The sequence below is a fragment of the Globicephala melas genome, chromosome 4 (assembly GCF_963455315.2).
Source record: "Globicephala melas chromosome 4, mGloMel1.2, whole genome shotgun sequence".
NCBI classification, from domain to species: domain Eukaryota; kingdom Metazoa; phylum Chordata; class Mammalia; order Artiodactyla; family Delphinidae; genus Globicephala; species Globicephala melas.
The window spans coordinates 23,870,413-24,158,770 of NC_083317.1; positions in this window are offsets into that span (position 1 = coordinate 23,870,413).

Here is a 288,358-nt window from a genome sequence, read left to right on the forward strand (position 1 = left end):
TTAGACTAAAATGGGCAGGCAGAGAAGGTTAAAAATCAGAGATACTTAGCAGGTACAATTCACAGGACATCGTGATCAGAGTGAAATAGACAAATGAAGGTATGATGTTAGGGATGACGATGTACTATAATATTTCTGGCATGTAGAAGCTATATGGAAAGGCATGCTATTCAATGGGACAGAGAGCAGACTGATTTATATGAAGAAGTTCATTAATTTCCAGTTGGGCATGTTGAATTTGCTTGAGACAACTTTAAAAATCTCAAGAAAATAGGTGGCTCAACAGCTGGTTAGATATAAGGTTTTGATGGGCAGAGAGGTAACTCAGAAATACATTTGTGATTCATTTGTGTAATTGGAAAATATAGTCCTGTATGTGTACATAAGATTCTCTAGGGAAAGTTTATAATTTTTGGAGAGTAGATAGCTTGTAATGAGCCTTGAGGATTTCCAAATTTTAATACCAGATTAGACAGCAAAAAGGTCAGAAAAGGAAAACCAAGAGAAAACTGGGTCATAGAAACTAAGGCAGAGAGTGTTACCAAAAGGACAGAGTATTTTACAAGTCTAAAATCTACTGAGAAGTTAAGTATCATAGAAACTAAAAATCTCTATAATAGTATTGACATGAGGTGAAACTACAGTAGCTTCAGATAAGTGATATAGGAGTTAGTAGGGAGTAAGGAAAGGAGATGATTATTAAATAAAATATTTTGATAATGTGGATATTTATTTTTATAGCAGATATTTTGGTTCTGCTTTATTTATGTATTTATTTGGCTGCATCATGTCTTAGTTGTGGCACACGAGATCTTTCATTGCGGCACACAGGCTTCTCTTTAGCTGTGGCATGTGGGCTCTACAGCATGAGGGCTCAGTAGTTGCAGTGCACAGGCTTAGTTGCCCTGTGGCATGTGGGATCTTAGTTCCCTGACCAGAGAGTTAACCCACGTCACCTGCATTGGAAGATGGATTCTTAACAACTGGGCCACCAGGGAAGTCCCAAATGTGGATATTTAGAAGAAGAAAAATATATATTGTATTTGGATGGGTCTATATAATTTTAATTGAGATTTCTGTATCTTTACAAATAAGTGGGAAGATGCAGTTGCCAAAGAGATGTTGAATGCACTTGAGATGTGTGGAAATGGGGTCCAGACATATATATTAGCTAGCAAAAAGGACAGTTTTTATATTTAAAGAAGAAAGATAACCAAGAAGTAGTATTCTGTATTTTTCACTGATAAATTGGTATGAGATTCTAGAAAAAATAATTACATATCTATATACACATCTATATCATATATATATATATACCATCTGTATATTTTTCTATCTATATGTCAATCTTTATAGATAGATAGGTAGATAGATAAATAAGATAGATAGATAAGTAGGTAGTTAGGTAATTTTTTTTTTAATTCACAGGGACTGTGATAAAGCAAACACTTATTACAATAGATTCAGAGTAAGTGGTGCCCTTGTTTAGTTATGATATATAGGAGGAGAATACTTAAAGAGACTGGGATGAGGCATTTTATTGTATATGGAGAGGTAATTTCAAAAGTCACAGTAAAATAGTATGGGATGTTGAGAGAGAAAAATACTAAGTCAAGAAGAAGATATTATATAAAAATTGGGGGCTTGTGGTATCAAAGAACACTGGCTTAACTCTGTGACATAATGCATTATCAATAAAGTCTCAAGAGCCATTTTAAAATGTGTGGATTCTCATTTTATTTACCTGTATAATGACACTTGGGAAATAACTGATCCAAAAGCTTCACATTCCATGCATGATACTAAAGAAAGCCCTGACCTGATGTAAACAATCTTTTGGCAAAGAAGAGTTACATAATAAACCTGATTCTTGAAAAATTATCAGAGTCATAAGCAGTGAAAACAGAAGAAACTTACTTATTTAATTGGACTTACTCCAAGTTAATTTTTAGGAATCAGAACTCAAACCTTAGCCAACATACAACTCTCTTGTGGTGGTTATGGCACCATTAATTCTCTGGGTAAAGACCTGCCCTGGGAAGACTGTTACCCATTCAAAAAAATAATTAGGAGAGAAAACAAACAGCAGAATACCTATAACATATGCAAAATACGGCAATATTGGCAAGAACTTGAATCATCGTAGGAACACATTTCTGAACATGATTTATTACAGAGTTCACAGGATACTTTTAGAAAACAACTTCTCTGTAGACTCCAAATTACAAGAAAACCTCAACTTTATGACATAATATGAAAGATAACATAGGGAGTTAAGAAGAAAAATAGACCAAGAGAAAGGAATTTGGAGGAAATTTGGGATGAATGTTGTAATAAAAAAATTGCAATATTAGTTCAACTCATTATGATCCCAGTAGATAGGCCTATTCTCTCTTTATTATAAATCTATTGAAAACACCAAAAATGAGAAATTTTCCAGTAATTTTACAAAGTTTTATTCACACTAACGAACATTTAATAAATTATATACTTGTCATTATTTCTTAGAATTTACATGTTTTGTGCGGTTAAACATAGTAGAGTTTTTTCCAGTCTATTGTGAGTATAAAAATTAAACAATATTTAGCAATATCAAATAAAAATATTTTGTAAAGAGTCATAAATCAGGTTTTAAGTACCAATATTTATATATTAATTATTATTCTAAACTGTCTTTGGACTTCAAAACATAAAGATTAATAGGAATTTTTTTTTAATATTTTTTCTTTAAAATTCCACTCTAAAAAAATTTACATTAAAATGAAGAGTCTAGGGATATTTTGATTTGAATGGAAATTTTTTCCTCAAAATATTTGTAATATGTTGTATAGAATATATGACTACATATTCTAATGTGCTCCATGAGTAATTCATGAGTTCAGACCTGCAAGATAATTTTCCTCTTTGAATTTCAAATATTAAAATTTAATATGTCAAAATATGCTATGAAATTTATTTTAGTTATTAACGTCTTTAAAAAACAGTTTATTCTCTTTTATATTCCCTGATGTTTAAATTGTATTCTAATTTTAAAGTTTCTATCAATGCATTTAACTATTATCCTTGTAAGTAAAATTAAACATGATCAAATCTATAAAATGACTAAAGGTAGACAATATTTATTTTGTCCCAGTTAAATACTAAAATAAATTAGATTACTTGATTTCATCATTTTGTTCATTGCATTCCACCTGAAACCTACAACAAAACAAAACTGTACCATGTTCTTATTTAATCAGTACTTTAATCAGTTCCAGATATTTGTTTTATATCTAGAAACTGTTTCATTAATAAAAGGAAATGAGAACAAATTAATATGCTGAATATTTCCTCAAGATGTGAATTCATCAAGTTGTGGGCTAATTGGACATAAGAATCAATTTTAATTTCTACAGCCTAACAACTGTTTAACTTTTATCCTGTGTATGTGTTGGGTATCTTGTTTTCTGATTCAACTTTGCATTTTATATTAACTAAAGTGTATGTTAATTTAAAGTATATTATAAATGATGAAAAGGCCAGGGTATAATATCATATAAATTTACATTAAATTTACTGTTCTTACTTTAAATGTCTTGCACATATTAAAACCTTATTTATCTTGTTCATGATTTATTTGTAGTTTTAAAAATGTATTTTATTCTAAGATATTTTGAATATTTTTCTCTAATGTTATATAGCCTTAACTATAAAATGGTTGTAAGGTCATATAAATATTTCTATAAGAAATCCATTCCCCCTAATATGTTTAAATGCATTCTCTTTATTACTGCTGTTAGTCATTGACATGATTAAAGGAAGAGATCTGGGAATAAATGTGAGAAAATGCAGGTATATTATAATAAATGTTAGCATGAGTTATTCATAAATTATTATAAAATAAATACTAACTTCTTCTTACTGACAGAAAAGAATCAGAATAGTGTTTTATATGGATCTTATTGCTATGTCAGGAACATGTCAAATACAGGTTATATTTATTAGCTAAATAAAGATAAAATGAGTATTTACAAATGTATGAAACTAGTATAATTAACAGTTTTGAATTCCTCTACTTCTAAAGGTTGGATCAGTGTTCTGTTGAACATTTAAAATACATGCATTGATTTGCAATAAATTATTTAGTTTTTTAGTTGCTAAATACATTTTCAAAAATGTTTTCTAATATTAATACACTTACTAGTTATAATAAAATAAAATTTTAGGTTAATACTTCCTAAGGAATATAAAAAGCCTGGCATTTATATTTTTAAAAATTGATATATATATTCATTTTATCATATGATTATAGTTAAAATATCAGATATAGATCTAAATAAATTAAATTTTAAAAACTATTGTTCAGTTAAGGAGAAGATGGCTAGAGCATAAAATTTGTATGGATTGTTTTTAGTATGATTTATTTAGAGTTAGACAAAACAGTGTAATCTTTTCTCAAAGTCATGATGATTAACTTTTAAAATTAACTGTTCTCAAAAATATGCTTTAAAATAGTAATAGAATTCATTACTAAAGGTTTTGTGTTTGCCATTACCAAGTGTGATAGGTAATTGCCTTTTACTGAGTCAGCCAACTCAATAAAGACTCCATATTCATTTTTATTGAGACAGTGCATATGCACACACACACACACATACACATGCACATTTAGACTGAACAACTGAATATTCAATAAAATATAAATGAAATATATGAACTGAATATTCAATAAAAAATAAACGTCTACAGGTCTTTGGCACAGTAATTTAGATGTAGTACAGTTTATAAAATAAGAATATCTATAAAACTTCCAAAAAAATTCACTTATCTACTTAAAATTACATTTGTGTGTGAGTGTATAAACTCTCAAAATTTACTTAGCGTTTATAGCAAAAACATTCTTGATTTAAACATCAGACTGGGAAATTAAATTTTCTATATTATTCAATCTTCAAGTTGTTCATTAATGCAACAAATGTCTATCAATGTGCCCATGTATTTCTTTGTTAATGTCCATGTTAAAACAATGATTAAAGCAAATGAGTAGGGACTTCCCTGGTGGCACAGTGGTTAAGAATCCACCTGCCAATGCATGGAACATGGATTCGAGCCCTGGTCCAGGAAGATCCCACATGTCGTGGAGCAACTAAGCCCGTGCACCACAGCTACTGAGTCTGCACTCTAGAGCCTGAGAGCCACAACTACTGAGCCCACGTGCCACAACTACTGAACCCCACATAACTAGAGCCCCTGCTCCTCAACAAGGGAAGCCACCACAATGAGAAGGCTGCATACCACAACGAAGAGTAACCTCAGCTTGATGCAACTAGAGAAAGTCTGTGCACAGCAACAATGATTCAACGGAGCCAAAAAAAAAAAAAAAAAAAACAAGTAAATGAGTAAAGATGCCAAAAAAGACATTATCTCACAGTAAGAGAATGAAACCTTTAGCTCTTTCTCACTATTGTGATTCTGAGTTATGGATCATGCTGAAAGAACAAACTTTAAAATTTATACGAGGACTCTACTTAGGTAATTTGTATGTATGTGACTGGTAGTTAGCAATGAATGCCTGAATCGTTCTGATGCTGTGTACTAAGATCACCCCTGGGATGAAAGGAGACACATCGGTATGTCAGAGTCTACTTTGCTGTTGTGACTACACCAAACTTAAAAGTGGGTAGAATACCATGCATACAGAAATATGTGTAATCAGAATCCAAGAAGGTGAATATTGACATAATACAATGGGCTAATATCACTTATGATTCACACCTAGAAATATGTATATTGGAAGCCTTGTGTCATATTCATGAACTGTATTTAGGAGTTCAATATGTTGAACTTAAAATAAGCAGAGGACAGACACTTTTGGATGTGTTTACAATTTTCTTGAATTGCACCCAAACCAAAGTTATTGGTGGCAACAGCATTTGATATAAGCTGAATAGATGCCATTTTAACCACTTCAGAGTGCAAAATGGCACTTTGGACCCACGGAACAGTTGGTTTTCCTGAAGCCTCACTTCAGATAATAAAAAAATAATAATAACCTACTCTGGGACATTGAAGTGAGCGTTTATTCTTCTAGAATACTGACCACACTTAGAAATTGGCATAGAAGATGATAAAGTATGTGTAAATGGAGTATGTAAATATATTACAAAAGTGATAGAGCACCCTACTTGCCAATAATTCTACAGGAGGTCATGGGGACTCAGGAAGAACTCATCGGTATGCTGCTTGCCATGGAAATTGATTTATTTAAATGGTCAATGACTAATTGTGCTGGAAGCTTACATCTAAGGAAATCTTATGGCCAGGCTAAACTATAAGTGTGATCTTACTGTAACTGACTCAAAGTGTCACACATTAAAATTAACATGTACAGAATAGCTCAATTAGTCAGGATGAGAGAAATTAGGTATCATTATTGTGCTATGCTCCTGGGAGAGAAATGGCCTATGATCCAACATGATACTAGGAAGCCTGTATTGGTAAAAATTTGTTCTTTGATTGGCCTTTCACTAGGTTGAATTCAGTGTTTTGTTGTTGTTGTTTGTTTGTTTTGTTTGTTGTTGTTTGTTGTATGTGTCTTGGCCCATAGCATCCTACCTAGCAATGGAAAATATATGGTACATAAGGAAATGATATTTTTGTTGGGGAGGTTGAGGAAATGATCTGGTAATCTTTGGATTTAAATATGTCTATATTTGTGTACATCAAATAATTGTATAGACATGGTTTCAGTTAGAATTACAAAAAGAAACATCCAGGAATTGCTTGCCAAAAAGTATTGTCAATGGTTAGACATGTATTTTATGAAATAGATGAATAATTGGAGAGTAATCATTTCCCCAGCTTCAGGGATATATAAGGATTTGACTCTTTACTCTTTGTATAGCTAAATCAAGAAGTTTATAATTATCTAAGATAAATAATATGTCTGCTGAGTTGGCTAAATACTGAGTACAGTTATTCAAGCATACTGTACCTGCTTATAAAAAATTATATTGTGTGTGTGTGCTGGGCTTCCCTGGTGGCGCAGTGGTTGAGAGTCCACCTGCCGATGCAGGGGACACGGGTTCATGTCCCGGTCCGGGAAGATTCCACATGCCGTGGAGCGGCTGGGCCCGTGAGCCATGGCCTCTGAGCCTGTGCGTCCGCAGCCTCGGCTCCGCAGTGGGAGAGGCTACAACGGTGAGAGCCCCGTGTACCACAAAAAAAAAAAAAAATTATATAGTGTAAACTGTGACTAAGATAATTATATCAATTGATATAATCAATATATATAATCTATAATCAACAATATGCATCAGAAAATGGGAATTAGTTACATAGTCTTGAGAATGCTATGTGACTAGAAAGGTATAAAAGCTGACCAGATCCTAAACTGAAGACTTAATTTGAGTTGAATTGGCCCATACCCACCCTCATCGTTGTGATCATGTATGCCCCCCTGTGGAATGATTAGGAAAACTAGAAGCCATGTCTGATATTAACATACCTAAGCTAGGCTGCTATTGGGCACCCTGTGTCACCTTTCATGAATTCTTTCTTAAAAGCAGGTAAATTTGGTCCAGAGTAAACTTTACTGGGCATAAGAATTATATTGTCAATTTAGGAACCCCTTTGTTAGTAAATGTACCCTTTGTCTTATAACCATTTATGAATGAAGAAAATAAATTTTAGAAATAATAAGTATATTATCCAAGTTTGCACATTCCTTAAATGTCAGAAATTTGGTTTTATACCTAAGAATTTTGGTTTCAATATAAGTGTTACCAACTTGAGGATCCGAGAAGTTACATGGAGTTTGACATCTAATTACTATAAGGAAAAACAACAAAGCTAAACAAAAATATGTTATAAATAGAGATGTCTGATAGAGGAATGTTTTTTCCTCTCACAAATTCACATGTGTTTCCAGTGAAAATTGGTTGACTATATTTCAGAGGTATTGTGTAATGCATTCCTTCACTAAACAGAAGATGGGACAAGGTACTATTTAAGGCTTTTAAAAAAGAAATAAAAGATTCATATGAGTTGAGAGCAACAGTTCTCTTACCCATAGAGAAAAACTATGCAGTACCTGACATCCTAATATAGTTAGGATTAGATTAAGAATTAAAATATATTTATGCATGTTGGTATAATAATAGCATGTTTCTTTTCATCTCAGTTGTGTAGGGACTTACTGTTGAAGAAAATCCTGAAATTACCTAAGGGGTAATGGTAACACATCTCTCTGTCAAATGCCAATTAAGTCCTATTGAGCTTACCATCACTTCTCTATTAAAAAAGCAGAGAGGCAACTAGATATAAAATGAATAAAAGAGAATTGATATTTATTTATTATCATATATGTGCCAGGAATTGTAAGCTATTGTTAAAATTTGGTGAAGTCTACCCCATCTCCAATTACCTCACCTATAATGAAAGAAGATGAACCTTGGAGAATGATTATGGGCTATCATAATCAGAAGGTGACTACAGTTTAAGCTGCTATTCCAAATGTGGCATATACTCTGAAACAAATCAACAAAACCTGGTGCTAGATATGTGGCTGTTGATTTAGCAAATGCTTTTAACTCTATAGCAATTTGGAAGAATGACCGGAAGCAGGTGATGCTTATCTGGCAGACAACAGTATTCCTTCAATTCCACATCTCAGCGTTACGTCAGTCCTGCACTCTGCCCTAGACTAGCCTGCTGAAACTTTGATCTTCTTGACATCCTGCAGAACATCACACTGTTTTGCTACTCTGTTGACACTGTACCTGATGACAGAAGAAAAAATAAGTAACTTAGATGCTTTGGTAACAAACATGTTAGATGTTGAAAGAGAAATACAAAAGGACCCATGCTCTTAGTAAAGTTTCTAGCAGCCCTGTGGTCAACAGCATGTCAGGATATCACCTCTAAGGTAAAGGGAAAATTGCTACACTTTGCATTGCCTGTCATTAATATGGAAACACCACACTCAGTGGGCCTCTTTGGATTTTGGAGGCAACATTCCACATTAGAGTGAGCTATTCTGGCACATTTCCTGGTGTCCAGGAAGGCTGTCATCTTGAGTAGGGCCTAAAGCAAGGGAAGCTCTGCAATGCGTCCAGAAGTTACAGGCAGCTACCCTACCCTTGTAATGTATAAAACAGGTGAACAAAACCACAAAGGATTTGTGGCAAATAGGAGTGCTCTAATGAGCTCTAGAGAGTTTTATTAGTGAATCATCTTAGAAAACCCTAGGGCTTGGGAGTAATCTCTTGTCTTCTTCTATACATAACTATTATTCTTTGGAGAAACAGCACTTAGGATGATACTGGGATCAGGTAAAAATGAAAATAGGATTATTGGATATAGGTAAATACTCTAAGCAACCTGAGTTGTTCATTATGAATTGAGTATTGCTCACAAAATTGTTAATGGACAGATAGTCACAGAGCTGAGGCTGCAAAGAATATTTTTCTTGGAAGTTAGAAGGAGAGTGTTGGGTTGTTTGTAGTGCTGTAGTATGCTGAATAAGAGGCCTGGTTAAATAAGGTATTAGGTGTGAAAGTGCTTATTGCATGATATGTGCATAATTAAATGACTATCAAAAAGAATTTAATCAAGTTCACTTTCATGTAGGATTGTAATTCTAGCCTGTAACTACTTTCTGATTTAAATATATATTTGTCAAATATAAACTGAGATTATCCCTTATCACTGGATTTTTCACTATGTGCTCATAATGGGTAGCTCATAATGTTACAGTGTAAAATACAGTAAAGTTAAGATAAGCACTCATAAAACACTGCTCATCATTATATTTGATTATAATATATTATTTTTACTTTGCATTTAGTTTTCATTGCAAAACACAATTACAGTGGTATTGCATAGCAAGAATAAAATATGTTTTGGTATTTTTACTTTGCAATTTTGAAATAATAAAAAATAATCCATTGCTGTATGGTTTAAGAGAACAAGAAATCTGTGGCTTCATGCTTTAAGTGAAGTGTATCCTTTTCTTTTTTCCTAAAAGATAAGATTCTATTCAGCTGTATAGGCACAGATTATACATATGTGGGATAAAATTAATTGTAGAAGTAACATAATTTACTTTCTTCATTATATCAATGAGGAATATAAAACAAAAGCTTTAAAGACCTCACACAGTTCACACAAATTGTACAGAACTGAGTTAAATTCATGTTTCTGAGCCTACTGAAAATGAATATTCCACAACCCATTATATTGTACATCCATGAAAAAGTAATTTTAATTTTTTCTGTTAATTTTTCTGTTAATTCTAAAAACTTCAAATAATTTATATCAAAAGTCATTTAAAAATTGAGCAGTTTTCGGCGCAAGCCGTGGCTATCAGCGCAGAAACCAGAGACGGGCATGAAATGCTAAGGCTGCTGCTGCAGCCACCAAGAAGCCTGTGTGCAAGCACAGGTCACTATGCACACCTCCCCTCCTGGGAGCCTGTGCAGCCTGCCACTGCCAGGGTCCCATGACCCAGGGACAACTTCCCTGGGAGAACACACAGCATGACTCAGGCTGTTGCAACATCACGCCGGCCTCTGCCACTGCAGGCTCACCGCGCATTCTGTACCCCTTCCTCCCCCTGCCCTGAGTGAGATACAGCCCTCTAATCAGCTGCTACTTTAACCCCATCCTCTCTGGGTGGGGAACAGACACCCTCAGGCGACCTAAAAGCAGAGGTGGGGCCAAACACAAAGATGAACACCAGGAGCTGTGCTAACAAAGAACAGAAAGAGAAATCTCTCCTAGCAGCCTCAGGAGCAGCGGATTAAAGCTCCACAATCAACTTGATGTACCCTGCATCTGTGGAATACCTGAATAGACAACGAATCATCCCAAAATTGAGGCAGTGGACATTCGGAGCAAATGTAGACTTGGGGTTTGCTTTCGGCATCTAATTTGTTTCTGGTTGTATGTTTACCTTAGGTTACAATTTAGAGCTTATTTTCATTGGTAGATTTGTTGTTTGATTTGGTTGCTCTCCTCCTTTTTAATTTTTTTATATATATTTTTCCTTTTTCTCCTTTTGGGAGTGTGTATGTGTATGCTTCTTTGTGTGATTTTCTCTGTATAGCTTTGCTTTCACATTTGTCCTAGGGTTCTGTCTGTCCATTTTTTGTTTTGTTTTGTTTTTAGTATAGTTTTAGTGCTTGTTATCATTGCTGGATTTCTTTCTTGGTTTGGTTGCTCTCTTCTTTCTTTCTTTCCTTTTTTTTTTTATTACTTTTAAAGTTTTTTTTTCTTTTTAATAATATATTTTTTATTTTAATAATGTTGTTATATTTCATTTTATTTTATTTTTCTTTCTCTCTCTCTCTCTCTCTCTCTCTCTCTCTCTCTCTCTCTCTCTCTCTCTCTCTCTCTCTCTCTCTCTCTCTCTCTTTCTCTCCCTTTCTTTCTTTCTTTTCTTTTCTCCCTTTTCTTCTGAGCCATGTGGCTGACAGGGTCTTGGTGCTCCAGCTGAGGGTCAGGCCTGAGCCTCTGAGGTGGGAGACCTGAGTTCAAAACATTGATCCACCAGGGACCTCCTGGCTCCACATAACATCAAACAGTGAAAGCTCTCTCAGAGATCTCCATCTCAATGCAATGACCCAGCTACACTCAATGACCAGCAAGCTCCAGTGCTGGACACCCAATGCCAAACAACTAGCAAGACAGGAACACAACCTCATCCATTAGCAGACAGGCTGCCTAAAATCACAATAAGTTCACAGACACCCCAAAACACACCACTGGATGCAGTCCTGCTCACCAGAATAACAAGATAAAGCCTCATCTACCAGAACACAGGCACGAGTCCCCTCCACCAGGAAGGGCAGACACAAAAAATAATGGGAATTACGAACTGCAGGCTGTGAAAAGAAGACCCCAAACACAGTAAGTTAAGCAAAATGAGAAGACAGAGAACACACAGCAGAGGAAGGAGCAAGGTAAAAACCCACCAGAACAAATGAAATGGAAATAGGCAGTCTACCTGAAAAAGAATTCAGAGTAATGATAGTAAAGATGACCCAAAATCTTGGAAATACAATGGAAAACTACAAGAAATGTTTCACAAGGACCTAGAAGAACTAAAGAGCAAACAAACAGTGATGAACAACACAATAAATGAAATTAAAAATTCTCTAGAAGGAATCTATAGCAGAATAACTGAGGCAGAAGAATGGATAAGTGACCTGGAAGATAAAATAGTGGAAATAACGACCACAGAGCAGAACAAAGAAAAAAGAATGAAAAGAATTGAGGACAGTCTCAGAGACTTCTGGGACAACATCAAACTCACCAACATTCGAATTATAGGGGTCCCAGAAGAAGAAGAGAAAAATAAAGGGACTAAGAAAATATTTGAACAGATTATAGTTGGAAACTTCCCTAATATGGGAAAGGAAATAGTCAGTCAACTCCAGGAAGCAGAGAGTCCCATACAGGATAAATGTAAAGAGAAACATACCAAGACACATATTAATCAAACTATCAAAAGTTAAATAGAAAGATAAAATATTAAAAGCAGCAAGGAAAAAACAACAAATAGCATACAAGGGAATCTCCATAAGGTTAACAGCTGATCTTTCAGCAGAAATTCTGCAAGCCAGAAGGGAATGGCAGGACATAATTAAAGTGATGAAAAAGAAAAACCTACAGCCAAGATTACTCTACCCAGGAAGGATCTCATTCAGATTCGACAGAGAAATTAAATCCTTTAAAGACAAGCAACAGCTAAGAGAATTCAGCACCACCAAACCTGGTGCTAAAGGAACTTTACAACAAATGCTAAAGGAACTTCTCTAGGCAGGAAACACACGAGAAGGAAAAGACTTACAATAACAGACCCAAAACAATTAAGAAAATGGTAATAGGAACACACATATTGGTAACTACCTTAAATGTAAATGGATTAAATGCTCCAACCAAAAGAAACAGACTGGTTGAATGGATACAAAAACAAGACCTGTATATATACTGACTACAAGAGACCCACTTAGACCTAGGGAAACATAAAGATGGAAAGTGAGTGGATGGAAAAAGATATTCCATGCAAATGGAAATCAAAATAAAGCTGGAGTAGCAATGCTCATATCAGACAAAATAGACTTTAAAATAAACACTATTACAACAGACAAAGAAGGACACTAAATAATGATCACAGGATCAATCCAAGAAGAAGATATAACAATTGTAAATATTTATGCACCCAACGTAGGAGCACCTCAGTACATAAGGCAAATTCTAACACACATAGAAAGGGAAATCGACAGTAATACAATCATAGTACAGGACTTCAACACCCCACTTTCACCAATGGAAAGGTCATCCAAAATGAAAATAAATAAGGAAATATAAGCTTTAAATTATAAATTAAACAAGATAGAATTAAATGATATTTACAGGACTCTGTATGCAAAAACAACAGAATACACCTTCTTCTCAAGTGCTCATGGAATATTCTCCAGGATAGATCATATCTTGGGTCACATATCAAGCCTTGGTAAATTTAAGAAAATTAAAATTGTATCAAGTATCTTTTCTGGCCACAATGCTATGAACCTAGTTAACAATTACAGGAAAAAAAATCTGTGAAAAATACAAACACGTGGAGGCTAAACAATACACTACTAAATAACCAAAAGATCACTGAAGAAATCAAAGAGGAAATAAAATTAAACCTAGAAACAAATGACAATGATAACACGACCATGCAAAACTTATGGAATTCAGCGAATGCAGTTTTAAGAGGGAAGTTTATAGCAATACAATCTTACATTAAGAAACAAGAAACTTCTCAAATAAAACAACCTAACCTTACACCTAAAGCAATTAGAGAAAGAAGAAGAAGAAGAACAACAACAAAAAAACCCCCCAAAGTTAGTGGAAGGAAAGAAATCATAAAGATCAAATAAGAAATGAATGAAAAAGAAATGAAGGAAATTATAGCAAAGATAATAAAACTAAAAGCTGGTTCTTTGAGAAGATAAACAAAATTGATAAACCATTAGCCGGAATTATCAAGAAAAAAAGGGAGAAGATTCAAATCAGCAGGATTAGAAATGAGAAAGAAGTAACAACTGACACTGCAGAAATACAAAGGATCAGGAAAGATTACTACAAGCAACTATATGCCAATAAAATGGACACCCTGGAAGAAATGGACAAATTCTTAGAAAAGCACAACCTTCCGAGACTGAACCAGGAAGAAATAGAAAATATAAACAGTCCAACCAGAAACACTGAAATTGAAACTGCGATTAAAAATCTTCCAACAAACAAAAGCCCAGGAACAGATGGCTTCACAGGTGAATTCTATCAAACATTTAGAGAAGAGCTAACAGCTATCCTTCTCAAACTCCTGAAAAGTATAGCAGAGGGAGGAACACTCCCAAATTCATTCTACAAAGCCACCATCACCCTAATACCAAAACCAGACAAAAGATAACTACAGACCAATATCACTGATAAATATAGATGCAAAAATTCTCAACATAATACTAGCAAACAGAATCCAACAGCACATTAAAAGGATCATACACCATGATCACGTGGGGTTTAAACCCAAAATGAAAGGATTCTTCAATATACGCAAGTCAATCAGTGTGATAAACCATATTAACAAATTGAAGGAGAAAAACCATATGATCATATCAATAGATGCAGAAAAAGCTTTTGACAAAATTCAACACCCATTTATGATAAAAACCCTCCAGAAGGTAGGCATAGAGGGAACTTATCTCAACATATTAAAGGTCATATATGACAAACCCACAGCGAACATCATTCTCAATGGTGAAAAACTGAAACCATTTCCACTAAAATCAGGAACAAGACAAGGTTGCCCATCCTCAACACTATTCAACACAGTTTTGGAAGTTTTAGCCACAGCAATCAGAGAAGAAAAAGAAATAAGAGGAATCCAATTCAGAAAAGAAGTAAAACTGTCACTGTTTGCAGACGACATATTATACATAGAGATGCTGGCAGAAAACTGCTAGAGCTAATCAATGAATTTGGAAGAGTCACAGGATATAAAATTAACACAAAGAAATCTCTTGCATTCCTATACACTAATGATGAAAAATCTGAAATACCTAGGAATAAACCTACCTATGGAAACAAAAGATCTGTATGCAGAAAACTATAAGATACTAATGAAAGAAATTAAAGATGATAAAAACAGATGGAGAGATATACCATTCTTGGATTGGAAGAATCAACATTGTGAAAAGGGCTCTACTACCCAAAGCAATCTACAGATTCAATGCAATCCCTATCAAACCACCAATGGCATTTTTCATGGAACGAGAATGAATAATTTCACAATTTACATGGAAACAAAAAAGACCTCGAATAGCCAAAGCAATCTTGAGAAAGAAAAACGGAGCTGGAGGAATCAGGCTCTCTCAATTCAGAGTATACTACAAAGCTACAGTAATCAGGACAGTATGGTGCTGGCACAAAAACAGAAATATTGATCAATGGAATAGGATAGAAAGCCCAGATATAAACCCACACACATATGGTCACCTTATCTTTGATAAAGGGGGCAAGAATATACAATGGAGAAAAGACAGCTTCTTGAATAGGTGGTGCCAGAAAAACTGGACAGCTACATTAAAAGAATGAAATTAGAACACTCCCTAACACTACACACAAAGATAAACTCAAAATGGATTAAAGACCTAAATGTAAGGCCAGACACTATAAAACTCTTAGAGGAAAACATAGGCAGAACACTCTATGACATAAATCACAGCAAGATCCTTTTTGACCCACCTCCTAGAGAAATGGAAATAAAAACAAAAATAAACAAATGGGACCTAATGAAACTTAAAAGCTTTTGCACAACAAAGGAAACTATAAACAAGACGAAAAGACAACCCTCAGAATGAGAGAAAATATTTGCAAATGAAGCAACTGACAAAGGATTAATCTCCAAAATATACAGGCAGCTCATGCAGCTCAATATCAAAAAAACAAACAACCCAATTCAAAAATGGGCAGAAGACCTAAATAGACATTTCTCCAAACAATATATACAGATTGCCAACACACAAATGAAAGGATGTTCAACATCTGTAATCATTAGAGCAATGCAAATCAAAACTACAATGAGGTGTCACCTCACACTGGTCAGAATGGCCAGCATCAAAAAATCTACAAACAATAAATGCTGGAGAGGGTGTGGAGGAAAGTGAACCCTCTTGCACTGCTGGTGGGAATGTAAATTGATACAGCCACTATGGAGAACAGTATGGAGGTTCCTTACCAAACTAAAAATAGAACTACCATATGACCTGGCAATCCCACTACTGGGCATATACCCTGAGAAAACCATAATTTAAAAAGAGTTATGTACCACAATGTTCACAGCAGCTCTATTTACAATAGCCAGGACATGGAAGCAACCTAAGTGTCCATCGACAAATGAATGGATAAAGAAGATGTGGCACATATATACAATGGAATATTACTCAGCCATAAAAAGAAACAAAATTGAGTTATTTGTACTGAGGTGGATGGACCTAGAGTCTGTCATACAGAGTGAAGTAAGTCAGAAAGAGAAAAACAAATACTGTATGCTAACATATATATATGGAATCTAAAAAAAAAAAAAAAAGGTTCTCATGAACCTAGGGGCAGGACAGGAATAAAGACATAGACGTAGAAAATGGACTTGAGGACATGGGGAAGGGGAAGGGGAAGCTGGGATGAAGTGAGAGAGTGGCATGTACATATATACAGTACCAAATGTAAAATAGATAGCTAGTGGGAAGCATCTGCATAACACAGGGAAATCAGCTCGGTGCTTTGCATCCACCTAGAGGAGTGGGATAGGGAGAGTGGGAGGGAGACTCAAGAGGGAGGAGATATGGGGATATATGTATATGTATAGCTGATTCACTTTGTTATACTGCAGAAACTAACACACCATTGTAAAGCAATTATACTCCAATAAAGATGTTAAAAAAATAATAAAAAATTTAAAAAAAATATTGAGCAGTTTTGAAAGTGATAAGTTTTATTTTTTCTTCTACCTGGCTAATCAGTGTTTTCAGCTAAACACATTACGAAATGATTTTTGTTTTCATACAAAGTATACAATTTTAACAACTAAATAGTTCTTTATAGCGTATCTATTATTTGCCTTTTATTCTCAAGGCTGAGTGGAACCATGGTTTTTATATGCATATGAAATCTAGTTATTGTAAATGCATGGAAAAGTACAAACAAAATAAATAACAATACGAATAATTTTAGTAATCGATTATGGTTTGGAAAAATAGAGAAGCTCAAAAAATATGCCTGCCCTTGGAGGAGGTAAAAAGTTTAGAGAGATTGAAGCGTGAAAGATATCTTGGAAGTGTTTCTAACATTACTTTGCATATGAACATATGGTTTCCCACAAATTTCATTTAAATTTTCCATTAGAATTAATTTTTTCCAAGAGGATAATTATTTTAGATATGAAAACAGAGGTAATTCACTCAATATATAAATAAATTCAAGGTAAATATATTGCTATCAATAATTTATTTAATAATAGTAGCATACTTTGTGCCATCTGCTTTATTCCAGTGTTCCCTTCCTATGTCACAAAACATGATGGAGAATTTCTAATAATATTTATGTTTTTGTTTACTCATTTGAATAACAGCATGATTGCATGTGTATGTTAGGACAGATACCAACGTTAAATAGTAATGTTATTGGACACGTCTCGTATTCTTTTTGGTTAATTTCCTTATTTGTAAACTAGATGTTTTAAAGTTAAATGATTGCTAAAGTACTGTGGTGAATATAACATTGTCTCCAAATATTTTTATTTCCTTCCTCTTGTGGCCCACTCTGCGTGGGGCGGATTGCATATATCTATCATATTGACCTTGGGAGACCCTTGTGGATTGCAATAGTTTTAACACTATTAAGAGAGGTGATTATCCACCTCTCTTTTCTCTTTTCTAAGATGTCCAGAAAGAGACTGCCTTGTCATTTGCATCCTGGAATGCAGATGACATGGAGCAGATCTATAGCCAATCTATAATTGACATGATCATGAGCAAGAAATAAAACTTCATCAGAGTGACTAAAGGTTTTAAGAACATTTATAATTGTAGCAGAACTTACCATATCTTAACTGATACAGCTACCTTTAGTTAATAAATGCATAATGGTGCCTACTATTCAAAGTTTACATCTTTACCTTTAAATATGTCAATGACACTTTCTATGTTGATATGTAAACATAAGTGTAGTCATAATAAGAGATACTTTTACCTAGTTATTATAATTCTGGGAACGCTGGGAAGGTCATCAGTCTTAAAATAAATAAACAACCCTTACATATCCTTGGAAATTAGTAAGCCAATCCTCTTCTCCATTAATATATAAAATTTCTTTAAGGGAAAAATCAGGCACTCATTCTAAACAATAGATAGACATATTTATGAACTTACCATGTTCTTTTTGGAAACGTATGGTTTAACGGTGCATGGTGAGAGGGAAATGTGTAACAGCTCAATGAAAGTAGCAGCCTCCTAGCACAGGGAAAAAGATGCTGTACGTGTACACTGGTTACTAAGGACTGGTTTTGTCTACCTTATACTTTTGCTTTGATTTTTCTGAATAAAACATTTTTTTTTTGCTTCTGCATTTGAAAAATAAGATCTTGCTATAAGGAGAGAAGCAATTTGAATATTGTGTGATTCATATCTACGTTAAAGTTCTTTTACAAAAGGAAGCCATATAATTATCTATATTGTTAAGTTGAAGTTCCTATTCATTTAATATTTGAAACTATGAAGAATAACAAAAATGTTTTGAGTTTTTTATACTATTTAAAAGAACATGTTATGGATTCAATATTTTTTTCAGCATACTGAAAATATAAACTTTTATTTATTTTTTTAACAATTACCTAAAAACTTTTTCAAATTATTTCAGTTTGCATTATCTCACTTCCCTTGCCTGGAGATCAACATTAAATAAATATGGAGAAATTCTCTAGCTTTGAAAACCATGCTTCTTCATCTCATTTTGCATCTTAAGTGTGAAAGGATTTAACATATATTTTAAATTATTCATTACATTTTATTACAGAGTATATTTTCTTATGTTGTATAACCCAAATTCCCTGAGGAATGGAATTTTCCATGGAAAATAACAAAGTGCTAAGAGTGCATTTTGTTTTTAGATTCCCTCTTGACAGGGACTTTGCCCTGTGCTCCTTCTTAACAAAGTAGAACTCAAGCTCTGTTCATTTTGAGTGACATGAAAAACATTGAAAAGTTTGTAAATTTGGTAAGGGTAAAATAAAATATGGGTCTTGGCAGCTTTTCACTATTATAAAATTGACTTCAAAAGATTAATGCTTTTAGGTGTTATTTTAAGTTATGTCAATTATATTTGTGATTATGAATCTATGCTAACACATCTATTTTATTGTTTTTTATGAGAATTTACTTCATGAGTTAGAATATCTCAATTAATTTTAAATAATTATTATTTAGATGTTTCAATGGATGACAGTTTTCAATCAAATCTAGCGTTCTTATCTTAAATCTGAAGGCAGAGATAGCAACTAGATTTCACTGCACTCTTTCCATATGTCACATACACCAGTCAATGCTCTACATCATCTGTTTAAATATTACAACAACCCTGTGAGTTAGGAAATTTCATTATTCTTACTTTATACGTGAGAAAGCATAACTCAGAGAGATTAACCAGGAGCACATGACAGAACTAGATCTCAAATAGGTCTGAGAAAAAAAAAAAAAAAACCCTGGGCCATTGAATGTTACGTCTATTCTACCTCCCAGTTTACTGATGGGAACATTTTGCAAAGGTAACTAGATCACAGTTTTTATTATGTTGCTGCTGTTTAGTTTATGCTTACATATTATTTTATTTTCAATGAGGTTAAAAATCAATAAAGTGCATAAATCTTGTGTTTAGCTTGATAAATTTTACAAATGTATTTACTTACTCTAACTACCTCCCAGATTAAGATCCAGAATATTGTCATCAACCAATAAGGTCCATGATGCCCATTCCCAATCACCATCATGTTTTGACTTGTCTTCACATACATCACACATGTCAACCTCAAAATAGTCTATCTATAGTTTTTCAATTTACAATCTATTTGCTCAGTATATTCAAAAAGGTAGCATTGCCCATAGCAAGAATAACAGGAAATTTCCAGCTCGGGTATATGAGAATGAGTGGTTTACTCTGATGACCACTGGTAAAATATTAGAACAGAGTAATATTAATGCAATTGGGAGAAATTCTATCTCCAGGACATATTCAGGAAATGTTGGAGTCATCATGATGCCCTATGATGGCATCTTATGTTAATGTCAGTATTTCTTTGTTTCTTAATTCTTTTGAAAAGATTTATTAAGCATTAACACAAGTAATAGTGGATAAAATACACGGTTCAGATATTTGAAAGATATAGTGCCTGGGATTTAATGACTTTACTGTTTAATACATGAGGAAAGTCCAACAGATGCACAACTTTGATACAAACTCCTCTGAATCAGGTGGTAGAAATAATGGGAATTCAGATGGGAGGAAATTTTGTGCCTGTGTGTGTATACTGCATAGAAGTAGTTAAATATTTTAAATTCTGTGCTAGTGTACCCATTTTGCAGATTTTTAGGACCTTCCAAGATTTATATGTGAAATGAGCCATGAGATTATAATTTTATAAAAAAACACACAAAATTTTAATATAAATTTACTAATAAAATATTACCAACACAATATTTTTATTGAAGTGTAGTTGATTTATAATATTATATTACTTTTAGGTATACAACATAGCGATTTGATATTTTTATAGTTTATACTCCATTTTAAGTTATTACAAAATAATATTTTTCCTGTACATAATATTGTAATAATATTGTACAGCTATAGTTCCCTGTGCTGTACAATATATCTTTGTTGCTTATCTTTTAATACATAATAGTTTGCATCCCTTAATCCCATACCCCTATCTTGCCCCTCTCCTCTCTGGTAACCTCTAGTTTTTTTTCTATATCTGTGAGTCTGTTTTTGTTTTGCTGTATAGATTTGTTTGTTTTATTTTTTAGATTCCACATATAAGTGATAACATACAGTATTTGTTTTACTTTGCCTGACTTATTTCACTAAGCATAATACTTTCTAGGTCCATCCATGTTGCTGCATAGGGCAGAATTTCATCATTTTTTATGGCTGAGTAATATTCCATTGCATATATTTACCACATCTTCTTTCTCTATTCATCTGTTGATTGACATTTAAGTTGCTTTCATATCTTGGCTATTGTAAATAACATTGCTATGAACATTGGGGTGCATGTATGTTTTCAAATTAGTGGGGGGTTTTTTTCAGATATATCCAGGAGTGGAACTGCTAGATCATGTGGTAGTTCTATTTTAGTTTTTTGGCATTTTTCAAAAGAAGACATACAGATTGCTAACAGGAACATGAAGAGATGCTTAACATTGCTAATCATTAGAGAAATGCAAATGAAAACCACAATGAGATATCACCTCACACCCGTCAGAATGGCCATCATCAAAAAGTCTACAAATGCTGGAGAGGATGTGGAGAAAAGGGGACGTTTTTACACTGTTGGGAGAAATGTAAATAGGTGCAGCTACCATGGAAAACAGTACGGAGCTTCCCCAATAAAAATATTCTATGCTGAAAATACCATACAGTGAGCTTTTATAAAAGATAGGCTTTATATCTCAAAGGAAAATTGAGGTGGATTTTTAGTGTCATTACTTTTATTTAAAAAAGAATAAAGCTTCTGAAATAATATCTTGAACAGGGTAGGTTATTTAGTATAGAAACAAAGCAAAAAGCACACACACACACACACACACACACACACGATTAATGGTATTCCTTCCATTCTTATTTAGTATAAGTTATGAAATGTAAGCAAAAATCTTTTGCTCAAGTATTTAAGAAAATGACGTAGCATTTTACTAGTAAGAGTTAAGCTTTTATGTTTTTGGTTTGTTTGTTTGTTCTTAGCCTTGCCTGGGGACATTATTATCTAAAAAAGAAGAGATACACATTTTCTTTTTTTTAACCTTATATTAGTGTACCATATTAAAAATAAAATGAGACCTCCAAAAAATTCCCTCAAAAACATCAGAAAGCCTGGACCTAAGAAGCAAGTTTCTTTCAGCTTTAATTCAAGTGAGAAGAAGAAAGTTGACTTTAGACAAGTGGCAATACTGCTGAGAAAAAAATGAGGAGATGGGAGCACGTTAAGAGTATACGGAATGTAACTAGAAACAAGGGTTCTTTACCTATACTTTGCTATGCTCTCATTTACTCATAGTTTCTCACCAGCACTACAATGCTATCCAAATCCAACTTACTATCTATTACCTACTTAAGTGCTCCCACTTTAAATTCATGATCAAGAACCTCATATGGGCACTATCTGAACACTTTCTTAATTTTCTCATCAAGTCCCTTGGCTTTAACTCTTATCTGTGTACAATGACTTTGTAAATTACATTTTTCATTCAAACCTTCCTAAACTTCAAACTTAAATATTTATGTGCTTACTGGGCCTATCCATATAGAAATATCTAATTTAGCATGTTTAAAGTTGAACTGTTTTTTCATCCATGAAATTAAACTCAATCCCTCCAGAACTTTCTAATTTAAATTAATGGCAACCAAAAAACAATAATAATCACAAATAATAAATAGCATCTAAGTAATATCTTTTTTCTTACCCTCCTCATCCAATTCATCAGGAGATACTATTGTCTTCACTTTCAAAATATGTTCTTAATCTGATCACTTATTATCACATACACAGCTACTAGCATGGGGAAATCACCAAATCTTCTATCCTTGATTACTTAAATAAATACCCTCTATATCATTTGTCTAGTCTCTCCTTCTGCTTCACTAGAATGTAATCTTGACACAGCAGCCAGAGATGTTCTTTAACTTGTTGAATAATTTCACTGCCTACTCAAAATGTTTTGACCCCTCATATTCCCAGGGACTTTACAATGGCCTAAAGGTGCTGTACGGTTTAAGCCTCCCTCTGGGCACTTAAACCATATCTCCCATGATTTTCTTCATTTTTTCCTGCTTCAGACACTTTGGTTCTCTGTTTTGATTGATTGTTGTTAAAAAATCTAAGCCTTAGCTTGCTGGCCTTTTTCCTTCCTGATACCTCTGCCTAATTTGAGCTCCCCCATGATATCAACATGATTAATCTTTTCATCTTACATAATCCTATTCCTGAATGCCATCTATACAAGAAGTCCCATCCTAATGATTCTCTTTCATTCTGTGGAAAGCTCATTCCCCTTCCCCACCAGGGACTCACTGTCCCCCTTACTTATTTTACCACTCCCTCAGCATTTATTACTTTCTTACCTACTGAGTAATTTTCTTATTAAATATGTTACTTTGTGCCTGTGGTTGCTTATTATTTCTCTCTTCTTATTAAAATAAAAGAGATCCATATAAAAGAATTAAATCTAGTCATTTGTGACAACAAGGATGCTTAGTGAAATAAGTCAGCTGGAGAAAGACAGATACTGTATGTTTTCACTTATATGTGGAATCTAAGAAACAAAACAAATGAATAAATACAACAGGATAGAAACAGACTCATAAATACAAAGAACAAACTAGTGCTTACCAAAGGTGAGAGGTGTGAGGGGATGGATAAAATAGGTGAAGGGGATTAAGAAATACATACTACTAGTCATAACATAAAAAAGCCACAGGGATATAATGTACAGCATAGGGAATAGAGTCAATACTATCAGAACTTTGTATGGTATAAAATCTATAAAGATGTGGAATCATTACACTGTACACCTGAAACTAATATAATATTGTAAGCTAACTATACTTCAATAAAATGTTTTGAAGTTAAAAAATAAAATTAAATAAAATTAAATAAGTATATGCTTTATTGCTGATGTAGAAAAGTGTCCAACATTTGATGGATGATCAATAAATATTTGTACACTGAATGAGTGAACAAATAGATAAGTGTTTTATTCAAAAACTGCATGATTGATGAATAAAGAGATTTCTTAGCATAACATCAGGGACATACTTGCCTTTCACATTTTATAGTTCCTCAATATGTCTTCGATCTGTCTACTTTCTCATCTCTGTTAACTCAATCTTGGTCCAAAGCATCATCGTTTTTTCATCGGGAGTACTTGCAATCGTCTTCTATTGGTTTCCATTCTTTCACTTTTGCAGGTAAAATAAACATTTGAAAGCTTACTTCAGATTTTGTCATTCTTTGGCTTAAAGTCTTTAAATAATATCCCATTCCAAATTGAAAAATATTTGTACTCCTAAATATCATGGCGAACATAATTTGGCCCCTGACTAACTCATCCATCTCCTCTCAGTGACAGTCTTCCCTATTCCACTTAACGTTATGATTCAGGTGCACCAGCATCCTTGTTGTTTCATATACCAGGCATTTTTCTTTCATAAGTCCATTGTACTTCCTGTTCTTGCTTTGTGTAGTACAAGCTCCCAAGTTTTCTCTCTGATCGACTTTATATTTTTCACTGCTGAATTTATGTTGTTGGCTCCATCTCTGGTAAACTTGGCAGCACTGATCCAATATCCCGGCCAATAATCAAGTTTAGCACATACAAAGATTCTTGATGCGTGATGTAGATACGTGAAAAATTTTAAATTAGTAGCAGGAATGTGACATGGGTGGGCCTCATAGAAATTTTAACAAACTCTAGTCTTCATCTCTCCTCCCCTCATAATTACCAGTTATGGATTTCTCACAAGTAAGTTTTTATTCAATTCTAGTCCTGTTATCCTGGGTATGTTGATTAAATAATTTATTAATTTTTTCCACTTCAAAAATTATGTCTCATTTAAGCTTTTATTCTAATATAAATATTCATATCCTGATGACAATTTTTCAAATACTTTGACATGATTCTATACAAATGCTCACAATGCCCTATTTAATTTTTAGCACCAAACTTCCAAAGAAGTAATTCTTGTTTTTGAGGAGTGTCTTCAGTGCCTAGTATTTTCACACATATCTTGAGTTTTTACTTTATCTTACTAATTTGAGTTTTAAATGATAAATATCTGAAAAAGTACAGAAAAGTACCAAAACTAATGGGACACCCATGTAGCCACTTTTCAATGTTTTGTCATTTATTCATTGGGTCAATTTTTTAAAAAACAAAACACATATTCTGCAGTTAAATCTCAGCCAACTTTTCTTTCAATCTCACATTCTACAGGATTGACTTGAAAATTTGTGTCTATTTTACCATTAAAATTTTACTTTCGTGAAATATGCATGTGAAGTGGAGAAAATTATGAGAATAAATTAAGATATATATATTTTTTCTTTTATATGACCTATTAGCTTTGTACTGAAATTCCCAAGATAAATCTGTACATTTTTATTCTTTGCATGCAATTTATTTTGAAAGATCTTTTTCCATTATGTAAAGAGGTCAGTATTGCCAAAAAAAGTAAGAACTTAAAATAAAGGTATGCATTGAACAAGTATGAATTCAGTCAACAAATACTGAGTAAGCAACAAACAGTGCTAAGAACATGATTTAGAGTACATTGGCATATATTGAAATGTGTGTGTGCAAATATATATACATTCATCATACTTTTATTAATATAATTTTTATCACTGAAATATATTAATTGCTACATTTTACCATCTCATGAACAAAATATGATCATGCAGTAATAATGAATTTTTATATTTAGCTCAGTTGGCAAAAACATACACTTTGTTGACAGTTAAACAATACTGTGACATGTTTATAGCTCAACAATGAGAATCAATTTGAGGCTGATAGAAATGCAAACTTGTCTGCAAGGACGCATCACTCATATGGCGTGTTGATTTTTTCCGACTCAGTATAGTTTATTTTACATCCCAGAAAAACCAAGAGTTCATCTATCACCTGCTTAATTGTCTGTGGCAAACATTCAGGCCTAAGGAGTGTTGAAAGTATACCATCAGCAGAGGAAGAACAAACAAGCTGTTCCCATGCAATGCTTTTTTACACATCCTTACTTCTTCATGACTATAAAGATGAAATAAAATTGAAAAGGAAAGGAGTAAAGATACATGCAATATATGATGATGATGATGGTGGTGACGGTAGAGATAACAAATAAACATTGTAGGGAAGTACTCAGGTTCTTGGTTTATGATGCATGGATTAGAATCTTCATCCCTTTCATTTATCAATTATGTGATTTTGACAGGTAATTTAACTTCTCTGTGCCTCAGTTTACTTATCTAATTGCAAATATTAATCAGATTAACCTTAGGGCTTTATTATTTTTTTTAACTTACTATTTTATATTGTAGTAGAGCCGATTAACAATATTGTGATAGTTTCCGGTGCACAGCAAAGTGACTCAGCCATACATATACATGTTATCCATTCTCCCCCAACCTCCCCTCCCATCCAGGTTGCCACATAACATTGAGCGGAGTTCCCTGTGCTATATAGTAGGTCCTTGTTGGTTGTCCATTTTAAATATAGCAATGTGTACAGGTCAATCCCAAACTCCCTAACTATCCCTTCCTCCCACACTTCCCCTGGTAACCATAAATTTGTTCTCTAAGTCTGTAAATCTGTTTCTGTTTTGCAAATAAGTTCATTTGTATCATTTCTTTTTACAATATATTCCACATATAAGTGGTACCATATGATATTTCTCTTTCTCTGTCTGACTTACTTCACTCAGTACAATCTCTAGGTCCATCCATGTTGCTGCAAATGGCATTATTTCTTTTTAATGGCTAAGTAATATTCCACTGTATATGTGTACCACATCTTCTTTATCCATTCCTCTGTCAGTGGACATTTAGGTTGCATCCATGTCTTGGCTATTGTAAATAGTGCTGCAGTAAATATTGGGCTGCATGTATCCTTTCAGACCATGTTTTTCTCTGGACATATTCCTAGGAGTGGTATTACAGGGTCATATGGTAGTTCTATTTTTAGTTCATTAAGTAACCTCCATACTATTCTCTATAATGGCTGTACCAATTTATGTTTCCACCAACAGTGTAGGAGGGTTCCTTTTTCTCCACACTCTCTCCAGCATTTATTGTTTGTGGACTTTTTGATGATAGCCATTTTGACTGGTGTGAGGTGATATCTCATTGCAGTTTTGATTTGAATTTCTCTAATAATTAGCGATGTTGAACATCTTTTCATGTGCCTCTTGGTCATCTATATGTCTTCTTTGGAGAAATGTCAATTTAGGTCTTCTGACTATATTTTGGTTGGGTTGTTTGTTTTGATGATATTAAGCCACATGAGTTGTTTGTAAATTCTGGAGACTAATCCCTTGTCAGTCACATCATTTGCAAATATTTTCTCCCAATCTGGGGCTTGTCTTTTCTTTTGTTTATGGTTTCCTTTGCTGTGCAGAAGCTTTTGATTTCATTGCATTCATTGTTTCCTTTTTTTCTTCCAGTTTTATTGAGATATAATTGACATACAGCACTGTATAAGTTTAAGGTGTACAGCATAATGCTTTGACTTATATACATCATGAAATGATTACCACAGTAAGTTTAGTGAACATCCATCATCTCATATAAATACAAAATTAAAGAAATATAAAAAAATATATTTTTCTTGTGATGAATACTCAGGATTTACTCTCAACAACTTTCATGTATAATATACAGCACTGTTAAATATATTCAACATGTACTTTACATCCCTAGTACTTATCTTACAACTAGAAGTTTGTATCTTTTGACTGCCTTCACCCAGTTCCCCCTCCATCCACCCCATCCCCCACCTCTGGTAACCACAAATCTGATATCTTTTTCTACAAGTTTGTTTCTTTGTCCATGATTTTAATTAGGTCCCATTTGTTTATTTTTGTTTTTATTTCCATTACTCTGGGAGAAAGATAAAAAAAGATACTGCTGTGATTTATGTCAGAGGGTGTTCTGCCTATGTTTTCCTCTAGGAGTTTTATAGTGTTCAGTCTCACATTTAGGTCTTTAATCCACTTGGAGCTTCTTTTTCTGCATGGTGTTAAAGAATGATCTAATTTCATTTTTTTACAACTAGCTGTCCAGTTTTCCCAGCACAATTTGTTGAACAGACTGTCTTTCCACCATTATACAGTCTTTCCTCCTTTGTTGTAGATTAATTGACCACGAGTGCATGGGTTTATTTCTGGGCTTTCTATCCTGTTTCATTGATTTATGTTTCTATTTTTGTGCCATGACCAAACGTTTTGATGATTATAGCTTTGCAGTATAGTCTGAAGTCAGGAAGCATGATTCTTCCAGCTTCATTTTTCTTTCTAAAGATTGCTTTGGCTAGGATCTTTTGTGTCTCCATACAAATTTTAAGACTTAAGACATAGAACACATTGAGTAAATTGCCTGGATACACTTTTTCTGTTGCTCTGTCAAAATTTGAATCTCTCTTCTATTAATACAGAGGTAAAGAATAATGAGTGTGTTTATGAATATCAGCCACATGAAATGGTCTAGTTTTAAAAAATAAAAGCCTGAGGTTAAACACTCTATGCCCATGGAGGGTTAAACTTCTCCATGGGCATAGATGGTGGCTACATACTCTTTTAATTTTTACTTCTATTTTTGGCTTGCTAAATTGAGGAAATTTTTTGTTGGTTTGGTTTGTTTTTTTCCCACTTGAACATATAATTGCTATTCTAGACTTTTCCCTGTTATTAAGATAAATTAGTTTGATTTAACCTCTGAGAACAAAAAAACAAAACATTTTCTCAAACATTACATTTTTTTAAACATCTTTATTGGAGTATAATTGCTTTACAATGTTGTGTTAGTTGCTGCTGTATAACAAAGTGAATCAGCTATATGTATACATATATCCCCATATCCCCTCCCTCTTGAGCCACCCTCCCCCCCCATCCCACCCCTCTAGGTCGTCACAAAGCATTCAGCTGATCTCCCTGTGCTATGCAGCAGATTCGCACTAGCCATCCATTTTACATTTGGTAGTGTATATATATCAATGTTACTCGCTCACTTCATTCCAGCTTCCCCTTTCCTCCCCAAGCCGTGTCCTCAAGTTCATTCTCTACGTCTGCATCTTTATTTCTGCACTGCCACTAGGTTCATCAATACCATTTTTTTTAAGATTCCATATATATGTGTTAGCATTCGGTATTTGTTTTCCTCTTTCTGTTACTTACTTCACTCTGTATGACAGACTCTAGGTCCATCTACTTCACTACAAATAACTCAATTTCTTTTCTTTTTAGGGCTGAGTAATATTCCATTGTATATATGTGTCACATCTTCTTTATCCATTCATCTGTCAAAAGACACTTAGGTTGCTTCCATGTCCTGGCTATTGTAAAGAGAGCTGCAGTGAACATTGTGGTACATGACTCTTTTTGAATTATGGTTTTCTCAGGGTATATGCCCAGTAGTGGGATTGCTGGGTCATATGGTAATTCTAATTTTTTAAGGAAACTCCATACTGGTCTCCATAGTGGTTATATCAATTTACATTCCCACTAACAGTGTAAGAGGGTTCCTTATTCTCCAAATCCTCTCTAGCATTTATTGTTTCTAGATTTTCTGATGATGGCCATTCTGACCGGTGCGCGGTGATACCTCACTGTAGTTTTCATTTGCATTTCTCTAATAATTAGTGATGTTGAGCATCCCTGAGCATCCCAGATTGTTTGTTGGCAATCTGTGTATCTTCTTTGGAGAAATGTCTATTTAGGTCTTCTGCCTATTTTTGGATTGGGTTGTTTGTTTTCTTGATATAGAGCTGCATGAGCTGCTTGTATATTTTGGAGATTAATCCTTTGTCAGTTGCTTTGATTGCAAATATTTTCTCCCATCCTGAGGGTTGTCTTTTCATCTTGTTTATAGTTTCCTTTGCTGTGCAAAAGCTTTTAAGTTTCATTAGGTCTCACTTGTTTATTTTTGTTTTTATTTCCATTTCTCTAGGAGGTGGGTCAAAAAAGATCTTGCTGCGATTTATGTCAAAGAGTGTTCTTCCTATGTTTTTGTCTAAAAGTATTATAGTATCTGGCCTTACATTTAGGTCTTTAATCCATTTTGAATTTATTTTTTGTGTATGGTGTTAGGGAGTGTTCTAATTTCATTCTTTTACATGTAGCCATCCAGTTTCCTCAGCACCAGTTATTGAAGAGGCTGTCTTTTCTCCATTGTATATTCTTGCTTCCGTTGTCAAAGATAAGGTGACCATATGTGTGTGGGTTTACCTCTGGGCTTTCTATCCTGTTCCATTGATCTATATTTCTGTTTTTGTGCCTGTACCATACTGTCTTAATTACTATAGCTTTGTAGTATAGTCTGAAGTCTGGGAGCCTGATTCCTCCAGCTCCGTTTTTCTTTCTCAAGAGTGCTTTGACTATTTGGGCTCTTTCGTGCTTCCATACAAACTGTAAAATTTTTTGTTCTAGTTCTGTGAAAAATGACATTGGTATTTTGATAGAGATTGCATTGAATCTGTAGATTGCTTTGGGTAGTATAGTCATTTTTACAGTGTTGATTATTCCAATCCAAGAACACGATATATCTATTTGTTTCTATCGCCTTTGATTTCTTTTATCAGTGTCTTATAGTTTTCTGCATACAGGTCTTTTGCCTCCTTAGGTAGGTTTATTCCTAGGTATTTTATTCTTTTTATTGCAATAGTAAATGGGAGTGCTTCTTTATTTTCTCTTTCTGATTTTTTTGTTGTTACTATATAGGAATGCAAGAGATTTCTGTGCATTAACTTTCATAAATTACATTTTAATATTTCTGGTTGTTGAAGCCATAACTTTCACTCCAAATGTGTATTTCTGACCTATTTGAGCAATAGCTGAAAAGATTTCAATATCAATAGGACTCTTTCTTTCTCAAAGACATATATCAACTCTCACCCTCAGGCTCAGAGATTGAGCAGATTAAAACCTTCATTTTGAAGTATCACAGGAAGAGGAAAATAATTTTGAGCACTTTGTTTTCCAGCCAGATTTAAGGACCTTTGGATTCCCTTTGTTTATAGTGGGGAAGGTACACTTCACTTGGAAGACATCTTCTTCCCTAAATGCTCATGTCACCATGAAAATTTTTCATTAATAATGGGATTCATCAGGATTTTCTTCATAAATTTCCAAAAAAAAAAATGTACCACTTCCTCTGTAAGTAAACTACTGAGCTAGTTTTTGATGTCTTCAGCAACATGGACCATAGTATTTAACAGTGATATGCTCCGAGCCAAATCTCTATTGATATGAAGAGTAGAATAGATATTAGATATAATCATAAGAGTGTTACCTTATATATGCTAACTGAATTCACAATATTAATTTTATTTCACTTGAAATAAATAGTAAATTGAAGAATTTGAAAAAAGTTTTAAAAATCACACTAGGGCTTCCCTGGTGGCGCAGTGGTTGAGAGTCCGCCTGCCGGTGCAGGGGACGCGGGTTCGTGCCCCGGTCCGGGAGGATCCCACATGCCGCGGAGCGGCTGGGCCCGTGGGCCATGGCCGCTGGGCCTGCGCGTCCGGAGCCTGTGCTCCGCACGGGAGAGGCCACAGCAGTGAGAGGCCCGCGTACGGCAAAAAAAAAAAAAAAAAATTAAAAAAAAAAAATCACACTAATTTTATATATATATATATATATATATATATATATATACATATATTTGTTTTTTCTATGTTATGATTCTCACTTAGGGACATAGATTATATTTCCTTTTCTCCCCACCATATTTATCATCCTCTGTAAAAAGACCAACCCCCTGCCTTGATTGGAATCCAGTTTTCAATCACATCTGTTTTATTTAGATGTGATTGAAAATTTTAAATGTAATTTTAATATTGTATAAAATATTTTGATTCTCAATTGATATCTTTAGCTCAGAAAGCAACAGAAACTAGCTCATAAAATTTATTCTGAATTAAAAATTAGCTCATCTATGGCCACTTGTTTTACTGAATCTTTTTTTTATATAAGTCAACACTGCAAAATATTTGAGGCCACATTCTTCTGTTATTTTGAAGAGTTCTTCTCTGTCTTTTACATAAGTGTTCATTTTCTTTTCTTTCTTTTTCCTTACTTTTCTCCCTTTCATGATGGAGTGTCATGTCAATTTTTTTTTTTTTTTTTGCATGCGGCAAATTCTGTCAAGGGCTTTTGATTCTCTCTCTCTAATTATAGTATAGTTCATTTACAATGTTGTGTTAGTTTCAGGTGTACACCAAAGTGATTCAGTTATATATATGTATATATTCTTTTTCAGATTCTTTCCCCTTACATGTTATTACAAAACATTGAGCATAGTTCACTGTGCTATACAGTAGAATGAAATTAGATTTGTTAAATGTTAGAGATGCCTAAGCACTAACATCACACAGAAAAATAAACTCACAATGGATTAAAGACTTAAATGTAAGATGTGATACTATAAAACTCCTAGAGGAAAACTCTTTGACATAAATTGTAGCAATATCTTTTTGGATCCATCTCCTACAGTAATGGAAATAAAAACAAAAATAAACAAATAGGACCTAATTAAACTGAAACTCTTTTGTACAGTAAAGGAAACCATAAACAAAATGAACAGTCTATAAAATGGGAGGGAATATTTGCAAATGATGTTATTGACAAGGGGTTGATCTCCAAACATACAAACAGTTCATGCAGCTCAATATCAAAAAAACAAACAACCCAATCAAAAAATGGGCAGACGATCTAAATAGAGATCTCTCCAAAGAAGACATACAGATGGCCAAAAGGCACATGAAAAGATGTTCAACACTGCTAATTATTGGAGAAATGCAAATCAAAACTCTAATGAGGTATCATCGCAAACTGGTCAGAATGGTCATCATCAAAAAGTCTACAAACAATAAATGCTGGAGAGGATGTGGAGAAAAGGGAACTCTCCTACACTGTTGGTGGGAGTGTAAAGTGATTCTCTCTTAATACCTTACCATTTTATCTGGATCCAGGTTGTCTTTCCTTTTTTAGGCAACATTTGAGAGCTACTTTCTATCCTCTTTTATGTTGCTTAATTTGAAGAAAGAATATGATTTGTTTTGTGCTCAGTGGAAATCTTGCTGGGAAACTAGGTTTATCTTTATTTTTTCAAGGAAATCCCATTAAATATTCAATACGTCAGCCCAGAATAAATTTGTATCCAACACTGATAAGCCTTGTCTAGTTCTCTCATTCAGTATAATGCTCTAAAAGATAGTAACCCTATGACAGTTTTTATTATCTCTTATGAAATGTAAGTAGGTGTGTATGGAATTTTCCATAGGTTATTTCTTATCTTTTTTTTTCTTTCTTTCTTTTTTTTTTTTTTTTTTTTTGCAGTACGTGGGCCTCTCACTGTTGTGGCCTCTCCAGTTGTGGAGCACAGGCTGCGGACGCGCAGGCCCAGCGGCCATGGCTCACGGGCCCAGCCGTTCCACGGCATGTGGGATCTTCCTGGACTGGGGCACGAAACCGTGTCCCATGCATTGGCAGGAGGACTCTGAACCACTGTGCCACCAGGGAAACCCTCCATAGGTTATTTCTTAGATTTTTATTGAAATTATCTGCTGTCAAACTCAGGATTTTTTTTCTTAGGGGAGGGGGTGAAATTATACAATTTTACCACTCATTTTACATTTTGTTGGGGCAAGGTAGTGTTTTCTACCCTGACATTGTAATTTCTATCTTGTTTCTTTCTTTCTGCCTTCCCTGAAGTTTCTGGCATGAAGTTAAATGCATTTTCCTATTTAATTGCTCTAAGCAACATTCTGACAGATCCTTATCACTCTATGTTTTAATCACATCACTTGGTACTGATGAAAACTGAGCATGTAAATAGACTTTAGTGTACCATATTTTCCTAGAAGTCCCTTATCCATATATGTGGAAATCAATAATTTATACCTAATTTTGAGATGAACCACTAAAAAGGTATTACATATATGCATCTTGAAGTAAGTTACAGATTATAAAGTATAGGATGAATAATGAATATTATAGCTTGAGAGAAAAGAAAATTTAAAAAAATTAAGATTGAGATTCTTTAAAATGAAGGATTTATCAATTACGAATAAACATCTGGATTCACGGTGATAAACTCAACACAAAGGCTAATTTTACTTTATTCAAATAGTTTAATTAAGGAAAATAAATTATATGTGTACCATTTGAAAAGGCACTTCAGAACAATTATTAATATCTGCTTATTAGCAATGGGATTTGTGTGATTTCAGATATATAATGCATCCAAAGAGCTACCTTCTAGAGTCACTGAACTCCAAGAAAGCTTAGAGGAAATGTGTCCCCAAGCACTCATTTCAAAAATGACATAATTGGTGCTTTGAGAGCTAAAGGACAAGTTAACACTCATTCATAGCTTGTTAGATATGTATTTGAAAGTATATTTATATAAGCCATCTCTTAAGTAATAAGCAGGGAAGAAATATATACAGATAAATGGACTTAAAGACAGAACATTGTAATGTGTATTTCAAAATTTAATACATAATTGAATATCAAGAACCAGGATCTAACCTTTATAAAATTTGCATGCTAACTTGTTTTTGGTGATTGCTTCCAGCTGAACTTTGCCTAGATTGTCTACCTATGCTAAAAGGGCAGAAGGAGCAGGAATGATTTTCACCCTTTAGCAGAAGAGAAGAAATATTGTGTGATCATTAAGAGAAGAGCATTTTCTCTGATATTAACTAGTCTCTAAACAGAAGTTAAAAGGGAGAGCTAAAATAGGAAAAAAATTTCTAACATTCAGAGATACAAGTCAGCACTATTATAAAAAACCTTTTCTAAATTAAGGATGTAATTCACACAACCTGATAACTGGATCATGTCAACATTCTTTCATTTTTTTTTTCCAAAAATATTTATTGGTTTCTTTCCTTTGTTAAAATAACTAATAAATTGACTAAGCTACAATTTTCTTCATATTTCTTACCACATTGAATTCTGGAGATGGAAGAGAATTTAGAGTAGAAATTATCCCAAATCTTTAAGCTTAACCTACTGACTGATATTTTTTTTAACATTATTGGAGTATAATTGCTTTACAATGTTGTGTTAGTTTTTAGTTTCTGCTTTATAACAAAGTGAATCAGTTATACACATACATATGTTCCCATATCTCTTCCCTCTCGTGTCTCCCTCCCTCCCACCCTCCCTATCTCACCCCTTTAGGTGGTCACAAACCACCTAGCTGATCTCCCTGTGCAATGCCACTACTTCCCACTAGCTATTTTACATTTGGTAGTACATATATGTCCATGCCACTCTCTCACTTTGTCATAGCTTACCCTTCCCCCTCCCCATATCCTCAAGTTCATGCTTTAGTAGGTCTGTGTCTTTATTCCTGTCTTACCCCTAGGTTCTTCATGACCTTTTTTTTTTTCTTAGATTCCATGACTGATTTTTCAAAGTTCTTATCCACAGTGAGAGTGAGGGTAGGATTTCTGAACTCTCTGTTTCCCTGACCTCTTGTTTTACTGGACTAATACTGATTGAAGGGGCCATCTATTTATACCACAGTACTTAATTAAACATTCTCCTGATCTCTTGCCTCTAACTTTACTCATTGTTATCCAAGGTAAGTGGGGTGAATAATTTGATTGGTGAAAAGTGGGTATCAGTGTCTCATCCCCACACTTTTAGACCTGGCTTTCTATAGAGAAGGTTTAATCTCATCTGATTTCTGCCCTTTTGTTGGAGGCCTTCACTTGTCTACACGTATTGACTGAATAAGTGAACAAGTCCTGGTAATCTGGAAAGAATTACTAGAGAGCCATTTAGGCTAAAGATATAAACATGGGTGCTAAATGAATTATGACTATAATAATTCTGACATTTGATCTTCATCAGCATAATTTCTATATTTATATATCAACCTATTAATAAAAAGTGAGAGTTTTGATGAAATTACCTTCAAACCTCAATGATGATTAATACATATATATCTGAAATAGATTTGTAGCTTTATATTATTTTAAAAAATCAAGCTTAAGAGAAGTATGAATCAATTATTGAATTTAATCAGTTGTCAAATTACCCTCACTTTAGCATAATTCTCCTTTTAAGATTAAAATATTTATCTGATGAGATAAATGGACTGAATATACTTAATTTTTATGCCTAAAATAAAATTAGGGAAATTCATAATATTTTAGGTTTCAATTTTTGTAGATAATGTTTTATTAAAATGTCAACCTATAGGATTTAAAATGAAATAATACCTTTCATAAAGAAGGATTTTAAATTAAACTAAATATTTTGCTGCTATTAATTTATTTTTTTCCCAAGATTTATTTCTCAATGACATCCTCATGTTATATGATGGGTTAGTTAGATGAGAATCCAAGGACGTTTGGCAAGATAAAGTAGGCAATTGTTTCAGTAAGGACAGGCTTTTCATTTTCAGCATTCTTCTATTCTCTTTTGATTCCTATTATATAGTTATAGTGTGTAGATAAATAAAGATCAGAAATAGTATGATGTTTTTGAAATAAATCAGTTTCAATTCAAATAACAGGTTTACACAGAAAGTAAATTTGTATAACTGGAATTCTTAATTATTTATCAATTTAATTTTTTCATTAGCTCTTGCCATTTTTTCTTGACTTCTGCTAAAGTACAGCATCATACAATAAAGTCATTAAATATTTTAAGAAATATATTTAATCTATTTTCATTATGAATCTTTCACATTTGTGCTTCATTAGAATTTTGCTAGAAACTATTTTATAAAGTTCCTAAATAACTTAAATATTTTAAATAAAAAGGTTGAAAACAGCTATTTCAAATATGATCTAATCCAAGATGAGTGAAGCATCAATTGAAATACAGCAGTGCCTCTTTTCTATAAATTAAATTAAATTTTTTTCTTTATACAAAGCAATGACAAATTCCTCACATCATCTGGAAAGTGATCATAGGCCTAAATGTAAAAGTTAAAACTACAAAATATCTAGAACAATATATAATGCAAAATGTGTAGAAAAAGTTTTCTCTTAACTGCACTTCATTGAAATTAAACAACTGTGCTTTTTGAAAAACACTATTAAGAGAATTAAAATAGAGACTTCCCTGATGATCCAGTGGCTAGGACTCCGTGCTCCCAGTGCAACAGGCCTGGGTTCAATCCCTGGTCAAGGAACTAGATCCCACATGCCACAACTAAAAAAACATCCCGCATGCCGCAACTAAGACCCAACACAACCAAATAAATAAATACTTAAAAAAAAGAGAGAGAGAGAATTAAAATACACTGAGAGAGCTCACCTAGGAAAAATGTTCACCTGGTGGTAATATTTCAGGTAAACTGACAAAGAGCAAATGAGAAATAGTTGAAGCTAATTATAATAACACCTCACTGTTTCAAATTGTTAGAGGCATAAATGTATGCTTATCTTCAGTTTTCCCAATAAAAGTTGAAACATTTTTATTAAGAAGATACTATGTGTAAGGTACCACATGGTAGTAATAATGCAGGAATGTAATGGGAATGTTGTAAACATTTGCAAAATAAATAAGTAAATAAATATAGCATATTTCTACCTATAAAATATTTTAATTATTGTCAAGAATGATTTTCTATTCTTTTAAAATTTTTTTTAAAGGATAAATTATTATTCAATTTATTATTCCTTATATACAACAAACTAGTTTGGTAAAACATTAAAAGCTTTCACTTTTAGACTGAGAATAATTCATAGCTCCCCATTATTCCTACTTCTAGTTAACACTGTCCTGGAGATCTTAGCAAGTACAATAATGCAAGAAATATAAAACAAAGTATAAGAATTCAGAAAGGAATAAATATTGTTCTAATTATGAGCATTTATTTTTCTTATTAATCATCAATTTAATACACATCAGTGAATACATGTCAATCCAAATCTCCCAATTCATCACACCACAATCCCCACCCCCCTGCTGGTTTCCCTCCTTGGTGTCCATATGTTTGTTCTCTACATCTGTATCTCAATTTCTGCCCTGCAAACTGGTTCATCTGTATCATTTTTCTAGGTTCCACATATATGCGTTAATATACGATATTTGTTTTTCTCTTTCTGACTTACTTCACTCTGTAGGACAGTCTCTAGACCCATCCACATCTCAACAAATGACCCAATTTCGTTCCTTTTTGTGGCTGAGTAATATTCCATTGTATATATGTACCATGTCTTCTTTATCCATTTGTCTGTTGATGGGCATTTAGGTTGCTTCCATGACCTGGCTATTGTAAATAGTGCTGCAATGAACATTGGGGTGCATGTGTCTTTTTGAATTATGGTTTTCTCTGGGTATATGCCCAATAGTGGGATTGCTGGGTCATATGGTAATATTATTTTTAGTTCTTTAAGGAACCTCCATACTATTCTCCATAGTGCCTGTATCAATTTACATTCCCCCCAACAGTACAAGAGGGTTCCCTTTTCTCCACACCCTCTCCAACATTTGTTGTTTGTAGATTTTCTGATGATGCCCATTCTAACTGGTGTGAGGTGATACCTCATTGTAGTTCTGATTTGCATTTCTCTAATAATTAGTGATGTTTAGCAGCTTTTCATGTGCTTCTTGGCCATCTGTATCTCTTCTTTAGAGAAATGTCTATTTAGGTCTTCTGCCCATTTTTGGATTGGGTAGTTTGTTTTTTCAATATTGAGCTGCATGAACTGTTTATATATTTAGAGATTAATCCTTTGTCCATTGATTCATTTGCAAATATTTTCTCCCATTCTGAGGGTTGCCTTTTCATCTTGTTTATGGTTTCCTTTGCTGTGCAAAAGCTTTTAAGTTTCATTAGGTCCCATTTGTTTATTTTTGGTTTTGTTTCCATTACTCTAGGAGGTGGATCAGCAAAGATCTTGCTGTGATTTATGTCAAAGAGTTTTCTTCCTATGTTTTCCTCTAAGAGTTTTATAGTGTCCGGTCTTACATTTAGGTCTCTAATCCTATTTTTTTGTTTGTTTGTTTGTTTGCGGTACACGGGCCTCTCACTGCTGTGGCCTCTCCTGCCGTGGAGCACAGGCTCCGGACGTGCAGGCCCAGCAGCCGTGGACCATGGGCAAAGCCGCTCCATGGCATGCAGGATTCTCCCAGACTAGGGCACAAACCCTTGTCCCCTGCATCGGCAGGCAGACTCTCTACCACTGCGCCACCAGGGAAGCCCTCTAATCCATTTTGAGTTTATTTTTGTGTATGGTGTTAGGGAGTGCTCTAATTTCATTCTTTTACATGTAGCTGTCCAGTTTTCCCAGCACCACTTAATGAAGAGACTGTCTTTTCTCCATTGTATATCCTTGCCTCCTTTGTCATAGATTAGTTGAACATATGTGTGTGGGTTTATCTCTAGGCTTTCTATCTTGTTCCAATGATCTATGTTTCTGTTTTTGTGCCAGTACCATATTGTCTTGATTACTGTAGCATTGTTGTACAGTCTGAAGTCAGGGAGTCTGATTCCTCCAGCTGTTTTTTTTTCCTCAAGACTGCTTTGGCTATTCAGCGTCTTTTGTGTTTCCATAAAAATTTTAAGATTTTTTGTACTAGTCCCATAAAATATGCCTTTGGGAATTTGACAGGGATTGCATTGAATCTGTAGATTGCTTTGGGTAGTATAGTCATTTTCACAATATTGATTCTTCCAATCCAAGAACATGGTATATCTCTCCATCTATTTGTATCATCTTTAATTTCTTTCATCAGTGTCTTATAATTTTCTGCGTACAGGACTTTTGTCTCATTAGGTAGGTTTATTCCTAGATATTTTATTCTTTTTGTTGCAATGGTAAATGGGAGTGTTTTCTTGATTTCACTTTCAGATTTTTAATCATTAGTATATAGGAATGCCAGAGATTTCTGTGCATTAATTTTGTATCCTGCTACTTTACCAAATTCATTGATTAGCTCTAGTAGTTTTCTGGTAGCATCTTTAGGATTCTCTATGTATAGTATCATGTCATCTGCAAACAGTGACAGTTTTACTTCTTCTTTTCCGATTTGGATTCTTTCAATTCTTTTTCTTCTCTGATTGCCGTGGCTAAGACTTCCAAAACTATGTTGAATAATAGTGGTGAGGGTCCACATCCTTGTCTTTTTCCTGATCTTAGAGGAAGTGCTTTCAGTTTTTCACCATTGAGAATGGTGTTTGCTGTGGGTTTGTCATATACGGCCTTTATTATGTTGAGCATGTTCCCTCTATGTCCACTTTCTGGAGAGTTTTTATCATAAACGGTGTTGAATGTTGTCAAAAGCGTTTTCTGCATCTATTGAGATGATCATATGGTTTTTATTCTTCAATTTGTTAATATGGTGTATCACATTGATTGATTTGCATATATTAAAGAATCCTTGCATCCCTGGGATAAATCCCACTTGATCATGGTGTATGCTCCTTTAATGTGATGTTGGTTTCTGTTTGCTAGTATTTTGTTGAGGATTTTTCCATCTATATTCATCAGACATATTGGTCTGTAATTTTCTTTTTTTGTAGTATCTTTGTCTGGTCTTGGTATCAGGGTGATGGTGGCCTCATAGAATGATTTTGGGAGTGTTCCTTCCTCTGCAAATTTTTGGAAGAGTTTGAGAAGGATGGGTGTTAGCTCTTCTCTAAATGTTTGATAGAATTCACCTGTGAAGCCATCTGGTCCTGGACTTTTGTTTGTTGGAAGATTTTTAATCACAGTTTCAATTTCATTACTTGTGATTGGTCTGTTCATATTTTCTACTTCTTCCTGGTTCAGTCCTGGAAGGTTATATCTTTCTAAGAATTTGTCCATTTCTTCCAGGTTGTCCATTTTATTGGCATAGAGTTGCTTGTAGTAGTGTCTTAGGATGCTTTGTATTTCTGCGGTGTCTGTTGTAACTTCTTTTTCATTTCTGATTTTATTGATTTGAGTCCTCTCCCTCTTCTTCTTGATGAGTCTGGCTAATGGGTTATCAATTTTGTTTATCTTCTCAAAGAACCAGCTTTTAGTTGTATTGATCTTTGCTATTATTTTCTTTGTTTCTATTTCATTTAATTCGGCTCTGATCTTTATGATTTCTTTGCTTGTGCTAACTTTGGGTTTTGTTTGTTCTTCTTTCTCTAGTTCCTTTAGGTGTAAGGTTAGATTGTTTATTTGTGATTTTTCTTGTTTCTTGATGTAGGCTTGTATAGCTATAAACTTCCCTCTTAGAACTGCTTTTGCTGCATCCCATAGACTTTGGATCATTGTGTTTTCATTGTCATTTGTCTCTAGGTATTTTTTGACCTCCTCTTTGACTTCTTCAGTGATCTGTTGGTTACTTAGTAACGTATTGTTTAGCCTCCATGTGTTTGTCGTTTTTATGTTATTTTCCCTGTATTTCATTTCTAATATCATAATGCTGCAGTCAGAAAAGATGCTTGATATGATTTCAATTTTCTTAAATTTACTGAGGCTTGATTTGTGACCCAAGATGTGATCTATCCTGGAGAATGTTCCATGTACACTTGAGAAGAGAGTGTAATCTGCTGTTTTTGGATGGAATGTCCTATAAATATCAATTGAATCCTACTGGTCTATTGTGTCATTTAAAGCTTCTTTTCCTTATTTATTTTCATTTTGGGTGATGTGTCCATTGGTGTAAGTGAGGTGTTAAAATTCCCCACTATTATTGTGTTACTGTCAATTTCCTCTTTTAGAGCTGTTAGCAGTTGCCTTATGTATTGAGGTGCTCCTGTTTTGGGTGCATATATATTTATAATTGTTACATATTCTTCTTGGATTGATCCCTTGATCATTAGGTAGTGTCCTTCTTTGTCTCCTGTAGCATTGTTTAAAGTCTATTTTACCTGATATGAGTATTGCTACTCCAGCTTTCTTTTGATTTCCATGGAATATCTTTTTCCATCCCCTCACTTTCAGTCTGTATGTGCCCCTAGGTCTGAAGTAGGTCTCTTTTAGACAGCATATATATGCATCTCATTTTTGTATCCATTCAGCAAGCCTGTGTCTTTTGGTTGGAGCATTTAATCCATTCATGTTTAAGGTAATTATCGATATGTATGTTCCTATTACCATTTTCTTAATTGTTTTGGGTTTGTTCTTGTAGGTCCTTTTCTCCTCTTGTGTTTCCCTCTTAGAGAAGTTCCTTTAGCATTTTCTGTAGAGCTGGTTTTGTGGTGCTGAATTCTCTTAGCTTTTGCTTGTCTGTAAAGCTTTTGATTTCTCCATCGAATCAGAATGAGACTCTTGCCGGGTAGAATAATCTTGGTTGTAGGTTCTTCCCTTTCATTACTTTAAGTATATCATGCCACTCCCTTCTGGCTTGTAGAGTTTCTGTTGAGGAATCAGCTGTTAACCTTATGGGAGTTCCCTTGTATGATATTTGTCATTTTTCCCTTGCTGCTTTCAGTAAGTTTTCTTTGTCTTCAATTTTTGTCAGTTTGATTACTATGTGTCTTGGTGTGTTTCTCCTTGGGTTTATCCTGTAGGGGACTCTATGCACTTCCTGGACTTGGGTGGCTATTTCCTTTCCCATGTTAGGGAAGTTTTCGATTATAATCTCTTCAAATATTTTCTCTGGTCATTTCTCTCTCTCTTCTCCTCTGGGACCCCTATAATACAAATGTTGTTGCATTTAATGTTGTCCCAGAGGTCTCTTAGGCTGTCTTCATTTCTTTTCATTCTTTTTTCTTTAGTCTGTTCTGCAGTAGTGAATTCCACCATTCTGCCTTCCAGGTCACTTATCCATTCTTCTGCCTCAGTTATTCTGCTATTGGTTCCTTCTAGTGTAGTTTTCATTTCAGTTATTGCATTGTTCATCTCTGTTTGTTTGTTCTTTAATTCTTCTCAGTGTTTGTTAAACATTTCTTGCATCTTCTTGATCTTTGCCTCCATTCTTTTTCCGAGGTCCTGGATCATCTTCATTATCATTATTCTGAATTCTTTTTCTGGAAGGTTGCCTATCTCCACTTCATTTAGTTGTTTTTCTGGGGTTTTATATTGTTCCTTCATCTGATACATAGCCCTCTGCCTTTTCATCTTGTGTATCTTTCTGTGAATGTGGTTTTGTTCCACAGGCTGCAGGATTGTAGTTCTTGCTTCTGCTGTCTGCCCTCTGGTGGATGAGGCTATCTAGGTGGCTTGTGCAAGTTTCCTCTGATTTTCTATTCTTAAGACTGAAGTTTTGAATTAAAATAACTATAATTCATCTACTGAGACTAGATCATTTAAAGCAATTTATTCTAATATATATGGATGGGAGGGAATACTGTATTGAACATAAATCATTTGGAAATTCTTTCTTCTCTAATAATCAATTACTCAACCAGAAAATACTACTACTAGTACTAATTAAGTGCTTAGCCTATAAAATATTCCCAGTTTCTTTTTTCCAGAAAATGTTATGTATGTCTAACTTTAAAATTTATTATGCTATTAAAAATAATTATTTAGGGCTTCCCTGGTGGCGCAGTGGTTGAGAGTCCACCTGCCGATGCAGGGGACGTGGGTTCGTGGCCCGGTCTGGGAAGATCACACATGCCGTGGAGCAGCTAGGCCTGTGAGCCATGGCTGCTGAGCCTGCAGGTCTGGAGCCTGTGCTCCAAAACGGGAGAGGCCACAACAGTGAGCGGCCCACATACCACAAAAAAAAAAAAAAAATTATTGAGCATTCATATTTTTGATGAGAAGAGACCAAATTTCTCTTTATACATCTCTTTGATAGTGGACCCTGAATAAAAATATTAGTGCTATAATCACTTTCATATGTTCATTAGAGGTTTATATGTAAGATAAATATTACAAAATATACAAATACACTGCTGGGCGAATCATCTATAAAACCTTGTACTTCATTTATATTTTATTCAATACAACATTAAAGTAATATGTCAGAATTGTATATTTAATTCAGTAATTAAATTATTTTGTTATTGAAATGCTTATATTGGTGTGTTATGTTGAATCATTTTCATTCTTTCTAGATGGAAATAGGTGTGTTACAAAAGACTAGCATCTTTAGTGCTAAATTCACTAATCATATACATATTTCCATTGTGCTTTCATAAGACAGTGAAATTGAGGAACTTGCATACAGTTTTTCTTTCATTATTCATAGTTACAATGAATTATAAATTACTTTAAAATAGAAAGTATTTTTAAATTATGTTATCTGGGAAAGGTAATTATTGCTATTAATCCTTCCTAATGGAATTAAGTAATAAAATTGCTATATGTAAATATATTCATAGTAAAATATTAACCCAAACCCCTCAAAACAATGTCATAACACATATTTCTATGTACAGTATATAATAGTAAGATGACAATCAATAAAGTGTATAAAAAACTCCATTTATGTGGTATTGTAAACATGCAAATGGTTCATTCTCTAATTGAAATAAATTTTTCAGAGTAAAATTATCAGAGAGAGTCCAAGAACAAGGTGACACATTAACACCAGCATTTTAAAGTATAGTCATTCATGATACATATAAAATTATAAGATTCATTCATATCATTTCAACATGAAGTGGGTAAAAATATAAGTGATAGATAATATATTACAGATTTCTCTATCATCTCACCATTTGTTTATTCTAGGAATGGAAGAGGAGAATTAAAATAAAATAGTTTTAATTTACACAAAGAAATACATTAGGTGGTGTCTAATTTTATTTGCAATCCACTTACATGCAACAAATATAATTGTTTCTTATCTGTATTTCAGGTATATGTGAAGTTACACAGAGGTCATTTACTTGTGATTTATATTAATATTTACCTAAATACAGTATATGTATGGTACATGATGAACTATTAAAATTATGAATGTCAATCCACCAAGCTCCATCCCAAATTTGAAAGGTATACCATAAAAGTAACTTGGTGATTATCGATAGAAGCTAAATTCCTCAGAATATGGACATTTTGGCTCCCTGAATTTTCTTGAGGTGAAATACAATTTATATTTTTTTAAGAATTGATACTGGAGAAAAATAATTTACAGCATATAAAGGATATGATGGATGAATATTCATGTCAAAAAAGTTTTTTCTTAGGAATCAGAAAATTTTAGGAAATAATGCTTTCTTTTTTAAAAAAATATACTGTCATTATTTTTGCTTTAAACATTTAGTGACCTTTTAAATAGATAAAAATAAGAAAATATATTTTATGTATACTTATATGTTCACCAATTTTGGTAGTTCATTTAGTATCATTTTCCTGCCTGAATCTTTTCCTTAACATTTCTTCTGATGTTGATATTCAGGTGATGAATTATTTTAACCATTATATGTGTGATAAAGTCTTTATAAATATTTAAGACTTAAAACTTACTGCTGTTAAGTCTTTATAAAGTCTTTATACCACTTTCATTTTTGAAAGATATTTTTGCTGGGTAAAGAATTCTGCAGTGACATTTTTATTCCACAGAAAAATATGAAAGAAAGAACAAGAAACAGACGACACAAATAGAAAACAAATAGCAAGATGGTAGAAATGCACACTATTATCAACTAAAACAACTACATCAAAATATACATTCTTTTGAAATGAATGCATACAGAACATATACCAACAGACATTATGTTCCATAAAATAAGTCTCAATAAATATAATTTATCTATCTATCTATCTATCGATTAGTGGGATGCAGTTAAAGCAGTGTTTTGAGGAAAATTTATAACAATGAATAACAATATTAGAAAAGAATAAAAAGGTACAAATCAATTACCTCAGCTTACCCTCTAAGAAGCTAGAAAAAAAAGAGAGCAAATTTAACCCTAAATAAGCAGAAGATAGAAAATAATATCAAAACAAAATTAATTAAATTAAAAGACAAAAATGATACATAAAAATCAATAAAATTAAAGCTGGTTCTTTCAGAAGGCCAATAAAATTGATAAGCATTTACCCAGACTGATCAAGAAAAACAGAAGATACAAATTAATAATAACAACATTAGAAATGAGAGAGGTGACATAATTACATATCCTACAGAAATTAAAAGGATGATAACAAAATATGAATACTATTATGCCAATGAGTTTTAAAATTTTGGTAAAATGTACAAATCCCTTGACAGATACAAGCTTCAAAAGCTCATTCAAGAGGAAATTTGTAGGCAGGGTAGCTCATTTCTATTAAAGAAATTGATTTGTAGTTATAAAACTTACAAGGAAGAAAACTCTAGCTTCATTAGTGAATTCTTCACAGTTAGTTTGAATGCATTCTTTTTAGTTCAGAATTACTTTGTATTGATAGAGTACAAATAAGATTTCATTCTTCTGTTCATATTGATATGAAGTTCTATCTACTTAATTCTCAAAGGAAATGTTCGTGAATAATTTGCATTCTCTTTTTTGATCTACCTCAATAAACTGCAAACTTAATGGATTACTATCAACAGAGGAAACTCATCTAAAGAAGGAATATAAAATAGTTCTGAGTAATCCTTGAACTTAAAATTCTTCAAATCTTGAGTGTGTGTAAATTAAAGGTTATAAGGTGAGTGATAGTCCCATACAAGTTCTGAAATATTTAACTGTCCCTGGTAATAATTTATAAAGTAGGTATGTAGACATTTGCCTGATAGATCTGAGGAGCATTTTAATGGAGTACAATGAAGACAGATAGCTCCATTCTGGTACCACTGAGCAGACAGCCGCCTCATGAAACACTTCTCAGCCAAATCGCATTGATCGTCGCCATGATGGCTGCTCAGATTAGACAGGAAGGCACACTCCTGTGAATCTTAAAAGGCCATTTCTGTCTCTTGTGAAGTTGTTTAACTTTGTTTTCATTTTATGGAGCCTGTCTGAGCTCTAACCCACACAGGATTTGACAGACCGACTTTTATAAAATACCTGGGAAAGAGTGATTTTTACTGAAACATAAATTACAAATTTCATGGAATAAACTGAACTTGGCATTAACTTGAGATACTATAAGATGATATTTATTATTTCTTTTTTCATATATTATTTATAGGTAGATTCATATTTTTTGTGACATGATTTGATTTGTTACAGTTTAGAATGTGATACCTGAGAGTAGGAAGGCAAACTTTGCACAGTACATGTTAAATTATTTTGAAACCTAATTTATATGGTTTATGAACCACTAGAAATTATTAAGACACCCTAAGGAAAACATCAAATAACTTTTCCTGGACAGTCAATAAGATGATGATTTGATATGCTGAAAGCAACCTCCCAAATGCATTGCTGTCATTCTTTATTCAGTATCATGCCCAACAGTGACATAACACAAAATGTGGTTTCCTGTATTTTCCAGAAATGATTTGTTTCTAGGATTTGTAAACTTGCAGCAATGTAAAATCAAAGTAAACAATATCAATGTTCAAACTATGTCCATAAATTTATATCTAAAAACAAGTGCAATCTACTATTAAAGATACCATCAGCAAGATACCAGGCAGTGCTGCTCAGAAATCATGTAATGTTTTTTGTTTGATTGTTTGTTTTGACTACTAAACACAATTGGCCAAACTAAACAAGTATAAGCACATTCTTTTTAAAATGCTGCTACAAAATGTAAACATTCCTAGGAGGCTGAAGGCCTTTGCCATGAATTTTGTGAATCTTTCAAATAAGGGATGGTTCCCAGCTGAATGATGAGTGCTGGAGAATGAGAATGACCTTCAGAGGATGATTTCTGTGTTCCACAGCATCTTATCACATATCAGGACCTAGTGTCATTTTTCAAGCCTCAGTCTTTGCCACTCCCCCTCTGTGTGCACTGGCTTCTTTATCTGCCAAGTTCAGGCCTCTCTCAGTTCCTAGTCCATCTGAGGTTTAAAGCTGTAAACACTAAAACCACCCATATTTCCTCTTCTAAGGCAGGTCATTATTGCATCTTCACTTCTGTTATCCTGACTTCGGACACAGGATTCCAGGGGTGACCAATAGCCCTAAAATGAGATACAGTGGAAAAGCAGACACTCAGTGTTCTGTCCCAGCAGCCTTAGTCCAGCCCTAATTCAGCTTCTACTCTTATACTTGGGTTCCTTAATCTACAACTCAGAGAGCCAACTAAGTCCTATTTCCTCACCTCCTGTCACCAGTCTTCTAGTTGCTAGCTTGCGTATCTGTACCAGTAACTAACCTAGTGCTTTAGTTTCTCATGAACATGAAAGCCTGTCAGGGTCTGCTCCTTTCACCTCTCTACACAAGCACAGCACTTGGCAATGTCTACCTGAGTACAACCTCCAAATCTCAAATACTGTCTGACAAGACTTCTGCATATCACCAACACTACTTATTCCCATCTGAGAAAATTCTCTTTGAACCTGTAGCACTGACCATTAGTATCATGAACAGAGCATATTTGCTTCCTCTCCCTCCAACATCCACCTGAATATGTAATTTTATATGACTCGTGATAATTTGTTTGATGGCTATTTTCTCCATGAGCCCAAGGACTTGTATGTTTTTCTGTTCCCCACATTTTCTTCAGAACTTAGCACAGTAATTAGCATATGGTAGGTGGTCCATACAAGTATAAATAGTAATCATATTAAATCTAGGAAAAACAAAAACTCTTTTCCCTATACCCACCCCAATTACTGAGAAGGATTAAGCAGAATAAATGGAGATAGAGACTCCTAAAGAGAAGGACAAAGGCTGGGTTCATGTTCAGACACCAATTGAGTCATATTTCTACAAGTTGGGTTTGAAATGGAATCAAAGAAAACCAATAAAAGTCCCACTTCCATTTAGAGGTAGAAAGTTACAAGAGAAAATTGCTACCCTTTTAATTTAGCAATAAGAAAAACCTGGATAATATACAAAATTGTACATTTTCCTGAACCTATCAGAGATGACTAAGGAGAATTTATCATTCCAGGTAGTCTGTTCCATTATATCTGGTATCTTTTTTGAAACTCCGTATCATAAATATATTTTATTAGAGAACTTGTAGAATATGGAAATTTATTTATTTAAGTGAATAGCTCCTTAAGTATATGAAAATATTGCTCTGCCATACAGAAAAAAATATACCTTTTTAAAAACCCTGGTCATCTGACATAACATCACAAAAATGTAAGTGTATTTGCCAATGACTGTGATATAATTTAAAATATATATTACTTGTAATATACAATCTATAGTATATAAAATATAATAAATAATGCATAAATGATATACCTAATGAAATATGTAATACATAATAAATCCAAGTCATATCTTAACATAACACTATGTCGTGAAAACATATAATTTATTTCTTTCATTAATAGGCATCTTTGTTGTCTGGTATATATCTCAGGGCTATGGTAAAAAACAGCACATGTTCCAAAGAGTTGACTGGAGAGAGTTTAAGGTAGAGACAATTTAAAGTCTTAGATGCAGTTCAAAGAAACACAGAGAAGACAATAGACAGTACTGCCTTTCATTAACCTAAAGGGAAATGGTCCAAAAAGAGATGTGTCTATGGGAGAGGGCTGCCCAAAAGAAGCTGTGCCTTTGATATTCAGCCACTGTCAACTACAGCCTTCATGGAGGGAGAATCAAGGGGAGTACGAAGAAAAAAATCTTTTGCTCTCTGTATTAGTCTGCTAGGGCCACATGACAAAATACCTGACTTGGGTGGCTTAACAACAGAATTTTATTTTCTCATAGTTCTGGGGGCTTAGAAGTCCAAGATCAAAGTGTTGGCAGATTTGGTTTCTTCTGAGACTTCTTCTTGGCTTTACATGGCCTTTTTGCCCATGCATGTACATCCCTGGTGTCTCTCCCTGCACGTTCTAATTTCCTTTTCTTATAAGGATACCAGTCAGATTGCCTTAGATCCCACTATGAGGGCCTCAATTCTAGTTATTTACCTCTTTTAAATGCCCTATCTTCAAACACAGTCACATTCTGAGACACCGGAAGTGAATTTTCAACATATGAATTTTGTGGGGACACAATTCAATCTGCAGCACCCTCTAATCATGAGTTCCTCTCATTGGCCAAAGCCACCTAGAGGCCAGAGGGCACAAAAATCCTGCATGCAATTCTTGGAGGTCAGGAGGGTTCTATGGAGAGGGAAATGGAAAATATTTAGCACTCTTGAGTAATATTTTCTATATTTGTTTTAGCAAAGTATAAGACAAAATATTTACTTCTATTACAAAACATAAAAATATTATCAACTTAATATTTCATTAAATTTGTTTAATAAAATATGGTATTTCCATTTGAAACATCCTAATATTTCAATTTACTCATAAACTATAGAGTTCTGTAACTTTTCTCCATTCTACTATAAATTTCTGATAGCCAAGTTCAGTTCCTATTCTCAATCTAAATTCTCCTTCCATCCCTATAAAATCTGATGTAGGATATTACCTCCTCTTTAGACAATTTTTTTTTCATTTCTGACATTAATTGTTTCACACTATTCAATTCTTAAGTTCTTCAATAACAGACTCTCAATAAACTGGTTCATCAATAGGCAGTCATTATTCTGCTGACTGTAAAATATAAAGTTTATTTCAGCCAAAATATAAACTTTATTCTGGAGCCATCATGAAAATCAGGCTATTGGGACATCAGTTGCCCAATTCCATCCCAACTGGAAAGGGATGTTCTAATTTAATTGTTCTCTGTGATTAGAAGATTTGTTGCAGATAGTCATTTTCAGAGATTAAAGGTCGGGGAATATATTTTTGCTAATTTTCCCCTTTGTTCTGTTTTGCAAATTCATTTAAAAGTGAAAAGAGATGTTCTGCTGCAGTGAAGTAGAAGATGACAGATTTTTGTAGCCCTGTGCCATTGGTATAGGTTGACCATGCCACAGTGAGTTAACTAGCTGAGGGGTAAGGTTTTGATGGGTATATTTGCTGCTCACCTCCTGAGCACAAAGGCATGGAAAGTGCCTGTAGCAGAGCTCAGGATACATTTTGGGGGTTTGCAAAGTCTTAGGCTGGATCACACAAATCTGTTCATAGACTGAATCAATTTTAAATTCACAGTTCTAGACAACCATTTTGGATTCATTGACATCCTGAAGAATTAGAGGTTAGAAAGAAAATTCATTTTTTAAAGACTATATGCCAAGTATTGTCTTGAGAGGCACTTAACATTCTTTTAGTCTTACAGGTTAGAACAGGGCCTGAGAGAGGGGAGGTCATTTTTCCAAATTTGTAGAGCTAAAATATTTAATGTCAATTTTGACTGCAAAGTCTGATACAGTTGCCTGCATTTGCTGCTTTCTTAAAGAAATATGTATGATTTTTTCATTAATATTACGTTGTTTCTTCTTTTTAAAATATTTCACACTTCAAAGTGTCACACTCTCTTTTTTGTATGATTCTCAGGTAGTGATAGTAGAGCTTTATAAAGGAGCCAGTCTTAAATGTTAGTCATTGTTTGAAAGTGTCAGACAAGATCCTCCTTCTTAGCAATATCTTAGCAAGATGTGTGTGTACACACACTTGTGTTAGCAGTGACAATAACAAAAGTAAAGAAAAGTGGTTGGTTGCATGTTGTTCATAGGACCAGCAGAACAACTCTAGGAAGAATTAGTGAAGAGAAGCATAAGCTGGTAGAGGAGACACTCAGGGTATACTAAGAAGTCAGAAGTACCAAGAGAGACAATATTTTGAAATCTCTAATAAAACTGTGTTAGTGATAGTCAACGACAAACTTTAATGCCCGGATAATCCTAACATTTTATCATTTTACATTCAACAGGGCATTGGATTGGATAGTTTTTGGTTCTATACATTATCTAAAGATTTAATGTATGCAATATAGTGATCTTTTAAATTATATCTTAATTTTTATGTTTGGTGATTGTGGAAATGCAAAAAGATAAAATATGTTCATAGATATATTGCTCTTATGCTAAAAAGCATACAATTTCTTGGTTGCTGGAGTTTTTCTTCAGAAATATGATTCAATCTGTAACAAAGAAACAGTATTCCCTCTTCTGCTTTACTGACAATGGACTCCTCATAATAAAAATCATCATCACCATCAACACTAACATGAATTGAATGTTTAATGTGGGTTAGGAACTAAGTGCTTTGCATATATTCATTTAATTCTGACAGAGTCTATGAGGTTTTCGCTTTTTAGAAATGAAGAAATAGCCAATATTAGGGACTTGAGCAAAGTTACTTAGATTCTAAGTGGGAAAACTATACCCAAACACAGGCAGTCTAATTCCAGATATCACACTTTTATTTACTGCTCTGCCTCTCTCATGAAAATTATAAAATTATTGGAAAGAACAGTGCTCTGTGAGAAGAACTGAGAGATGAAACAATGATGTGCTTATATTCTGCATAGGAAATTCTATGCAAATCAAAAATTGGTGAAATGATTTTTAACAAATGTTTTAGGCAAAATCATTGAGAAGACAAATCAAAAAGTAGAAAATATAGAAAATTTCTTCTTGAGTCTCAGAAGAGAAAAACACCAGTGGTATTACAAGTTGAACTATGTTTTGCTAAAATTCATGTATTGAAATCCTGACCCCTCCAGTACCTCAGAAGGTGACTATTTGGAGATGGAACCCTTAAAGAGGTAATGAAGTTAAAGTGAGGCCATTAGGGTGGGCCCTAATCCAATCTGACTGGTGTCCTTATAAGAGGAGGAGATGAAACATACAGGGAGATGTCAGGGGCATGTGCACACAAAGGAATGACCACATGAGGACACAGAAGAAGGCAGTCATCTGCCAACCAAGCTGAGAGGCCTCAGAAGAAGCCAAACCTGCCTACAACTTGATCTCAGACTTCTAGCCTCTAGAACTATGAGCAAATAAATTTCTGATGGTTAAGCCACCTAGTCTGTGGTATTTTATTATTGAAGCCCTAGAAAACTAATACAAATAGCTTATAAGAAATAAAATTATTTTCAAATTCTCTGCTAGGTAGATGCAAATATAGGCATTAATGATATAATATTTTTAACCTTCACATTAGCAAAATTTTAAAGTCTTATAAAGATAAGTATTGGAAAGAATATGATGGAATTATTGTTCACATAAACCACTGGTGATAGTGTAAATTAATAAATTTCCTGCCATTTTCTATTCTAAGCCTAGGTTATTTTCACAATTAGGATTAGAGTTACACTGCGTGCAAATGTACGTCTTGCTCTTTAACTGAGCAAAAGAAAATAAGTGATTTTACAAATGATTCTGTTATCATAAATACAATTTCAACTACTGTCTGATGTTCATTTTAATGGATTTCATATAATTACTTAAACTGTCAGATATATTTAAAATCTAGATTACATTATTTTTATTTATTTCCATTATCATTATTAACTCTGCAGTGAACATTATTCTGTATAAAACTTTGCATACAGAGGCTTATTTCTTTTAGCTAGATTACTAGAAGTAGAAATGGTGGGTCTATAAATATGAAGATCTTATAGAATCTTGAGATACTCTGTCAAAGGATTTCTAGAAGAATTATACCTATTTATAATCCTCTCACATGGTGTGATTATTTTACTTCTCCTAACCCTGTATCTGTTTCTGATAAGACTGATTCTATATTTTGTCTTGGCAAAATAAAACAATTTTCCTAAAAATCACTCCTGTAAATTTTTAAAATAATAAACTGTCACGTACATGTAAGAAAATAAAATCAGATGTCCTATTTTCTTAAACATACTGAAAGTCTCCAAACAATGGATTAATTTTATTTTCAAGTTTTACTTTAAAAATCAAGCTCTCATATTTTCAGTTCTGAGGTTAGGCATTAAATCTAGGAAATTAATATAAATTTGTTTATAATTCATGCAATGCTACCTATACATTTCACAAAACACTCAGGGAAATAAAAGGTTATTATTTGTCCAATCACCATAGCTCTGTACTACTACAAAGTCTAACAGAGTCTGTCTTACCTTACTTTTGGAAAGGTAATATCTCTGACAGCTAAGATAACTTCTGCAGAAATAGAATTCTCATCTGCTTGTTTATTTGAGGGAATGGAATAACCTACTACAATTACCTCTTTCAAAGTATGCAGTCAGGCTCTCATCTCCATTCTGATCTTGTCATTCCACAAGAATTTTACTTACATTATCTCAAATATGTCATCGAAAGTCCCACACTGCAAGGACTCTCAGTGTCTCCTCCTGACTTTTATGTTATTATTCTTTGGTTAATCATGGCCTTCAAGACTATTATGCTTTTGAAAACTTGTTTGTCAACACCTGAAGATTAGTCTGAATATATCTGCAATCTAATTGTACCTGTGACAAATAGATAGGTTTCCAAAAACTTGCTTGATTTATACTCAGTTAATTAAAAATAATTGTTAGAAAGCATTTTCTTCCTTGTTACTTAGTTTCCATTTTGCTTTACCTGCACAGATACTTTCTCTCAAATTCCAGACATTTAATTAAATTGCTCCTTTAAATTGTCCATACACGTAACATAAAACATTACATTTTAATCACAATGAGTAAAGGCTCTGTGGTACAATTCTTTTATTGAAGATACAACAGAAACCATTTTCTTAGGCTTAACTATTTCTCTATAGAGTTTATTTTTGGTATGCTTTATTACACTTGTCAAAGACTATGAGCCACCTGAATGGGTTTGCTATTGTTACCTAGCTTGATGTTACCTCAGGGGTTGTAATTAATTCAGATCTGTGTAAGCTATTCCCACACTTGATTAAAAAAAACACAAACATATTGTTTTCTCTTTTTAGTCCTCCCATTTAGTCATATGTCAAAAGAAGAAAAGAAAAAATTTGCTTGTTTTTCAGGTCGCATATCTGTTAATGGACCTGAGATATATGTATATAACACTACATGATGCAAAAAAAAAAAAACTACATGAATTTTTATTAACATACTATGAAACCAATAAAATGACATATTTTGAACACAATATAGGATCTATTTCTTGATACTTATATTACCTGTACTCTTAAAAGTTATTACCTAAGGAGACTCACAATAATAATGAAAGTTTATGTGAATTTTATTTATGGAATGAACTAGATCATGTGTGTGTGTGTGTGTGTGTGTGTGTGTGTGTGTGCTGCATATAAGTAAAGTCATACTTAGAATTTTGTGCTAGCCAACATTTTCAGGTCTCTAAAATGTGTAAAGATATATTCCTCATGTTAGAAAATCTATGAGACAATGAACATTTATTCAGACACATTCTAATTTTTCAAAAGAAACTATTTGCAATATAAAATAACTTTAGGGATGGACCTTCAAGATGGCAGAGGAGTAAGCCGTGGAGGTCACCTTCCTCCCCACAAATACATCAGAAATACATCTACAGGTGGAATAACTCCTACAGAACACCTACTGAATGCTGGCAGAAGACCTCGGACCTCCCAAAAGGCAAGAAACTCCCCACATATCCAGGTAGGGCAAAAGAAAAAAGAAAAAACAGAGACAAAAGAATAGGGATGGGACCTGCACCTCTGGGAGGGCGCTGTGAAGGAGGAAAAGTTTCCACACACTAGGAAGTCCCTTCACTGGCAGGGACAGGGGCGGGGGGCACAGAAGCTTTGGAGCCACAGAGGAGAGCACAGCAACAGGGTGCAGAGGGCAAAGTGGAGAGATACCTGAACAGAGGATCGGTGCTAACCAACACTCACCAGCCTGAGAGGCTTGTCTGCTCACCCACCGGGGTGGTTGGGGGCTGGGAGCTGAGGCTGGGGCTTTGGAGATCAGACTCCAGGGAGAGGACTGGGGCTGGCTGCATGAACACAGGCTGAAGGGGGCTACTGTGCAAAAGCTATCTGGGAGTGAGTCTGGGAAAAAGCCTGGAACTGCCTAAGAGGCAAGAGACAATTGTTTGAAGGTACACAAGGAGAGGGTATACAGAGAACCACCTAAATGAGCACCAGATATAGGCATGAGCTGTGGCTATCAGCACGGACACCAGAGATGGGCATGAAATGCTAAGCATGCTGCTGCAGCCGCCAATAAGCCTGTGTGCAAGCACAGGTCACTATCCACACCTCCCCTCCCAGGAGCCTGTGTAGCCCACCACTGCCAGGGTCCTCTGATCCAGGGACAACTTCCTGGGAGAACACACGGCATGCCTCAGGCTGTTGCAACGTCACACATGTCTCTGTCACCACAGGCTCACCCCACATTCCATACCCGTCTCTCCCCCTGGCCTGAGTGAGCCAGAGCCTCCTAATCAGCTGCTCCTTTAACTCCCTCCTGTCTGGGCGAAGAAGAGACACCAGAGTGTGACCTACATGCAGAGGCAGGGCCATATCCAAAGTATAACCCCATGAGCCATGCGAACAAGGAAGAGAAAGGGAAATTTCTCCCAGCAGCCTCAGGAGCAGCAGATTAAATCTCCAAAATCAACTTGATGTACCCTGCATCTGTGGAATACCTGAATAGATAAGGAATCAACCCAATATTGAGGTGATGGACTTTGGGAGCAACTGTAGACTTGGAGTTTGCTGTGTGTGACTAACTAGTTTCTGATTTATATGGTTATATTAGTTTTTAGTGCTTGTTATCATTGGTGGCTTTCTTTATTGGTTTGCTTGCTCTCTTCTGTTTAAAAAATTTTTTGTATTAAAAATTTTTTTTATTTTAATAATTTAAAAATATTTTTATTTTAAAAACTTTATTTTATTTATTTTTTCTTTCTATTTTTTCTCACTTTTATTCTGAGCCGTGTGGCTGACAGGGCCTTGCTGCTCCGGCAGGTTGTCAGGCCTGACTCTTGGAGGTGGGAGAGTCGAGTTCAGGACACTGGAACACCAGAGACCTCCCGGCCCTACATAATATCAATGGGTGAGAGCTCTCCTTGAGATCTCTGTCTCAATGATAAGACACAGCTCCACTCAACGATCAGCAAGCTACAGTGCTGGACACCCCATGCCAAACAAGTAGCAAGACAGGAACACAACCCCACCCATTAACAGAGAGGCTGCCTAAAATCATAATAAGTTCACAGACACCCCAAAACACACCACCAGATGCAGTCCTGTCCACTAGAAAGACAAGATTCAGCCTCATCCACCAGAACACAGGCAGCAGTCCCCTACACCAGGAAGACTACATAACCCACTGAATCAGGCTTATCCACTGGGGGAAGACAAAAAAAACAATGGGAACTACGAACCGGCAGCCTGAGAAAAGGAGACCCCAAACACAGTAACAGCTGATGAAGGATCAAGGAAAAAACCCACCAGACCAAACAAATGAAGACGAAATAGGCAGTCTACCTGAAAAAGAATTCAGAGTAATGATAATAAAGATAATCCAAAATCTTGGAAATAGAATGGAGAAAATATAAGAAATGATTAACAAGGACATAGAAGAACTAAAGAGCAAACAAACAATGATGAACAACACAAAAAATGAAATTAAAAATTTTCTATAAGGAATCAATAGCAGAATAACTGAGGCAGAAGAACCGATAAGTGTCCTGGAAGATAAAGTAGTGGAAATAACTATTGCAAAGCAGAATAAAGAAAAAAGAATGAAAAGAATTGAGGACAGTCTCAGAGACCTCTGGGACAACATTAAACACACCAACATTCGAATTATAGGGTTCCCAGAAGAAGAAGAGAAAACGAAAGGGACTGAGAAAATATTTGAAGAGATTATAGTTGAAAACTTCCCTAATATGGGAAAGGAAAGAGTCAATCGAGTCCAGGAAGGGCAGAGAGTCCCATACAGGATAAATGCAAGGAGAAACATGCTAAAACACATATTAATTAAACTATCAAAAATTAAATACAAAGAAAAAATATTAAAAGCAGCAAGGGAAAAGCAACAAATAACATACAAGGGAATCCCCATAAGGTTAACAGCTGATCTTGCAGCAGAAACTCTGCAAGCCAGAAGGGAGTGGCAGGACATATTTAAAGTGATGAAAGGGAAAAACCTACAACCAAGATTACTCAACCCAGCAAGGATCTCATTCAGATTCGATGGAGAAATTAAAACCTTTACAGACAAGCAAAAGCTAAGAGAATTCAGCACCACCAAACCAGCTTTACAACAAATGCTGCATGACCTTCTCTAGGCAGGAAACACAAGAGAAGGAAAAGACCTATGATAACAAACCCAAAACAATTACAAAAATGGTAATAGGAACATACATACTGATAATTACCTTAAATGTAAAAGGATTAAATGCTCCAACCAAAAGCCATAGACTGGCTGAATGGATACAAAAACAAGACATGTATATATGCTGTCTATAAGAGCCCAGTTCAGACCTAGGGACACATACAGACTGAAAGTGAGAGGATGGAAAAAGACATTACATGCAAATGGAAATGAAAACAAAGCTGGAGTAGCAATTCTCATATCAGACAAAATAGATTTTAAAAGAAGGCTATTACAAGAGACAAAGGACAGTACATAATGATCAAGGGATCAATCCAAGAAGAAGATATAACAATTGTAAATATTTATGTGCTCAACATAGGAGCACCTCAATACATAAGGCAAATGCTAACAGCCATAAAACGGGAAATTAACAGTAACACAATAATAGTAGAGGACTTTAACATCCCACTTTCACCAATGGACAGCTCAACCAAAATGAAAATAAATAAGGAAACACAAGCTTTAAGTGATACATTAAATCAGATGGACTTAATTGATAATTATAGAACATTCCATCCCAAAAGCACAGAATACACTTTCTTCTCAAGTGCTCATGAAACATTCTCCAGGATAGATCATATCTTGAGTCACAAATCAAGCCTTGATAAACTTAAGAAAATTGAAATCATACCAAGTATCTTTTCAGAGCACAACACTATGAGACTAGATATCAATTACATGCAAAAAAACTGTAAAAAATACAAACACATGGAGGCTAAACAATATGATACTAAATAACCAAGAGATCACTGAAGGAATCAGAGGAAATCAAAAAAATACCTAGAAACAAATGACAATGAAAGCAGGATGGCTCAAAACCTATGGGATGTAGAAAAACAGTTCTAAGAGGGAAGTTCAATCCTACCTCAAGAAACAAGGAACACCTCAAATATACAACCTCACCTTATACCTAAAGCAATTAGAGAAAGAAGTCCAAAAAAACCCAAAGTTAGCAGATGGAAAGACATCATAAATATCAGATCAGAAATAAATGAAAAAGAAATGAAGGAAACAACAGCAAAGATCAATAAAACTAAAATCTGGTTCTTTCTTTGAGAAGATAAACAAAATTGATAAACCATTAGCCAGACTCATCAAGAAAACAAGGGAGAAGACTCAAATCAACAGAATTAGAACTGAAAAAGGAGAAGTAACAACTGACACTGCAGAAATACAAATGATCATGAGAGATTACTACAAGCAACTAAATGCTAATAAAATGGACAACATGGAAGAAATGGACAAATTCTTAGAAAAGCACAACCTTCCGAGACTGAGCCAGGAAGAAATAGAAAATATAAACAGACCAATCACAAGCACTGAAATTGAAACTGTGATTAAAAATCTTCCAACAAACAAAAGCACAGGACCAGATGGCTTCACAGGCGAATTCTATCAAACATTTACAGCAGAGATAACACCTATCCTTCTGAAACTCTTCCAAAATATAGCAGATGGAGGAACACTCCTAAACTCATTCTATGAGGCCACCATCATCGTGATACGAAAACCTGACAAAGATATTACAAAGAAAGAAAACTACAGGCCAGTATCACTGATGGACATTGATGCAAAAATCCTTAACAAAATACTAGCAAACAGAATCCAACAGCACATTAAAAGGTTCACACACCATGATCAGGTGGGGTTTAACCCAGGTATGCAAGGATTCTTCAGTATACGCCAATCAATCAATGTGATAAACCATATTAAAAAATTGAAGGAGAAAAAACATATGATCATCTCAATAGATGCAGGAAAAGCTTTTAACAAAACTCAAAACCAAGTTAAGATCAAAACTCTCCAGGAAGTGGGTACAGAGGGAACTTACCTCAACATAATAAGGTCATATATGACAAACCCACAGCAAACATCATTCTTAATGATGAAAAATGGAACCCATTTCCTCTAAGATCAGGAACAAGACAAGGTTGCCCATTTTTGAGTCCTTCCTACTGGACTTCATATTGTTTCCCATGACCTGTATAGTTTATGGTTAGGTAAAATGCGACTTAACTGTAATGACGTGAATTATTTTACATGTTTATATTACACATACTTTAATCACTTTCACACTTCTGGGTTATTAAATGTGGCTTTTTATATCTTGGCAATTTCATTAAGTAACTTCGAACTGTAGCACAAGAACTAGCAAAGAATAATTATAGTCCCTCTTACAGATATAAAGCGTACTTGTAAAATATAGGAAAGAATCTTTAACTATTGGATAAATAATTTTTGGCATCGCTGGTAGAGTATTTTTCTGGATGAACTTCCAGTTCCACATTCTTAAGAGATAATTAATAGTTGAAAATAAAATTTTACAATAAATGTTATTTCATATTCTTAGCAAGCTTCCTAGATTTTCTGTGTCATTTATTATTTTGAATAGTCATTCTTATTTTACTTGTCTAAGCATTTATGAACATTCTGTTTATGCCAGCAATAGATATTTGGTATGATTTTTATATTGCTTATGTCAACATAATTATATCTAGAGTTTCATTTCACTATGATTTTAATGTAAAAATTGAGTTTGTAATACAGAGTATATTGCAATACTTATACAATATTTGAATTGTGTTTCAAAATGTATATACTTAATTTTTCTTTTTTTTTTTTTTTTTCGGTACACGGGCCTCTCACTGTTGTGGCCTCTCCCGTTGCAGAGCACAGGCTCCGGACGTGCAGGCCCAGCGGCCACGGCTCATGGGCCCAGCCGCTCTGCAGCATGTGGTATCCTCCCGGACTGGGGCATGAACCCACGTCCCCTGTATCGGCAGGCGGACTCTTAACCACTGCGCCACCAGGGAAGCCCAAGATACTTAATTTTTAAGGAGAAAACACAATAGCTTTTCTCTGAATGGTGATAACTTTGTGTTATTTTGTTATTTTTCATTATTTGTCCTGAAAAACAACTTGAATTATAGCTACGGAGAATAATAAAGTGAACACTACAACATTTTACTTTTTCTATAATTCTATTAAAACATTATTATTTTATCATTTATAGATAATTATGTACATGCATATTTTGTAATTATTCTCATAGATAATATGACTAATCCAGGTTGTTCCAGATTGTTCTATGACCATATGTAGCTAATCAACAATCTCTTAAGGTTAGCCTTCTTGGGTCTCAAATACAGTCTGAGATTTTAACCAGAGCTCCTATAAGTTTTGAGTTTTAAACTCAAACTTTTGTCTCTCCATAACAGATTACTGAAATCACTGTCAGCTTGTTTGCTACCCAGTTTGCTTGTTTATTTGTTTGTTTTTTTGCTTTGGGTCTGGACAGCACTGAGAGATTAGAATTTGGCAAATGCCTTGAGGGAATGTTGCATGCAGAATTTTAGCCTCACTTAATTTGAAATTTAAGTCCCAATCTTCTAGGCAGCTCGGATTCCAACTCATCCTCCCCATCTCAGCAAGGCCCCTACAAATCACTGACCTAGTTTTATCCTCAACTATTATTCCCTGCACTGTGAATTAGAAAATCAACTGAGGGATACAGCAGAGGCAAATCTGATGCTCACTTTCTTGTGCCTTGCTTGTCTGTGAAATTTTTCATCCATTGCACCCTATCTTACTTAGTTTTTCCCCACTACCTTTCAACAATTGTTTTATATATTTTACACAGCCTTTATAGTTATTTTCTGTTAGGGGTTTAGTATAAGAAAGTACTTTAGAATGTTGGAAATAGAAACACATAAAAATTGAATGTCTTGTTTGCATAAGTTAATTTTGTTTTCACTAATTTTGGTTTTATTTCCTAAATGTAATGAAAATATTAAGGCATTGATCTTAATATTTTTAAACAAGAAAATGGAACCAGCAAGAAAGTAGCCATAATCTGTAGTCTTATAGTCTCTTTTTGCAAATTTCCCTTAACTTTTTGGCTCTCGCTTAGTTACCGTTTGTTGCTTTGCATTTGAAAAAATAATCTAATAGGAAAAATCTCCTTTTTTCCAAGACATTCTTATATTTTGACAGTGAAGGGGAACACTCACAATGCACCATTCACTGTAGGAAATATTTTTATGATGTAAACCATCAGCCCTTTCCTCATAAATCTTCTCATACCTGTTTCTAGTCCTCCTTGTGGCTCTGTTTACTCGACTTACTTTTCAGAAGATAAGAGTATTTATTGAACTTTCATGGCAACTATTTTGTCAGGAAAGTTTGCAAAATTACAAAGGTAATACTCCATTAAAGTATTGGAGAAGACAAGATTTGAAAACACTTCTGTGTGACAAAACAATTTTGCCTTTGTATTTCCTTTTTTTTTTTTCTTGATTTTTCCCTGTCTCTCTCTGAGTTTTCTTTCCTTCCTCTTCCCAGAAGACATTAAAATTTTCCATGAATTTGAAATCAGCTTAAAAGTATTCATTGATAAAAATCTGGTCTGATTCAGTAACAAAAAACTTTCACAGTAAATACCCTTTGCCCCCATGGATCAGTTTAGCTGTTCTACTGCTTGCATAGCTTTTAGTCAAGCCATCCAACTATGATTCCAATACTTCTATTTTTGTATCTTTCTTAATTAACAACAATGGTGACATATAGACTCACTCTTGAATGTGAGACTCTACTGAACAATTTATGTCAGAACTTATTTTATTCATTTTAAACATGTTATTTGCATCACTAGACAAAAGTTCTATTGCCAAAGCATTACTTTTTAATATTTCTCTTCTTGCCATTGTTTTCTAGTCAGACAAATGCCTATTGAAATTTTTATTGCAGATAAAAATTTCTAAAGGATTCCTTTATGGTATCATAATGCCAATTTTCCCTTATAATTTGAACTTTAAACTGTTTTTTATATTTATAATTCACAATTTGAGTGACATTGTAATTAAAACTCAATAATTGATAGATAACTTAATTGATAACTAAAATCTGTAAGCAATTGCATAATTACATATGCCAATCTTCAACTGACTAGTAACTTGGGTTTGGGTAAAACTAGCAAATTGTTAGGATAGAATTGAATATAAAAAGCATTTTACATCTATGGCATGGGAGAAAACACAAGGGAATTGAATTTATATTTTTTTATTTCCAAATTCTGTTGTTTTCATCTCTTGATTGAGACTACAATGAGTGTCCATTTTGTAGATAATTGGCATGCAAGTAGACAAGTAAATCTTTTTACTTGTGAAAAGGTTACATGCTTTACAAGTAAAGCATTATTGCACTTAAATGTGATACACTGTACCATTTTATTTTATTTTTCTTAAATTTTATCTCATGGGACTATGTGTCTAATGAGAAACTATCTTTTGTTCCTCAAAATGATTCTTCCTTGAATACTACTCAGCCATCAAAAAAAGAACAAAATAAAGCCATTTGTAGCAACATGGATACAACTAGAGATTATCATACTAAGTAAGTCAGAAAGAGAAAGACAAATACCATATGATAGCATTTATATGTAGAATCTGAAGTATGACACAGATGAACCTATCTATGAAACAGAAACAGAATCATGGACATAGAGAACAGATTGGTAGTTGCCAAGGGGGAGGGGGTCAGGGGAGGGATGGGGTGGGAGGTTGGGGTTAGCTGATGTAGGCTTTTATATATAGAATGGATAAACAACAAGTCCTATTGTATAGCACAGAGAACTATATTTTATATGTATAACTGAATCACTGCTGTATAGCAGTAATTAACATAAAATTGTAAACCAACTATACTTCAATTAAAAAAAATTTTTTTAAAGATTCTTCCTTACTTTCATTGTTGCTATGCTATTAAGGACAAAGAAAATAGTTCTAGCATAAAATATCTGTTTATTCTTCAATGGAATACTGAAATCTAATTCTGAATTTTAATAAAATATTTATTTTCTTTGAGGTAGCAATCACATTCACTTAAAGATAATGATATGGGGCTTCCCTGGTGGTGCAGTGGTTGAGTGTCTGCCTGCCGATGCAGGGGACACGGGTTCGTGCCCCGGTCTGGGAAGATCCCACATGCCGTGGAGCAGCTGGGCCCGTGAGCCATGGCCGCTGAGCCTGTGCGTCCGGAGCCTGTGCTCCGCAATGGGAGAGGCCACAACAGTGAGAGGCCTGCATACCACAAAAAAATAAAAATAAAAAAAATAAAAGATAATGATATGGCCTGAGTGTTTGTGTCCTTCCAAAATTCACATGTTGGAATCCTAATGTATAATGTGGTGGTACTGGAATATAAGGCCTTTGGAAAGTGCCCTAAGAGGATAAGTGCACTTATAAAAGAGGTTCCAAAGAAATCCCTAGCCCCTTCTTCCATGTGAGGATACAAGGAAAAGTCTGTGACCCAGAAGACAGGCCTCAACCTGACCATGTTGGCACCCTGATCTCAGACTTCTAGCCTCCAGAACTGTAAGAAATAAATTTCTGTTGTTTATAAGCTACCTAGTCTGTGGTATTTTCTATAGTAGCCTGAGCAGAATAAAACAGATAATTACAGTTCACTGTGAAAAATGTGAAACACTAATATCCAGGATGAGGTGCTGTATTTTGCATTGAAAGCAAAGGAAGACGCTTTGAGAGGTGCTGACCTCAGTGTGAGCATAAGACAGAGATAACATCCTGCCACTGCTGTTAGCTGATGCATTAACTCATTCATTTATTAATCGATTGTATAGCTATCACTGAACTGAAGATATAGTAATAAACAAGGCAGGGCAGTTCTGCAGGTAGATCATACACTAGCATGGTGGGAGACAAATGTGGTATTACTAAACAAAAAAGAAAATAATAACAATAACTGGGAAGGCAACATTTATTTTGAGAAAAAAAAGAACAGGAAGGATCTAGAAGGAAGAGGGTTTCGGCAGTGGGAACTGCACATATAGGTGACCTGCATGAGAAATAGTCATTTGCATTTGAGAAACAGAAAGAAAACTTTTTGGTGGGGCACTGGTGATCTCTAAGAGTGATGTGGTGATGCTTGAGTTCTGAATGGAGTAAAGAGATGAAATGTGATGTGATGTTAGTATTTTCCCATGTCTTGGGGATAAAGAATCAGCAGTAATTGGCACAACAGAGCATAAAATTAAATGGGATAAATAGGTAATAGTTAAAAGATCATAAAAACGAAAGTAAAAACTCATGAAAGGAGGTATGTCTAATTCTATGAGAGTGAATATTTGGAATAATTGATTAATTAGGAAGGTCAGAGAAGCTTGCTTTGGAGATGTCACTGAGCTGGGATATGGAGGAAGATTAACAATTAGTTAAATCATGGTAGAGGAGTAAAATAGGAGTGTTTCAAATGAAGGGACCAAGATGTGTGAAGGCTCTCTGCCTGAAGAGAGTGTGCAGAAACACAGAAATGAGTGGAGAAGCTTGGCCAGGTGGTTTAGCAAGAGAGTGCTGGTCTGCCTTGGATGGTAATAGTGTATAGGACAGAGTGTTTGGGTCAGGGATCCCTGGAGGCAAGGGATGACAGCTACAGACTGTAAGATATGGATCTCATTTCCTTGCTCAATGAAGAAATGTGGGTTTTCAGATAAACCCATTGTAAACACCATGGTATTCTGAAAATGTAATCACTGTGGAATATGGCTCATGTTGTATTCTGGTAGTCAGTAATTTGTTTAAAAAAACACAAAGATATTAAGTGCCAAGGTAGGAATGCTAAACTTAGTCTTTTGCTTATAACACCATTTTTGATATTCTGTTCTAGAAAAGTGTGTGATAGTTCTCTCCAAACAACTGTTTATGGTATTCCTATGGGGAAAAATAGTGTTCTGTTAAAATGAAAGTAAGTTTAATCTTCAGTCTTCTGTTCCATTCATTCATTTAATTAGAATACTACTGAACAATTTTCATGCATGACACTGGGAATGCATTAACAAAAGGCATATACTTCTCTAACCCTAATGAGTTTATAGTCGAATTACACATTTGGAATGATGATTAACTTCATAGATTGTTAAAAATAGAGTGTGCTAAATCCTAGGTTGGAGATAGCATTGCAGCAGTTTGGGGATTCATAAGCATATGATCTAACTTGTTTCCTGAGTTCTGTGGAATATTTTGGGAAGTAGGATTTACCAATCAAAGAAGGATGTGAAAGTTGAGGGTTGAAGATGACTCTGGGCAAAAGAAACAACAGAAGTCGTGTCAGAGACACAGTTTTTGAAAAAGCAAGCAAGCAGGCAATTGCCAGTAGTAGTAGTAGTAGTAGTAGTAGTAGTAGTAGTAGTAGTAGTAGTAGTAGTAGTAGTAGTTGTTGTTGTTAACATTGCCCCACTCCTCCAACAGGCACCAGTTTCTCTGCCAATTGATAGAGCTGGCATTCACCATACTCAACCTCCCTTGCACCCTTGACTCAGGGATGATTTTCAAGCCATGCTAATTCATTAGATTATCTTCCAGAAATGTGCAATTTAAAAGAAACCCAGGGACTTGATTGAACTGTTTGGTGGTAGACTCCTGAAGACCTGGTGATCAATTTTGCTACCAAGATCCTTGTTTCTGCCCCAGTTCTGTTTTCAATAAACTGGATGTTCATCATTTTCCTTATTACTAAGATCTATACATTATTATCACAAAGAATCAAATAGTTTTTAGCTTGTAATAAAAAAATAAAACAAAAAACCTGAGAGGCATAGTAATACTTAGGTGAAAAGTTAGACAATGATCAGGTTGCTTACCATACTAGGAGGTTAAATTTTAAGTTGTAGAAGTAAAGATTACAAATTCTATTTTATACAAGGATAAGCAGGTAATTTAAATATTATACAAAATAAAATGAAGGAGAAACTAGCAACTTGAGACATTACTTCCCATTTCAAAATATTAAACTGCATTAACAATGCCAGTCTGATAAAATATATTCTTATCTTGAACTTAGTTATTCATCTTCTTTTTTACAATTATTATTATATATATATATATATTATGGGTAGGCATTACATAGTATTAAGAGATTTTATAATCATATTTATTAGAGTTAATAAAACTGTCACAAATTCTTTATAGCATCTCTTATCAAACAGTGGAGTCCAATTTCCTTACCCCTGAACCTGGGCTGGAGCTTGCTTTGATGAATAGAATGTGGCAGAAATTATATTTTGTGAGTTCTAGAATCTAGGCATTAAGAAGGCTTGCAGCTTCCATCTTCACACTTTTGGAATGCTCCCACCATATGTAAGGTAGCCTGGGCTAGACTGCCAGAGAGTGAGAGCTCACATAGTGAAAGGCTCAGGAATTAGGCAGCACCAACACCCCTGACATGTGAATGAATATCTTAGTACCTCTAATACCAGACTGCAACAGCATGAAGGACCAGCTGAAGAACCAACTAGACGCACCTGACCAACCCACAGAATCATGAGAAATAACAGACTATGGGTGTTACAAGCAATGGAGCTTTAGAGTTGTTCACTGTACAGCAAAAGATATATGAGACATTCTACTTTAAGAATAGATTAGAGACACTGAGACTAAAAGAAGAAAGAAGAGTTACAATAATCTAGGCAAAAGTGAGACTATAAAAAGACCTGAAGGAGAGACCCAGATGGTTAAGGTAAGGAGGTGTAACTGACAGAATTTGGTGAACTAGAAGGAATGAAGAAGACTCATGTGCTCCATTAGTAACTAATATGGTGTCATTTAAAAAAGTAATGAAAACAGTAAATTTGGGAAGGCAGCTGTTTTGGGAGAGGACATTTAGTTTAATCTCACATGTGATGAAGTTGATAAAGTTGAGGTGTTTATGGGACATCCTTTTGGAGAACTACAGTGACGTCTGTGCTATACCAAGGAGGCAGATTAGACAAACATGGGTTCTAGTGCTAGCTAAACTAGCTTTGTAAAATTTATTATCATAGCCAAGTCTTAATGTTTTCATATGTATAATAAAATTATGAGACACTGCCTTCACATACGTGTTTTATTATACAATAGCTTTATTAAGACAGTTCACATAGCATACAATTTAGCCATTTTAAGAGTAAAATTCAATGTTGTTAGTATATTCATAGAGTTTTGAAACCATGACCACAATCAAGTTTAGAATGTTTTTATTACTCAAAAAGGAAACCTATATCCACAAGCAGTCAGGCAGTCAGTCTCCATTTTCCCCTCAACCACCCCAACCCTAGACAATTGCAAATCTATTTTGTGTCTCTATAGATTTACCTATTCTTTATGTTTCAGGCAGATTTCAACATATAACACATGGTCTTTAGGGACTGGCTTCTTTCACTTAGCATAATATTCTCAAGAGTCACAATATTGTAGAATATATGAGTACTTTATTCCCTACAATGCCAAATACTATTTCATTGTATGAATATACCACATTTTACTTAGCCACTCATTATTAATGGGTATTTATGTTGTTTCCACTTTTTGGCTATTATTAATAACACTGCTACATACATTCATGCACAAGTTTTGTGTGGACATGTTTTATTTTCTCTTGGGTACATACCTAGGAATAGAATTACTGGCCATATTGTAACTCTGTTTAACTTTTTAAGGAACTACCAGACTACTTTTCAAAGTGTCTCCACCACTTTACATTTCCACCTTCAGCATATAAGCATTCCAATTTCTTTGTATCTTTGCTAAAGGTCCCAATTCCTTTACATCTTTACTTGTCTTATCTGACTTTTTTATCTGCAACTATGTTGAGCATTTTTCCATGTCCTTATCCGCTTCTGACGGTATTCTTTGGTAAAAAAATCTTCAGATCATCTGCCCAGTTTTAAATTGTTATTTACTTTTTTATTGTAGAGTTGTCAGAGTCCAGGATGCAAATCCCTTATCAGATATATCATGCAAACATTTTCTCAACTACTATGTGATGTCTGCATTATTTTGATGGTATCTCATGAAGAAATGCTTTTAATTTTGATGATGCTAAATTGTCTTTATTTTCTCCCTTGTCATTCACATGGGTATATCCAATTGTCCCAGCATTATTTTTGAAAAGAATATGTTTTATTGATTGAATTTTCTTGGCAACTTTGTCAAAACTCAATTTTTTGACTGTCAATGTAAGAGTTGATATATGACTCAATTCTATTCCCTTTATCTGTATGTCTAAGCTTATTCCAGTACACAGTCTTGACATTGTACATTTGTAAGCATGACTCATCCAATTTTGTTTTTCTTTCATAATACTGTTTCGCTAACTGGGATCTTTTGCAATTCCATATAAATTTGAGAATTGGTATTTACATTTCGGAAAGAATTTCTGTTAAAATTTTAATGAGGATTGAAGTGAATCTGAAGATCACTTTGAAGAGTATCGTCATCTCAACAATATTAACTCTTCCAATCCATGAACATGGGATGTTTTTCCATTTAATTGGGTCTTCTTAATTTCTTTCACCAATGTTTTATTGCTTTTAAGTACACAACTTTTTCACCCCTTGGTTAAATTCATTCCTAGGTATTTTATTATTTTCAATGCTACTGCAAATGGAAATATTTTCTCAGATTTGTTTTGATTATTCATTGGAAGTGTAATTTATTTTTGTATATTTATCTTTCTGCCTGAAATATTGCCAAATTTGTATATTTATTAGCAGTTTTTTTTACTAGATGCCTTGGGATTGTCTATACATAGAATTATGTTACTTTCCAATGGCAATGATTTTATTTCTTTTATTTCAATCTGGATGCCTTTTATTTCATTTTCTTGCCTAACTGCCCTGACTAGTACTTATTATACAATGTTGAATACTGGTGAGAGAGGACTTTCCTGTTTTGTTCCTGATCTTAGGAAAAAATATTTCAACATTTCACCATTCAATATTATACTACGTGTGAGTTTTTTGTAAATGCTTTTCATTGGATCAACAAACTTCCTTTCTTCTCTAGTGTGTTGAAAGTTGTTAATTAGGAGTGTTAGTTATTCTTTTTCTGTGTCTATTGAGATGACTGTGTGGGATTTCTCTTGGTTACTGATTCTATTAATATGGCTCACTGCATTGGTTCTCTGACGTATAACCAACCTTTCATTCCTTATATAAATCTCAAGTTGTAGTATATAATATTTTTTACATATTGCTGGATTTTTGTGTCTATATTCAAAAACAGTATTTGTTTGTAGTTTTCTTTTGACATCTTCATCTTCTTTTGCTATTAAAGTAATATTGGTCTCACAAAATGGTCTGTGAAGTTCCCTTCTTTTTTTAATTTTTGGAAGAGTTTGTCAAAAATTTCTATTCTTTATTAAATGTTTGCTAGAATTTACTGGTGGAGCCATCTCTGCCAGGATTTTTCTTTGTGGGAAATTACTATTATTATTATCATCATTTTACTTGTTGTAGGTTTATTCCTATTTTCTACTTGTTCTTGAGTATGTTTTCAGTAATTTTCATTTTTCTAAGAATTTTCCCACTTCATCTAAATTATCTAATTTTCTGGTATGTTATGTCCATAATACCCTTTTTTGTTTCAGTAAGGAAGCAGTAATAGTTTGTCTTTCATTCTTAATATTAGTAATTTGCGTCTTCTGCCTTTTTTCTTGGTCAGTTTCACTAAATGTTTGATAATATTTATCTTTCAAAGGACCTACATTTGGTTTCATTTCTTTTTCTTTATTGTGTTTTAATTTACTAATTTCATTGATTTCTACACTATTATTATGTCCTTCCTTCTGCTTACTTTGGAGTTAACTCTCATGTTACCAGCATGTTAAGGCAGAAGGTTAAATTATTGATTGGTGTATTAATTTGCTATGGCTGTCATAAGAAAGTACCACAGACTGGGTAGCTTAAACAACAGAAATTTATTTTCTCACAATTCTGGAAGCATGAAGCTTGAGGATCAAAGTGTCAGCAGGGTTGGTTTATTCTGAGGCCTCTCTTCTTGACTTGTAGATGACCATCTTCTTCCTGTGTCTTACATGGTCTTCACTCTGTACATGTCTATGTTCAAATTTCCTCTCCTTATAAGGGCAATAGTCATATTGGATTAGGGCTCACTCTAATGATCTCATTTCAGCTTAATTAATTTTTTAAAGACTTTCTACAAATACATTCTAAGGAGGAGTTACCTGTCCATCCAGTGGTTAGGACTCGGCACTTCCACTGCTGTGGCCTTGGGTTCAATCTCTCGTGGGGGAACTAAGATCCTGCAAACCTCGTGGCCAAGGAAAAAGAAAACAAAAATAACATTCTAAAGAATGTGGATTAGGATTTCAACATATGAAATTTCATGGGGAAACAATTAAGTCCATAACAATTTGATCTTTCACTTTTGTATAGGTGTTTACAGCTAAAAAATTCCCTCTAAACATTGATTTAGGTGTAACCCATGACTTTTGATATGCTGTGTCTTCATTTTCGTTCATCTCAAAGTGTTTTTTAATTCCTTTTGTGATTTATCCTTTGACCTATTGATTATTTAGTAGTATGGTGTTTAATTTGTAAATATTTGGGAATTTTCCAAATTCATTTTTGTTATTAACTTCTAACTTAATTGCATTGTTGTCAAAGAACTTAAGTTGTATGATTTCAATCTTTTTAAACATTTTGAGGCTTGTTTTATGGCCTACCTTATAGCCTATCTTGTAGAATGTTTCATGTGGACTTGAGAAGAATATGTATTCTGCTGTTTTTTGGTGAAGTGTTCTATAGATATCTGTTAGATCTCATTGGCTAGTAGAGTTATTCAAGTCTTCTATTGCCCTTTTGATCTTCTGCAATGGATAGTTGCTCTATCCATTATGGAAGTCTTCAACAATTATTTTTTAATAATTATTTTTTATTATCTAGATCTTCAATTCTGTTTTTGCTTCATGTACTTTGGGACTCTGTTGTTAGATGCAAATATGTATATAATGCTTACATTTAGTGATTAATTGACTATTGTTATAAAAGGTCCCTTTTTATCTCTAATAACATCTTTTGTTTTAAATTCTATTTTTGTCTCATATTCATATGGTCATTTCATCTTTCTTACAGTTGCTGTTTGCATGATATATCTTTTTTCTATCCTTTTGTTTTCAACCTGTTTGTATCTTTGTATCTAAAGCATATCTCTTATAAAAAGCTTATAATTGATTCCTATTTTTCTCTACCTAATATGGCATGCTCTACCTTTGCATTGAAGTTTTTTATCCATATACATTTAATGTCATTTTTCATTTAATTGGACTTACATCTGCTGATTGATGGCCTATTTCCCTATATGTTCCCTCTGTCAGGTTATCTGCATCATATCTAGCAGTTAGGCTACATTAATTGCAGGCTGTTTTCTCTATTGTTTTCAAAAATGTCCTGGTGTGTAAATTGCTCCAGTGTGTGAATCAACTGACTCCTTCGTTAGTGTAGATTTCATTTTTTGAATTTTTGAATTTTATTTTATTTTTATACAGCAGGTTCTTATTAGTTATCTATTTTATACACATTAGTGTATATATGTCAATCCCAATCTCCCAATTCATCCCACCACTACTACCCTCCCCACCACTTTCTCCCTTGGTGTCCATATATTTGTTCTCTACATCTGTGTCTCTATTTCTGCCCTGCAAACTGGTCCATCTGTACCATTTTTCTAGGTTCCACATATATGCATTAATACACGATATTTTTTTTTCTCTTTCTGACTTACTTCACTCTGTATGACAGTCTCTAGATCCATCCACATCTCTACAAATGACTCAATTTTGTTCTTTTTTATGGCTGAGTAATATTCCATTGTATATATGTACCACATTTTCTTTAACCATTCATCTGTCAATGGGCATTTAGGTTGTATCCATGACCTGGCTATTGTAAATAGTGCTGCAATGAGCACTGGGGTGCATGTGCCTTTTTGAATTCTGGTTTTCACTGGGTATATGCCCAGTAGTGGGATTGCTGGGTCATATGATAATTCTATTTCTAGTTTTTTTTAAGGAATATCCATACTGTTCTCCATAGTGGCTGTATCAATTTACATTCCCACCAACAGCACAAGAGGGTTCCCTTTTCTCCACACCTTCTTCAGCATTTGTTGTTTGTAGATTTTCTGATGATGCCCATTCTAACTGGTGTGAGGTGCTACCTCATTGTAGTTTTGGTTTGCATTTCTCTAATAATTAGTGATGTTGAGCAGCTTTTCATGTGCTTCTTGGACATCTGTATGTCTTCTTTGGAGAAATATCTATTTAGGTCTTCTGTCTATTTTTTGATTGAGTTGTTTGTTTTTTTTGATATTGAGCTGCATGAGCTGCTTGTATATTTTGGAGATTAATCCTTTGTCCATTGATTCAATTGCAAATATTTCCTCCCATTCTAAGGGTTGTCATTTTGTCTTGTTTGTAGTTTCCCTTGCTTTGCAAAACTTTTAAGTTTCATTAGGTACCATTTCTTTATTTTTGTTTCTATTTCCATTACTCTAAGAGGTGGATCAAAAAAGATCTTGCTGTGATTTATGTCAAAGAGTGTTCTTCCTATGTTTTCCTCTAAGAGTTTTATAGTGTCCAGTCTTATATTTAGATCTCTAATCCATTTTGAGTTTATTTTTGTGTCTGGTGTTAGGGAGTTAGTGTAGATGTTGAGGCCAGACTTTGAGGTTTGTTCTAACTCCATTGTTGTTTCTTTCTCTGATTCCCTCAAATAGTTTACTCTCTTTAGTAAAGTAGCTGCCTTAAGGAAGCTGGGTGCACTCATAGAGCTACCACATCCCTCATAATAATTTACTACTTAAATATCCATTGTTTCAAGAGCACATTTGGACTTGAACTTTCTCACAATGTATTTCAACTAATTATTTAGAAATTAATTAATTTGGGGAGAGCTTTGTAGCTCTTTGTTCTTATGGCTTGCTTCTTCTCCTGGGCAACATCTCTGAGCTATTCTAAAGGTGTGGGGGTGGACACAGGGACCTGCTTCTTTCAATATGAAACCCCTGTTTTATAAGCATGGTGCTGGGCAAGGGTGGTGGCCTCTTGTCCTGGTATGGAATCACCACCTCATAGTGAGCTGCAGTGGGAAGAGTCTGCACCCCAGGATTCTCAGTCTGCCATGCCTGAGGTAGAGACTCTACCCTAATCCAGGGGGCTGGGTGGAGGAATGGAGCCCCAGACTTCTCACCTGCAATTGCCTAGAATTTAATTCTTTTGTCAAAAGCAGAAGGGATAAGAAACAGGCTTTATGCTCCTCCTGAAAAGAGGAGAATACATAGAGAATTCTAAAGATGCCACCAGAAAACTACTAGAGTTAATTAATGAATTTGGTAAAGTTGCAAGATACAAAATTCATGCACAGAAATCTCTTGCACTCTTATACACTAACAACGAAAAATCAGCAAGAGAAATTAAGGAAACAATCCCATTCACCATTGCAACCAAAAGAATAAAATACCTAGGAATAAACCTACCTAAGGAAGTAAAAGACCTATACTTATAAAACTATAAGACACTGATGAAAGAAATCAAAGATGACACAAACAGATGGAGAGATATACCATGTACTTGAACTGGAAGAATCAATACTGTGAAAATGACCATACTACCCAAAGCAATCTACAGATTCAATGCAATCCCTATCAAATTATCAATGGCATTTTTCACCGAACTAGAACAAAAAATCTTAAAAATTTGTATGGAGACACAAAAGACCTGAATAGCCAAAGCAATCTTGAGGAAAGAAAGCAGAGCTGGAGGAATCAGACTCCCTGACTTCAGACTATACTACAAAGCTACAGTAATCAAGACAATATGATACTGGCACAAAAACAGAAATACAGATCAATGGAACAAGATGGAAAGCCCAGAGATAAACCCAGGCAATTATGGTCAACTAATCTTTGACAAAAGAGGCAAGGATACAATGGAGAAAAGGCAGTCTCTTCAATAAGTGGTGCTGGGAAAACTGGACAGCCACATGTAAAATAATGAAATTAGAACACTCCCTAACACCATACACAAAAATAAACTCTAAATAGATTAAAGACCTAAATGTAAGGCTGGACACTATAAAACTCTTAGAGGAAAGGATAGGAAGAACACTCTTTGACATAAATCACAGCAAGATCTTTTTTGAGCCACCTCCTAGAGTAATGGAAATAAAAACAAAAATAAACAAATGGGACCTAATGAAACTTAAACACTTTTGCACAGCAAAGGACATGAAAAACAAGACAAAGGCAAACCTCAGAATGGGAGGAAATATTTGCAAACGAATCAACAGACAAAGGATTAATCTCCAAAATATATAAACAGGGGGCTTCCCTGGTGGAGCAGTGGTTGACGGTCTGCCTGCCGATGCAGGGGACACGGGTTCATGCCCTGTTCCGGGAAGATCCCACATGCCATGGAGCGGCTGGGCCCGTGAGCCATGGCTGCTGAGCCTGCGTGTCTGGAGCCTGTGCTCCGCAACGGGAGAGGCCACAACAGTGAGAGGCCCGCATACCACACACACACACACACACAAAATATATATATATATATATATATATATATATATATATATCAGCTCATGCAGCTCAATATTAAAAAAAAAAACAATCCAATCAAAAAATACGCAGAAGATCTAAATAGACATTTCTTCAAAGAAGACATACAGCTGGCCAAGAGGCACATGAAAAGCTACTCAACATCACTAATTATTAGAGAAAATGCAAATCAAAACTACAATGAGGTATCACCTCACACCAGTCAGAATGGCCAGCATCAGAGTATCTACAAACTACAAATGCTGGAGAGGGTGTGGAGAAAAGGAAATCCTCTTGCACTGTTGGTGGGAATGTAAATTGATACAGCCACTATGGAGAACAATATGGAGGTTCCTTATAAAACTAAAAATAGAAGTAGCATACGATCCAGCAATCCCACTACTGGGCACATACCCAGAGAAAACCATAATTCAAAAAGACACATGCACCCCAGTATTCACTGCAGTACTATTTACAATAGCCAGGTCATGGAAGCAACCTAAATGCCCATCGACAGACGAATGGATAAAGAAGATGTTACATATACACAATGGAATATTACTCAGGCACAAAATGGAAGATTTTTAAAATGTCTCATTTGCAGAGACATGGATGGACCCAGAGACTGTCATACAGGGTGAAATAAGTCAGAAAGAGAAAAACAAATATCGTATATTAACATGTATGTGTGGAATCTAGAAGAATGGTACAGATGAATCGGTTTGCAGGTAGAAATAGAGACACAGATGTAGAGAACGTATGGACACAAAGGGGGGAAAGCGGGGGTGGTGGTGGTGGTGGGATGAACTGGGAGTTTGGGATTGACATGTATACATTAATATGTATAAAATAGACAACAAATAAGAATCTACTGTACAGAAAAATAAAATTCAAAAAAAAGACAAATAATTTAAAAATGAATAAAACTGTAAAACCTAAGTATATGCTGTCTGCAAGAGACACATTTTAAAGATAAAATACAGACAGGATGAATATAAAAGGTCAGAATGAGTTACCACATGTGGAAAGAGGAATGAAATGAGTACATTACTATGAGAAACTTCCAGGCAAAAGGTATGATCAGAAATAAAGAAGGAGGGACTTCCCTGGTGGCACAGTGTGGTTAAGAATCCACCTCCCAATGCAGGGAACATGGATTCGAGCCCTAGTCTGGGAAGATCCCACATGCCGCGGAGCAACTAAGCCCGTGCGCCACAACTACTGAGCCTCCGCTCTAGAGCCCACAGCCACAACTACTGACCCCACGTGCCACAGCTACTGAAGCCCACACACCTAGAGCCTGTGCTCCACAGCAAGAGAAGCCACCAAAATGAGAAGCCCGCCTACTGCAACGAAGAGTAGCCCCCGGTTGCCGTACTAGAGAAAGTCTGCGCACAGCAACAAAGACCCAACACAGCCAAAAATAAATAAATAAAAATAAATTTATTAAAAAAAAAAGAAATAAAGAAGGACATTTATAAAAGAGTCAAGACATCATGAATACGAACCCATCATAAATTGGAGCTGAAAAGCAGAGCTTAAAAAGAAACCAAAATTTATTAAATTAAAAAAACATATAAAACCTAGTTGGAGATTGTAATGCTCTTCTCTCAGCTTTTGATAGAAACAGACACAAAAATCAAAAAAACTCACAGATGGCTTGAAAAACTCTATCAACTATCTTGACCAAATTGACATTTATAAAATACACTCAACTGAGAAGAGAAACGCTTTCCAAGAGCACATTTAATAATCATCAAAATTGACTGTTACGTCTATCATAGCACAATTCTCTGTATATCCAAAAGATTGAAAAATACAGAGTATATTTTCTTATCACAAGGGAATAAATTAAAAATAAGAAACAAAAGCTATCTAAAACAACGTCAAATAATTGGAAATTAAACTACACACTACTAAATAATTTGTGGGTAGAAAATAAATCACAAAGAAAATCAAAAGATATTTAAATGTGTATGATGATGAAAACTGCATTATTATACATAATTGTGAAGCAAAAGTGCATTCATACAGTTACTTTAAACTTGAAATACTTGGTGTAGATACAAAGTACACATTCCTCTTTATAAAATCTAAGGATGTTTAAATGTTAGCTCATATTCCATTAATTGTTTTGATTATACTTGAGATGTTTTTTATGTGATATTTTCATTGCACATATGCACATAATTGGCTTGTTTTGCAAGGACTGTAGGTTACAATCTTTGTGATCTGAATTCGTCATTTCTCAAAAATGTCAAATCTTTTTTTTCTTATTCTGAACTTGATGCTGCCAGAATTTCTAAAGTATAACCCATTATTCATATATCTCCTCTGATTCATGTGTTATTTTTTCTTGTTTGAGGTATTTCACTTTATTTTAGTAGAAATAGGAGCTCAGTTGCTTGTATATTACTTTTATTTCTTTTTGGTATGTACATACAAATGGGTGAGGATGAAAATTTTTTCAGAAAAAAAATCATTATAGAAATCACTGAAGTAACTGATGAAGTACACCATAAGAACAGTATTTTGTAAACGTTAGAAGAGAAAGTTATATTTAGATTAAAACTTGAATATTTTATTGCTTCTTGTGAGTACAAATATCCTCCTATCTGAAAGACTGCTTTATCTCTTCCATTTCGCAGTTTTGATACAGTCCATTATGCAGTGTCAGAAAAACCACAGCTTTGCTATAAAGTTCCCCAAGTCTATTCTCAATGAGCATGTCTTATAATCTATTATTTTCTCATGTACCCAATTGCTATGCTGAGAGTAATTATAGTGGTAAATGATAATGTTTCTATTATGTGTAATTTCATTTCATACTTTGTTCCCTCTTATCAAGAACAATATGACATAGCTTTGACAAAAAGTTTCTCAACCCCATTCATGTGTTATTCACAGTAATTTTAAGGAACATTTAAAAAACCATTCCAATGATTTGACTGCATATGTAAAAAGTGTAGCGTTTGCTAATAAAATATAAATTATAGAGAGCACTGTTAATTTTAGTAACATATATATATATACTCAACATGAAGATACAAACAAGTAAGTAGACAGTTGTAAACATGTTATGACATTGTCAACACAGGTTGTGATAAATTATCAGAAGACATCTTTTAGAAGAAGTAATGTATACAAGGAAATCTGAAAAATTAGGACACTTTAGACAGGTTATATAAAGGAAACTGGATAAGTCAGAAAAAGTAAAAAATGCCTAAGCAAAAGGAACAGAATGTGCAAAAACCCAAAGGTAAATGGGAACACAGAATTCGGGGGAAGAAAAAAGTAACCCAGAATTAATGGAGCCAGATTTAGAAGGACGAAGCAAATACAGCAGAGAAACAAAGAGAAGGCAGATAATGAAGTGTCCTATAAGCATGGCAAGAAGGTTAAATATCATCCTGAGAGAAAACAGGGAGCCATGGGAAAGGTTTAAGGAGAGGGAATTCCAGGAGACATTACTGTGGCTGCAGTGTGGAGAATAATTGGGAAGTAGGAAGACCAGAGGTAGAGAGGATGATTTATAGAAAGATGTTGCAATAGGTAGGTAAGAGAATATGGTAACCTAAATTAGTTGCAGTGGGATAGGGAGAAGTGAAGGGATTTGATAGACATTTAAGATGTAGCACTGGCAGGATTGCTGAGGGATCAAATACTTGTGGGGAGGAAAGAGGCATACTCAAGTGTGATACTGTTTCTTGTTGACAAATGAATATCTGGAGCTGCCTTTCCCTGAAAGATAGAATTCAGGAGAAACGTGGTTTCTTTAATTATTTCTGTCATTCAAACCTGAATTAAGGTTTGAATATATATTTTTAGGCATTTGTGAAACATTTATATTCACATGGATGTAAATTTCTTTATCTCTAACAAAACTCAGGTTCAAGTATTTTTCAATCATCAGCACATGGATGTTTGAAGCCACTGAATATAAATGAGATCACTCAGGGATCTTGTAAATGAGAGAAGAGAACCAAAGATCTAGTCCCTAGAGGAGATAAAACACAATGTAAAACTCGATAGTTGACCAAAGGAAAGGTCTTTAACAGAGTTTCCATATGAGAAGAAAACTGGAAGATCATGCTCTTTAGAGTTATGGAAAATGATTCCTATCATGTTAAACTTGCTTATTCATGAGTATACTTTTCAGCATGGAATCATCACTGAACTTTATGTTTCTTTAAAATGTTTTATTCTTGCCATTTTCTTTATGAATCTATGTATCTATGTATCTATCATCTATCTGCCTATTTATTCATCTATCATCTGTGTGTATGTTTGCATTTATGAACACACTCTAAAAGAATGATACTTAGAAAAGTTGATCAAATAGTAAAATTACTGATTTCTTATGCATTAGTGTTTGAAGAAGGAAAAATATTGTTAAGAAAACTGAGCAACAGCAAGAAGGAAAAGGTAATGTAACATCACTACTTGTTGACCATAATTTTGGAAGATCAGGATAAAAAATTACTAACCAATAAATTTTCCATTTTATAATTTTAATTGCATAGTACACATACAAGACCTTGATGTAGTTTGGGGGAGTTGTTAAGTATCTAATGTAATTAAATTGTGGTGAAGTGTAACTGTATAGACTCCATATAGTAGATAAAACCAATCTGAAAACGTTAAATTACACTAGCAACACTTTTGTAAAGAATGTAGTGTTTTATGTTGTTATTGTTGTTTTCTGATCATCAGCAAAGAGGTGAAATGCATTGAACAGCTGGTTGCATTAGTGTTGTTGAGATTTCATGAAGAAAACATTTCATTAATTAGAAAGAAACAATATTTTTATTAAAAAATTTTTGATGAATTTTTAAAAATCTATACTTTTAATGCCAAATTTATTTCTATGGATGTTTAGGGTGATGTAAGTAAGGTTTTGAAAAGTCAGACTTTTCTAAGGCATAACATGCATAGGGTAAAATCACTCTTTAGAGGCGTAAAGTTCTATGAATTTGACAAATGCATACTGTTGTGTAATGAACACTACAATAAAGATATATTTTCAGCACTTATGAAGTTCATATAAAATCACTCTTTAGAGGCATAAAGTTCTATGAATTTGACAAATGCATACTGTTGTGTAATGAACACTACAATAAAGATATATTTTCAGCACTTATGAAGTTCCTTTGTGTCACTTTGTAGTCAATCAATTTTCCCCACTCTTAGATCCTGGCAAATACTGATCTTTTTCTGTCATTATGATATTATCTTTTCCCAGATGTCAGGTATACAGCATGTAGCCTTTGGAGTCTGACTTCTTCCATTTAGCATAGTGCAATTAAGATTCATCTATGTCGTTTCATGTATCAATAATCCATTTACTGAAATGCATAAGTAGTGATCCATTGTGTGGATGTAGCATAGATTTTCATACATTCACCAATTAATGGACATTTCATTTGTTTCCTGCTTTTGGCAATTATGAATTACCCAATAAACACTGGCTCCTATAAACACTGGCATCCAAGTTTTTGGGTGGAGATGCTTTTCTTTCTCTTGGGTAAATACTTAGGAGTGGGATTTTGGGTCACATGGTAATTGTATGTTTAAATTTATTAAGAAACCTCCAGACTATTTTCCAAAGTGGCTAAAATTTTTGCATTCCTGCCAGCAATATGTGAGAGTTATCACTGATTCACATCCTTGCTAGCACATTGCATTTTATGGGGTTTTTTCCCCCCTCTTTGACATTTGTATAGGTGTATAGTGATATCTCATTGTGGCTTGAATTTGCATTTTTCTAACCAGAGCCAGAACAATCTTAGGCAAATACGGTCACCAGTAGGTAGAAGCAAGGACTAGTTTGTTCTGCCTTTGAGGAAAGGTAGGGGAACAGTTTAGAAGGGGTTTATGAGAATGAAGGAAAGGATATAATTTATGAAGGATAAATTTAAACCTAATACAAAAAAAAGAGAACCGCTAGGTAACTCTAACCTGCCCTTTCTCTGCAGATTGTTGAGGCTCAGTGTAGTAATCGATTCATTTGCCCTTACCCAGCTGACTCAGTTGCTGTACCTACTGCTCTCACTGGATGCCTAGACTGTGCCATGATGCAGAGGAACCTATTCAGTTTGCTGCTTGACTTGCTCTTTCTGAAGTATTGGTCTTTTCAAGGTGTAGGAGAAGATGAGTATACAAAGGCAAGGATTCAGTAAAATAAATCAATGCTTTTGAAACTAACTCTTGGTAATTGGAAATTTCTTTCAATAACAATATGAAATAAATTCTCATTAGTCTCCTGTCAGTTGGTATCAGTATAGCTAAATAAGGCGACTGGTATTCAAGAGTCCACTCACTGAAATAAAAGACACTTCAGAGGACTTTCAATGTGTTCTATGGTAGTAATTAGGCTAAATAACATTAAAAAAGGAAACAGTCAAGGGGCTTAAAGTCTAGTGATATGTAGAAATATAAACAGGTAATTTTAATGAAATGTAGAAAATCTTAATACTGAGGTACTTACAAAGAGCTTTGAAAGCATTAAGGGCTACTTGATTCATCTTAAGATTCAGGAAAGAATTTTCTCAAGGACTTTGCCTCTGAGATTGATCTACAGAATGATTGAGAGTTGGGAAGACAATGAACCCTAAGAAATGGTGAGAAAATGGAAAGATACAAGCAAAGTAACAGAGGTGTGTAGTAGTACAATGTATATAATATATGTATATTTATGTACAGGTGGGTTCACAGATGATGCACTTAAACTCACTCATAACCACCATGGGGATTCTCAAACTCATCATGCAGTTAAAGACAGGCGAGTAAAATGTTTTATGCAGAAGACTGTGTTTGTCTACTGAATAGAGAAAGAAATAATTTAACGGCTACAAAATTGTTAACAGGGAGAACATTATAAAGATGATAGAAATAATTTAAATGAAAAAAAGTTACAAATGCAAACTTTGTGGTATCCTTGAACTCAGCTTATTAATTGCACACAACAGCATTATCTGTAACATCAAAAAGTTGTAAAATTAATGTTTAATTTACTGAAATAGAAAAATTAAAAAGCTTGTTTCTATCTTTTTTAGTTCAACTTGAAAAAAATGACACAATATATAATTCTAATAAATGTTAGCAAGCACATTTAAAAGTTTATAGTTTAAATTAACTTAAATATTTTAAACTGCATTTATAAATATATTTTAAGCACCAATAAACAAAGCCTTCCCACGTATAAATCTAATAACTTAAACATGTCAAAATGGTTAATCTTACGCTTTCTGAACATGCCAATGATACTCAAAAATTTATAGTTCTATTTTATCTTTAAATTTAAAATCTGAAGTTTGAAACTGTTACTCAATAATACTTTAAATTTGATTTATAATAGTAACTTAGTTGATATTCTATTATGCTTGAATTTATTATAGATGTCAAATGATTAAAACAAAATATATACAGATAATTCCTGAAATGAATATTTTATTTAAAATGTTATTATAAAGATAATTACTTATATTTAACTTTAAATTCCCCAGTCTTAAAGACATTAACCCACTGAGAAAATTATTTTACAATCTCAAATAATGTTTTTTAACTCTCAGAACTGAATTAAGGGTCATTGTCTTACTAGAGTAAAATTGTTTATAGTCCAGAGAATTTGATCAGGGTATAAAAGTTGAACCTGCAGAAATCCAAAGAGATATTTCTAATGATTAGAAGAGTCAAGTTGAGCAGCCTTTTTTTTTTTTCCAAATAATTTTTTATTCACTCATCTCTTGAAAAATAACTATCCCATCCCCGAGTTCCAATATAGAAAATTTTATTAAAATAAAATTATGAGCATCTATCTTCATAAGGTTGATCAGCTTTCTAAATCTGAACAGATTCCATTTCATTTTTCTCTGCTGAAAAGCCTAAACTTACAGCTCAACTCAAAAGTCAGAGGAAAGGAGACAAATGTCTTGGTTTTGTCCATCCTGCATTTAACGTGTATTGTGTGGCACATAAACCTCTTAACATGTCTGCTGTGCACTCCTGGGTCAATTATAAATTTTCCTGTGCAACACTAGGGCGGCAGCACCAGGCACCACGTACGAGTTTTATTGGACATGCATTCTTGTTTAACGCATGCGCTACAGCTCCGGCTGCTCCCTCCCCTGGGCCTGAGGGAGCTGGGAGAGGAGGTAGCTGCCATTCATTTGTTACATAATTTCCCCAAAATGCCAAGAGATGCCATACCAGGTCCTTCTTTTCGGGAAGGTATACAGCCTCCCAAGCCCCCCGGTGGTCTGTAGTTCACAGCTCAACACAAGGTGGTGGTATTTGAAAGCAGGAAAACCTTGGAACCTGATTCTCAGCCCTGGAAGAAATCTTTTCTCCAGCAAGGGCCAGGTGGCCAGCTGAGGCTGCTCTTTAGTCATAGTCTGCAAGACTTAGAGTGGAGTGTCCTGGCATTCCTGTATCAAGTCCTTTTTTTAAGTATTTCTGTCGTCCCTCTCTAATTTTCCTCCCACTGCCCATATGAGCCTTCTTTTATAGAACCAATAGAAGATGCCAGCCCAGCCTCTACCAATGTAGGAGTCTCACATCCCAAGTTCCCTGTGCTCAACATAAAAACTTCTAACTCTCAAGTCTGCCTGAGGCCCCTTGTCTAGGTTATTTATCACTGATTTGAATTCAACTATTCTGAATTATGTTGTATTCTTCCTATCTAGAAGAATGTGACATGTTATCAAATTCTGCCTATTTCTCATATTTGGCCATAAAGACCTGTTCTTTGGTGATTCCTATAACAAGAGTCTGGTCCAGGGCAATAGAGGAAGTGAAAAAATGAGTAGATGATTTCTATTTTTTAAAAAATAAAATCTATACTCCTAATGGTTCATGTTTCAAAAACAATGCAGTATCATTTACTGTGAAGGTGAATAAGGGAGGATAAACAAGTTTTGATGATTTTCACTTTCCGTATTTTGACTTTGAGCTTCTTTGATATATGACACATTCATATTTTCATTTTGGATATCTGAGGTACTTTGACACTGGAAATTTTGAGCTTGAGGCATTTACATGGTTGTAAATATATTTTGTAGTGTTTTGAGTTTGCAGTTATGTGTTTTTGAAACTAGTTTGAAAGGTAAATTTTGAATACATATATATATATCAAACCACAGGTGATCTCCATTGACTGGCCAAAAAGAACAAGGAGATTGACATATGCCAAGAATGTACCATTGGACAATGCTAAGGTTTACAGGGAAATATCTAGGAAGCTATGAAATAGACACATAGAATCAAATAGACAAGGATACTCCATAGGATTACTATTCAGCTGGAGATAGCTTAAACAGCTCTGTGACAGGGAGAGTCTAGAGGACAAGCAAACATCTTTACTACGGCAATGATTTATACACAAGTGAGGATCTCTATACACAGGGATGCCTTTGTTAAAATGGGCTACTTTCCTTCAATCCGAGTGGGATCTAGAATTGTCAGCAGGAGGTAAGATAAATGTGTCAGTGAATCCAATTTATTCTTATATGAAACAAAATCAGCAAAACCCTTAACCAGACAATACTGAATCCTTATCAAATTGTACTGCTAAATTATGATTTAATATCGTTCTCATTTCTTGTTAACTGAAAATTGAAGAAGGAGCTTTAAGAGTAACAACTCTGGGCTTGATACAAAATCGTTAAAATTATTTTTTCATTGTTTAATATTATATGTAGAATTTGATTCTAGGAAATAGTATAGATTATCTGCTTTCTAAGCATCATTTCTTTTAATAAACAATAATAACAATGTAGCTCATTATATTTACTTTTTGCTCTGGCTAATAGAAACCTCAGAGCTGTTTTGTTCTCTGTTTCTGCAGTTTTCCTCAGGCAGTTATTTCCTGCTATAATTTTGCTCTTCTTTTTGATTATTAAATCTTGTTTCTTTGTTATGATCCTTTGTTTATTTGACATGTGCTTTATTATGACCTTTACATGTGCTTGGATAAAGCTTCTATAAAAATTCTTGTACAAATCTTCTATTGACACTTCAAAAAAATTCTCCTGGGTAAATATACAAGAGTTTAATTGTCAGGTCATAAGTCTTGACCTTAAAAAGTACAAAAGAGCCTGTTATTTTACTAGCAAAATGTGTTTATTTGGGACTAGCAGAAAATTGCAAGGGCAAGCAAACTGGTGAACCATAGGCAAGTCTGGGGAACAGGGTAGATGGGCTTGCTTTTATAGAGGAAAAGAGGAAACTGGAGAGGCCAAGGCTGTTCTTCCTTGGTTGTAGGTGGGGAGGCAGTTTGCTGTTGCTGGGTCAGAAGGAACTTTTTCTTCCTGAGGGGATCTCTATGCTGCAGTAAATGATTATGTGTGAGAGCTCCCCCTTCAAGGCTTCCTGACATAGGGTAGCTACATACTTAACTTTAAAAAAAATTTTAAAAAAAGGGTTTGTGCTAATTTACCTGGCTCCAAGCCGCCCCTCCACACCCTCACCAAAATCTGGTGTTGTCAGTCTTTTAAAATTCAGCTATTCTAGTGAATGTGGAGTTGAATCTATCACATCTCCTGCTGATTGATGATGATCAATGATGTTGAACACAGTTTCACGCACTTTTGAGGCCTTTGCATAATTTCCTCTGTGAGGTGTCTGTTCAAGTCTTTTGCCAACATCTTACTGGCTTAAATGTCTTTTTTATTGTTGACTTGAATAATTTATTTATATAAGCTGACTACAAGCCTTATCTAAAAATAATGAACACATTATATGTTTTCTTCCAGTACCTATAAGGTTTTATCCTGTATTCAGACTATTTGACTGATTTAGACTGTAAAGTTAGACTACAAATCTTTCTGCATTAATCTGTGTATGGTGTAAGATACTGTTTGAAACTCTTTTCTACACAGTTGGTCTTAACACTGTAGTTTTAGTTTTACATGAATTCTACGACCATATATGCATTAAACTGAGGCACATTAAAATTTTCAAGAGTTTATTTGAGCATGCACCGAGTAGAATCTGCAGTGTCAAACCAAAGGTGGTTAGAAGCACTCCACCAACAGGAGATAGGGGCAAGGTTTTAATTAAAAAACAAAACAAAAAATGCAGAAGCAAAGCATGGAGATTATTTGATGGGCTATAGCTTAAGCAGTTGTCTTCTTTGGGAAAGCCTAGTTAGCTGCCTGTGATTGGTTATTCCTAAGTTTCATTTTCTAGGATTTGAGTGCATTGACCCTGGTTTAGGTTTTGGTTTGCTTATGTAGTCCAGGAAGGTGTTAGAGCCACCTCAGTCTAATGGTCTACTTGTTTAAATACTTTAACAGTGTCTAATATTTCACTTTGATCTACTTGTCTATTCTAATGCTGTTACTACTCTGTCTTACTATCACTTTACAACAAGTCCTGAATTCAGTAATATGAGTCCTCCAAGTTTGTACTGTTTCTCAAGATTGTTTTGTCTAGGCTTCTTACTTTGTTTTCTCTATAAATTTTAGAATCAACTTTTTGATTTTCGTAGAAAATAGCTTGTTGGTATTTTGACTGGTGTTGCATTATGGCTATAGATCAATTTCAGGATAATAAACATTAAAAACATATTGTCTTCCACTAATAAGGATGGTATTTTGCTTTATTAATATATTTTTTATTTTTATCTCCAATATTTTATAACTTTTAGTGGAAGATTTGTGCATATCAAATTTATTAAATTCCTTATTATGTACTTTGATTTTTTGGTAAATTAAATTTTTATTTGATTTTTCCACTTTGTGGTTGCAACTATTTAGCAATAAAGTAGATTTTTTATTTTGACCTTGCATCCTATGATTTTTTAAACTTACATGCAAATTCCACTCATTTGAAATTTCTTGAAAATTTTTCTATGACCAAATATAAATATTATCTATTTTGATGAATATTTTCTGTAGGTAATGGGTACAGTGTTTAGTAAATGTTGATTAATAAAGTTAGTGGATAGTTTTTATTCTAATCTTGTATATCTGGTGATTATTCAGTTTTCTTATTCTATTAATCACTGAGACAGTGGGAGTAAATCTCTGTGATTGTAGGTTTGTATTTTTCTTCTTTAATACCATGTGATTTTGTTTCATATATTTTGAAGCTCTCTCTCTTGATGAATTCATGTTAGGATTCTTATATCTTTCTTTAGAAAAGTTTCATTTTACCATTATGAAACTTCACTTTTAAATGTTAACTAGCACTCCTTATCTTGACATTTATATTGTTCAATATGAATATGGTCACTCATGTTTTTCTACTTTTAATGATTGCATGGTGTATCTTTTCTCAATTTTTAACTTTCAATCCTCCTGTGCCTATACATACTTAAAGTATACCTCTTGTAAAGAGCATATAGACAGCTTATATTTTAACTTTAAAGTATTAATTGAGTTATTTGAGTTCCCAGCCACTCTTGCCCTTTATTTTCTATGTGCCTCATTTCCTTCTTTTCCTTTACTTCCTTTGACTTTTTAAAAATTCCTTTGTGATATTTGAATAGAAAAATAGAGATTTAGATGTAGACAGTCACTTTCAAGACTTCTTACCTGTATCTTTTTTTTTAAACATCTTTATTGGAGTATAATTGCTTTACAGTGGTGTGTTAGTTTCTGCTTTATAACAAAGTGAATCAACTATACATACACATATATCCCCATATCTCCTCTTGCATCTCCCTCCCAAACTCCCTCTCCCACCCCACTAGGTGGTCACAAAGCACCGAGCTGATCTCCCAGTCCTATGCAGCTGCTTCCCACTAGCTACCTATTTTACATTTGGTAGTGTGTATATTTCAATGCTACTCTCTCACTTCATCCCAGCTTACCCTTCCCCCTCCCCGTGTCCTCAAGTCCATTCTCTATGTCTGTGTCTTTATTCTTGTCCTGCCCCTAGGTTCATCTGAATAATTTTTTGTTTGTTTTTTTAGATTCCATATATATGTGTTAGCATACGGTATCTGTTTTTCTCTTTCTGACTTACTTCACTCTGTATGACAGACTCTAGATCCATCCACCTCACTACAATAACTCAATTTTGTTTCTTTTTAGGGCTGAGTAATATTCCATTGTATATATGTGTCACATCTTTATCCATTCATCCGTCGATGGACATTTAGGTTGCTTCCATATCCTGGCTACTATAAATAGTGCTGCAATGAACATTGTGGTACATGACTATTTTTGAATTATGGTTTTCTCAGGGTATATGCCAGTAGTGCAATTGTTTTGTCATATGGTAGTTTTATTTTTAGTTTTTTAAGGAACCTCCATACTTTTCTCCATAGTGGCTGTATCAATTTACATTCCCACCAACAGTGCAAGAGGGTTCCCTTTTCCCCACACATTTTGATGATGGCCATTCTGACTGGTGTGAGGTGATACATCATTGTAGTTTTGATTTGCATTTCTCTAATGATTAGTGATGTTGACCATCCTTTCATGTGTTTGTTGGCAATCTGTATATCTTCTTTGGAGAAATGTCTATTTAGATCTTCTCCCATTTTTGGATTAGGTTTTTTTTTTGATATTGAGCTGCATGAGCTGTTTATATATTTTGGAGATTAATCCGTTGTCAGTTGCTTTGTTTGCAAATATGTTTTCCCCCTTCTGAGGTTTGTCTTTTCATCTTGTTTATGGTTTCCTTTGCTGTGCAAATGCTTTTAAGTTTCATTAGGTCCCAATTGTTTATTTTTGGTTTTATTACCATTTCTCTAGGAGATGGGTCAAAAAGGATCTTACTGTGATTTCTGTCATAGAGTGTTCTGCCTATGTCTTCCTCTAAGAGGTTTATAGTGTCTGGCCTTACATTTAGGTCTTTAATGCATTTTGAGGTTTTTTTTGTGTGTGTATGGTGTTAGGAACTGTTCTAATTTCATTTTTTACATGTAGCTGTCCAGTTTTCCCAGCATCACTTAATGAAGACTCTGTGTTTTCTCCATTGTATATTCTTGCCTACTTAAAGATAAGGTGACCATATGTGCGTGGGTTTATCTCTGGGATTTCTATCCTGTTCCATTGATGTATATATTTCTGTTTTTGTGCCAGTACCATACTGTCTTGATTACTGTAACTTTGTAGTATAGTCTGAAGTCAGGGAGCCTGACACCTCCAGCTCTGTTTTTCATTCTCAAGATTGCTTTGGCTATTCGGGGTCTTTTGTGTCTCCATATAAAGTGTGATATTTTTTGTTTGAGTTCTGTGAAATATGCCATTGGTAGTTTGATAAGGATTGCACTAAATCTGTAGATTGCTTTGAGCAGTAGAGTCATTTTCCCAATGTTCATCCTTCCAGTCAAAGAACATGGTTTACCTCTCCAAGTGTTTGTACCATCTTTAATTTCTTCCATCAGTGTCTTATAGTTTTCTGCATACAGGTCTTTTGTCTCCTTAGGTAGATTTATTCTTAGGTATTTTATTCTTTTTGTTGCAATGGTAAATAGGAGTGTCTCCTTAATTCTCTTTCAGATTGTTCATCATTAGTGTATAGGAATGCAAGAGATTTCTGTGCATTAATTTTGTATCCTGCTACTTTGCCAGATTCATTGATTAGCTCTAATAGTTTTCTGGTAGCATCTTTAGGATTTTCTCTGTATAGTATTATGTCATCTGCAAACAGTGACAGTTTTACTTCTTTTCCAATTTGGATTCCTTTTATTTCTTTTTCTTCTCTGATTGCTGTGGCTAAAACTTCCAAAAGTATGTTGAATAACAGTGGTGAGAGTAGGCAACCGTGTCTTGTTCCTGACCTTAGAGGAGATGGTTTCAGTTCTTCACCATTGAAAACAATGTTGGTTGTGGGTTTGTCATATATGGCCTTTATTATGTTGAGGTAGGTTCTCTCTATGCACACTCTCTGAAGAGCTTTTATCATAAATATGTGTTGAATTTTGTCAAAAGCTTTTTCTGCATCTACTGAGATTATCATACAGTTTTTATCCTTAAATTTGTTAATATGGTGTATGACATTGATTGATTTGTGTATATTGAAGAATCTTTGATTCCTGGGATAAACCCCACTTGATCATGGTGTATAATCCTTTTAATGTGCTGTTGGATTCTGTTTGCTAGTATTTAGTTGAGGATTTTTGCATCTATGTTCATCAGTGATATTGGCCTGTAGATTTTTTTTTTTGTGACATCTTTGTCTGGTTTTGGTTTCAGGGTGATGGTGGCCTCATAGAATGAGTTTGGGAGTGTTCCTCCCTCTGCTATATTTTGGAAGAGTTTGAGAAGGATATGTGTTACGTGTTCTGTAAATGTTTGACATAATCTGCCTGTGAAGCCATCTGATACTGGGCTTTTGTTTGTTGGAAGATTTTTTTTTTTTTTTTTTTGCAGTACGCGGGCCTCTCACTGTTGTGGCCTCTCCCGATGTGGAGCACAGGCTCCGGACATGCAGGCTCAAGGGCCATGGCTCATGGGCCCAGCTGCTCCATGGCATGTGGGATCTTCCCGGACTGGGGCACGTACCCGTGTCCCCTGCATCGGCAGGTGGACTCTCAACCAATCACTGCGCCACCAGGAAAGCCCTGTTGGAAGATTTTTAAGCACAGTTTCAATTTCAGTGCTTGTGATTGGGCTGTTTATATTTTCTATTTCTTCCTGGTTTAGTCTCGGAAGGTTGCGCTTCTCTAAGAATTTGTCCATTTCTTCCAGGTTGTCCATTTTATTGGCATGTAATTGCTTGTAGTAATCTCTCATGATCCTTTGTATTTCTGCAGGGTCAGTTGTTACTTCTCCTTTTTCATTTCTAATTCTATTGATTTGAGTCTTCTCCCTTTTTTTCTTGATTAGTCCAGCTAATGGTTTATCAATTTTGTTTATCTTGTCATAGAACCAGCTTTTAGTTTTATTGATCTTTGCTATTGCTCCCTTCATTTCTTTTTCATTTATTTCTGATCTGATCTTTATGATTTCTTTCCTTCTGCTAACTTTTGTTTTGTCTTGTTCTTCTTTCTCTAATTGATTTAGGTGTAAGGTTAGGTTTTCTATTTGAGAGTTTTCTTGTTTCTTGAGGTGGGATTATATTGCTATAAACTTTCCTCTTAGACCTGCCTTTGCTGCATCCCATAGGTTTTGGGTCGTTGTGTTTTCATTGTCATTTGTTGCTAGGTATATTTTCATTTCCTTTTTGATTTCTTCAATGATCTCTTGGTTATTTAGTAGCATATTGTTTAGCCTCCATGTGTTTGTATTTTTTACAGTTTTCTTCCTGTAATTGATATCTAGTCTCATAGCATTGTGGTTGGAAAAGATACGTGATACAATTTCAATTTTCTTAAATTTACCAAGGCTTGATTTGTGACCCAAGATATGATCTATCCTGTTGAACTTTCCCTGAGCACTTGAGAACAAAATGTGTTCTATTGTTTTTGGATGGAATGTCCTAAAAATATCAATTAAGCCCACCTTGTTTACTGTGTCATTTAAAGCTTGTGTTTCTTTATTTATTTTCATTTTGGATGATCTGTCCATTGGGGAGATGGGGTGTTAAAGTCCTGTACTATGATTGTATTACTGTCTATTTCCCCTTTTATGTCTGTTAGCATTTGCCTTATGTATTGAGGTGCGCCTATGTTGGGTGCATATTTACAATTGTTATATCTTCTTCTTGGATTGATCCCTTGACCATTACGTTGTGTCTTTCTTTGTCTCTATGGTTTGTTTTTAAGACAGTACATTCCTTTTTAAGTAAAACACTGACTAGAAAAAAAAATAATAAAATGTCTTAAAATGCTACAGTATAAGCTCTATCTTACATGCTCTTTTTATTCATTCGTTAGGCTTTTATCCAACCAATATAAAAAAGTTTAGCTGTCTTTCAACCTGTACTCATAACCTTACAAAGAGTTATAAGGATATGGCCTTTACCTTTTGATGTAAATCTTATGATGATTCATTACTCCCTAAATTAATTTTTTCCATAGTCATTTATGTCATCAAGTTTCTATAATGTGGCAGGTTATTCTTGTCATGGCAATTGCTGCATCCTCTGTAGATTGATTTCTCAATGATAAGAAATGCATTTTCTCAAGGTCACCATATCTGCTACATATCTAAAACAGTGTCACTCTACCCAGTGGATATTTCTACACAAAGATATAGTTGGTTTGTTTAAAATATATTTAGGAAGATGAGTGGGGAGAAAATAAAGTCTTTATACTCTATACTTAAAAGTGGTTTTTGCTTAGTGTAGAATTCTGAGTCCCATTTATAATGAACCCATAATGTGCACCAAAATAACAAGTTCACATCTGTGGAGCATGATTATGGTGGAAACCATTCAGGCTTTCAGTGTCCTGGCTGTTCTTTCTACTTCTGTGAGGTGATGCAGGGTGTAGAGTGATAACCCCCAAATAAAGACCTGGTAGTGATCTCTTTGGTTCCCTTATTCCCTAAGACACATATATTCTCTACCTGCATTAGAAAGCAAACCTTTTTCTATTTCATGAGTTACCTTGTACCAGAAACCTGGTCAAAAGAAAGAGTAATGCTTGTTAATGCAAGCTGTGAAATAAATATGGAACATAAGAGTATTGTTTAAGCTGGAGGGAAGGGAATTAATGATGATATAACTAGTTATAGTTACTGAGTATGATATTCAGTTAATAATCATTAGAAGTAACAGTAACTGGGAAATACCATTACTCTAAAATGATAAACAGCGTCTGTTCTTAAGTGACATTTTTAAAAAGTGTGAGACTCTCCATTTCATTTTTATTTGCTTGTTTAAGTCTAATCAGCTCAATTGATCTAAACATATATTAAAAGCAAAGACTCTGTATATAGTTTGTTACTTTGGTGGAATAGTTTGGCTGAAGCTATAATGCTAGTCAGTCATTTCCTATTCCCATCATTAGAGAAAGCAAACAAAAATAATGTTGTTAATATTTATTCTATAATTTACAGTTTGCAAAACACTATTTTAAGGACTGAACTGTGCCTCCCACAAATTCATATGTTAAGCCTTAACCCCAAATATGACTGTATTAGAAGATAGGACCTATAAGAGGGTAATAAATGTTAATGAGGTCATAAGGACGAGGCATTAATCCAATAGGATTGGTGCTCTTATAAGAAGAGGAAGAGAACTAGAGACTCGCTGCATGGGCACAGAAAAAAGGCCACTTGAGTACACAGTGACAAGTAGCTATCTGCAAGCCAAAAAGAGAGGCCTCACCAGATACTAAGTCTGACAGTAACTTGATCTTGGACTTGCAGCCTCCAGAACTGTGAGGAAATACATTTCTGTTGTTTACATCACTTTGTTACAGTAGCTCAATCTGACTAATATAACTGTCATATTTATGTTTATTTGGCATAATAATAAAGCAAAATGGTTAGCTATTGTTGCTATCCAAATACTGGAGGTAAAGAAATTAGGGATCAGAAAGTCTAACTGTTTTCCCTCATATCACCTAGGTAGTAAGTAATGGATTAATGATTAAATATTCATTCCTTTCTATATAAAAAATTTTATATTTTATCAACTGGCCCAGTAAAACCACCATGAATTTAAAAAAAAACATATCTGGGTGACTTAACAATAGCATTTTCGTATGTAAGAGAAAAATTCTGAAAGTAACTTTTTCTAGAAATCAGAGGAAAATAAAAATATGAAAATGCTAAGTTGTGATGGAATCTACCAATATTAAAAATCTAAGGGAGGTAATGAAAGTTGTGTGAAGTTATCACCTTAAGGACATGAATATTATTTACCTCAATGTGTTTGATTACTACAAGCAACTATATGCCAATAAAATGGACAACCTAGAAGAAATGAAATGAAATTCTTAGAAAGATACAATCTTCCAAGGCTGAACCAGGAAGAAACAGAAAACATGAACAGAAAATCACAAGTAATGAAATTGAAACTGTGATTAAAAGTCTTCCAACAAACAAAAGTCCAGGACCAGATGGCTTCAGAGGCAAATCCTATCAAACATTTAGAGAAGAGTTAACATCCATCCTTCTCAAGTTCTTCCAAAAAATTGCAGAGGAAGGAACACTCCCAAGCTCATTCTATGAGGCCACCATCACCCTGATACCAAAAGCCAGACAAAGATATCACAAAAAAAGAAAATTACATGTCAGTATCACTGATGAACATAGATGCAAAAATTCTCAATAAAACACTAGCAAATAGAATCCAACAACACATTGAAAGGATCATAAACCCTGATGAAGTGGGATTTATATAAGGGATGCAAGGATTCTTCAATATATGCAAATCAATCAGTGTGATACACCACAGTAACAAATTGAAGAATAAAAACCATATGATGATCTCTAAGGATGCAGTAAAAGCTTTTGACAAAGTTCAATACCCATTTATGATAAAAAACTCTCCAGAAAGTGGGTTTAGAAGGAACCTCCCTAACATAATAAAGGCCATATATGACAAACCTACAGCTAACATCATACACAATGGTGAAAAGCTGACAGCATTTCCTCTAAGATAAAGAACAAGACAAGGACGTCCACTCTTGCCATTTTTATTCAACATAGTTTTGGAAGTCCTACCCACAGCTACCAAGAAGAAAAAGAAAAAGAGGGAATCCAAATTGGAAAAGAAGAAGTAAAACTGTCACTGTTTGCAGACATGGTACTATACATAGAGAATCCTAAAGATGCTACCAGAAAACTACTAGAACTAATCAATGAATTTGGTAAAGTTGCAGGATACAAAATTAATACACAGAAATCTCTTGCATTCTTATACACTAACAACAAAATATCAGAAAGAGAGATTAAGGAAAAGTCCCATTCACCATTCTATCAAAAATAATAAAATAAAATACCTATGAATAAACATACCTAGGGAGGCAAAAGACCTGTATTAAGAAAACTATAAAATACTGATGAAAGAAATAAAAGATGACACAAACAGATGGAGATATGGAAACATATGTATATGTATAACTGATTCACTTTGTTATAAAGCAGAAACTAACACACCATTGTAAAGCAATTATACTCCAATAAAGATTTAAAAAAAAAAAAACGGAGAGGTATATCATGTTCTTGGATTGGGAGAATCAATACTGTGGAAACAACTATACTACCCAAAGCAATCTACAGATTCAATGCAATCCCTATCAAACTACCAATGGCATTTTTCACAGAATTAGAGAACAAAAAATTGTACAATTTGTATGGAAACACAAAAGGCTACAAATAGCCAAAGCAATCTTGAGAAAGAAAAATGGAGCTGGAGGAATCAGCTTCCCTGACTTCAGATTATACCACAAAGCCACAGGCACCAAAGCAGTATGGTACTGGCACTAAAACAGAAATATAGATCAATGGAACAAGATAGAAAGTGCAGAGATAAACCAACACACTTATGGTCACCTAATCTATGACAAAGGAGGCGAGAATATACAATAGATAAAAGACAGTCTCTTCAATAAGTGGTGCTAGGAAAACTGGACAGCTACATGTAAAAGAATGAAATTAGAACACACCCTAACACCATACACAAAAATAAACTCAAAATGGATTAAAGACCTGAATGTAAGGCTGGATACTAGAAAACTTTTAGAGGAAAACATAGGGAGAACACTCTCTGACATAAATTGCAGCAAGATCTTTTTTGATCCACCTCCTAGAATAATGAAAATAAAAACAAAGTAAACAAATTGAACCTAATTAAACTTAAAAGTTTTTGTACAACACAGGAAACCATAAACAAAACAAAACAAAAAACCCCTCAGAATGGGAGAAAATATTTGCAAACAAAGCAACCGACAAGGGACTAATCTCCAAAATATACAAACAGCTCATGCAGCTCAATATCAAAAATATGAACAATCCAATAAAAAAATAGGTAGAAGGTCTAAATAAACATTTCTCCAAGTAAGACATACACATATTTAAAAAGCACATGAAAAGCTGCTCATCATCACTAATCATTAGAGAAATGCAAATCAAGACTACCATGAGGTATCGCCTCACACCAGTCAGAATGGCCATCATCAAAAAGTCTACAAACAATAAATGCTGGAGAGGATGTGGAGAAAATGGACCCCTCCTACACTGTTGGTGGGAATGTAAATTGATACAGCCACTATGGAGAACAGCATGGAGGCTCCTTAAAAAACTGAAAATAGAGCTACCATATGATCCAGCAACACCACTCCTGGGCATATATCTGGAGAAAACCATAATTTGAAAAAATACATGCAGCCCAATGTTTATTGAAGCACTATTTGCAATAGCCAGAACATAGAAGCAACCTAAATGTCCATCAACAGAGGAATGCATAAAGAAGATGTGGTACATATATACAATGGAATATTACTCAGCCATAAAAATTGCCATTTGCAGCAACATGGATGGACCTAGAGACTGCCATACTGAGTGAAGTAAGTCAGACAGAGAAAGACAAATATTATGTGATATCGCTTATACGTGGAATCTAAAAAAAGGCTACAAATGAACTTATCTACAAAACCAAACATATGTAGAAAATAAACTTACGGTTACGGGGGATTAAGGGGAGGAGGGATAAATTGGAAGATTGGGATTGACACATACACACCACTATATATAAAATAGATACCTAATAAGGACCTATTTTATAGCACAGGGAACTCTACTCAATACTCTGTAATGGCCTATATGGGAAATGAATCCAAAAAAGAGTGGATATATGTATTTGTATAACAGATTTGCCTTACTGAAACTAACACAACATTGTAAATCAGTTATACCCCAATAAAAATTATACCCTAATAAATATTTTAAAAAAAGAAAATAAATGCTATATGTCTTTTTTAAGCAATTTGCTAAACATGATTCACCCATTTTGACCTGCAAAAGGCTAACATATAAATTAAATTTCTTTTAACATCTCTACACTTTCTGAAAGATATTTCCATATTGATTCATAAAACCAAAAGATGTCTGTATCAGTTCCAGTGTCATCTGAGTTCTCTTTTTAGGATACTTCTTCATTTCACGTCTCCATATTTGGCTACTTACTGGGCGAATACTGTGCTTTTAAAATTCATGTTGGCAACATTTATATCTAATTAACCACCATATGCCAAAGATACTTCTCACCAATTATATGGACATGTATCCTTATAGAGAATACAATTTCTCATAACTACACCCCCACGAGTCCTATTTTTGAAGAAATCACTCAGTATAAGTAGAAGAGTAGTTAGGATAGAAACTGTTTTAAAGAGCACACTTCTGTTGCCATAGTAACTATAACCTCACCAGGCTCAAGCTACAGTTTATATGGAAGCAATATAATTCTGACAGTGATATTTTCCAGTTCGATTTTCTTTAAAAATAGAGCAAACCACTACAGAAAAAATTAATGAGAAAATATATTTCCTCTTTGTATTTTCTGGCTTTAGCCCCCAAATTAGAAGTTATTTTACATATCACACCAACAAAACAAGTGATATCGAATGTTAATAGCAAGTCCATCTCTAATGGTACAGATCCCTTAGTGCTTATATTTAAAAGATTTCAATTTAAGATAGGAACTTAATTTCAATAGTGGCACAGGCAAAATATTAATCATGATATAGGGAAATTATTCATTTGTCCTATGCACAATCTTAAATGCCCCCAAATGAGACATAAACCAACAATGAAGGCAGATAAATTCATTTTAAAAACACTATTTTCACTGTTATGTTTCAAATCATCTGATGCTTAGTAAATCCCAGCTGGATTTGGAAGTATGTATTTGACAGTTTTTAACCAATAATACAAAATAATGAATTCAAATATAATGTACTAGGAAATTTCTGAGACTAAGGACCACATTTGTGAAATGGGACAATCGGATGTAAGAGAAAAGCAGATATAAATATTGTTTGCAATTCTGAGAAAATGTTTAGTGTTAATGTGCATTTGTAATACAATGTATAATAATTCTAAATAGCATTTTTCAGTACCTTTCAATAAGGCAAAAAATAACAGAACAACTTAGAAAATGCTTGTTTTTTATATAATATTTTATTACATTTTAAAATAGTTTTCTTATCTGAATTATAATTACACAACCTTATGTATCTCTTGATCAGAACTGTGAAAAATGCAACCATTCATTTTCACACTCAGAAGTCTTGTTAATAGCATGCAAGTTCATGCAGTTAATCTGTGATAAATACTTTATGTTATTTGTTAGGAATTCTAAAAGAATATTTTGTATCAGGTATAACATCTGTTTAAAAAAGAAGTCTTGCTAATCAAATTTCATTTACTCCTCCTGTGCTCATTTTTCAGGATGGCAATGAGATGAACACCAGGCTACTGCACGGGAGTGCCATCTGCATTACAAAAATCACATCTTGGCCAGAATTCAGACACACAACTTTGATTTTTATTCCCAGAAACTTCCTGGCACAAAACGATTAATGGCAGGTGGATTTAAATTATGTGGGCATCTGAAGGGCAAGGTCTTTCTTTAGTACTGTCAGTGTTAGGTGTGAATGCAGATTAGACTTTTCTTATAAGGCAAAGTTTAGACACTACCCCACTCTACACCTATAGCAATGACTACATATTTCTGTGTAAAACATAAAAAAGAAATGAAATAATTTCTGTTCTCCCTACAAGTTGCAAGCTTGCTAAAGACAGTAACTCTCTAAGTATTTAAGGACTATCACAGAACTTATCACAGAGTAGACATTCAATAATTACATGTTGCTGGAATGTGTATGACTGAATCATGGGACAGCAGTATCCTCTGGAAGGGGGCCATATGTATTCATTTTTTGCATCCCATGTATTTACTCTGCAGGGGCAGATTAGACAGTTAATACATTTGTGCTGACTGATGGACAAAAGAATTCTATGTGTCATCTGGACACCAATTTTCATGGCAGAAAAAGTATAATTCCACAGCATCAAACATTTTCTTTTAATTGCTATTTCCTGTAGGTCTTTAAAAAAACAAACATCAAGAAAATTAAACTATCCCATACAGAAAAATAATGTGAAGGAAAGAAAAGTAGAATTTAGATTTTCAGACTTTGTATCTCGAAATAGTTGCTTGATTTCAGGAGAGAGAGAAAATACTTGCATATCTTGCAAGAAAAGATTCAATGAGCTGACTTATTTGCCTTTTTATTTAAGAAAATTGAACTGGAATGTACTATAAAGAGCTCATTGGGCACAGATTGTTAAATTGTTTCAAATTTGCCTAAGGCCACATAAAAGAAGGTATAAACTGTATTGTTATATAGAACCATATAACTGCTACAGGCTCTTATTTTCCCTCTGAAGCCTGTTGACATGTAAATGGACTAATTTTTTTCTAAAGACTTTAATATCATCAGATTCTAGAAATCATGAAGGGTATTTTTTTTATGAGTTATACTTTGAAGTATTTCCTTAAATAGCATTTTAAAAATGGAGAAACTCTCAAAGTCAAAAAAAAGAAAAAAAACAAAACAAAAAACAAACAAACAAAAAATACAAAGGAAAGGCTGAGAAACTGCCACAAGAATAGCCTAAGGAAACAGGACAAGTAAATGTAATATGGTATCCTGGATGGGATTCTGGAACAGAAAAAGAACAGTAGGTAAAAATCAAGGAAATCTAAATAAACTATGGACCTTAGTTCATCCTAAGGTATCACATTTGGTTCATTAATTATAGCAAACATACCATATTAATGTAAAATATTAATAGTAGGAAAAACTGGATGTGGAGTAAATGGAAACTCTCTGTACCACCTTCTTAATCTTTCTGTAAATGTAAAGCTGTTTTAAGAAATAAAGGCCATTAAAATTAATGACAACAATGGACATTAGGCACACATTTTTCCTTTCTCCTTGAGCTCCAATATAACTCCACCTGGCATTGACCATATCCCTAACTCCTTTGGAATTTTCCAATATTTAGTATATTTATTTTCTGATTGTATAAATGTAATGTATAAGTGTTTCCATTTTCTCTGATTTTGTCAGGAGATTTCTTCCCAGATACAATCCTTACTCTGTAAAAAAATACAGCACCATACAATGATTAAGGGTCATCAATCCTCCACCCTTCCTCACCACACACATAGGTGGATACTTCGGTAAATAATAAGATTGGATAAAGAGCACTTACAAACCACTAAGGGAAATGAGTTACTAAAAATTCCATAATAATAAAGAGCAACATTCCTAGTTACCAAATACACATACACACACACACACACACATACACACAATAAATCAATGTTTTAAATTGCTTAAATTAAGAAAAAGGACTCCATCTTAATTCAACTTGTATAATAAAAGATGAATTCTCAACAAGTTAAAAAGTTTCAAAGAAAAATATAAATTGATATGATAATCTGTGATTCTCAGGTAATATCTGACTAGTACTGGTCAGAAAACAAGTTACAAGCTACATATGAGAGAATCACCTTTCAGGAGAATTAATTTAAAAAGTAAGAGCAGCACTTAAGAGAGCTGTGTTACAATTTAGGAGGGATCAGTTAGTGTGATTTTTGTGTCAGGCTGAATGACAATATGTTTACTCTTCCAAATGAGTAAACCAAAGCACCAAAGTGACAAGGGAGGTCAGGGTAAAGGTAAGGGAAAAACTGTAATCCTCACGCACGAAATTTATTCTGGGTAAGGTAAGAAGTGTTAGTATTGTTAGTTGAGGGATAAATGGCCATAAAAAGTTGATAAGATCAGTACATTAACAATTGCAATGAGATTAAATGAGTGTTGTTGAAAGTATACAGAAAGGTGGTGATTGGAAAGGGATTACTGAAAATTCGTATTCGAATTTGAAAATGATTGCCCAGATTTCTGATTTCTCATTGCCATTTCTCAATCAGTGTGGTCAAGATAGTAGGAAGAACAGACTTGGGGGATATCGTTCTTAGCTAATGACGAGTTTAAGTTATTTGTGTAATAGAGTTTCCCTGTAGGTAGCTGAATATAAAAATATACAGTTCACTAGTAAAGCTTTGGATGGAGGCATATTTTTATTGGTTATTCATTTATTCTTGTCAGGGTTATTCTAGGCAAGTCTGAGAATGTTCAGGGAGATTATGTTCTGTAAACTAAGGATAGACTACCTATGAATACCAACATATAAGTGCACGAAGAACAGAGATCAACAACATGAAGGGTGCCTGAGGACTGGGAGAAGAACTGGGATTATGAAATATCACTGAAGATCACTGAGTGGTGAATGGCGAACAAACAGATGGATACGAGAGCATCTTCTGCCAAAGGAAGACAAAACCGAGGAATACTAAGACACAGCGATGGTTGTTGCCTAACCGAAGGAAATGGGTGAACTATTATCAGTTTCAGTAGCACAAGTGGGTACCAGTTATAATTCCTCCAGGTTCTGCTCTAAGCATCGTTGTGTAGAGGTGAAAAGTAGAGTCTGAAAACGTCAATATAAACTTACATTCAGATTACACACAGCTGAAACGAAGCCTAAGGGCAGGAGATTCTAAAGGTTCCTGAATCAGGGAATCCTCAGTAAGAAGGTGATGCTTGTGTTGAATCTTAAATGGAGAACATATATTTACCTGGCAAAGAGGGCTGCAACATGGTATTCCAGATGGAAGTAACATGTGTAAATTGTAAATTTTTGTCAGTAAAAGCAGAAGGTGTTCTGTGTAACACTTGTGTAGTGGGTATTTTATTATGCATCTGTCAAAACACATAGTACTATACATCATAAAGAGTGAACTTTAATACAGGCATACCTTGCAGATGCAAACTAGTATATACAGGATGGGCAAATAACAAGGTCCTACTGTATAGCATGGGGAACTATATTCAGTGTCCTCTGATAAACCATAATGGAAAAGAATATGAAAAAGAATATATATATATGTATAAGTATATTACTTTGCTGTACAGTAAAAAGTACAACATTGTGAATCAACTATATTCCAGTAAAATATTTTTTTAAAAAATTTAAAAATACAGGCATACCTTGGAGATATTCTGAGATATGTGGGGTGGGTTCGGTTCCAGACCACCACAATAAAGCAAATATCACAATAAAGCAAGTTGCACAAATTTGTTTTGGTTTCCCTGTGTATATGAAAGTTATACTATACTGTAGTCTCTTCAGTGTGCAATACCATTATGTCTAAATAAACAATGTCATATTTAAAAATATCTTATTGCTAAAAATGCTAACCATCTTCTGAGCCTTCAACTAGTTGTAGTAGTAATGTAAAAGATCACTGATCACAGTGATAACCATCACAAATATAAAAAGAATATAAGAAATTTATAATATTATGAGAATTACCAAATGTGATACAGAGACACGAAGTGAGCAATAGCTGTTGGGGAAATGGTGCCAAGAGACTTGCTCAACTCAGGGTTGCCACAAATGTTTAATTTGTAAAAAATGCAATATCTGCAAAAATGAAGTGCAATGAAACGAGGTAGTATGTGCAAGTAAAAATAAATACCTCAGAATGCTGGAGGATCTTGGGATGGAATGCAGATTGTGATAATTGAATCTGGGCTATAAATGTATGACACAACCTCACAGAAGGGGTTGGGCAAAAAAAAGTTAAAAAAAAAAAAAAGAAGCTGACCTCAGTAACTCTGGATGACAGTATTTTGATTGGAAAATGTACAAAAATGATAACTGTATATAACAACACTGTACTATAGTTTATAAATTTGTTTCTTACAAGGGTATGGATTGAAAGTTCTGAAAGAACTTTATATCAGTACCAGGGTTGAAAAAATAGGTAAATAAATGTTAGGTAATTGAAGCTAGATTTTCCCTATCAGAGAAAGAAGTTACAAATAAGCAAAGAGAGGCTAGAATAAACCCTGTGATTATTAGAGTTGGAAACACTGGTTTAAACTCATATTTAATAGATAGGTAGATATGGATGGGTGGACAGACATACAAAAAAGGCAAATAGAAAAATATTTATAGATATGTGGATATACAAAGGTTAATCTACAAACACATATTTCCTAGATGTGTTTGCTGAGTGGGCCTAAAAGCTGTAACTTCCTAATAGATCTTCATTTCTAAATACTACTCTCCAACAAGAGGAACTATGCCTCCTTAGGGAAGTTACTGATTATAGTGCTGGGGCAGGGAACATGCAAGGTGAGCCTGGAATATCTTGTCTCAGAAAACAGTAAGTGTTCAAAAACCAAAAGGAAGGGCACATGTCAAAAGGACACACAAGAGCTCAGCTGAAAGAGCTCCAGATGTGTAAATTCAGACCAATTTGAACAACAACAAAAAAAAATGACACAGTATTGGATTATAACTCAAAATATAAAACAAGTCAACAAAAACATAATGATATAAATATTGAAAAACAAAAAAGAGATACATCTTACTTACAAAATTCCACATAATATGTATACACTGTCCCCTTCAGGATGTATATTTTAATCCTCTTAATCCATCCCCGAGTGTGGAATGTTCTTAGTGAGTATGGAAAAAATAAAAACTTTAGAATGGAGAGACCTGGCAGACACTATCTCAATCAAGTGATCAAGTTTAACATCACCAGTGGTGAGTCATGTTGATATCTTATTCCCCATTCTTCCATTGATACATCCCATGATGTGATGGGATGAGAAGGACATTTCAGCTCAGTGCTATTATTCCTAAAATCCAGTCAGTCACCCCAGACTAAACATGAGAAAGCTATCAGACACACCCCAACTGAGAGACACATCAAAATTCCTGACTGGTTCCCTTCAAAACTGTCAGTGTCACGGAAAGCAAAGAAAGATCGACAAACTGCCAAAATCCAAGGAGGCTAGGAAGACACAGATGACTAACTGCAATGCGTCATCCTTAATTGGTTCCTGGGAACAGAAAAAGCATATAGTGAAAAAACCAAAAAACAAAAAACTGGTGATGTTGAAATAAAACCTGGACTTTAGTAAGAAGTTAGGTGCTATTGTTAATCTCTTAGTTTGACACATGTACCGTAGGTATGTCAGTGTTACTATCAGATGAAAGTAGGTCAATGGCATATGGAAACTCCCTTTTCCATCTTGGCAACCTTTATATACATATGAAAGTTTTGCAAAATAAAAATGTTATTTAAACCACAGAAGAGTAATCTTTTTATCTCTTCGAAGCTCATTTTCCATGCATTCCATATTCTGTATATTATAAAGTGATATGATATACATAAGGAAACAAAAGTTATTTAAAAAGAAGATGTCTTTGAAATAAACTGAAATAAATTTGGCATTAAGAACATATATCAAACTTGTTTATAGGTTCCATGTAGTGGTGTTGTCACACATACTGTAGTTACAGTACTTCTCTCCTGTAAGTACACACTTAACCACGTGTGAAGGAACTTTTTCATTGTTCTACGTACTCAGGTGCTAATGTTTGATTTGTCTTCATTTTAAATGTAACCAGGAATTCTGTGGAATCTAAATTTTTGGAACCCTATCACATTTTTGGGTGGCCCGCATTGCTTCAGAACCTCCTGTCTACTTCCTATCCATAGGATTTGACACCTTGTTGGAAGTGTGGAAAAATTCTCCTTAATTCTTCAGCTAAAATATTACCATCCCAAAGCATGCCCTTTGTGTGTATTTACTGACCTCAGATAAATGAGATGCTAGTGTTGGGATTTAAACACAGAGCCCATTGAGTCTTTAGCTGCTTAGAAAGGTGGCAAAAATCATGTACAATGCCTCATTGAAATAAAAGGTGGTCTAAGAAGAAAAATGAGTGTCTGCAGATGCAGAACACACAGAAGTGCAGATTAACAGGAGCCCCAGGAGACTTCTTCACAGAGATAGAGAACACACAGTGACAGCACTGCCAGGCTCGTTTTCTAATCTGTTCAATCACAGTTCAAGTTCCTTAGCACATAAAAGTCTGGTCAGCAACTAGCAGGAAAGTGCAAGTTTTCTGAAAATTTTGGATTTTTATGCATTCTACCTCTTTTGGCAACTTACTTTATTTCACTTTAATAGTCATAATCAAACAAATCAACATTCACATGTTCTCTAAAGTCCAGAGAGTTGGAAATGGAATTTATATGATGATTTAAAACTTCATTTTGTTTAGTTTTATCAAGTATAGTCGCTCTATCTTTCTAAAAAGAAATCACCATCTCCATTTATCTTTTCTGTTGATAAAGTGTTTCTAGATGGATGATTGTTCTACTTTCCATCATAGCTGCATACTTGAAAACACCTCTCATCAATAAGTATGAGTCACAGTGGCCGATTGGCTATATATCCATAGCAAAGCTAAAGGTTCTGTAGAATCCTAATGAAGAATGGATTTTTGTAAAGTTTATTTGTTAACAATTATTATCTACAAGCATATCTTTTCTCTTTATCAGAATAGAATACTTATAAAATAAACATGTGAATAAAAACATAAACTTTTATTTTCTTGTACCCTTCTTTGAAGAGATGTGATTTTTTAAGACAGATTTTCATGATATTTCCTGATGAAATAATCAGGAAAAAAATCAACCTGGTAGATTGCCACTTATTTTGATTATAGTTCTGAGATGTATCAAAGCATTAAATAATTAGTATTTAAAATAATTATGTTAATTTAGGTGAAAAAAACCAAGCAATTAATGACTCTTCCTATGGATTTCTAAATAGCCAGGCAAGATATTCCTGCAATTTAGGTCAGGATGAACCTTTGAATCAGATATTTTAGTTAATTGCAGTAGAAATTTTATATTTCTTAAAATGTTACTCAGTATTTTTCTTAAATAACATAATATATTAGAGTGTTGGTTTTACATTTTGAAAACTTCAGATAGCACTTTAGAGTAGGAATGTCTGGACCAACCATTTTATTATGAAAGTAATCCAGTGACTCAATAAATCCTTTCATAGCTATATACTCTAGAAACTCTTACATGTGTCCACTGGGAAACTAATACATTTAAAGGAAATGACCTATGGATTCATGAATCATGCAATTATATTCTACCTGGAAAAAAGCCAACCCTAGAATTTGAAGCCCTAGAGTATGAAGTCAGCCATTTTTATAATGACCAAATGCAAGCAAACCTAAATAACATATTATTTAAAAGTTACATAGATAGGGCTTCCCTGGTGGCACAGTGGTTGAGAATCTGCCTGCCAATGCATGGGACACGGGTTCGAGCCCTGGTCTGGGAAGATCCCACATGCCGCGGAGCAACTAGGCCCGTGCGCCACAACTACTGAGCCTGCACGTCTGGAGCCTGTGCTCCGCAACAAGAGAGGCCGCGATAGTGAGAGGCCCGTGCACAGCGATGAAGAGTGGCTCCCGCTTGCCGCAACTACAGAAAGCCCTTGCACAGAAACGAACACCCAACACAGCCAAAATAAATAAATAAGTAAATAATAAGAATAAAGGAATTCCCTTAAAAAAAAGTTACATATATAATAAAATTATTAAGGAGAAAAGCAAGAAACTGCTAAACAATTCATATTAGTATTTTTTATGTGGGATGATGCAAGGATGGTGACACCATGGAACATGGAAGAAACACAGAAGTCACTTCAATGACACTAATAATAGTATTGTTTTTTGCTCCATAGGTGTCCAATTCTATCTTATGCTTAATGGCTTTGATATATGTTACACATATTTTCTTGTGTATTTCAAATATTTTATTAAAAAATGTGTTTTTCAAAAGCCCTTGTTTATTGGCTTTTCTATTCTAAATACTGGGCTATTAAACCAAAGCACACTTGACTGCCAAAATGTATACAAGTGCTGCTTATGATCTCAGAGTTTTTAAAAAGGTTTCCATCATCTCTTCTACTTAAGAGGGGAGAAACACTCAGAGTGTACTTGTTCCCTTACAGGAAAGGATCTTCTTGTTTTAACACCATTATTGTTTTTGTTGCTGCTAATACTGTCATCTACCAGTGCACTCAAAAGGAGTTCTAACTCATTCTAACATCCTTTTAGGAAAGAAGAAATGACCATGCAAAATACCTAGCATGGCTACCTTTCTCAATGCCCTTTGGGATGCCCCCAGTCATTTAATTTTTAGGGAATTGTTATTTATTAATTTTCTATTCCCTGTCATGGGCCTCTTATTTTCCCTTCCCTAGTTTTCCTACTATAACAGATCAGAGTCCATTTGGATCATACCTGAGCAGGAAAAATGAATACTTATAAAGGAAAATACAATTTCTAATTAATCTCCTAGTTAATGAAAATAAAGGATGGCAACTTAGAAGACTAGTCAATATTGGCATAACATTTATTAATCAGGAGGATAATGGACAACTTTAAAACTTAACTTTGCAGTTTTATACTGTCATTGTTGCCTGTTCCACACTTCCACTGAGGTAGAGGTATTCATATATGAGCAATTTAATTATCGTGGCACTGATCACAGTGTAGCTGAAATTAACTATATTTATCTCTGTAACAGCTATGCTTTGCAAAGCCTTAATTAATTTCACACACTTGAGATATTAGATATGGATAAAACTGACAATACTGATGTTCTCTTGCAGGATTTTTGAAGCTTTACTTCTCTATTTTGGCTTTAAACATATACTTAGCAGCTGTCATTACACAGAAGACACTTCATCTAACCTTGTATTTCAAAATAGTAAATAAGAGCCTAAAAGGATCTGAAAAGAGTGGAGGTCTCAAATATGTGAAATGAATCTTTATAAAATGTTTTATTCTGGGTTATTATAAAGACTACATACATTCACCAATGTCCCTACACATCCTAGAATTCCAAATCATTATAGTTCCCTGTCATTTTTAAGTAGTAAAGAACAATCCACTTTATTACCATGAATGTATTTATTACAAGATTTCATGCAGGAATACAAAGAATATTTCCCTATTTTGGCGGGGGGGAGATTATTTTTCTGTAACCAGTTTGCTATAATTCCTGTGCAATTCAGTTCAGGTGGGATTTTCCACAACATTGAGAATCTTGGCTTTTTAAAGTGCCATATGTATGTAGTGATTAGAAGAAAGTATACAAAATTGAAGTCTGGAGCCAAAGAATGGTTTTGAATGTCAGGGGCTTTGGATGAATACACAGAGAATATTGTCATTGTTTAAAAAACCAACACCACCAAGGGTATCCAAAGATAGTTTATTTTTCTCGAATACCATAAAATCAAGGAAGAAGAAATTCCTGGCATTTATTTAGTTATTTAAAAAGGTCACCAAGGACTCCAGCTATTAATATATTTCCCTTATGTTATCCTTAGCCATATTGGCTTCATGTTCACAACTGTTGCCGCATAGAATCAAGATGACTGCTGCAACTCTACACATTATGTTCCACAAATCAAGAAGAAGTATGGAAAGGTGACAACAGCTACGTCACTCCCATTTTATTAGGAAATTTTAAACTTTACCACAAATTCTCAGTAGACTTATGATTATATCTCATTAGCCAAAGTTGTCACAGAGCTGGTGCTACTGAAATTGTTGTTCCCAAATGAATATGTAATCAGTCCAAATATAATTTGTGACCTATTTTCAGTTACAAGCTTTTGTTTGAGATGGAGTTTGTAATGATTGTCAAGGAAAATAGTAATGATTGTGAAGGACTCAAGAAAGTATTTAAGCAGGTAAGAATCAGCTCTAGAACTGAGAGTGGGTAATATTAATCAGATAGTTTTGTTTTCATTTGTTTTGTTTTGATGGCAATGATAACTTATTGGAGAAGTGGCTAGAGAAATGAAAACTAAGAGAAGGAGGAAATGGCAATTAATAGCTGCTAATAATTTAAATGATATTGGGGAGTAAGAATGGTAGATGTTAAAACATATAACTACAGTTTGAGATTCACTGATTTGGAGCCTTGTTTAAACAGTATTAGAAAAAAATAGAAAAGTTGCAAAGGAAAGTTTTATGGGAAATGGTGACAGTGAAGGATGGAAAGCTTAGCTCATGAGAGTATCCCAGTTTATTTACAGTCATCTTGAAATGCAGAACTGGATCTTGGGACAAGAGATGCTGGTCTATCAGCCGGCTGAATACAAATAGTAAGTGAAAGTGTGGCAATAGAAAATAGCCAATGAAGAGAGTATAGAAAACATGTAAGAAATTAGAAATTAAAACAATACTTGATATTCTAGTCTGTAGTTAGGCGTAGCAGAGATGAGGCAAGGGGAAAAAAAAGGAGGAAACACAGACCTTTTATGCAAAATTAAAGATTTATCACACACCTTCTCTGTGCCTAGCACCATACTAGGGGTTAGTTAAGCATGCCAAAAATAAGACAGTTTCTATCCTCTAGTAAGCTGCCCCTTAGAGGAGAAAACTAACAATTAAATGGGAATGACAATATAGTAGGATACAGGCTGTAACTGCAAAATATGGTGCTCCCTTGAAGTGACCTTCATCCCAATGTGGAGTCACTAGAGATGAAAAGTTTGTGGACTTAAAGAGGTAGTATCTTAGCTTTAAAAAAAAGATATAATCAAGTTCATGAAGGCTTTAAAGGTAATGTTAAAATTCAGTTGTATATGTATACCACAAATTCTTTTTTCATTTATCTGTCAACATACAATTACCTTTTTTCCATATCTTGGTTATTATGAATAATGATGCAATGAACATGGGAGTATAGATATCTCTTCTAGATCCTGATTTCAAATCTTTTAGATATATACCCAGAAGTGGATTGCTGAATCATGTGGTAGTTCTATTTTTAATTTTTTTGAGGAAAAAATTACTTTTTTCCATAATGGCTGCACCATTTTACATTCTCACCAACAATGTACATGGGTCTCAATTTCTCCAAAGCCTTTCCAACACCTATGTTTTGGTTTTTAATTTTGTTTATTTCTAATACATGAAAAAGTTATTTGCATAAACAATGAAAATTATGAAAAAAAGGGTAATGTCAAGAAGATGTGTCAATTGACAGAGATGCCAAGAAAATGAAGCACTTAATGGCATTCCTGAAACTATACATGAATCTAGGAGCTCAGTGATATTCCTCAATAAAGCATTTATGATTTGGTGCAGGGGGAAAGAGAATACAATGTAGGAAATATTAAGAACTGTGTGGATAGCAGGGGAATTGAGGTAGCAAACACAGAGTATTCTTTTGAGAAGACTGTTGTTTAAGAGAAGGAAAAATGTAAAGATATAAATAAGTATGAGTATGGAGGCTAAGAATAGTTAATATTTCTAGGTGCAAGTGAATATTGCTTTGGATATTTAATATATTTCAAAAAAATAAATGAAAGCCTATATCTGCCAGTTTCTTTCTCCCTTATGAAACTTAAACTCTCAAATAACCAAAGCAATATCCATTTATTTTTTTTAACTTCCTTAAAGGTTGAAATCAATTCTATTTAGCAAAACAGCACACATTGTAGAAAGTAATATAAATTTGTGCTTCTGAAGTACACAAGTTAAATACATGTGATTCAACAAAGGGCTAAGTGATGCCCCTCTCATATGGTATAGGTATAAATGGCATAGACCACTCAGCCTAACCTTGCCTAGACTAGACACTAATACCTTGTAGTTCCCCTGGTAGTTTGGCAGTAACCTACGTGTAAGAATATTACATTTACTATAAGCAATATACATAAATTAAATAGCTTGAATTTTTGTTTGTTTTAAAAATTCTGGTAGTTTAATGGGTCAGGCTATTTTTAGGAAGTCTGAGATCAGTGTGTGTGTGTGTGTGTGTGTGTGTGCGCGCGCGTGTGTGTGTGTAGGGAGGTGAACCATGGTGCATGAGCCACATGCAGAGCCACCTGGTACATGCTTTTTTATAGCTGTCTGCCCCTGATTAAGGGCTGGAATACGTCACTTGTAATACACTTTATTAGAGTTGTGCAAATCTATTACATCTTGAAACAGAGAAGTGCAGAAGTTATAAAAGAAATAAAAAAGAAATTTAAAATACTTTTTACTTTCATTGATTTGCTACTTCTAGGAAAATGTTACCTGCAATATGTAAAGTTTCTATCTGACTTTCCCCCCTAGACTCCATTAACTTAATCAAATCATTGTAACTTGGTGCTTGCCACCTCATTATCATGTATTATGTAGTTGTCTTTTAAATTCATTAGACAGAGACCTTCCATTTAAAGCACATTAGTTTCTCCACTCTTCTGAAACCTTTAGCCAGAGGTGGAAATTTATAAGGTCTAATGCAGTATCCAAAAAGAAAGACTTTTGACTTGGGATTTCATACTGGAGTAATAGCTGAAGCAGTTTTACCTATCAAATTAATGAAGCTTATTCTTTAGAGTTCCTCATTTTTCCTGTGTTTAATTTTACAATTTTATTCTTTTAATTAAAGCAGCATTTCTCAACGGGGGCACTGTTAGCACTTTTGAATGGATAATTCCTTGTTGCAGGTGTAGGGGGATTTGGGCTTTGTAGGCTATTTAGCAGCATAAATATCCCCTACCCACTAGATTCTAGGAGCTGTGACAATAAAAAAAAGTCCAGATAGTTTCAAAATCCCCCAGCTGGGTGCCTGGGGATGATGACCATTTGAGAATTACAGACTTAAAGGCTCCCCTTCCCTCAAATTATATAAGCTTCAGCCACACAACACCTGCATCTGGCTTGGAGAGCAGTTATCAAAAAAACTGTCGAAGAAAGTATAATATTATTTTAGTTATAACCCAGAATACTATGTGTGAATGATTTTTTAAATTTTATACTTTTTTTGACTTTTAACTAGCAAAATATCTTAGGATCTTGATTTGTTTTGTCTAACATGTGACAAGCTTACTGACTTGGAAGTGATGCAGTTTAAAAAAAAATCTTTTAAATAAATAGCACCCATTAAACAGAAAAATGTCATTAAAATGACTGTGGGGTATGAATTCAGACTACACACCATTTATGTGTTAGGTGCAATGAAGAGTAAGCATGTGACTAGAAGTGGATACTTCTATAATTGATGAAGTTAAATGTAAAATACTACACCCTTTGTGCTGTGTAACAGACTCTTTATGCCACAAAATGAAAACTTTATGAAGAAATGACAATTTTTGAACCTAATAGTACACTGCAATCAACGCTTTCAGTAGCAATGTAAGAAGATTATTTTTTCCCTTCTTAGAGAATTAATTAGTACCTAGAGATTCATAAAACAACAGTATATGTTATTTAAAAAATTGTTGATAAAAAGACATTTCAATACATAGGAGTTCCTTAATTTAACATGTTTGTAGTATTTTTTTCTAAAAAACAGATAGCGATTGGAGAAGAAATAAATATCGTGGGACAAAAATGTAAAATATGGCAGGATAAAATAGCTAAATTATTTGCTTTTGAAATAACTGAAATATCAATATCAATGTCAATTTATATCATGATTTCTAAGTTTTGTTATAATCTCTAAAAAGAGTCAGAAAGTATCATTTTTAAACAGGTGTATGAATTTAAATATATTTGCTATTTAATTAAATAACTAATATAATTTTATAATAGTAAGTGTAAATAAATGTGTCTGGCAAATATACACTCTTTGTTTTAGATTTTCTGATTTCTCTTTCAATATAACCTAGAATTCTCTTAATCTAAAATATCCATAAGACTTAAAATATTTACTTTTGGGACAATATATTGAATCTTAATGTCATTGGATTAAAATAAAAGTATCATTAGTTTAAAAAAGAAATGTAACCACAAAGTCTGATTAATGCTACTGTACTGATTAACTAATATCAGCACGAGTGTAACTGTTCCCTAGTGTCTCTCATTTAAATATATTTCCTGATGTCAAAGGAGACAATATCAAGGGAAGTCATTAGCAACAGTCAAAGATGAAAAAAAGCGTCTTTCCACCACATTCTACGCTTGAGAAATGAACAATGCATTTAGGAAAAAGACCGTGCATGTGTGTGTATAAGAGAGAAAGAGAGAAAGGGAGAGAGACAGAGAAAGAGACGGAGAGAAACAGAGAGAACAAAGCACTGGGGTTTATGGGTGAAATATACTGTCCAGATCAGGGTTTCTTGATCTAGATTTCACTGACCTCTCTCAACCCCTCTGGAAGTTATATAATTCTAGAGAAAAGAGAGTGTCTAAGTGGTCATGAGCTCTTTTCTAAGAGAAGGAATTATCAGAGTATTTTTTTCTTTCCCCCAGCTTTCCAAAATATAAAGTTTCCTGTGTCTAGAGATGTAAATATAGCTTATAATGAACTGTTTTTGGTAAAATTAACTATGATGGAATAGTGTTTAGTGAAGTAGAAGGAAAAAAAATGCTATCTAATTTATAGTACACACATGCTTAACTAGTATGCAATTGACCAATAGGTACATCTCTGAATCTAACATAATTTTGTTCCAAAAAATTTAGAGAATGATTCCTCAATACTTGTCATTATTTTCACTTGCTCTGCAATATGACAAAGATAACAAATATCATTTTCTGCAATAATTAATAGGTAATACTTATTGATAACTCACTGAATACTCAATGCTGGGCTAAGTACTTTCAATGAGATTTCATGTTTCTTTTAATCTTTCCAACAACCTAGTGAAGTAGGAACTATTATTATATGCATTTTATTGTTTGGAAAACATAAGCTTAAAGAGATGAATTGATCTCCTAAAGTTCAAAGCACTACTATATGAAAAGTAATATGTTTCAAGTGTGGGGTACTCACAAGTCCTACAGTGCTATACTTCTCTATCACTACTAGAAGTTAATGTGATATTGAATTACTAACTAAAGTGAGGTTAATCAAAGGGTACCATCAAAAAAATGTATTCAAACTTACATCAGCCATTGTGTCAACAACTTTTCACAGATACTCAACTATGCCAATAATTTCTGCCTTCTAGATTTTGCAGCCAAAAGCAGTACAAGTATCTAAAAACGTGTGGAAAAAGTTTTTCTACAAACCTGCAACAGAGGTTTTTCTGTTATTGTATAGGATTCTGAGGAAGTCACATGCAGAAATACTAATCATTGAGCAACTGGTGCAACTGCCTTTAACATGCTGGAAGTAGACAAGAAACACTGGAAAAGCTTTGTAAGATAAACGGCATTTTTTCCACGCCACCCAATGAGGGAATTGGTTTCAAAGAACATCCCAATCAAACACTTGCTCTACACAGTAAATTGGCTTAAATAATTCACCCTTTGTGGAGAGCTCTAGCAGAATGTAGAGACAAATGGCTCAGGATCACCAAAATCTAAGAATATAGAGACACACCCAAACTAACACATACAAACACTTCAAAGTTGCTAACAGACTAGATTTTAATTGTTCTCACCATGGAAAAGAAATGATAATTATGTGACATGATAGAGGTGTTAGCTATTGCTATGGTAATAATCATATTGCAGTATATAAATATATCAAATCAATATCTTGTATACCTTAAACTTACTCAATGTCATATGTCAATTATATCTCAATAATAATAATTATAATAATAATAAAAACACTGCCAGGCAAGCACTTCTCTTTCAGAAGACTGCCTTGACTCAGCTTATTTTTTCTATGCACGTCACTCATTGCATATACTCAAACTTTATCTCAATTAATTCAAACTCCCTTAATTTAAGTAAAATCTATGTGAAATAGATAGTCTTGTCTTTACTTCGTATACATGGAAACTAAAGTTTAAGGATCAAAACACTTGCTCAAAACCTGTTTTACTGATGCCATACTCTCACTGTTTTTATCATTGTTTTATAGCCTATCCTAAATTCTAACACAGCCATCTAAACAAGCTCTTAATATACTCTATTGTTTAATATTGTAAATTGAATCACATAATTTTACAGTTGAATGTCCCTTTGAGAACATATAAACTGGATGCATGATAAAATGATGAAATCACCTGAACACCAAATTAAGATCTCCAAAGTCATAAGCTATCTTTTAAAATCATACGGAATATGTCAAAATGGACATATAGAAGATAAAACTGACTTTATTTTACACTATTGTTCTAAGTGTAAACTTAGAAGAGTAAATGGACTCAATGGGAAAATAGAGTTTGGAAGAATTTTCTAGTAGCCAAAAAGAAATTACTTTGCTTATGTGACATTTAGATGGCTCCATTTCTGGTGTTCCAGCAAATGGACAATGCCTTGGAAGACAGAATATGCAGTCAACTTCAGCATCTAAATAATTTCTTCTACTAGATTTTTTCAACTACTCACATTCAACTCAGATGTTATTTCAACCACTTTGTCGTTATTCTAATTCAATGAAATTTTAAAAAGCCACATTCTAAAAAAGCCAATACAAATAATGTCCTATGTATACAAGAGTATTAGAATGCAAGTTAACCCTGATTATCAAGCAATCCAGTTAAATTTTTAATGTTTCCATGCAAATAACACCAGAGATTAATCAAGTCTTTGGCATGGAATACTTTTGCTCCCTGTCTTCACGAAGTTTAATGTCTTTAAATTTCCAAATCAGGTATTGCTTAGTTTATGAAGACTTCTTTCACCCTCTCTACTGTCTTTTTAATCCTGGCTGAGGCAACCAACCAAGCAACATTTCCATTGTAATTATTTGCTTCCATGTTTACCTCATCTACAAAGTAATGTGCTACATAGAGAAGAAAATAAAAAGTCAGTTCTTATTGGTCTTTATTCTCATCTGCCTAGCACAATATTTTGCAAGTACTAGGTGTCAAAAAAGTGTTTATTATATAGATGAAGAAATTAATGATTGCATGAATAAAAGTCGTTTGATATTATATAATATGTCAGCCACATATAAGCGTAATAAGGTGTTTATATTAATTTAAGATTTCATAAAGATGCCCAATATGTTAATAATCTATTCTAAAAGAAATAAATTATCAATTTTTAAAGAAGATATAGCAAGAAATTAGACCAGGAAGCATAAAACTTGGACTTTCATTTTTGTTTTATCCCTTAGCTCTTGAGTCCTTGCTTCCTTCAGCTTTAAAGTGCATGTATGTTATGCCTGCATGTTATCTACAAATAGCCTTTAAATTCACACTGTACATTGCCCTTAAGCACTGAAAATACCTAATTAAAATTTCAACAGATTTAAGTTCTCTGATTACAAGGGAGCATGATATTTCTAGAGTGAAGATACTATTTTAATAGCATGCCATATGCTAGAAAATATACTTGAAGTGTTAAGATTCAGAGAATAAGGTATGTTTACTAATTCATTTTCATACTATTAAAAATAATAATGTTATTAGCACATTTGGCACATTAAGATGAATTGTCTTGAAAGACTGGAGAAAGGAGTGACTTTCTTTTTCTTTTTCCCCTATATGTTGTAAACATTAATTCAAAATATGGGTATAATGTGTATACCCATATAGCCACATAAGCACAGGTTCAAAGACCTCATAAAACATTACTGATGAATCATAACAGGTTCAAACAAGCTGTTACAGCCTAGTGGGTTAAAACCTCTTTAATATTGATTTATAAAGCTGTAAGCATTATTAAAGAACAAAACATGGTAGTATTTTAAAAATTCTTTATTTGTTTACCTATCAGCTAAAAAATAGTAAATAACAAACATTTTCTAATAGTGTATGCCTGTGTGAAAAGTCTGTATTCCTATACATTACTGAGCAGATACAGCCATTCAGAAAGGGGGTAGTTTTATTTTTGTAGCAAAAGGAAAAAAAACTGAGAAAAGATATTAAGGATTTGAGTTTTAAGTCAACCTCCTTCGCTTTAGTTTAGTATATTTTAGAATATATTTTCTTTAGATCAAATTTGTATCTTTGTGTCTCACCAAAGCACAGCTGAAGAAAAAAAAATATCTTCCATGTAGAAGACAAGGATTTTTAAAAAAAAAACTTCTAAATTTATAACTAGGTTCAAAGATGGAGTTCTTAAATCAGGATATGGTTATAATTTTAGGAACATAATTTCAAAATGTCCTTAACTGTACTAAGTAAACTTCCATTTTAAGCTATACAAAGGCAAATCATATTTCCCAAAGACCATAATTTAGCAGCACTTTTTTTTTTTTTTTTTTTTTTTGCTGGAAACATATACATCTTTTTAGAAAACAAGAGAAAAGTAATCATATTATGAGATCATTGCTTTTACATACTGTATGGAAATACATGTAGGATTTTGGTGCATTCAGTCCCATGTTTCTTATTTTTCTCTCTTGTGCAAAGAATTACACTCTTGACAATATATCAAGAAATATTCACTTTGGTTCTTAAATACAATCTTTCTTAAAATTATACCCTTGAAATATATGGACAAAAATTTTTGATTTTTCAGGAATTTTGGTATAAGTTTTACACTTCAAATTGTATACCTTTTATTTGGTAAAATTTGTAACATAAATTTAAGATTCTGAAATCTGAAATATAGTACTGCAAGACGTTTTAGGAGATTTTTGTAATATCACTAAGGTTTACTCTGAATCACTTTAATATCTCCAGATTTTCTAGTGTTTAGTTACTTTGAAAATAGTAGGATAGCTATTTGGGCAGCTAACCAGAGGGGGTTATTTCTATGCATTTTTTAAACAATCCGATAACTGTTAAGTGAAAAGGATAAACTAACCAATCTAAGTCAAAATGTTTTATAAGGTCTCTGGGCACAAAATAAATATTTTCTCTTTCTTTTGCTGCAGTTGAAATAAATTTTTGTTTTTACTCCTTTCATTTTTTTAATGGTTTATGTGTTTGCCCTTTAAAAGTATGTGGCAGGTTTGCTCTCTACATCACCATGGTCTATATAGACATACTGCACTATATTTATATATATATATATATATATATATATATATATATATATATATATATATATATATATATATATAGTGCAGTATGACCTGGTACGTACATGTCAATAATATATAATTCAGGAAATACTGTAAATTTACTAGTTTGCCTAATGGTCAGAGAGAATCAGAACTTTAGGTAATAAAGTGAAAAGTTTATTTTAATTGGACATTTTGTATTTTGAGGAATTATAAGAGGAATTATAAGGAATTATAGGAGGAATTATAAGTAAAATAATTTTTTTCAGATCATACATGCTTTTTTTTTACTTGCATTTGAAGAAAGCTATTCTTTTATAATTTTATCCTTTTGCCCAGTGTGACTTTTTTTGCTGTTAAAAAGCAAAGGGTTTTAAAATAATAATGATAAAGAAGCAAAGGCAAAAAATGTTTCAATTAAAAACATTAAAAAATGTGTTAAACATAAAATGTGTTTGTTATTGAGAGCTCTTCCTACCAGCTTGCAAGAATTAATTGTATTAGTTTGTTAATGGTGCATAACAAACTACCGCAAACTTAATATCTTAAAAAGATACTCATTTTTTAGCAAACAGTTCTATAGATAGAAGTCTGGCATGTTATGGTTGGATTCTCTACTTAACAGTATAACAAGGTTAAAATCAGCATGTTGGCTAGACTAAGTTCTTATCCTGAGGCTTCAGGGGAAAACTGGCTTTCATGCCCATTCTTATCGTTGGTGTTATGATCTAGTAAGTCAAAAGGATAAACTAATCCCCCTAAGTCAAAATGTTTTATAAGATGGTCTCTGCAGAAGATAGATATTTCCCCTTTGTTTGGCTGCAGTTAAAATTCTATTTCCTTGAGGCTGTAGGACTGAGGCCCACATTTCCTTGCTACTTGTCACCAGGTGCCACTCTCAGCTGCTTGAGGCCGTCCTTATTCTTTGACAGGTGGCCCCCTCCAACTTTAAGCAGCAATACTGCTTAGACTCTGCTTAGACTCCTTCTACTTCAAATATCTAACTTCTCATTCAATCAGCGTAAGTAAACTCTGTGCTAATAAAGGGCTCATGTGATTAGATCAAGCCTACCCAGATAATACACATATCATAAAATGAACTGTACCATTTAACATAACCTAAATCATGAGAGTAAAACCCATCATATTCATTATTCTAGAGACTGTCCATAATTTTTACATAGGGTGGGGGTGAGAAATCTTGGAAGCCGTTTTCTTTTCTTTTTTTTAATTGAAGTATAGGTGATTTACAATGTTGTGTTAGTTTATGGTGTACAGCAGAGTGGTTCAGTTTTACATACACACACACACACACATGCACACACACATATTTTATGGTGGTCATTTTAGAACTCTGCCTACTACCATCCTCCCCCCATATCCTCACAGGTGCAGAATAGATTCACACACTCCCAGTGTTTCCAAGGTTCTCATCCATTACAACATCAGTTCAAAGTCCAAAATATACATTTAAATCTCTTCATTGTAAAAGGTCTACAATTTCATTTTCTAAACCATCTCAGTCAGAAACAGATGAGGCTACTGAGTGTAACCTATTATTAAGTATAACGCCTACATATAATTCAATCTATGAAACTAATGACACAAATAACCTGAGCTGAACATTTCCAATATCCAGTGGAATGACGAGAATAGAGTAATATTTTTTGACATTCTGGTTCAAAAATAAAGAAAAAAGTGAATGGTTAGAAAGGGTCATCAGATCAAAGTAGTTTTGAAATCCAGACAGGAACTCAACCTGTATTTCCTTGTTTAGGAGTTAAATCCTGGGAATAATCCTCTATTAGCTTTTGGATCCACCCTCTGACCTCTTGCCTCTGCCATCTGGAATTTTGGCTGTGCATAAATGGTAGCAACTTATTTTTGAATCTGAGTTGTTTTATCAGCCTGGTCACTGTAGGTAGAATCTTTGGGTTTTAATAACCTTCTTTTATTTTCTACTTTCTCAGTTCCTATCAGTCCAAGTTGCCAGTGTTGTTGCTTATATAATTTTCCTAAAAACCTTATGGGCCTTTGTGGATTTCACTGGTTTTCATTAGTAGAACAAAGCCATGTCTACAGATCTGAGATAATCACTTTGGTTTCTACAGATATGAATTAGGAGCAATTCCTTTAAATCTCCTACATGTCCTATGGCTTAATCAAGACTCTCATGATGAACCTTTTATTTTTTTTCCCCCCTTTTCCCCTGGAAGCAGGCTCTTAGCATTTTCTCCCTGTGTAATGTTGCCAGAAACAATTTCTGAATGTTAGCATCTTTGCAATTTGGATAGGCTGAGAATTACCCAATTCACCAAGACTTCATTCATTTTGTTTAAAAGTTCGTTCTTCAATTTACCTCTTTCCTCTTACACTTTACTAAAAAAGAAAGAAGAAACCAGGGCACATCTTCAAAATGTTGCTTAGAAATCTTCTTAGCTATATACCCAGTTTCAGCACTTATGATTTCTGCTTTACCCAAAACTACAGGACATGACTTTGCTAAGTTTCCTGCCACAACAAAACAAGAATCACCTTTCAGTTTCCAACAACATTTTTTTTTCACTTCCCTTGGAGCCTTCTTCAGCAGTGTTTATGAAGTTCATATTTCTACCAACATTCTATTTATAGTGATTTAGGCTTTCTCTAGGGCTATTTAGAATTTCTTTATAATGTTCTTTACTTTTTTATGAACCCTCAGCTATAACATCTTTAAAAATCTATATTTTTACTAACAATCTGCTCAAGAAAATCTAGATTTTTTCTATCATGCGCTTTGAAATTCTTCTGGCCCTCTCCCACTGTCCAGTTCCAAAGCCATTCACCCATTTTAGGGTTTTCCTAAGGAAGCACCCTACTTTAGGTACCAACATCTGTGTTAATCTCCTATTGTTTTGTAACAAATTACCACAGACTTACTGCCTTAAAAAACACCCATTTAAAAAAAAACAAAACAAAAAAACACCCGTTTATTAACTCACAGTTCTATAAATCAGGAGTCTGGCACAGCATGACTGGATTGGATTCTTTGCTCAGGCCATAACAAGGCTGAAAATAAGTTGTTGGACAGGCTCTCTTTTCTTCTGGAAACACTTTTCAATAATTTCCTTCCAAAATTAATCTTGTTTTTGGCAGAATTCATTTCCTTGTAGTTTTAGGACTGAGATCTCCATTTCCTTAATAGCTGTCAGCGGGGGTTACTCTTAGCTGGTTGATGCTACCTGCATTCCTTGAGTCCTATCCTCAAAGGAGCCACATTGCATGGAATCCTTTTTGTGCTTCAAATCTGACTACTATTCCTTTTTCAGTTAGCCTAAGACTCTAACTTTAAAAGGCTCATGTGATTAGGTCAGGTCCGCCCAGATGATCTCTTTATCTTAAATTGAACTGTATCATATAAATAACCTAATTACAGGATTAAAATCCATAATGCTCATAGTGGTGGTAATTATGGAGGTCATTACTATCAGAAAATCGCGCAGCTGTCTCAGAATTCTGCTTACTGCCACAAATTGTTACATTTTTAGGAAATATATGAGCTATTTGATGTTACTTTGATGGCTTATATCTGCCATTGTGATAGTATTTACACTATAGATATTGGCAGCAGCTAAAGATCCAGGCTTTTGTTGTTGTTGATTATTGTCTTGTTGAATTTGTGTGGGTGTATAGAGGGTTTACTGACACAACGTCAGTTTATGTATGTATGAGATAACTCTGTTCATCTATATCTATCTATAATAGATAAATATAGATAGATAGATAATTACATAGATAAGTAATAGATTGAAACAGATATACTGATGGACAAGTTGAGAAAAAATACCACACACTACTCTGTATCCTTTGTCTAGATTCACCAAATACAACTTTTTGTCACACTTGCTTTATCTCTCTCTTGCTTTCTCATATGTGTATATCTGCATATTATTATTACAATTCAACAAAAAATGGTTCTTTCCTTGCTTACCTAAGCTTCTTATTTGCATGTCACCTTTTTGATTGCAAAAACCCTGGCTCCTACAATATCAGTACATTTAATCATTTGTTCAATTCCACAGTACTCACATGAACACAAAAATAGTTTCAGATATCTATGCCCATATCACTACAACAAACAAAAATACTAAGTAGAGTTCAAAATTAGTATACAATTCCTTTTATTTTTATTTGGCCAAGGATATATAAGCAAAATATTGAGTTTAAGTTAATTTAGATGCTTTATATGCTTATTTATTTATAGTACAGTTAAATTTGTTTATGTCTGTATTCTATTTGAGCAATACTTCTCTCCATCCTTGTTAAATTAAATTTCATTTTTGAATATATGAAATATTAACATGTTTATAAAAGTGAAAATTATATATCTATATCTATATATATATATACATACACACACACTGAGAAAATTTTCATGCCTTCTTCCATGCCATCCTCTCCGTTCCCACTCATGCACTCCTCTACGTATTGCATAAGTTCCTGGTTACTTTTTCTGTTTTTTACAATTACTCAAAAGCACAAAACTATTCATGCTGTGGTTGTTTTTTTTCTCTTTCATTATTTTACTTAATATTAATATATCCTAAAAGTCACTCCATATCTGTTCACAGTTTATTCAACCATAATTTATTTAACCAATTTTCTATACAAGCAAGTAAGGTTTTATTTTCTGTTATGCAACAATAAATAATAGCACAATTAATCAGATCATACATATATATTATAGTAATTTTTGAGGTTTATTATCTTGGTAAGTTTCTAGAAATAAGATTTCTGAGTTCAAGGGTAAGGGCATAGATACTAACAATACTGCCTAATTCCCCTCCAGAGGAGATTCTATCACTCTGCATTGCCACAGGCAATGAATGTATCAGAATGCCTGTTTTCTCAGAGCATTGACAATCAAAGGTATTGTCAAGCTTTGGAATTGTTGCCAAACTAGTAAGCTAATAATATGTATTTAATTGTGATTAATCTACATGATCTATGTAATGCAATATTTTTAGCATTTATATGCCTTCCATGAATGTTAAAATTTGAACTATGAAAATACAGTAAGTCCTATATACAAACATTCAAGTTGTGAACTTTCAAAGATGAGAATGAGCTACTACCCAGACATCACTGGATTGTTTTTTCAGAATGGTAGAACTGAATCCAGCAAGGAGCCAGATTCTGTGCCGTCAATGTCAGGTGTGAGCGAAATTGCAGCTTGCCCTTCATCTCCTAATGCTGAAGATCCTTCAGCTCTACCATCTCCCACCTCCTCTCCCTCCTCCAGTCAGTAACTCTTCTTGCCTGTTCATTCGATGCCAGCCCCTGTATGCCAGCTATTGTATTGTATTACTGAACTTTCCAAGGTACTGTACTGTAAGATTAAAAATGTTTTTTTCATTTTTTGTGTTTTTTTAATGTATTATTTGTGTGAAAATTATTATAAACCTATTACAGTACAGTACTATATGGCCAATTGTGTCAGTTGGGTACCTAGGCTGACTTTGTTGGACTTACAAACTGGACTTACGAACACGCTCTCAGAACGCAGCTCATTCGTATGTAGGAAACTTACTGTAAACTCATTCTAAAGAAATATGCGTGCATACATATTGCTCATTTAGAACAAAGGTCATATGAAAACTTTAGTCTGGCTGGTATTTAACTAGGCATGTAAATGTATTTTTAACATGACCTTTTTCATCAGAGAAATCTTACTAGCAATAGACTTCATGTTCTATAGATAATTAGTAGATGACGATCAAAGACTGAGTATGTGAAGTTTGTTGGAGAATGCACCTGTAGAAACTTCACATAATCATAATCATTGACCATCATAGAAATATATGTGTGTGTGTGTGTATATATGTAGAGATATATATATATATATCTCTACATATATATAAACATGTGTACATATATATAGTGGAAGTAGCCCCCTTTTCCTTCCTGCCTGACTGCTTAAACTAGGACACTGCTTTTCTGCCCTTGGTGCTCCTGCTTCTCAGGTCTTCCAATTTGGACTGTATGACACTACTGTCTTTCGTGGGTCTTCAGCTTACAGACAGCAGGTTGTAGGACTTCTCTGCCTCCATAATTTCGTAAGCCAATTCTACTAAATCTTTTCCTATAATATGTCCTATTGATTCTATTTCTCTGGAGAATCATGACTAATACATCCTCCTAAGACTGTGGTCACCAGGAGATTCTCATTTTCAAGCTAGCTCACAGTTCATTCTCCATAAATTTATTAAAATGATCATTTAAGTATTCCTCTAACTTTATGGTTTCAGCAGCTTCTGCTCCAGGCAATCAGATCTTGGCAGTGTCTCTCTGCATGTTCCAGATCTTAAAGCCAGATTTTGGGGTAGTTGTTTGCCCTGCAACCTCAATTCTCTGAAGAAATTGAGAAAAACATTTATTTCCAGTCTATTCAGGTTTTATTCTTTACAGTTGAGAGTGAGAGCGATGTGTTTCAAGATCTTTACACGATAGAGGTGAACCTGGAAGTCTCACAATATTCCTTAATAAACTAATTTTTTAGTGCTCCATACAAAATACCTATTATGAATGTATAACTGAATGAATAATTACAAAGTAATTATATTTGCATAACCATGACCTAGATGAAGTCATAGAATATGAACAGTACTCCAGAAGTAGCCCCATTTCCCCCTCCCAATCACTATGCTATCCTTTCTCCTCAAAGGTAACCATCATACTGACTACATTGTACTACTGCAACCTTTGAACAGTATTGCTCATTTTTGTAATTTATATAAGTGCCATCACTCAACATTTATTATTTTATGTCTGACTCTTTCATTCAGTCATTTATTTTGAGATTTATGCATGCTATTGTATATAGCAGTAATGTTTCTATTTTCCTTGATATGTAGTATTCTACTGCCTAGAGATACCATAATCAAATACTTTTTACTATTCAATGGCAGTTTATCCCCCCACCCCGCAGTTTTTAATCTGTTTCAGTACTGCCAATCATTCTTGAATATGTTGTTACACATATACACACATATACTTTGCTATTATTTAGGAGCATGATTTCTAGGTCAGTTACATGAATATTTTATTTTAATGGATAATGTCAACCCACTTTTCAAAGTGGTTGCACAAATTTACACATTAATATATTTCATTATATGCAATATATGAATTTGAAACAATTAACTTCTTTTGGTATACAGGGCAGATAAAAATCATATGCAAGATAAGTTCATTCATTATAATTATATTCTTTAAAGTTTTACTAAATCAAGTTTTAATATCTGTTACTGATGACCTGTCATTTAAGAATAGATAACCATCTGCTATTATGCTTAGATGAAATTTGCTGGAATGTTATGAAAAAGATATTGTGATTTTAAGTTATTAATACATTCCCTTACCTATTATTCATCTTTGGTTATGAATCATTATTTTCCACTAATTAACTATGATGCATACCTGTTTTATCATAGCAAATTTATAAAAAAGTGTCCTATTTGTATTAATAGGTTTAAAATGCAGTGTTTAAAATGCAGCTTGAGAGAGCAGGAGAGCCCCTGAGAGCAGTGTCCAGAGGGGGCTCCATCATGTAACCCAGCTGTTCTTCCAGAATCACCACACGCACCCCACGGTCTGCACCCTGACTTAGCTGACTGCAGACCCAGAGGATGGGGATGAGGAAGAACCACCCATGGGTGCCCACACCCTGTGGCCTGAACCCTTTTGTCCAGCCAGGCCTCTGTCACCCGAGCCCTCTGGAGCTGGAGTTCAAACAGTCTGTATGCACGGCAATAGGGAAGGCAGATCTTCTCAGCATGCGGGGACCCCAGGTGTCATCTGTGACTTGTGGTGACTACCAAATGCAAAAGCAGCTTGGGGTGGCATCCATTGGCCTCTGAGGACCTCTGGCCTCTTGGTTCCCGGGCCCAGCCCAGGGCAATGTTCCAGTCTTGGTTCCTGACCTGGGGGTGGGTGGACTCTGGGATGGGCAGGTGAGCACCAAAGCTGGAGAAAGGGTATTTCCTCCCAGGCTAGATCTGGTGTGCTGTGTCCCAATGGCTCCCACAGGATCTTTCATAAAGGTGATTCCATTGTCCCTGGCTCACTTCTGTTATGATGTCATGCAGGTGATTTTGTGGTGGCCTGACAGGCACTGTACCTCTGTTTTAGCCCTTTTCAAGGGGGTGAGGCCTTAAAAACCGGGTCCCTTCCTTGGTGGGGGGCCTCAGTGGTAGCCTCATGGGGGCTATAAGGGGTCCAAGTATGGGGGTCATAAGCTGAGAAATAAAGGAATTATACTCATCCCCACCACAAATCTACTTCAGTGAGGCAACTGATTCAATGCCAATCTCATTCAGAAACATCGTCACAAACACATTCACAAATAATGTTTAATCTGAGCACTCTGCGGCCAGTCAAGTTGACACATAAAATTAACTATCAGTAAAGCCCCCACTCTTTCATGGGCTTTACTGCCAGGAATTCCACCAGGTTTTCAAGATGAAGATCCCAGAAAGATTCCCTCTTGGTTCTGGCAGAGGGAATAATCATTTTGAAACTCCTTCAGAAATTTCTGCATAACAGAAGCCTGCTTTTCAGGGGAAAAGATGTTAGCAGAGTCTTTTCCCTCTGAGGGAGGAGCATTCCACCAACTATAGCCTCCTTTTACCCTCTTATCTCACCTCAAGTGTGAAAAAAGCTATACCACTGGAGAAAGACTTGTGAAGGTCACACCACAGAGATGCAGGCCCATCAACAGACTGAAATTTGATCATAAGATTCTCCTCCCACATATCTTACTACCATACTAACAGCAGCAGGGTAAAATATAGTCAATTCTCCTTATTTGCAGATTCTGTATTTGTGAATTCACCTACTTCCTAAAATTTATTTGTAACTCTCAAGTCAACACTTGTGGAGGTTTTGCAATCATTCGCAGATAAGGACAGAGTGGCGAAAAATTTTAGTTTCCTGACATGCATGCCCCAGCTGAGATGGAATTAGGAGATGCTCTGCCTTCTTGTCTCAGCTCTCATACTGGAAATATATCCTTTTTTAGGGTCTTTTTAGTGTTACATTTTTAAAAAATTGGGGGGCTGGTTTTGGTGATGTTGCTGTTTAAAATGGCCCCCAAGTGAAGTGCTGAAATGCTGTCTAGTGTTTCTAGAGCAAGAAGGATGTGATGTGCCTTTCCGACAAAATACGTGTGTTAGAGCAGCTTCATTCGGGCATGAGTTACAGCGCTGCTCCTTGTGAGTTCAATGTAAATGAATCACAATATGATACCTTCATAAAACAGATGAGGAATTTCACTGATCTGTATCTGAGGCTGCTCTGGAAAGTGCTAAAGTAACATCTATAGTGTGTCATAAAACTACTGGAGATATCAAAAAGCGCCTAAATTTTTGGATTCATAAGAAAAAAAAGAACAAGAAAACAAAAAGCATAGTGGACAGCAGTGTTGTGAGGCTGAAAGCTAAAGAAATTTAGTGTCACGTTACTCAGGGTCAGGAAAGTGCTAAAAAGCCTTCTCGGCTAGTGCTGGCTAGCTTGCACGTTTCCAAAGGCAATGTAGCATAAAAATGCTAAACTTACAGGCAAGGCAGTTTCTGCAGACCAGAGGCTGCAGAAAAATTGTTCAAAAATGTCTCCTAAATGTTGTACAGGAAAAGGGTTATGCAAAAGAGCAGGTTTTCTATGTTTTGTGACTGGCTTGGTTTTAAGGATGTTGTCAAATGGACCTACATAAACCAAAGAGCATTTCAGTTGGTGCAAAGGTTCTGATCAGACTTACAGGAACCTCTCCCTGTATGTACCCTAGCAACAACAGTTCAGTGTTAGTTCATTCAGTGTCTCTGGTGACTTTATAGAACACAAACTATGGTGAGGATAATAAGAATGGGTTGTATGATGACAGTGGATTACAGCTCAAAGAGCTGCAAGACACAAACTGTCCCCTGGGAGGAGAGCTCAGGCAAGACCAAAAGCAAAAGGACAAAAAGGAGGACATTGGAGGGATTTGATGTCTCTAACAGCTATAGATACAGCAAACATTAAACACGGCCCACCTCCTAGTCCGATTAATCCAGATCCTTACACTAAATGACTAGTTGGACAATATCAAGTTGTCTAATATATAAGTGAGAAGTAGAAAAGTAACAGTAGAAATAAAATATATTTGAAGAATAATAGCCAAAACTTTTTCCAATTTTGAGAAAAATTATAAGATCTTACACCTAAAAAAAAAAAATCAAAAAACTTAAACCCCTTAGCAAACACAAAATTAACATGAAGAAAAATAATACCCAGGTATAACATAAACATATTTCTGAAAAATAGTGATAAAAAGAAAAATCTTAAATTTTATTACATATCCAAAATCTCAATGATTCCCAAGCAGAAGAAATATGAATAGAGCAATACAAGAAACATCATGATCAGATTTCTGAAAAACAAGAATAAAATGTATTAAAAGCAGCCATAGAAAAATGACACATCACACATAGGAATTTCAAAAAAGAATTTTAGCCAACTTCTAATCAAACATTATGCATGCCACGAGACAATTAAGTGAGTCTTTAAAATCATGGAAAGCAAATAAACAAGTAAAAACATAAAAATCCTTTTACAGATAAAATATTTTTCCAAGAATAAGGGCAAAATGAAATCTTTTACACCCAAAATAAATATGAAGAGAATTCATCAATAGCAGACTGCAATATAATATGTGTTAAAGGAAGTGCCTCATGTATTGTAGAAACTCAGTTTTAGAAAGATAATGTGTAAGCTTGTAGAGAGCCCATGATTCTAAAATAGGAACACATACTAATGAAACTGGGTACTGATTATTCCAAAGCAACTAACTAATATTATCCTCAGAAGCAAACTACTCCAAAATGTAGTGGTTTAAAACTACAGCCATCAATAAATAAATAAATAAAAATAAAAACTACAGCCATTTTTTTTCCTTTTTTTTTTTTTTTTATATTCCTGGATTCTCTGGATAAGGAACTTAGACAGTGTACCAGCAGAGGTTGACTGTCCTTGCTCCTTAGTGTCTGGGACTTTGGCTTGTAAGACCTGAAGACTAAGCTTAACACAAGTCTGGAGTTTAGTATTAACTGGAGGCTCCTTCATTCATCTGTCTGGTACCTGAGCTGGAATGACCTAAGGACAAACACTGCCAACCAGAGAACCTAAAGTTGGCTAATCTGTGTCTGGACCCTCACAGCATGGTGGTCTTAGGATACTCAGATTTCCTACATGATATCTCATGGCTCCCACTTCAAATATTCCAGTGGCCAAGGAAAAACCTGCCTTGCTTTCATTACCTGATCTGAGGGTCACACGGCCTCACTTCTCCCATGCCCTACTACAGTCACAGCAGTAAAAAGTTGATGCAAGTCCAGTGGGAAGGGGTATTGATTCTCTCAATGGGAAGAATATCAAAGACTTTGCTGTCATTTTTCAAAACATATACACCTAACTATCCTCTCTGATTAGCCAACAGTTTCTACCACTATCTTTTTCCTTTTCTGGAACCACAAGGTCTGTAACTTGCTGCTTCTTTCTGAATATCTGCTCCAACTCTCTCCTCATCCATTCTCAACCAGCTTCCTTTTCTTCTTGAATATAGCACAAATGACTACCAATGGTCATTCAACATCGTAACATAGGACATACTACCTACAATAAGAGAAATTATCCTTTCCTGTCTTTTTGAGAGAGTATATGAATGGCCAAGCACCATTTGAAAATAAGGCCACTTAATTCATGAGTCAGTGACCAGCACTGAATTAGACAAGACCAGGAAAGGGTAGTAAGAAATGGAGTGGAAGAATTTTATGGCTTCCCCTGATAGAGGGAATCTGTCTGATGTTTCTTGAAAGCCTTCCTGGAATGTTTATAGCTACACACTGTGGTAAATGTTTTACCAAGGTCATAGAACTCTTGGTTTATGAGAGCAAATCACCAGGAAATAAAAGTCTGCTATAACAGAACTTTTAACAGCACAAGTCACAGGACAAATATTTAAAATAGCATTAAATATACAAAATATGACTCAAAACTATCTATATAATCTTCTCTTTTGAAATGTCAAGATTGTTACACATTTGGATAATCTATAGACAAGGTAATTAATTCATTTGAGGTAATGTTAATACAGAACTATTTTTCTGCTCTTTTAAAGAAAAATGAAGTATCCAATATCATACTTTTATATTATAATAAAATCAATCTCCTTAACAAAGAAAATGAATAAAGGACAATGTTAAATAGAACTTTTAGTGATTTTTTTTTCAAAACTTCAAGTTGGGAATAAATTAGAAAAAAAAATCTCCTTTCTTATTGAAATGATTTAATAAAAACCTTACTCTCCAAAAACTTAATTAAAATATATCAAACTTTTACCATATAACAGATCTTACATAAGCAGTTCATTTTTCCAGTCCATATTAAAAGTCACAAAAAACCTAGAAGCCAGCTAGTATTATCTCCGTTTTCTAGATAACATTACTGAGATTTAGGGTTTAAGTAACTTAACTGGTACAGTATATCAATAAGGACAGAAGAAGAAATTAGATTTAAATCTATCTTATTCCAAAGTGGGGAAATTTTTAAAAATGCCTGATTGCAGACCTTCTACCAAACTAGTAGATAACAAGTTTAAAGCCTTATTATAATTGTATTTGCATAAATAAAGAGATGTGACTTTTCTTATATCCAGATATTAAAAAGATCAAGTAGATAGCATAAAAATAAGGATTCTGAAGCTCAAGAAGTTTAAGAAAATTACTAAGTGCACATATCTTGAACCATGGGCCACAACTCGAACTCAAGTCTCATTTCTCCCATGATGTGACACTCTCACCTTTTCACTTTGTCATAATACAGCATTCATTTGGAATTCCTATTGCAACTCCTTTCACAACCTCTGCATAAATTATTTATTACCTGTCTACTCCACAGATCTTTTTTATGTTATTTCACATAAAAGTGACTTCCTAGAGCATTTATTCATGTTAAGACTCAATAGTGTATTTGCAGTAGCTTGGTATATATTATACCAATTAATTATCATGGTAGCATCACTTTTGTTAATTTGGTACTTTCTAGAAGATATGGAAATATTTTTTTCAAAGAAGATATACAGATGGCAAACAGTTACATGAAAAGATGCTCAACATCACTAATCATCAGGGAAACACAAATCAAAACCACAATGAGATATCACCTCACACCTGTTAGAATGACTGTTACTGAAAAGATACCAAATGTAAAATAGATAGCTAGTGGGAAGCAGCTGCATAGCACAGGGAGATCAGCTTGGTGCTTTGTGACCACATAGAGGGGTGAGATAGGGAAGGTGGGAGGGAGAGGCAAGAGGGAGGAGATATGGGGATATATGTATATGTATAGCTGATTTTGTTATAAAGCAGAAACTAACACACCACTGTAAAGCAATTATACTCCAATAAAGATGTTTTAAAAACAAAATAAAGAAAGAACAAGTGTTGTCAAGGATGTGGAGAAAAGGGAATTTGTGAACTGTTTGTGGGAATGTAAACTGGTGCAGCCACTATGGAAAACAGTACAGAAGTTTCTTAAAACTTTAAAAACAGAACTGCCATATGAGTCAGCAATTCCACCCTGGATACTTATCCAAAGAAAACAAAAACACTAATTTGAAAAGATACGTGCACCCCCATGTTACTTGCAATATTATTTACAATGGCCAAGACATGAAAAGAATTTAAATGTCCACTGATTGATGAATGGGTAAAGAAAATGTGCTATATATAGATACAATGGAATATTATTCAGCCATGAAAAAGAATGAAATCATGCCATTTTTTCAACAATATGGATGAAACTCGAGGGCACTATGCTAAATGAAATTGTCAGACAGAAAAACATAAATACTGTACTATCTCACTTACATGTGGAATCTGAAAAACAAACAAACAAATGAGTTTATGGATGTACAGAGCAGATTGGTGATTGCCTGAAGTGCGAAATAGGGGATGGGTGAAATAAGTCAAGGTTATAAATAGATCAAACGGTATAAAAAAGAAAAAAAAAGAGTTGGGTCAATATTACTACACAGAACTTATAAGTGTACCTTTATATGGAAGTTTATTAATGCAAACTAACATGGAAATTAAAGCAATCTTAAATTGCCAGTTTAAACTAACAAAAACTGTCTCAAGCATACTATACAGTAGTTTCTGGAAACAAAACAATTACCCCAAGAGCAAAATATATTTGCTCAATTATATTAATCTTCGATATTATTTAAAGGACTTATTTAGATTAAGTATGCTCTAATGTGCTGTTTTGTACTCTTAAAAATGTGTTCAATATTTATTTTAACCACTGCAATAATATTATTAATTATAAGAAATTAAGAATATTTTAATAGATGTTATCTTGCCAGTGTTCTTTGCTTAAAGATTGTAAAGAGCACAAGTTATGAGCAACTTTCATCTAGTGCAAATAATCTATCACAGAAGAACCATTAAAATTATTTTCAACAAATCAGTTCTGTAATTCAGAAACACCTGCCTATGAACAGATTTTCCCCAAGATCATTTTAAGTACCTAGTTGAAGTTATTCAGCCTGCCTCATCAAGATTTTAATAGATAATTCATTCTAAATTGTTACATACATGTCTCCAGGCACTACAAAAAATTATTTAAATATATTAGAATGAAATGCGTTAAACACTTTCATCATTATCCTGAATTGGAAACAAAAGATATAGACATTTTTTTCTAATTAAAAAAAAGTTTGCTCATAAAATATTAAGAAATTCAAATGATTGCTTTAAATATGCCAGATTAATACAATCTATTAGTTTTTTAAATATTTATTTTGGAGTAATCAAACATTTGCCAAAGTTCAAGGTTATTTAGGTAAATACACACACACACACACACACACACACACACACACACACACACACACACAGAATGAGAATATCTCCATTAGAAGATGCTTTTGTAACCCAGATAATAATACATCCTTTGAAATGCATACGACTCAGAGACTATTTAATGTTTAATGGGAGTACTACATCCATGCTTATATGGAGAAAGTTGGCAACCATAATATCTTTAAAGCTGTTTAAATTATCCTCAAGTCTGTATGCTTTTTTTTGCTGTTGTTGTTCTATTTGATTGGTATCCTGCTCCTTGCTTCTACTTACATACGGAACTCAGTCATTTTGCATGGATTCTTTTAAATGAATTATGTAAAAGGTGAATGGACACAGCCTTTACCTTGTAACATATAATAAATAGTCAAGGTTTCGTTCTGTGGAAACGTTACTGAAATCATGGACGATGGGAATTTGAATTACATAATGGGAATTTGAAACATAAACTGAAACGGGGTATTCTGACAGTCCGCAATTCTTTCCACTCTGCTGTTTTCATCCTCCTCCTACACTCCAGCTCGTGTCCTCAAATCACACCAGTGCTTCCCCAACCATGAGCACAACCCCGACGCCTCCACTATCACCACCGCCAGTGCCACTCCCTAAGGAAATTTCTTTAAAAAGATGCTACTGTAAATTAAATAGAAATGAAGGGAAAGCTTCCTACTTCTGTAAGCAAAGCACTTCAGCTCTTAATAGACATGCTTTGCCTTGACCCTCCCCTTTCAGACCCTGCCTAGGTCCAATCATTTCAATACCTAAATAGGCCAGCAGGTGTTTTCCTAATTAATTCATGTTTCTCCACTAATAGGTGCCAGCTTTCTAAACATATATTGTCTCAATTGTATGTGGTGAAGAGCAATTTTATATGTAACCATATTAATGATAAATTAAGCATATTGTTTCTATAGGGATTTATAAAGAATGTATTAATCATACAACTCATTTCTTTAAAATGTAACTGAATTTAATCTCTGCTGTTAGTGGTTACATAGGATGCCTAATTTAAGAGAGTTTATAGGTTTATTGAATCTTCAAATATTTTTAATTAAAATTGTCATGTGTATAGATATATATCCATAGGTACTTAGGTTAAAGATAATGTTTTTTCATTCACCAAATAGTATTTCAAGGAATAAAGAAATGGCTTAACGTCTTGCTCATGGTATAGAAGAAGGGAAGTGTATATTTTAAAATTAAAATCAAAGGGGTATTCTCTGTTGAATAAGAAAGGAAGTATAAGAGATATTCTTTCTTGCATTTTAGCACAGCATCTTTCTTAAAAAAAATCTTTGACTACCTCTGATTTAGGTGGCACAATAGCTTTCTTATGACACTTATGTTAATCTTTTTACCCCTTTCCATTACCTGAACATATCAGTATGTTTTCTTGTTGAAATAATTTGGACTAGCAATTTGCAAATTTCCTCTGACAGCCCTTAAGGTACAATAAATTTCTCAAATCAGTGGGAGCCCTTGAAATGTGTTTTCAATACCTCTGCTGCAGATGAAACTAGCGAGCTACAAATGTGTAAGTGCACAGAAAATCAGAAAGAATGAATTTTTCACTTACACGTAATCAGATGTTTCCTTAATTATGTGCAACCCCGGGCTATACGGAAGTTTCTCATTTCAGAATTAGATTTTACAACCAGGATTTTTTTTTGTTTATATGCCTGTACTATATTTAATGAGTTTGGATCAGAAAAAACAGAAAGAAAAACTTGACCAAAAAATACATCACTCTTTTTAAATGTTTTAAGGTATTTCCTATAAACAGTGTTACTTCAACATATAAAACTTTACTGAGTGCCCATGGATAACAAAAGGCTATGTCCAGTCTAAAGTTTTGAGGTACGTTAGAGATTTTCTTTTGTGGTTTTGACCATGGCAGGTGCAGGCGGAAGGGAATCCAATATGCTACTGATAGTATTCCATAGCCTCTATATTTTTAGACTTCTATGATTATGATATATTTTATCATTTTTGGTCTGTAAAAATTTTTGTTTTTTCCCCATTTTTGACAAATGCACTTTTGCCCTTGAGGCAGTATGCTGTGGTGATTAAACTGTAGGTCCTGAAATCAGACAATTGGGGTATAAATCCCTGCTCTTCCACTTACTAATTTGGGCAAGTGACTGAGTTTTTGTGGGGTTTTTTTTGTTTTTTGTTTGTTTCTTTACTATGCATGAATCACATTTAGGATTGGTAACACATACAAGTAAACCCATTAGATATCTTAATGTCTTAAATGCCTAAGTAGCTACTCTTCTCTCTTATAGCTTAATTCCAAAGGTCTTGAATTGCTAGGATGACTCCATTAAAACATCAGGGAAGCAGGTACCTTCTATCTCTACTGCCATTCTCAAGGCTACATGGTAATTGTTGGAGCTCCAGCATTTACACCCTTATTTCAGGAAGAAGGGTAGATAAAGAGAAGGACAAACAGTACAACCTAGCCCAGGAGTTTGTTTCCTTTAATGAGGCTTTATGTGATTTCCAACTCCCACTTAGATCTCACTGGCCCAAACTTATTCACTTAACTATACAGTCAGCTACTATTCCATTTAGTATCACTGACTGGCCACCGCAAACTAACTGGAATAAAGGAACAACTATTTTATTACACTGATAGTTTTCATCAGTTAGGGATTTAGAAAAGCCATAGGAAGAATGGCTTGTCTCTGGTTCCATGATGTTTGGTGCCTCAGTTAGGAAGACTCAAAACCCAGGAGTAACTTGATGACTCTGGGCTTGTATAATTTGAAGGCAACTCACCGACATGCCTGGAAGCTGATAATCACCGTTGAGTGAGATCCCAACTAAGACATCTAGACAACATCAAGATGACATCTGTGTTACCTCCACAAGGTCCCTGGGCTTCCCTAGAAGATGGGCTGGATTCCAAGAGTAAGCATTCAACATAAAACAGGCAGAAGCTGTGTGCTCTTTTCTATTCTAGATTTGAGTAGCACACAGTGTCATTTGAATACAGTCTTTTCCTGCAATCATACTAAAACCTTCCTTCCTATAGTAAAGAGGAGAATTATTAGACTCCACTCTTAATGGGGCTAGTGGCACATTTGTATTATATAAAACCGTTTGTTGTGAGAGATATTGTTTTAAGTCATCTTTGGAAAATTCAATCACCTGCCTTCATAACTGAACTGTTGAAAATCTAATCCTTTAACTGGGTGCATTTTACCCCTATGAAAATTACGGTTTGGCTCCTTCTAAGAAGAAGGAAAGAAAGGATATTCATCAGTCTTTGAAAGACCTCTATTTACCCATTTGCAAAATAAGTAATATAATATTATATAGCTCTAAAAGTTCTTATCAGAGATAGGTGAAATAATGCCAGCTATCATTCTGGGGATATTGTAGAGTAATATGGTAACTAAGAGGGTTCCCCACAGCATGCTTTACTCCACATGGATACCATGGGCACTTTGGTGACACACTGACCTTTTACTGCCACGGACATTCTTCTAATGTATTATCAAAACCTAGTGATTCTCAAACTTTTTATATCACATCTCACATAGACAATGACATTTTACAGAAACTGGTGCGTCAAAGGTTGCTCATGGTCTGAGGTGACAGGCAAAGATCTCTGGGTCACTCAGGCCCAATCCAGTTCACCTGACTGCTGAGGAAATCAAGGTACACCTTTAACACACTATCATTATCAACTTTTCTCGGGTCAAGAACCTCTATTCTATAAACTATATAATTTTCTCTTTTACCTCCAAGCTAATGAACTACTTCATCAATCAAAGATACAAAGTTTCATTAGGAATTTATATAAACACATCACTCTCTCTGCCACAACATTCTTCCTTGATAATGATATGAGAATCAAAGTTGCGGTTTGAGCAAGGAGACTCAGCAGAAGGAAGACACATGGAAGTGTAGCTCTACTGAAGAGATTTGGAGCAAATATACCTGGACAGGGGCTTCCCTGGTGGCGCAGTGGTTGAGAGTCCGCCTGCCGACGCAGGGGACACAGGTTCGTGCCCAGGTCCGGTAAGATCCCACATGCTGCGGAGAGGCTGAGCCCGTGAGCCATGGCCGCTGAGCCTGCGCATCCGGAGCCTGTGCTCCGCAACGGGAGAGGCCACAACAGTGAGAGGCCCGCGTACCGCAAAAAAAAAAAAAAAAAAAAAAAATATATATATATATATATATATATATATATATATATATATATATACACCTGGCCAATAACTACAATTTTTCTATGATTTGCTGAGCTGTGCTAATATATTAACTGCATTCCTGGGGTAGAGCACACATGAATCCAAATCGAGCCATAGGAATGTCACCTATGGGTGTCTGATTTAGGGATGACTGACTGTCAGACTGGAGGCTGTAGGATTTGTGCTTATGCATACTTCTGATTTACTTGTTCTTTGCATCCTTTCCTATTTATGCCACTATTTTTTTGCCTTTATATAGACCATTATTCTCTTTCACTTCACATTACTTTCTATTCATACACACTTCATGAATTCTTTGTCTTACAAGCTACATGCTTACTCTCCCTCTATGCTAAACACACCCTATATAAGTTTTCACTTTTCTAAATATTTTTATCATCTTCAGCAGAATTGAATGTTCTTCAATGATAGAGAAGACAAACATTGCACTTCAGTAATATAATTGTTTGAAACTATGGTTACATTTAATGAAAGAGAACTTAGGCACCGTGAGGATTCTGAACTCCAGATAACCCACACCTCATTCTGAAATTCAACAATACTGATCCTGTTTCATTGGTCATTGAAATCCCATGAAATTACTTTTCAGTAACTAGAGATAAGGACAATTTGTGTACGTACTGCAAGGGCACTTCTCTGGTTCACTGACAAATGGTGCCTTTAAAAGTTTTTACTTGCCCTTTTGTGAAGTTTGAATGAGGATTCAGGTATCTTCTCAGGTCATTAGTCTTTAGTGCAAGACTGCCAGTAGCACTTAGCAGAAGGTTAATATGCAGGAAGATACTTCAGGAGATATAAACATCTATTTTTTTCCAGAGACAATTCACTTATTCATATGCATTTATTGACTACTACTATGACCCAGGTACTGTTGTAGGTGATGCAGATAGGGAAGAAAACCTGTGCTTGAATAGGTAGAGACAGTCTGTGGCATCCTTGAAATATGCTTTTCAGATCTCACTCAGGACTCTATTTGCCAAGAGTGTAATTGACAACCAGTACAGCTGTTGCATTATAAAATCTATCACTAGATTTGTGATATATGAGGACATGCTTTCTGTGTGTATTTCCCTGCCAATGACTGAGTGCGGCTAGGATATTCAGGCTCGCCCATTGCTGGGAGATTTGGTACTGGTCTCATGGGACGCTTTGGCTCAAGGACTCTATAGTAGCCTTGCCAAATTCTCTTAGGTCTGTATAGAAATCTCAGGTATTTCACTCCTCCCCTCCCCTCCCCTTCCTCCCTCCCTCCCTCCCTCCCTCCCTCCTTCCTCCTTCCTTCCTTCCTTCCTTCCTTCCTTTCCTTCCTCCCTTCTCTCTTTCCTTCTCTCTCTCCTTTACCCAGAGCCAACTAACATTAAGATCTGACAACTTTTCAGACTCCCCCAGATCCCTTCTATTTTTCCTCACAGGCATTGTCCCTCACAGAGCTCTTGAATGACTAATTCTGTCCTGATGTCTGTATCTCAGAGGAACCAGGCTAACCCACAGAACAACAGCAAAGAAACAGTAACAGATAACTGCTATGGAGAAAAGATAAAGCAAGAAAATAGAGGTAGGTTGTACAAGGTAAGTAGAACTGCTATTTTATGTAAAAAAAAAAAAGTCTATTTTATAGACTTCAGAAAGTGAAGCAGAAAGTATAGTAGTCCCTGCTTATTTGTGATTTTGCTTTCTGAGGTTTAGTTACCCACAGTCAACAGTGGTCCAAAAATATTAAATGGAACATTCTAGAAAGAAAAATTCATAGGTTTAAAATTGCATTCAGTTCTGAGTAGTGTGATGAAATCTCCAGGACTCCTGCTCAGTCCCTTCATGGATGTGAATCTTCCCTTTGTCCAGTGTATCATGCCCCTTAGTTACATAGTAGCCGTCTTGATTATCAATCATGTTGACTGCCACAGTATCACAATGCTTGTGTTCAAGTAACCTTATTTTACTTAATAATAGCCCCCACATGCTAAAGTAGTAACGGTGGCAATTCAGATATGCCAAAGAGAAGCTGTAAAGTGCTTCCGTTAAGCGAAAAGGTGAAAGTTCTTGACTTAATAAAGAAAGAAAAAATCATGTGCTGAGGTTGCTAAGACCTACAGTAAGAATGAATCTTCTATCCATGAAATTGTAAAAACAGAAAAAGAAATCTGTACTAGTTTTGCTGTCACACCTCAAACTGCAAAGGTATGGCCACAGTGCATAAGTACGTAGTTAAGATGGGAAAGGAATTAAATTTGTACAATAAGATATTCTGAGAAAGGCAGAGAGACAGAGTGGAAAGAGAGAGCACAATCACATTCACATAACTTTCATTACAGTATACTGTTATAATTGTTTTATTTTAATATTAGTTACCATTGTTAATCTCTTACTGTGCCTAATTTATAAATTAATTTTTTTCATGGGAATGTGTGTATAGGAGAAAACATAGAATTTATAGGGTACAGTACTTTTTATTTCCCTTAGGAATTGGCATTTTTTAACATTGTAAGCATGTATAAATATTAATTTTAAATGGATCTGGTAAGACATAAAACTGTAAAGCTCCTAAAAGAAAACTTAGGGAAAACTTGCCTTGACACAGTTCCTGACAATGGAAACAGTAAAAGGATTTTGCAGATGTCATTAAAGTCCCAAATTTGTTGACTCTGAGTTCATCAAAAGGAGATTATAGTGGATAAGCCTGATTTAAAACAGGTTAAAGTTCTTGAAGAAAGGACTGGGAACCTCACTGAGGTGGGAGACTCTCCAACTGACATTGAAGAAGACAGCTGCTGTAAGTTCTTCATCAACAAGGAAATGGCTTTGGCCACAACCCAAGGAAGCTTGAAAGGTAACCTTTACCCAGTAGAACCTCTGAGGAGAATGTACCTCTGCAGACACCTTGACTGCAGCCTTTGGATGCCATAGCAGAGGACCCAGGTGACCTGTACCCAGATTCTTGACCAATGGAAAGTGAGATAAAAATACGAGACATTTTAACCCAGTAAATTTTTGGTAATTTGTTATGCAGCAATAGAAAACTAATACAATTACCCAAGAGTGCAGGAGTGCTTTAAGAAAAATAGAAAACCCTAATAAGTAAATGCCTTTTACAAACCAAATCAAAAAGTGAAAAATTTTCCCTCTGAAAACATAGGTGTTTCATGTATTATTAAAGTATAATTTTAGAAAAAGAATATCTGGAATAGTGATAATCCCACATATACAAATTTGGACAAAGAGTAAAAATTAAAAGCTGTTAAACTCATGACCTAGTATAATTTGCCCTAGGAATGCAAGAATGGGTTGCTATTTTTTAAAAAATTATCACTGTAAATCACATTAACCAATTAAAGACAAAAAGAAAAACTCTCAGTAGATCCTGAAAATATATCTAATAAAAATAACAATTATGATAAATCCTAGCAACTTGATAAACTGCTCTGCCAAGAATCAAAGCAATATCACACTTGAGAGGGAAGAACATAGTCATTTTCTTTACTGTTAGTAAAATGCCAGCTTGCTCACTTATATAGCTCATAATCAGTAGGGTACTGGAAGTCCTAGCCAAAGAAATATAACCAAAAAGTTGAGGGAAAAAAGTAGAAAATGAAAAAAAAATGTAACTTTCTTAAAAATCACATAATGATGCTAAAAATCTAAGAAAATAAATATTAACTCCTCCATAGCTAAGATGTACTTAGCAGAGTAACTGTATCAAAATATGAAAATAATAGCATTCAAACAAATCAGCAATAACAAAGAATTAATATATACAAAAAAACAAGAAAAAGTATCATTGAACCTGACAAGCAAATCAATATATTATATGAAGCTACAAAAATTTTCACAAGTTAATGGAGAAATTTGCTAAATCTCATTGCATATAAAATTTTGACTCAAAATTTTAAAGTCTCTGTGATGTCAAAAGCATAATGAGTAATCTAAAACTGTTAAAAAGAACTGGGAAAGATGTTCACATATAGGACAAAAAATGCTAATTTAAATACAAAATTAAAAAACAATAACTATGTAACCCCCTGCCCCCAAAAGACAAATATGCCAGTAAGACAAAAAACAACAAAAAGCCAATATCAAAAACGATAATCAACATAAGAGGAAACCAAAGGCTAATGAACATACTAATTTATCTATAACCCTGAAAATATTTTATTCTATTAAGTTAGTAAATATTAGATACTCTCAAAATCCCATGCATTGGCCAGGATGTGGGAAAACAGAAAAGAAGTAATAATAAACTGCTGGTGGGATTGTAAATTTTCCATTTATTTAAGAGACCATTTCTTTACTATATGGTAAGATTTAGTGTTCATTCTCTACACTCATCAAGAGTGTCATAAGGAAACAAAGATTCCATGTAGCATTGCTTGAAAAGGCAAGTTTGGAAGAATTCTTGTTAGAAATGGAGAAGAATGGATAGGAAATATACATAAATGATAATCCCATAATCTGTGTGTACACTATTCTACCTTTATACTTTTCTGGATAATTTATGTATTTCATAATATACTTAAAAGTAAATAATAATAGTGAACATCTTGTAATGAATTTAAGAAGCCATATATATATGTAATAATCTGAAAAATGTATCTACAAATGAAAAGCTGAATGGCTTCATGAAACCTCAAGTCCCTAAATTCTCAGATAAAGAAATGAAACACAAATTTCCTTCAAAAAACAAAGTAACATTCAAGCTAGAGATAATAGGAAGTGTTTGCTATCAGAGTACAGCAACTGATATGTGAGAATACCATCAGAACACAAAGAAAATATGTTAGATTTGGTCAGGAAGACAAAAGGAGGTAAAGCTCAAGCTGAATTTTAAAAGACAATAATAAGATCACATCACTCAAGACCAGTGACTGGAATGAGAACAAAGCTCTAAATGACACCTGTAGGAAAACCTAATTTTAAGGAGTACAAGAACAGAAGCAGACACTTCAAAGAATACAAAAGTACACACTCATTTATCCTGTGCCTGGCCATGTACTAGGCCTTTCACACGTATTTTTTTCCCTACAAAATTATTATAAATAGATATTATCTCATGTCAAGATAAAGAAATTAAGCTTAGAGAATTTAAAATGGTAAAATAAGTTACTCTTGATAGACACAAATAAGACTTTCCTGATTTTAAAATTCCTCTCTAATAACTAAACTTGATAAGCATTATAAAAGTGTGAAGAAAGACTCTCAAAAGAATTATAGATACAACAGAGGAGTGAAGTGAAAATTATACAATTTGAGGGAGTGACCAATGGCATATACAGTGTCATAGAATGAGGATGGAGGAAATCAGTATGTGTTCAGTTGTAAAATGAGAGAAGTGAGGAACAAGGGATAATAAGTGTGCTATTTTGAGTGACTCCACTATGAAAGAAAGAAAATGAGAGAATGCTTATTAAAAATAATTATATGGATTTTTCATCTGAGAACATGTTACGGGTATGTAACAAATGATATTGTGATCTGTCGTTATCATACTGGAGGTCACAGCCAGTGCAATAAGAAATGTTTTAAAAATGTGGTATAAAAATTGGAGACTTGGATGGTAATAAATAAAAGTGTATTTATTTTACAAATAACAAATAAACGTGTATTTCTTTTACAACCAATATATATATGAACTACAATTAGACAAATCAAAATAACAGAATTTACCAATGTAATTTATAAAAACCAAGTTCTAAATATGAGGAAAAGCAATCAGGAAATAAAAGATAACATTTCTGAGAGCATAAGAAAGATAAGATGTACAGCAATAAATCTAGCAGAAGAGGAACATTAGCCCTCCCCTAAGAACAACAAAAATAGAGATATTCCAGGTTCAAGGTTTGGAAAAAACAATACTGTGGACACGTAAATTCTCTCCCAATTAATATACTGACTCAAAGCAACCCCATTAAAAATCCCCACAGGTGTCTTAGCAAAACTTGGTTAGCTGTTTCCAAAATTACATGAAAAATAAAAGTCAAGAAGAGCTTAGGCAATCTTGCAAAAGTATTAAAACATTAAAACAATCTGAGGAACTTTTGTTCTCAGATATACAGATGAATTATAAATATATAATAAATATGACAGAATACAATTGTAAACAAGCAGGACCCTATGGGGCCCTCCCAGGACAGATCCCAACCCCCAACCCATGTCCTCCACCTGCCTCTTATTTGTAGAAAAACTTTAGCCCCCTAGGCATTCCTCAAGTTCCAAAGAATAAATTTAATTGGAGAAGTGAGAAAACGCAGAAGCAAAGGAAAACAGTCAAGCACGACAAAATAATAATAGTTTAGCCACTATACAAAGTCAAGGGCCTTTAGTTCCTTCTCAAGGGCTATAGATAATATTCTGAGCAATAGGCTTTGAGCTGTTTTACAGATACTGAAACCCCCACCAGGTGGAAGAAGTTAACTGTATTCTGACCACAAGCACAAAGACCCCAGACTGGTTGGAACCAGAAGGTTGATGATGTTGGTTCCTGACTACCTCACCACCAACCAATCAGAAAAATGTCCACAGGTTGATCATGTGCCCCACAACCCCCTCCCTCACCCTGGTTAAAAACCTTTCCCTGAAAGCCATCAGGGAATTCTGGTCTTTTAAGCACTAGCTGCCTCCACTCCTTGATTGGCACCCTGTAATAAATGCTGCACTTTCCTTCAGCACAACCCAGTGTCAGTAGACTGGCTTTATTGTGTGCAGGCATGAGAACCAAATTTGGTTCTGTAACACAATTAGCTCAGAAACAGACAAGAAGAATCCAATAAAGTGCCCAGAAATCTGACATTAAAAATTTGATATACAGTGAAATGGGGAAGAATTTGGCTTTGGTAGTGTAGTGGGTCCATTGGATACCCATTTGCAAAACTATGAATCTGGAGGTGGCAGCACTGCAGTGGTGCTTTGGACTTGGTCCCAGCACTGTGTGGCTCTCCAGCTGGGGCTCTGTTCCAAGCCCTACCACTGACAGCCTGAGCACAGTGGCAATGGAGTGAGATGAGCAAAGAGAGCAATAAGAGAGCTCCAAAAACAGCAACCCAGAGACTGAAACAGGACTATCTTCCAATTTAGAAAGACTGGTACCTTACATGTGTGCTGAGCTCCTCCTTTCCAATATTCTTGAATGGCACTACAGTTCAGCTGCATCCATAAGGTTATGCATGGCAGATTCAAACAACTACAAATGAAAAATACTGGGGAAAATATTACAGAGAATTCCAAAAAGCAGAACTTGAATTTGCCACCATGGGGGCAACTATTTACATAGTATTTACATTGTATTTACAACTATTTACAATGTATTTATATCATTATTAGGTATTATAAATAATCTAGGGATGACTTGAAGTATAGGGGAGGGTGTTGATAGGTTATATGCAAACACTATCCCATTTTAAATAAGGAACTTGAGCATCCTCTGATTCTGTGGGGTTTTGGAACCAATCCTTGGCAGATACCAAAAGACTACTGTATATGCACCAAAGTCCTGAGATGACTCCTTGTGAAAGTAGTTATTATCATGGACAACTAATTTTTTTCCAGAGAATTTTCTTTTAAACCTCCTAGTATTTATACAACTCCCAATGGAAAGTTCAAGTGCAATACAAAGCTGAGTCTTTTCATCATGGATTTCCCCACAGACAACCTAGCCTAGTCCATATCCACCATCCTGCCTGGGCAGTACAGAAACGTGGGACTTCAGCAAAAGACAACCGCCAGCACAAAGTTTAATGTTTAACTAAAAGACAATGTCTTTTTTGAATTACTGCTGAAGTCATATAGGAAATTGAAAACATATAGCACAAGACGAACTCAGCAGCAGACCCCAGACTTTCCCCTTCCAAGACATGGTTCCAGACAGAGAGGGACATACACCATGGCCAGAAGGTGCTTCAGCTCTTCTATGTGGTTGGGTGGGCCTAACCTTGCTGGGCTAAAGCAGGCCAATCTGCACCAAGGTCCTGGAAGGCGCCCTGGTGACCTTGTTTGTTATCGTTGAGTTTGCAGCCTTGCCTACGCTGTCAAGTAAGTTAATTACATGCTGAGAAGGGACAGCGCAGGAGGAGCCCAGATGTGGCAGAGGTAGTTGGCGATGCTGGGTCCCAGCTGGCGGCACAGGCTGGCGGCACGCACTATCGAGTGCAGGGCAGACCCACCACACTCCTGGGGTTAGCTTATTGAAAACCTTAAGCAACAACAGCAACAAAAACAAAGTGTGAGGTTTGAATTTGAAGGAGATGTGAGATTCTCAGCCCTTGGGTGTACATTATCAGGTGTAAATGACGAGCAGTCCTCCTGCTTTGGTTTTATACCTTATCTCTTGTCTTATCTTTTGACCTGTTTTAGTAAATCTGTTTCATTTTATTAGATTTAGTCACTTAAAAATATAAAACTTGGGACTTCCCTGGTGGTCCACTGGTTGGGAATTCACCTTCCAATTCAGGGGGTGCAATGGTCCGCATCAAAAATATCTTAAAAAAATATAAAACTTGGGGCTTCCCTGGTGGTCCAGTGGTTGGGAATTCACCTTCCAATTCAGGGGGTGCAATGGTCCACATCAAAAATATCTTTAAAAAAATATAAAACTTGGTGCCTATCAAAATATCAGATATAAACATTTCTAAGTATTAAATGAAAGCAACATTGGTTAAAGTACCTAGCAAACTAAAGGCACCTAATAATGTTTGTTGCTTCTCAAACTGAATGACTTTACCAAAGTAAAGTAACAAATGCACCTGTATGTAACTATTTTATAACAAACAAGTGTAAATTATTTCACAGATCCTTTTAAATACTTCATCCTTAAGAGAAAGTTTGGGACTTCCCTGGTGGTCCAGTGGTTAAGACTCTGTGCTTCCAATGCAGGGGGCACGGGTTCAACCCCTGGTCGGGGAAATAAAATCCCACATGCCCTGTGGCGTGGCCAAAAAAAAAAAAGTTCATTAATCATTAGCAAAATATTGCTTTCAAAATATTTTAAGGCACTGAAATAGATGCATACATGCCAAATTTTCAATATAGTAAAATGTAATGAAAAGTATTCTGAATTAGAGAAGTATATAAAATAAATATGATCACTTTTATAACCTGGATAATGTATACCTAATTACTCACTGCATTCACAAAAATCTATTCTAGGTGCATTGTAGGCTTAAAGATATAACATATTATCTAGAAGAATATAGATTCTTGATATTTAAGATCTTCATGATATTGAGGTAAGGAAATATGCATTATATGGACTAAAAAAGATAATTTGATGTACATTAATCTAACCAACTTTTATTCATCAAAAGATATTAAGAGAATGAATAGGCAAGTTATAGACTAACTTACAGTTCGTATTACTGACAACTAAAACCCAGAGTATATATTGTACTCTTTCAAATCAATGAGACAGTGTATTAATTTGCTAGGGCTGCTGAAACAAAGTACCATAAACTGATGGTCTAAATAACAGAAAAATGTCACCTCAGTTCTGGAGGCTAGAAATCCTAGATCTAGGTGTCAGTAGGGCTGCAACTTCCTAAGGGCTGTGAGGGAGAATTCTGTTCCATATCATTCTCCTAGCTTCTAATGCTTTGCTGTCAATCTTCATCTTCACATGGTAATTTTCCCTTGTATGTATGTCTAAATTTCCCCCTTTTTATAAGGACAGCAGGCATATTAGATTAAGGTCCACCCTAAGCCAGTAGGACCTCATCTCACCTAATTACATCTGCAAGAATCCTATTTCCAAACAAGGACACATTCTGAGGTACTAGGAGTTAGGTCTTCCAACATATGAATTTCTGCAGGACACAATTCAAAGCAAAACAGACAACCCAATAGATCAAAACATGTAAAACATGTAAACACTGGAAGAGATTCTTATGAGTCAGCTAATAAATGTGAAAAAGTACTCAACTATTTAGTCAGCAGGAACCTGCAAAATAAAATTAAATTTCAGTATACCACCACTAAAATGGATGAAATGGAAAAGACTGATAATATTGACATCAGATTGGAAGTCTTATATGCTGATAATGGTAGTTTAAGTCAGTCCAACTGGTTTGGAAAACTCTTTGGCATCCTCTACTAGAACTAATTATTCGACAATTCCATTCCCCAGCATGTGCTGTAGCAGCACTGCTTGAAATAGATAAAAACTTTAAAAAGCCCATTAAGTGTGATTGTGTGTATGTATTTATATATGTATACATATTCGCATATTTATATATGTATATATATGTTTTTGTAGATTTATATAAAGTATATCATAATAAGGAGATAAAATAAATATTGTTTGGATGCATCTCACAAACAAGTTTGAGTAAAAGATGCCAGACACAAAAGAATATATACAGTAAAATTCCATTTGTACAACATACAAAAACAGACCAAACTATTTATAGTGTTAAACATCAGAGACATTATTATCTTGGTGGAGAATTGTTAGTGATTGGGAGGGAGCCTGGGAGTGGCTTCTGGGAGCTCATGATGTGTTATTTCATGAACTAACTGCTGGTTATATAGAGAATTCATTTTATAAAAATCCATCCACCTGTATATTTATGATTTTTGTTCAGTTTCTGTATTAATGTTATATTTCAATAAGAATTACTTAAAATAATGGAAAGTTACTATCTACTGTAATATCCAAAATCACTTACAAAAGAATCACAGGATAAATGACATATTTCTATATATTCAGTTGAAGAATAAATGTTTAAAATGAATTTGTTTTTAATAAAAAGATGAACAAACATGTAAAACAATATACGACATTTCTTTTTAAATAATTGTTGTGCTTTAGTTGCAAGAAACACTGGAATAAAAAACATACAATTTCACACATGAGTTCTTCAAATTTTTTCACTCCTTTATCTTGTATCATTTTTTAATGAATTCACTTTTTGGCTACAAAGAAACAATGTTTTTAAATATTGGGAAACTAACATACATTCATTTACTAAAGTATGTTTTTGATCTCAGTGCATGTACTCTCTATACATACCCACTGAAAACTTCCCTGTGGTTCTTAGATTATGGGAAATATGCTTAGGTTTCAAATACAATTTCTGGACTCATTGATGAGATTTTGTCGTTTATTTTTTTAAATTTTTAAACTTTTTTACCTTTCAACCCCCTATTGTATCTTTAACATGTTTTATTTGAAAGTTGTTTAAGCCATTTCTGTTGTTCCCACTATTTGGGACAACAGAAAGTATACTCAGATCTGTTTGTACATTAGGATATTTATACTTAGATTCAGTTTTGGGTAAAAAACATCACATAACTATGAATATTTAAATAAACTTAAAGACAGGAATCAAAAATACCTGTAAAAATGTAAATGCCTTTGCTTTCTCCATCACCAATGACTAATACTAATTTTCATATTTTGATGATAAGCCTAGTTGTAATTTTAAAAGTTTTCTTAACATAATACTACAGAAATAAATATAAAAAATTCAGAGTTGGCATTTAGATGAAAACCTTATTCATTTGAACTTAAGAGTTTTATTTTAATTTCAGTAAAATATAATAGTGTATATATATTGTTTTATTCTTGTGGTTAAAATCTCTCTTAGTATTATACTTTTTCCTAAAGTGAATGATATAAAACATTTCTTAGTGAAGAGAGAAAATTAGGTAGCCAGAGCCCTCATTTTATTGTTGTATTTTAGAGTTTAGGTTAAACATTGAACTAAAATATTATATAAATATATATGGAATATATATATATACACACATACATTTGTGCTATATATCATCTGTATATAGAAATATATATTATATATATTGTATATGTGTCTATATTCAAAATAGGATGCATAAAGCACCATAGCTTACTTATCCTTGTGAAGCTGACACAATTTTGTCATGTTTCCAAAGACTTCTAAATCTTTGGGAAAAGGAAGAACAAAGACAATTAACTCAAAATATAGCTGGCATTTTTAACTCTTCCACTCCTCATAACTACACATCTGTATCTTAACCTGACTTAATTTGATAACTATAGTTTTATTTTTTTTAACCATCTATTCCATTTTTTTAATTCTTTGCTGGAAACCTGATAAAATGGGTTATTTCTTGGGGCAAGGGTGACCGAAAATCATGTTTTTCTGAATTATCTAGGTCTAATTCATTACTGCCTTAATAGAAGTAATTTTCCATTGGCCAAGTCTACTGAGCAAAGGAATATTAAAAATTCTAGAGGATTTCTACTGGTCCTCTTTGCTCCCATTTTGTAACCTCCTCAGGAGCTCCCCTTGTGTAATCTGAAACCTGCCCTGTACATGAAAGACAGGGAGAGACCTAAGAAAGAGGCAGCCCACTCTAGATTGGTAGGTGGCGGCTTTAAGAAGCAAGGGAACTTTCAAGGCTTGTCTTGGGCAGCTGCAAGACCAGTAACTTTTGCACCTACCCACCAAATCTTAAAAGTTTATACAGATGCTTTAACTGGGTTCAATCATGTACACAGTCCAGATGGTCTCAACACCATATTACCATTATTTCAAAGCTGTGTCCTTGGGTAGCTTCCAGCTTGGGAAAGACAAGCAGAGCACACATTCCAAGGTGGGGCGTGGGGATGGTGGTATGAACAGCCTCCAAATGCTCTGGTCCAGCTTGCAGGTCAAACTGGAGGTCGTGTCTTTTTGATGACCTTTCTCAACAAGCAGCATCCCAGTTCATGTTTGGTAATCAGAATTATTCACCTTGGCTAGTAAGTACAATGACCCCTTTTTCTGCCTGTTGGTTCAGTGGTATGAGATTTCAAAAATGTTAGTGAGTGAGGAGTCAGCATCAGTTTCCAAACCACTGGAGATATGAAACTTTTCCTAAGGGAAATAGTTGTTCATTGAGCACAAAAACATCCAAATACTCCAATCAATTTGATTCAGGATTTGGAAGAAAAATATCTTAAGTAGATAATTAGTTGTAACAGTGAAAGGGACCACATCTCTGTCTTCTGCCTGGTTCTTGGACCCATGTTGTTTCGCTAAGGAGTAGATGTTATCACATCTAACCTATTAGGCATGGGTCCTATTACTAAGTCTTTAGTGTATTCCATTATTCTATTAAATCTGCTTCTTCTAACTGTGTATTCAAACTAATGAATCCTGTACATGTTGATCTCATTGTTGTACTCACTTTACCATAACTAAGCAGAGATATTCTATGGGATTACATGTTGATGGATAAAGCTCTTTGTAAGATCATGAATGATGATGATGGCCGAAGCACTGCAGACAGGAAGGGGATTTAATATTCAGAATATATCTAAACCCATGAGAACAAACCTGTACTCCCTTCATGATAAAACAGTCCAATATATTCAGCTTTCTTGCAGGTGGCTGGCTATTACCCCTGAGGAAAGATCCTCTATCATGGCTGCATGTTAGTAGTTTAAGCACTTATTAGTGACGGTAAACAGATCATTCATGGCGAGGAGAAATCCATGTTTTAGTGCTAATGAACTGCCTCTGTCTTTGCCACCATGGTCAGTTTGTACATGGACCCACAGTGTAAAACTTAGAGCACCTACGAAAAAGGGCACACAGATGTCCACAGATTACTCATAAATGACCACTATAAAATTTCTATTTTCCCTGAGTCTTTGGATTTCTTCTTCAATACTCCAGAAATATTTTATAGTATCTTTCTCATTTGACTAAAGGTCATATTGGAGTTCAGGATGTAATTAACCAACTTAGTTCACACAATTACCTGCTGCTTAAACCCATCCCTAATACTGATTTGGTGTATCCATATCAATACATTTGGCCTGCCTAGTCTCATATTTTGTCCTCTTCGGTCAAACATCTCTTAGCCCACCCCCATATATGTTCCCGTAACTCCTGCTGGTACAAATTGGAAAGACCATGTTATTCTTTTAGTGTGTAGTCTGCTTTGTCCCAGACCACTTCTTGTACTTTTCCATTTGGGCTATGCTGGGGTTCCAATTCTTAAAGGTCTTAAAGGCCGACGGCAGAATGAATAGTTATAGTTGTGAATTTTGAGTAGACTAAGCAACTCCTCATGAAGAAACTCTCTCTTGTGAAGTCACTGGAAGGATTTTATGAAGAAAAAGTCAATTTCCTCAGACAGAGAAGGGTAAACTATTTCTAAGACAAGAAACACTGAGTTATTTTGGAGATCAAAATTATCACCTTCATCTGTGTCTGCCCAAATGTTTTTATCCAGTATCTCAGTATTCTACTCTTTCCCCTATTTATTTATATTCAAATGTGAGTTTAATGGACTATCAATTCTGCATCCCTGAAAATAAGTCTCTTGGTTTGGTTCATAGCGGCAATTAACAAGTTTTCTGATTTTTCATATGTGTTCTAAATTTTGTATTCAAGACCTTTATACTGATTCTCTTCCACTCCCTTTAGGAAAGTTAAAATAAGCTAGACCATGTAGAATGTTTATAACTGCCACAACTACTGCTTCTTTTAACTCCTTGCCTCCACCTACACTCCATTCCATGCTGATAGTAGTGATGTTTTTTGTATCAATGCTGCCACTATCAGTGTTCCATTTGTTCCTGGCTAGAGGTTATCCATGTGCGCTAGACAAGTATCTGATAAGAAACAGGCAGTATACTCAGGAGTAATTTAAAATACCTTAATGAAGAGATGGTTTATAAAAGTATAGGCAGGAATGGTGAAGTACCCTGAGGCTATCTACAGAGAAGAGCCATTAATAGAAATACCCCGTATCCACTATCCAATCTGCCATGATTGTTTCATCTAAGATTCTAATTGTTAACATTTTTTTATAAATTAGAAACAGAAATTACTATTATATTTGTTAGATATATTATAGTAAACTATAACAAAGATTGTGTACTCCAAGTGTGTAGCAGCTAAAGTTAGGTTTTTTCCTCAGTTGCATATATCTAAAATATGTGACATCAACAAGACAGAGTTATTTTTCCCTCATAATAGGCAAGACCTAGACAGCCTAGTGGTGATAACATGTCTAAGTCCAGAAGCCTTTAGAGACTGAGGTTCCTTTGTGCTCAACAATTCATCCCTCATTAAAGATGCTGTCCACAGCTCCAGGCAATAGGAAGAAAAGAAAATAAAGTCTTCATTTGAACTGTCTTTCATGGAGTGTTCTTAGAAATTTCCTTGTGACACTTTCTATCACTTCTAATTTGCTAGAACTTACTCACAGGCCAGATCTCATGAAGACAGACTGAATACTATATATTTCTAATCTTTGGTGGTTATATTTACAGCTAAAGAGTTTTCTTACCATATAAAGGGGAACACCTTTATTGGAGTTCACTTAGTTGTCTCTGACTCACAACAACACTGACAAATTCTAGCCTAAGGCAACATAAACATAAGTAGGAAGAGATCTAGATAAATATTTTTGAGTTTTATATTTGACTCAGCCAAGCCATTGAAATATCATTCAGGAAATATCAGAATAGGGAAAATAATTTTCATACAAATAGTCTATTATAAATATACTCATACTTGAAAGAGAGCCTTAGAGTCATCACTTATAAAAATTGTAAAAAATAAAATGCTTGAATTGCCATTAATATACTTCTTTTCTTGAAACCATCATTATATTTTTCATAATAAGATAATTTTCTAATTCACTAACATTCTACATTTTGTGCAAGTAAAAATCTAACTTTACCTATGGAACTTAATACTTAATATTGGTTACATATATAAAATTTGGTGAGTTTAAATTATCTCTAAATGATTTAATATTATAACATCATTTTGACCACTCAAGAGTATAATTTATCTATTGTGAATAATAAGAATTAAAATGAAATCAGTAATGTCATCATGATTTAATAAAACAAATAGTATATAATGGAAAAAGTCTTTACAGTAGGATTCAAAATATTAAAAAATCTTCAATATCATTAACAACATCGTTACACATGTCCTTAATTATTCTAACATTAGATAATAAAATTCTGCATTCTGGTGTTTTTCTGCTTCTATTTCTTCTTTTACTCACTAATGTTTTCCAAATGAATGTTATTTCCCAGATTAAAAAAAAAAAAAATTAAAAATTGTCACGTGATAAAACTTAGGGTTTCCCTTTTTTTCCCCCATAGAGCTATCTCTCCAACATTGGGTTGATTTCTTCTCAGGGAAATAAATAAATAAACAAATAAATAAATAAATAAATACTATGAAGGGCAATATTTAAGGAATTAAGAAGGTTCTGTAATCCACACATCATAAAACCATTAACTATAAGTAATACTGTAAAAATGAACCAAAAAAGAAAAGTGGCTATTTCTTAATGAAAACTATGAGATTTGTTTGTTTGTAAAAATTTTTTTGCATAAAGCAATTAGGAAACTTCATTTACCAATTAAATAATATGTTATTCAAGTGTGATTTCTTTCAGGTAAATTATCAAGATAAAATTTGAAAAATAAACAAGTAAAGCAGAAATAAGAAATAAAAACAACCAGGAAATAAAAGGCATTTGCTCAAGAATTAAACTAGAAGTCATCACAATATACAAAAAAACCCCAAACAAACAGTTATATCAGACAAAATAAAAGGGCCATATAATTTTTACTGAAATATGCATCAGATACCATTGAAATATGTAAATCTCTAATAATTCACCTTTGAAGTAGTTTAGAAAGGATGGCTCTATCAAGCTATAAAGAATTTGAATTACAACACATTTTATAATGTGTGTCTATTCGTTGAAAAGTTTACAAAACAGAACGTATTAGGAAGAATTTACTCTAAAAAACTGGAGACTTGATCTTAGGCAAGAATCAAACATTTGCTTAGGTGTGATTCAAAAAGCTAATTAAATATAAATCTTTTTTATCTTTAAAATAAAATAAACTCATTTCTGTATAATTTTTTCATATTTTGACTGAGGGATAGATCACAATGATCTCTGAGTTTTCATATTTGAAAATGGTCTTGCTCTCCTGATATTATCCTTTATGTTAACTTCTTCAAGAGTAATAGTCTGAGTAATTAAACAATACACACACTAAAAATCACCTCATTAGTATACACTGTAATGATTCCAGTCGATAAAAATTGGTAAGTCCACATGAAAATATTCATAATTTGTGGTTAGGTGGCCTTGTATACGTTATTCACTGATTCCTACATTCATCCTTTTATTTGCTCTCTTATTTCTTAATTCTTAAAATTCTTAACTCATTCCATGCCACACTCAGTTATCTTATAAACTTCTTAAGCATCTATTCTTTATTTAGCCCTATATGCACAGGCATTAGATATTTTGCTCATGTGCATTTTATTCAGGAAAAAAACCCTGAGTATTGAAGGGGATGACAATCAATTCCACCTAAGTCCACAAAAAAGAATTGGACTCAATATTAATTTTGGAAGCTGTTGGTTTGAGACATGATAACCACTACAGAAAATGCAGGAAAGTAACATATAAATGAATATGAATAAGCAACAATGCTGAATGAATAGACTATAAAAATAGACACATTTTTCACCAGCATTTTTATTTTTATGGAAATAGTGTCTTATGTTTGAATATATTTGATATGGAGAGAATATAGAGCAAATAATTTACCTAGAAATTGCAAATACAAATAAACAATAAAACATTTATATAAAATGTTTTTACATATTGAAATATTACTCTAAAATAAAAACAACTTTTTGAAAAGTTTAACTCTGTTTTCAGAAATGGTTTTAGATAGACTTGCAAGTAGTGAGTTCAAGAAAAGTTAGACAAGGTACGTAACTGCAGATTACTAAATTTAACTGGAAAATCAAATTTCTTAATGTTGAATTTAAATGTGATAATAATATCTTACTTAATAGTCATTACATTAACTTTGTAGAATTTTAAGACATTAAGTTTCTCTTTCCAAATTCCTCTTTCACTCTACTTTTATTAAGTTCTATTCCAGCAGCCACTTTGGATAACTGTTTTGATGATTTGTACTCTTTCTCTATAAAAACTGAGCCATTATTTAGCAGTAGATATCTGTGATAAAATGTCATTTTCATTCAATTGCTAGTTTCCTCCTTCACTTTGAGGTTGAAACTACTTTCCTGGGAGACATTCTTAATTCAACTCTGTCTACAGAAGTCCTCTGCATTATTCCTTTTTCACTTCTAGCACAAAGCACCATTTCCCCTATATTGCTTTTTTAATACTTATTATCATTGGCTATTATCAGCAAGAAATACAAACTCTTCAGCACTGTTCGGTTTTCAGGTGGTACACTGACACAATATATTTTAAATACACTATTAATTTTAAAAGAAATATATTCAATTGAATGAAACCAAGTATTTTTTGCTCTTTAATGCCTTAACATCTTTATTTTCTCCTTAAAGAATTAATGTGATGAACCGCAGACCTTTTCAGTTTATCATGTTCAAAAGATATGTTTTAGCCCCATTTCATATTCTAACCACAGCTTTACACAAGGATTTGTAAGGAGAGTATCTGGGGCAAAGTTGTCCTTATTGTCACAATGAGTTGAATTGTGTCCTTCAAAAATTCAGATGTTGAAGTCCTATACCCCAGGATGGGAACTTATTTAGGAATTGGGTTGCTGCAGATATGGTTAGCTAAGCAAAGATGAGGTCATACAGGATTAGGATGGGACTTTAATCCAGTATACATGGTGTGTTTATAAAAAGGGGACATTAGGCTTCACACAATGCCATGTGGAGATGAAGGCAGAGACTGGTCTGATGTAGCAGAAGCCAAGGAATACCAAAGACTGTCAGAAAACTGCCAGAAGCTAAGAGAGAGGCATGGAACAAAATTTTTATCACAGTCCTCAGAAGGAAACAATCCTGCCAACACCGTAATCTGAGATTTCTAGCCTCCAAAATAGTGAGAACATAAATTTTGGCTACATCACTCATTGTGTGCTACTTTGTCATGGCAGCCCTAACAAAGTGAAACAATTGCTAGGCCTTAAAATCACATGAAAATACTTTTTATTTAGTCACTTATATAAATGTCACTTTAAAAGATTAGAATTTAATCAATTAACATTATAATTTTTACTTTGACAGTGTGTTGGTTTATTAAACATTTGTCCCAAATGCTCATTTTCAATACTGTAGATCATTCTGTATAAATATAACATGTAGCAAAACAGTTAAACAAAGAAGTTTTATTTATTTTTCTAGTACAGCCACCCTACATGCCAGGACTTTATCTGACTAAAAATGTGCCCCCTTAATTAAGCAGTTATTGTCTTAAAGTCTATTAAAAATCTATTAATTTATATATTTCTTCTCAATAAAGAAATGGTCAATATAAACAGAGTCTAAACACAGACTTTACATTCTCCTCAAAAATTAACTCAAAATGGATCACAGACCTAACTGTATAACACAAAACTATACAACTCTTAGAAAATAACACACAGAAGAAAATACAAACAATCTTGAGCATGATGATAACTTTTTTAGTTACAACCTCAAAGGCATTATCCATGAATGAAAGAATTGATAGGCTGGACTTTGTTAAAATGAAAATATTTTGCTCTGTGAAAGACAAAGAGAATGAGAAAACAAACCATATACTACAAGAAAATACATTCAAAAGACATGTGGTAGGGCTTCCCTGGTGGCGCACTTGTTGAGAGTCCTCCTGCTGATGCAGGGGATATGGGTTCGTGCCCCGGTCAGGGAAGATCCCACATGCCGCGGAGCAGCTAGGCCCGTGAGCCATGGCCGCTGAGCCTGCACGTCCGGAGCCTGTGCTCCGCAACGGGAGAGGCCACAACAGTGAGAGGCCCAAGTACTGCAATTAAAAAAAAAAGACATGTGGTAAAGGATTGTTACTCAAAATATACAAAGAACTCTTAAAAATCAACCATAAGAAAATGAATGACCTTATTAAAAAGTGGGTAAAAGACATGAACAGACACCTCACTATAGAAGATATACATATACATCTACCTATCTATCATCTATCTATCTAAATGGCAACTAAGCATATAAAAAGATACTTCACATCATATGTCACTAAGAAATTCAAATTAAAACAAAAATAAGAAGATGGCAGAAGAGTAAGACTCGGAGATCACCTTCCTCCCCACAGATACACCAGAAATACATCTACGCGTGGAACAACTCCTACGGAGCACCTACTGAATGCTGGCAGAAGACCTCAGACCTCCCAAAAGCAAGGAACCCCCCACGTACCTGGTTAGGGCAAAAGAAAAAAATAAACAGAGACAGAAGGATAAGGACGGGTCCTGCACCAGCGGGAGGGAGCTGTGAAGGAGGAAAAGTGTCCACACACTAGGAAGCCCCTTCGCGGGCGGAGACTGCGGGTGGCGGAGTGGGGGAGCTTCAGAGCCGCGGAGGAGAGCACAGCAACAGGGGTGCGGAGGGCAAAGCGGAGAGATTCCAGCGCAGAGGATCGGGGCCGACCGGCACTCACCAGCCGAGAGGCTTGTCTGCTCGCCCGACAGGGCGGGCGGGGCTGGGAGCTGAGGCCCCGGCTTCTGTCGGAGCGCCGGGAGAGGACTGAGGTTGGCAGCGTGAACACAGCCTGCAGGGCGTTACTGCGCCACAGCTAGTCGGGAGGGAGTCCAGGGAAAAGTCTGGACCTGCTGAAGAGGCAAGAGACTTTTCCTTCCCTCTTTGTTTCCTGGTGCACTAGGAGAGGGGATTAAGAACACTGCTTAAGAGAGCTCCAGAGACGTGCGCGAGCCGCGGCTAAAAGTGCGGAGCCCAGAGACAGACATGAGACGCTAAGGCCGTTGCTGCCGCCACCAAGAAGCCTGTGTGCGAACACAGGTCACTATCCACACCCCCTTCTGGGGAGCGTGTGCAGCCCGCCACTGCCAGGGTCCCGGGATCCAGGGACAACTCCCCCGGGAGAACACATGGCACGCCTCAGGCTAGCAACGTCATGGTGGCCTCTGCTGCCGCAGGCCCGCCCCGCACTCCGTGACCCTCCCTACCACCCCACCCCCCACCTCCCCACCCCCCCACCCCGCCCCCCCCCCCCCCCCCCCCCCGGCCTGAGTAAGCCAGAGCCTCCGAATCAGCAGCTCCTTTAACCCCGTCCTGTCTGAGCAAAGAACACACGCCCTCCGGCAACCTACACGCACAGGCGGGGCCAAATCCAAAGCTGAGCCCCTGGGAGCTGTGAGAAAAAAGAGAAAGGGAAATCTCTCCCAGCAGCCTCAGAAGCAGCGGATTAAAGCTCCACAATCAATTTGATTTACCCTGCATCTGTGGAATACATGAATAGACAACGAATCATCCCAAATTAAGGAGCAGTGTGGATGAAAGGCTCTTGGTGCTGCAGCCAGGAGTTAGTGCTGTGCCTCTGAGGTGGGAGAGCCAACTTCAGGACACTGGTCCACAAGAGGCCTCCCAGCTGCACATAATATCAAACGGCGAAAATCTCCCAGAGATCTCCATCTCAACACCAGCACCCAGCTTCACTCAACGACCAGCAAGCTACAGTGCTGGACGTCCTATGCCAAACAACTACCAAGACAGGAACACAAACCAACCCATTAGCAGAGAGGCTGCCCAAAATCATAATAAGTCTACAGACACCCCAAAACACACCACCAGACGTGGACCCATCCACCAGACAGACAAGATCAAGACTCATCCACCAGAACACAGGCACTAGTACCCTCCACCAGGAAGCCTACACAACCCACTGAACCAACCTTAGCCACTGGGGACAGACACAAAAAACAACAGGAACTACGAACCTTCAGCCTGCAAAAAGGAGACCCCAAACACAGTAAGATAAGCAAAATGAAAAGACAGAAAAACACAGTAGATGAAGGAGCAAGATAAAAACCCACCAGACCTAACAAATGAAGAGGAAATAGGCAGTCTACCTGAAAAAGAATTCAGAATAATGATAGTAAAGATGATCCAAAATCTTGGAAATAGAATAGACAAAATGCAAGAAACAGTTAACAAGGACCTAGGAGAACTAAAGATGAAACAAACAATGATGAACAACACAATAAATGAAATGAAAAACACTCTAGATGGGATCAATAGCAGAATAACTGAGGCAGAAGAATGGATAAGTGACCTGGAAGATAAAATAGTGGAAATAACTACTGCAGAGCAGAATAAAGAGAAAAGAATGAAAAGAACTGAGGACAGTCTCAGAGACCTCTGGGACAACATTAAACGCACCAACATTCGAATTATAGGGGTTCCAGAAGAAGAAGAGAAAAAGAAAGGGACTGAGAAAATATTTGAACAGATTATAGTTGAAAAATTCCCTAATATGTGAAAGGAAATAGTTAATCAAGTCCAGGAAGCACAGAGAGTCCCATACAGGATAAATCCAAGGTGAAATATGCCAAGACACATATTAATCAAACTGTCAAAAATTAAATACAAAGAAAGCATATTAAAAGCAGCAAGGGAAAAACAACAAATAACACACAAGGGAATCCCCATAAGGTTAACAGCTGATCTTTCAGCAGAAACTCTGCAAGCCAGAAGGGAGTGGCAGGACATATTGAAAGTGTTGAAGGAGAAAAACCTGCAACCAAGATTACTCTACCCAGCAAGGATCTCATTCAGATTTGATGGAGAAATTAAAACCTTTACAGACAAGCAAAAGCTGAGAGAGTTCAGCACCACCAAACCAGCTCTACAACAACTGCTAAAGGAACTTCTCTAGGCAAGAAACACAAAAGAAGGGAAAGACCTACAAAAACGAACCCCAAACAATTAAGAAAATGGGAATGGGAACACACATATCGATAATTACCTTAAATGTAAATGGACTAAATGCTCCCACCAAAAGACACAGATTGGATGAATGGATACAAAAACAAGATGCATATATTTGCTGTCTACAAGAGACCCACTTCAGACCTAGAGACACATACAGACTGAAAGTAAGGGGATGGAAAAAGGTATTTCATGCAAATGGAAACCAAAAGAAAGCTGGAGTAGCAATTCTCATATCAGACAAAATAGACTTTAAAACAAAGACTATTAGAAGAGACAAAGAAGGACACTACATAATGATCAAGGGATCGATCCAAGAAGAAGATATAAAAATTGTAAATATTTATGCACCCAACATAGGAGCACCTCAATACATAAGGCAAATACTGACAGCCATAAAAGGGGAAATCGACAGTAACACATTCATAGTAGGAGACTTTAACATCCCACTTTCACCAATGGACAGATCATCCAAAATGAAAATAAATAAGGAAACACAAGCTTTAAATGATACATTAAACGAGATGGACTTAATTGATATTTATAGGACATTCCATCCAAAAACAACAGAATACACATTTTTCTCAAGTGCTCATGGAACATTCTCCAGGATAGATCATATCTTGGGTCACAAATCAAGCCTTGGTAAATTTAAGAAAATTGATATTGTATCAAGTGTCTTTTCCGACCACAACACTATGAGACTAGATATCAATTACAGGAAAAGATCTGTAAAAAATACAAACACATGGAGGCTAAACAATACACTACTTAATAACGAAGTGATCACTGAAGAAATCAAAGAGGAAATCAAAAAATACCTAGAAACAAATGACAATGGAGACACGACGACTCAAAATCTATGGGATGCAGCAAAAGCGGTTCTAAAAGGGAAGTTTATAGCAATACAATCCTACCTTAAGAAACAGGAAACATCTCGAATAAACAACCTAACCTTTCACCTAAAGCAATTAGAGAAAGAAGAACAAAAACCCCCAAAATTAGCAGAAGGAAAGAAATCATAAAAATCAGATCAGAAATAAATGAAAAAGAAATGAAGGAAACGATAGCAAAGATCAATAAAACTAAAAGCTGTTTCTTTGAAAGGATAAACAAAATTGATAAACCATTAGCCAGACTCATCAAGAAAAAAAGGGAGAAGACTCAAATCAATAGAATTAGAAATGAAAAAGGAGAAGTAACAACTGACACTGAAGAAATACAAAAGATCATGAGAGATTACTACAAGCAACTCTATGCCAATAAAATGGACAACCTGGAAGAAATGGACAAATACTTAGAAAGGCACAACCTGCTAAGACTGAATCAGGAAGAAATAGAAAATATGAACAGACCAATCACAAGCACTGAAATTGAAACTGTGATTAAAAATCTTCCAACAAGCAAAAGCCCAGGACCAGATGGCTTCACGGGCGAATTCTATCAAACATTTAGAGAAGAGCTATCACCTATCCTTCTGAAACTCTTCCAAAATATAGCAGAGGGAGGAACACTCCCCAACTCATTCTACGAGGCCACCATCACCCTGATACCAAAACCAGACAAGGATGTCACAAAGAAAGAAAACTACAGGCCAATATCACTGATGAACATAGATGCAAAAATCTCAACAAAATACTAGCAAACAGAATCCAACAGCACATTAAACGGATCATACACCATGATCAAGTGGGGTTTATTCCAGGAATGCAAGGATTCTTCAATATACGCAAATCAATCAACGTGATACACCATATTAACAAATTGAAAGAGAAAAACCATATGATCATTTCAATAGATGCAGAGAAAGCTTTTGACAAAATTCAACACCCATTTATGGTAAAAACCCTGCAGAAAGTAGGCATAGAGGGAACTTTCCTCAACATAATAAAGGCCATATATGACAAACCCACAGCCAACATCGTCCTCAATGGTGAAAAACTGAAAGCATTTCCACTAAGATCAGGAACAAGACAAGGTTGCCCACTCTCACCACTCTTATTCAACATAGTTTTGGAAGTTTTAGCCACAGCAATCAGAGAAGAAAAGGAAATAAAAGGAATCCAAATTGGAAAAGAAGAAGTAAAGCTGTCACTCTTTGCAGATGACATGATACTATACATAGAGAATCCTAAAGATGCTACCAGAAAACTACTAGAGCTAATCAATGAATTTGGTAAAGTAGCAGGATATAAAATTAATGCACAGAAATCTCTGGCATTCCTATACACTAAGGATGAAAAATCTGAAAGTGAAATCAAGAAAACACTCCCATTTACCATTGCAACAAAAAGAATAAAATATCTAGGAATGAACCTACCTAAGGAGACAAAAGACCTGTATGCAGAAAATTATAAGACACTGATGAAAGAAATTAAAGATGATACAAAGAGATGGAGAGATATACCATGTTCTTGGATTGGAAGGATCAACATTGTGAAAATGACTCTACTACCCAAAGCAATCTACAGATTCAATGCAATCCCTATCACACTACCACTGGCATTTTTCACAGAACTAGAACAAAAAATTTCACTATTTGTATGGAAACACAAAAGACCCCGAATAGCAAAAGCAATCTTGAGAATGAAAAACGGAGCTGGAGGAATCAGGCTTCCTGACTTCAGACTATATTACAAAGCTAAGTAATCAAGACAGTATGGTACTGGCACAAAAACAGAAATATAGATCAATGGAACAGGATAGAAAGCTCAGAGATAAACCCACGCACATATGGTCACCTTATCTTTGACAAAGGAGGCAGGAATGTACGGTGGAGAAAGACAGCCTCTTCAATAAGTGGTGCTGGGAAAACTGGACAGCTACATGTAAAAGTATGAGATTCGATCACTCCCTAACACCATACACAAAAATAAGCTCAAAATGGATTAAAGACCTAAATGTAAGGCCAGAAACTATCAAACTCTTAGAGGAAAACATAGGCAGGACACTCTATGACATAAATCACAGCAAGGTCCTTTTTGACCCACCTCCTAGAGAAATGGAAATAAAAACAAAAGTAAACAAATGGGACCTAATGAAACTTAAAAGCTTTTGCGCAGCAAAGGAAACCATAAAGAAGACCAAAAGACAACCCTCAGAATGGGAGAAAATATTTGCAAATGAAGCAACTGACAAAGGATTAATCTCCAAACTTTATAAGCAGCACATGCAGATCAATAACAAAAAAACAAACAACCCAATCCAAAAATGGGCAGAAGACCTAAATAGACATTTCTCCAAAGAAGATATACAGAGTGCCAACAAACACATGAAAGAATGATCAACATCGCTAATCATTAGAGAAATGCAAATCAAAACTACAATGAGATATCATCTCACACCAGTCAGAATGGCCATCATCAAAAAATCTAGAAACAATAAATGCTGGAGAGGGTGTGGAGAAAAGGGAACCCTCTTACACTGTTGGTGGGAATGTAAATTGATACAGCCACTGTGGAGAACATTATGGAGGTTCCTTAAAAAACTACAAATAGAACTACCAAATGACCCAGCAATCCCACTACTGGGCATATACCCTGAGAAAACCATAATTCAAAAAGAGTCATGTACAAAAATGTTCATTGCAGCTCTATTTACAATAGCCCAGAGATGGAAACAACCTAAGTGTCCATCATCGGATGAATGGATAAAGAAGATGTGGCACATATATACAATGGAATATTACTCAGCCATAAAAAGAAACGAAATTGAGCTATTTGTAATGAGGTGGATAGACCTAGAGTCTGTCATACAGAGTGAAGTAAGTCAGAAAGAGAGAGACAAATACCGTATGCTAACACATATATATGGAATTTAAGAAAAAAAAATGTCATGAAAAACCTAGGGGTGAAACAGGAATAAAGACACGGACTTACTAGAGAATGGACTTGAGGCTATGGGGAGGGGGAAGGGTAAATGGTGACAAAGAAAGAGAGAGGCATGGACATATATACACTACCAAACGTAAGGTAGATAGCTAGTGGGAAGCAGCCGCATAGCACAGGGAGATCAGCTCGGTGCTTTGTGACCGCCTGGAGGGGTGGAATAGGGAGGGTGGGAGGGAGGGAGCTGCAAGCGGGAAGAAAAAAAAAAAAGAATACTATATACTATTTCATTCACATTTTGATTTGAATTTAAATTAAATATTTGATGATATGTAAAAAAAATAATAAGATACCATTACACATCTATTAAAATAGCCAAAATCCAAATCAGTGACAACATCAAACGCTGGCAAGGATTTGGAGCAACAAAAGTTCTCATTCATTGCTGGTAAGGATTCAAAATGGTACAGTCACTTTGGAAGACAGTTTGGAAGTCTTACCAAAATAAACATGCTTGTGATCATATAATCCAGCAACTGCACTCTGTGATATTTACACAAAAGGGTTGCAACTTAAATCTACACGGATGTGTGTAACAGCTTTATTCAGAATTGTTAAAACTTGGAAGCAAACAAGATGTCCTTCAGTAGGTGAATGAATAAGTAAACTGTGACACGTCCAGACACTAGAACATTATTCAGTGCTAATAAGAAAGGAGTTATCAAGCCATGAAAAGACATGGTGAAAACTTAAACACATGTTACTAAGTGAAGGAAGCAAATCTGAAAATTCTACATATTGTGTGATTCTAACTCCATGGCATCCTGAAAAAGATAAAACTATGGAGACAATAAAAAGATCAGTGGTTGCCAGGGGTTGGGAGGAGGGAGAGATAAATAGACGGAAGCACAGAGGATTTAGGGCAGTGAAATTATTCTACTATAATGATGGATAATGTCAATACATTTATCAAAACCCATAGAATGTACAACACCAAAAGTGAAACCTAAACTACTGACTTTAGGTGAAAAAGATGTGTTAATGTAGGTTCATGGATTGTAACAAGTGGACCACTCTGGTGCAGGATGTTGATAGTGGGAGAGGCTGTGTGTGTATGTGAAGAGGGGAGCAGAAAGTAGCTGGGAATTGTCTTTACATTCTGCTCAAATTTTCTGTGAACCTAAAACTTCTCTAAAACGTAGGATAAATTTTAAAGGAAGAAAATAAATACCTACCTGTGTGTGTGTGCACACTCACATATATTAAGGTATATTCAAAATAAAAATATTGAAATTTGTAGACATCACTATGACATAGTTATTGTTCTTATATATGGTTGTGTAGCTAATGATAAATTTCGGTGTCTAGTTTTTAATAACTAAAGAAGTTACTAAAAACTGATATATTTCAGTCCACCTAATTATAAAGGAATTTATGTTATTTTATATTTTTAAATAATCCTTGCTGTGTAAGTGCTAACCAAACTCTAAGCTGTTTCCTTGTTAAAGTCTCTCAAGTATAGAATAAAATAATCATCTAGTGAACCTGTCTTTCTTTAGTATTTTTCCACCATGCTGTTCTGCTTGAGATTAAAAGACAGATTCTCCCAAGTTCAAAGGTAACACATGTCTCGAAAATTCATTTTTTTTTTAGAACCATGGACTTCAAGCTGCTTCAGTAATAGAATTTCTATTTTCATATAATACCACTGATGGTTTTAGCTTTTTTGATTTAGCAATACACACATATATATATAAATGAAGTGTAGGGCTTCCCTGGTGGCACAGTGGTTGAGAGTCTGCCTGCCGATGCAGGGGACACGGATTTGTGCCCCGGCCAGGGAAGATCCCACATGCCACGGAGCGGCTGGGCCCGTGAGCCATGGCGGCTGAGCCTGCGCATCCGGAGCCTGTGTTCCACAACGGGAGAGGCCACAACAGTGAGAAGCCGGCGTACCGCAAAAAAAAAAAAAAAAAAAAAAAAAAGAAATGTGGACCAATACACGAATGGTTGATTTAACATTTGTAAATTTCTGTTTAGATAATAAAGTGGAAAATTTAAAATAAGACTGTCAGAATGAGTCTTAACATTAAATAACTGTAAATGAAAAATCCTGAGATATATTTAAGAAAAATTTATGTCTACTTTGTAAATTATCCTTTTTTTATCAACAAACTATTTAAAAAGTACAGTTTGCAATAACTGAATAATTTTCGAAAAAGTTACACATACACTACGTATCCACCACTGTTCTGTAAAACAGTAGTTTTACATCAGAGAACAAAACAGAAATTCTCAAAGTCACAGAGCTTACATTACTGCAAGAGAACATAAAATAATAATAAGCATAATGATTGACTAAATTTTAGAGCATTCTGGAAGGTGATAGGGCTTATGTCTATGAGGTTCTTAGATCTTCATTTCCCAGCATTTTATGTCTAGAGATGGCTGAATGTACAACTGTATTTCAATGGACAATGTGTACATTCCTTTCCTCAATTGGAAGTTCTTATTCTAATGGACTATTTCAAATTATAAGAAAAAAGGAAAATTCATTTGCAAACACAACTAAATTATTTTAGTTACAGTTAAAAGGAAGTATTTGTTTTTCAGTCTCAAGAGCATCAATTAAAACTATTATACAATATAAGATAATGTGACTGTTAATACAAGAATTTTGCTTTTATTCTGCATTACCTTTCTATATCTAACAACAGATAAACTTTATTACAACACTATTACCAGGGAATATTTTAATGCAGTGTGATTATTCTTTTCCTATTTCCTTGTCCCTAACAATATCAAGAATTTCTATTTGACAGCAACATGTGTGTACTGAATGGAGTTCGTGGAAGGTAAGAGAGAATAGAGTGAAAATGAACCAGTACATTCTGATAGTACTTGATCTCTCCATAATAAATATAGACATAGGAATGGACCCAAAGTGTTACTGATATATGTGTGTGTGTGTTATATACATATTACATATATATACATATATATAAAATTATGTTTTATATATATATACACATATATATACACACATTATAATACTATATATGTCTATATATTTTATATATAGAAACTATTTTTAACATCTTTATTGGAGTATAATTGCTTTACAATGGTGTGTTAGTTTCTGCTTTATAACAAAGTGAATCAGTTATACATATACATATGTCCCCATATCTCTTCCCTCTTGAATACAGAAACTATCTGAATGAAGTTGTCACAACATGTAAGAAATTTGTGCCATTTACAGATATAGAAGTAGGAAAAGCAAGGCAAACCAGGTAGACAAAAAGTTTAATTTTGGATATGTATACAACAAATCCAAGCATAAATACCCATATGAATTTGAATTAATTTCATGGACACAAAATTCACAAAAGATAAAAGCCCTTAAAATTGACTTTGATTCACAAGGCTTATGTTGTAGTTACCATTATAAGAGTGAAGTAGAATGGGTATTGGGGATATAAATTGACTAATGATAGAATATTGAAAATTACAGCATTTGAAAAGCTGTAAAAGAGAACACTATTATTAAAAAATATATAAAACATAGCAAGTGAAGGGAGAAGGGCAGGATACCTGGAAAGGAAATAGACACGTTAAATAAAGTTCTACAAATGGCTAATAGTGTTTAATTCTAGAAGAGTTCAATTATATAAGGACAGGAAAATCTCCATTTTTATTTTGCTACTGGTATGATATTGGATATATTTGCAGAGCAATTTAATAGAACAAAAAGATTAAAAAAAACCAATGCATTGACCAGTTTCTGTATCTGAGGAATTAGAGGTGGCAAGTATAAAGCAGTCTTTCTAGAAGTGTGAGTGTGAGGGTAAGCAGGGAGGTAGACAAGTTGCCAGACTAAGGAGAGGGTAGCTTATATGTTTGTACACCTGTATTGTGAAAAGTGATACTCCTGCATAATTTAAATGACTAAAGTGACCATACAGAGAACGAAGTTCAAGACACAAGACAAATGTAAACCGACATTTGGAGAAAGGTCCTGTTAGAAATGAGAAAAGAAAGTGCTTCAGGTATATATAAAAGAGGACAAGAGATTTCTTATCATTAAAAAAAAAAAAAAAACTTTTCAGAAATAAAATCATTAAATATATTTTTTTGAAAAAGTATACTCTTTCTGATTTGAGAATGGGGGTAGAAAATGGACTTTCTTGCAGAGAGAAGGCATAGCTGCCTTGAGATACACATAACACCAAATTTTATCTAGGTCTGTTTCATATTTTTATTTCTTTGGCCATAATTCCTCTGCATTTATCCTTTTCCTCCTTAAAAACTCCTATTTATTTTATAAAGTAGCAATAAGACATAATTTCCTCTGAATATCTTTTCCCCCTATCTTAACACTTCAAATAAAATTAATCTCATCCCTTATTCTCCTTTCACTCTGTTATATGTATCCACCAACACACAACATATATTTTGGTAACTGTAACTGGTCAGGTTCTAAATTAACTGAGAAATAAGGCAAACATTGGTTGACTCTCCATTCCTTGGCAGCCTCAGTTGCAAAAATAGTCTAAGGTATTACCTTTACTACTGATAATTATCTACTTTGTCTTTGTAGTTTTTTATAAAAGAAAGACTTTTTTCCCCAGGAAATACAACACTGGACCTGGATGGAATTCAACCTCTCTATACTCTTCAATTTCCAACCCTTCAGAGGAAGAATTTTCCTGAAAGATCAGCAGAATGTATTTTCTCTGCAAATAGCTTGCTTCCAAGAACAAAACGATGTCAAGAATGTTAGCTTCATATACTCTACACAGCCATCATCTACTATACAGTCACTCATCTGGCCTTCAAGCCATTGCTAAGGCCTACATGACTTTGGAATAGGTCCCTCTCTATAGCAGACCAAAATCAAGACCCACACTATGTCAAAACTTAGTCACCTCTCTATATGACAGCAATCCAAAGAAGGCCAAAGAATTCTCTAAGAACAACCAAGGTCAAAGTGTGACACCTTTATGTTAAATTTTTACCTTTATGGGTAAATGCTATTAAATTACAATTACAAAATGCTATTAAATTACAATTAAATTATTTCTACTATTTCTCCTCTTGTTGCTTAACTTTTCATCAGTAAATTAAAAACAAGTTTATCAACCAAGAGTGGTATAAAAGAGGAGCTCTTGGTTGTTTGAGGAGAACAAAGAATATTGAAGAAAAAATGTAAGGTACTAGCAATTATATTTCCTGTTTAATTTTCAATATTCACCTGTTAAATGTTTGTCTTTCCCCAAAAGAGGAAAGAACCCTGCCCCTTCATAAATCTTGTAGTATAGAAGAGTACAATGTTGAGCAATGCTCTAGCAGACCTGTTTTAAAAATATAATAAAGTAGTGCTTCAGGCAGAAGAAATATGGTTCCAGAGGGAAACACAGTAATGTAGAAATAAATGAAGAGCAACAGGGATGTAACTACACAATTAAGTTAATATTCACTTAAAACCAAGTTAATGTTGTATACAGTTTAAATATCTATAGATACAGAATTAATTAAAACAATCACATAAATGTTGAGGGGGTAAAATGTTTTAAGGTAATAATATTATCTGAAAAGTGGTAAAATTCCTCATTTAAATGAGGATCTAATATGTCAAGAATTCACATTGCTAGGGTAACACTCAAAGAGTAAAGAGTGTACATTAGTACTAGTAGAAGGGAAAATAGAGTTTTAAAAATCTTGATTAATCCCAAAGGAGTTAATATAGGGGAGAAAGAAGGCAAAAAGTCAAGACAAATGGAAAATAAAATGTAAGACAGTAGACATAAATCCAAATATAAGAAAGATAACAATGTATGTCAATGAATTATATATTCCAATTAGAAGACAAAACTTGTCTGTCCTAGTATCTTCAATTAAACCAGAAAACAGAACTAATAATAGATTTTCCATTGTTTCTTATGAACATTTTTATTGTCCTAATTTTCTGTTTATTCTTTTCTCTATGCAGATTTCCTACCACATGATGATGAGATTGATAGGGAACTGTCAAAAGACACAATATATTTTTAATGCTAAGTTATATGAATATTCAAAGATTTTGACTCAAACCAGACTTTAGATAATCAGAATTCAAACGTTCCATACTATCCAGATTCAATCGTTCCCATCAGAAAAAGCCCGTTTTTCAAAATAAAGATGTCCCACGCATGGTATTCTAGCCAGGGTCACTCTCTTAGTCACCCTACACTTGAGATTCTGGCCACATGTTACCTATTCATCATACACAAGTAACTGGCCCCAAATGACCCTAACACATTTTTTTTTTAAAGGCAAACAAGATAGCTTTCATTGGCAAATATTTATCAGTAGTTATTTTATACAAAACGCTGAAGCAAGATTGACATTGGACTATTCAATGGACATAATTTTGTCACGATGAAAATATTTCTGAGAGTCTACAATAAGCCTGGGAAAATCAAAGGTCAATGTCTTCATTAGGCCATTCCTTAGCAAAACTAGATTTCAACCTTGAATGTGATTTATCACATCAAGCTTCTCTACTTTTTTTCTCAAGTTCTGCCTTGAGTCTTTGCCAGACTGATTTTCTTTTTGTCTAACTTATGAAGTTCCTTTATAAAAGCCTGTTAATTTTACCCTTAAAATTATGTTATACCTATCCTTCCATTTTGTGGAATTAAACTAGGTTAGTTCTTCTAAGAGTGATCTGCTTGGTGATCTCCTCTTCCTTCATCTTCTATCATTTATTTTGTTGCCAGAGTAATCTTGCTTACACCAGTACTGTTTATCTCATCTTATCCTACCTCATCTCACCTTATCTTGTCCTCTGCAAAATAAATTCAAAAATTATCTTTTCCTGAATTTCGTTCTCTTCATAATCAGCTTTCAACCTGCTTTCCCATTTTCCTACTTTTACTTTTCCTATACTCCTCCATCTTACCTATGATGTGTGAAAATTGGAGTAAAATTGAATATGCTCCCTTTACTAGAGTTGAACAACATCTGATGCTATAACAGATTATATCTCAAATATCAAAGTTTAACACACACACAGATTATGTCTCACTCATATAACTGTCCATCATGGATATTCACTAAATGGTGTTTTCCAAGCAGAAGCATCATGTAATCAGGGTCTTTCCATTACACGGTTCCACAGTCTCTACGGCTTTGAAACTTTTGCTTCCAGCAAGAACTTGAAGGAAAGTAGAAGGACAGTTTTATGCAAGGGCCTAGATATGTTCCCCAGGCTAAAACTCAGTAATATGGATACACTCAACTGCCAAGGAGGCTGAAGTATGGTGTACTCTTGCTGGGTACCAAGGAAGAGTAAGAATGTGATTTCTGTGAACACACTGAATTTGTACCACAATGCCATGTTCATATGTTCTCTCCATAAAATATGCTTCCTCCTAAATCTTCCCCTTATATTCTCTATGATTCAGTATCCAACCTCATCACTTTCATAAATCTAACTTGATACTTTTAACAGATTAACTGAAATTTATTTTTGTATGCATCAGATCTTTCCTAATAAATTGTATTATTCCTTGGGTCAAGTATTGTATTTTAGCTAGTGGTTAATCCCACACATCATTTACAATATTTATTTATGCATGGTAGGTATACAATAAAAATGCTTATTAATTATTCTTCCCTAATAGCAGAATTTTTCCAGGCATATCAGAGAGATCTTTGTTTCAATTAATTATTTTTGTATGTTTGTTAATGACAAAATAATTAGTAAAAATATAACAAATATTCAATGCATCCTGAACAAAAATAATCTCTTAATTAGAATATGTTTTTTTTTTTCCACAAATGAATTGGCTACAAAACATTTTATAAGCCACTGGAAAAAAAATCCCCATTCATTCTTGTTCCAGATTTTTAATTAGTTCTGCCACTTTTGTTTTCTTCAGTTAATTTAACTCTCTACATATTGAAGCAATTATTGCTGCCTACTCAAGCACATTTGTAAAACTGCTATATATTATGAATATTCATGCCAATATATGAAAGTTAAACTGGCCAGCAAAGGACTTGTACCAGAACATTTACCATTAGACTGATGTCTCATACATAAAATATAACGACCCATTATCTCACAAACATACACACACATACTTTATGTATGTACAGAAATAACTAAAATGTATGAATATAAACGTGTAAATATTAACACAGCCATTCAAAGAGCTTCGAGAAGCTATAGTTTAGTTAATGCCATGACATTTACTCTTAACTAAATGTTGTTAATCATCCCCTTAGATAGCTCCATTACTTATTGAAATAACAGAATGCAAAGCAGAGCAAAATTGTGATAATATTCATACAAATGAAAATATCTAAACAAAACTTCACTTGAAATGTGAGCCAGGTAATTTGAAGCCTCTATTGAAGATGTTCAATAATATTAGGAAAAAGCTCAATTTTACAAAAAATATTTTATTGATAGAAAAATCTTGACATCTAGTAAATAAAATCACAAATATACACTCATTTTTAAAAGGTTAATTTCTAACAAGATGTATAAATGGTTGGAAGGATAAAAGAATTTGATGTGTGTAATAATTCCCTAGGACAATTAACAGCAATTGATTTTAGTGTTAAACTAGAAAATACACGGTATGAATTTTCAGGAAAGAAAGTTTGGGAGCCATGTATCATATATTAGGGTGTTTTATTTGTTTGCTGACCAGTAAGCATTTAAAAGTGGATATCATCAAAAAACATTAATCGTAGAAATAAAATGATCACATCTGTGGCAAGGGTACCATCTGCGGAAGAAACAGGAGTCAGAAAAAAACGGAAGAAAGGCCTACGAATATGGCAATATTAATAAGTGTTCAAAATAATAAATGGCAGATTGCTATCAGTAGGAAATTGTCAGGCAGAAAATGGCATTATAGATAGAAAAGAATAATTGTGAGTTGGTAACTCTAAAATTGGGTAATAGGATCAGCACTTATATTTTTAACTGGATAGAAAATTGAGAATTAAGAAGTTTTTAGCAGGAAAAGCGATTGCCACTCTGTTAGCCTTGTTGAAGTTACTGTAGATCATCATCTAGGAAAGGCAAAACTATGGAGGAGACAATAAAAAGATCAGTGGTTGCCAGCGGTTGGGGGATGGATGAATAGGCAGAGCGCAGATGTGCTTTAGGGCAGTGAAAATACCCTGTATGATATTATAATGAAAAGTATATGTCATTTTACACTTACCCAAACCCTTAGAATGTACAACACCAAGAGTGAACCCTGACTTTGGGAAAATATGGACTTTGGGTGATTATGATGTGTCAATATGGGATTATTCCTTGGTAAAAAATGTACCTTTCTGGTGAGTGATGCTGGTAACGGGAAGCTTTGCATGTGTGGGGGAAGGAGGTATATGGTAAATCTCTGTACCTTACTCTCAATTTTATAGTAAACCTAAAACTGCTTTAAAAATAAAGTCTTAAAAATTAAAACAAAAAATTTTAAACACTGAGCTGTTATGGGTTGCTACCTCTGAGTAGGGAAATGGAAGTGGGGGTGTCTAAGGGAATATTTTAAATGTGGAGAAACAAAACTAAGAACAATGATTCTGTATGGTTTTCTTTTTAAATTTACCTGCTACTTGTGTTAACACAAATACAAAAGGGTTTTAAAATGTTCTAACACATTGCACAATGGCACTGACTACAGTAGTTAAGCATTCAGTTTTAGACTCAGACTGAATAGACATAAATTCCAGTTTCAACTGTCTTAGCCTTGTTTCTGCAGGCAAACAACATCTTTAAGTCTTTGTTTTCTCAACTACAGAATAAAGATAATAATCACACTTTTCTCAAACAGATGACCTGGATATTAAATCAGTAAATCATGGGAAGAATATAATATAAAACAAATATTCAAAAATGTTAGTTACTGTTATTTATAATGTATAAAGTAAATTTTCATGTAAATAAGTATTCAATATGTTAACATTATTGTAATGTATAAAGTACAAATTCTGAATGTTTAAGCCTATTATCATTTTAAAAATTCATTTGGAGTTGTCCTTTACTGCCCAAGTAGGTGTCTGCTCTCAGTGTTATTTTACTTTATTATGTATCTGTTACGGTATCAACAAAGAGCTGAAATAAATTCCCCATGTCACACATTTGGCGAGTTGGGGTTAGAATCTGAATTCAGTATTTCATGCCATAGCCTATGCTTTAACCAATACATACACAGACACACATGTATACAAGTATACACGTACTTGCACTGTTCTGCCTCAAATTATCTCTGGGTCTTTCTTATACATCCTCTCTTTATATATCACAACTTAAATGTCACCTACCTGGCTAAACAAAATCACAATACCCTTCCTATTTTTTCATAATACTCATCATGAACTGTACTTTTCTTATATTATCCTTACTTATTGTTTGATTCTTCATCTTTTCCACCTAAACATATCTTTATAAAAGAAGGGAGGAAGAATATCTCTCCACTGCCTATACATGAATCTGGCACAGAGTGGACACTTGGTATATCCTGTTCCATGAATAAATACAAGTACATAAGGGGAAAGTAAAATTATTCCTTTAGTGGACTGCATTATTATCTTCACTTATTTACCTTCCTGCAACCGCTCTTTGCCATGATACCATGTAGACCCTCCTTAGAAAAGGGCAGTTCAACTTGGTATGCAGCTTGGGCTATTAAAATGAGACAGGTCTGACAGGGTGCCAGTTTTCAGCCTAGTTCTTAAGAGATCTTACAATTTTTCACTTTCAAGTAAAAAGTGTCTGCCATCAGCTGAAATCTTTCTAAGGACATACATTTAAATTCCGGTGGACCTCAGGGTTTTTGGCCTGAGCACCTGGAAATGTGGGGTTATCAATAATTGAGAAAGTCTGTCAAGGAGCAGGTTTTGGGGAGGAGTTCTGGAACTCCAGTTTGCAGATGTTATAGTTGATATGACTATCATACATCCAAATGGAAATGTGGAGAAGGCAGCAGGATATGTAAGAGTTTGAAGTATTCGAGAAAGATTCTATCACCATGTCTTTCCAACTTTGTCTCCTAACAGTTTTCCTCATTTACTATCTTCTAGAACATGACTTAGCAAACTATAGACTACTAGCCATAATGGCATGTAATAATTATAACTGTTATAGACCTATGTTTCATATGACATTGCTACTAAGAGACGGAGCAAAATTTTAGTTGAGATCTTTTCATTTCAGTTTTGTGTTTTCTCTAAATCTCCAGGAATTTGGGCAATGTGGATTGCTTATGGTTGTTGTTACTGATTTTGTTGTTCATACTTTCCCCCACAATAGTGCCTATAAGTCTTTCAGAAACATTTATCTCCCTGGGATGCTTTTATGATCATCAGGGAACAACCTCTCTATGTTACCCAAACTGATGGTGTCCAAGCTGTCTGACTGGCTTCTCTGCTCTACTCTCTTACATTTATTTCTTATGATAATTTTTTCATGAGGATACTGGCTTATTTTTGAACCTCAGTTGATAATCTTGGGAAGACTGACTCAGTCAACAAGTGTTTCTGGTCCCACTTTCTGAGGCACTATTCACGTTAGCTAAGATGTAGAAACAACCTAAATGCCCATCAACAAATAATCGGATAAAAAATGTGGTATATACATATACATACAGTGGAATATTATAAAGCCTTAAAAAAGGAAATCCTGTCATATGCGACAACATGGTTGGACCTTGAGGACATTATGCTAAGCAAAATAAGCCAGTCACAGAAGGACAAATACTGCATGATTCTACTTATATGAGGGTCTAAAATAATCAAACTCCTAGAATTAGAGAGTAGAATGGTGGTTGCCAGAGGCTGGAGGGATGGAGAAAGGGGGAATTGAGTTGCTGTTAAACTGTATGTTTCAATTATGCAAGATGAATAAGATCTAGAAATCTGCTGTACATTATGCCTATTGTTAACAATACTGTATCATGCAATTAAAAATTATTATGAAGGTGGATATCATCTTAAGTGTTCTTACCACAACAACAACAAAAAAGGAGAATGTGTATGGAAATTGATGAGCACATTGCTTGTAACTTTAGTTCCTTTTGTTTCTTTTTTTCTGTGGACTTAGATTTGAAGCATTTCCTCAACCTGGAGAGAGAAGATGGTACCCCTGCTATCTTGATCAAACTGCACCAGCCCTGCCTTTAAAACTATCTGGTTTGATCTCAGCTGAATAACAGGCAGTATGCTGCAACAAAATTTACTATATTTGAAAGGGAAATAACATAAATTCTTATGGCAACAGAGCTTAAGGTTCTTCACGTAATGATTTGTACATATGGTAGTGGTTTAAAAGCATTTTAATCAATTATTATATCATTGTAAACATAGGAATAATTAATTTAGCCTTGTATTTTACTCTTCCCATCTAGGGAATTTATTTACCTTTACTATCATTGTAAAAGTACTGGTGAACTTGAGGGTAGAAGAGGATATGTTAGTGGAAGATCCTTTATTTTAGCTCACACTTTCTTTGGACTCAAAAAGCAGGCCTTCAGGCAATAAACTTATACTTTGACCTTTGATGAAAACTCAGTCAAAGCCTAAACATAATAAACAAAGGAAAAATCATAATGGAAGAAGTAATAGACTTAGGCGCAGTTATGGAGTCCCTAGAGACTATAGTACCTGTAAACACCAAAGAGGGCTATAGATGACTTTGTGTCCATGCTTACTGACACTTGAAAATTGTCATCAATTCAACATCTAACAATAGAAGGATGATTGTGTTGGTTTCTACCACAAAAGATTTTTTTTTTTTTTAACTAAAACACCCTTTCTTTCTTTTGCCTTTGGTGGAATGCTATAGAGAGGGCACTCTCTTCCTTTACCCTGCCATTCCCCATCTTTGTTGAACTATTTTCAGCATATACTGAACTGTGAAAATAACATTTAAAAGAAAATACATTCATAATTTACAGAACAATAAATTAAAATAATTGCTAAGCTATTTTTAAAATTTCTAACACTTTTTAAAAGGATACCAAACAATGAGGTCTTAAAATTTCAGAAATTTCCTCTTTAGAGAATGAAAGATGTTTACAGATAGTGCTGCTTGACTCAGAGCTTTTCCGTGATAAAAAATTCCAGTTACTTCTAGAAGAAATAACTTCTATGAAATAGATTATTCATAAAGTTTAGCTCTAGAATTTATCACTGATTTTTAGAGTACAATACATTCTTGGGTACTTTCATTTACAGAACGAGCACATTTCGACATTTTGATTTCGGAAGAAGGAAAAAAGATACTTGTGATACTAGATATTAAATGTGCACTTATTTGTATATTTTTATGTACATAATATACATAGGAATGGTCAGCTTGTAAAGCAACATATAAATTAAATATAAATTTTAATATCTGATACAAGATGATTTAATTGATGTAAACTACGTACAGTTATTATTAAAGTAAGTATACTTAAGTTAAAATTACTTAACATGTATATTTATTAGGGAAAGTATGTATATGTAAATATTTATGCACCTGTAATAATGATGTACCTCACTTATCCAGTGATATTTATTTGCTAGACTTACTGTGATAGTGAGAGTTATTTGAGTAGAGGCTCATATCTCTATTTGCATAATTACCATCCCTGGAAGCTCCATCTGAGGTTCTCTCATTCTTTTCAACACATAGTCTACTCTAGGGGCACCCCACTGGCTCCACAATATATTCCCATACTGCAAAATATATCTGTGTCTGCAAATTCCAGGGGCTACCACTGGATATTTGTGCCATCACTTGCTCTCTACCCCATTTCTGTCTTCAGTCCATTTCTGCACAGTGGCAGAGTGTTTTATTTAAATTCTGCTAATCAATTTACTTATTTTTCACCAAGCAAGTTGTGCTTTATCGTTCATGTTTTTTAACATAAATTGGATATTTGTTTTCATAATCCTGTCCTGACTGTAGGATCTTTGATATGAATAAATGTAATTTTATGACACATATCAAAAATTTCCAGAATTTTCAGAAAGTATAGTTTCCAGATCTTTAGGAATTTCAATAATTTATAGGAGATACGATAATGAGAGATTGTTATGTAAATATCAAACTCAGATTCCCATTTTAACTTATGCGACACCATGAATTTCTTTCTCTTGGCTGACAAAATTAAGTAACTAAAGACCTTATGGACTAATAAAATTGGCTCTACTTTAGGATAAAAAGTTGCCAATTATTATTTAGGTTTAAATATTAATATTTTGAAGACATATTACATATATTAAATCACACATTAAATCAATTTGTTTTAGTTATAATCCAGCCTTACAGGATAACTATAGAAAGATTCTGAGTGGGATTAAGAACTATTTAATAACTAAGTGCATGGATTTTCATTATAATTTTAGAGGATAATACCCATGAAATAAAATGATAAAAAAATTTTGTAACAACTGATATTTCGACAGCTTACAAAATATGATACAATTACATTTTTCTAAACAATCAGGGATATTTCTTCATAGGCTCTACTGTTGAGCATGTTCATTGACAATTTTATATTGAACAAATTAAATCTTCCCAAATCAACCACTAAAATTCTACTGTCCATATGTTAAGAGAAGAAATAAATTTCTTATTATGAAGACCTGGGGGCAGGAGTGCTGTAGTAGAATCTAAAGCATGCTAAATGAGGGCCAAGTTGGGAAGATAATTAAATTCGATCTAAAAAACATTTAAACTTCAAATTACATGCTCCAAGAAACTGGGGTGAGTTTTTTGAGTACTGAAGTTGCACTATCAGATCTCTCCATTAGATAGTAAATGTGGAGGCAATATGCAATACATACTCTAGCAAAAGAAAACTGAATGAGTCTAAGGCAAGGAAAGCATGTTCCAAAACAATGACATACTCAAGGAATCAACTCTTAAAAAATGATGCAAAGCTGTTCTTTTGTATCACAGAGCTTGCCATTAACTAAAGTAAAAGGAAAACCTTAATATCTTCTTTTTAATGTTTGCCAATATGATGACCCATATAATATTACATGCAAATAATAGAAAAGTAAGCAAATAATCAATAAAAGAAAACTAATATATACTGAACACTATGTGCCAGCCTAAATACCTTGCATTTGTAATCTCACTTAATTTCGACAGAAAGCTTTAAATTATGTATATTAATTTTTTTCTTTTTCTTAACATCTTTATTGGAGTATAATTGCTTTACAATGGTGTGTTAGTTTCTGCTTTATAACAAACTGAATCAGCAATGTATATACATATATCTCCATATACATTCCCTCTTGCGCCTCCCTCCCACCCTCCCTATTCCACCCCTCTAGGTGGTCACAAAGCACCAAGCTGATCTCCCTGTGCTACGCAGCTGCTTCCCACTAGCTATCTATTTTACATTTGGTAGTGTATATATGTCAACGCTACTCTCTCACTTCGTCCAGCTTCCCCTCCCCATCCCCGTGTGCTCAAGTCCATTCTCTATGTCTGTGACTTTATTCTTGCCCTGCCCCTAGGTTCATCAGACCACTTTTTTTTAGATTCCATAAACATGTATGAGCATATGATATTTGTTTTTCTCTTTCTGACTTACTTCACTCTGTATGACAGACTAGAGGTCCATCCACCTCACTACAAATAACTCAATTTTGTTTCTTTTTGTGGCTGAGTAACATTCCATTGTATACATATGCCACATTTTCATTATCCACTCATTTCTCGATTGACATTTAGGTTAGTTCCATGTCCTGGCTATTGTAAATAGTGCTGCGATGAACATTGTGGTACATGACTTTATTTGAATTATGGTTTCTCAGAGTATATGCCCAGTAGTGGGATTGCTGGGTCATAGGGTAGTTCTATTTTTAGTTTTTAAGGAACCTCCAAACTGTTCTCCATGTATCAATTTACATTCCCAGCGAAAGTGCAAGAGGGTTCCCTTTTCTCCACACCCTCTCCAGCATTTACTGTTTGTAGATTTTTTGATGATGGCCATTTTGACAGGTGTGAGGTGATACCTCATTGTGGTTTTGATTTGCATTTCTCTAATAATTAGTGATGTTGAGCATCCTTTCATGTTTGTTGGCAATCTGTAAGTCTTCTTTGGAGAACTGTCTATTTAGGTCTTTCACCCCTTTTTGGACTGGGTTGTTTCTGTTTTTGATATTGAGCTGCATGAGTTGCTTCTATATTTTGGAGGTTAATCCTTTGTCAGTTGCTTCGTTTGCAAATATTTTCTCCCATCCTGAGGGTTGTCTTTACATCTTGTTTATAGTTTCCTTTGTTGTGCAAAAGCTTTTAAGTTTCATTAGGTCCCATTTGTTTATTTTTGTTTTTATTTCCATTTCTCTAGGAGGTGGGTCAAAAAGGATCTTGCTGTGATTTATGTCACAGAATGTTCTATGTTTTCCTCTAAGTTTTTATAGTGTCTGCCCGTACATTTAAGTCTTTAATACATTTTGAGTTTATTTTTGTGTATAGTATTAGGAAGTGTTCTAATTTCATTCTTTTCCACGTAGCTGTCCAGTTTTTCCAGCACCACTTATTGAAGAGGCTGTCTTTTCTCCATTGTATATTCTTGTCTCCTTTATCAAAAATAAGGTGGCCATATGTGCGTGGGCTTTCTATCCTGTTCCACTGATCTATATTTCTGTTTTTGTGCCAGTATCATACTGACTTGAGTACCGTAGTTTTGTAGTATAGTCTGAAGTCAGGGAGCCTGGTTTCTCCAGGTCCATATTTCTTTCTCAAGACTGCTTTGGCTATTTGGGGTCTTTTTTCTTTCCATACAAATTGTGAAATTTTTTGTTCTTGTTCTGTGAAAAATGCCAGTGGGGGCTTCCCTGGTGGCGCAGTGGTTGAGAGTCTGCCTGCCGATGAAGGGGACACAGGTTCGTGCCCCGGTCCGGGAAGATCCCACATGCCGTGGAGCAGCCGGGCCCATGAGCCGTGGCTGCTGAGCCTGCGCATCCGGAGCCTGTGGTCCACAACGGGAGAGGCCACAACAGTGAGAGGCCTGCATACCGAAAAAAAAAAAAAAAAGCCAGTGGTAGTTTGATAGGGATTGCATTGAATATGTAGATTGCTTTTGGCAGTAGAGTCATTTTCACAATGTTGACTCTTCCAATCCAAAACATGGTATATCTTTCCATCTGCTTGTATCATCTTTAATTTCTTTCATCAGTATCTTATAGTTATCTGCATACAGGTTTTTTGTCTCCTTAGGTAGGTTTATTCCTAGGTATTTTATTATTCTTGTTGCAATGGTAAATGGGAGTGTTTCCTTAATTTCTCTTCCAGATTTTTCATCATTAGTGTATAGGGATGCAAGAGATTTCTGTGCATTAATTTTGTATCCTGCTACTTTACCAAATTCATTGATTAGCTCTAGTACTTATCTGGTAGCACCTTTGGGATTCTCTATGTATAGTATCACGTCATCTGCAAACAGTGACAGTTTTACTTCTTTTCCAATTTGGATTCCTTTAATTTCTTTTTCTTCTCTGATTGCTGTGGCTAAGACTTCCAAAACTATGTTGAATAATAGTGGTGAGAGTGGGCAACGTTGTCTTCTTCCTGATTTTAGAAGAAATGGTTTCAGCTTTTCACCACCAAGAATGATGTTAGCTGTGTGTGTGCCATATATGGCCTTTATTTTGTTGAGGTAGGTTCCCTCTACGCTAATTTCTGGAGAGTTTTTATCATAAATGTTGCTGAATTTTGTCAAAAGCTTATTCTGCATCAATTGAGATGATTATATGTTTTTTCTCCTTCAATCTGTTAATATGGTATATCACATTGATTGATCTGTATATATTGAAGAATCCTTGCATTCCTGGGATAAACACCACTCGATCATGGTGTATGATACTTTTAATGTGCTGTTGGATTCTGTTTGCTAGTATTTTGTTGAGGGCCTTTGCAACTATGTTCATCAGTGATATTGTTCTGTAGTTTTCTTTTTTTTGAGACATCTTTGTCTCGTTTTGGTATCAGGGTGATGATGGCCTCAGAGAATAAGAGTGTGCCTCCCTCTGCTATATTTTGGAAGAGTTTGAGAAGGATAGGTGCTTTAGCTCTTCTCTAAAGGTTTGATAGAATTCACCTGTGAAGCCATCTAGTCCTGGGCTTCTGCTTGTTGGAAGGTTTTAAACCACAGTTTCAATTTCAGTGCTTGTGATTGGTCTGTTCATATTTTCTAATTCTACCTGGTTCAGTCTCAGAAGGTTGTACTTTTCTAAGAATTTCTCCATTTCTTTCAGATTGTCCATTTTATTAGCATATAGTTACTTGCAGTAATCTCTCATGATCCTTTGTATTTCTGCAGTGTCAGTTGTTACTTCTCCCTTTTCATTTCTAATTCTGTTGATTTGAGGCTTCTCCCTTTATTTCCTGATGAGTTTTATCAATTTTGTTTATGTTCTCAAAGAACCAGCTTTTACTTTTATTCATCTTCACTACTGTTTCATTTCTTTTTCATTTATTGCTGACCTGATTTTTATGATTTCTTTCCTTCTGCTAACTTTGGTTTTCTTTTTTTTTCTATTTTTCTTTCTCTAATTGCTTTAGGTGTAAGATTAGGTTGTTTATTTGAGATATTTCTTGTTTCTTGAGGTAGGATTGTATTGCTATATACTTCCCTCTTAGAACTGCTTCTGTGGCATCCCATAAGGTTTGGGGACACTGTGTTTTCATTGTCATTTGTTTCTAGGTAATTTTTTGATTTCCTCTTTGATTTCTTCAGTGATCTCTTGGTTATTCAGTAGCATATTGTTTAGCCTCCATAGATTTGCAGTTTTTACAGTTTTTTCTTATAATTGATATCTAGTCTCATGGCATATGGTTGGAAAAGATACTTTATATGATTTCAATTTTTTAAAAATTTACAAGGCTTGATTTGAGACCCAAGATATGATATATCCTGGATAATGTTCCATGAGAACTTGAGAAGAAAGGTATTCTGTTGTTTTTCATTGGAATGTCCTATAAATATCAATTAAGTCAATGTGGCCTAATGTGTCATTTAAAGCTTCTGTTTTCTTATTTCCATTTTGTATGATCTTTCCATTGGAGAAAGTGGGGTGTTAAAGTCCCCTACTACGATTGTGTTACTGTCAATTTCCCCTTTTTGCCTGTTAGCATTTGCCTTATGTATTGAGGTGCTCCTATTTTGGGTGCATAAATATTTACAATTGTTATATCTTCTTCTTGGATCGATCCCTTGATCATTATGGATTGTCCTTCCCTGTGTCCTGTAATAGTTTTTATTTTAAAGTCTATTTTGCCTGATATGAGAACTGCTACTGCAGCTTTCTTTTAATTTCCATTTGCATGGAATATTTTTTGCATTCCCTCACTTTCAGTCTGTTTGTGTCCCTAGGTCTGAAGAGGGTCCCTTGTAGACAGCATATATACAAGTCTTGTTTTTGTACCCATTCAGCTAGTCTGTGTTTTTTGGTTGGAACATTTAATCCATTTACATTCAAGATAATTATTGATATGTATGTTCCTATTTTCTTATTTGTTTCGGGTTTGTTATGTAGGTCTTTTCCTCCTCTTGTGTTTCCCGTCTAGAGAAGTTCCTTTAGCTTTTGTTGTAAAGCTGGTTTGGTGGTGCTGAATTCTCTTAGCTTTTCCTTGTCTGTAAAGGTTTTAATTTCTCCATAGAATCTGAATAAGATCCATACTGGGTAGAGTAATCTTGGTTGTAGGTTTTTCCCTTTCATCACTTTAAAATATGTTGCCACTCCCTTCTGGCTTGCAGAATTTCTGCTGAAAGATCAGCTGTTAACCTTACGGGGATTCCCTTGTATGTTATTCATTGCTTTTCTCTTGCTGCTTTTATTTTTTATTTGTATATAATTTTTGATAGTTTGGTGAATATGTGTCTTGGCGTGTTTCTCCTTGGATTTATCCTGTGTGGGACTCTTGCACTTCCTGGACTTCACTGAGTATTTCCTTTCCCATGTTAGGGAAGTTTTCAACTATCTCTTCAAATATTTTCCCAATCCCTTTATTTTCTTCTTCTTCTTCTTGGACCCCTACAATTTGAATGTTGGTGCATTTAATGTTGTCCGAGAGGTCTCTGAGACTGTCCTCAATTGTTTTCATTCTTTTTCTTTATTCTGCTCTGTGGTACTTATTTTCACTATTTTATCTTCAGGTCACTTATCCATTCTGCTTCTCAGTTATTCTGCTATTGATCCCTTCTAGAGAAATTTCAATTTAATTTATTGTATAGTTCATCATTGTTCATTTGCTCTTTAGCTTTTCTAGGTCCTTGTGAAACGTTCCTTGTATTTTCTCCAATCTATTTCCAAGATTTTGGGTCATCTTTACTATCATTACTCTGAATTCTTTTCAGGTAGACTGCCCATTTCCTCTTCATTTGTTTGGTCTGGTGGGTTTTTACCTTGCTCCTTCATCTGCTGCATATTTCTCTGTCTTCTCGTTTTGTTTAACTTACTGTGTTTGGGGTCTCCTTTTTGCAGGCTGCAGGTTCATAGTTCCTGTTGTTTTTGGGTGTGCCCCCAGTCAGTGAGGATGGTTCAGTGGCTTGTGTAGGCTTCCTGGTGGAGGGGGCTGGTGCCTGTGTTTTGGTTGGTGGGGCTGGATCTTTTTCCTCTGGTGGGGAGGGCTGTGACTGGTGGTGTGTTTTGCAATCTCTGTGAACATAGTATGACTTTAGGCAGCCTCTCTACTAATGGGTGGGGTTGTGTTCCTGTCTTGCTAGTTGTTTGGCATGGGGTGTCCAGCACTGGAGCTTGCTGGCCATTGAATGGAGCTGGGTCTTCATGTTGAGATGGAGATCTCTGGGAGAGCTCTCGCCGACTGATATTTCGTGGGGCCAAGAGGTCTCTGGTGGTCTGATGTCTTGGACTCAGCCCTCCCACCTCGGAAGCTCAGGCCTGACACCTGGCCAAGCAACAAGACCCTGCCAGCCATATGGCTCAGAAGAAAAGGAAAAAAAAAAAAAAAAGTGAACAGATAGAACCCCAAAACAAATGGTAAAAGCAAAGCTAAACATACAAAATCACACAAATAAACATACACACACCCATAAAAAGAAAACAAAGAAACAACAAAAAAGAAAAAAAATGAACAGGCAGAACCCAAGATAAATAGTAAAAGCACAACCTAAACAGACAAAATCTCACAAAGAAACATACACACACACACTGACAAAAAGAGAAAAAAGGACAAAATAATAAAAGAAATTTAAATAATAATAAAATTTAAAAATAATAAATAAATTTTAAAAAAGAAGAGAGCAACTAAACCAGTAAACAAATCCAGCAATGATAACAAGCACTAAAACCTAAACTAAGATAAACATAAAAACCAGAAACAATTCAGAAACAGAAAGCAAATCCCAAGTCTACAGGTGCTCCCAAAGTCCACCGCCTCAATTTTGGGAACATTCGTTGTCTATTCAGATATTCTCCAGATGCAGGTTCATCAAGTTGATTGTGGGGATTTAATATGCTGCTCCTGAGGCTTCACAGAGAAATTTCCCTTCCTCTTTGTTCGCACAGCTCCTGGGATTCAGCTTTGGTTTTTGCCCCTTTTCTGTGTGTAGGCCGCCCTCAGTTGTCTGTTCCCTGCCCAGACAGGAGGGGGTTAAAGCAGCAGCTGATTAGGGTGCTCTTGCTCACTCAGGCCGGGGAGAGGGAGGTGTAATGTAGACATAATTGGAATGCAAGGCGAGCCTATGGTAGCAGAGGCAAGCCTAACATTGTAACAGCCTGAAGCACACTGTGCATTCTCCCAGGGAAGTTGTCCCTTGATCTTGGGACCCTGGCAGTGGTGGGCTGCACAGGCTCCCGGGGGGGGGGGGTGTGGGTAGCGACCTGAGCTTGCACACAGGATTCTTGGCGGCAGCAGTGTCACCGTTAACATTTCATGCCAGTCTCTGGGGGTCCAAGCTGATAGCCACGGCTTGCACCCATCTCTGGAGCTTGCTTAGACGGTGCTCTGCCTTCTGTGGACACATGGAGCAGGAATCTCCTCTCCTCGTGCACCCCAAAACAATGGTCTCTTACCTCTTCAGCAGGTCTAGACTTTTTCCCTGACTCCCTCCCAGCTAGCTGTGGCGCACTAGCCCCCTTCAGGCTGTGTTCATGCAGCCAACCCCAGTCCTCTCCCTGGGGTCTGAATTCTGAAGCTCAAGCCTCAGCTCCCAGCCTCCACCCACCACAGAGGGTGAGCAGACAAACCTTTCAGGTTGGTGAGTGCTGGTTGGCACTGATCCTCTGTGCGGGAATCTCTCCACTTTGCCCTCTGCACCCCTGTTGCTGTGCTCTCCTCTGTGGTTCTGTAGTTTCCCCCCTGCCTACCCCCTGTCCCCATCAGTGAAGGGTCTTCCTAGTGTATGGAAACTTTTCCTCCTTCACAGCTCCCTCCCAGAGGTGCAGGTCCCATCCGTATTCTCTTGTCTCTGTTTTTTCTTTTTTCTTTTGCCCTACCCAGGTACGTCAGGAGTTTCTTGGCTTTTGGGAACTCAGAGGTCTTCTTCCAGCTTTCAGTAGGTATTCTGTAGGAGTTGTTCCACATGTAGATGTATTTTTGATGTATTTGTGGGGAGGAAGGTGATCTCCATGTCTTACTTCTCTGCCATCTTGAAGGTTTCTCCAAATTATGTATAATATTTAAATGACGTATAATGATTTATAATATACATAAGTCAAGTTGCTTGGTACTTCTAGATATAAATTGCAATGCCCATACTTGGTCCCACTTGCTTTCAAAGCCATTCCTCTGTCACTCTCTGCTAAACTGCCTCCCTGTAATTCCCTGAGACTTTGGACAAATAATAGTAAAGACCATGAACCCAATCCACATCATTTCAACTGAGCACTTGAAAAAAGTGATAATTAATTCTTCCTGATTAATAAATTCAAAAATTCCATGCCTTTATTTCAATATTCACTTTGTCCTACTAGCCTTTTCTTTCTTACATTACCCATTATACAGGACCTGTTGAAAGATCAATGTATTAATTAGTCATATTGTCTCTTAAAACAGTATTATTTTAACTAAAATAAATTATAAAAACTCTGAATTCAGTATAAAGTAATTAAGTAAAGAAAACAAGATTTTTGTAGTAAATCAAACTTTAATGGTATTATCTAACCCTGATATGGGGGGGACATGAAAAGTATCATTTTGGATCAAAGATACGTAGTTTGAAATAGTGCACATACATCATATCTAGTTTGCATGAATAACAGGAAGCTGTAAAAGTCTTCCAGCGCTAATTACACAATCTAAAAGTAGGTTTAAAACCTTACATTCATTTTCTGAATAATTCAGAGTTAATTTCCATCACTGAAAATCACCTAATTTACAGTAAACTAATTTCCCATTAATGCTAGGACTGCTTATGTCACTAAAACCTCCTCAACTTATTTTTCATTTTTCATACATATACATTAGCTTCTCTCTTTCCTCAGTCTCACAGGTTATCAATTATCCAAAAATGTATTTTTTCTGAGAGATCACTGGGGTCTAGAATAGCTTTTAATATTTGGTTCTGGCCTTCACTGTTCCTAGCACAGAGGCACATGGGAATCATATACCTAGGTCTTTTCACTTTTGAGATACTGAAAATACCTTTATTATTCTTCAACCTTCTTCAGCATCTTTTGACATTAGAATTGATTTTTTCTAAGCAGATATAAGTATCTCACAGACCTATAAAGCTGAGACTTGACTTCTTTAGAACATGATCATACCAGCTTCTGGACAGGCTGGAGAAGGAGAGTTACTTTCTCTCCCACCTAAGAAGATTAGCCATCATGTGCTTTAACATCTAGCACCTCATCTTCCATGTGTTTACTGTAATTTTTATTATTTTTCTTCAACTATATAATTCCTAGTTTCCTCATCTATATACATAAAATAAATATTTCAGAGCTGTGTTACGAATTGAATGAGACAAATACATTTTCTAACAGAGTAGCTAGTATATAATTGTATTTGTTATTAAATCCCAGATATACTCTTAATATTTATGAATCAGAAACTGTCCAAGAGGGACTTCCCTTGTGGCACAGTGGTTAAGACTCTGTGCTCCCAGAGGCAGGGGCCCTGGGTTCCATCCCTGGTCAGGGAACTAGATCCCACATGCATGCTGCAACTAAGAGTTTGCATGCCACAATTAAGGAGCCCGCCTACTGCAACTTGAGACTCTGTGCAACAAAAGAAAGAAAGAAAGAAAGAAAAGAAAGAAAGAAAGAAAGAAAGAAAAAGAAACTTTCCAAGAATAGTGAAATGGTTTCATTTATGTTTGATGAAATAGTGCATGTGTTCAATAAATATTAGCTATCATTCCTATTTTGTACACAGTCTCAAAGAAATTTATGCTGGTCAAATGATATCAAAAATAAAGATGAGTGCATAAAAGTACAGAGATAGTGCAAAGTAACTGATATAGCTAAAGAAAGAAACATAATATAGAAGACAACAAATTTCCATTACAGAAACTAACTTTAATTAGAAGCAACAAAAAGATGAGACAAAAGCTGACTGGTAACAAAATCAGTAATCTGACAGAAAACTGTATAAATCAAAATATAGAAAAATGTAAATAAAAACTGATTTGAAAGAAGCTGAAAGATATGGGAAAGAAATAAAAGAGAAAAAGGAGTGCTGTCCCTGAAGAAGAAATGATTACAAATATAAGAAAATTTATATTGAAGAAATATTAAAAGAAAACACTCTTGAAAGGAAGACTGAATTAAATATTCATAGGGAACACTCAATTATATTTTTTAAAAAGATACACATATTAATAACAATTCTAAAGAACTGATATTGCTCATCTGCATAGGGAAAGAAAATAAAATCACCTGCATAGGTGGATTACCCATGAAGTAAAATGCTAGCTTCAGAGTTCTCAAAAATAACTTTCAATGTCAGAACACATTAAGATCTGTAGATTATAATTCTTTATTTTATTTTATTATATCTTATCAAAGGACCATACTCAGAACTTCTAAGAAGAGTAGAGCAAGCCAATGAGACAAATTGTACTCATCTACTATAAAGCAAGAGCCAAGAGTTTTCTGTTAGAATCACTGATTGATAGACTAACCAGCCCAGTTTTGGAGGTGTGAAAGGAGGTGGCAGATCAGAGAAGTTAACAACAGGAGAATTTAATCTTATATTGGAGATAATTATTCAAAACAAAATCCTGGAGGAAAAACATCAACTAAACCAAAGTTTTTGGTTTGAAAGTTCAATGGACCAAATCAAGTCCACAAGTGCTTAGCAAGATTGAAAGGATCAATGCAGTGAAATATCTCTGATTTTAGCTCCTTTCTGAAGCCTTTAAAATGCCAGAGGATTTTTTACTCAATTTGTATCCTCATTCATACAGTAATCAAGTGAAAATGTTCTCAAGAATTAAAGAACTCAAGCGATATCACTTCCATGAATGCCTCCAATAAAACAAACAAACCCATACATAACAACTCAAACAAACCAAGTAAAACAAAGAACTGATTGATTACAGTATCTGCACAAACAAAAGATGATTCAAAAACAACCAGAAACACCACTTCCAAAACACTTGTTACTTCTTCTATGGAATTTACTTAGTGATAATGGATTAATAATTCAGATCCTCAATTTTGGGGAGTGGTTTTTGAGATCATATAACATTAGGAGATAGAAAAGTTGGCATACTGCAGCCTGTAGGCCAAATCTAGCTTGTCATCTAAATTTCTTTTCCCTGAGCTACTCAGTTCATGGTGGTAAAATTTAGATTGTTTTACATAGAAGTCATCCAGGTTTGCGAAAAAGCAAAGAGCTTTATTTTGTCCATGTCAAGTTAAGGATGCCTAGTAAAGAACAACATGAGAAGTTAAGTGGATAGTTGGATATATGAGTCGGAAATTTAAGGGAGAAGCCATTGTTGTTTTTAAACAACTAGTGGTTCTTTAATTAACACATCTTATTTTTCAGAATGTGACCCATATGTGTATTCACTTCAGATTTTAAAGTGTTTTGCTTTTGTGAAGTTTTCATTTAAATTCAGTGTTTCCTTATTTGATAAAGTTAAAATTGTTTATGAACCCAGCAGTTTGACTTGACGTATTTAACAATAGCAACAGATAATAATTTCTGTGAGATTTTATCATTTAGTTTTAGAGAAATTCATTTTAATTGTGACACAGAACTAACAGGTAAATTTTAAAATAAAAAGCAGGAAATATCCATCCATCATTACTAAATAGATCACTTTATGAGATTATAAACTTTATGATATAGACATTAATCAAATTACCTTTAGAAATTTTGTGTCAAAAGTATTTTTCTAGCTATTTATTTTCTACAATAGACTTTTTAGATTAATTAATAACATTGTTTATCAAACTTGTGAGTCAAGATAATTTTTAAAAATTAGAAGGCATAGAATAACTTTTTATATGGATTATGTTTATCACTATTTACCATATAAAAATTAAAATTTATAAAATATTTACATATTACTTTAACAAATAATAGTAATACAATTATTACATGTTAATAATGTATATATATGCAAATTATTATATTTCCCAATACAAATATTCATGAACAGAGTGACATCACTTTACATTTTCACATTGCCTGGCTTAATAGCAAGCAATCGGATTATCAAATCTATTCCACTTTAACTTTGAAATGTCACAAGTCATGCAGAACCTCTAGAAAACCTTATTTTTTCTCTTGAGATAATGAGTGTGAATAATGTCTTAGTATCATTATGCAAATAGTTTTGAGTTTGAGGTACTCTATAAGTCTCTACTTCTGAGGCCTCAGATTTATAACAGTACACCATTCTCTTTTTGCTATTTTTCTTTATTTTTCTTTCCTCATTTTAATCTTTTTAAAATGTATTTCTGCTTTCAATCTCTAACATGCTTGAAGTGGTCCAATAACCTTTGGGTCAACACCCTAAACCTTTTCCATGGACATTGTCAGAAGTGACTTCAAAGTGGAGATTCATCGTCTGTGGTTGTTGACATCAAGGACATTTTGGGGGTCACCCAGGAACTTGCCTCATGGAGAATACTTTTAGGAAGGATGCTGACTTTTACTGCATGCGTGCGTGTGTGTGTGTGTTTGTATTTTGCCTAAATTCTCAATAACTGGATGTTGCCAACTAGGAACTGCTCATACATTTATTATAATAATTTAATGTTGTAAACTGCATTCAAGAATGAGGGAAGATTTTCAACTGCATGCATAGAGGCTTCATGAGCAAACAATGAAATATTTGTAGTAATTATTTCAGAACCATCTCTCTCTCATTCTGTCTCCATCACCATTAATTCCCACCTTTCATAAAAGTTATGAATAAGAGAATTTCAAAAGCAAATAAGAAATGTACTAAGCTGAGAATTGCTTTAGAAATGCAATACTTGAGGCTACATGGAAGGAATCGAGATACATAAATACAGTCAGTTTGACAAAAATGCTCTTTTTGAAACCACAATTTTTTTTCCCACATGATTGATATATTAGTGAAAACTCTGAATGCAATGGGAATTCTGTGCTTGATTATGCATGATTTAACTGGTGAGAAATAAGTAGGTGAAGACAGAAAATTGCACTCAGCTGAACCAAACTGTGTAGGAAAATAAAAATGCACACAACTCAAATGTCTACCAGCTACTTCAGTTCACCATATGTGTTATCCTATAAGGTTTGTTTTACTATGCTTTCACATTTGTGAATATATATATATATATATATATATATATATATTCCATATATATAGTTTTGTTTTTGTTTTAAATCACCAAGAAGTGGGGAAGTAGTGAGCAACTGGAAATGCAATTTATTTTATAAGGGCAAAAAAGGAAAGCAAAAAATCATCTAAAGATATTTTGCTGTGCAATTTACAGGAATTTGTACAGAGCTGTGGTGTGTGCATAGGTGTGTCTGCATGCAGGTGCTATGTATGTTTGTTTTTCTTACATAAACACACTCAAATGTTTTTTAACATACATAATAGATGACATTCTCATGTGAGAAGCATTTTTATGTTTGCTTTCCACCATTTCAGTGGCTACGGACTAGAAGAAATGAACTGTCATTTCCTGAAGTAACAGGAGCTTTACTCCTTTCCTGCTGACTGACCCAAAGTTGACTACCATCTTATGATTGTGGTTCTGACTAGTGCTCTATACATATGATAAAACCAAAATAATGCCACTATTTTTGTTTGAAAAGAAGTGAAAAATTTGTACTTTTCCATAGTTTTTGCTAATATTTCCACCTGGTTTCATGAAAAAAAAAAAAAAGGAAATCAGTGAGCTGTCAGTAAAGAGAGATGAGGGGAGTGAACTTTCTTGACTTAAGTCTCCTGACTATTGCATTTGCCCATTGCCCTCTCAGTTTGAACGTATCACAGGAATATCGGATTGCCTGACACACATAATAATTAACTCATATTGGTTATTCTAATGTTTATCATCTCTTTTTCTGCAAATGAAAATACCCTCCAACTACTCGCAACAAAGAAAGAGGGAAAAAATGAAGGTGAGTTAGTAAACTGGGAAAACGAGTAATCGACATGACTGATTTTCAACCCATTTCTGTTCTTTTAACATTATTCCACGCTACACACAGTAGGACTCAACTCTGAAAGAAAGCCCTGCATTCATGAGTTCACTAACATTTAATTTCTCATTCTTTTCTCAGTTTACTTGTTTTTGTTTTACTTGTTTCCTTCTTCTGATCACGAATCTCACTGTCTCTCTTTTGCCCATTGCCAGGTGCACGGTAATTAAAAATGCTTATTTGTCAAATGAAGTACTGGACAGTCGCATTGCTTATACCCTGTCCTTAGCATGGAAGTCCAATTATTATTACTATTTTTTAAATAATTATAACTCCTGAATTTGATATTCTGTTTTCTGTGTAACCAGGATGTTCTTTCTGGCCAGGCATACCATAGAACTTTCCGTAAGTAATGGAAACTACAGGTAACAAACACTGGCATTGGCACCTACTTTAGCTCTTCTCAATTATCAAGGTAATTTGATTGAGCCCAATTAATTTTGATAATACCAAACAATGAAAAATATCAACCGTATTCTTATTTGAACCTGCTCTTGTGCACTTTCCAAAGTAAATATTAAACTTCCCTAAAAGTCATTTCAGTAGTTGCAGGTCATAAGTTAGCTGGCTGTAGGTTAAAATTAATAAATGTTTAAAGGCATAATGGATGAAATAAAGGATAATACCAACTTGAACTTTAAAGTTTGAAAATGAAATTCAGAAAATGTAGAGACTACTGCTAATATACCTCTTCCACATTGGGCTAAGTTTTGCAGTTATCCTTTACTTTAGTCATTTTCTTTCTATCCATGTAATTTATTTAATCACCCAAGTAAGCTGAACTTGGATTTTAATTATTTTTCAATTTTAGCTTGAGCCTTTATAGAAAAGAGGGTTTAATGATAGCACAAGATAAAACTGAAATGGTATAAAAATCCCAGGCAAAAGAATACGGTACTTTAGTCACTTTTCACATGTGTTTCCAGGATATAATAAGATGTAGTGAAGGACAGCTTGATATGCAAACACTCAGATAACTGAAGATTATTCCTTATAGAGAATGGAAACTTTCTCAAATGCTTTTGTATGTCACCAGAGTTAGTGACACTGCTGTGTGTGTCACATTTGTTAAGAAAAAAATAGATTTAAATGCTCAAATATCACTCTGGGGCAAAAACATAACTGTTCTTTTGTCTAATACAGAGACTATTTTTCTTAATTTTTAAAAAATGTTTCAGTAAGGCAGAACTTTTAATAACATAATGATGATCATGCCATATAAGGTAAATGATTGCAATCTCACTATGCAAGAATACTCAGTATAATTATTTTGGAACCAAATTCAGAAATCAAACAGATACTCTGCAAAGCTATGCCTATATCCATATGTAATTCATTTTCCTCCTCCTATTAAGAAAAGACATACTTAAAGTTTGACTCAGCAAGTCAACACTGGCAAAGCCTGGTCAGTATATTTCATTCTAATTGTTTTACCTTTACAGTGGATACTTTTTTTTTTTTCTCCCATTGCCACTTTGGCAGGTCATTTGTCTCATCGGTCACTTAGGCAAAACTGTGCTTGTTAAGCAATCATCAGAGTAAAGTCAATACTAAGCATTATGCTCCCTGCTCTGTAAAAGGGAGAGTGGATAGGATAGAGCTTATCTACGCAAAACTTGGTGATGTTTTGACCTTATCTCTAAAGGTTTTTCAGGGCAAGACAAGTTGCCTAAGAGTTGCATGGTACTAGATTTCCACTCTCCTTGTCTTTATTTATGCTTCTTGACTCTCCACTATTTGTCATCCACTTATATTTATCGTGCATTCTCAGGTGCCTGACATTGAAACAAGTGGTTTGAGATTTACAGTTTTTATTTGCTCCTTGCCCTTAAAAGGCAGTTTAATGGAATGAACAAACACAGGCAAACAGATTACACTGCTAGGTTCATATGCTTAGACTAAGAAGTAAATAAACAAGAGAACAAAGAAAACATTTACAAACTAGGGATGAGGATTGACTGAGACTTTTCAGTAAGTGTGAACAAGCCGGGGGCCAATATATAGGTAGGGCTTTGGCATGAGATAAAAGTGCTCATTGCCCCAGAAACAAGTAAACTGTTTCAAACGTGGACCCATAGAGTAGACCTGAACACATAAGAAGATATCTTTTAGGCAGAATTGATAATTCATTCACAGTTAATCTAGCAGGAAAACAAATAAACAAAAAAACTAAAAAAATTAAATTACCAACCTCATAAAGATTAAAAAGATTTAAGTTAAATTATATATAAGGTATAGTAACATCAGATATCTCAAAATCAAGAAGTACATCAAATACTGCTATTCTCATTTCAAATATCCATATGTAAAATTTAAGTACATCTCATTAACATATATAAAAAAACCCTGATGTGAGTAGAAAGTTAGAAGCAAGGAGAGTACTGGTACTCAATTTTTCTTTAGACATCTAGATGGTATTGAACTCATCTGATGCTATCCCGCCATCTTCTCTAATTTGCTATTCCTTAACCTCTGTCACTTCACTGTTAATGAAACAATCAAATATCATTATTACCATTATGTTGAATTTAAGTGACACAAAACATATACACATAAATACTTATAAGTAAATACATAAAAATATATAGCTTCTGAAAGTAGAATTACATAGAAATTTGATTTGAATCATATTTAAATCCATGGTCTCAAGGCAGACAGATTTGAAATTACAGGTTAAATCCAACACCAACAAGTTGTATTATCTTGGAAAAATTGTTCAACTTCTCTAAACCTCCATTATCTCACCTGTAAAATAGTAATTTTTAGAATACCTTTCTCTTATGGTTGTTTTGAGGACTGAATGTATTGATTTCAATAAATGAGACAAGAACAGTGTTTGACACATAGTAAACCCTCACCTTAGTCAGTTTGGGCTGCTATAACAAAAATACCATAAACTGAGTAACTTATAAATGATTTACATAAATGTATTTCTCATAGTTCTGGAGACTGCAAAGTCCAAGATCAATGTGTGGGCAGTTTTGGTATCTGGTGAGAGCTTGTTTCCTAGATGTCCATCTTTTCACTTTAACCTCATATGGCAGATCCCTCAAGGGATCCCTCTGGGGTCTCTTTTATAAGGGCACTAACACCTTCATGAGGGCTCTGTTCTCATAAACTAATGACTTCCTAAAAGCCACCTTCTAAAACCATCACATTGGTAATTAGTTTTCAACAAACAAATTTGGGGGGGGTGGACACAAATATTCAGTCTGCCACAACTCTCAATAAATTTTAGCAATTTGTGATATTATCATTATTTTTAAATTTGGTCATTACTTTTATATATTATTTAATAAATTCTGTTATTTATCATGATATCAACTATATATGATATGTCACCATATATCAACAACTTTCTTCCATGATAATACCTGATGTACAATAGGACTGGAAAAAGAAGTAAGTAGCACTATTGTCATGGCAGGTTGTAGGTTTGAAGAATAAATCCTTGGGTGTCTAAAATTGGCACTTTATCTTACTTCTTCATTTGATACAAGGTACCCTGACTGCTCACAGTATATCTACATGTCTGATGCCTTCCCTAGTGCCCAGAAAATTTACCCATGAACTGTCAGGGGTTCTTTAATCTTCATGTTGCCACTAAGACCATCCAACTTCTGCTACTTCCTAATCTACTCTAATCTACTGTGGGAATTCTTTCTTTCCATTCCAATAATCCTAAAGTCAGACTCACAGAGTAGGTGACTCTACACTATGTTTGCTTATATCCCTCATGTAGTCATTTTGGATTACTAAAATAATATAACTATATTCTGAGTGGCTTATATACAGAAATTTAATTTTCACAGCTCTGGAGGCTGAAAGTCCAAGATTAGAGTGCCAGCATGGTCAGGTTCTAATGAAAGCCCTCTTCTGGGTTGCAGACAGCTGACTTCTCCTTGTATCTTCACATAGCAGAAAGAGCTAGCTAGCTCTCTGGCCTTTTCTTTTAAGGGTATTAATACTATTCATGAAAGCTCCACCTTTGTGACCTAACTCATTTCCCAAAGGTCCCACCTCCAAATACTATCACATTAGGTTTAGGGTTTCAACATATGAATTTGGGGGGGGGGCGGACACCAATTCTGCAGCTCACTGCAGCTTCCAAGGCACTTCTCAAAACAATGCTGCAGTATAGATACTACATGGTGGTATTTCCTTATAACCTGTAATTGTATGAATGTATCCATATTTATTTCCTATTACAAACAATTCTCCAATGAATAGCCAAGAACACATTTCCTAGGAGTGGTTTAGGTAAAATGCAGATGTTCAAATTTTCAGTTTTACTAAGCATTGGCAAATTGATTTCTAGTCATAATATTTTCATTTCCAATTTCAATGTAAACTATATCAGGTTTTAACAGAGTAGTTTCTAAGTAAATTCCAATTAAAATAAGGTAAAATAATTTTGTGAATAAAAAAAGATAATGTAGGTATGGTGGGTGAATTAATGTAAGGTGTTTAATGTCAGGTTTATAAATTTAGATTTTGCTGCTAGGTTTCTGACTTATATGATATAAATATAAAACATATAAAAGTGAGAGACATATTGTCTTGTAAAGTTGATGTACAATGAAAATGAAAAAGACAGATGTAAGAGTTTATTAACTCATATGTAGTAGCAAAAATCCAGACAGGAAATTAAAATAAGCTGGACAAATCGGTCTGTGCAAATGGACATGTGTTGAATAGGAAGGTTCTAGCTGATGACGGTGAAAGTGATATTGATATTGAAGACTGACATTTATCAATATCTACCACATGCAAATGATGTTAGTCAGTTTTATACAGTGTTTTATTTCTAGATCTTATTACTTCAGATAAGGAAACTGAGACTCAGATATGCAAGAAAAAGAAAATAAGGAATAAAATAGTTTTCTAGAATAAGGTCTATATGGTATCAGATAAATACTCTTGCCATTGACAGGGATGAAGATTTGGAGAAGAGGTTCAAGTCTGGATACACTGAATTCAGTTTCTGAGAGGATATTTTTTGTTAGATATCAGAACATCTATTCAATTTCACATTGAATGAGTTCCCTTAAAGGATTTAGATATACCTATTCAGTTTTCAGCATTCTTATTGAAGCCGAAGTAAAATCATATTTACTTTAAGAAAGATTATACTCAGTTCAGTGTTTCTTATCAAAATACTAACAACAATCTAACTAGAAAATTGAGTGAAGAAAAAAAATGAAGCAACAGCAGATGGATAAAAATCAAAAAAAGTATTTAATATTTAAATATATAGAATTATGCCCTTAAAAAGAAATCACAGTTAATGCATTTTAGAGGCACTTATATTTATAATTCACAGTCTTGATTTCAATGCAAAAAGCTGACTTTCAGAAAATAGATTCTCACTATATATTATGTCTGTAATTGGTACTACTCTTTCTACACTGTTAACTTTTTAAAGCCAAAATGTTATTTTCTAGGATCATTAATAATACAACATACCAAATTGTACTGTTAAATTCACTTAGCATGAAGAATTCACTAAAAACTGCAAACTGAGGTAATATTCTAAAGCTTCTTTTCCTTTCCATACCTGATATATATAATCTCAAAGGTTCATCTATTAATTCAGCCATCCATTTCTTTTGCTAATGATTCTTGGCACAGAAACTGTCACTTGAACAACATTTCTACTTAAAAATATGTAAACATACACAATTTTTTAGTGTTTGACTCATTTTTAATTTTTACATATACTTGCATTTTCTAGGCATTCTCAACCTGAACACCCTAAGATTTGCTGATCCTCAGATGGATGCTGCACTTTAGTTCTATCATTCAAATTAATGATTTTTTACTACATAAAAATTAATTTAATATAATCCCATTTTTTTCATTCTTTCTTTCAACATATTTATTGAGCCTATGCTTTATGCTATACACCTTCTTGGGTGGTGAAAATATAAAAATTAATAACACTATTTGCTTAGTGAGCTAAACGTTTACTAGGACAGACACTCAAACCATGAATTATGATACAATATCAAATTTTGAATCAGAGATAAACACAAAGTGCAATGGATACACAGTGGAGGAGAGAATTGAGTCTTCTGTAGAAGGAGTAAGAGTAAAGTTTAAAGCAAGATTCAATCTGAGATAGCAGAATCACAACTTTGTGCCATTCCTTCTCTTTCCAGTGTCTACCCTGCTGCCTCAGACATGTGGTCTCAGACCAGGTCCCAACACATTCTCCCCACAAATGAATCATATGTGCAAGATATGATCTCTTTGTCACCTGTAGAGTGAGAAGCATGAGGAATGTAGATTGAAAGCACCAAGATGCCATAATAAATGAAGGTTGACTGTACCAGCCACTACAAGATATTAAGTAAGTAATGGGGAAGACTTGTGAAAATTGCTTGGAAACCTGATTGTAAAAATATATTATCAATAGAAAATTCATATGAAAGAGGAAATAAATATCAGTGGTTAATGTCTTGTAAGCAATAAGACATGAGACAGACATTTTTGAATGAGGCAGTGGGGTAAGGTGTTATCAGGAACCACAGTAGACAACCATAGTCATGAATCTTAAGCCCAGCATGATGTAGAAAAGGAAAAATGCCCTCTTGAAACTGTAAGACACTTTATTCTGAAGTCATTAGTGGCTGCTAAACATACATAAGGATTTTTGTTATGTAACATATTTTATTTTTATTATATAAGATTACTAAATAAATAGGAAGTTTGAAGTGAAGAGGAACTGAAATATGTACCACATTTAAGGGATAAATTTATTTGCTGTTTCTTAGCAAATGAATGATAAATAGCAAATAATTGCTTCATCAGTTTTCTGTTATTTTAACACCTTTTAATAAATAAAAAATTATTTTCTTGTTTTGTTTTGTAGATTTTATTGAAAGGAAATAGAAGATGGTTAAGAAGTCAAAGAGATGCTTGTGTGAGCCTTCTCCTTGATATTATAAGATATATATCTTATAATATATATGAGATATATATATATCTCCTTGATATTATAAGAGCATGCAGAAGAATGCAAAATACATTTAAAACAAATTTGTGTTTCATTTCCATTATTTTATTTCTATTCAAGGAGAGTTGATTTGTAGATTTTAGAGAGAGAATCATGTAAAAGAGATGTTCCTGCAGAAAAATGTATAAAACCTTTGGCTATATCTGGTAGAAACTGATTTACTGTAAAACAAGAGGTCCAGACTGAGAATCAGGAGTCTTGGGTTTGATCTAGATACAATCACTAGTTACATCACTTACATTCAGTTATCATAATTGGAAAAGTAAGAATTCTGAATTAAATCAGTTTGTTTGTTTTTTAAGTAAATGCTGTGGTTTCAGAGTTTACAATCTGAGGGCTATTTGCATCCTGAAAGTGTTTCAGAAGACAGAAAAGGGTCTGAGAAACACAGGAATACATCTCAACTAATTGAGTTCAGAAACCATAACACGCTGCAGGGTATAAATTTTGGGTAATTTGCCTTCCTGGTGCCCCAAAAATAAGCACCATATAGATGGTTTCTGAGTCCTGCCTACTTATTAAGTTCACTCCTAATTATAAGATGAAGCAAATAGCAAAAGCAGTTACTGGAAGTTGGAAGTCATTTTCAGGGATGTATTTAATAGAAATCACTCAAGTTCAATTTAGTAATGCAATTATTATTGTCTAAAACCTCCTTAGTAAAGAGCCAAAAAATTTTCCCATTATGACACAAAGGAAAATTAAATACTAAGATTTTATTACAAAGTATTTTATAGTGAAAAAAATGACACAGGAATGTATGGAGAATAATGTTTCCAACAACTGTGAAACAACCATCCAGTATTAACTCATAACGTTTCCATTATCTCTCTTCAACTATTAACAGATCAATCTTTACAGGTAAAATTTATGTCCACTTTGCTTGAATCTCTCAAACTTTTATATTCTTACCAGAAACAATTACTATCAATAATTTTACATATAGCTATTCAGTCTTTATTTTTATATTTAATTATAAAATGCCTCTAAGTAGATTCAGGCACAAATGGAAATGTGGTATATGATATAGTAAGTCTTACACATTAGAGGGAGAAAAACAGACTCTACATTAAATCACACTGGGACAACGATCCTACTGTTGGGATCCTACTGTCTAACAGTCATAAATTCAAACTGCATTTTAATTGTGTATTTGAAAAACAAAGCTTTAAAACTATTTAAAATAAAAGTAAAAATTAAATAATATAGCTTATTTCTGCATTTGTATTTGGAAAGAAGTTATTAGACAATTTATGAAAAGCAAAACTCAACACAAATATTGATAACTGTGGTCACTTGAGAATTTAAAACTCAATATAGTTTTCTACATCGGTTTTATTAAAAGAAACACATCTACTGAAAAGAAATAATAGAAAGTCATGTAACACTGTATCCTTTGAATATTAATATCTTTACATAGAAAAAAGCTTCTCCTTTTTCATTATGTAGTAGAAAGAACTATATAGAATTGGTGAAATTCCTTAATCTCTCAGTTCTAGCTTCCTCGTTACCAAAGTAAGTCTAATAACATTAATTTCACCAATTCTTGTGAGGATTAAGTGAGATAACATGTGCATAGTGCTCCATATATCTTGGTTGTCTCACCCAGATGGGTGCAAAGTGCTGTTAAGAGCTGTATACACTTTCTTCTCAGGTGCTCATGGAACATTCTTCAGGATAGATCATATCTTGGGTCACAAATGAAACCCGGGTAAATTTAAGAAAATTGAAATTGTATCAAGTATCTTTTCCAACCCCAACACTATGAGACTACATATCAATTACAGGAAAAAAATCTGTAAATAGTACAAGCACATAGAGGCTTAAAAATACACTACTCAGTAACCAAGAGATCACTGAGGAAATCAAAGAGGAAATCAAAAAAATACCTAGAAACAAATAACAACGAAAACACGATGACCCGAAACCTATAGGATGCACCAAAAGCAGTTCTAAGAGGGAAGTTTAGAGCAATACAATCCTACCTCAAGAAACAAGAAACATCTCAAATAAAAAACCTAACCTTACACCTAAAGCAACTAGAGAAAGAAGAACAAAAAAACCCCAAAGATAGCAGAAGTAAAGAAATCATAAAAATCAGATCAGTAATAAATGAAAAAGAAATGAAGGAAACAAGAGCAAAGATCAATTAAAACTAAAAGCTGGTTCTTTGAGAAGATAAACAAAATTGATAAACCATTAGCCAGACTCATCAAGAAAAAAAGGGAGATGACTCAAATCAATAGAATTAGAAATGAAAAAGGAGAAGTAACAAATAACACTGCAGAAATACAAGGGATCATGAGAGATTACTACAAGCAATTATATGCCAATAAAATGGACAACCTGAAAGAAATGGACAAATGAGAAATATAGATCAATGGAACAGGATAGAAAGCCCAGAGATAAACCCTCGCACATATGGTCACCTTATATTTGATACAGGAAGCAAGAATATACAATGGATAAAAGACAGACTCTTCAATAAGTGGTGCTGGGAAAACTGGACAGCTACATGTAAAACAATGAAATTAGAACACTTCCTAACACAAAAAGAAACTCAAATGGATTAAAGATCTAAAGGTAAGGCCAGACACTATAAAACTCTTAGAGGAAAACATAGGCAGAACACTCTATGACATAAATCACAGCAAGATCCTTTTTGACCCACCTCCTACAGAAATGGAAATAGAAACAAAAATAAACAAATGGGACCTAATGAAACTTAAAAGGTTTTGCACAACAAAGGAAACCATAAACAAGATGAAAAGACAACCCTCAGAATGGGAGAAAAAACTTGCAAATGAAGCAATGACAAAGGATTAATCTCCAAAATTTAAAAGCAGCTCATGCAGCTCAATATCAAAAAAGGAAACAACCCAATAGAAAAACAGGCAGAAGACCTAAATAGACATTTCTCCAAAGAAGATATAGATTTCCAACAAACATGTGAAAGAATGCTCAACATCACTAATCATTAGAGAAATGCAAATCAAAACCACATTGAGGGATCACCTCACACTGTTCAGAATGGCTATCATCAAAAATTCTAGAAACAATAAATGCTGGAGAGGGTGTGGAGAAAAGGGAACCCTCTTGCACTGTTGGTTGGAATGGAAATTGATACAGCCATTACGGAGAACAGTATGGAGGTTCCTTAAAAAACTAACAAAAGAATTACCATACGAACAAGCAATTCCACTACTGGGCATATACTTTGAGAAAACCATAATTCAAAAAGAGTCATGTACCACAATGTTCATTGCAGCTCTATTTACAATAGCCAGGATGTGGAAGCAACCTAAGTGTCCATCGACAGACGAATGAAGATGTGGCACATGTATACGGTGGAATATTACTCAGCCATAAAAGGAAACAAAATCGAGTTATTTGTAGTGAGGTGGATGGACCAAGAGTCTGTCATACAGAGTGAAGTCAGAAAGAGAAAAACAGATATCGTATGCTAACATATATATATGGGATCTAAAAAAAAAAAAAAAAAATGTGTTTGAAGAACCTAGGGGCAGGAGAGGAATAAAGACGCGCAGACGTAGAGAATGGACTTGAGGAAACTGGGAAGGGGAAGGGTAAGCTGGGATGAAGTGACAGAGTGGCATGGACATATATACAATACCAAATGTAAAATAGATAGCTAGTGGGAAGCAGCCACATAGCACAGGGAGATCAGCTTGGTGCTTTGTGACCACCTAGAGGAGTGGGATAGGGAGGGTGGGAGGGAGATGCAAGAGGGAGGAGATATGGGGATATATGTATATGTACAGATGATTCAGTTTGTTATAAAGCAGAAACTGACACAGCATTGTAAAGCAATTATACTCCAATGAAGATGTTAAGAAAGAACTAAAGAAAGTAAGATGAATATTATGAGACCAATTATGTAAAAGTTTAAAACAAACCATGTTGCATTTATTTTGTGGATGCACTTTGTGCTGTATTTTCCATTGTCAACCTGGCACCACCATCATGTTATTGAAACCTGGGGACTACATTTCCTAGAACAACCCTCTTAATGTGTTCTCTTAAAGTCTACCAAAGAAAGGAGCTCACTGATTTTGAAGCTGGAAGTAAAGTGGTAACCAGTAGTTTCAGATTGTCCATACATGGTTCCCAGTGACCACTGGAGGGCAAGCAACATCTCAGGCTGCCCTAGGTCTTTCCCTTGACTGGCAACTTCTCCACCACCACTCTCACTCCAGTGCTTCAGGCTAACTTAATAATAATTTATTTTAAAAAGACTTTATTTTTAGAGAAGTTTAAGGTTCACAGCAAAATCAAGGGTAAGGTACAGAGAATGGTTATTTCACTGATTCCCTGGTTTTAGGTCTTTACACACAGCTGTCCTGTTTCCTGTGTTAAAGCCCACTCACATACCACCTGCTGGTGGTTCTGATATTCTGACTGACATACATAGTGGAACTGAAATAAATGGTCTGGAAAGATAAATAGCAACATCTAAATACCAGTTACTCTAAGGCAGAGGGAAGGAGAACAGGACCAGCATGGGATGCAAAGGTGACTTCCAACTGTGTTAGTTTAATTTTATTTACTAGAAAATACACTCGGAAGAAAGTATGGCAAATGAACTAACACTTGTTAAAATTATATTAGGTAGATCAGTGTGTGTTAAAATATTTTAGGTATTATTCCAGATTTTAAAAATATTTCCTTAAAATAGAGGTTATAAACTGGTCTTTCACCTGAGCCCCTTTCCAATATTTCCTTTTAAGTCATCAGATTTCTTTTTAACATACTCAATTATGGCCAAAAAGGTATAATTATACTGATGGATATGGCAGATATAAAGCACCGAAATTATCATCATCTCATCTGACATTAGGTGTCTAGACACTCTGCTATTAAAATGATATATTATTACTGTAAGAGGATTTCATGAATAAACTTGATTTCCATTTCAAATTCAAATTTTTAGTCAACCATGAAATATTACAGCAATGTTTGCTAAATCATTTCATTGAAGTGCTATTTTAAACTATCTCTGAGGAAGCTTGAAATTTGAAACTTCATTGAGAGAGGGAATGAGCACATCCCCATTACTTTTCCAAATGAATATCACTAGGTTCCTTCACCATGTTCACTTTACAGCCCAAATGAAGAAAATAAACCTCTTCAAACGCTGAGTTGAGTGAATTATGCTACAGCTACCCAATAATCTCTTCACAACAAAAAGAACATGGACATTAGTTAAATCAAGTTCACTTATAATTTTCAGAAAAGGATAAAACATTTTTATGAGTTTTATCATTATTATGGTTTTATTGAGATAAGAAGCATTAACATGGAGCAAGGGCATCAAAGTGATTTGAAACATACGGCTGCCTATGCCTACTATGGTGGCCTTGGTCTTACCCTTACTAACACCCTTACCCACCCCCCTGTCATTTCTTCTAATAATTAGTCTTTCTGTATCTCATCTTCTCCAAAAGAATACTGATGTATTTTTTTGTCACCTAAAATTGCAAATAAACTTCATCTCATGTTTAAATGCTTCCAGATGAAAGACTCGAAACACTCTGAGGGTTGTTTAAGAGTTTTCAGTCATTAGTAATGTATTAACCCCATCCTGTGAATCAGTTAGTGATATGCTCACAATCATACTTCATGTGAGCACACCTGGATAACTCAAAGCTATTCTTAAATGTACCTTTCATAAGTACCTTGAAGAACTGCAAATACAACTTGCTTTCTCTGGTGCTTTGGGATTAGGAGACAAAATGCCCTGTTCTCTCCAGAAATGCTTCCAGATATTTATTTTGACAACTGCCAGAATGGGAGAATGAGAGCTATATTTTAGCCCCTGAGAGAATATGGGAATTGCATTTTGACGCTTTCTCTTCTCTAGCCTCTTTCTTCACCCAACACAATTAAGAGTCAGTGAACTGGCATCAGCCCACTGAAGTTGGCCTGAATCATTCAAAATTTCAAACAGCGTAGATGTTACTCCATAGTACAGCTGCTTCATAGAATAATTTCACTTCACAGCCTAAATATTTGAAGTGATATGACCATTCAAAAAGGAAATGGTTGAAGAGTAGACACTAAGAAATTTGTTTCTCTAAGTCAACATCAACAGGATTTAAAAGGATCTTGAAAGAGCTGAAAGTGATTATGGAGAAATAGTACTCCAAGCTGAGAAAAATGAATTGACCTTCAGTAAATGAGATCTGGTCTCTGACTGAGACACAGGGAGTTGGGGAATGCTCATTGTGAGTGTCCTTAGTGTTCCTGTATCATTGTGTCATGCAAATAGTATAGGTATTTTACAGATTAAGTCATTTATAAAAAATTACTTTAATTCATATCCACAGTGTCCCAATCAATGGGTTGGGAACAGAAGTCTGTTGAAAAAGCCCATAAAGTAGTATATAAATAAGTAAACAAGCAAACAAATAAGTACTCCTTCAATACAGTATGAGAGTGTATGAATGGATTACCCATAAAGAAGGAGACGAGGTTAGCCAAGTTCCTTTCAATCTTAAAATTGAAGTGAAAACCTCAGTGCATTGTTTCTTCAAGTTATGAATTCAATTTGAATATTATGTGGAAGAAGCTACTGAATACATTTGCTAGTTAATTTTACTTGCAATCTTGATAACTTTTTGACTGATGGATCTGTAGGACGCCTGGAGAATCAGGAACAGGGCTAAATAGTGACCAAGATTAAGGTATTTAATGTAGTGTAGATTGTTCAGCATAAACTGAATAGAGCCAAATTCTCCACTTAATAACCTAATTAACTGTTCTCCCTTTTTTTTTTTTTTAATGTAGCACTAACTACTCATTCTATGGAGACGAAAGATTCTTGAAGCATCTGACTTAACAATTTGTGAGATTTTTTATTTCTTGGACTTACCCATTAATATATTTTGTGAACTAATTTGTGACAATTAACTTCTGTAATAAATGTCTCCACTATAAATAATCATTCCTTTACTCCCACTCACTCACTAAATGGGTGAGTGCTGAAGGTCAGAAAGAAGTATTATCTCCTATTTTGTAAGACACCTAAAATTTCTTCCACATATAAGTAATTTACTGCCACTAACTATATTCTTACTATGAATACTACTTTTTTTTTTTTTTACTTCTTCTACACAAATTTATTAGGCACCTACTGTGTGCCACACGTGGAGACAGACTGGAGAGAGTAACAGTCAGCATGGCGGCTCTGGCCATCACCTTGGGGTTCAGTCTAGAAGAAGTGGAAGGCATGGGCAGCAAACAAGCATCCAGCAAAGAGACCAAGACGAGGGGGCTGTGACGCCCAGTGAGGCCTGGATGGTCAGGGGGTCTTCCCAAGGGTGGGGAGGGTTGGCCAGGCCAGGTGGCCAGCCAGGGTGAGAGTGAGAAAGACCCCCAGGAGGGGGGTAACAGGCCAGGTGCAGGTCTGCAGGCAGCTGTGGGCTAAAGAGCATTGGGGGCCTTTGGGGAGCTGCAGATGCTCAAGGCCAAGGTTGGGGTGGGTTGCATTCCAGGTGGTGGGGAGACACCGGAGGCCTGGAGCAGCAGAACAACGGGTTTTTACCTCGATGCTCACTGGCTACCACGGGGTGGCTGACTGGGCTGGGGCCTCCATGTGGGGAGCAGGCAGACGACGTGGTGGCGCCGGCCTTTCCCTTGTCCAACTCCCCAAGTCCTATCTCCTGAGCACACAGCCTGTGGGTGCAGCACTCCTCAGATACTACTTTTCTTGTGGGCTCTGCTACTGAGACTACTACTAACACTACTGTTACTGTTATCGTTGTTGTTGTTATTTTATTTCCTGAGTGAAGTACTGGAATTGCTCAAATAGACATTTGTTTTGATGACAAATTGAAATTATAATAAAGTAATTGTAGTTCAGGCATACAAAAATGGTAGCCATTGAGGATCTGGTCTCAGACACGTTCCTGCACCAGTGAGAACTCGAATTTTCTCTGAACTATGTCAAACCCAAGGACAACACCAAGTGTTTTGGAACATCTGTCAGCTCCAACTTTATGGTCTCAAGGCTCCCCCTTGTAGCTATGCAACCATTTCAGACCCCAACCAATCCTTGCTTAACAAGCACCCTTGCTTCTTGGTGGTTCCAATTACAATTCTTGACAAACAACTGTTGTAACTAACTGCAGCCTTTCAGCTTTTGCCTTTGTAAGCTTCGTTCATTTTGTAGTCTGGCAGAACACAATTCAAATGTTTCTTGAATCTGTCTCTCGAGATACAGTCCTAACAAACCCCAAATAAACATCTCTGTATTTCAATCAGGTCTTCATTTCTGAAATTTTGCTCAAGAGTCTGTTTGTTTTGCCTTTGCTTTTATTTTGGTTTTGTTTGTTTTAAAAGGAAAGATGTAAATGTTTCTAGTAATGTGTATTGTCAAGTTCCTTTTCTTTGAGAGTGACCAGTGGTTGGTGCACATAATCTGTGAGACTCTATTTGTTAGACTGATTCAGAAGGTATGTCCGAAAAAGAAATGTCTCAGGCTTCTTGCCACAAACAAATCATGACAGAAGATGGAGAGATTATCTGGTCTCCTAGAGCTATCCATCAGGAGAGGCAATGCATATTTTTCTCACATAGCTTCCTATTTGCAAAAACTTCTACCATATTCTCTCTCTCTCTTTACATATATATATATATATATATATATATATATAACACACACATAAATATATATGATGCAATAAATACATTTAAATTATACATATAATTTTACAGAAACCAATACACAGTTAACATAACTATCATTGAGTTTTATTTTGTGAACTGAGTTGACTAAAATCTTGGCATTCAATAAGTATTTTATGTATCAGACCAGAACTAAACACTCTGGGACCTATACAGATAATTAGTATGTACCCCATAGTGTAAGCCTTGATACACTTAATTTAAAGTACTTCCAAATCTTAGGTCAGTCTTGAAATATCTGTAAGGCAATAAGATATATCGAGAAGTGTATATATATTTATACACTGAGAAGTGTATATATTACACTTCTCAATTTTCTGTGATTTTCCTCATTTATAATCTCTTTGTCTGTGTCACATTTTGTTACTTGGTCTTTTCAGCACTTCCTTTTTTTTTCTTATATCTGAGTTGTGAAAAATCACAGAGTAGGAAACCAGGAATTGTAAGTATAAAGGCTTTTTTAGACAAAGGAAGTAGTATCACTGACAAGGCTTAAAACTGAGTAAGGCTCAGAGTCACTGACAGGGGAAAAGAGTATGAGAGGTTAACTTGCACTTGTTCTGAAGGCTGGATGACTATGCATGCTCTGCTGTGAACTTTGGATTTTAACCTGCAGTGATGAGCAATCATATAATGATTTTAAGTTTTATGAGTAGGATAACTATCACATCTGAGTTACAGGAAGATAAATTTGAATGCAAAATAAAGACTACAGAGAAGGGTTGTCAAAATAACTTAAAAGAGAAAAATTGTGGCTTTAAATAAATGATTTTGATATATATCATAAAAAAGATTTTGATATGGATGTCAGACAAAGAATGATTAAAATTATTGTGTACTTATTGTCTTACTCTACGTTCCCCAGGACACAGAACCTGAGTAAAAGCTATGCGCTACTACTTTATAGGTAGTGCAGTCCTAGGGTTCTGGGTTGAGGGAAAAAAAGAAGACAGGAGAGAAAGAAGGAGAGCCAATAAGAGGGCACTTTAACAATCAGGTTGTGTGCTTGTGCTGACAGAGAGACTATGAGATAAGAAGATGAATACATATCCAGAGTAAGTAGAGATACCCTTTTGTGAGTATGTACTGCTGCCCTTTTCAGAGCATGAAGGTATTTAAGATAGGTGACATGGCACTAACCATATAACTAGTCTTTCTGAGGGATGATGTCATCCTGAGACCCATCATTGGTCTCTGCTAATGGCAGTGTGGTTGTGCAGCAGTAGCAATTAGCTAGATCAGCCTACAAGCACTAGTGCATATATTATGACTCCCATGCATTGATTTCATCATTTATATAATTTTGTTGTTCCTGGACTACTGCCCAAACTTGGGTGGGATAAGAAAGGCTTATGAAAATCATAGTATTAGTCATTCTGGTACGCACGAACATGGAAAAAAAGATCCGTATGCTGTGTGCCCACTCCCATGTGTGTACCCACATGTCTTTTCCCCAGAACTCTACCTTCCAGTTTTCCTTCCTTTTTTTTTTTTAATTTCCAAATCCAGATTTCATGTATACCCATACTTCTGGCCACTTCCCAGATTTCATGTATACCCATACTTCTGGCCACTTCTCATCCACACAAAGTGACAACAAGGTGACCTCACACATCTTTGCCCACTGGAATAATGTCCCTCATAACTATACTTTAGTACCACCCCTTTGTAATACAAAGCTGTAGTGAGGCAACAGCCCCTTTTCACCTAACACAAACATACTGCAATAATCCATCTGTGAATAAGCTGAGATTTATCCTACTCCATCAGTTGGTCAAAGGGAACCCCCATCAACTAACTCATAGCATGAGTTGAAGGAAATTCATTTGTACAAAGAGACAGGTAACTTGGGCAGCAGGGTTACATGTTCATGTAATTTAAATATGTATTTGATCTGCCTGAGACAAGTCTCTACTGTGACATTCTAAGTTCACAATAAACCCTTCCTATTCTACCTGGCATTATGCCAAAATGAATACACTAAAACACACCTCAAAATGGACAGCTCCAATCATGGAAAATAAAGATCCACATGCTTTGTGCCTACCCCCTGGGCAAAGAATAGTCTATACTAGGTGCATAACACCCCCTCTAAATTCATTTCTTATTGCTTTATTGAAGAGAGTAGTATCTAGGCTATTCTGGGTTCTTAAATATTAAATCCATTTTACCTTCCCATATTCTCTGAGTCTTCTGATTTCATTCTCACTACTATGTCAAAGAAGTAACAACATTTATTCCCAATTTACTGTAATTGAGTGCAGGATTTAAGTAGCCAGATTAATAGGTCATTAGGATATTTTACAGTGGAAATAAACTCTCAAAAGTAATTAAGTTGTCCCCTTCTAAACCATATTTTCCAACCCCTGGATGCATACACTCAAGATCTATGCCTAAATATTGTCCAATAATTCCTGCCAGCAAAAATTAGCTAGGTTCTTTACTTCCTTTAATGTGTACACTATTTCCTTATTTCTTCCTTATGGAAGAGGGATTTTATTTCCCTGTTTGGACCGTGCTTAATCTGATGTGTGTAATTGCCTTAGCGTCAATGAAGGGAGTCAGGGAAATTTATTTTATGGAAACGATTTTCATCTCTGTAAGCATCTGATTCAAGTGAGGTCATTTCAAAGTCACTATTCAAGGGGAGGCTGTTTTCCTCTAACAAGGGGATGGGGACAGCTTCTGCTGAAATAATGAATTCAGTGGAATTCGGAAATTCAAATTTATCAGACTTGTTCATCCATATTCCTCATTATAAATTTCACAGTTCTACTCTTCTCCTATCAAAGTCCTAACATTGACAAATGAGACTTGTTGAGATTTCACACTTAATTATGTTATACAGAGCCTTACAATTAGGCTCTGTCCTGATACTGCAGCTTCTGGAAAACTTTATAGAAGCTACTCACAGTATGCCATGAGGTAGTATTTGATGCCCAGGTACTGGGAGAGTTAGCTGTTGAGAGTGCCCTCATTCATATAATTGCCATAGCCCAGTGCAGTCCTAACACCACAAACATCACATATCCTAATGCCCTAGATTCCACCTGTAACTCATTCAAAGCATTATTAATACTTTTGGTGCTACTGAATGCCAGGAGTTATAATCACTATATTTACTCTCAGCAATGTGGTCTTTATCAGAACTATAAGCATTTAAGCTCCCTGCTCTTAATCTGAGGGTCTGCTTTCTAGGGCCATACTTAGTTATCAATTGTCTGAGCTTGGGTTCTCCAGAAAGTAGAGCCTGAGAAAAATGTGTATATGTTCTAGTACTTTATTAGGCAAAGCAATCCTGGCATGAATGAGAGAAAAGGGAGAGACAAAAGTAAGAATAAAACACCAAACAATATATTGGTATTATGTTTTCAACTGGCCACCACATGATATGAAATAAAACTGATGACATTCAGGACTTTCTTATAAAACGCTGTATAAAGCACAAAACTCTAATGAACTAAATCAAAGAAGAGTCAAATAAATGGAGAGATATTCCATGTCCGTGGACAGGAAGACTCAATATAGTCACAATGTCAAGTTGTTCCCAATTTGATCTATAGATACAATGCAATCCTAATAAAAATCCCGGCAAGTTATTTTATGACTAACATAGGATAAAATCTAGATGACCTTAGGTATAGTGATGATCTTTTAGAGATATATCCTAAGAGTAAGTTATTTCGGCCCTTTACTATAGGTAAACATTGTAGGACAGTCGTCCCTTGGTATCTGCAGGGGGTGATTGGTTCCTGGACCTCCCACAGACACCAAAATTCATGGATGCTCAAGTCCTGATATAAAATAACATATATAGGTCCTCTGTATCTGTGCATTTAGCATATGCAGATATAGAGGGCTGACTGTATTAAGAAAAACATGGATCCAATTGGTTTCTTAGTCATTCGGGGCTGCTATTACAAAATACCACAGACTTAGTGGGTTATAAGTGACAGAAATTTACTTCTCATAGTCTGGAGTCTGGAAGTCTAAAGTCAAGGTGTTAGCATGGTCAGTGAGGGCCATCCTTCAAGTTGAAGACTTCTTACTGTATCCTTACATGGAAAAAAGGGCTAGGGAGCTCTGTGGGGCCTCTTTTAAAGGGCACTAATCTCAATCATGAGGGGCTCCCCCTTCATGACCTATTTAGCTCCCAGAGGCCCCACTTCTTAATACCATCACCTTGGGGATTAAAATTAAGGGAACATAAACATTCAGACCATAATATTTTACCCCTAGCCCCCCAAATTCATGCTTTTTATATGCAAAATATATTCATTCCATGTCAATAGCCCCCACAGCCTTAATTTGTTCCAGCATTAACTCAAAAGTCTAAAGTGCAAAGCCTCATCCAAATATCATCTAGATCAGATATGGGTGAGACTCAAGGTATGATTGAGTCTAAGGCAAATTTCTCTCCAGCTGTGAACCTGTGAAATCAAACATGCTGTGTCTTTCCAAAATACAATGATGGGACAGGCAGAGGATACACTTTCTCATTCCAAAAAAGAGAAACAGAAAGGAATAAAAAAGAGTAAAAGGTCTAAGGTAAGTCTAAAATCTAACGGGACAAACCACACTAAATCCCAAGGCTTGAGAACAATGCTGTTTGGCTCAATGACCCACCTTCTGGACACACTGGGCAGGGGTTGGGCATTCCCATCCCCACAGCTTTGCTGGGTACAGTCTACTCCTCAGCCCTCACAGGTTGGAGTGGAATTTCTGCAGCTATCCCAGGATGGAATCACTAACTGGTGGCTCTACTGGTCTGGGGCTGAGGGGGTGGCCCCATCCACAAGGCTCCACTAGTATTACTCTAGTGGGGATTCTCTGTGATGGCCCCACACTTGCAGCGGTCCTCTGCCTCAGCTATGTGTTAGTGGCTCCACGTGGCTCCAACCTTTGAAATCTAGGTGAAGGCAGTCAGGTCCCCCATGCTTTGCTTGATACAGTGCAAGCCATACCAGGACTCGCTGGAGCTGCACCTGCAGTGGCCGAGGAGTGTGGTGCTGGAATGCAGGGAGTGGAGTTCACAATGTAAGCAAGCATCAAATAGATGCAGCCCCTCCTTCAAAATCGTTGTGCCCATAAACCCCTGCAGCACTCTAGGCTTGTGACAGGAAGGGCAGCCCAGTGATCTCTGAAATGCCTTTGGGGCCATTTTTCCGTTGTCTTGGACAATAGGCCCAGACTTCTGTTTACACGGCTGACCAATCTCTCCCACTCTCTGGAGGTAGCTCCTAGTTGCTGTTAAGATGGCCAATCCAGAAGATTCTTATCAAATTTGGCTACAACCTTCATGTTAACTCACAAACTTTTTTTTTAATTCCTTTTACTATGGATAGGCCAAGATGGTTCCAAAATTTTAAGTTCTGCTTCCTTTTTGATTAACAACTCCATCTTAAAATTGTTTCTCTTCTCACATTACTATAAGCATTCAAGAGAAGCCAGCTGCTCCTTCAACATTTTGCTTAGTTATTTTCTCAGCCACATAGCCAATTTCATCTCTCACAAGCTCTACCTTCCAGAAAATTCTAGGTCACAAACATAATTCAGCCAGGCTCTGACACTTCATAGCAAAGGATCACCTTTCCTCCAGTTTTCATTAACATGTTCCTCATTTCTGCCTGAGATCTCATACGAATAGCCTCTACAATTCATATTTCTACTAACATCCTATTCACAAACACTTAAGTATTGTTTAAAATGTAGGTTTTCTCTGTAGCTCTCTTCTTTCTGATATCTCATGAGAACTGCTTTTAATGGTCCATTCATGGCAATATAGACCCTTTCTAGCATGTACTTCAAAACTCTTCCAGCTTCTACTCATTACCTAGTTTTAAAACCGCTTCCACACTTTTAGGTGTTTGTTACAGCAGCATCCCCACTTCTCAGTAGCTCTATCTTTATTAGTCAAGGTTTTCCAGAGTAACAGGATGATTAGGGTATACAGAAGCATGTAAGAGGAGATTCATTATGGGAATTGGCTCAAGCAATTATGGAGGCTGAGATATGTTACAACATGTCACCTGCAAGCTGAGAAACCAGAAAAGCTGGTGGTATAATTCAGTCTGAGTCAAAAGTCTGAGAACCAGGACCTCCAATGTCCAAGAGCAGGAGAAGGTAGATGTTTCAGCTTAAGAAGAGAAAGTGAGACTTCCACTCTTCCTTTACCTTTTTACTCAGTTCAGGCCCTCTATTAATTGGATGATGAACTATATATTCAGTGGTCTCATGCATATCCACTCAGAGGAATTAAGCAAAACAAATTTCTCTGGGAAGGTTGTTTTAATTCCTTTCCAACATAAAAAATAATTGACATTGTCAGGTCTTTAACAAAAATATAAGTAGTGTTTCGGTAGAAACCTACACTTTTGTCTACAGCATTTGTTTAGAATACAAACTAAATAAAAATATTGATAGCTCACTTTACAAAACTTATCATAAAACATTAAAATCCATATTGTACTTATGTATCCTTCCACCTGTTCTCCCAGGTATTTCATTTTGTAAATCAACTTTCCTGGTCTTTTCTATCTAACTATCTGGAATTGCTATATAGAATGAAATGAGCAATACTATCATACTTTCTAGTACTCATAATTTAAATCTTAAAACAAAAGTTATGGGCTTCCCTGGTGGCACAATGGTTGAGAGTCCGCCTGCCGATGCAGCGGACGTGGGGTCATGCCCCGGTCCGGGAAGATCCCACATGCTGCGGAGCAGCTGGGCCCGTGAGTCATGGCCACTGAGCCTGCGCATCCAGAGCCTGTGCTCCGCAACGCGAGAGGCCACAACAGTGAGAGGCCCGCATAACGCAAAAAAAAAAAAAAAGTTATTTAATAGAAGAAAATATAAATATTATCCACCCTAAAAAGACAATGCTAAACTTTATCATGAATTATGTCTAGATTAAATATTATATTTAAAGACAAGATGGTTTCTGAACATTCTAACAGTTGTTCTTAAATTTTAAACATCCCCAAACTTAAATCTTGTCCTTTCTTTATGACCCAGGTAATTTTTCTTTACCTTAATACTTTGGTTTGTGCATTTATGCTTGGCTCTCATTTGAACTCCTTCATACCCATAATTGATTCATGAGGGCTCCAGGGAGAATTACACTTACTTTTAAATAATATTGCTTATGGAAAAGTCACAACTTTAAAAAGTGATTCCAATAATTCCCTTCTCTTGCTTTCATGTAGAAATCCATGGATAAGTTCTCACAAAGTTGCCAAATTTGACCAAATAAAGTCACACAACTCCTGGGTGATAACTGAAGTATAAAGGACTAGGACTATATATGCAACATCCCTTATAGCTTTATCTGATTCCTTGCTCTGGATCCAATCAGGAAAATATGGTACTCTCAGCAAATCCACTTATCTGTAGACTTGTAAATTGCACTTGGTACATTTTTCTTGAGAAGAAACTAAGACAGTTTATACACTGGCTAAGCCAAGAGCACTACTTGGGGAATTTAACTGTTTCACCCAGACTACAACTGGCCATCTGTTATTGAAGAGAGCTCTTTAAAGCCTGAGTCATCTACTTAGGTTAAGGCTACTGATAAAATTGCTTGACTAAATACTCGGTTTTCCACTTCATTTTTTAAGATGCATGCTGTATGAGGAAGGAAGAACAGGTTTTATCATTTCTTAGCATTGATATTGCATGTCTATAAAATTATTCAGTCATGGTAGAATCTCTACATTTCAAATCTTTGTGTGTCAGTGAGTGCGTGTGAAGATGTTGCTGCCGTGGCTGGAGTTTGTTTATTTTTTAAATTCAATTTATGATTTACTTGTTCGGTTTTGAATAGTTTGAAAAAACACCAACTGAAAAAATACTGAGGAAGTCATTTAAGAAAATAAATATTTGGGACAGTGTGCCCTGAATTTTGGTTCAGGTTCAAAGTATAAAAGATTAAACATTTTGGAGTAGATATGACTTTTTTTTATTATCCAATTTACTCTAAGAGAATCTGAAACTCCTAGCTCTTTTCTTTGTGATGAAAAAGAGTCTTTTTTAAAAAATTGCCCACATAAGAGTGATGGTAAAGGTGAGTATTAGACTAAAGTTAGGTAACCAACTTTACTTTTTGAAAATCAAAAGCAGAAAAATAGTAGAAATAAATTAACAGGTTATCAAAAATAAATTGTCAAATAATTCATTACCTTCACTAAGAAATCTTTGATGCATATTTATAATGATATAAAACATTGTTTTTTAACACCTAACATGTACCAAGAAAGGAATTAAAATGCTTCATCTAAATAAACTCATTTAATGCTCCTTAAAAGTTATATTATTATAAAGTCAGAAAAAGTACCTATTTTATTGATTTTCCTTCTTCTAACATGAGTGAGCATACATGTGAACAGCAGTCAACCAGATGTTCCATATAAATGGATATTTTGCCTCAGTTAACTATCTATCAAACATCTACAAGAGTGCTCAGGAAAATAATAATTTTGAATAAGTTATCTGAATAAATAAATGAAAAGAACACAAGCATTTTAGATATTACACTTAACTATACTTAAATATAATGATTATATCATTTTCTTTGATGAAATGATTCTGTGCAACTGTAAAGCAGCCATTGCCCACCTACACTGGCATTTTCCACATGTAGGGACTGTCCTCCCACATATACCAAGAGGCAATGGTAAGGGGAATAAATAGGAACATGAAGGTGGATGATGACATTTCATGACAAATTATTCTGATGGTCTCATTATTATCTCCAGTCACTGCAATCATGCCAATCCTTAATAAAATTTCATTTTCTTCCACAATTAAGGTAATGGACTTTACGTGATAGCTAAATAAATGATTTATTTAATTGGAAAGTTTATAGCAATATATGCCAATGGAAAAAAAGATATAGGTGTTTTGACCTTTTTACTCCTCAGAGAATATATAAGGATTCTGATGTCACTTTAAAAGTTTTAAAGGGCATTTTTATGTGATAAAGAATTTTCAATATTAAGATCTCATATTTTATGTTAACTTAAGCTCAGAATGATAAATTTACAAAAGTTGAGAGATAATTTTAATTAAAGGCTTTTTAAATAATGTAGCTGATATAGTTCAAATATCCTTCAGCCTTTTGTGGCACCACATTCTTGTTTGTTTGTTTTGTTGTTTGTTTTGAGATTTAAGCTCACACTGGCTGTTCAGAAAAATAATATGTAAGGAAGCATAATGAACTTATGAAAAATGTTTTGAACAGGTTGAAATAATGAAATGATCTGATATGCTTGTTATAACTGCATATGATAAATCAGTCTTCCAGACTTAATAATATGCTTTATCCCTTTGAATTAAAACTATTACATTCAGATTTCAAGTACTTTTAAAGATGGATGAAATGTTTTGTGGACAGATAGAAAAATGATATTATCATTGCATTTCATTGTCAATAACAGTATTTTGTATTATTTCAAAAGCTGAAAGTTCAACTCTAGTTTTTAATTTACATTGCAAATCATCTTATAGGGTTTAAAACACAGAATTTGTGGTAAAACATGTGAAATTAATCTTTAAAACATAGGAAATATTATATGTATAAAGATGCCATGTGCTCCTCCCAATTCTATTAATTTAAAACACTTCTTAAATTGTTGTGCTAAAATACTTTTGGGCTATTTGACCTCTATCTTGAAAGAAAATGAATGTCTACAGGTGGCATTTTAAAAACAGACATACACTCATTCTTTGAGAGGGTTGAATACTGAAAGAGAAGAGGAAAAAAACACAGAGTGCAAATGTGATCCAAATTTAACAGCAACAGGACAAACTAACTTTACTTAAGGTGGTATATACAGATTATTAATATTTATAATGAAACTAGCATACATTTAATGGGATTATTCAAAAGCAACAATTAGAGAAGTATATTTCAAACATGAATAGCATATTTTAATAATATTGGATATTTTAAAAGGCCACATTTCTGAAATTCCCTAAATGTAAACGTAGTTCCCCCAGGTGTCTACCACTTCCAATTTTCAAATACTAACTTAAGAAACTAAAGTCTTATTTTATGTAATTGGCTTCCAAATGAAAACTGTAACTCTAAATTTGAGAAGGTCTGCCTTTACACTTGATTTAAATAACAGCAGCAACAAATGTAAGGGCCCCACCAAAAAAATACAAGAGTCATTTGCATATGGGGACTCACCTGACTTCAAGATTGTTCTTGTGAACCCTAGAGTAAGATTCATTCAACATATTCTGTATTGTTCCATTTTTATCATCACACCCTTATGCTTTTAATAAGATATTAGGTGAAACACTCTAAGAGAAACACTTCAGGGGGTGGTGGTGGTGGGATGAATTGGGAGATTGGGATTGACACATATACACTAATATGTATAAAATAGATAATAAGAACCTGCTGTATAAAAAAATAGATAAAATTCAAAAAATAAATCTGAGCATATTCCTATAATAAAATTCTATTCAGCAATAAAATAAATGAACTATAGCTACTCACAACAAAATGGCTGAATCTTAAACATGTTGGGAGAAAGAAGCCAAACACAAAAGAATACACAGATTATAACTCCATTTAAATAAAGTTGAAAATGATCTTAACTAAAAAAAAAGAGAGAGAAACTTTTTTTTCTGAAAAAGACATGTAGAAGAGAATGTGTGTGTGTGTGTGTGTGTGTGTGTGTGTGTGTCTATGCTGGCTGATCCCTTTATAATGTGATGTTTTACATGTTGATAGAAATACATTATTATAAATTGAGCATCAAGCTCAGTAAGAGCATGGGACACAGGTAATGATGATGACATCTGTCAAATTGTTATGGGCAATCTCCTTTAGGGTCATTGCATGATGGGTCACAGAGGAAGCAGGGCAAGAGAGAAGGAAGTATATGGAGAAGGATGGAAGTCAAGGACCTCATTTTATATTCAAGTATCAAATCTATAATATAGGTATAATTTTCATTTTAAAGAAAAGGGAAGTAAAGTTCATGAAGATTAAGCCATTCACCTAAAGTTCTAGTATAATATCAGAAGCGGGATTTTAACTTTTAACATATGACTCCATTGAAAGTACTCAAATATTTAGAGAAGCTTATAAACTGACAAAATCTTCCTTCACGTTGGCATTGCTTCTCTACTCTAGACACATCTTCCATATTTTCTCAACAGCAGTCAACTAACATGCTTTATTCCTGATTTTTTGTTGTCAATTAAACCTCCTCCTCTGTCTACTGCTTAAAATATAAAACTATATTAATTATCAACAGCTTAAAACATGCCATATTTGGAGTTGTAGGAAGGGAAAGGAATCACAGTTCGACAAACAACAATTAAAGAAAAACCATTTAGAAGAGATACAAGTGCTAAGGAGATGCTGCAATAAATATTTCTCAATAATATATTTGCATAGACATCCAGGAGATAGGAAGAGAAACATATATATATATATATATATATAGTAAAATTATTATTTCAGATATCCATTCCCCAGTTCTCTTAATGTTAGATTTCTCTTTATAGTTTCATAAAGAAATATGGCTTCACAATGTATTTGGGGTATAAGACAAAGTTCTTATCATGAAGGCCTTGGCTTTGTGCCCCCTTCCTACTACTTGCTCTCCATTACTCTTCCCCTTGCTCACTGATTCACTCTGGCTATACCGGTCTCCTTGATGGTCCTCAAACCTGCTAACAACTCTCCCGCTCCTCCGGGCTTTTGTACTTGCTCTTCTCTATATCTGGATAGCTACAGGATTCACTCCTTTACCACTTTCAACTCTGTTTAAATGTAGCTTCAGTGTCTCTGTTAAAAAGAAATATGTTACTTTGGAAAAAATATAACATAGTTATTTTACAAAATATTTATTTAATAGCAATAACTTAGGAATTTTAGTGTGCTTATTGAGAGCTTGTTCTATTGCCACTTCCCTCTACAGTGTGATAGTACAGAAAGGATCTGGAGGCTTGCCATTTGCAAAAGGAAAGGTGGCAAACCTATAAGAGTAATCTCTTAATTATCAAAAATAGAATGCATAAAGTGACTTTCACACTCTTGAGTATAAAATACATCAATGATTACCATTAGACATCCTCTTACAGCTATAATTCACCCACTTGATGTTACAGGTTTTCAATGTGCCTGATTTGCTTGGCCTGTTTCTCTCCCTGTCATTCATTATCCCTATTTTCCTCTCCCACTGACTCTTCAATTGGCACATTTCCATACTCCCCATTATGCTTACAAATAATCTCATTAAAGGAGTTCAGCTCACCAAAGAGCACTTGTTACATCAAGGGTGGAACTGATATTAAGACTCATTTCTCCATGAGCAACATTCAAGTGTTTTAACAGAAATATACCCTCACTTCTGGTTGCTGCTCAATGGTTAAGTGTATAGCCTCATTACTGAGATCAACTATTGCCTGAGTTAGTAAACAGTTTACAACATGATAACAAGATGAAAAATACAGTCTTCAGTGAACCGGTCATTGACTGAAATATCAAGTACCTCTTGTGTCAAAGTGCTAACAATTTATAATCTAACAGACACAGTGTTTCAAGATCACACACTATTTAGGGGTATTTATTCAGCATAATATCAAAAACCTGTGCAATCTTTGTGACTGCTGGGATCACAAAGGCCCAGTTAGCAGTGTAGCTAAGATATTAAAGATGACAGTTTTGCATAATTAAATTTCCATTTCCCATTCTTGATTCTGTTTACTATTTCATTTTGATCCATTTTTTACTCACACATATTAATATCAGGAGAAACTGAAGATACTTGTAAAATGATGATTTGAGTTTGAAATGAAAAACACACCCACCCCAAAACTTGGTAGAACAACAGCTAACTATCAAAGAAAAGGACACATACACCTCCTCATTCAACTACCTTCTGCCAAGAGAACCAGGGCTCCCTGCCTGCTTAGATAACAGGTTGGCACATCACGTACATGCACTTCTGAGGAGTGGGTGGTAGTGAAGGAACACAGCAGGGGTGGACGGGGTAGTGGGAAGGATTCCTGATGGACGGGCAATTGCACAAAAAGGTCAAGAGAGCAATTGTTGGTCCAACATTGAATATGCCTTCACAGGGCCTGAGTTAGGGACAGAAGGTAGACTGCACAGCTCTGGCAAAGTACATTTGTAAAATTACATAAAAGTAAATTTTATTTCACAGATGCCTGCTGCCTAATATTAAATTTGGTTTCCATGCTCAAAAACATAATTTACCCCTTCATTAAGCCCTTACTTTTTGAAGTAACCATTTTTATAGTCTGTCACTTGAGGTTTAAAATACAATGATTTTCCTTTCCAGGAAGAAAAGGTAACATAATGGTGAAATATTCTAGCACGTAAACATGCTAAAAAAGCCAACATACTAGACCAATTCCAGCAATCCTTTCTCATTCATGTAAGTGGAGAGCTACATTATTCTTTTTCTAGTTACCTTAAGGGAGTCTGAAAATTATACCACTACCTTAAGCAACATCTAAGATCATTCCTATGTCTCATCAATCAAGCAATGCCAATTGACAGGCATCTTCTTTACAGTAAATCAAATTCTGACAATTAACAAAAGATTTTCAAAGGAAAATCTGAAGTGGATAATTCTAAAAATTATGTATTTATAAAAACATGATATAAAGGTGAATTAGCAACTGACTACAAATGGCTCTTTAAAAAAAGATTGACTTCTTTAGTTTCTTTGATCCATGAATAATTTTTAAATTAAAATTTTTTGTAAGGTTTAAATAATATATAATAAATTAAAGTTAAACTCATATACTATATCTAAATAACATTAAGCCTATAAAAACTATACAGAACAGAGTATAATACCCAATATAAGAAAATAAATTGGTGATATTTTGATGAGAAAGAATGATGGCATCCTTTCTTTATGTAAAGTTTTCTATTTTTTAATAAGGCATATTTTTCATAAGACCAATGAAACTTCCAGTGTAATAATTAATTAAATACTGACACTGACAATGCTACTGGGTAGTTGTGTTTACCATTCCTTCCAACTACTGTTAGGATATTCCCCAATGATTATTTAGGAAAATACAATAATGCTGAGCAAATTTCTGTTCCAGAAGACAATCTGCTAATTTTCTCCTCTGAGAAAGCTCAGGATATGACAGGAAACTTCAGGTATAATTAGAACAAATACTAGTGCAAATCCTAATGGACATAAGCATTCACTGTAACCAATGCCCTTCAAAATTCTGATTAAAAACAATCTAGGAAACTGGATTATGAAACAGTTGTTTTTTTAACTTTAAATTATCCCTTCCATTTTAAAATTCATATTAACAAAATAAAGAAGCTTTTTCAGTTGCTACTAAGTCAAATACTGTGGTTACATCATTTTACCCAAATGAAGCAGTTGCATCTCTACTTATTTCTATAATATCAAAGAAACATTTTGAAAATAATTCTTTAAAATTAAAATTATATATTTATTAACATGGAGTTAATAATCTCACAAAGTATTAGAATCAGGAGTACAGTAGGTCCTGGAAGTATTGAGTAATAACCCATCATCAGCACACTCAGGAAGCAGGGTGCCTGAAATGAAGCCTGTGCCTGGGCATGGCATGGAGCTATGGCTTTTCTTTAAATGTAAGGGCCTCTCCAAACCAAGAGTCTCTCTGGCTGTCCTAGAAACAAGGGATGAGACTTTTGCTCCAGAGATAACATACGAGCTCATAGCAGCACTAAAGAGAGTGATAATGGAAGAAGATCCTACTGTGTAATCATGAGATAACACCATGCTTTTAACATGGAAGCACCATCAAGGTGGTTAATAAAGCATACGTGTGTGTGTGAGTGCACACACATTTAATGTTGTTTTTCATAGATGTATTGTGTGATTTCTTACTAGGATATAATTTCTTTGAGTTCCAAAAATATATCTGATTTATACTGGTGGTCTTTATACCGTCGAGGTCAGATCTGAAAGAAACAAAACACACATATATGCATGTGTGTGTGTTTGTATGAATCATTACTGAAACAAATATATTTAAGGGCTCCTGTAACATATATTTTAAAAAATACTCTCATATACCCATAATTTTTATCTGTATTCCAAAACAGAAATCCTTAGAATGATAGCAATTATTTTTATTTTGTTTGTATCTTGTTTGACAACAATGCACTATATAAGTATAATAGTAACTTGATTGTTTATCATTTTGCTTGAGTTCTTAGATATTACACACACTATGTAACAATGTTTCAGTGTTGATTATGCATTTAAACCATACAAACTACTTTAATAAAGAGAGAAGCATTAAATATATTGTTAGAATAAGAACACAGTTTAAAATCAATCAATCATATCTCATTTCTTTATTTTCATTAAATTTCTTTCATATTGTAATGGCTAACAATGACAGCATACTGCAAATTAAAAAATAAATTTAAATTCAATATCATCCCTATAATAAATTCACTCTTTGTTAGCATCTTTAGTTTAGTTTATATCAAGATTTTTTTCCTCTATGGATTAAGAGAATGAATGGGTCATGTTTGGTAGTGGGAGCGTGGGTTAGGGGCAGGTTGGGGACAAGAAGTAAAGCAAGTAAAATAATTTTATAAAACTATGTATAATTTGTACATTTACATTTGTATCTGCATGCTTATCTAACATTATTTGTAAGGATTTCCTAAATCATCAAACTTCAAAAGTAACATTTTATAATGCACCTTTTAAAAATATTATGTTATTATTTTTTTGATAAAAAATAAAAACTCACTGGAATTATATCTAAGATCCCAGAGTATTTTTTAATTCTCTATATAAGTGATAAATAATTTCCAGTATCTTCTCTTCCTGTAAATTACTAACCCCTAAGCTTCAGTGCTTTCAAAATCTAAAATACTACTCAGAGAATACATACTTCTCTTTAAATTAAAAACAAATTGTAAGAAAGAACTATAACCAAACATGCAAAGTATGTAGAAACACAAAACAAAGGGATAGAAAGAAATAAAAGAAGGAAGGAAGAAAAGAAGGAAGGGATTGAGAGGAAATATTAACAAATCTAAACATATAAATAGAAAAAGCTTAAAAGGAACATATGTGGCTGGGAAGTATTTAAAGAAAAAAATATCTGTTATTTTCTACTTGCCATCACTAATAATTATTGCTGAATTACGTAATAAAATAATACATATATAAAGAAAACTTTTCAGTTTTTCATCCAGCATATTCAGTATAGATAGGTTTGCTGAATAATCTTTCTAGCTTAAAAAAAGGAAGAAAAGTAGCAGTTAGAATGCCCCACCAAATGATTTGTGCCAGCTAACTTCTGATTGATACAGTAATTTGAAAAGCCATTACTCTAGGGTAGATAGCATTATCATGGACAGTTAAAATTTAAAAGTATTTGACAAGCTAATCAATAGATTGTTGAATAATTGATTTAAATTGTAGTTCATTTGAAAATTAAATTTGAAGCTTATAACCATAATATTCTATCTTCCACTGTAGAGTAATAACTAAATAATCATTGTAAACTTTGTAAAATATAACAATTATTTTTGCCTTTATTTTTAAATATGTACACATAATTTCAAAATTATGTTTCCCTCTCTCTCTCACATATATATATATATATATATATCTCTCTCCCAGAAAATGCATGTGCATGTGTACAATTTTAGAGAAATATATATAATAAATAGATAAAAATATATATATTCTATATCATATGCTTATACCAGATACACATTGAGGACTGTGCTCAGAGTCCAACTCTATTTAAACTCAAGCTATATCACCCTGGTAAAGTTAGGCAAGTGTACCTCAGTTTCCCTATGTTTACATGGGTATAATAATGGCATCTAACTCACAACGTTGTGGTGAAATTACCATGCTTAATATGAATTTTGTATAGAATGAGTGCTTTTTTGCCATTGATTTCCTTTCCAACTAAGCACTTCAGAAAAACAGTCGGGTCTATTTGATTTGTTATTTCATAAATAGTCACAGTGCAGTAATGTGGATATTTTGGACAATCATTTCTTTTTAAAAACATTTCATGATTTTTCAAAGTATGAATCAAGCACTAAAAATCATAAACATATAAAAACAAATCCTTTGTTCTATATGATTTGATAGCACTTATAACCTTAAAATATAGTACCCCTGACAAAGAACCTCAATACACTTCTTTTATTGATTTTAAATTCCTAAAACAAAGAGAAAATAATTTAACAGAATATCTACAATTAGTGAACACAAGAGCACAGTATGACATTTTAAAACTCATCCCACTATTTTAGTAATTCAAATTACTAAGCAACACCTTCAGTATATTGTTCTTGCAAGCCAGTAATTCTTTTATATTTTTTAATACTGGAAACTTATTAAGTAAATTGATTTCCAAGAATATTGACAGATTACATAATCATATTTTAGTTTTCAAATCCAGATACTAAAGATATGTTATTCTTTTTAAATAATTAACTCTTATTTTTCTTAGTAAAGCAAGTTATACTGCATAGAGAACAACAGAAAAGGACATAGTTGTAGAGCATTATTTCTATTGAAAACTTAAATGTATGACAGGAGCCCAGAACTAGTTACTGTTAGAAATGGAGAAACATTATAAAAAGGTAAACATGAAAGTTTGCTAATGTGCTACCTTTTCTGTAGTGTTTCTGAACTTAAGTTATTATGCAAAGTGACACGTGTCCTTTGGAATCCTGGCAAAGCAATCTCATGGTAAGGAAAATTAATCTCATGTCTATTTCTAAAGCTACTTGATTATGGGAGTTTTAATTTCTTTAGAGAGAACACATTTTCTTTCTTTGTTTATACTCTTTGAAACTCCTAGGTATGCTAAAATATTCTCTGTAAAGCACATAAGACCCCCACTCCCAAAAGGCTAACCTGTACAGGAAATTATTGTACAACTGTATATACATAAACACAGATTTTTTTTAACAGATTAGCAGTTGAATAAATACCATAACCAGTAGAAATATTTAGCCTTTTATTCCTGTTGAATCAAAAGTTGACATTTCTGTATATTTTAGAAAGTAGAATATTTAAATGTTTTCTATACAAAAGTATACTGTCTCTCAGTATAAAACCTGACCTTTTGTACCAATAAACATTAACATTAATTTACAACAGCATAATGTATTTTCCTTGGAATTTTTATGTTCTTCTTTTTGTAAATAGATGGCTTTCTTTTCTGTAAACAACAAATTAGTAATTGAAGAAAGAATGCATCTAAAAATTATTTCCATTATGTGAAACACTCCTGTTCAAGTAAATAGATTGGTAAATTAGTTATTTTATCAATAGTACTTTTCTAACGTTCATATAGCATAATTTTATAGGTATATTGCTAACATGGAATTTACCAAAAGGGATAAAATCTCTCATACACGCAGTAAATCATCTTTAGAAGTGGGCATGGTTCTAAATAGTTGAAAAAGGGAAACTGTGGGCTGTAGCAGAACCCCTGAATAAAGGAATATGATCTCAGAAAACTGGACAAGGTGATCATAAAGGCTCATTTCAAGGTTTTAGTAGAGGAGATTTATTCATCTATTTATTCATCAAGCTATTCATTTATATATCAATTCTTTCAACAAAAATCCATGGTGGTTCTACAATATGACATGCACCACTCTAGTCCAGGGAACAGATGATGTAGATGGTAGACAAGTCCTGCTGTCTTTGGAGTTTAGACTCTTAGAGGTCACAGGCAAAAAACAATCACCAGATTAATAAGTGTTAACTGTAGATGGTAATATGATTTATTTTACACATGAAACTGTGTAAAATAATAGTGTGTCATGGGATATGACTATTAGAAATGGAGGTCAAGACTTAACCACTCGAGGAAATGGCATTTCATCTGGGGCCTGAATGAAAGGAGAGATCCATGCAAAGAACTGATGGAAAAATGTTCCTGACAGAAGGAACTGAAAGGGCAATGTATTCAGTGAACACCACAGTCTGTGTCCAAATGCTGCATGTATAATCATTGTGCTATGCTGTCTTCTTTTAAGTTGTACAAAACCCACTTAAAGGCTATATGACAAAGAGTTTATTACAGGGTTTAGAAGTAGAAGCAAGGCACTATGGACTGAATATCTGTGTCCTCCCCAAATTCATATGTTGAATTCCAAACACCCAATGTGATGGTATTTGGAGGTGGAACACTTGATAGGTAATTAAATCATAAGTATGGAGACATTTTAAAGGGATTAATGTCCTTATAAAAAAAGGTATGATAGAGATGATCCCTATCTTGCTTGGCCATGTGAGGTTACAGTGAGAAAGCAGATGTCTATGAACTAGGAAACAATACCCTCACCAGACACTTAATACTAACTTGGACTTCTCAACCTCCAGAACTGTGAAAAATAAAAATTTGTTGTTTAATTGACCCAGTCTATGGCATTCTGTTACAGAAGCCCAAGCAGACTAAAACACAAGGATACCAGTCAGCTATGGTAGTTTCTTGGCTTGAAGTCACATCATATTTTGGAAAAAATACTGCTAGGACTCTTAGGTTATTGTAATGATTTTGGCTTAGAGGATGAATAGAGTAATCAAGGATAGCTTTTTGTCTCTGGGGCTTAAGCAAGCAAATATATGGTAATTCTATTAACTCAGCTTGGGAAGACTAGGGCATGTTTGGATGCAGCGTCAGTTTTATTTCAGAAATGCTGAATTTAAGGTGCTTTTTAGACATCTTAGTGGAGATATCAAGTCAGCAATGGACAGAGGACCCTGGATATTATCAGCATATTGATGGAGACTAAACTCATGGCAGTAGAAGGGATCACCTAGAAAGAGAATAGATGAAATAAGAATTGAGTCTTGATCAAGAAATATTTAGAGATTAGTCTGAAAGGGAAGATCCAATAAAGGAGACTGAAAGGTTTGGGAGTAGGAAGCAAACCAACAAAATATGATATTATTAAACACAAATTAAGAAAATGTTTAGGAAGAATGAGTGGTCCTCTAAGAAGAAGACTGAAACTGGAATAAGATATATAGAAAGAAGCCATGATAAAGTTGGTTTGATTGACAGGGGATATTTCAATCGACTGGAAGATATGAGAGACAGTATTGAATTACATATGGACAGAATGGGTGATGGGAAGGCAAAGACAGGATTTATAAATGCCTATTATAAATGTCATCATAAACATGGTGGCTGATGGGAAAGTAAATCCAATGGAATGTGAAGTTGAGAAAATATTTTTGAAGAGAAATACCAAAGTACGTTAGATGCCACTGGTATTAATTCTGTAGAGAAGGAGAAATTAATGATTGAGCAGAGACAGAACACATGCTGGAAAGAAGTCCTCGAGTCACCAATTCTTAAATCAATTTTTTAAAAGAATAGCAGCCAACTTGAAAGTGGTAAAAGACAGGGATAGGCATTATGTAAGAAAAATATATTCAAAAGCCTTACAACATGAAGTGTTTAACCTCATACATTATTAAAGACATCATGAATTTAAGAAATGTTACCTACCATAGTAGAAAAGTTCAAAAGTTTGATAATAATGTTAGCATGTGTAATAAGACGTAGATACAAGCGCACACTGTACGAGTTTAAATTAGTGAAGCTTCACTGGATGGCAAAGAACCAATATCTTTCTAAATTGAAACTGTAATATCTCTTTTTTTCAGAAATTCCACTTTTAGAAATTTTAGCTTAGGAGGAAGATTCTTAAATGTATTTTTGCTGCTTAACTTTTAAACATGTTTAGGGTACAGTTATCTCTTTTTGAATTAAAAAATACCTACAAAGTATTAAAAATGGACCTATCATATTATCCAATAATCCTACTTCTTGGTATTTATCCAAAAAGAACTGAAATCAGGATCTGAAAGAGATGTTCATTTAAGCACTATTCACAATAGTCAAGATGTGGAAACAATGTAAATGCACATCAACAGCTAAATTGATAAAAAATACGGTGAGATTTATATATATTTATGTATATATTTATTCAGTCTTACAAAAAGAATACAATCCTGCAATATGTGACAACACATATGAACCCTGAATACATTACACTAAGTAAAATAAGCCAGTCACAAAAGGACAAACACTGCACAGTTCCACTTATATAAGGTATGTAAAACAGTGAAATTCATAGGATTAGAGAATAGGATGGTGGTTTGGGGCTTTTGGGGATGGGGAAATGGGAACTTGCTAATCAATGGACAAAATCCAATCACACAAATGTGTAAGTTCTATAGATCTGCTGAACAGCACTGAACATAGCTAAGAAGGTAGATCTCATTTTAAGTATTTTTACCACAATAAAATTTAACTGAAAAAAAGAAAGCTATAAAAATACATGCCTTTCTAGAAAAAACAAATGCAACAAAAGGAATGCAGCAAGACCATCTGGAAAAAAAGAATGCCTTGGGGTTACTTCTTCTATCTTGATGACAGACAGATGGAGGACAAATAGATGAATGGATGGATGGCTGAAGAGACAGAGATGAACAAGGGCTTCTTATATATTTATGATCATGTTATGTTTAATATAATGTAGCTATTCTTTTAATAAACTTCATGTGGTGATAATTTCCCCATGTCAATCAACCATTTTTCAGAGGATAATATTTATGGCTGAATTATATTGCAGCCAATAGAAGTACCATAAATTATTTAATGCCTTTGAAGTAAAAAATGTACTTTGCCAAATATCATTCCAAGTAGATTATGCAAATCTAAATTTCCACTAGCTTCATACAAATGACCGTTTTACTGTAAAAAAGCCAAGTGGAGGGTTATTATTTTCAAAGGGATTCTAAGTTTGGGTGATTTGGACTGAAAATAATACCACACTGTTGTTATAATTTTATTTTTTAAACTATTAGTTAGGTTAAATATGTTTTCAGAAGATAATCAGCCATTTTTCCCTTTTCTCATATTTGTTTTGGAATGACCTCTTCTCATTTTCTTGATAACGTGTCTCTCCTTGTTAATTATAAGCCTAATATTGATTACTCATTATTTGTTTTTATAATTTTTACTACATGATACAATTATGAAAATGATTCATTTTAGAAACAATGTTTACATTTTATATTACTGTTTCATAAAATAATACTTTAAAACATTTATATTGTATGATTATCAATATATATTTTTAATTTGTTTTATGCTCCATTCATCCTTCAACTTTCTGAAATCAGATAGATGTTCAATTAGCCTATTCATTATTAGTCCATTGAGAAGATTTCATAGCAAATCATTTTGCCTAGATTATCTTACTTATAAATATAGAAATTTAAATATAGAAATTAAGAAGGTGAGCTTCAATAGAGAAGAAAAAACACAAAGACTTAATTTTTAAAGAGCAAGTAGCAAAGAAAAAATATCCTCTTTCATATATAGAACTATATATTTTTTCACGATGTGGCATGTTTTTCCCGAAAAAGTACATATTTGACAAGAAATAATCCACTGAATCAAAAAAATTAAGGGCAAGATGATAACAATATAAGCAGGAATTAGAGATAATAGATGAGAGAGAGATTTAAGAGAGAGAAACCACACAATTAACTGGAGTCAAGTACAAATTAACATTGTGCCACTTTGAAATGTAAGAGCTGTGGTGAAGTGAAAATATTCCCGAGGGTCAATGAAATGAAATCAGAACACAAGCTATTTGAGGTAGGCACATAACATCTGGACATGCTCCAGTGAAAGTTTAAACACTTCTTCAAATTCTCATTTGTCTGGCAACATTGACTGGTTTCATTGCCATTTTAATAAGGCATTTGGAGCTACTCTTTTCAATGACCTTCCCTATAATGTGCATGAGGGATTATTGCATCTGAGCACTGACAAGGCATTTTAAATGAATTTGGACCTTGTCTTTGCTAAATATGTAAACATCCTATGATTTCTGACTGCTGTATGCACATTATCCTCAAGTATATGTGATTCTGAATTGAGTTCCTCTGCAATTAATCTAACGTAGTAACACTTACCATAAACTCACTGTCTTTTAGTGAGAGTCTAGACCCTAATAAAAAAACAATCAAATTTTGTGCTGTCAGCCCAACGTATTTCTCTAAGGCCTTGCATTTATGTGGTTCCTTAGGTATATTTTAATTTCTTTTAGTCCATAATAGAACATTATATAATGAGATGAGATGAGATGAATAGAGAAAGAAAAAATAACACTATCCTAGATAGGGAACAAGATCTCAAAGACATTAAACAGCTTGCCTTATTTCAAATGACTAAAAACATAATAATCAAATGTGATATCCATGTCCTCCAGCATTATCTCATCTTTGTTTAAAAAAACAAACAACGAATTCACTAGTTTTACCTGTCCTTAACACTTTTAATTATCTTCATAATAATAACTACTACTACTACTACTATTATTACTATTATGATTATATTAAGAACAGCTAAAGGACCATACTTTTATCATAACATACAAAGTTCTTTGTGATCTGCCTTCTGGGCTCACTGTCCATCATTATTGTTTATCATTCCCACCCATTTCCCAGTCATACTCTATTCTCCAGCTGTATAGAGCAACTGGTCATACTGCTTCACACCTCTTCAGGCTTACACAGGCTGCTATTTCTTTCAGATTCAACCCTCTTTTCAAACTTCTTTAACTCTATATGTTAATGATTTTTAACATTTAAATTAAATATGACCTCTAATATAAAACCTTTACTGAACTCTGAATTTGTATCATTACCCTTTTCCCCATAGCATTTTATGGAACCTATCAACATTTAGGGAGCACTGGGAAATTTACTAAAATATTTATTTCAATCACAGCTGGGTTTATGAAGTTAATAAATCTTAAGTTTCAAGACTCTTTCCTTGCAGTGGAATCTTTCAGTGGGTCCTAGCAATGTGTTCACACAGTATTTTAAAGGAAGATCCAACAAAGAAGAATAACTTATTGAATTGAGCGCAGTATTCTGCACGCTGCTTTTCCTCTTGGAGAATTTGCCAACTCTTGTCTTACAAGCTATAAAGGAGATAGCTGCTAATATGCAGAGTACACCACAAGATTAATCACAGTCACATGGACATTAAAAGTGGCACTCCAGGCTTTCTAGAGTGCTAGGACATAAATATCCAAGGTCTTGGATAGAAGAAAGAAGCAGAGAAGGGAGACAGGTACTTGGATTTCCCAGAGACATTTGCTGATTCCTGAACTTAGAAGGACATGGGGAAGAAAGCCAAGTAAAAAGTAACAGAAAAAAAGGTAAAGCAGAATTTTCAGCAGTCATATGTTGCTAAGGAAACAAAAATTGAAATTTAGGACTCTGAAAGGAGGGTGGTCCTGAATTTAAACAAACAAATGAACCAGAACTTTATAAAGCCAAACTTTATAAAGACTACAATTCAGAAAGAAGTCATTGGAATGAGGTGAGTCACTCCATTGCTTGGAAGAATACAGCACTGGGAAAAATACTTCAAGCTAAATATATATGTATATATAAATTCCATGTTACAGGAAAACCCGAACGAACTTTCTGGCCAACCCTATATATACACATACATATATATATATATATATATGTATATTTAAAATTGTGGATTGATTCACTTAAATTTGCTAATGCTACTGGAAAGGTATTTTCCACTCCATGAATTTTTGGCAGTTGCATAGTAGTATCATTTCCCAATAGGACAGACTGTTAAATATAAATGCAATAAAGGTATGTTACAGGTAACAGACATAAGTATGGAGGAGACCCCAAATTAATGTTGACATGGGGGTTTAGAAAACGTAAAGAACTAGAAAAAAATAAATGTAAATCTTTTAATTATGACTTTAGCCATCACAACAATGATATTCTAATGAATTTGCATCATGACTGAATCCACTGTTGGGCTGGTACAGATGTTTCTCACATCCTGAGAGCCCATTTGAGGTCATCTCGCCACAACTCTGAAGAGGCGTCAAGTTGGTTGCATGACATCGGTCATGGGAGGGAACTTATATACATAAAATGGAAAAGGGTAAAATTCAATAAATTTTACATTAGAAATTAGGTTATGAAACACCAGCACAACACTGGATGCAACTCTTTGATGATTTGGAAAATAAGGAGCTATATTTACCCTGAGTGTCTTATTTAGAAGTAGCATGAAGTGAAACAAACCAAATAGACCTTTATTTTATTCTATGACTCTATACATGATAATTTTTCAAACTGTTTTGAAGGTTAGAGAGCCATGAAAAATATTATCACTGTTCACTCCTTTTGTTCTAAACCAAATTTATCTACGTTAGGAATTTGCTTATACATAGAGTAGAAAGGCTGACGAAAACATTCCTGGCCTCTTACAGGCCATATTTTCTTTGTATTTCAAAGGTTTTGTGTGATGGTTTAATATCCACATTTTAAAATATCCCCTTATTAATCCATTCCATACATTGTTCAGTTAGAGGAATTCAACTATGTAAAAAAGTCAATAAAAACAGTTTGAAAGTGCTCCTCAATGTTTAAAAATTAAATATTTGTGTACAGAATCTTCAATTTCTCATAGCATTAGCAAATTCCTTTCCTGTTTGTGACTTCACTGATTCTTGTAATATTCAAAATAGGGGAGGTAAATTTGCTGTAAAAGCATACCTATTTCTGCAGCAGAATGCAAAGTTTTCATGTACTGTTGGAAGCATGGCAATCACTCTCAGCGAAATTAATTGAGTATTCAAGTATACAGCACTGGCCTATTGGTCTGGCGAAATTAAGAAGTCCTAAATAAGGTTCAGAGAATAAGGTCAATAGGGGCAATATTTTAGTCTCAAGGAATAATTTGATACCTAACAGGACACAAAGAAGACATTTATGTCTAGAAGTCACAAGCTTATAAAAAACTCACCCTTTGCTTATTTGTGACCTCATTTCACCCTAATGTTACATGAAAAAACTTGCATTAAGAAGTGCAACGGGAGGAGAGACCACCAAGATGGCAGAAGAGTAAGACTCAGAGATCACCTTCCTCCCCACAAATACATCAGAAATACATCTACACGTGGAACAACTCCTACAGGACACCTACTGAACGCTGGCAGAAGACCTCAGACCTCCCAAAAGGCGAGAAAATCCCCATGTACCTGGGTAGGGTAAAAGAAAAAAAGGAAAAACAGAGACAAAAGAATAGGGACAGGACCTGCACCAGTGGGAGGGAGCTGTGAAGGAGGAAAAGTTTCCACACACTAGGAAGCCCCTTCACTGGTGGAGACGGTGGGGGGTGGTGATGGTGGGGAAACTTCAGAGCCACAGACGAGAGCACAGCAACAGGGGTGCAGAGGCAAAGTGGAGAGATTCCTGCACAGAGGATCGGTGGCGGCCAGGATTCACCAGCCAGAGAGGCTCATCTGCTCACCCACCAGGATGGGTGGGGGCTGGGAGCTGAGGCTTGGGCTTCGGAGGTCAGACCCCAGTGAGAGGACTGTGGTTGGCTGTGTGAACACAGCCTGAAGGGGGCTAGCGCACCACAGCTAGCCAGGGCTAGCGCACCACAGCTAGCCAGGTGGGAGTCTGGGAAAAAGCTTGTAACTGCCTAAGAGACAAGAGCCCATTGTTTCGGGGTGCATGAGGAGAGGGAGTTCAGAGCACTGCCTAAATGAGCTCCAGAGATGGGCAGGAGCCACAGCTATCAGCGCAGACACCAGAGATGGGCATGAGATGCTAAGGCTGCTGTTGCAGACACCAAGAAGCCTGTGTGAAAGCACAGGTCACTCTCCACACCTCCCCTCCCGGGAGCCAGTGCAGCCCGCCACTGACAGGGTCCTGTGAACCAGGGACTCTTCCCAGGCAGAACACACAGCCGCTGTTGCAACATCATGTTGGCCTCAGCCGAAACAGCCTCGCCACGCATTCCATACCTCTCCCTCCGCCACTCCCCCCTGGCCTCAGTGAGCCAGAGCCCCCTTATCAGCTGCTACTTTAACCCTGTCCTGTGTGGGCAGGAACAGACGCCCTCAGGAGACCTACACACACAGGCGGGGCCAAATCCAAAGCTGAACACCAGGAGCTGTGAGAACAAAGAAGAGAAAGGGAAATCTCTCCCACAGCCTCAGGAGCAGCAGATTAAATCTCCAGAATCAACTTGATGTACCCTGCATCTGTGGAATAACCAAGAAACACTTGAGAAATCAAAGAGGAAATAAAATAATACCTAGAAACAAATGACAATGAAAACACGACAACCCAAAACCTATGGGATGCAGCAAAAGCAGTTCTAAGAGGGAAGTTTATAGCAATACAATCCCACGTGAAGAAACAAGAAACATCTCAAATAAACAACATAACCTTACACATAAAGAAATTACAGAAAGAAGAACAAAAAAACCCCAAAGTTAGCAGAAGGAAAAAAAATCATAAAGATCAGATAAGAAATAAATGAAAAAGAAATGAAGGAAACAAGAGCAAAGATCAATAAAATTAAAAGCTGGTTCTTTGAGAAGATAAACAAAATTGATAAACCATTAGCCAGACTAATCAAGAATAAAAGGAGGAAGACTGAAATCAACAGAATTAGAAATGAGAAAGGAGAAGTAACAGCTGACACAGCAGAAATACAAAGGATCATGAGAGATTACTACAAGCAATTATATGCCAATAAAATGGACACCTGAAAGAAATGGAAAGATTCTTAGAAAAACATAACTTTCCGAGACTGAACCAGGAAGAAACAGAAAATATAAACAGACAGTAGGCAGATGACATGATACTATACACAGAGAATCCTAAAGACACTACCAGAAAACTACCAGAGCCTATCAATGAATTTGGTAAAGTAGCAGGATACAAAATTAATGCTCAGAAATCTCTTGCATTCCTATACAGGAATGATGAAAAATGTGAAAGAGAAATTAAGGAAACACTCACGTTTACCATTGCAAGAAAAAGAATAAAATACCTAGGAATAAACCTGCCTAAAGAGACAAAAGACCTGTATGCAGAAAACGATAAGACACTGATGAAAGAAATTAGATGATACAAACAGATGGAGAGATATACCATGTTCTTGGATTGGAAGAATCAACATTGTGAAAATGACTATATTATCCAAAGCAATCAACAGATTCAATGCAATGTCTTTCAAACTACCACTGGCATTTTTCACAGAACTAGAACAAAAAAATTCACAATTTGTATGGAAACATCAAAGACCCTGAATAGCCAAATCAATCTTGAGAAAGAAAAATGGAGCTGGAGGAATCAGGCTCCCTGACTTCAGACTATACTACAAAGCTACAGTAATCAAGACAGTATGGTACTGGCACAACAACTGAAATATAGCTCAATGTAACAGGATAGAAAGCCCAGAGATAAACCCATGCACATATGTACACCTTATCTTTGATAAAGGAGGCAAGAATATACAGTGGAGAAAAGACAGCCTCTTCAATAAGTGGTGCTGGGAAAACTGGACAGCTACATGTAACAGTATGAAATTGGAACACTCCCTGACACCACACACAAAAATAAACTCAAAATGGATTAAAGACCTAAATGTAAGGCCGGCCAATATCAAACTCTTCCAGGAAAACATAGGCAGAACACTCTATGACATAAATCACAGCAAGATCCTTTTTGACCCACCTCCTACAGAAATGGAAATAAAAACAAAAATAAACAAATGGGACCTAATGAAACTTCAAAGCTTTTGCACAGCAAAGGAAACCATAAACAAGACGAAAAGACAACCCTCAGAATGGGAGAAAATATTTGCAAATGAAGCAACTGACAAAGGATTAATCTCCAAAATTTACAAGCAGCTCATGATCAAAAAAACAAACAACCCAAACCAAAAAATGGGCAGAAGACCTAAACAGACATTTCTCCCAAGAAGATTGCCAACAAACACATGAAAGAATGCTGAACATCACTAATTATTAGAGGAATGCAAATCAAAATGACAATAAGGTATCACCTCACACCAGTCAGAATGTCCATCATCAAAAAATCTACAAACAATAAATGATGGAGAGGGTGTGGAGAAAAGGGAACCCTCTTGCACTGTTAGTGGGAATGTAAATTGATTCAGCCACTATGGAAAACAGTACGGAAGTTCCTTAAGAAACTAAAAATAGAACTACCATATGACCCAGCAATCCCACTAGTGGGCGTATACCCTGAGAAAACCTTAATTCAAAAAGAGTCAAGTACCACAATGTTCATTGCAGCTCTGTTTACAATAGCCAGGACATGGGAGCAACCTAAGTGTACATGGACAGATGAATGGATAAAGAAGATGTGGCACTTATATACAATGGAATATTACTCAGCCATAAAAATAAACAAAATTGAGTTATTTGTAGTGAGGTGGATGAACCTAGAGTCTGTCACACAGAGTGAAGTAAGTCAGAAAGAGAAAAATAAATACTGTATGCTAACACATATATCTGGAATCTAAAAAAATAATTTAAAAAAAGGTTATGAAGAACCTAAGGGAAGACAGGAATAAAGATGCAGATGTAGAGCATGCACTTGAGGACACTGGGAAGGGGAAGGGTAAGCTGGGACAAAGTGAGAGAGTGGCATGGACTTATATATACTACCAAATGTACATAGAAAGCTAGTGGGAAGCAGCTGCATAGCACAGGGAGATCAGCTTGATGCTTTGTATCCACCTAGAGGGGTGGGATAGGGAGGGTGGGAGGGAGACACAAGAGGGAGGAGATATGGAGATATATGTATATGTATAGCTGATTCACTTTGTTATAAAGCAGAAACTGATACACCATTTTATTACAATTATATTCCGATAAAGATGTTAAAAAAAAATGATGTGCAATGACTGTGTGGTTGTATAGAACAAACGGTGCCTACGTGACTTTAGAGTATTAATACCTTTTCCAAAAGAGTAAGTGCATGGCATGAAAGGTGCATTGAACTTTTATGTAGGGAGTTCATTCCTGGAAGACTGATTACTCACAATAATTATAAGGCCATATAAGGCCTTATAATTATAAGGCCAAGTCATGATGGATTAGGAGAATAGCCTAGTCTGAAATTGATCATTTAAGAAAACCTGAAGTACTATTTAGTATGATAGGGCAAGGGCTCATATTAATACCGACATGTACTAGTTATATTATCCAAGGAAAGACTGTTTGCATCAGCATGCAGAGAAGTAGTTGATTGTGACCTCATGATGAAATTGAAATGTGAAAACACAATGCTAAATGGCATTACAGGGAAGGGTTTTGTTGCTGTATTCAAAAGATGACCATACAAATCTTACAAGATTACACAGCAAAAAAATTAACAATAATTAAGAAGTGGTTCTGGTTCTTAGTCCTATAAAATATAACCAGTAATTTAAGAATGACAGTTTAATTGAACATAAGCTAGAATATAAATATTACTAATAATTTACTTTAATAAGACAAAATACCACTATTTGGAGCAAGCTTAAGTAAATTAACATTCCTGTTATGAGTAATACACTTTCAATTTTCCTGGGATTATGACTACTTTTCTGTGAAAACATCTTTTTTCTCTTTCTAAGAAAAGGGAGTATTTGGTGCCATAAAATTAGAAATTTATCTTTAATTAGGTCATTGTATTTTTTTTTTTTTTTTTTTTTTTTTTGTGGTACGCGGGCCTCTCACTGTTGTGGCCTCTCCCGTCGCGGAGCACAGGCTCCGGACGTGCAGGCTCAGCGGCCATGGCTCACGGGCCTAGTCTCTCCACAGCACGTGGGATCTTCCCGGATTGGGGCACGAACCTGTGTCCCCTGCATCGGCAGGCGGACTCTCAACCACTGCGCCACCAGGGAAGCCCAATTTTATAGACTAATTTGTAAAATAATTTTCTAAGTGCAGCTACATGAAAGTTTTAGCTTGGGTTTTAGTTTTTAAAAGAGGTGTAAGCACAGTTCAGCATTAGTCTAACCTCACCTTTGGTATCTCTCTTCATAAACATATCCTTTTTCTTCCAATTATCGTCACATCACATTAAAGGATGAGCTTCACAATAAATTTGTTTAGATGATGATATATATTTTATTTTCATAAGAAATGTGCATGATTTACAAGTAACTGAATAGTTTCTCAATTTCTTCAAATATCTCAGAAAATAAAATGAACCTCTCTATATTTACTTACGAACAGCTAAGTTAAAATTTACCTGGAAATACTGCATATAATACAGTTAAATATACCTTCAATCGATGGTTAAAAAAATTCTACTGATTGGATTAAATAATTAGTTGGACAAAAAGTAGGTAAATAAAGAAGTCCTTTAAACTTAGGACATTCTAGTTATTTCATGCCTTAAAAATTCCTGACCAATTTAAATGAATAGGATTAATAGATTTAAAATGAAAATCACTGTTGTGTAATGAGGGGAGATTTATTTTCTCTTGCATCAGTGTAATTTCTCCCTGTTTAAGAATAAGACATAATATTCTTAGGTTGAGATTCTATATAACCCAAGTTCTGGCCACCCCTTTGAGTTACTCACAACTGGGTAATCCCACGTGCATGAAGATGCACATGTTAATAAACTTCTCTTTTTTTCCCCCTTATTACCCTGTCTTCTGTCAATCCTTTTCAATTCTCTGGGCCCCAGCCAATAAACCTAAGTTGGGTAGAGGTAAAATAGTTTTTCCTCTCCTAAACAATAACATAATCTATAAAAACAAAAACAAACAAACAAACAAAAATCTGTATTTGTCAACAAGCTAAGTTATGCAGCAGTAAAACATGAACCCTGAAATCTCCATGGCATAACACTATTAAGTTCTGTTATTGCTCATTTTCAGGTTGTATACATAAGTCTCGTGTGTCAATATACAATTTCAGAGTTCTTCAAAGCAGAGGAAAAGAGAGCTGGAGGGTCACACACTAGATCTTAAATGCTTTTGCCTGGGAATAACACACTTATTGTCAATGTCCACTGGACACAACTGATCACATGACTATATCTAAAAGGAATGGAGAATCAGTGGAGAGGGAATAAATGGAAATTTGGCAGCAGTAAAAGTCTCTGTCACCTACCTGTTTGAATTACTCTAAAATTTCTCTAATCCTAAGACATTATTAAATAATTCAATCATTTTAAATTTTATAATGCCATTCTTTAAATAAAAGGAAAGAGCATTATAGAATTATAAAAGCAAATACATTATTTGAAAGTTATAATAATGACTGGGAATCCCAGATATAAAACTGAGAGAGTGAGAAAGTTTTGGTAACATATTGTATGAAACTATGCAAAGTTTTGCTTTATCTGCTATTAAAATTCTGAAATCTCTAAAGCATATAGGGTTTTCATTTATCTCCCACCAGTAGGTTCAATGGGGATGTTCATGTTTGTATAGACCCCAGTGGTGAAAAGAGTTGGATATTAAAGCTTTATAATACAGAATAGAATCCACAAACATTATATCAGTAGATCAGATTATTCAACGTATGTTGGATAGTATAATTTCATGAAATTATGAAAGGACATGGCACCATAAGACATGCAGAGTAAAACAGATGCGACTATGAATAGCAACTTTGTTACTTACTAGAAGCTTGACCACGGACAAGCTAATTAGCTTTTCTGAGCTGCATTCTTCCTATGTCATCTTTTGTACAACAGTATACTACATCAAACTGTATCTAGTATAGAGATATGGATAGCATAATGCTTGTAACTTTAGTACAACACACAATGCTATTATTTTTTATTATTGACCAACTAGTTTGAGGATAAAAATTCTTTAAAATTCTATCTTTAATATTTTTAAGTTGAATTAAAATGAAAACATTGAAATAACCCTATAACACACGGTAAAATAATAAATAGTTGTTGCATATCATTTCCCAAACAATAATAACTATATTGAAATTGAAGTTAAATAGGTAAGACAGTCAGTAGAAAACAAGTTCCAAACTTTCTGCAGCAGTGATCCATTGCTAACTTATTCACTCTTTGGAATACTTTGTCATAAATTATTTTTAAAACAATGATTGAGATGCCCTTAAAACAAAAATATGATGTTAAAATTTATTGTATTTACTTTTATAATGTCTCAAATAAAAAAGTGTGATACTGTGTTTAAGGTTGAACCTATTTAAAATGATTTAATGAAACCACATATTTGAGACTGAAATATGACATAAAAATGTCTCAGTAGATTATTTTGGACTCCTTCTTTCAAAGGCTCAATTGATAGTCCAGTTATACCAGTATAAAACCTGTCATTCTCTAATCTAAGGGTAATACTCTTTCTTTTAATTGAACACATAGGACTTTACAAAGAGTTGCAAATAAAAAATAGGGTTTATTGCAGTTAATAGGAAATCGGTTCACATTGAAAACATTTAAATTATAGCTTGAGCTTTTAACATGCAGCAGTATAAATGAATAAATACTTTTAAATTTTTTCTGTGACAGGTCAGCTACACATTGTTCTTCTCATATGATACAAATCTTCATTTGTATGATGCAAAACTTGATCATTCTTGTTTGAGCACATATCTGCATCAATCAAAAATTTAGCTTTGATTTAAAATATGATTTGCCAAATCACTGTCTTTCTTCAAGAAGTACAGTTATTTGTTCATTTTAAAGTTTAAAGACCTTCCAAATATTCTAATTCTTACACAAGAAAAAGAAAAGGTTAGAATATGCAAGAAACTAGTTCAGAGATGCTCAAATGAGCTTTAAGAATTTGAGAATAGCTTGAGATGATGTAGTCATGATGTTGGGTCAATGAATTCTAGTCTGAAGTCAGAACTTTGCAGCTATATACCAAAGCAGATGTTGTATCACCTCCCCAGGCATCGCCAATACATTGGGTTGGCCAAAAAGTTTGTTCGTGTTTTTCATAAATTTTACGACCTTTTTGGCCAACCCAATATTTTTACTGATAGGTTTTAGAGAAGGGAGATAGTGCTTTATATTAACCACTTAAGATTTGCCTGTATAAGTGAACAGATAATAATGAAGAAAGACTTTGTCTCAGAACAATTTATTTTACCTTCAAAAGCTAAGGAGTACTATAAGATTACACAGTATGGGACAGAGGATAATGTAGCCATGATTCTGGCAACAGCACTGACCAGAGGAAAATCCTAAGAGACTTACAGCTTTGTCAAGGATTCCTTGCCAACTAGTTGACGGTTGTCTAGTCATCTTATACCTGGTATGGAAATTTGGGTGTCAAAGGCCCTGGACAACTTAATGTTAATCTGTTGTTTCAGAAATGAGTGGTCATCTTCATTCACCACCTGTGCATGTCAACAAATGGAAGATGGAATTGAGGATCTTGAGTTTGATCTTAGGTTAGATGTCCTTGTGAAAGAGATATTACCTGCTCTTTGTTAAGCTGCTCTTATTCAACAGATAAGAAAACAATGTGTGACTGTCAAGACGGAATTCTTAAAACTAAAGAAAAACCATTTAATAGGTAAAGGAATTTAACATATGAATCATCACAAGTATACAATTATTTAGATTAGTAATAGAAATTTCATATACATATATACATATAATGGGATATTGTCACAATAACCAGTTATGTGAAAAAATTAATTTTTCATTGCCAAACTACTTTTGTGTATAAATACATCTATGTAATCTATGTTTCATTTAAAGGGAAGATTATTTGACATTGAACGTTTGAGAATAATTTGTAAACTACCACATATTTTCATCTGTCAAAATCAATCCAGTTTTACATTTTAGCATTGAGCTGGGTTAAAATTTCAGCTGGTAAAATTAATATTAGTGTGGTTAAAATCTCATTCCCTATTGAAATGATCAACTATAGTTGTTGGAAGTAGAAATAAAATGTAGTGATTAAATTATATGCTAAATAAACAAGCTAAATAATAAGCTAAAATATAATTTATTATCTTAAAAGTAGTATTCTGAATCTTAAAAATGTTCCTATTGCCTACAGGAAAAACATTAAGGATTAATGCCATAACTAAAATAAAACAGAAATATCTAATTTACTATACATTTATAGAGTATTCTATCACAATGTGATGGATCCAACTCCTGTGCAAATTCTTCATGTAAAGCTGAAAATGCAATAGCCTTGATAAATTATCCTCTAGGTAGCCATACATTTATTGATTTTGTTAAAGGTGTATTGAAATATTGTATTTCTGGGTCGTATAGTCAAATGGATATACAAAGAACACACTTAAGACTCATTTGTCCAAGACTTAGAAATACTGTGAGAATCATTATATTATAGAATGTAAGGAAAAAATGAATTCCATAATACAGAGATCTGTTATTACAAAACAATTTCAAAAAAAATCTCAAACTGCAGTCATTCCAAAAAAATAAAATTAGAACTTCTTTTTATAGTTGCCTACACTTTAAATATCTATTATCTTCTACTATTTTAAACATATTGAGACTGTTGGCTTTTTTCAAAGAACATAAAAACATGTCTTTGGAAGTAAGAGTCCAATCTAATGGAAAGCAGATTAAATAAAAAGTAAACACTTTTGATTTCTAGACCTTAAGTCCAGCTCCTGATAGCCACAGTTACTGGAAAAGCTACTCCAATGTAATTTCGAGCATGTAAACTAGGACTGACCTGATTGTAACCACATGTCCTAACTTAAGAATTTAAAGAATATTCCATAAATGGAATATCATACATGGATGATATTCTCATCATACATGAACACTTGTTAAGTGCCCCATTCCTATCAGATAAATGAAAGAAAGAAGAGTGATGCAAATAGATAACTTGGCAAATAAGGAACCCAAGTAGGTTTTTTAAAGCTAACTATGAGGGTGCTTTAAAAATAGAAATAGAAAGTTACATACTACACCAGATAGGAAATTCCAACAACAGGAAAAATTCCAACCTAAGATAATCCAAGGAGACGGGTAGAATGTATTTTTAAAAGTTCATACAGCTTAAATAGGATGATGGAGGACCCCAGAGAAGAGGAAGCCTCAAGAAAGAGAAAGTAAGTGATTCAAATGGAAAATCATTGTAATGATTCTACAAACATATTACAAATATCATATTTAATAGCCAAATGGAGACGATTATGATCCAATCAAGTTTATCTAAAGGAACTTGAGAAGTGGTCCATTTGTAGATATTTCAAGGTCTACAATATGAAAACTTTTAAACTTCCAGTTTAAAAAAAACACAAATGTGGTAACTGATGTCTTTAAAAATATATCATTTAAATTATACAAAATTTAAATTACATATAATAAATAAGCTTCAAACATAAGGTTTTTTTTGTTTTGTTTTGTTTTTTTGCGGTACGCGGGCCTCTCACTGTCGTGGCCTCTCCCGTTGTGGAGCACAGGCTCCGGACGCGCAGGCTCGGCGGCCATGGCTCACGGGCCCAGCCGCTCTGTGGCATGTGGGATCTTCCCGGACCGGGGCACGAACCCGTGTCCCCTGCATCGGCAGGCGGACTCTCAACCACTGCGCCACCAGGGAAGCCCCAAACATAAGGGTTTTTAATCAAAATCTTATTTATTCCATTTCAACAATACCCAATATATCACTGCAGGTTTCCTAAGAGAGTATATTAAAAACAAGTTTTTCATATTAAAATTAAACCAGCCATATCTTAATAATAAAATAGTAAGTTTAAGGTTACATAAATAAAAGCCTTTTAGAACCAGATACAATCCATTTTTTTCTACAGTGAAAAACTTCTAAATTAAAATATAAAATAATTTTAACTTTGAAATATGAAGAAACAAAAAATGGAATATGAGGTAGTTCTTTCTATAGAAGGATAAACTGAAAGTTGACACCATTTGGCTAGTTTTTCCAGTTTTCCAAAATGCCTTGAATTCTTACTTTATTATAATACATAAAATATACTGAAAACACTTTTCTGAAGTCAAATTTTAAATATAACTTCACAGAAAATACCTAATTAAATTCCTAATTAATACTAAAACAAGAGAAACTTAATTGCAGTTATTTATTTTAAAATAAAATTAAACTTCTCTTTCAATATTCATGGGTTGTAAAAAAAAACTGTACTTGATAAATTAAATTGTGTTTTCATTTTTGCTTTTCTTCATGCATTGATGATTCTGAAAAGGCACAAGAGGCTATGTATTTATAAACAGATTATGACCTCCCTAGACAAGTGAATTAAGGAAGGAAAGAGACCTACAAAGTATTAAAATTCATTACAGAAAATATTTGCTGAGGCTAGAACATGAAACTCTAGAATTTTAATACCTGGTATACTTTAAATATCTTAACACTAAACAACTTATCCCGCATTCCCACTGTATTTAGCAGGCAAGCATTCATACCATGTTTGCAATGTGAAACCCCCCCAAATTCATGTTCGTGATGTTTACCAGTGTTAATGTTCAAAAAATAAATTGAAAATAAAATATTATGTCTGACTTCCTGTGTGTCACATTTTTGCTGTATAATCCCTTAACATATAAAAGGGTGAGAAGGTATATGTCACTATTAGAAAGATCTTAGAATCAGTTAATAAAGACCATGTACATGCCAGCCAATGGGACAAAAAGGTTATTGACACTTCTGGTTATTTCTTTATCAAATTTTATCCTGTCAGTCTATATGATTTTTATCCTTAGGCAAGATGATAATAATAATAATAATAATAATAGTAGCAGCTCTTCACTGACAAAGAAAACAAGGTACACTCCTGTGATCATGTTGTTAACACTCAACATTCTGTTTTGAGGGAATACTCCATTCTAGTTTTTCAGGGGCTTAGAATGTTGGCTTGATGTACTACCTTGTAGGTCCAATATCTTCTTGCAGTAATTTCTAAACTGGAAGCTATTCTATTATCCATTATCAAATGTTAGGGTCCTTTCCCACTGCCTGTTAGCATAACTGCTCCCAGTTTCATACCAAGGCTTGAATACCAATCTCAATTTCTATCCATTATCTGGGTATCAGAGTATTTATTTTCCTATACATGTGAATTGCAATAGCAGACAAACAATAAACCCAATGGAAACGTTCTGTTTTAGGGAGAATACTCCAATATGCTCTTCTGTTCCCAAACATAATAGAGAGCCATGGTTCTTTCCTACATATGAAGATGCAGAGACATAATTTATTGCCTTCAAAAATGTGAACTAGGCAATCTATGTTATTTTTCCAAGCAAAGAGTTCCTGGCATTTCAATAAAATTTTGTTTAATCTCACAGTTTGAGGGCCATGCTGAAAATTATCTTAATTTTTGTTAAATGAAGGACTCTCAATCTTTTGGATTCTCATCAACTGAATCACTCTATTTTGCAATGAATTCTATAGTGCCTAGGTCACAATAGATGCAAATAAGCCACTCATAAAGAGAAAAAAATTAAATAACTCCATAGAAGGAACCTGATTTTACACAGGATATGCAGAGTTCTAGCCAATACATTATTTGATCAACACAGGTATGTTACCTCATTTGGGGATATATGGTTCTAGGGTCAAAAATAAATGTATCCTATGTCTAAGAGATTCCTGATCTTGTTTGTTGAACATTGTTTTCACTGAATTAAGTAAGACTATTTTTCTACTTTTGCTTAAATATTGTCATCTTGGAGCAAAGAAATCTTATTCTAAACTTAGAATGCATAGAGATTGCAGCTTGCCCAGCCTAGTTCTGGTTTATGCTGGTTATCCTAGCATAATCATTAATAGTAATAATTCCCCATTTTACTCTCAAAAGTGTACTAGTGTGACTTACTTCACTTAGTATGATAATCTCTATGTCCATCCATGTTGCTGCAAAAGACATTATTTCATACTAAGTGAAGTCAGAAAGAGAAAGGCAAATACCATATGATATCATTTATATGCAGAATCTAAAATATGACACAAATGAACTTATCTATGAAACAGAAACAGACTCAGACGTAGAGAACAGACTTGTTCTCTACTTGTTCTCTACTTGTGGACTTGTGGTTGCCAAGGGGAACAGATGAATTGGGAGTCTGGGATTAACAGATGCAAACTATTTTACATAGAATGGATAAACAACAAGGTCCTACTGTATAGCATAGGGAACTACATTTAACATCCTGTGATAAACCATAATGGAAAAGAATATTCAAAAGTATATATATAGATATATATGTATAACTCAATCACTTTGCTGTACAGTAGAAATTAACACAACATTGTAAACCAACTATACTTCAGTTAAAAAAAAAAAGTGTACTAGTTTGGGTGCTAGGTTACCTGTTCACTAAATAGCTCTAGGAGCTTCACCAAAATACTCAAGTTTCACACATCACCCTCCAAGGGACCAACCGCTTCCACAGCACAATTATGAGGCAGTGTAGTTCTCTGTACAAGACCCCATTAAAAAGCTCTCTTCTCTATATCCAGATAAAGCAGTCATACCTGTGGGGAAACCACTTGTTCTCATCGAAGGACCACATATTCCCTTCTACCAATTTCTGCAGTTCCATTTTTTTTTTCCTGAACTCCATGGTGATTCTCCATCCCCAAGTGGAGATGGTTCTATAAATCAATTACTTCTGAGCTGTCAGTCATGCCCCTCCTTGGGAAATGTAGGACCTTCAGGAATGTTCATATCCACCAATACACTGCATTCCCAGCTTACTGGTGAGTCTTGTGGTAAATAAAATACAACTTTACTACTCATCTCTACTCATCTCTTACTCGTATTTAATGCAGATGTTTTAATCTATTACAGAAGAATCAACTTCATAACACTCAACGATATAAGAAAAAGAATGTTGCTCTCCCACATTTCAAACTTTCCTTTTTATAGCCTCTCACTCTGCAACTCCCAAGAAATACTGTTTTGAGCCTCTGGTGGTGTATTAGTTTGCTCTGGCTGCTACAGCAAATTACCATAGACTAGAGAAATAAATTAACATTATTTTACATATTTCTGGAGGCTGGGAAGTTCAAATTCAATGTGCACGCAGATCTGTTATCTGGTGAAGGCTCTCTTTCCAGCTTGCAGATGGTGGCCTTCCCCTTGTATATTCACATGGTGGAGAACAGAAAGAGAAGCAAATCCTCCTGTTTCTTCTCATAAGGACACCCCCATCATGAGGGTTCCACCCTCATGATCTAATTACTTCCCCAAATCCCCACATCCTAATGCCACCATATTGGGAATTAGGGTTTCAACATGCAAATTTGGGCAGACAAAAATATGCAGGCCATTACAGATAGTATTTACAGTACCAGTGAATTTTATAACTATTATCACTCAAATTTTAGCAAAACTCCTCTGTACTATTATAAAGAACACTATTCTATCTTTTTGGTAGACTGGAAATTCAGGGAAAATTGATAGCCTCTTAGCCAAACTCAGATGCATCAGTATACTAAAAAACACTTTTATTTTTCTCAGCCTTACCAAAGTAATTATCTTTCCTAATTTTTCCACAGCCCCATGGAGGACTGAGAATAATTATCATAATGGAGTGACTAAATAATCATTCCATGTTATTAAGAGTGTTATACATAATATCATGTGTGAAGAAATCTGTTATGAGGGCTTATTTTTAATTTTCTTTTTCAATTTTAAATTAATTTTTATTGGAATATAGTTGCTTTACAATGTTGTGGTAGTTTCTATTGTACAGCAAAATGAATCAGTTATACATATACATATATCCCCTCCCTTTTGGACTTCCTTCCCATTCAGGTCACCACAGTACATTAAGTAGAGTTCCCTGTACTATACAGTATGTTCTCATTAGTTATCTATTATCAATAGTGAATTTGTGTCAATTCTAATCTCCCAATTCCTCCCACCCCCCTCTTTCCCCCTTGGTATCCATACATTTGTTCTCTTTGTCTGTGTCGCTATTTCTGCTTTGCAAATAGGATCACCTATACCATTTTTATAGATTCCACATATATGCATTAATATACGATATTTATTTTTCTCTTTCTGACTTCACTCTGTATGACAGTCTCTAAGTCCATCCACATCTCTACAAATGACCCAATTTTGCTCCTTTTTATGGCTGAGTAATATTCCACTGTATCTATGTACCACATCTTCTTTATCCATTCCTCTGTTGATGGACATTTAGGTTGCTTCCATGTCTTGGCTACTGTAAATAGTGTTGCAATGAACACTGGGGTGCATGTATCTTTTTTTTTTTAACATCTTTATTGGGGTACAATTGCTTTACAATGGTGTGTTAGTTTCTGCTTCATAGCAAAGTGAATCAGTCATACATATACATATGTTCCCACATCTCTTCCCTCTTGCGTCTCCCTCCCTCCCACCCTCCCCATCCCACCCCTCCAGGCTGTCACAAAGCACCGAGCCAATATCCCTGTGCCATGCGGCTGCTTCCCACCAGCTATCTACCTTACTACATTTGTTAGTGTGTACATGTCCATGACTCTCTCTCGCCCTGTCACGGCTCACCCTTCCCCCTCCCCATAACCTCAAGTCCGTTCTCTAGGAGGTCTGCGTCTTTATTCCTGCCTTACCCCTAAGTTCTTCATGACATTTTTTTTTCTTAAATTCCATATATATGTGTTAGCATACGGTATTTGTCTTTTTCTTTCTGACTTACTTCACTCTGTATGACAGACTCTAGGTCTATCCACCTCATTACAAATAGCTCAATTTCGTTTCTTTTTATGGCTGAGTAATATTCCATTGTATATATGTGCCACATCTTCTTTATCCATTCATCCGATGATGGGCACTTAGGTTGTTTCCATCTCCGGGCTATTGTAAATAGAGCTGCAATGAACATTTTGGTACATGACTCTTTTTGAATTATGGTTTTCTCTGGGTATATGCCCAGTAGTGGGACTGCTGTGTCATATGGCAGTTCTATTTTTAGTTTTTTAAGGAACCTCCATACTGTTTTCCATAGTGGCTGTATCAATTTACATTCCCACCAACAGTGCATAAGGGTTCCCTTTTCTCCACACCATCTCCAGCATTTACTGTTTGTAGATTTTTTGATGATGGCCATTCTGACTGGTGTGAGGTGATACCTCACTGTAGTTTTGATTTGCATTTCTCTAATAATTAGTGATGTTGAGCAGCTTTTCATGTGTTTGTTGGCCATCTGTATGTCTTCTTTGGAGAAATGTCTATTTAGCTCTTCTACCCATTTTTTGATGGAGTTGTTTTTTTGTTTGTTTTTATATTGAGCTGCATGAGCTGTTTGTATATTTTGGAGATTAATCCTTTGTCAGTTGCTTCGTTTGCAAATATTTTCTCCCATTCTGATGGTTGTCTTTTCAACTTTTTATGTTTCCCTTGTTGTGAAGCCCTGACTTCAGACTACACTACAAAGCTACAGTAATCAAGACAGTATGGTACCAGCACAAAAACAGAAATACAGATCGATAGAACAGGATAGAAAGTCCAGAGATAAACCCAAACACCTATGATCACCTAATCTATGTCAGAGGAGGCAAGAATACAAAATAGAGAAAAGACAGCCTCTTCAATAAGTGGTGCTGGGAAAACTGGACAGGTACCTGTAAAAGAATGAAATTAGAACACTCCCTAATACCATACACAAAAATAAACTCAAAATGGATTACAGACCTAAATGTAATACCGGGCACTATAAAACTCTTAGAGGAAAACACAGGCAGAACACTCTTTGACATAAATTGCAGCAAGATCTTTTTTGACCCTCCTCCTAGAGTAATGAAAATAAAAACAAAAATAAAATGAAACCTAAGGACTTATTTTTTAAACACAAAATTACTTTGATAAAGAGGTAAAAGTTATATAAATTAAACAAATTGAATTGTTTATACAAAACTGAATCAAAACATATGAACATTTGTGAAATTGGCTATGAAAATATGTAGAAAGATATTATGGTAGTTATGAAAGAGTTAAAATTAAAGAGTCTTGCAAAGAATGTATAGGGTTTTCATATGATTAGGGTATGCTACTGAGAGCATTCTGGATTCACATGGTGATAAATTTTAACGAGCATGAAATTCTCAAAGGGCCAATTCATTATTCTGTGTTTGGAATATGCACAGATTAATTCGTTTATTCTACTACTTCACTGACATTCTTGATAAAGCAAAAGTCTTTATTGCATGTATAAATCAAGAAGTTAATGCCAAGGACATTGATTTTAGACTACAAAACTCCCTTCTATAATCCATACACACTTTAAGGAAAATATAAATGGATAAATTATGGAACTCACCTATGACATGAAATGAAAAATTCAGAATAAGTTGCATAATGTTGTAAAGAACAGTTGTTCAACATCTCAAAATTGATTCAAAAATGAATTCAAAACACATTCACATCTTGCTGCAGTTTGCACCTACCTTGATTTGAAAAACTTCAGTCACATAAATTCTAATATGTTTAATTTATTATAAAATAAGAAAACAGCAAGGAAAGGTGTGCAAATGAAAATTCAAAGTATTAAGGACAAAAATACTGAAATTTCATATAAAACAAATAATCTAAAACAACCTCAGCAAATATCTGGGTTTCAGAAAATTTCACTTGAAATACAACAAATTAATTTTACAGTGGTTGTGTATCTATTGACCTGGGCAGGATAAGACATAGGACACACAGAAATTTGCTTAGCAGAGAGACCTATTACAGCTTCAACTGCAGGCAAGCAACTGTATCTGTTAAGACTTTGTGACACCTTCTGCAGTGAAGGCCGAAAAACAGGAAACATGTCTAAACACAAATTACTTTTGTTTCATTTTCCCTAGCCTGACAATTTCTGTTAACTCATGAAATTTTGAGGAAAACAAAAACCCAAGAAGAATGACTATAATATTTCCTATCATCTAATTCCAAAAAGATAATAATCATGTCTTAAAAGGAACACATGTGACAGTTACAATACTTTTTTCATACCATATGCTCTAACCACATTCTAATCATAATATAAGACACTGTAAAATTCTACTAACTCTTATTCCAGCATGTTAGAATAAATAAGATGACAATTAAACTGCTTCATACTTTTAAACAAACGCATATGCCTAACAGTAATGAATAAATGCTACTTGAAATGTATATCATTAACTTAAAATGTCTTTCTATTTAATTGTAAAGGTAAACATATAGACACAGTAGAGATTACTCATAATTCAAGTCAACATACTCTTATTAAGTAGCCATTGTGTAACAGCTCTTTGCTTAATGCTTTCAATAAATAGTGATCTTTAATTCTCAGTTATATGAAAGAGAGAAACATATAGTTTCAAACATAGATATAGAGGCTCAGAGAAGGTTAAGTGCCACTGTAATGTCAGGTAACAGATTTCCAAATCCAATCCAAGATTTCTGACTCCAGGCCCAGCACACGTCCCATGGGAACTCCCCTCACTCTGTAGGCACCAGCACCCTGGCTTTCAGGCACCTGACACAATTAGGACTATGTTACCTGCTGTGTTCACTGGTATTCTTATGTAGATCAAGTTTTTCTCTCTATTAATGTATGGAATCCATTTTAAATATTTGGGGAATTATTCATTTGGTTTCATAGCCGTATTTAATGTCTGGATAACATGAAAAATAGTTATCTTTTATTTAAACCATTTTTTGTCCATCATTGAAAGTTAAAGCACTTAGCAAAGAGAACTAAGTGTTCATTTCCTCTCACTATCCATAATATTAAAACATTTTTAAGCACCCCTAGCTTTTCTGTATAACAAATTTTAACTATCCAGTATTTTATGATTACTTCCATATTTATATCTCAAATTGACAGCTCCTTAGTAAAAAGCAAACACATATCTAGCTCTAAGTATATCTCATTTTATTCTGCTCTATAATATGCATGTTCTTATTATTTCATTCATCTTGTAATACTGAAATACTCTTGAGGATCTCTCTCTCTCTATTCAGTTAGCCTGAGATCCTCAAGGACAAGGTCTGTGCCTTTTTTATACCTGTATGCTCAGTACTTCACACTGAAATAACAGTATGTGCAAATGGATTAATGAACTATTGTGGTTTATCTTATTTACAGCCAGAGTGTAAGAATTTAATCTGGCTGATATACAGAAGTTAAATTAAGTCTGAACACTATTGGTTGTAGAACCCAAGTGGGACATTCTAATAAATTTTTTAACCTTGCCAGTCACCTCTTACCCAAGTGAGTGACATTTTACTCTCCCATAAATAAAGTTGGGAGTTAAGATTGTCCAAGACCTTCTCTTCTTTGTCCTGATGTTTTCATGGCTCCTGCTGTTGTTCAAAAATTAACTACATAAGGGACTTCCCTGGTGGTGCAGTGGATAAGACTCTGAGCTCCCAATGCAGGGGGCCCAGGTTCGATCCCAGGTCAGGGAACTAGATCCCACATGCATGCTGCAGCTAAGAGTTTGCATGCCACAACTAAGGAGCCAGTGAGCCGCAACTAAGGAGCCCACCTGCTGCAACCAAGACCTGGCGCAACCAAAATAAATAAATAAATAAGTAAACATTAAAAAAAATAATAACTACATGAGATCAGAATCAGGTACATGCTAGACTCTTCCCTTTTACATTTGGGACTATTACAAATTTTTATTTTAGGTATATTTTATATTTAGTTAGATATTTATTATATGTGTATTTCAGTTAGAAGCTTGGGATGGGTTTATGAACAAATGTACTAGCTTACCCAAAATATTCCCTTTGATACAGCATGACCAACTTGCTTACAAATGTTTGAGTTAAATTAGATTACTGTTCTGATTAGTAGAAAATGTTTTTCAGGTATCTCAGTGGGAACTTTATACATAAGAGTAGGATTAAACTTTCAGTAGTCATCAGATATAATGATCTGGGTAACTTCTTATAGTTAATAAATTAATAAAAATGTGTAAACATTTATAGCAGAATCAAACAACATATTTTATTTTTCTGAATATGGACCTATGGAAAACATTCAAGTGTCATGAAAGAACTGTTGATTAAATATCTTCAATCTAAATTAAAGAACAAATTGATTTTAATTGCTAGAATTATTTAATTAGACATTAAACTATTTTATGAAGTTAAAATTTTATATTGAGATATTTTGTAGATAGTTTAGGGAAATGTTTTCCATGAGTAGCTTTGTCTATTATAAAGGAAATAAGTCTACCTATAGGTGGATGTATAAATTGGATAAAATTATATGACTCTTATCTACAATATCCTGCTATAAAAATGATTTACTGTTGAATGACTTAGCTGATCTTCTTAGAAACTGAATTACAATTGCATTGAAATAAACAACCAAAAAATAATCACAAAATGAAAGCAAAAACCATAAACAGATACAAAACGAGCACTGGTAACACTGCCATTGAATGTAAAATTTTCCTCTTTGGAAAAAAAAAAGGTTGCCTTGTTTTAGTTAAAGCGCTTAGGGAATGGGTCATGTGGTTGCTCTGTTAGGAAAGAATACAAATAGATCAACATTTTATCTTGAAGACAAAATCTCTTGAAAGATCTGAGTAGGAGCCCTATATGGAGAGAAACAGAATTCAGTAGCTTGGGACTTCCTTGGTGGCACAGTGGCTAAGAATCCACCCGCCAATGCAGGGGACTTGGGTTTGAGCCCTGGTCCGGGAAGATCCCACATGCTGCAGAGCAATTAAGTCTGTGCACCACAACTACTGAGCCTGTGCTCTAGAGCCCACGAGCCACAACTACTGAAACCCATGTGACTAGAGCCCGGACTCCGCAACAAAGAGGAGCCATCACAATGAGAAGCCTACACACTGCAACAAAGAGTAGCCCTCACTTGCTACAACTAGAGAAAGCCTGCATGCAGCAATGAATACCCAACACAGCCAAGATAGATAAATAAAATAAATTTATAAAAATAAATATTTTTAAAAATTTGGTGCCTTATTTGCATGAAGAATATGTCTTTAATCTTCTAAAGAGATTTTGAGAAAATATACTGACCAATAATAACTTGTAGAGCTAAGCATATATATAACTACTTCCCTAAAAATTAATAATTTTTAAAACTAAAATATCTCAATATAAGCCTTTCAATATTATTTAGTCTTTTTTCTCATAGTCTAGAATATATAATCTTATTCAAATAAATTATTTTCTTCCTTGATAGTCCTTACAATATTATATTTATGGATACCTAATTTCTGTCCTATGATCTAACAGGATAAGTAAGAATTCCAAAAAAAGCGCACCTCTCCTTGCCTTCTGGTAACTTCAAATTATTCAGATAATCTCCACTATATTGAAAACTGAAGTGTCTTAGGAGTTTTACTTTAAGGTCAAGAATCGTTCCTAAGTAAATACATATACAAAATTATTGCTAAGTAATAGATCATACTGCGATTCTGAAAGGCAAAACTTTCATTGAACCATGATGGTACACAGTACCAACTTCCAAATGGAAATAATTTCAAGGACAATAAAACACCAGATTTCATGTATTACCATCATTTGACCATATTAATGCTCAAAATGCTCATCTATCTCATATTCATTCTTAAAAGAGAAAGGTCAAAATAAAAGATCATATTCTAGACGAACTTAAGATCTACAGTTTGTGTTATGCAACATATGAATAGCAATAAGAAGTAAACAAAACTTGGGACATTCAGCATGTATAAAATATATTTTCACAGTGAAGAATTTCAAATGTTCTGCAATGAAGACTAGCTTATCTTTCATAAACTTTCACCATTTTCTTTAGAAATTCTAAATCTGATCTGATGGAAATTTCAAGGAAATTATTTTGACCAGGCTAATGAGTTATTAATGTCCTCAAGTGATATATGATGCAAGAGAGAGGCTCAGATAACTTAACAAAGGAAGTTGGAATGCAAAACCTTCTCTGTATCATAACAAGCTACTCTCTCTTCTATGACAAAATTATTCAGCATCTGGCCAGACTAGTTTATTTTTACATATGTTTTTTAAGAATTTTAAAGCTGAGGAATGATTATTTTATTCAAGGTCCACATGAAGATCTGTGGTAACCTAGTTGCTAAAAATGTAAGTGGTGATAGAAATTTTAGAGCAGAATTTCCCCATATAACATTTCTTCAGTTTTTTTAAACTTTTTTTTTTTTTTCTATACTTTCCTTCATCGAGTTAACTAAATATTGGGTTGGCCAAAAGGTTTGCTTTGGTTTTTTCCATAAGATGGCTCTAGTAGCACTTAGATGTCTTTAAATTCATTCAAAACAATTTTGTTAGATTGTATGTGACAGCTGTCATATTAGTGTGCAATTAAAAAAAGACATCAAAATTGGTGAACTTTTGTGTTGCCATTTTAATATTGAAGATGGAAGAAAAAAAGCAACATTTTCGGCCTATCATGCTTTATTATTTCAAGAAAGGTAAAAACGCAACTGAAATGCAAAAAAAGATTTGTACAGTGTATGGAGAAGGTGCTGTGACTGATCAAACAGGTCAAAAGTGGTTTGCGAAGTTTCGTGCTAGAGATTTCTCACTGGAGGATGCTCCACAGTCGGGTAGACCAGCTGAAGTTGATAGCAATCAAATCAAGACATTAATTGAGAACAGTCAACATTATACCACTTAGAAGATAGCCGACATACTCAAAATACCCAAATCAAGCACTGAAGATGATTTGCACCAGCCTGGTTATGTTAATCGCTTTGATGTTTGGGTTTCACGTAAGTTACGTGGAAAAAAACCTTCTTTGACAGTACTTCCGCATGCGATTCTCTTCTTAAACGTAAAGAAAATGTTCTGTTTTTAAAACAAATTGTGAGGGGCAATGAAAAATGGACACTGTACAATAATGTGGAATGGAAGAGATCATGGGGTAAGCGAAATGAACCACCACCAACCACACCAAAGGCCAGTCTTCATCCAAAGAAGGTGATGTTGTGTATATGGTGGGATTGTAAGTCGTCTATTATAAGCTCCTTCCGGGAAAACCAAACGATTAATTCCAACAAGTACTGCTCACAATTAGACCAAGTGAAAGCGGCACTTGACGAAAAGCGTACAGAATTAGTCAACAGAAAACGCATAATCTTCCATCAGGATAACATAAGACCGCATGTTTCTTTGATGACCAGGCAAAAACTGTTGCAGCTTGGCTGGGAAGTTCTGATCCATCCGCTGTATGCACAGGACACTGCACCTTTGGATTTCCATTTATTTCAGTCTTTACAAAATTCTCTTAATGGAAAAAATTTCAATTCCCTGGAAGACTGTAAAAGGCACCTGGAACAGTCCTTTGCTCAAAAAGATAAAAAGTTTTGGGAAGATAGAATTAAGAAGTTGCCTGGAAAATCGCAGAAGGTAGTGGAACAAAAGGGTGAATACGTTGTTCTATAAAGTTCCTGGTGAAACTGAAAAATGTGTCTTTTATTTTTACTTAAAAACCAAAGGCAGGGACTTCCCTGGTGGCGCAGTGGTTAAGAATCCACCTGCTGATTTCAGGGGACGCGGGTTCGATCCCTGGTCCAGGAAGGTCCTACATGCCGTGAAGCAACTAAGCCCACACGCCACAACTACTGAGCCTGCACTCTAGAGCTCGCAAGCCACAACTACTGAAGCCCGTGCGCCTTAGAGCCCGTGTGCTGCAACTACTGAGCCCATGTGCTGCAACTACTGAAGCCCGTGTGCCTAGAGCCTGTGCTCCACGAGAAGACACTGCAATGAGAAGCCCGTGCACCTCAACGAAGTGTAGCCCCAGTTCGCCATAACTAGAGAAAGCCCACACGCAGCAACGAAGACCCAACTCAGCCAAAAAGTAAAAAAAAAAACAAAACCCAAAAGCACTTTTTGGCCAACCTAATATGTTAAATTAAGGCTGTGAAAACTATTTTTCATTTCTACATTACCAGTTAAGAGCAAAATATGGTGACATCATATTTTCCTGTACAACAAAGAAATGTTAACACATGGTGAGTTCATGAGATAAACTACTTTGAAAACAATAAAATTATAGTAAATATTAATATATTTATCTTCCCCTGAATCATAAAGCTTTCCATAGTTGAGGGTGTCATGCTGATCAACATGCTGATGTGTCATTTGTGCTTTTTTTGCATATATAGGATCCATAGATATTCTATGAGTTAATTTAATATTGATCTTTTATGATGACTACTTCAAAGTTTGAGAATACTTTCAGGCCCCCTATAAAAATCCTTAACTCATATTGAGTTATAATCTATGAGTACATAATGTGATTTCTTGAATACATATTGAACCTACACTTGTACGTTTGCTTATAGTTTGGTTTTGCATGGATGAAAATAAATTTATTTTATTCTTTATGATAATATAGATATTTTAAATTAAATTTTAAGTTAAATACAATTTCATTTTACTGTGTGATTGAAAAACTGTGTCCCACAAAAATTTCACAAAATTTTGACTACAGATTGATAACTGGATAAAAGGAGTCAATTAGACAGCTGATATTCAAGTGGTAAATGTACACAGGGACACTACTGCCACCACAATTGTATTCTAATACCCAAGTCGATATAACTGTCTATACTGATACACAAAAGATCTTGTCCACCAGTTGTTGATGCTTTGTTAACTCTAAATCAAGTAACATATCAGTCAGTACTAACTAGGTTTTTCCAACTAGTAGAACTTCATTCTAATAACAGACATCAGTATGACATGGTGGCTTAGTACATAGCTGCTGGAGCTAGAATTTCTGGGATTGAATCTCAGTAATTTCATTCATTAGTTAACATTTTAAGAACTTGATGTTTTGCTATTTTGTTTTTCGGCTTCCTTTCTGTGAGATGAGGCTCATATTGTACCTACCTCATAGAATTTCAGAAGTTTTAAATAATTTCCCTAGAGTGCTGTAAGGAATGTCAAGTATAGTAAGCACTCCGGAAGCCTGCGTTAGTACATAAGAAATCTTCATATCTGGCCTCCATTTTCTTTAGTCTAAAATTTTTGACAGTTCCCAAGTGCCATTCTATACTTCAGCTACAATAAATCCTCAAGATTCCTAATTCAAAATGTGTTGCCCTTTTAATGCAACATTAGTTTTATAAACACTTATCATTAAAAATTTTCATACTGTTTTTAAGCTGTTAACTAACTTATTTAACTCGACCATGCATTTGGTATTATACTGCATAAAAAGTTACCACACCTATAAGAAGGTAAAACATATGCAGATATTTGTTAAATAATTTGGAATTTAATTCATACATTATAATAAAAGTATAGAAAATGTATTACTCTGTGTCTTCTTAATTCTCTCCTAAATATATTACATGTTTTCTTTCCTTTGCCTTTTTTCCAATCAGTATCTGAACCTTGAATATCTTGTTACTCTCGCTTTTGTTTCCATTTTTACAAAGATAATTTGGAATTCTTTTTCTACTAAGCATACTTTAACGTACCCATGAAAATTTTCTTTTCTACATTCTTGTAATATTTATCTGAACTTTTGTACTTCTTAATGACTTCTTAGTTCAAATTTCAATATTTCACCTACTAGATTAAAACTTAAGTGAAGGCACCATATTTTACAGGTCTTTGTAATTTGTCCATCTAAGAAAAGTCAGTAATATGATATTAGTAGGTGGAAAATGCTTAAATTGATAATTTATTAATAGTAACATATTGTTGTAACATACAAATTGTCCTATGGATAATCTTCATAAATGAGAAGCATGGTGTGAACATTTAGTACTACTGAGCAAAGATTTTTGCTCTCCTAAACATTTTGCAGCTTAGTTCCACTTTGGTCAAAACAAAATATATTTTGGTATGCTGATGGAAATTAATGTACCGTGACCTGAAGAAAAACTAATTATGATAAAAAATTCACAATAGAAATAATACAAAGGACAACAGGTTATCTGAAATACAAATAAAGCCCATTTTCATTAGTGAAACTGTATGTTTAAGAAAACTATTCAGTACTTATTCTGAAATGGCAATGAAATTATTTTTATTTACAATGATAACTTTGCCAATTATTTGTGTGATTATCTATGATTCCATTTTTCTGAAGACTGTTGAGACAGAAACATATGTTGAGTCATTAATATTTGTCTTTCTGTAAGTCATTTCATCTCTTTTTTAAAAGTTTGTGATTTTTTTTCTTAGACTACGTCTAGAAAGACACACAAGTTCATACACACACCACAGTGTTTCTCAAACTCCAAAGTGCATATGAACAGCTTGTACATATGAGCCACCCTGTTAACAAACAAGCTCTGATGCATTAGGTCTGTGATGGATCCACTCAATTCTGGATTTCTAACCATGCCTCCTATGATGCTGATGCTACTGGTCTAATCTAGAGACTACATGCTGAGTAGCAAGATTCAAGACATTATCAGAGCAGAATAGCTTCTGACAGGGAGACAAAACGTGCAATTTTAAAATGGTTGTAATTTTAAGTGACTCTCTATTTGCTCTAGAGAAATTAGAGACTTAGGGCCCAACTGATTGTAAAAGAGGTTGAAAGGTGTCCCCCTAGAAGATTTTCACATTTTAATCATGGAAACTCTGTCACCTTATATGTCACAAAGGGAGTCTTTGGAACTGTGATTAAGTTAAGGATTTTGAGATGGAAAGGTTGTCCTGGATTATCCTGGTGGGCCCTAAATCATACGTGTCTTTATAAGAAAGAGGCCGAGGGAGACTTTACACACACATAGGAGTACTCTATGTAAGGATGGAGCAGGAAGAAATTTAAAGATCTTACCTTGATGATTAGAGTGATGCAGCCACAAGCCAAGGAATTCCAGGAGACATCAGGAGTTGGAAGGAGGCAAGGAAGGAGCCTCCAAAAGAGCCAGGCCTTGCTGACATGTTGATTTCCTCCCGGTGATACTGATTTCAGACTTTGTACTGCAGAACTGTGAGAAAAAGTTGTATTGTTTTAAGCCACCAGGTTTGTGGTTATTTATTATAGCAGCCACAGAAAAACGAATATAGGAGGATTTTGTCAGAAACTTCTAATTAATATTTCAGTGTCCACAAACATGTAACCCTCACCGTTTAGGAAAAAAGTTCCCTCAAGAACCCAATGCTTAAATGAGTAATTTCTTACAGTAATCATATCTCTAGTTTAAGTTTCTTGGGAGTATGAATATTTTAACATTTTTGCATTGGAAGCTACAGACTTTGAAAATTATGAAACAAAAAATGACAAACTCTTAGAACATTGGATGTAGAGATATAATGCTAAAAAATTAAACCTAGGGCTTCCCTGGTGGCACAGTGGTTGAGAGTCCGCCTGCCGATGCAGGGGACACGGGTTCGTGCCCCAGTCCGGGAAGGTCCCGCGTGCTGCAGAGCGGCTGGGCCCGTGAGCCATGGCCACTGAGCCTGCGCGTCTGGAGCCTGTGCTCCACAATGGGAGAGGCCACAACAGTGAGAGGCCCGCATACTGCAAAAAAAAAAAAAAAAAAAAAAAAAAAAAAAAAATTAAACCTAAAAAAAGTGAAAGCATTAGAAAATATTCTCCAAATAAACCAAGGAGTTAAGTCAGTAGCTGTATGAAACTTATGCTCTTTAAATGTCCCTTAATACTTTTCAGGGATTAAGTTTTCCAAAAATGAAATTCAAGTAATAAAAAAAAAAATTGTCAATTCTAGCCCATCTGCATAACTTTAGCTGTAATATGATTCTAATCAAATCACAAATGGAAATTAAATTAAGTCAGTTTTGATTTACACCTGAGGTGTCTCAATCAGAACATTTCATCAAACTAATCAAACTAATTCCCATGTTATGAAGGTAACTGGTGCAAAGCAACAGAAAAACAAATTTTCAATGAGCATTTTTGCAGATATTTTCTATTACTATGTATTCAAAATCAATAGAAACATAATATACATATATATGCATATGTGTATGTATATGTATATATGTCTGCCTAAGTGTATTGCATCAACAATCCATAATTCTATGCTATCTTGAGAAAAAACCCCAGCAACTCTCATTTTAATCCAGTTTTAACAATTAATACTTCCTTTTAAAAAAATCAGAGGACAACTTAAATAAGACACTCAAAGCCTGTTTTTATTCTTTTCTTCTCATTTGATTTTCCTATCAAGAAAGATTAATACAACCTGGAACATAGCCTTGCAAGTTTTCTGTTTCTTATTTTGTAGATAGGTAAAGGAAGTGGTTCCCTTCACCTCTTAAACAAATGAAGAATTGATATGTACCATAAATTTTCTTTTTAGTTTAAATTTGAAAATCAAATGCTTAAGTGCATATTGTTTAGTCAAAAGATACTATGAGGTTTATTCAGAGTTTCTTTTACATGCACATGAATCACCAGATCTAACAAATTTTAACCCTTAAGTTTCTCTTATGCTATTTGCTTTTATCTGTTTAATGTACCTATCGTGTTATCTCTTAATTCTTAACTTTTTAATGCTATCTAGTGCCTAAATCTTATAGAAGAAGAAAATTTAGATGTCTTATAATATCATCTCCCATCAAAGATACTGTCTTTTTCTATCCTTCCAATATGCTTATACTAAAAACTATATCTGAAACAATATTCAGTGTTTTTAACTTCTATTATATGAATATTAATAACTAAGTCATTTATATTTCCTAACTTATATAATGTTCTCGTTTACTCAGAATCAATAATTTATATGTTCCATTAGATTTTTTCCTTGCATATAAACACTCACTAATTTGAAAACTGTAAAACCGGAACACTTCTCTCCTTCAAGAAAAAAAACACACAAAATAATTTACCAGTTCTGTTTTCCTTAGTGACAACTCTCTTTTATGTCTTTATTTTAAATTAGTGTCATTCTTTGCCCACAGATCCTACAAATTTCTTTCTATTTGTTTTCTTCCCTTTCTGGTAAAGATTATTTTATTTATAGTTTTCTTAAAAATAGTTCCTGAGATCTAAAAGTCTAAAATTGCTGTGCCCTTGAAAAAAGACCTTTATTTACCATTATGATTGACTAATGTTGTTAGGTATAAAATTCTTAGTGGAGAATAATGAATGGACTGAGGAATTTTCTGGTTCTGCATTCTCATCATAGCAGCCAACTAATACAATTTCAGTGTTAGCTAAAACATACAATTGGGATCAGGATAATAATACACCATCAATAAAGATGACAAATTATCAGCCAAAAATTTTAGTGGCATAAGATAGAAATATGATAGAGAAGACAACATTGTGCATCTAACAAATATATTTTATTCTACTCAAATAAATAAATGTATTCTATTGCTCTTAGAACAAATTCTGTCATCCTTCAAATAGACACTAAGGTTAGTGTAATCTGGCCCCTATTTTTCTCTCTAACCACATCTGCTGACTCTCAGTGTGCTATGTTTACCATTTTGTTGACTTACGAACTTTTCTTAGTTTCTTGACTCTTTAATTCCTTTTGTACCTTTAAACTTTAATTATGCTTTATCTTCCTTATATATTCTCTCTTATGGAGGCCTACATGGTTAGTTGTATCTTCTTGTTATAAGAGACTTGATTTTCATTTCTAAGCACTTTTATATATTTGTTACTTAAATTAATTGAAAAGTATTCATTTCAACTCTGTTTTATCTAAAAGGGACTCTATTTTGTTCAATACTGTATGTCCATGGCCCTATATACATGGCCCTGATACACTGTTGAGGCCAAAAGCTGACCTTCCACTTTTCTGACTTTCATGCACACACAATCCCCTTCCCCCACCCCACACACACATTTCTTTTACCACCTGTCCATTGAACTGAAGTGTGATTATTGAGCTCCTATCAGTATGCATAGATTTTTAAAAAATATATAAATAGCATAGTGTATAAAATGTTACTGTGGCTTTAAAATATACCTCTTGTCTCTCAGTAAAAGCACAGCAGAATTTAATGCCATTTGCTAACTTATTTTAATCTGTTTAAATACTATGATTCACTAGCAAATTCCTTTCGAATCTCTTTTCCAGACGAGCCAAGGAAGTGCCCCGAGGCTCTTAAAGTATTTTTTTTGCAAGATTTGTTGTTCTTTCTAGAATTAATCATAAGAGCAGCCAGGTGAACAGTAATGATACAGAAAGCATATAAAATTCAAGATTGTTGAACAAAAATCGAGTCATGATTTTTCTGACCATAAAGATGACGATGCACATAAATCTGTCCTTTACACATTCATGATGTATCTATGATGAATTATGTTTTTAAAACAAATTTTGCTCTGCTATTAAAAAAATGCGCTTAATTCACTTAGCCTAGATGACATAATTGTCTAAGCTGAAATTTATCAAGCCAGGTAAGTAAGACTGAAAGACAAATCTATTAGAGTTATTTTGTTGCTGAAACAAAGTTATTGTATGATTCAAATTGAAGACAGGAACACAATAACATCTCAAAAACATCAACAATCTTGCATCATTTGAAATTTATCATATGAAGGGAAGTAAATGAAAGGAACAAGTGAACACAGAACTATATTAAAACAAACTATCTTGTCCTCCTTACCAATATGCCAGTCAATTTATAGAAGATACTTATTTTCTAGCTACAGTTTTGTGAATTCAATGAAATACTGTTTCCTATTAAACAAAACAAGCTTATTTGGAGATAAGTAAATCAAACAGAAGAAATGTAGAGATTATAATTTTCTTGAGAGTGGTTATTTATTTAGTCAATTCATATCTCATATGCAAGTTTCATTTTTTTCCTAAAACAATAAACCCTATCTGATAAACTACATTTCATACTTTAAAAATTGGTTATATAGTTTAGATAGAGGATTGATCTAATTTGATTTCAGAAATTTCAACTTAATGTAAAACATTTCAATGTATTAGTGTTTATTTAGTGAAATAAATCTGTAGACTTGGAAAATTTCAGTAAAATTTAACACTTCAAAATTCTCTTTGTTAGAATAGTGAGTGTCTGGTGGATATACTGAAAAGTTTTAACGTAGACTTAGTAGATATTTTAGGAAGTCGTGAGAATATTTATTTTAGCGGGAAAGGATTGATTTCTTTGAACTTCTTTAGTCAGGGTACACAATATGTGGTTACAATCAACACAAACATCTCATTGGCTTATACATGGGTATTGTCATTTTTATTCATATAAAACCCATTATAGAGACCAAGATTCCATCCACCTTTGGCTCTATCCTTCCTTATGACCTTGAGGTCTCAACCACTGAGATGAATAAATGAGAAACAAGAAATAGGATTACATATGGGAATTTTTTGGTATGTGAGTGGCCTGGATACGTCATTAGTATATTCAGCCAGTTAACTGGAACTCAATCACATGGTTACACTGAATACAAGGAAATGTGGTAAGTGTGGCCCAATTATGCATACATCCAGTCAGATGAATGAAGGAGTATGGTGAGCAAACTGCAAATTTCTGGCAAAAATCCAGTTATTTCTTTATTAAAATGTTTTTATCCTTCTATTAATACAAACTTGGTTTCAGAAATAGTATAGCATGCAAAAGAGTAGACTGCTATCTCATTTACCTGTGTAATGTATTCATTTCCACAAATACATATGTATTTTAAGTAATACAATTATTAAACATACCATAACTTTATACAAATAGAATTTTATTTTTATTTATTTATTTTTTTTGCGGTACGTGGGCCTCTCACTGTTGTGGCCTCTCCCGTTGCGGAGCGCAGGCTCCAGACACGCAGGCTCAGCGGCCATGGCTCACGGGCCTAGCCGCTCCTTGGCATGTGGGATCCTCCCGGACTGGGGCACGAACCCATGTCCCCTGCATTGGCAGGCGGACTCTCAACCACTGCGCCATCAGGGAAGCCCCAGAATATAAATTTTATTTTTCTTATTTCCCTTGAGAGTTCTCTATATTGTTAAAAACAACATTTCTCATTTCTTTCTCCTTATTAGGAAAAGACTGAAAGTAACTGTGAGAAATTATACCAGCTTTTAAGAAAATGCAAGATAACTATAGTTACTTTACAAGTTAGATTAAATTTAACATTAATAGCATATTCTAATCAAGGCTAAACTCTACTTAAAATTACTAAATTATTGTTCCATTGGTCAGAATATTTGATCAAAAGAATGACAGAATGATTCTCTTAACACGATTTATATTCACACTAAGGTAATGCAAATTTAAATAAAACATGTTATTGTCTGTATCACTATAGAAAAAATTGCAATATGTAGGTAAGAATAATGTAGATTTTACTTTTTGAAAGCAATACATATTTTAATAAATATGACTGTGGGGGAAATAATGGCACTTATACCAAATCTGTATGTTTGCAAAAGCTAAGTAGATGTTTTGGTACCAATACTAACAAACGATCATTTGTCTAGTAACTATTAAGTACATGGCTATCGCTGTGAATTTGTGACCTTGATCAAAGCACTGAATTTCTCTGCACCTAAGCCTGTTCCTCATCTACAAATACGTAAACAGTACCAATGTAATAAGGTTATTTTAAGGACTGAATTATTTAATCGAGATTAACTATATAGAAAGGTGCCTGACACTTAGTAAGCACTCAACAAATTCTAATTGTTTATATTTGCATGTGTATTTAAAAAAAAAACATATACGATCCTAGAAGTTATGTATTCCTTCCACTATGTTACAGATAAGGAAAATAAGCCTCAAACAGTCCTTTAATAAGTCACTTATCACTTCTTTAGCAAATAATTACCAAAGACTTCATCAAATTGAATAATAATGACATAAGATAAAGCTAATTATATATAATAATGTATAAAAATATGATGACAGAAAACCTAACAAAAAGTTTAGCCTCTTTTGTTAGTAAGATATTTGAAGTTACCTTAAAAGTGGCAACCATATATTATCTCTAGATAATATTAAATGTATTATACCTACAGAAATTGAACTTATTTCCCCCCAAAGTGCAAAAACTATGTGAGAAGCATTTTTGGTGAATTTAACAATAAGAAGTGATTAACTTACTGCTAATATTCCTTTCTCTCGTCCTTATAATGCTTTATGATAATGCCCTGTATGTGCTTTTACATGCAGATTTATGTTTTTTAAATAGTAGTTTATAAATCTCTAGCCCTTTTTAAGAAGCTAATGAAGCTATGAAAGATGTGCTCCAGAAAAATAGAATGTAAATCAAATATAAAAACAAGGAATTCTTGTGACAGTGTATCTATGCAGGAGATATGTCACTGGAAATCCCAAAATGATTATATAAAGAACCCACAATTGGATTTCCATATTACAGACCCAGAGAGCATACAATCCAAATAGCAGTCCAAGGGTGGTGGATTCCAGATAGAGGTCTTTAAAAGAAAAACAAATAGAACTGGCACGTTTGAACATTTAATTATTTTGTTGAAAGGCAAGTGGCAGAATTGTTTACTTGTATAAAGTTAATAATAACCACACAGAAAATCATGTAAGTCAAAATAATGAGACAATAGTTAAAGAAAAAGAGATGCAAAGGAAAAGTTATTGTACTGATATTATATTTCTCAGACTCATTATTGATCAGTGTTTATGTAGACATACTGTAGAGATTATCTGTTTAACCAAATACTTTAAGTATGAGGGATGATAAGGATGAAAATGTTGGTGGGAAGATTTCATCTACCTTGCACCTCTCATGAGATTATGTATAAAGTACATAAATCACGAAATAGCCTTTCAATCGGGGAATCTAGAATATAGAGATAAGTTCTATGGAAAGTTAGCATTCGAATCAAGGATGGCTGCTTTGAAAATGTATGAATATGGAGAAGAGACAGAGAAAGTGAGTAAAAGTTTTCATTGTAAGACTCATAGACACATGTTTTTAAAACAATGAGGATATATTACATCAATGAAAATTTTTTTAAGTTTAAAATTTACTGTTGAATAAGATATTTTTCTGATGCATTAACATATATGTCTTAAAAAAAGCAGCTCTATTTTCAAACATGGACCACTGCATTACAAATCAGTTACCTTCTATAATGTGTATCCCCGTCCCCCAAATTATACCCAAAACATGTGTCCAACTATCCTGTTTCAAAATAATCTCTTGTCATTTATCTTGCATATCTTTTCTTAACTAGCAGCTATACTTTCTGTATACATTGATTGAGATAAAAGCATCATAAATGCAGCAGGATATTGGTCAGATTTACATTTTATCTTATAAAGATTTGAGAATGTTCAAAGATAAGCATACATGTATGTCTTAGCTATTTATTCAGTTTGCAGGCAGTTCTAAGGAAACATGTATATTCTCAAGTAGTTTGGAATTACTGTTTCATGTCTAAGGATTTGAGAGAAAAACCTGTATTCATCAGAAAATTGTGTATGTCTAATCTCTTAGAATTGGACGATTTTTGAATTTCAGTTGTTATTTTTTCTTCGTATATGTCCTAGCATTTTAGAGTTTCTATTCCATTATGTCCAAATCCTATTAATATATTGTAGATAAATTTTCTTCTTTAAAATATGCTAGATTTTAATCCCTACTATTAAATGCCTTAATCAGTATTATTTAAGACATCAATATATCCTTCTAAGCAGTAAACATAATAAATTGATAAGTTTGCCAATGGAAATGACCCTCGACTAGGCAATACTGGTTTCATTAGAATTGCAAAAGGAGGGACCCGTAAACATCATTTTATACCATCTATGTTCCATCTCCTCTATAGAAACTTAACCCTTCAAAAAGGCAATTGGTTAGTACATGTTTTCCAACGCATGCCGCCTATCTGCATGGCCATATGAAGGGCTATCGCAAGAAATTCAAATTTATTTATGTTAAAATATAAAACTCTATTGAGGTCAGATACATAAAAAGTCAATTTTTGAAGCAAAATTATGTAAAAAGCATGAAGTTTAGGTCTTAAGATTTTAGAGATGAGATTATTATGATACTATATAAATGGATAATTAATATTATCCTCACACTTTTTGATTGATTCATCTGAAGTGAATGTAACAGAAACCAGACACCATTAATAGATTTCTAGCCCATATAGATTTTAAACCATTTCTCTTATTATCCCCCTTCTGGTATGCAGTGTCTTATTAATGCATGCATAGTTCAATAACATTTCAGGCTGTTGAACTTTAGAACACAGCAGAGATGTGCAATTATATTTGGGTAATTCACTTTGAGAAATTGCTGGCATGTACTATAATTCTATCATTTAAACCTTCTCCTTTAATTTTATCTGTTGATAATTTCAATTATTTTATATTGCCAATAAGTCACTGATGACTATACCAGCGAGATTTTGTTATAGATATTAGTCAGAGAAGCAAATTAGCTTAAATTATATACTGTGCAAAGACAGCATTTTTTTTGTAACACTGAGAATTGGCAATTAATATTAACTTTATACCTGGATTATTTGGGTGTACTATTCTTAGAAGACCATTTGTATCAGGTGCTTCTTCTTATTTTAGTACACACAAAGTTGTACATTCCTGAAAAACATTTGCAAGCTCTCTCTCACGGCTGCGTGCTCACTTGCTCACTGGTTTTGTTTTATTTGGCAGGTGAAATAAATTTCTTATAAATATACTGCTGTGGCCAAATGTTTGTAACGTTTTCTGTAATATCTGACTAGTATTTATGAAGCTATCATATCATATCAAGCCCTTTCCATGATTCTGCATTGTTCTATTTTGCCTAGAGACTGCCCAATTCCAAACTGTTCATCACTGCAACCATTTCTTTGCAATCTGCCCAACATGGCATCACAGATTCCAATTCTTAGAGGACCCTACATATAGCCTGAGAAAATTTTAGTCAAGTATTTTATACACCTTTTGAAAACACTGCCTCTTTGTTTTACAAAATCACACCATCATGTATTGCCTTAATTTGAATAATATAACATAATATAGGGATTTACAGTATCTTTAAGTAATGTTATTCATGATGCTTATTAGTGTTTTCTGCATTATAGATTGAAGTCCTTAATGTATTTTAAAAATTGCTTGTATGACCCATATTTTGTATTTCATTTAAACCACGTGGTACCTCCTATAAATCTAAGCATTTTGGCAAGTCAATCTAGCAACCTCATTTCATAACATTTATTTTACTGTTGTTTATTGCCAACCTACTATGTGCCAGACACTGTACTGAATATTAGGTACATTTGGCTAATACCATGACGCTCTATTCAGGTTCCTAACAGCAATTACCAACTTATTAATTTGGTGACTTATGGAAGAGCATAAAGGCAACTATAATTTTATTATACTTTCCTTTATTGCACTTCAAAAATATTGTATATTTTACAAACTGAAAGTTTACGGCAACCCTCTGTCCAGCAAGTCTATCAGCACCATTTTTCCAACAGTATCATTTTTAATTAAGTTACATACATTGTTTGGCATTTTTGTAGACATGTTATTGCACACTTAATATACTACAGTAAAGCAGAAACATAAAATTTACATATACAACCCTGGAAGTCTATGAGGTTTGCAGCCCTCGCTTTAACACTTTACTCCACTGTTCAGTTCCCCGTTCGGGAGTCAATGACTCCTCCGTCAGTCCCTCCCCGCACGGCCTTTGCCGGTGCCCGTTCCCCAGTACCTGGTCAGGCCTCGCGCAGACTCCACGGCACTGTGACTGACTTGGGGGAGAGGCTCCACGCGCCCACAAGTATTGGGGTTTGCATGATAGGTGGTAGGAGCCAGACTCCCTACAGGCCAATTTGGCAGAAAGAGGCCTCTGGCACCGGGTGCACCCAGGTGTTTATCATCCCGGCCCTCCCCTTCCGGCTTCTGTAGAATCCCGTAGAGCCCCGAGATCCCGCGAGATCTTGCTTCTTCTGGGAAGTTGGTTCACAGGCTGCCGGGCCTCGGCCTGGTTTTGTGTTTCTCTGAGCTGCCCCGATGCTCTGCGCTTCCCAGCCCGTCTCCTCCCTGCGTGTTGATTGGAAACCTCTGGAGTGCCCGGGGTAAAGTCTGAAACTGGCCCCCGAACTCAAAAGGCAAAGAGAGACTGAAGAAAGAGGCCGCCCGCTCCAGAGCGGTAGGTAGGTGGCAGTTTTAATAAGCAAGGGACTTAATTTCCAGGCTTGCCTTGGGTGGCTCAAAATGTGATCTCTGTCCCCACCTGCCAGAATCTAAAGAGTTTACATAGAGGCCTTAACAGGGTTCAGTCATGTGTACAATCCAGATTGTCTCAACAATACATTACTCTCTTAAGGCCGAGTTCTTAAAGTGACTCCAAGTGCAGGAGAAGTGGGTGGGGACATACATTGTAAGGACAGATGAGGGGGTAAGGAGCCTCTAATTGCCTGAATCCAGCTCACTAGTCAACTTGCGGTCCTATCCTCTTGATGACCTACTTCAACACTCCACCCCTGATGACCCGCTCTTACAATCTTACGTGCTCCCCTCTTCTGCAGTGTGCCTTGAGCAGTCAGCAAGTGGGTTTATTAGCATGGAGGTAGCTCCTTTGGCAGCTATCTGGCCACACTGGAGGCAGATGCCACGGCAACGGTATGGGCATACACAAGAGAAAACACATGTTAAGGTAATACTTCCCAAAGTAAGTAACAGTTTTTTTCCACCAAGAGCCCCATGATCTGAAACACTGATTTGAGTCCCCTAGACTGAGGGCAGATGACTCAAGGCATTCATTTGTGTCCTCATGGGACTTAATAAAGATGATACATTAGAAGACTCATTAGGTATGAACACGCAACTTGCTGTTTGGATAATGACACATTGTGAGACAGTGATAATATCCAAGGCCATCCCATTTTGGAGGACAGCTTTTCTCATTAGAGATATTTCAGTAGTTCTGAAGGACAGGCTTTGACCTTTAAGGCTTGCTGGGTCAATTTTGTAAAGGCTTCTTTGTGTGCTATGACAGCCTCCAGGCCAATGGAGGGAACAAAGAGAGTGGCCACATGATTGTACCAGTGGAAAACAGAATATGTCCATCTGGCCTTGAGGAGAAGGAAGTTGGCAAATTTTGTTACCATGGGGCAGATTCTCCCCTGTGCCCAGAGAAAACCCAGGGTGCAGCAGCCCAACCACCCAGGTGGAAGCCAGGGCCAAAGATTTGTGCCACACAACATTGGATCCCATTCGGTGCTACCTGATAAATACCTGGGCTGTCAAACCAGTTGCTATCCTTTAATGTGGCAGAATGACTGTCTGGTTCTGGTGATATCCACCCCATATCCCTGGTACAATTGGGTTGGTTCTGTTTACAGTGCCTTTTCTGTTCCCAATATAAGTGTGCACGAGTGCTCAAATGTCTGTAACCTAGGGTAAGCCATATGAATCCGTCCCAAATATGAGTGTAGCCACCCATGGCTCTTATGCTAATATTTTTAGGACCCTTCTGATCAGCTGTTTGGTGTGCTGCCTAAGGAGTTTGGTTGACCAAAAAAAAAAAAAAAAGAATACCCATGCCCAGTGTTGCTGATAGTGCGTGCTGCAGGCCAGATTTCTGGATCAGTATCAGTAATATCAGATGAATTAAGAGTACTAGTCCTAGCTTTTTCTTCTTCCTTAATGCACTGCTTTAGGGCCCTCCATCCCCTCCCTGGAGTGGTGATACCACCATGGAAATCCTGATGAGCTGAGAAGGGCAGCTGCCCACACATACCCAGCAGTTGGATAGATTCCCTTGCTGGGCATAGGAATGGGGCCACAGTTGAAAGCTGTTTTTATCAGATGCCCAACCTGTGACTGGAAATCACAGCAGAAGACTAAGGTTGAAAAGATAGATATTTAGTAGCAACTTGTATGGGAAGGTCTTCCCTTTCAATAAGAATTACACTGTGGCCTGGTCCTTAGATATTAATGCGGCTGCAGCTTTAGGAACTTGACTTGGTTGTGCATACCATGCACGTTGACCAGGGGAGGCACTGCTGTCAGGCATGAAGAAATGGCCCAGGGATGGGACCTAATGCCAGACCAGGACCCCCACCTTGTCCCTTCTGTCCATGGTACATGTATCAACAGGTCCAGCTTGCAGCAGGACAGTGGGATCCCAGGGGAGATTAAGTAGTTCCCCTAGCCCAGGGGTGTGAAGTAACTCTCCCATCCTGCTGGGACATCCCACTGCAAATTCCAGTAGATACCTCCTCTCCCAGGTGTGATATGACTTGGTATTCTCAGCACGTTGATCCATGGTGAGAATGGGGGCAGTGTCTGTCTCTGGTGACTTGCAAAACTTCACAGTATTGTGTGTCTCAGCAGGGTGCCCCAGTCTGGCAAGTCTGGTGAGTCTGGCATATGGGGCAAAGGCCCTACTGGTTGATCATTCAAATGTATTAAAGCTTGGCATAGGGCTTCCCTGGTGGCGCAGTGGTTGAGAGTCTGCCTGCCAATGCAGGGGACACGGGCGTGACCTGGTCTGGGAAGATCCCACATGCCGCAGAGCGGCTAGGCCTGTGAGCCATGGCCACTGAGCCTGCGCGTCCGGAGCCTGTGCTCCGCAATGGGAGAGGCCACAACAGTGAGAGGCCCGCGTACCGCAAAAAAAAAAGAGGAAAAAAAAAAAAAAGCTTGGCATAGGACTTTAGTCCACCTGGTCAAGGTGGTTTTACTTGTAAGTAATTTAATCTGCTGCTTTAATACTCCATTATTCCTTTCTACCAACCGTGCTGTTTGCAGGTTATAGGGGAGATGTAGTCTCCATCAATGTCATGATCTTTTGCCCAGTTTTGCACATCATGACCTTTGAAGTGCAATCCCCAATCACTGTCTATTTGATGAGGGTATCTGTACATGGTACTCAGCTTCTCTCATCCCCTAATGGTGGCAGCCCAGTTTGCACAGTGACGGGGTAACTTGGGTTAGGCCAGACATGGTGTCTACACAATCTAAGACATAGTTAAAACATTTGTTTGGTGGGAGGTGGCCAATATAATCAGTCTGCCAATCCTTCACTGATTGGGAACTCCGACGGATGGCCCCAGATTTATTTGGCCATTGCTTCGGACGTTGTTTAGAACACATAGGGCATGCTGTTACTGCATTAACCTAGTCATTGTATTTCAAGGTCAATTCGGCATCTTTGGCATTATGCCATCCCATTCCGGTGCTATGTGGACACTCTTTCTGTGCACCCAATCTGCTGTTTCTACTGAAGGGTAGTTGTTAGGGCTCTTACTCAGGCTAGCGCATCACCTTCCTGATTGCCAGGGGATCAGCATCTTATGAGCTGGGATGTAAAAGACAGTGAGAACTGCCTGAGGATCTTGCAGGAAAACCATGTTTTCCACGTGTCCTGATCCCATAAATGTTTATTCAACATCCTCCATCCCCCAACTTCCCATTATCCAAGCCATAGGGTTAATCCTTTTAGAATTATGGCCTGGGTTCCTGAGTTATCACTAGCCAAACCACTCTGAAGTTAGCCCACTGAATACTGTGCTTCGTTTCTGTTTCCATCCAGATGGTGTCAGTGTTGGGCTGAATAGAAACTGTAGTCCATGTGGGCAGGTGGCCCTGACTAGACCTGTCTGTACGTTTAATTATTTCTCATTTTTAATTAAATACTACACCACATAACTCAGTAAATTATATATTAGAAAAGCATTAACGACAATAATAGAATAATTATTCTAATAATTATGAAGACAAAAATATTTCATGTTATTCTGATCTCAGCCATTAAGATACCCAGAATTGGAAATGTCATTAAATTGAATAAAGGTTTTGATTAAAACTACACATTTAGACATTAACAAGCATGTAACATTTTCTATCTGAAGCCTAAACTCTTCCATGTTCTCAGTTTAATCTATTTGCTACCTTCAAAAGAACTTGAAGAATAAATGATAATAAATTTATTTTTAACTTTCACAAATAATGTAGGGTTGACTCATGAGCAGGAAGATAAGAATATGACCCAATCATGAATCTGAATAAGTAAAATACTCTGAGAATAAATGGCTTTCCCAGCAAAGCATATTAATTTCTCTAGGACAGCAAGTAATTTAGTTAATCATTTTTTCTACCTTTGTACGTAGTACCCTGCTCTCCTGAAACATTTACATTTACCTTACAGGAGGAAATTGCTCATCACCAGACACCTTTACTCACCTGAGTCACTTTCCACTCATATCAAGGCTCATTTTGGTTGAGAATTTCCCTGTCCTAAAAAACAAATATTTATGCCAGTATGTGTTCAAATTTTCTCAATATTTTAAATGCTTTGGCTCAAAATACCTTAGCAATTAGAATAAGTCCATTATTGTACTACTATAAATATACAGATATTCACTTTATTTTCAAACTGAGTGAACTGTATATTACACTTAGCTGTCAAATTTCCATTCCAGGAGATTCAGTAGGGAAACCAGGAGATATCATTAATACAATTTAAGGACTGAAAACAAAAATTAGTATGAAATACTCTCCTGCCATTGATTTAGCAGAAAAGACTGAGAGAAAATGAGCAGTAAAAATATGTGGTAACAGCAGGCGTAAATTGTACTCGTTTTACTTAACACAGCACTACAACCTACCAGTTTGTGAAGTACAGTTATACTCTGAACACCACAGTTTGATGTCATTAATTAAATAGTATGGCTATTAACACCTAAAATAGCAGTAGCTTGAGTAACACTATAATAAAATGATTACTATGAGCACATTAGGTAGGCAGTACAATAAAAGTTTGTAAGGCTCTCTAATTATTGTAATTTGGAGGAAAATATAAATGATGGTCCATTGATTGCTCTATAATATTTTCTGCTTTATGCAACAAAGATAAAATGTATCTCATAAATAATCACTTGCGGTAGTAATATACTGAAAAGGATCTGTGAGAAATTTTCATTTTTTCACTAAGACTATTTTGCTTTTAAACTCATTGGTCTATGCATGTAAATCGCATAGCGATATTATAGGGGAGTGGAAGAGATAAATAAATGGAAGGAGCTTATTCCAAAATCAAATTGGAGGACTGCGTACAAATCACAGTGAGTTTCAGATTGTGACATTTATTGTAAATGGCAATAAAACATTGAGTTCTGTTGTAGAATCATTGTTTTATCTTCCAATTAAATGACAGCATTTATCAGATGTTTAAACAATGTGGTTCACAGAAAAGAAGTATTTCTGTCAGACCAGGCAAGGATTAAGAATTTCTGAATTCTGCATCCATCTCTAAAAGAATTCTACTTTCCAACTTGCATTTCATTACCTGCAAAATGGCAAAGGGTATGACCTATATTTTCATTAAAGTTTTGAAGGAAAGAGGATGGGTGTGCTTCCATTCCTTGTGATAGAGCCACAGTTATTCTATACTATCCTAAAAATATAACCTCCTGAGTGACTTTCAACTTTCCTCTGCCTTTTACATATTAAATCAAAGGCCACTTCCTCTTGCTTTGTTCGAAAGCATAGTTTTTATTTCATGTTACCTTAAAAGCACAGCATGAAACAGGACTAGGGCATAGGTAGTTAGTATGTGTGTTGTGGGTGAATAGGAGTGAGAAAAGGAAAAGTCAGAGAGAGACAGGAGAAGAGAGAAGAGGTCTGCAAGTGACTTTTCTCATACAGATTGTAAGGACTCCATTCATCCAGGGACATCTGAGAACCACAGTTGCCTCCCAGGATTGTCTGTTCAAAGGAAGGTTGTCTGGGACAAATATCGCAGGGCTCCTCTCCTCCAGTGGTTCTTGTTGGGAGGGAGGAGAGGCACTCAGTGCACTTCCCAACTGCACTTGTCTGTGGTTTCCCTTTTAAAGAACCTGTGACAGGGCTTCCCTGGTGGCGCAGTGGTTGAGAGTCCGCCTGCCGATGCAGGGGACGCAGGTTCGTGCCCCGGTCTGGGAAGATCCCACATGCCGCGGAGTGGCTGGGCCTGTGAGCCATGGCCGCTGAGCCTGCGCGTCTGGAGCCCGTGCTCCGCAAAGGGTGAGGCCACAACAGTGAGAGGCCCGCGTACCGCAAAGAAAAGAAAGGAAGGGAAGAAGGGAGGAAGGAACCTGTGACAGAAAGCAGAAAACTGTAGCCCATGTACTGGAGTGGACTTGCTGAAGACAGAGGCTGGCCTAGAGGTGGGATGCAGAAAAATGGAACAGTCCGCCACACAGAGCCCCATTTTCCCTAGAAATCTCTAAAGGAGGGCAGATAACACCATCATTATGCTGGTGTGTCCGACCCCCCTTATTAAAATATACCTCATACAATATAGGATATATCATATAATCAGAGTTTAAGTTTAAAGGAATCTTACTATCCAACCTTAACATAGCCTCCTCTGAATTTTACTCTGTGTAGGACGGGAAGAGACAGAGGGTGACTGAGAATAAAAGGAGGTGTTACACTTAGAAAAATCTTCTAATATGAATGAAAAGCTGAAATAACAGGCCTTAGGAGTAGAATTTCTAGAATTTCTAAGAGACAAACAAAAGGGCATAGTTTGTTTTTGTAGTAGAAGTATCTGAGAAACATTCCCTCTACTTTTTAACAAATTATCCCTTTGACCTAGCAAATGTTCCAAAACTGTTAAAAAAGTGTCCTGCTTTAACCATTCATATCACCATAGTTCTAAATGAATATTTTGCGAATGCTGGTGAGAAATATATGTTTATAGTCAGTCTTTATATCTGATAAAGCCTGTTTTTTCAGTCACCAGCTTTGTACTCCTTTAAGGATATTGTTTCTGTTTCTGGCCTTGACATTTTTGTGTACAACTTATAATTAGGTTGTTAATACACATACACTCACTCTGCTGTAATTAATTTAAATCAATATAGATCAATTTGGGGAAAATTGCCATGTTTATAGTATTGAATTCTCTATTCCATGTATATGATCTGTCCTTTTATTCATTTATTTTTAATTTTTTTTTAAGTACTGTTACATATTTTTCTGTGTGGAGCTCTACCATGTATTTTGTTAGATTTAGTGATAGGCATGTGATTTTTAGGTTCACACAAAATTGAGCAGAGTACCTAGAATTCCCTTATACCCACTGCCCCCACATGTGCACAGCCAGTCCTACCATCAGTATCCCACACTACAGCGGCACTTTTGTTACAACTGATGAAGCCTATATGATACATCATTAACACCTGAAGCCTGTAGTTTACATTAGGACTCACTCTTGGTATTTATTGTACATTCTATAAGTTTTGAGAAAAATAAGGTGGCATGTATCCACCATCGTAGTATCATACAAAATAGACGTGCTGTCCTAAATATCCTCTGTGCTCCACCTATTCATTCCTTCCTTTCCCCAACTCCTGGCTACCACTGATCCTTTGAATGTCTCCACAGTTTTGCCTTTTCCGGAATGTCATGTAAATAGTTGGAATCATACAGTATGTGGCCTTTTCAGATTAGCTTCTATCACTTAGTAAAACACATGTAAGATCCCTCCATGGATTTCTTTTTATTGCCCAGTAGCATTCCATTGTCTGGATATACTGTGTTTTATCTATCCATTCACTTACATTTTGGTTGCTTCTAACTTGTGGCAATTATGAAGAAAACTGCTATAAACATCTGAGTTTGATTTATTTTTTTAACATTAATTCAGCCTTGCAATAATGTAAACTTGGTCATTATATATTATCTTCTTATGTGCTACTGAATTCAACTTGTTAATTTCGCTTAAACTATTTGGGTTTATATTCATGCCAGAGATTTGGTGTTAGTTTCCTTTCTCGTACAGTGTTTGTAAGGTTTCAGTATTAATGATATGCTAGCTGAGAGTTTCTTTTCTTATACTGTTGTTGTAAGGTTTAAATATTCATGATATACTAGCCTCATAGACTGTCTAGGAAATACTCCCCTTTTTTATGTTTTCTGAAAGAGTTTCTATGAAACTGACAATACTTCCTCATAATACTGTAAGAATTCACTAGTGAACTTTTTTGGCAATGTTGTAAATAATTGATTCAAGTATTTTATAAATATAGAACTATTTATATTGATAGTTCTTTTTGAATTAGTTTGAAAATCTGTTTTTTTCCCCAAGAAATTTCTGTACTTCATATAATTTAAGAAATTATTGGTATAAAATTGCTTTCTCCGGTAACTTTTAAGATCTAACTGGTAGAAAGCATTCCTTGTTTTTCATCCCAATGAAGTATAAATTGTAGTTTTGATTTAATTTTTGATCAATCTTCTTAGAGATATGGACATTTTTATTAATATTTTCAGAAAACCAGCTTTTAGCTTTGTTGGATTCCTCTTTTATATGATCAATTTCTAAATCAGTGTATTTTGTTCTCACGTTTATTATATCCTTTCTGCTATTTCCTGGGTGTTGTGGGGGCAGGGGAGATATTCACCTACTTTTTGTGATGGATGCTTAAAATATTGATTTTTCAGTGTCTCTTTATCTCTATTCAATGCATCTATAAATTTCCCTGTAAAATTGGTTTTCCTGTGTCCACCATTTTTGTTATGTCATATTTTCATTATATGTGTAATCAAGCTGTATGCAAATTTATTTTTAGATTTACTCCTTAACTTATAAGTTTTGGTACTTATTTTATTTGTGAATGTCTGTTCCTTATTTTCTAAATAAGGATGTGAATATCCTAAATATAAATAAATATGTGGATGCTTAGGTTATATTATTATTATTAAGTTTTAGTTTAATTCTGCTGTGCTAATACAACACATTCTAAATAATTTTATTATTTAAAATTTTGTTAACACCTGATTTATGGTCTGCTGTGGTCTAAATTTAGGCAGTGTATATTCTATTTTGGTGAATGCTCCATGTGAACTTGAAAATAAAATGTTCTGCTGTTGTGTGTATAATGCTTTATAAATGAAAATAAGGTTCAGCTAGTCAGTTATATTATGACATCTCTAATTTACTTACTGACATTATCATCTGATTGTTCTATAATTTACTGATAGAGACGTGTTTAAAATCTGCAATGTAATTAAGGAATTGTCCTTCTATTACAGTTATCACTTTTTTATGTAGAACAAATAAAAATATAGTATTTTTTTCTTCCTAGAATTTAGCTCTTATCAATGTAAATTATCATTTTTTATTTCTAGTAACACATCTGGCCTAACATTTTATGCAGTACTGGTACATCTATAATCACATGCTTTATTTTTAATTAAAGTATAGTTGTTTTACATTGCTATATCAGTTTCAGGTGTGCAATCAATAATGATTCAATATTTTATATATTATACTCCATTTAAAATTATTACAAAGTATTAGTTAATTCCCTGAGCTGTACATTATATCCTTGTATCTTATTTATTTTATACCTCACAGTTTGTATCTCTTAATCTCCTTCCCCTATTTTGCCCCTCCTCTCCACCTCTCTCCCTACTGGTAACCACTAATTTGTTCTCTGTATCTATGGGTGTATTTCTGTTTATTATATTCATTCATTTGTTTTATTTTTTACATTCCACATATAAGTGATAACATACAGTATTTATCTTTCTCCATCTGACTCGTTTCACTAAGCATAATCCCCTCCAGGTCCATCCGTATTGTTACAAATGGCAAAATTCCATTCTTTTTTATGGCTGAGTAATATTCTATTGTGTGTATATGTATATACACAACATAGGCGTTAACTCTTTTTTACATGTTTGGTAGAATTCCCCTGGGAAGCCATCAAGTCCAGAATTTTGTTTAATGGAATTTTTTTGATTACTGATTCAATGTCAATACTAGTAATCAGTCTGTTCAGATTATCTGTTTCTTCCTGATTGGAAGACTGTGTGTTTCTAGGAATTTATCCATCTCTTCTAGGTTGTCCAATTTGTTGGGATATAACTGTTCATAGTGTCCTCTTGTAATTGTTTGCCTTTCTGTGATACCAGTTGTAGTTTCTCCTCTTTCATGTCTTTGTTTCTTTGTGTCCTTTCTCCTTTTTTTCTTAATGAGCCTGGCTCAAGTTTTATCAATTTTGTTTATATATGCAACATTTTTTTTTGTTTGTACTAGCATGGTGTATATTTTTTAAATGATTCTTTTACTTTGAATGCTGAGTATCCTTATAGTTAAAATGCATACTTTATAAGCAGCATATAATTAGTGGTGTAGTATACTTCTTGTAGTACATTTACAGTATATAGTTGTTGGCTAAAAATTTATATTTCTAATTGGAGTATTTCCTTTATTTATACTTAAAAGCATAGCTGTATTTTTGAAATCAAGTCTAACACCATACTTTGCTATTTTTTCATCTATTCTTTCTCTTTTTTCTTTACCTTCTTTTAGATCAAATGCTTATTATTCTTCTGTTTATCATTTTATTAATATTGTGATTATAGTTTTTAACAGTTTCAATATTTATTATAATGATTAGCTATGTATCTTTGAATCATTACAGTACATCCAAAATTAATACTAAGAATTTTTAAGGCAAACAACTCTTAAATTCCATTTGCTCCCTTCTATCTACCTACTGCTGATGAATATTTCAATTCACATGTATTTTAAATGCTGAAAGACGTTATTTTTATTGTTTTGATAGTCAGTATTTATTTTTATTTACCAACCTACTTACCGTATTGAAATGTTAGTTTCTTCCTTCATGACCATGCTCCCACATAGTTCCACATATGACCTTTACCCTTTGTATGGAGAATGTCGTTAATAATTATTTAATGTTAATCATTATTTTAGGGCTTATATTCTAATTTCCTATATTCTGACTAATTAATTTGTGTGTGTATGTGTGTGTGTTTTAATTTAAAACGATACCTTTATTTTACTTTAGTGGTTTAAGGCATTTTCTGAGTATAAAATTCTGACTGAATATGTTTTTCTGTTTTTTTTTCCCCCCTTCAGCCATTTAAAGATGCCAGGTTGTCTTCTGGCTTTAACCAGTCTCTATTTTTTTTCTGGACAATAATCTATGTATATAGATGACTCTGACCTAGTTGGGTCTTTTCTTTCATTTGTTGGTAGGCCTTGACAGATTTCCTGTTTACCCTTTCTTCTAAGGGGTCTTAACAACATGCATAGAATGGTTACTAGGGCCTCCACTTCCTCAGACCCAGAATTATAACTTCAGGAGTCTCTGCATCATCCATCACATTGGCAATGTCTCTGCTCAGACTTTTAAACAATATGTGTATAAATATATATATATACATATATATATATGTATATACACATATATATATACATATATATATATATGTATATACACATATATATATATCACTTAGGGGTAGGCAAGTATCTCTAGGGAAAAATACATGCTCAGTTTAAACTCAATTCTCGTCTCTCTGGGATCTTGTTCCACTCAACACATAGCCACTTTCAAAGTCTAAATTTCAGTAGTGTCTCCAATTCAGTTACAAATGGAATCCCATGGCTGCTGCTTCCCACTTGGCCTCTATTCTCTTTACTCACTGTATACTCTTCTCTCTACAGTCTCCTGGCTGACTTGATTGCTCTCTGCAATCAAGAGAGTAATTTTTTGGGGGGGCAGGGCGAATTTGGGGTAATTTTTCACAGATTTTTTTTCTCAGTGAGGTTAGTTAATATCAGCTTCTCTGTCATTTCCAGAAACAAAAGTTTGTGATAGTCTCTTTATGTGCCATCCTAACGTCCCCTCTAGTACCCACCACAGTGTGTCACACTCATACCTCTTCAATGAATATTAGTTTAATGAAGGATGTACAAACCACTTAGAAAGATAATCCCTTAAAACTACATGTAAATGAGAGCCATGCAAAATTCTAAATCTGTGAGTACTTTTGAGAACTGTCCAAAATATGGAGTGAATTCTTTTCAATGAATAACAATCAAAAATCTTAACTGTTGTATAAAACTGTTTGTTTAGAGAATCTGACTACAGGTTAGATAAGTAAAATAATAATCATAGTGTATTAAAGAATCATCTGTGAACGGAGAAAAGGAGCATTTTGAATCATACTATACTGGATGGAAAACTTGAGAAGGCTTCCATGAGGTCAAACTTTGCATAAAACCTGAAGGCAAATTAATAATCCAAGTAAAGAATAAGGAAAAGGTCATTGCAGACAAGAGGAATGGCACATGTGAAGGCCCAGAGGTATGAAAGTAAATCTAAAACATGAGAAAGGTGCATGCAAATGTAACTAAATGCTAGGGGCATAATTGTTCCCATTAAATATTAGTCAAATAAATGATAGAATTATAAATCCTTGACATTTGTTAATCCCATAGTAATCAACTCTATGTATGAATAGCCTTAAGAATGGCTCTGATAAATTATGAAAGATATCAGGATATAGAGGAAGATTGAGTTATTGAGGAGTAGAACTCAATCCATATTAGCTCAGATGTTGGAGAAAGACTACTATGCTTTCTACAGAATATTCACTCCTGCTACTCTTGGGGGCTTCATTAGATCAATCACTCTTCTGCTAAACACAGAACGCATTTTCTTATGTAATAGACATTCTAGATAAAAACCCAATGTTGCTTTGAGATCAGCAGTTCAGTATCATCAGATCTCTATATTAATTAGTGGTGCAAGTGGTTTAAAGTACAAATTCCATTTACCTTTTTGAAATGGAAGTGTTGATGTGTTTTCTAAAAATACAATGTAAGCAAAATGGTTTTCCCCTGCAGATAATTTTTTGATTGAAGAGATTATTATATCATGGCCTTACCTCCGTTCTCAGTGCTGCCAAATAGTAGGCATTCATTAAATTGTAGTTAAATATATGAAAATTAACCTTAAGGAAGTGGTTAAAATCATTGTTTGTCAGCAATATTAAGGTTACACATTCTACCTCTAGAAAAATTTCTGATTGATTTAAACGTATTACATGTAATGTATAAAAATACTCAGACCCTCATTAAAAGCGTCAGACTTCTGAATATCAAGTTCACTTAACACTTTATTGTATTTTAGACATACTTAGTACAATCTACAAAAATTGATTGTTATAAATCCAGAAAAAATATTTTTTCAGGAAATACGTAAGAACTAAAGAAAGAAATCGCTTTTCAGTTTTTAAAAGCAGCACAAGGGAACTTAAAAACCTGAAATAAGAAACCTAATAACTGGCAGCTTAAACTTGTGATTCAAAACTAGCATTAAAGAATTAGGATGGCCTTGTAAGTGCAACACAGAGTTTCTAAGGAATAGTAAAAAAAAGAATAAGTTTAATTGCCAATATCTTACAAATGGGTTTCATTTTACTACTTTAAAGTGTTGCCCTATTTTAACATCCTTTTCTAATTAAAAGCCATGTTTTAAGAGCCTAGATGTTGATACTGCTTCACCCTTTTATTTTTAATTATTGATATGTACAGGCCTAAAGATATATTTCTTAGGGCCCATGCTGGCCCAAATGAATTCAGTGGCTAATTTTCTAGGATAAAGATTTCTATACCAATCTGTAAAAATCAAAGAAGTGGAACACTGCAGACTTAAAACTGTCACCAGTTGTTCAAACTCAGACTACGCTTCACAGGCAAATAAGTGGAGCTGCATACTTGAAGTTCCCTTAAATGACCCAGTAGTATTTTGTTGTATTTATAAATTACTATAAATTACCCTGATGATGATAAATCTGTGATTACAGCTATATTTAAGAAAGTGATAGATCCTTGGAAGATGGTCTACAAAATAACTCCTTTAAAAGGTCTTTCAAAGAAATGTACATTTTATTAAAAAAAAAAGCTTAGCTTTCGTAAGGCAACTCTTAACTTCATTTAAAGCTGGCTTTATATATTTTCAAATACTGTGTGTTACTAATAAACAGTAACCATGAAATAATTAAAACAGTAAAGATATTCATTATCTTATTGTTACCAAAAAAATGGCAACATATGGTAACAAAAAAATGCTACCTTCATTTTTTAAACCACTTGAAATAGCACTGTTCTCTTCCTATAATTGGGTGTTGAATAATTAAATCAACAAATTAACCAAGCACCATAGCAGTTTGTTAGTTTCATAGCTGCTAACTTAATAATCAAACCTCTGTTATCTCTTCATTTTGTATAATTTTGATGTTTCTAAAATAGAGTTTCTTTTCCAGTCTTATTTTTGACTAAACTTACCTTTGTTCTAAAACTCCTGAAGTCAGTATTCATCAGAGTGTGCAGTGTCTGGAGGCAGAGAAGCAGTCCAATCATGTAAACCTGAAAAATTGAGAAGAAAACTGATTTTCTCTGCTCTTCTTGCACTACTAGCTTTATTTAGCAAAGAGAAACAATAATCAAATAAAGGATTTGAGCTTCCAGAGTAAAGCCCAATAAATAACAATAAAAATGTTTTAAAATTGACATTTAGAAAATTGTAGAGTGGCAAGTAAAAGAAATGTAAAAGGCTTTGAAATTTTCAATTGCACAATATGTCTCTGTCCTGCAAATAATATGAAAAAGCACTCATATAAAACTCTCAAGTGGTTGGTTGTTGAGGAAGTGAAATGTTGTCAGAGCATATCTAACGAAAGTAGCAACGGGAAGCAGCGGAAATCATTTGAAGTGTCACTTCGAGGAACTTACTTTAGATATAGTTTTCCTTTTGTTTTGCTTTTTCTTCTACAAGAAAGGTACTGAAAAAGAAGTCCAAGTTCATTCTCTTTGATGTGTGAGTGAAATAAATCACCAACTTAATTTTAGATCTTGAATTGGTTAAGATTTCAAATCTATGGAAGTGTTTCCCATGTAGGGTTTGAGAAGAAGCATTACCAAACTATCTCTGTCTATTATGTGAAATCCTTATTAATTACAATAGCTAACATGTATGAAAAACTAACTATGGTTGCAGTCATTGTGCTAGGTATTTTCTTGAATTTTCTCCTTTGGGCCCTATGACAACTCCATGAAGGGACTATAATTATCCTCATGCTACTGATGAGGAAACAAAACTTTAGAGATTCTAAGTAACTTTTCTAATATCGAGGAGCTCAAAGCAGCTGAGATGGAATCTAAACCTGTGTCTGCTGCTTCTAGAAACTAGTTCTTATTTTCATGCCATACACCTTCTGCCATTGTATAAGTGTATTTCTGATAACCCCCACTTTTAAGCAGAGAAGCATTATTGTTTTATGTGTTAGTGTTGTAATGGCACCCACTGTAGACATAAAATGATGTATCGTTCATGAGTTGACAGTTTTTTAACCATATTGACACTTTTGAGGAAGAGGGGGAGACTTATATGCTTAGAATCTACACTCTAATGGTTCAGATATGTACTGTTACTTACCTACATCATTTTTATAATCAAAACTACACTCTATTTCCCATTTTGTATTGAATAAAATGGAGGTCACAAGTGTTAAACAGTTTGCCATTTTGGTAACTTTGTTATCACATTTGGTTTCTCTCTCTCTCTCCTCTGTCTAGATAGAGAGAGGAGAGAGAGAGAGAGAGAGTAGTATATAGGTATATAATACATACTGTACCCTGGTTCTCATCAGCCTTTTTCCAATGAGTCTTGGCATCCATTACTGAATCTTACCTGAAACAATTATTAATATCATAGTCACTAAAGATATTTTTAAAGAATCTCTGACATTCTATCATCCCCATACATTTAGTAGGTGGAAATCAACTCTAAATGAATATTTTTTCTCCCTCTTGACATAATCACCCATTTATTTATTTAAATATGAGTACATTTCTCATTTTATTTATTTGGTTGTAATTTATAGGTATTGTTATTATTTTGATAGTCCCAGATTTATCCAGTGGGAGCCCCTTCAAACTGGATCCAGTGTCCTTCAGTGTCCTACTTTTACATGCCCTAATTTTCTTTGAGTACATCTTTACTTTCTGGCCAATGAAAAATAAAAATTAAAAAAAAAAGCTATTCCAGGCTCATCTTATACTTTACTTCTCCAGTCCTGAAATCAGCCAATTATTCAAGGAGCCTTAGATCATATGTTCACACTGGTAACCCCAATCCCAGTAGAGCACCACCGGTGTTGTTTTATTCTGTCTCCATTACTATGTAGATAAGGTATTACTTCAGCAATGAGAAAGCTGGCTCCCTTTATCCATAATAAAATTATTTTTGCTCAAACTAAACAAAAAAAGAAAAAACAAAACAAAACTGGGTCTGGGGGCAGTTATTTCTCATATCACTGCCCCCAGACCCAAGCCTGTTCATTATAATTTAGATTTTGTCTGGATTTTTTTTCTTTCTATTTGTAGATGATACATTATCATTAAAATTCTGCTTTTTAAATTACTCTGGGTAGTTCTTTCCTCCTCTTTACTGTAGTCATATTAGTCATTTGAAATACAGACAGGTTTTTTCCATTCTAATTGATTTTATTTTAATTTTGTATGTTGGGTTCCAAAATTAAAGACTACAATAAAGGTATATTTAAAGAAGTTTCAAACCATAAGCTTCAACACTTCCAAACATTTTTCTACCCACTCACTATAAATAACTATAAATAATTAAAATTTTGTCTGGCTTATCTCTGTCGGATTGCTTTTTGCGTAACTAAGCAGATACATGAATATTTAATTATTCCTCTTTCTTACAGAAAAAAATGTAAAATACATTCTCTCGTTTGCAGTTTGCTTTTCTTATGTAACAGTATATCCTAGAAATCACTCAGTTAGTTAGTTAACGGAAATGCTACACATTCCTTTTTGCAGCTGCATATTACTCCTATCTGAGGATTTGCTGCAGATTACTTCATCTCCCTATGTATGGGCATCTAGTTTGTTTCCAAAATTTTGTAATTAGAAAGAATGATGTAATATATATTTTCATATTATTAGAAGGCTACCATCAGTGAAGATTCTGGGTCAAAATGTAAACACATACATAAACAATCAATATAGCCAAATTTTCTTTCATATTGTGTGAATCTGTGAGAATGCTCATGTTCTCACAGCCTCACCAATAGAATATTTTAAAAAGCTTTTCGTATTTCATAATCTGATAGATGAGAAATGGTATCTCAGTGTAGGTTTGATTTGCATGATTTGTAATGTGAGAATGAGAACTTCTGATATGTTTAAAGGTCATTATATCATTTTGTGAAATCCCTATTCAAATGTTTTGCATATTTCCTACATAGTTGTTGGTCTTGATTCCATCAATTATAAGAATGTTTTATACAATTAAAACATATATTAGCTCTTTATTTCTGATATATGTTGCAAATTTCTTCTACTTTCTGTCATTTGTTTTCTGTCTGTTTTTGTGTTATTTAGGACATGCAAGGGTTTTTCTTTAATCTTTTTCAAAAATTTTCATCTCAGATATATTAATCTTTTCTTTTATTGCATCTAGATTTCGAGTCAGATTTAAAGATTCTTTCCCATAATTCAGGTTAGAGAGGAATTCACCCACAATTTGAATGCTTCATGTCTTTTAAAATTTATTTCTATCTATCTGTCAGTCTATTTATTTTACAGTTAGATTCATTTTCCTTTCAATAGATGAGTT